The following is a 288,358-nucleotide window of genomic DNA, read 5'->3' as shown; positions in this document are numbered from 1 at the left end:
AAACTGAATATATTTTTTTCTGCATCTACCTCTGAAAAAATATTGGGCTTCTAGCTGTGTGTGGGACTTGTTGTATTAGTCCATCTATACTGACCTCCATCAGGTTGCAAACTGAATATATTTTTATCTGCATCTACCTCTGAAAAAATATTGGGCTTCTAGCTGTGTGTGGGTCTTGTTCTATTAATCCATCTATACAGACCTCCATCAGGTTGCAAAAAGAATATAATTTTTTTCTGCATCTAGCTCTGAAAAAATATTTGGCCTTCTAGCAGTGTGTGGGACTTGTTCTATTAGTCCACCTATACTGACCTCCATCAGGTTGCAAATTCAAAATAATTTTTTGTATGCATCTAGCTCTGAAAAAATATTTGGCCTTCTAGCAGTGTGTGGGACTTTCTCTGTTAGTCCATCTATACTGACCTCCATCAGGTTGCAAATTAAAAATAATTTTTATCTGCATCTACAGTACCTCTGAAAAAATATTTGGGCTTCTAGCTGTGTGTGGGACTTGTTGTATTAGTCCATCTATACTGACCTCCATCAGGTTGCAAACTGAATATATTTTTTTCTGCATCTACCTCTGAAAAAATATTGGGCTTCTAGCTGTGTGTGGGTCTTGTTCTATTAATCCATCTATACAGACCTCCATCAGGTTGCAAACTGAATATAATTTTTTTCTGCATCTACCTCTGAAAAAATATTGGGCTTCTAGCTGTGTGTGGGACTTGTTGTATTAGTCCATCTATACTGACCTCCATCAGGTTGCAAACTGAATATATTTTTTTCTGCATCTACCTCTGAAAAAATATTGGGCTTCTAGCTGTGTGTGGGACTTGTTCTATTAATCCATCTATACTGACCTCCATCAGGTTGCAAACTGAATATATTTTTTTCTGCATCTACCTCTGAAAAAATATTGGGCTTCTAGCTGTGTGTGGGACTTGTTGTATTAGTCCATCTATACTGACCTCCATCAGGTTGCAAACTGAATATATTTTTTTCTGCATCTACCTCTGAAAAAATATTGGGCTTCTAGCTGTGTGTGGGACTTGTTGTATTAGTCCATCTATACTGACCTCCATCAGGTTGCAAATTGAATATAATTTTTTTCTGCATCTAACCCAGCCAATAGTTTTGGCCTAATACCACAGTTTGGCCACTCAGCTCTGCTCGGTTACCATCCATTGTTTTTTTGTGCAAACAACTCCAGAGTTGTGAATTAGTTAACCACCAAAATGAGTGGAAAAAGGCCTGCTGCTGGTGGAAAGGGGAATAGGCGTGTTGGGAAGGGGAAAAAAGGTTGTGTCCGTGGGGTAGGTGTTAAAGCAACAGTAACATATGCAGAAGAAAGACCATCTTCCAGCCAAACCAAAATGTCTACTTCTTTTAGCGGACAATGTGATAAGATCCCTTTCTTACGGCCACGCCAATCGCTACAAATTCCAGATGAGGCACAAAAACAGCAGGTGCTTCAACGGATATCAAGTGCTCCTTTAAGTGGGCTCTCCTCCACATCAACTTCAACATCACAAATACTCCAGTCCTCAAAGGTGTCACCCAAATCGCACTTGCTTCCTCACAGCTCCCAAATCTCCAGCTGCCCGTCTGAGTATGAGGTAGAACAGATGGTTGAGTCTGCAGAGCTGTTTACTCATACTATAGCCTGGGAATCAGAGGTCGACTCCAGCGCTTCTGTGAATCCAGACGAGGAAATGATCTGCACTGATGCCCAGAATCTTTATGAGTCGGATCCAGGACCAGACGCAGAAGGTTCTGACCATAATGTAGACGCTCATTCCCAAACTGTAACTCCTGTTGGTGGAGACAATGAGGAAGACGATGATAAGACTCAAATACCTGATTGGAGCGACAACTTTAGTTTTTTGTCAGGGCAGGAACAGGTTGGCTCTGAGGACGACGGGTGTGATAACACACAGGGTGATGATGATGAGGTTGGAGATCCCACTTACTGTCAACCCACAGTCAGCCAAGAGATGAGGTCAGCAGAGGAGGTGGAGGAAGATGCTAGTGACGACGAGGTCAGGTTGCGCCTTCCTGGACAGAGACATAGTACTGGAAGCACGTCAACAACTGCATCCTCAAACACAACTCTGCCTCTCACCACAAGTCGTGGTGGCTCTTCAGGTCGCATGGGTGCTAAGCCTTGCATAGCCTGGGCATTTTTTCAGATCGATAAAGATGACCCAACTCGTGTTATCTGTAACATTTGTCAGCAAAAGCTAAGTAGAGGCCAAAAAATACATAATTTGAGTACTTCATGCATGAACCGGCACATGGACATGAAGCATAAGTTGCAGTGGGAAGCTCAGTGTGCTACAATGCGGCGTAGCCGGCCGGGCCAACCACCGTCTGCCATATCTTGTGCATCCGCGGCCTCTTCATCCTCTGTGACTGGGGGGACAGCAGTCACACCTGTTTTGGGGCGAAGACCTGCCACCTCTTTACCCGCAACAGCCAGCGTGATTGGCAGGTCATCATTTTCTTTGGAGGTGGTAACACCAGCTGGTGTTGAGCGCTGTCCGACATCGATAGCACCACCTTTGGATCAAGGCAACCTAACATGTCCGCCTGCATCTTCCTCACAGACCGGCAGTTTGCCGGGGACACCCTTATCAACCCCGTCTAAGCACAATAGCCAGCCCTCGGTCCCTCAGATGTGGACAAGTAAAAGACCATTTCCTCCTAGCCATGAGAAAGCTAAGAGGTTGAATTTCACCATCTGCAAGCTCTTGGCTACAGAAATGCTGCCTTTCCGCCTGGTGGACACAGAGGATTTTCGAGACCTTATGTCCGTCGCAGTGCCCCAGTACCAGATGCCCAGTCGGCACTACTTCTCAAAGAAAGGTGTGCCTGCGCTCCACCAGCATGTCGCACACAACATCACCGCTTCTTTGAGAAACTCTGTGTGTGACAGGGTGCATTTCACCACAGACACTTGGACGAGTAGGCATGGACAGGGGCGTTACATGTCGCTGACTGGGCACTGGGTAACTATGGTGACAGCAGGACAAGGGGCTGCTGTCCAAGTCTTGCCGTCCCCACGAGTTGTGCGTCAATCCTCTTTATGTCAAAGTTCCTCCACTGCTTCTGCCTCCTCAACCTCCTCTCGGTCTTCCACCTGCACCCAAAGCCTGTCTGGTCATGCCACAAGCTTTCTAACTGCGCAGAAGGGATCCTGCACACCTCCTTACTATGCTGGCAGTAGGGCTCAACGTCATCAGGCGGTTTTTACTTTGAAATGTCTGGGAAATGTGAGTCACACAGCTGAGGAGTTGTGGTCAGCTCTGGAGAACCAATTTCATGAATGGCTGTCTCCACTGGACCTGAAACCAGGGAAGGCCGTGTGCGACAATGCTGCAAACCTGGGTGCGGCCCTTCGCCGGGGCAATGTCACACACGTGCCTTGTATGGCTCACGTGTTGAACCTGGTTGTCCAGCAATTTTTAGCCCACTATCCCAGACTAGATGGCCTTCTACAGAGGGCACGGTCGCTGTGTGCTCACTTCCGCCGTTCGCATCCCGCAGCTCAGCGACTTACATCTCTACAGAAGTCGTTGGGCCTGCCACTTCACCGGTTAAAATGCGATGTGCCTACCCGGTGGAATTCAACTCTGCACATGTTGCAGCAACTGTGGCAGCACCGACAAGCCCTGGTGCAATACGTTCTGACGTATAGCCTGGGCCAACGAGATCCAGAGGTGGGGCAAATCACGCTGGAGGAGTGGTCTCAGATCAGGGACCTATGCACCCTTCTGCACAGTTTTGAAATGGCGACGAAGATGTTTAGTGCTGATGATGCCATTATCAGCATGACTATTCCGGTGATTTACATGCTGGAGCACATGTTAAACAGAATTCGGAGTCAGGTGGTGGCACAAGAGGAGGTGGAGGAAGTAGAGGAGGAGGAGTTGTATGCGGAAGGGCTAACATCTGCAAGGTCCAGACGGTCGGCAGCACCAAGGCGGCAGGCATGTGAGGGTGGGGGAGATGGTTTTACCAGGGCGCATGGTAGCAGCCAAACTAGTGAGGAAGGTGCAGGAGCCCAGGAAGAAGTGGAGGACGAACTGATGGAAGACTCATCAGATGAGGGAGACCTTGATCACATTTCTGTTGTGCGAGGTTGGGGGGAGAGGACAGAGGAAGGAAGCATGATTGTTACCTCGCCACCAACACAACAGGGACTTGGTGCTCCTGGATGCGCAACACATATGAGTGCCTTCTTGCTGCACTACCTGCAACATGACCCTCGAATTGTGAGAATTAGAAATAATCCTGACTACTGGGTTGCCACACTGTTAGATCCCCGGTACAAAAGTAAATTTGCAGAAATTATTCCTGCCATAGAAAGGGATGCACGCATGCAGGAGTATCAGCAGAGACTGTTGCAGAATCTTACATGTGCTTTTCCACAAAACACCAGTGGTGCACGTAGTGAATCTCACAGTTCCAACTTGCCAACTGTGGGACCGTCAAGTGTTCAGCACTCAAACCGTAACAGAACCACAGTATCTGCTGGTAACATCAATTTTGCGGAATCATTTCACCACTTTTTTAGCCCATCCTTTGCAAGGCCACAGGAGACAAGAAGTCTGACACATAGTCAACGCCTAGAGACGATGGTACAGGAGTATCTCCAAATAAACATTGAAGCCACGACTGTTTCACTGGACCCTTGCTCTTTTTGGGCTTCCAATCTGGATAAATGGCCGGAGCTAGCCACTTACGCCTTGGAGATCTTGTCATGCCCCGCAGCCAGCGTTCTGTCTGAACGTGTGTTCAGCGCTGCTGGTGGTGTGCTGACAGATAAGCGCACGCGGCTCTCCACTGATAATGTAGACAGACTCACGTTCATAAAGATGAACAAATCATGGATCCGAAACGACTTTTCTACCCCTGTGTCATCCTGGGGAGAGTAAAAGCTTGATGATTGGTTAAAATCACCCTACCAACCGTTTTAAGCTTTCAAATTACTAATCATGTTTATCTGTATCTTGACTGGAAAATAATTTGGGCTTTGTAGCAGTGTGCAGCACTGATCCTATTAGGCCATCTATAATAAGATCCACCAGATTTAAAATTAAAAATAAATTTTAGCTGCATCTAGCCCGGAAAATAATTTTGGGGCTCCGAGATGCGCAAGACACATAAGTGCCTTCTTGCTGCACTACCTGCAGCATGACCCTCATATTGTCAGAATTCGAAGTAATCATGACTACTGGGTTGCCACACTCTTAGATCCCCCAAACTTTTCGATCAACCTTTTCATTTTAATAAAGACCAAAAAAATGGTCATTTTTGAAATTATAAGCATTAGCAGGTTGTTAGAAACTGAAATCAAACAGTTTTCAACTCAAAACTTTATTCTAGGTGATGTTACATTTTCACATAGGACCCCTTGTTCGAAAGGAGCTTCTGAACTCTCTCGTCCATTGAATTTGTCAGGTTTTGGATGGTTTCTGCTTCAATTGTTTAGCATGAGGACAGAATACCCTCCCAGAGCTGTTGCTTAGATGTGAACTGCCTCCCGCCATCATAGACACTCCTTTTAATGATGCTCCAAAGGTTCTGAATGGGGTAGAGGTCAGGGGAGCATGGGGGTCACACCATAAGTTTGTCCCCTTTTATGCCCATATCAGCCAGAGATGCAGATGTTTTATGTGCAGCATGAGATGGTGCATTATCATGCAGAAAAATGATCTTGCTGTGAAATACACGGTTCTTCTTCTTGAACCATGGCAGGAAGTGCTGTTTGAGAAAATCCACATACATTATGGAGTTCATCTTTAGGGATCCTAAAGGGGCCGACAATCTCTCTCCCCATGATTCCAGCCCAAAACATTACTCCACCTCCTCCTTGTTGGCGCTGTAGCCGTGTTTGCGTGGCGTGTCCATCAACCAGCCATCCTCCACTCCACTCCATCCATCTGGACCATCGAGCGCTGCACGGCACTCATCCGTGAACAAAACAGTTTTGAAATCAGTCTTCATGAAATGTTTGGCCCACTGGAGCCGTTTCTGCTTGTGTGAAGTGGATAGAGGAGGTCGACAGGATGGCGTATGCACAGCTGCAAACCTCTGAAGGACCCTGCATCTTGTTGTTCGGGGGACGTTGGAGGCACAAGCAGCTTCAAAAACTTGTCTGCTGCTATGACAAGGCTTTTTTGCCGCTGCTCTTTCAACCTGACGTAATTGCCTGTAGGAAAGAGTCCTCAATTTGACCTTATCAGCACGCACACGTGTGTACTGTGAATCAGCTACATACTTCTTGATTGCCAAGACACTTCATCCTGATCATCGCACAATGTTGATTGTAGTCATGCCTTGACCTAAACACTCCACAATTTGTTGCTTCTCAGCAGCCGACACATCCTTTTTCTTTCCCATTTTGGCAGAAAATGTAGGCTGCTTAATAATGTGAGAGAGCCTTCTTAAGTAGTCTTGCCTTTCATTGGACACACCTGCCAAACTAATTAGCACAGGTGTCTGCAATTGCTTACAGTGATATAAAGAGCCCTGACACACATCACCATCAATGAGTTTAACTGACAAACAAACAAATTCTTCCCTTATCACTCCTAAACACTTTTTGCATAATAATTTGGAACGCAGTGTACATGTGCTTTTCCACAAAACACCAGTGGTTCACGTAGTGAATCTTACAGTTCTAACTTGCCAACCGTGGTCTGTATGGAATTGTTCAATAAAGGGCCCAAAATTAAGATAACATAGATGGGAGAGGTCTCTATGAATAGGAATTCCTAAGTATTTGATACCCTGTGAGGGCCAGGCAAAGGGAAAGTTGGACTGGATGGAATCCTATATGGATTTGGGGAGGGAGACATCGAGGGCCTCAGACTTCGCTGCATTGATTTTAAAATTTTACCATGTAACAAAGTGATCTATTTCAGCCATAACAGCAGGGATGGATATATGTGATTGAGTGATATATACTAGGACATCATCAGCAAATAGAGAGCACTTGTACTCGGTGCCTCCCACCTCAATCCACCTAATATTGGGGTTATGGCGAATTGATGAGAGCAGGTGCTCCGTCACTAGGATTTATAAGAGAGGGGACAGAGGACATCCCTGCCTTGTCCCATTGGTGATTGTGAAAGGTGATGAAAATGTTCTGACGCACCCCCTGGGCCTTGGGACACCCGGAGCCGGACCCTTTTTGGTGGATGCTGGTGGTTGTAGTCTTCGTGGCGGCGACCCGGTTCCATGGCTCAGGGCGGTCAAACCAGTGGCGGAACTATTTATGTGGTTTTGATGTTTAAATGTCCGACTACGCCACCCGTGGATTGCGGTCTGAGTGAACCGCCGCTACAAAGCAGACCGCTGAGGCTGGTGTTGTGGGTGCAGCAGAGCGTAGCATAACTCCCCACGGGAGGAGTATAGCCTCAGGGCAGTGTATGCGGAGGATGGGGGTGATGGTGCAGGGCAGCAGCAGTAACGACACGGAGTCAGTGATGCAGTTCCAGGGCCTTTACTCACAATTCTTATTATCCAGACCACGTCTGCAGGTAACGGCTGCCCACGTCGTACTGTGCTCACCAGGTGAGGGGCTCAGACAACTCCCAGATAACTTTGGAGCACTTCACAGGACCCCCTTTGTGTGTCCTTTGTCTGGCCTTTCTTACCAACACTTCTGTCCGGCTGCCTCGGGCCTCCTCTTGGTAAACTTGGCGCCAGTTTCCCTGACCCTATGTGGTGCCTTCCTAGCGGGTGTAGCGAGGGGCTGCGCCACATAAAATGTCAGAGCCTCCGGTTTCTAGCTGAGGGTCGTTTCCTGCCTCCACTAGTTCGGGGACCGGTCTCCCCCTTTGGCCTGACCCCTCCACGCAGGTGGATTCGGGCTTGCGGTGGCGACTCGCCCGTCCGCACCCCTGGGATCCCTTCATTCCTCGTTCCTGGAGCCTTCTCCGCTCCTCTTCCTTCCTTCTCTCTCTTCCAGGCCTGGGCCTCTGTTACTAGGCCCGCCTCCGGAGCAGAGCTCATGCAGAGCCCCTGCTCCCTGCCACTTCTGCTCAGACTTCTCTGCACTGAACTAAGATGGTGCCCACCTTTTATACTCCCTTCTCAATGCACCCAGGAACTGCTTCCTCCCTGCTCCTGCACTACAGGGTTCCCCTTCCTCAGTGTTCCCTCCCCCCACTCCAGCCAGGGACAGGGACTGTCGTGCCCATCTCAGGGGCATATTGGTCGCCCTGCCCCACGGCAATGTGGTGTAATGCATGCAGGTGTCAGGTCCTGATCCACACTCCATCCTTACCTGAGAGTGAGATATCACACCTCTGGGTGAGGTGCAATACGTCTGTAGCAACCGAGCCCTCAGGGTGCTACAGTTCCATTTATCTTCAGCCTAGGTGACGTATTGCGATACAGGGCCGTGATTTTGGCTATAAAAGGGTCCCCTAGACCCCTACCCCAAGCTTTTTAAGAGAATCATATATGGCGTGCCAGGAGACTCTATGGAATGCTTTCTCAGCATCCAACGAGAGTATCTAATTACAAATTTTTAACTGCATCTAGCCCAGGAAATACTTTGTGCCTAGTAGCAGTGTCTGCTAGTCAGCGGATTATCCCGGCTGTTAAGCAAGCTACACCACCTGTAGTTTAGACACTTAATTTTTTCAAAGGAAATGCTTCGGGACCATGGGATACTTAGTGAAGAGCATCAGGAGGCACCCCAAGGCATAGGGGCTGGGACTGGCAGTAGGATGCCTTGCGGTGGACAGCCGAGCTCGATCCTTATAAAAGCTTTTTAACTGCAGCAGCTTTAGTGGACGCTACTGGAGCTGGAATTACTGCGGCTGCTGGCATGAGACTTGCCCTCCAATAGATCCTTGTAAATGGATTTAAAGTGTATTCATTCAAATTAGAGAGACAATTTAAATTAAAAAGCTTAGAGCTGCCTCCACCACAGGGGGGCTCGCTCGACCCACCAGCGGACAGGCACCAGTATTGGGAGAGGGGGGCTGGCCGTCAGGGTTCACCGCGGCTCTGGCACAAACCCGGCGACACGGAGGTGGCACGGGCAGGAGCGGACTGGCCGTGTCAGCTTCTCACTTTTTGGATTTTAGAAGGGCATGACATGCCTATATCTGTGTCTCCCCCTCCTTTTACTCCTCCACCTCTTTTATTTTCGCATGACTATATGTACTTGTCACTTTTCCATGTGTTAGTTATGTCTTCTGAGCAGTTTGTCAGCTTTTGGACACCTTTGAAGGTGTTTTCTATGTGTTTCTATGTGTTTTTGTTTGCCTGCCATTGGTTTTAACGGTGTTCGAAGGTGTTCGACGAACAGTTCGACGAACAGTTCGGCGAACACACGGGTGTTCGACGAACCGAACCGAACTCGAACACTACGGGGGTGGCTCAACACTAGTGCTCACATCCCAACAACGTGCAGGATTTTTGGCATTTGCCACAGAACACCATGATTGGCAAAGTCGCCACTGGCGCCCTGTGCTCTTCACAGATGAAAGCAGGTTCACACTGAGCACATGTGACAGATGTGACAGAGTCTGTAGACGCCGTGGAGAGCGATCTGCTGCCTGCAACATCCTTCAGCATGACTGGTTTGGCAGTGGGTCAGTAATGGTGTGGGGTGGCATTTCTTTGGAGGGCCGCACAGCCCTCCATGTGTTCACCAGAGGTAGCCTGACTGCCATTAGGTACCAAGATGAGGTCCTCAGACCCCTTGTGAGACCATATGCTGGTGCGGTTAGCCCTGGTTTCCTCCTAATGGAGGACAATGCCAGACCTCTTGTGGCTGGAGTGTGTCAGCAGTTCCTGCAAGATGAAGGCATTGAAGCTATGGACTGGCCCCCCCCGTTCCCCAGACCTGATTCCAATTGAGCACATCTGGGACATCATGTCTCGCTCCATCCACCAACGTCACGTTGCACCACAGACTGTCCAGGAGTTGGTGGATGCTTTAGTCCAGGTCTGGGAGGAGATCCCACAGGAGACCATCCGCAACCTCATCAGGAGCATGCCCAGGCGTTGTAGGGAGGTCAAATAGGCACGTGGAGGCCACACACAATACTCTGCCTCATCAGGAGCATGCCCAGGCGTTGTAGAGAGGTCATACAGGCACGTGGAGGCCACACACAATACTGAGACTCATTCTGACTTGTTTTAAGGACATTACATTAAAGTTGGATCAGCCTGTAGTGTGTTTTTCCACTTTAATTTTGGGGGTGACTCCAAATCCAGGCCTCAATTGGTTAATAAATTTGATTTCCATTGATGATTTTTGTGTTATTTTGTTGTCAGCACATTCAACTTTGTACAGAACAAAGTATTCAATGAGAATATTTCATTCATTCAGATCTAGGATGTGTTATTTGAGTGTTCCCTTTATTTTTGAGCAGTGTATATATACTTCATGCACACTGCACACCTGTATACACTCTGTACATCTATGTACACTCCAGACACATATTCTTCCCGACCGCACATATATACACACTACACATCACTATACACATTGTATACCTGTATACACTCCAGTCACACATTTTGCACACAAACATACATATACATACTTCATACACACTGCACATCTGCATTTACTCCAGACACATATTTTGCCCAAACACACATATACACACACTGCACATCAGTATACACATTGTGTATCTGCATACACTCCAGTCACACATATATATGCACATTGCACACCTGTGTACATGTTACACATCTCCATATACTGTGTAGACATACACTGAACTTTCTTGCTGTGCACCCTCTCCCACGGCACTGATGGTAATCTTCATTTCACAGTTGAGCATCTCCCCTATCACTAATGGGAAGCACCCAATGGGTTTAGCAGGCACCTGTCACAAGGTACAGGCTATGACTTCCTTTGCTCTATAACCAATAAGTGCTCATCACACCATAAACATCAATGCTGCATTGTTATCCGCTCATTAGAGACTTTTTTAAAAAAGTTTTTCAAACTTTGCGCACCCCTATATTTAAGTTTGAATACCATCCTCCGTGGGGGCCTACCCCTTGTCCTGTCCTTTATAAACTCAACAGATAATAATGCTCAAAAGCTCCTGTACATATCTTATGTCATCTTGCTCTACTTATACAGAGTTCTTCCGGGGGTTGCAGCATCTCTCTGGCAGTTACATGTTCCTGCTCCCCTTATTCTTATACCTTGCGCATTGTCTTGTTTTCGGCACGCAATGCTTCACATTTATCTCACCATGATAAATTGATTACAACCTCTGTTTAAGCCTCATCATATATTTCTCTTTCATTCTTTGTCTCTCTTTTTCCTATAGCAAGGTTTATTCCAGAAATAATTTCATGAAGTTTGTGTTTAGTATTTTTTTTCTTATCTCATTAACACATGTAAGTACCGTTGGGCAGAGAAAGAAAATGCTCTGTCCTTTCTTTCATATGCGTTTGAAAGTAATAGTGGCAGGCTGTTGTGCTACTTTTGGGGAGCAAAATAATGGACACTATGATAGAGCCTGATGGACCTCATTGATATGCCAATGGGGTCCATTTAGTGCCATTTATGTTTCTCATGTGAGAGGTCCGGCTTTTTAACACTCCTATTTCATGAATTGATAGAACAGAAGACCAGAAATAAGAACGGAAATTAAACCAAGCCACAAAGCCATCATGGGTCTTCACAAGATCTTCTGACAACTTCTAGCCTTCTGTTGTCACCATTCGACATTCGGTATCTTGACTTCTGTTTAAATTACTAATTTTGATTTGTTTTATCTTTGGCTTCCTTATATGTGCCTTTGGTTTGATTTCCTTGCCAGACATCTTCTCCTTACAGTATTCAATCAAAAACTACCTTGATGGCCACAACTTGGGGATTCCTCTACGGAAGAATCCAAGCCACCAGGTAGGACATCAAGGATGAAAAACATCCTTAGCCAGTGACCAATTGTCACCTTGAACTGTAACTTTTCATTATTAGCATTCCAAAATAACTACTGTATTAAGGTTTCCATCGAGACTATGATTGACAAAAAATAATAGATAGAGCTTCATAAACTAAGTTGGGAAAGTTGCCCAAAAGGGAAAGCCCCAAGATGATTCATGAAGAAGTATGCTTCATAATAGTGCCCTCCGTAGATCAAAGCCTTCCATATCTAGAACCAATCTCTGCATATACCATATCCCCTGCCAATTTTTTCAAAAATTTGTTATTTTTTCTGCAAAAACTTCTAAATTATAGGAAATTATATACACACCAAATCTTCAGCTATTCCGTACGGTTGTGCTGTTCATGACTTTGGAGTAATGAAAGATTGGATAAAGCTTGATTAGATCCATGGTTATTTTTTTGAAAAATAAAAAGTTTCAAAATCTATTTCTCCTTCAGTTCAGTGTTTCAAAGCTGGAAGAAAAGTCACGATGAAGGAGAAAAAAGATAATACTTTTTTTTTTTTTTTGCAGAGTCAATTTCCTATAATAAAATAATTACTTGTGTGGGTAATGTATAATTTAGCAGAGAGAGTCTAATAACAAGGTGCCTATTGCCTTTCTAAGCTCGGGATACTGACATTATAGGCTAAGCCATTAATTATATATATGTAAACTGTCAGAATTGTCTAGATTCGTGAGTTGTCTGTATCCTTCCCCGGGAAGAAAGAGAGAAGAAGGTAATACGTTTTGTGCTGCGTTTTTCATCATCGAGATGTGGTTATAAGTCAGTTCTGTTACAGTTTCATTGAAAACTAATCTTCCTACCGCAAACAATTTTCTGACAGCTGGATGAGGACTCCGTTGCTTTCCCAATATGCCGAATAACTTTATTTGGAATTTTCTATCCAAAGCAATTTACCTACTCGGATAAGTAATTTTCTACTTAATCCAGTTTTTCTTTCCAAGAAATTACCTTGTCATCAATTCCAATGTCCCTGAAAGTCGACATTAAAATTTCAGGGCAAAGTAAGCTGAGAATTCTCGCCAATCTCGCATCTAGACGGAGAGTGTCTTCACTTTTTTTTTTTTATTCACTTATATTAAAAATTAAAATGCTGAAACTACTCCCAGGATGTTCTTAAATTGGATTTTGCTACTGCCAGATCAGCCTTTCCTGTTGGGCCTCGAAATTATAATGTGTGAATTTATGAGAGGAGATGAGAAATAAATGTTTCGTAACAGAATGGTCTTATAATCATCATTTGTAGGTATCATGTTTTAGACTTCGAATATAAGACTGGAAAATATGCAAATTTAATTTAATTTTTTTTTATTTTGGAAATATGAAAGGGATACTCCAGACTCCAAAGAGGTTTGTCTTTCACAGGTGGGTTTTGCATGGACTAAAAATAATAAAAATCTATAAATACTGACTTACCGATACCCCAAACTGCAACTTAGGTTTTACTTCCGGTCTCTTTTCTTCCTCTTCTGGCAAGGGCAGTGTAGGATTAGAAAATTATAATCAGAAGCCACTGCAGTAAAAAATTCACAACTGATTGGCTGCAGTGGTCATGCTCCAGCCCCACTGGAAGAGGAAGCAAGGAGAACAATAGAACCGGGGCAGGAGTATGGAGGAGTGATGGCAAAAAAGGGTCATGGCTAGAGATGAATGGATCCTTTGAAATTTCAATTTGCCAAATTTGCCAAGTTTTCACAAAAAAAATTAATTTTTCTGTGAAATATTTGGCAGCGAAAAATTTTGCCTGAATCTCAAAACTAGAAACCTTTTAATTGTTTGGAAAATACATGTTTAGAAGGGAATAGGAGAGAGTTATAGATAGAGGACCCTGCTGACCATAAGAACTTTCACTCTACACGAGAGAGGACCCGTCGACCTTAAGAGCTTACACTGTACAGGAGAGAAATGGAGAGATATACAGAAACCCACTGATTATAAGAGCTTACACTCTACAGGAGAAAGAGAGAGAACTCTGCTGAGCAAGAGAGCTTACACTCTACAGGGGAGAGAGGACCCTGCTGACCATAAGATCTTATGCTCTACAGGAAAGAGAGGACTCCACTGACCATAAGAGCTTACACTCTACAGGTAAGAGAGGACCCCACTGGCAATAAGAGCTTACACTCTACAGGAAAGAGAGGACCCCACTGGCCAAAAGAGCTTACACTCTACAGGAGAGAGATGACCCTGCTGACCATAAGAGCTTACACTCTACAGGAGAGAGAGGACCCTGCTGACCATAAGAGCTTACCCTCTACAGGAGATAGAGAAGACCCCGCTGATCATAAGAGCTTACACACTACAGGAGAGAAATGGAGAGATATACAGAAACCCACTGATTATAAGAGCTTACACTCTACAGGAGAAAGAGAGAGGACTCTGCTGACCAAGAGAGCTTACACTCTACAGGGGAGAGAGGACCCCACTGACCATACGATCTTATGCTCTACAGGAAAGAGAGGACTCCACTGACCATAAGAGCTTACACTCTAAAGGAGAGTGAGGACTCCACTGGCGATAAGAGCTTACACTCTATGGGAAAGAGAGGACCCCACTGGCCATAAGAGCTTACACTCTACAGGAGAGAGACGACCCTGCTGACCATAAGAGCTTACACTCTACAGGAGAGAGAGGACCATGCTGACCATAAGAGCTTACACTCTACAGGAGAGAGAGGACCCTGCTGACCATAATAGCTTACACTCTACAGAAGAGAGAGGACCCAGCTGACCATAAGAGCTTACACTCTACAGGAGAGAGACGACCCTGCTGACCATAAGAGCTTACACTCTACAGGAGAGAGACGACCTTGCTGACCATAAGAGCTTACACTCTACAGGAGAGAGAGGACCACTCTGACCATAAGAGCTTACACTCTACAGGAGAGAGATGACCCTGCTGACCATAAGAGCTTATGTTCTACAGGAAAGAGAGGACACAGCTGACCATAAGAACTTACACTCTACAGGAGAGAGACGACCCTGCTGACTATAAGAGCTTACACTCTACAGGAGAGAGAGGACCCCTCTGACCATAAGAGCTTACACTCTACAGGAGTGAGAGGACCCTGCTGACTATAAGAGCTTACACTCTACAGGAGAAAGAGGACCCTGCTGACCATAAGAGCTTACACTTTAAAGGATAGAGTCTTACCCAGTGACTCTGGAGATGGAAAATGACACTGTCATTTAAACTGTGCTCCACTGGCAACCGCTGATCTGAGATGTCCCAGGTACTGACCACCAATGTACAAGGGATGATAATCCACTAGATATCACAGCTGCAGAGCATTATGGGGATGCCTAAGATGCAAAGTAAAATTACATTAGCCTGTTCTCTGATGCTGCAGCCATTTGGGAAATGGTGAAGTCCATCACTTTTCCAAGCGCCAATCGAATCTCAAAATTCAAGTGAAATTGCAAATTTCAAGAAACTTGGCCCAAACTTGATCCTCCTGAATTAATCCTCTCTCTAGTCGCAAGAGAGTCCGATTTATGGACCTTTGACCACAAAGGAAGCTGAAAAATAGTAAAGTGATTACTTACATCCTTAATGAGTTTGGATCTATGCACACTGAAAAGCACCCAAGTGGGTTTTCATAACATCTGATCCTAAGTTCTCGTGATCTATTAACCAGGAATATATAGATTTCCTGATTTCTTCCAGCCAGTGGTTGTAGAAGAAGATCAACCTTGTAAAGTTCTCCTGATTCACTCAAAAATTGATGTTCACCTTCCTCTTTCTGTATGTAGTTAATTTTACTTTAACTTTCTGCTTCACTTGCTTTTGAAATTAATGGGATTTTCATTTCTGGAAAAATCCTCTTCCCCGGTCACAATTTGTTAAAAATCAAACAAAAAAATTATATCCTTTACTGACCCTCCCCCGGTCCAAAGATGTGTCTCCACCGCTGTTGGAATCCCGTCGACATTACGTCAACAGAACTGCAGCCAATCACTGCTCTCAGCAATTCTTCGTGGTTTGTGCCATCTACTCAGGCAGAGACTTTGAGCTTAGTGATTGTCAACCTGATGTCAACACTACAGAAAATAACAGATGACAGCGGGGGCAATGGTAGAGACTCAGCACTGGACCCAGAGAAGGCGAGAAAGACAATGAACCCGATTCATCAAAGCTTTTATACCAGAATTCTGGTGCATAAAGCTTTGAAAAGTCGCAACATTTTGTTATAACTCAAGGCTGTGCTAAAATTTAGCAACTTTTGGCATTTGCTGGCCAATTTTTATCCAGCTCCTTCAAAGTGGGCGGAGCTGGAGGCATGGTGGTGACTGCTGCTCGTCAAATTCATGTTGAGCGGTGACGTTCGCTACGACACAAATCTCATTCCAGCGTGGACTGGAGTAAGATTGTGGCAAGGCGCACAAGGAGGTGATTCATGAAGAGGCGTGGGACTCTTTATGAAGCAGAAGCCTCGCACTCCCAAAGCCTCATACCAAGCCCATCCCTACAAGACCAACGTGAAGATCACCGGTCTTGATGAATCAGGACCAGTTTGTTTAAAAAAAATTTAAAAAAACTGCAGCTGGGCTATTGGGTGTTTCCAAAACTGAACAACCCTTTTAATAATAAATAATTAGCTTAATTTCAAGGCAAACTACAGTACCTCTGCAGTGTATCCCGATGCATTTCTTTTACCATTTACTGTGACTTAATCTAGGGAAATTTAGATACAGCAGTATTAGAAAACATGCTCTGTATGGAAAATTAAATGCCAGTAGTTGCACTTTAGTCTCCATAGGCAAACGGCTTTCTCACCTGGATCTGTCTTTAGTTTTTGTACATCCAAAGGAGGTGTATGAGGTATAACCATGAATGCAATGCTTGATTTTTCCCATTCTTGAAATCAGTAGGGTTATAAGGCTATGTGCACACCAAAAAGGCACAGAAAAGTACCCTATAATCTACTATATAATTGTCTTATCCCGTCTGTCTGTCTGTCTGTCTGTTTGTCTGTCTATCTGTCTGTCTGTCTGTCTGTCTGTCTGTCCTGGAAATCCCGGGTCGCTGATTGGTCCGGCCACAGCCAATCAGCGATGCGGCATTTCTGAAAAACATGGCGGCCGTTAGCGGCTCATGTGCGGCACGGAGGTCAGCGGCGATGCAGCCGGGAGATGCAGCCGGCTACTCGCAGCATAAGTCCCCCGACCGCAGGCGCCGCTGACCTACATGCGGCTATCATCAGGAGATCAGCGGCTACGGCCGCTTATCTCCCAAGGACAAGTGTGATGCCCCTCCCCTCCTCTCCCCTCCTCTCCTCTCCTCTCCCCTCCCCTCTCCTCCCACCCCCACCCCCCGCTCGATCAGGACCCCGGCACCCGGCGTCATACTTACCCCTCCCCTCCTATCCTCTCCCCTCTCCTCCCGTCCCTCCCCCTGCTCGATCTGGACCCCGGCACCCAGCGTCATACTTACCCCTCCCCTCCCCTCCTCTCCCCTCCCCTCTCCTTTCCTCCCGTCCCTCTCCTCTCCTCCCGTCCCTCCACCCGCTCGATCAGGAGCCCGGCACCGGCATCATATTTACCCCTCCCCGTGCCTCCGCAGCAGCTCCTGTGTCTTCCACTGATGCTCTGTGACGTCTCAGGTCAGAGGGCGCGGTGACGTCTTTACACCGCGCTCTCTCATGACCGGTCACAGCGCACAGCGTCAACATGCCGACTACGCTGTAGTCCAGAGAAGCAGCTGAGAAGGGAGGTGAGTATTGGATTTTTTTTTTTTGTATGTGGCCATAGGGGACCTGCATGGGGCACTATGGGGGGATGGATATACAGGGGATATGACTTCCTGCTTGGGGCATTATATGGGGGGGAGAGGTGACATCCTACATGGGGCATTATATGGGGGGAGAGGTGACATCCTACATGGGGCATTATATGGGGGAGAGGTGACATCCTGCATGGGGCATTATATGGGGGGAGAGGTCACATCCTGCATGGGGCATTATATGGGGGAGAGGTGACATCCTGCATGGGACATTATATGGGGGGAGAGGTCACATCCTGCATGGGGCATTATATGGGGGGAGAGGTCACATCCTACATGGGGCATTATATGGGGGAGAGGTAACATCCTGCATGGGGCATTATATACGGGGGATGTGACTTCCTGCATGGGGTATTATATACGGGGGATGTGACTTCCTGCATGGGGCATTATATGCAGGAGATGTGACATCCTGCATGGGGTATTATATACGGGGGATGTGACTTCCTGCATGGGGCATTATAAAGGAGGGTCGGGAGATATATGCTAGAATACCCGATGCGTTAGAATCGGGCCACCATCTAGTAATAACATAATGCACAGCAATGTAAAAACGACTTGTTGTGCACATGTTCCTTTTATGTCACTTCTTTTAACTGCTTCAGAGTTCGGAAACCCTTAAGCAGTTAAAAGGAAACTATCACGTAAAAAAATGCTATTTACCTGCAGATAAGGGGTTAATCTGCAGGTTAATAGCATTCTGAATTTGCCCGTCAACTGCACAGAGAGCCCCACTGCCGGGAGGAAATTAACTTTATTCCTCTTGGCAGCCTTCGACTTTCAGTCATAGGGGTGGGCTTTCATGGCTCCAGTCATGGCTCAGTGCATGGTGAGCAGCGGTAGTATTCGAAACCCTGACACTGACTGACAGCTCGCTCAGCATTAAAGCCGGCTGTTAGTAAGTGGTGGGGCATGAAAATTACCGTTGCTAACTATGCATTGAGCAGTGACTGAAACTGCGGTGGCGCTACCCCTATGACTGAAATCCCTTGCCAGCCTTGAGGAATAAAGGTTATTTCCTCCTGGCAGTGGGGCGTTCAGTGTATCATTGATCTGCAGATTAACCCCATAGCTGCAAATTAATTGCATTTTTTTACATGACAGGTTGCCCATAAAAGAAGTGACAAGTTCATTCTTCAGGTGGCTTCTGCTCAGCAGCCACCCGCTCTCTATACTGCACAGTATAGAGTAAAAGATCCCAACGGCAGTGCAGACACAAGAACGAAGGTAAGAATGCCCTTGAAACCACTTCAGGAAAACAACTGCTTAAGTGCGGGGACTTTCCAGAAGCGGGTATGCCAGAGAAAACTCAGAGGCTGCACCAGAAAGGCACGGTGTGCACATAGGGTCCACTTCAAACTGGATCCGAACTGGTGTAAAAGCTTTGAAAAATTGCTAAATTATTGTTCAACTCCCTTGTTTGTGTTTTCGCGCTAGTTTGAATCAGCTTCACTAAAAAAGGAGGAACTGTGGAGGAGTGGAGGTGGGGTAGCATTTGTGTTGCGATGCATGGAGGTGCACACCACTCAGAAGAGGTGCCAAATTCATTAAGTGGCATGCACCTCTAGTCTTAATGAATTTGGCACCTTCTACTCTACCAACGTTGTCATACTCCATTCTTGTCGAATTGGCCCCATAGTCTAACAGTAAAAACCACCACTGATCTTAAAGGGGTTGTCCACTAGTTGTTTTTTTAAGAAATATTTTAGGTTATCCTGTTCTCGGAATAATTGCTGATGAAGGAAGATGGGAAAAGATTTGTCTATAATTTTCCTCCAATTTAAAAAAAGCAAAAAACATTTCACATAGAAAAGTTATTTTTCTTCTGGAGAAGGCTGATGGACAGGTCTAGTCGCATGCTGCTACGTCAGCCGTTTGTATGTTCTCCACTTGTTTGTGTGGGTTTCGTCTGCATTCTCCAATTTATTCCAACAATATAGATAATGATAGGAAAGATAGAAATATAAGCCCTAATGGGGGCATCGATGATGGTGTCTGTAAAGCGCTGTGGAATTAATGGCATTATGTAAGTAAAGAACAATAATAATTTGTGATAATAACATTTCTGATTGATGTGTTTATTATAAAATCCCTGTAGTTAATAAGCCTACGTGCATTACACATCTCAGATGATGGATGACTCATATTTACTGATAACAATGGAAGGGGTCATGAATGATGTCAGAGCATTATCCTATTACAAAAGATCTCAGCTTAATTTCTCATTCTTGATTCCCATATTACCACGTAACCCTTCATGTCTGCAGACATTTGTTCTCATTAGATTCAGAATCAGGATATCTCAGCAATCATAGGATTTAGTGTAGGGTGAAAAGACCACAGAAAAGAAAAATGGTCCAATTATTCTGCTCAGAGTTTGATCAGAGTTTGATCAGAGCTGCATCAGTTTTTCTCCACCTCCTCAATCCTATCAGTCTGTGATAATTGGTTTGCACTTTGACGCTATTCGAGTGCGGACCCATTTTTTCACAGACCCATAGACTTGCATTTCCGATATTGATCCGACATACCAATCGAAATCGGACATGTCTCCAATTTTTTCTTTGGACCAATTGGTCAAAAGAAAAAAATTGGACACATACAGCCCCATAGAATATCATAGGCTCAAGTGCTATCCGGTTGGTACTGATACGAGAAAATCGGTCGTGTGCACAAACCCTAATAGAAATATTTCTCTTGAATTGTTTGGCAGACTTCGGCACAATACTCTTTGTCATGGAAAAAAAATAGCTTGGCATTTGTTTTAACCCCATTTTTACTCTGCTGAGAAGTTGTTACGCCTTCCATTAATGAGTTTCACCTGTTTCCTCAGAAAACTCAGTTACTCTATATATTTTAGCTAGTCTCTATCTACAAGTAGGTCATGAATAAGAGTCTTTTGAGTCGAAACGCGTCGATTTGACTTATGTAATTTCCTACTGGAGTCAACATATGGTGGTGCTACTTGTCTTCTTGGATTTATATGCTTTATAAATTTGGATTAAATAAAGAATTTAATTTTATCCACGTTGGAGAATTCCTTTGCCTTCCTATACTCTTTGTCTTGTGATGGCAATTTCAACATTGGCCTTGCGCATGAGTCCTAATTATTCTAGATAACATGACTTGTTGCCATTCTACTTACATCATCAGTACAATAAGGCCCCCCCCCTCGATTCATCATTTGCATTTTTTTAGTCACTTTCATATTTTGTTTTCTCGTACTAGTTGCCACTTTTGGCGCCAAATTCGTCAAAACAATTCACGAGATTCATTAATTTGTCACAAAGTTAAAAATGGTCTTTTCTTTCTGCCTTGAACTCTTTTTGCAACTTTTTTGAGACCAAAAATTGCACAATTTGCAAAATGGTGGAAACATTTTACCAAAATAATGACGTACTCAAAAATACACAGGTGAGGAACTGGAAAGGAGTTGCGCCAAATTTTGTGATTTTCAAAAAAGTCACAATTGATAAATCAGGTAAAAAAATCTAAAATCATTAGGTTCTGCCCATGGAAGAAAAAGAAAAAATGCCTCAAAAGTTTACATACCCCGGCAGAATTTTTCCTTTCTTGACCTTGTTTCAGAGAATATGAATGATAACAAAAAATACTTTTTCTCCACTCAAGGTTATTGCTTCGGTGAAGCCATTTATTGTCAAACTGCTGTGTTTTCTCTTTTTAAATCTTAATGACAACCAAAAACATCCAAATGACCCTGATCAAAAGTTCACATACCCTGGTGATTTTGGTCTGATAACATGCCCAGATTTTGACACAAATGGGTTTGAATGGCTACTAAAGGTAACATCCTATTGAGGGTTTGGAAATACATGAAGACATATAATGATGCAATCTGAAATGTATTGCAACCTCTTTTAATCTAAGGTAACCACTGATATATGTAAAAATAATTTTCACCCTCATTGGTGACCATAGCCTTTTGGGGGGAAACTTTTTCAAAATGAACCATAATCCAAGCTTCTGGATGGCTACTTGTCGGAAAGCCAATCTCTTGATTACGCCAGTCAGGAAAGGCATATGAAGTAATAATGGAAATACACCATAGGCAACATCTGATTGTTGGAGTAGACTAGGACGTGAGGCAAAAATGGCCCCTGTAAAGTGTAGTTAGTGAAACATTGCATTTCAGGGCACACAGAGTTCATTCATTATGGTGGGACAAGAGATGGGTCAGAGTTTGCAAAAGACAATGAACAAGATAAAGAACACATGCTATGCTGGAAGCAAAAATGCAAACTACTGGAGAACACTTAGTAAATGTTTTTGTGCAGTCAGAAGATTTTCTGACGCAAGGATTGAAGGGGCGTATGAAAGTCTTTTCAACCCCTTCATGACAGGGCTATTTTCATTTTTTTTTTTTTTCTCCTCTTCTTTTAAGAGCCAAAACTTTTTTTAGTTTTCCATCCGCGTAGCCATATGAGGGCTTGTATTTTTTTTGTGGGACGAGTTGTACTTTTGAATGACACCATCCATTTTATCATGTGATGCATTGGAAAGCAGGAAAAAAATTACAGATGCATTGAAATTGCAAAAAAAAAATCTACAATTGTTTTTTTGGTTTTATATTTACCATGTTCACTATATGGTTAAACTGACCTGGCAATATGATTCTCCAGGTAAGTATGATTACACAGATACCAAACATATATACAGTGCCTACAAGTAGTATTCAACCCCCTGCAGATTTAGCTCGTTGACACATGCGGAATTAACTTGGCATTGTGACATTTGTACTGTAGATCAGCCTGGAAGTGGGAAATGCACTGCAGCAAATTATTATTATTTATTTATTTTTTTTTTTTAAAAACGTTAAAAGTTAATTCAGAGTGTCATTTATTATTCAACCCCTCAAACCACAAGAATTCTGTTAGGTCCCCCTAAAGTATTAAGAAGTTGTTCAGGCACCAAGAATAATGAGCTTCACATGTGTGGATTAAAGATCTCTTTTGCCAGCCTTTTCTGACTATTTAAGACCCTCCCCAAACTTGTGAACAGCACTCAGACATGGTCAACATGGGAAAGACAAAGGAGCATTCCAAGGCCATCAGAGACAAGATCGTGGAGGGTCACAAGGCTGGCAAGGGGTACAAAACCCTTTCCAAGGAGTTGGGCCTACCTGTCTCCACTGTTGGGAGCATCATCCGTAAGTGGAAGGCTTATGGAACTACTGTTAGCCTTCCACGGCCTGGACAGCCTTTGAAAGTGTCCTCCCGTGCCGAGGCCAAGCTTGTCCGAAGAGTCAAGGCTAACCCAAGGACAACAAGGAAGGAGCTCCGGGAAGATCTCATGGCAGTGGGGACATTGGTTTCAGTCAATACCATAAGTAACGTACTCCACCGCAATGGTCTCCGTTCCAGACGAGCCTGTATGGTACCTTTACTTTCAAAGCGTCATGTCAAGGCTCGTCTACAGTTTGCTCATGATCACTTGGAGGACTCTGAGACAGACTGGTTCAAGGTTCTATGGTCTGATGAGACCAAGATCGAGATCTTTGGTGCCAACCACACACGTGAGGTTTGGAGACTGGATGGCACTGCATACGACCCCAAGAATACCATCCCTACAGTCAAGCATGGTGGTGGCAGCATCATGCTGTGGGGCTGTTTCTCAGCCAAGGGGCCTGGCCATCTGGTCCGCATCCATGGGAAGATGTATAGCACGGCCTACCTGGAGATTTTGGCCAAGAACCTCCGCTCCTCCATCAAGGATCTTAAGATGGGTCGTAATTTCATCTTCCAACAAGACAACGACCCAAAGCACACAGCCAAGAAAACCAAGGCCTGGTTCAAGAGGGAAAAGGTCAAGGTGTTGGAGTGGCCTAGTCAGTCTCCTGACCTTAACCCAATTGAAAACTTGTGGAAGGAGCTCAAGAATAAAGTCCACATGAGACACCCAAAGAACCTAGATAACTTGGAGAAGATCTGCATGGAGGAGTGGGCCAAGATAACTCCACAGACCTGTGCCGGCCTGATCAGGTCTTATAAAAGACGATTATTAGCTGTAATTGCAAACAAGGGTTATTCCACAAAATATTAAACATAGGGGTTGTATAATAATTGACCCACACTTTTATGTTTAAAATTTAATAAAATTCAACTGAGCAACATAAATTTTTGGTTTGTAAGATTTATGCTTCTGTTCATAAAACCTACTCTCGTTTGCAGTTTGAAGGCTCTAACTTATTTGCATCTTATCAAACCAGCTAAATCTGCAGGGTGTTGAATACTACTTGTAGGCACTGTATATATATTTTTTTTATTCAAGTGGAGAAAAATAAATTTGTAAGTTTGTAAAGAAAACATTTTAGAGGAAAATTTTAGAGGCACATGATGACTGATTAATTCAGCCATCATCTGCCCGGACAAGGGCAGGGACCTGATGCATGACGTAAATGTATATTGCATGTTGTGAAGGGGATCCTTGGGATCCTTCTGTGATGCCCATGAGAGATGTCTTCCTAACAGGACACAATTGTCTTTAATAAACAATATATTTAGAAGAGGAATATTTCCGTGGACTCTGTATAAGGAGCTTTTGTAGTTTAGTATATACAGCTGGTTAGAAATTGATCACTTTCCTAGACAGAGCATTGCGCAATCGTCAGCTTTGCCAGAAGAGGATTCAGAGCCGCTCATCGTCAATCCCTTAATTAACTTTAATTAAGAATTTTGACTAATTCCAAGGTTTAATGCTCACGAACGACCAATCTTATCCCACATCCACTCTCTGTTAGCTTGTGATTTGTGAATCTTGTCAACTTGTCTGCCAACGCTTATGTTAACACCAGTCTCTCAGTCCCTTGCCTTAAATGAAAACATTGTTATCACAACAGACGGCGGTGGAGAAAACCGTTTCACAAGCTCGAAAAAGGAAAAGTTATTGAAGAAAATACATAGTGTACAGTTTTCCCAATTTAGTAAATATGGACATGAAAATTATCTTTGTGAATTGTCTTCTTTTCTAAAATGCCAACTTCGATGGCTTTGTATGAGCTGCCGCAGAAAAAAGATAATATTTTTACCATTCGGAGACCCAAAAAAATTTAAAATTTACTAACGTTCTGTAGCCACCATTGACTACCTCTTCTCATACTATCTATACCTATTTTGTTAGATTACATTTTCTGTTTAAATATTTTTGTAATCCAATTTTTGTGTGATATATGAGCATTAAATAGTCTAGGTTGGTGATGTGGAGTGAGAAAAATATAGGTATAAATTCAATTTATGGGATCAAATAACTAAAAATTGGCATGTGCATATGTATTCACCCCTTTTGCTATGAAGCCCATAAAAATTTCTGGTGCAAGCAATTACCTTCATAAGTCCCATGCTTAGTGACAGGACGTCCACCTGTGTGCAATCTAATGTCACATGTCTGTCAGTATATACACTTTACCTTTTCTGAAAGCTCACAGAGGATGTAACACCATTAAGCAAGAGGCACCACTAACCAAACACCATGAAAACCAAGGAGATCTCCAAACAACACCATGAAGACCAAGGAGATCTCCAAACAACACCATGAAGACCAAGGAGATTTCCAAACAAGTCAGGGACAAAGTTGTTGCGAAGTATAAGTCAGGGTTGGGTTATGAAAAAATATCCCAATCTCTGACGATCCCTCAGAATACCAACAAATCCATTATCATCAAATGGAAAGAACATGGTACCACAACAAACCTGCCAAGAGAGGGCGCTCACCAAAACTCTCAGCCGGAGCAAGGAGGGCATTAATTAGAGAGGCAGCACAGAGACCAAAAGTAACCCTGAAGGAGCTGCAGAGTTCACAAGCAAAGACTGGAATATCTGTCTATATGACCACAATAAGCCACACACTCAATAAAGGTGACCTTTATGGAAGAGTGGTCAGAAAATAACCTTTACTTACACACAAAAATTGTAAGGCTCATTTGGAGTTTGCCAAAATAAATGTGGGAGACTCCCCAAATGTATGGAGGAAGGTGCTGTAGTCAGATGAAACTGAACTTTTTCGCCTCCAGGGTAATCGCTATGTCTGGCACCAAATAAACACAGCTCATCACCCCAAGAACACCATCCTCACAGTTAAACATGGTGGTGGCAGCATCATGCTGTGGGGATGTTTTTCAGGAGCAGGGACAGGGAAAATGGTCCAAGTCAAGGGGAAGATGGATGGTGCCAAATACAGGGATATTCTTTAGCAAAACCTGTTTCAGTCTGTCAGTGGTTTGAGATTGGGACAAAGGTTCACCTTCCAACAAGACAACAACCCAAAGCATACTGATAAAGCAACACTCGAGTGGTTTAAGAGGAAATGTGTAAATGTTTTGGAGTAAGCTAGTCAAAGCCCAGACCTTAATCCAATTGATAATCTGTGGTCAGACTTGAAGATTGTTATTCACCAAAGGAAACCATCTAACTTGAAGGAGCTGGAGCAATTTTGCCTTGAGGAATGGGCAAAAATCCCAGTGACAAGATGTGGAAAGCTCATAGAGACTTATCCAAAGAGTCTTGCAGCTGTAATTGCTACAAAAGGAGACTTTAGAAAGTACTGACTTTAGGGGGTGAATAGTTTGGCACACTGAAGTTTTCAGTAATTTTGTCCTATTTGTTTGCTACTCAACAAAAAGAAAACCAAATGTTCACAGTTATAGGCATGTTCTTTACATGAACTGATGCAAACCCTCAAAAAAAGGTAGCAAAACATGAAAAATGAAAAAAGTGTTGAGGGTGGGGGTGTGCAAGCCACTCAATGTGAAATTTAGATAATACTGGTTCAAGCCAATCTTTTATACTGAAGCAGTACAACATATGATGCCTAGCCCTGTAAAAGAAAAGAAGGGTGGCATTACTCTGTTTCATTTCTTCTCACTTGTCTGACAAGACTGTGACACAACTAAACCCTGGGTAGGTTTACATAGTCAATAAGAAGGGGCATAGGGAGGAGCTGGGTCACTGCTAATTTACAGTATGTGTTTCAATAGTTCATATTTTAATATATGGGGATCCTGGAAACACCATTAAAGTGGGCTTCTGATGAAAATCCTCTTTTATTTTTTATAAAGTTATTCTTTACCAAGTTACGTTACGATAGGGAAACTCTTGTTCGAACAAATTCCAAGAGCTCCTGCTTATCCTCAGGATTGCTGGAGACAGTGAAAAACCATATTTGCCTATCACCATCACTCAGGCAAGGAATGGAGCAGTGGTGGACATGGTTTACCACCAATTCATTCAGACGGGGATCTGCAGAACACTATTCTCTAGATTGGTTGGGGCCCCAGTGGTGGGATCTCCAGTGCTCAGCAAATCAGTCTTGTTGATAGGTGTTAACTCCCAAACTTGGTCCAAACATTTCAAGTTGAAGATCCAGTCTCTCTATCCAACAGTGCTAGTGGCAATTTGCTAATTATCTATTCTGCCCTTTAAAGATGCATTAATATAATTGTTTAGGTTATTTCCACCTCTCCACAAAACACAAACTCTTTTCACTACATATTGCTCAATACAAAATGATATTTTTCTAATAGCCTTTCCTCTGACAAGTCTAATAAATATCACATGTGCACAAACGTGATAAAGTGAACATGAACAATATAATGGCTGCACCTCCAAGTTAATCATTTTAATTAAACGGAACATGTAATTAAAAAGAATTCACGTGGGACTGATTAAGTGAGCATCAGCGTGCAGGAACAATAAGTAGGAAATCAATGATTAGTATAACAATCTCCTCCGGGAATACAGCATGTAAGGGAAAGAGCAATACACGCCTTTCTCCTCTGCATCGGTGGTTTTGCACATTTAGGCTTTTTATGAATGTGTTGGTGACTTCTAGCTACAATTTACGATACAAAGCTAAAGCAGTCCTGATATTTAGGAGTCACAGCAGGTCCATTTTGGACCAATCTTTTTGTTAGGGCTCGTGCAGACAACCATAGTTTCGGTCCCAGTGCGATCCGTCAAAACATCGGATCAGACTGAGACCAATATTATTCAATGAGGCCATGTATATATCAGATTTTATCCTCATAAATAACAAAAAGATTGACTGTCACTTATACTTTCTAATTATCTAGAGCAGATATGCAATATTTAATACATTTCATGTTTGCATGCTAAAGCGCTAAACTGTGCAACTTTATGTTAGTTATGTACAGAGATGGCTACTCTTAGATTGCACCTGTACACACCAGTTTTCTGTTTGGAAGCGAGGGTCACTCTTTTGTTAATTATATATTGGCTCTAACTCCTGCTGTCACCAGGATTAATATATGCAGCTGGATTAGTCCTTAGAAGACTGTTAGTTCAAATGGATATATATATATATATATATATATATATATATATATATATATATATACAGTACAGACCAAAAGTTTGGACACACATTCTCATTTAAAGATTTTTCTGTATTTTCATGACTATGAAAATTGTACATTCACACTGAAGACATCAAAACTATAAATTAACACATGTGGAATTATATACTTAACAAAAAAGTGTGAAACAACTGAAAATATGTCTTATATTCTAGGTTCTTCAAAGTAGCCACCTTTTGCTTTGATGACTGCTTTGCACACTCTTGGCATTCTCTTGATGAGCTTCAAGAGGTAGTCACCGGAAATGGTCTTCCAACAATCTTGAAGGAGTTCCCAGAGATGCTTAGCACTTGTTGGCCCTTTTGCCTTCACTCTGCGGTCCAGCTCACCCCAAACCATCTCGATTGGGTTCAGGTCTGGTGACTGTGGAGGCCAGGTAATCTGGCGTAGCACCCCATCACTCTCCTTCTTGGTCAAATAGCCCTTACACAGCCTGGAGGTGTGTTTGGGGTCATTGTCCTGTTGAAAAATAAAAGATGGTCCAACTAGACGCAAACCGGATGGAATGGCATGCCGCTGCAAGATGCTGTGGTAGCCATGCTGGTTCAGTATGCCTTCAATTTTGAATAAATCCCCAACAGTGTCACCAGCAAAGCACCCCCACACAATCACACCTCCTCCTCCATGCTCCACGGTGGGAACCAGGCATGTAGAGTCCATCCGTTCACCTTTTCTGCGTCGCACAAAGACACGGTGCTTGGAAACAAAGATCTCAAATTTGGACTCATCAGACCAAAGCACAGATTTCCACTGGTCTAATGTCCATTCCTTGTGTTCTTTAGCCCAAACAAGTCTCTTCTGCTTGTTGCCTGTCCTTAGCAGTGATTTCCTAGCAGCTATTTTACCATGAAGGCCTGCTGCACAAAGTCTCCTCTTAACAGTTGTTGAAGAGATGTGTCTGCTGCTAGAACTCTGTGTAGCATTGACCTGGTCTCTAATCTGAGCTGCTGTTAACCTGCGATTTCTGAGGCTGATGACTCGGATAAACTTATCCTCAGAAGCAGAGGTGACTCTTGGTCTTCCTTTCCTTGGGCGGTCCTCATGTGAGCCAGTTTCTTTGTGTGCTTGATGGTTTTTGCAACTGCACTTGGGGACACTTTCTAAGTTTTCCCAATTTTTCGCACTGACTGACCTTCATTTCTTAAAGTAATGATGGCCACTCATTTTTCTTTACTTAGCTGCTTTTTTCTTGCCATAATACAAATTCTAACAGTCTATTCAGTAGGACTATCAGCTGTGTATCCACCAGACTTCTGCACAACACAACTGATGGTCCCAACCCCATTTATAAGGCAAGAAATCCCACTTATTAAACTGACAGGGCACACCTGTGAAGTGAAAACCATTTCCGGTGACTACCTCTTGAAGCTCATCAAGAGAATGCCAAGAGTGTGCAAAGCAGTCATCAGAGCAAAAGGTGGCTACTTTGAAGAACCTAGAATATAATACATATATTCAGCTGTTTCACACTTTTTTGTTAAGTATATAATTCCACATATGTTAATTCATAGTTTTGATGCCTTCAGTGTGAATGTACAATTTTCATAGTCATGAAAATACTGAAAAATCTTTAAATGAGAAGGTGTGCCCAAACTTTTGGTCCGTACTGTATATATATATATATATATATATATATATATATATATATATACACTGCTCAAAAAAATAAAGGGAACACTTAAACAACAGAACATAACTCCAAGTAAATCAAACTTCTGTGAAGTCAAACTGTCCACTTAGGAAGCAACACTGAATATTGCGTGATGATTTACCTTCTTTTAAGAGTTTGATAATCCTCTCCTTTGTTTCAATTGACATTTCTCCTGTTGGAGCCATGATTCATGTCAGTCCACTTGGTGCAACAGCTCTCCAAGGTGTGATCACTCCTTTTTGAGATGCAGACTAACGAGCAAATCTAATTTGATGCAGGTGTTAGTTTTGGAAATGAAAATTTACAGGGTGATTCCATAATTTTTTCCTCAGAATTGAGTGATTCCATAATTTTTTCCCTCTGCTTTGTCAGAAAAAAATTACCCTTACTGAGTACCACATTTTTAATCTTGATTTCTTTTAATGTTTCTTAAAGCCCTAAAGTTGCCATTTGAAATGACTTTAGTTTTGTGCCATGTCTTTGATCTGCTTTTTTTCAACAACATTAAACAACTGAATGAACATCCTCCGAGCCCGGTGATTCCATAATTTTTACCAGAGGGTGTATATATATATCTATATATATGTTGTGGAATAGCTATACTATGAACAAGCAAATCTCTCCCTAGCTCAGCAGCAGCTCTCCCTACTCTGCCTGATTCTGGAGTGACTATGACAAGTATGGCTGTGCGAGGTCTGATATAGACCTGATGACATTGTGCAACCAGCCAATCACTGTAAAGCCACAACCAACATGGCTACGGCATTACAGTGAGTGTCCGGCAATACCTGCATGTTCATTGGCGCTCTAAAGAGCCCCAAACATGAAGGGTGGGGATCCGAGCTCCCACCCAAACATCCAGGAAATAGTCGCCGAGGTTCTCGAACAGTGAAATGCTCGGATGAGTACAGAGCAGTAGCGAGCACACTCGCTCATCACTAATGAAGACATATAACGATGGAATCTGAAACATATTGCAACCTCTTTTAACCTAAGATAACCATTGACATATGTAAAAAACATTCCCCCCAGACGTCTCCAAAATATTGCAGAAAATTTGATCTGAGGCAACTTTTAAAGAATGTTTTTCTAAGAAATGTCGCAGCAATGCAGAGTCATAGAATCATAGAATGGTAGAGTTGGAAGGGACCTCCTGGGTCATCTGGTCCAACCCCCTGCTCAAAGCAGGATTCACTAGATCATCTCAGACAGATGTCTGTCCAGCCTCTGTTTGAAGACGTCCATTGAAGGGGAACTCACCACCTCTCGTGGCAGCCTGTTCCACTCATTAATCACCCTAACTGTCAAAAAGTTTTTTCTAATATCTAATCTGTGTCTCCTCCCATTTAGTTTCATCCCATTGCTTCTAGTCTTTCCTTGTGCAAATGAGAATAAAGATGATCCTTCTACAATGTGACAGCCCTTGACATATTTGTAGACAGCTATTAAGTCTCCTATCAGTCTTCTTTTTTGCAAGCTAAACATTCCCAAATCCTGCAACCGTTCCTCATAGGACATGGTTTGCAGACCAGTCACCATTCTGGTCGCTCTTCTCTGAACTTGCTCCAGTTTGTCGATGTCTTTTTTAAAATGTGGTGCCCAAAACTGTACACAGTATTCCAGATGAGGTCTGACCAAAGAGGAGTAAAGACCGATAATGACTTCACGTGATCTAGACTGTATGCTTCTGTTAATACATCCCAGAATTGTATTTGCCTTTTTTGCTGCTGCATCACACTGTTGACTCATGTTCAGTCTATGATCTATTAGTATACCTAAGTCTTTTTCACATGTACTGTTGCTTAGCTCTATTCCTCCCATTCTGTATATGCTTTTTTCATTTTTATTACCCAGATGTAGTACTTTGCATTTTTCCCTGTTAAAAACCATTCTGTTGGTTGCTGCCCACTGCTCCAGTTTATTTAGGTCTTTTTGAATCCTCTCTCTCTCTTCTCTAGTATTAGCTATCCCTCCTAGCTTTGTGTCATCAGCAAATTTAATCAGTTTACCCTCAATTCCTTCATCTAAATCATTGATAAAGATGTTGAACAATACAGGTCCCAGGACGGAGCCCTGTGGTACCCCACTTGAGACATTCATCCAGCTGGATGTGAAGCCATTTACAACCACCCTTTGAGTCCGATCACTAAGCCAGTTATGAATCCACCTAACAGTTGCCTGGTCCATTGCATACTTGGTCATTTTTTCAATAAGGATGATGTGAGATACTTTGTCAAATGCTTTGCTGAAGTCAAGATATACTATATCTACAGCATTTCCCTGATCCACCCAGTCAGTGATTCTGTCATAGAAGGAAATTAAGTTAGTCTGACATGACTTGTTAGTTACAAACCCATGCTGACTCTGGTTAATCACTTCATTCTTATCCATGTACTTACATACATGTTGTTTAATAATTTGTTCAAAGATCTTTCCTGGTATAGAAGTCAGACTCACCGGCCTATAGTTCCCTGGGTCCACCTTCTTCCCCTTTTTGAAGATAGGAACAACATTTGCTCTTCTCCAGTCTTCTGGGACTTCTCCTGTTCTCCAAGAATTTTCAAAGATTATGGAGAGTGGTTCTAAAATTTCTTCTACAATCTCCTTCAGTACTCTGGGGTGTAATTCATCTGGACCTGGAGACTTGAACTCATTTATGTTAGCTAAATATTCCCTCACAATCTTTCTGTTTACAGATAACTTGGATTCCTCTATTCCTTTAAAAGGACAGTGAAGATCAGTTGATGTTACATTTTCTTTCTGAGAGAAAACAGATGCAAAATAGGAATTAAAAAGTTCGGCCTTCTCAACATCCTCTCTTACCATTTCTCCATTTTCATCCTGTAAAAATCCTATAGCATCTTTGACTTTTCTTTTACTTTTGACATCCCCCCAAAATCCTTTTTTATTGCTTTTGACATCTCTTGCAACCCTTAATTCATTGTCAGCTTTAGCTAACCTGATACGTGCCCTACAGGATCTGCAGACTGCATTATAATCTTCTTTAGATATGCCTCCCTCTTTCCATTTAATAAACATTTCTTTCTTTCTTTTTAGCATGTGTTTAAGTTCTGTGTTCATCCATCCTGGTTTCCTTAAATGCTTCCCATTCTTCCTACTTTTCGGGATTGTTAACGATTGTGCTTTGAGAATCTCATTTTTAAAAATTTCCCATCCTTCCTGGACATTTTTGTCCTTAAGGACATCCAGCCATTGGATCCCTCCTATTCTCTTTCTGAGTCTCTTAAAATCTGCCTTTCTAAAATCTAACATACTCGGCTAAAATCATACTGTGTACCAATCTTGCTGACCCTGTAAAATTATCAAGATTAGTGTCTGATGCAATGGAAAGTTATAGAAAATGCAGAAAATGCTCCGGTATGCACTGAGTATCGCGGGTGCTCGAGTGACATGCTCGAGTCTCCGCCTCATATGCTTCTTGGCCAAAAAACCTTGCGGGGATTGCCTGCCATGCACGAGCGATCCCTGCATGTTTTTTTTTGGGGTGTCTTATAAACATGAAACATGCGGCCGGAGACTCGAGCATGTCACTCGAGCACCCGCGATACAAGGTTCATACCTGAGTACCCGATGCAAACTCAAGTAGCGAGCACTTGCGCTCAAGACTAATTACAACTAATTCAATATGATAACCTAATGTTATCAAACTCTGTGTTGTACATCTGGGTTCAAAACGTTTACTATACTCCTTGATAAAATCCTTGAGGGGTGTAGTTTCCAAAATGGGGTCACTTGTGGGGGGGTTTCCACTATTTAGGCACATCAGGGGCTCTCCAAATGCGACATGGCGTCCGCTCTCGATTCCAGCCAATGTTGCGTTCAAAAAGTCACACAGTGCTCCTTCACTTCTGAACTTTGCCGTGCGCCCAAACACTGTTTTTTCCCACATATGGTGTATTGGCTTACTCAGGAGAAATTGCACAAACGTTTTGGGGTCCATTTTCTCCTTTTACCCTTGTGAAAATAAAAAAATTGAGGCTAAAACATCATTTTTGTGGAAAAAGTTGGATTTTTATTTTATTTTCACGGCTCCATGTTATAAACTTCTGTAAAGCACTTGGCGGTTCAGAGTGCTCACCACACATCTTGAGAAGTTCCCTGAGGGGTTTAGTTTCCAAAATGGTGTCACTTGGGGGGGTTTCCACTGTTTAGGCACATCAGGGACACATCCGCTAATTATTCAAGCAAATTTTACATTCAAGAAGTCAAATGGTGCTCCTTCCCTTCTGAACCCTGCCGTGCGCCCAAACAGTGATTTTACCCCACATATGGGGTATCTGCGTGCTCAGTGAAAATTGCACAACAAATTTTGGGGTCCATTTTTTCCTGTTATCCCTGCGAAAATAAAAAAATTGGGTCTAAAGTAACATTTTTGTGAAAAAAGTTAAATGTTAATTTTTTTCTTCCACATTTCAAAAATTCCTGTGAAGCACCTGAAGGGTTAATAAAGTTCTTGAATGTGGTTTTGAGCACGTTGAGGGGTGCAGTTTTTAGAATTGTGTCACTTTTGGGTATTTTCTGTCATACAGACCCCTCAAAGTGACATCAAATGTGATGTGGTCCCTAAAAAATGGTTTTGTAAATTTTGTTGAAAAAAATGAGAAATCATTGGTCAACTTTTAACCCTTATAGCTCCCTAATAAAAAAAAAAATTGGTTCCAAAATAGTGCTGATGTAATGTAGACATGTGGGAAATGTTATTTATTAACTATTTTGTGTGATATATCTCTCTGATTTAACGGCATAAAAATTTAAATTTTGAAAATTGCAAAATTTTCAAAATTTTCTCCAAATTTCCATTTTTTTCACAAATAAACACAAGTGATATCGAAGAAAGTTTACCACAGTCATGAAGCACAATCTGTCACGAAAAAACATTCTCAGAATCAGGGGGATCCGTTGAAGCGTTCCAGAGTAATTACCTCATAAAGTGACAGTGGTCAGAATTGTAAGAAATTGGCCTAGTCATTAAAGTGTAAACCACCTTGGGTTGTAAAGGGGTTAAACATGTGGTTACATTGTTACCTACTTTACATAATGCACATGTACAGGTTTGTGAACTCATTGTTGCTTTCTAGGCTATGGAAAATTTGGGATGTATGTTGTAGGCTTCTTAGAAATGGAACATGTGAATAGAAATACGCAGATTAAATTACAGACACAAAGTATCATGGAGCTGCTTTAGAATGGATGTGCACTGCTTACTTGGCCCAGTAATGATTTTTAACGGTTGCCAATATTTTAAAGGGAATCTGTCAGCAGGTTTTTGCTACCTCACTTGAGAGCAGCCTGATGTAGGCAAAGAGAAGCTGAATACGATGGTGTATCACTTAGTTTTCTGGGTTCAGCTGTTCTGACACAATCATCGTTTTTAAATTTAGCATGAAGCAGAGCTGAGGAAGCTAACCCCGCCCCCACCAGACTCTGTCTATACATTGTCCAAAGACAATGAGGTTCCTATCACAGGAGGGGGCGTGTCGGATTAGTGTAGTTCAGAAATGATAATCTCCTGCTGCTAAAACAATCATTGCAAGTAAACAAAACCATGGATCTTGATAAGAGAAGCATCACTGAAATCTGTGTTTTAATACCTAGAGCATGCTGTCAACAGATAGCATAGCAAAAACCTGCTGACAGATTTCCTTTAACTACCTGGCATCATGTAATACTACTACATATCCACAATGGCATTTGAAGGGGAAATGATTGGTCTCATGACTTTTCCCGAACAAAATCAGTTGATTGATAGCATTTCAAGAAGACTGATATAGGTGATCATCAGTGTTTTATTTTATTCTTTAATTTAGAATGTGTTATTTTATTCTTTTGTTAAAGAGTAAGATAAATCACCAACCAGGTCTGGTCACAAAGAAATCTTGGGCTCTTTAATTCTCCAAGTCATAAAATTATAAGTATGTAGAGTAAAAGCAGAGGTAGGACGAGCTGTACTAATGCCCAAGGCAGCGAATTCTTAATGGCCCATACTTATGATTCCAACTAGAGCATGAATTTTTGAATGAATACGTACCCCCTCCCTCTTGATATGCTTCTCAGAGCAGCCCTGGCTGATCAACCTACTGTGTACCTTTGGTAGGGTCCATTGACTTCTGCGTTTCTGCTGCTTCCATGTTACACCTATTATGGGATTACAATTCTATAAAATTCCATCCCTAATGATGCCCTAAGCTGCCACGTAGGCCTCCAACCCATCATCCCATCTTTTGGTAAAGAGTATTGTTGAGCCACCCCCGTAGTGTTCGGGTTCGGTTCGGTTCGTCGAACACCGGGATGTTCGTGGAACTGTTCGTCGAACACCTTTGAACACTGTCGAACACCATTAAAACCAATGGCAAGCAAACAAAAACACATAGAAAACACCTTCAAAGGTGTCCAAAAGCTGACAAACTGCTCAGAAGACACTCACTTTAAAAAAGCCGGCCGGCAACTCAGCATCGGTACCCGACAATTTAGAACAGAAAGAATAGAGCATCACACATAGATTAGATAGATAGAAACATGTCAGTCACATATATAATAAGTACAGTGATAGTGTTGATTACTGTACTTGTCATTTAGTGTTAAAATAAAGAATTTATTAAAAAAAAAATTGGCATGGGGATCCCCGTAATTTTAGTCTCTAGCGGAGGTTAAGCAGACGGCTGGGGGAGATGTTTGAAGCCTGGGAAGGGGGTAATACCCACGGAGCTTCCCAGGCTACTAATATCAGCCCCCAGCTGAATACCTAGCCTTTACTAGCTATTAAAATGGGGGACCCAAAAAAAATATGACGTGGGGTCCCCCCTATTTTAATAGCTAGCAAAGGCTAGGCAGACAGCTGGGGGCTGATATTAATAGCCCAGGAAGGGTGCCATGAATATTGGCCCCCTCCCAGGCTAGAAACACCAGCCGTCAGCCGCCCCAAAATGGCTCATCCATAGTATGCGCCAATTTTGGCACTTAGCCTCGCTATTCCCACTGCCCTGTAGCGGTGGCAGTGGGGTAATAGGGTTGGGGTTGATGTCAGTTTATAATGCCAGCTGACATCAAGCCCAGGTTAGTAATGGAGAGGCGTCTATAAGACACTCCCATTACTAACCCCATAGTCAAAGTTAAAAAAACACAAACACCCAGAATAAACATAGTAACATAGTTTTTAAGGTTGAAGGAAGACTAAGTCCATCTAGTCCAACCCATAGCCTAACTTGTTGATCCAGAGGAAGGCCAAAAAAAACCATGTGGCAAACACTAAGCTCCACATTGGGGAAAAAAATTCCTTCCCGACTCCATACGACAATCAGACTAGTTCCCTGGATCAATGCCCTATCAAGGAATCTAGTATTTATAACCTGTAATATTATACTTTTCAAGAAAGGCATCCATGCCCTTCTTAAATTTTAACAGTGAATCACTCATTACAACATCATGCGGCAGAGAGTTCCATAGTCTCACTGCTCTTACAGTAAAGAATCCCCGTCTGTGATTATGTTTAAACCCTCTTTCCTCCAGACGTAGAAGATGCCCCCTTGTCCCAGTCTCAGGCCTCAGAGTAAAAAGATCAGTAGAAAGGTCTTTGTACTGTCCCCTCATATACTTGTACATAGTAATAAGATCACCGCTAAGCCTTCTTTTTTCCACAGCAAATAACCCCAAGTGTAATAACCTGTCTTGGTATTGCAGACCCCCCAGTCCTCTAATAACCTTGGTTGCTCTTCTCTGCACCCGCTCTAGTTTAGCTATGTCTTTCTTATACACCGGAGACCAGAACTGTACACAGTATTCTAAGTGTGGTCGCACTAATGACTTGTATAGAGGTAAAATTATGTTCTCCTCATGAGCATCTATGCCTCTTTTAATGCATCCCATTATTTTATTTTCCTTTTGCAGCAGCAGCCTGACACTTGCCACTAAACGTGAGCTTGTCATCCACCAATACACCCAGGTTTTTTTCAGTTCCAGTTTTGCCCATTGTTTTACAATTAAGCATATAATTATACATTTTATTTCCTCTGCCAAAGTGCATTACCTTACATTTATCCCCATTAAAGCTCATTTGCCATTTATCAGCCCAAGCTTCTAGTTTACATAGATCCTCCTTTAATATAAAATTGTCCTCCTCTGTATTGATTACCCTGCAGAGTTTAGTGTCATCTGCAAATATTGAAATATTACTCTGTATGCCCCCTACAAGGTCATTAATAAATATGTTAAAAAGAAGGGGGCCCAATACTGACCCCTGTGGTACCCCACTGTTAACTGAGACCCAGTCTGAGTGTTTTCCATTAATAACCACAATTTGTTTCCTATCACTGAGCCAATTCTTAACCCACATACATATATTTTCCCCTATCCCCATTTTTCTCATTTTATGTATCAACCTTTTGTGTGGAACCATATCAAAAGCTTTTGAAAAGTCCATATGCACAACATTCACTGCATTTCCTTGGTCCAGTACAGAACTTGCCTCCTCATAAAAACTGATCAGATCAGATAAAGTCCTTTAATTGAAATAAACACACAATTCTTTAATGTTCTAAATTATACCCTACCTACCGTCACGCCCATTGAAGCCAATGATCTCCTGCAATCAAAGTAAAATATTAAACCAACCTCATCCTTACCTTTCCATGGTTCCCAGGATGACTCCAGCTCTGCTACATTCACATGACAGGCTGGATCGCAGCAGAAAGCTGCCATCCAGCCTGCCATGCCACAGACATTGGACATGTCCAATGAACTCAGTTCACCTCATGCACGTCACTGACAGCGTGGGAAAATTCTCCTGCGCTTGCGGTGAGCGTGAGAGAATTCTCCTGTGCTCACGGCAAGCGCAGGAGAATTTTCCCACGCTGTCAGTGACGTGCATGAGGTGAGCTGAGTTAATTGGACATGAACTTGGCCCATCTGGATGCCGCCACAGCAAGACACTGAGGAGCGCAAGCATGCCTGTGCTTCTCAGTGTCTGCGGCATGGCAAGCTGGATGGCAGCTTTCTGCTGCGATCCAGCCTGTCATGTCAATGTAGCAGAGGTGAAGCTGTCCTGGGGACCATGGAAAGGTAAGAATGAGGTTGGTTCATTATTCTACTTTTATTGCAGAAGACATTGGCTTCAGCTGGAATGGGCGTGATGGTAAGTATGGTTTAATTTAGAGCATTAAAGAATTGTGTGCTTATTTCAATTAAAGGACTTTATTCTGGGTGTTGTGTTTTTTTTAAATACTTTACTAGAAATTCATGGTGGTCATGTCTAATATTGTACATGAACTAGGCTCATCTGGATGCCGTCACAGCGAGACAATGAGGAGCGCAAGCATGCCTGCGCTTCTCAGTGTCTGCAGCATGGCAAGCTGGATGGCAGCTTTCTGCTGTGATCCAGCCTGTCATGTGAATGTAGCAGAGCTGGATCCATCCTGGGAACCATGGAAAGGTAAGGATGAGGTTGGTTTATTATTTTACTTTGATTGCAGGAGATCGTTGGCTTCAGCTGGAATGGGCGTGATGGTAGGTATGGTTTAATTTAGAACATTAAAGAATTGTGTGTTTATTTCAATTATAGGACTTTATTCTTGGTGTTTGTGTTTTTTTAGCTTTGACTATGGGGTTAGTAATGGGGGTGTCTTATAGACACCTCTCCATTACTAACCTGGGCTTGATGTCAGCTGGCATTATAAACTGACATCAACCCCAACCCTATTACCCCACTGCCACCACTACAGGGCAGTGGGAAGAGCGAGGCTAAGTGCCAGAATTGGCGCATCCTATGGAAGCCGTGTAGTTTAAGAAGTATTGCTCGAGTTTTTATGTTGTAGAACACGAAAAAAACAAAGATGATAAAGAAATAAAAAGATGACAAATATTTTTGGTGTCTCTAAAATATAGCAAAAAAGTATTTTATGCCAATAGTGGAATTTCCTTGATAACAGCTCTCTCTGAGCGTAGTATGTAGTGTTGAGCCACCCCCGTAGTGTTCGAGTTCGGTTCGGTTCGTCGAACACCCGTATGTTCGCCGAACTATTCGTCGAACTGTTCGTCGCACACCTTCGAACACCGTTAAAACCAATGGCAGGCAAACAAAAACACATAGAAACGCATAGAAAACACATAGAAAACACTTCAAAGGTGTCCAAAAGCTGACAAACTGCTCAGGAGACACAACTAACACATGGAAAAGTGACAAGTACATATAGTCATGCGAAAAGAAAAGAGGTGGAGGAGTAAAAAGAGGGGGAGACACAGATATAGGCATGTCATGCCCTTCTAAAATCAAGAAAGGCTGGAGTAAAAATCTAAAATCAGCCTACCAACACCCAGACGTTGTGACTAGAGATGAGCGTTGTTCTACTCGAACTGTTCGCCAATCTCAAATTCGAGCTGTTTTGGGCGGTGTTCGAGCCGTTCGGCGAACACGAACAATTTGAGAAAAATTCGGCTGTTCGAGGTTATGTTCGATAACTGTTCGTGCACCAAAATCATAACTGGATTTTTTCTCAGTAATGATGAAAATTAATGTTAATATGCAGTTTGAGTGTACAGCGGGGTGGGGGGAGGGGCAGGGGATGGATCTCTGCAGGAACAATGAAGATCTCCATTTTTTTTTCTCTTTCCCGCATTTGCAGTGGGGAGGTGCAATCTGTCAGCCTATCAGCAGCGCACACACGGAGCGAAGTGCTTTTTTTCACACAAGCAAGGGCATGTGTCATTGGCAGTGTATGTCACATGTCCTTGCCCTATAAGACCAAGCCATTTTCCCCATCGCCACCATTTTCTCACTGCTGCAGCTGCGTGTTAGACGGCACCGCTGTTGCTGTGTGCGCTATACCTTGTTAATTTCAAGCCAATTTTCGCACAAATATACAGATAGCTTGGGAGTAGGGAATAGTTGTGATTGCAGTCCTTTTAAGGACTAGGTTACAGCATTTCCTACGACTTTTATCAGGGAGGTCTGTGCTCTTAAATAGATAGGTTGTGGGAGTAAAGACTAATTGTAATTGGAGTCCTTTTCAGGACTAGGTTACATCAGTTCCTATCAGTTTTTGCCAGGCAGGTCTGTGCCAGTGCTGTGCAAGTTTTTTTCACAGCATTTGGCTGAATCTAGCAAAGCTAATCCTTTTTGGCCTATTGCAGAGCGTGTTAGTCAGTGGAGTAGCCTATCTGTGTTGCAAGATATACCACCTGTGTATAGAATACCAATTTTTTTACTGCACCTAGTGAAGTAAAATCTTTTGGGCATAGCATCATTCTATTAGTCCATCTATACTGACCTCCATCAGTTTGCAAATTAAAACTAATTTTTATCTGCATCTACAGTACCTCTGAAAAAATATTTGGGCTTCTAGCTGTGTGTGGGACTTGTTGTATTAGTCCATCTATACTGACCTCCATCAGGTTGCAAACTGAATATATTTTTTTCCTGCATCTACCTCTGAAAAAATATTGGGCTTCTAGCTGTGTGTGGGTCTTGTTCTATTAATCCATCTATACTGACCTCCATCAGGTTGCAAACTGAATATAATTTTTTTCTGCATCTAGCTCTGAAAAAATATTTGGCCTTCTAGTAGTGTGTCGGACTTTCTCTATTAGTCCATCTATACTGACCTCCATCAGGTTGCAAACTGAATATAATTTTTTTCTGCATCTAGCTCTGAAAAAATATTTGGCCTTCTAGTAGTGTTTCGGACTTTCTCTATTAGTCCATCTATACTGACCTCCATCAGGTTGCAAATTAAAACTAATTTTTATCTGCATCTACAGTACCTCTGAAAAAATATTTGGGCTTCTAGCTGTGTGTGGGACTTGTTGTATTAGTCCATCTATACTGACCTCCATCAGGTTGCAAACTGAATATATTTTTTTCTGCATCTAGCTCTGAAAAAATATTTGGCCTTCTAGTAGTGTGTCGGACTTTCTCTATTAGTCCATCTATACTGACCTCCATCAGGTTGCAAACTGAATATAATTTTTTTCTGCATCTAGCTCTGAAAAAATATTTGGCCTTCTAGTAGTGTGTCGGACTTTCTCTATTAGTCCATCTATACTGACCTCCATCAGGTTGCAAATTAAAACTAATTTTTATCTGCATCTACAGTACCTCTGAAAAAATATTTGGGCTTCTAGCTGTGTGTGGGACTTGTTGTATTAGTCCATCTATACTGACCTCCATCAGGTTGCAAACTGAATATATTTTTTTCTGCATCTACCTCTGAAAAAATATTGGGCTTCTAGCTGTGTGTGGGACTTGTTGTATTAGTCCATCTATACTGACCTCCATCAGGTTGCAAACTGAATATATTTTTTTCTGCATCTACCTCTGAAAAAATATTGGGCTTCTAGCTGTGTGTGGGTCTTGTTCTATTAATCCATCTATACTGACCTCCATCAGGTTGCAAACTGAATATAATTTTTTTCTGCATCTAGCTCTGAAAAAATATTTGGCCTTCTAGTAGTGTGTCGGACTTTCTCTATTAGTCCATCTATACTGACCTCCATCAGGTTGCAAATTAAAACTAATTTTTATCTGCATCTACAGTACCTCTGAAAAAATATTTGGGCTTCTAGCTGTGTGTGGGACTTGTTGTATTAGTCCATCTATACTGACCTCCATCAGGTTGCAAACTGAATATATTTTTTTCTGCATCTACCTCTGAAAAAATATTGGGCTTCTAGCTGTGTGTGGGACTTGTTGTATTAGTCCATCTATACTGACCTCCATCAGGTTGCAAACTGAATATATTTTTTTCTGCATCTACCTCTGAAAAAATATTGGGCTTCTAGCTGTGTGTGGGTCTTGTTCTATTAATCCATCTATACTGACCTCCATCAGGTTGCAAACTGAATATAATTTTTTTCTGCATCTAGCTCTGAAAAAATATTTGGCCTTCTAGTAGTGTTTCGGACTTTCTCTATTAGTCCATCTATACTGACCTCCATCAGGTTGCAAATTAAAACTAATTTTTATCTGCATCTACAGTACCTCTGAAAAAATATTTGGGCTTCTAGCTGTGTGTGGGACTTGTTGTATTAGTCCATCTATACTGACCTCCATCAGGTTGCAAACTGAATATATTTTTTTCTGCATCTACCTCTGAAAAAATATTGGGCTTCTAGCTGTGTGTGGGTCTTGTTCTATTAATCCATCTATACTGACCTCCATCAGGTTGCAAACTGAATATAATTTTTTTCTGCATCTAGCTCTGAAAAAATATTTGGCCTTCTAGTAGTGTGTCGGACTTTCTCTATTAGTCCATCTATACTGACCTCCATCAGGTTGCAAACTGAATATAATTTTTTTCTGCATCTAGCTCTGAAAAAATATTTGGCCTTCTAGTAGTGTGTCGGACTTTCTCTATTAGTGCATCTATACTGACCTCCATCAGGTTGCAAATTAAAACTAATTTTTATCTGCATCTACAGTACCTCTGAAAAAATATTTGGGCTTCTAGCTGTGTGTGGGACTTGTTGTATTAGTCCATCTATACTGACCTCCATCAGGTTGCAAACTGAATATATTTTTTTCTGCATCTACCTCTGAAAAAATATTGGGCTTCTAGCTGTGTGTGGGACTTGTTGTATTAGTCCATCTATACTGACCTCCATCAGGTTGCAAACTGAATATATTTTTTTCTGCATCTACCGCTGAAAAAATATTGGGCTTCTAGCTGTGTGTGGGTCTTGTTCTATTAATCCATCTATACTGACCTCCATCAGGTTGCAAACTGAATATAATTTTTTTCTGCATTTAGCTCTGAAAAAATATTTGGCCTTCTAGTAGTGTGTCGGACTTTCTCTATTAGTCCATCTATACTGACCTCCATCAGGTTGCAAATTAAAACTAATTTTTATCTGCATCTACAGTACCTCTGAAAAAATATTTGGGCTTCTAGCTGTGTGTGGGACTTGTTGTATTAGTCCATCTATACTGACCTCCATCAGGTTGCAAACTGAATATATTTTTTTCTGCATCTACCTCTGAAAAAATATTGGGCTTCTAGCTGTGTGTGGGACTTGTTGTATTAGTCCATCTATACTGACCTCCATCAGGTTGCAAACTGAATATATTTTTTTCTGCATCTACCTCTGAAAAAATATTGGGCTTCTAGCTGTGTGTGGGTCTTGTTCTATTAATCCATCTATACTGACCTCCATCAGGTTGCAAACTGAATATAATTTTTTTCTGCATCTAGCTCTGAAAAAATATTTGGCCTTCTAGTAGTGTTTCGGACTTTCTCTATTAGTCCATCTATACTGACCTCCATCAGGTTGCAAATTAAAACTAATTTTTATCTGCATCTACAGTACCTCTGAAAAAATATTTGGGCTTCTAGCTGTGTGTGGGACTTGTTGTATTAGTCCATCTATACTGACCTCCATCAGGTTGCAAACTGAATATATTTTTTTCTGCATCTACCTCTGAAAAAATATTGGGCTTCTAGCTGTGTGTGGGACTTGTTGTATTAGTCCATCTATACTGACCTCCATCAGGTTGCAAACTGAATATATTTTTTTCTGCATCTACCTCTGAAAAAATATTGGGCTTCTAGCTGTGTGTGGGTCTTGTTCTATTAATCCATCTATACTGACCTCCATCAGGTTGCAAACTGAATATAAATTTTTCTGCATCTAGCTCTGAAAAAATATTTGGCCTTCTAGTAGTGTGTCGGACTTTCTCTATTAGTCCATCTATACTGACCTCCATCAGGTTGCAAACTGAATATAATTTTTTTCTGCATCTAGCTCTGAAAAAATATTTGGCCTTCTAGTAGTGTGTCGGACTTTCTCTATTAGTCCATCTATACTGACCTCCATCAGGTTGCAAATTAAAACTAATTTTTATCTGCATCTACAGTACCTCTGAAAAAATATTTGGGCTTCTAGCTGTGTGTGGGACTTGTTGTATTAGTCCATCTATACTGACCTCCATCAGGTTGCAAACTGAATATATTTTTTTCTGCATCTACCTCTGAAAAAATATTGGGCTTCTAGCTGTGTGTGGGACTTGTTGTATTAGTCCATCTATACTGACCTCCATCAGGTTGCAAACTGAATATATTTTTTTCTGCATCTACCTCTGAAAAAATATTGGGCTTCTAGCTGTGTGTGGGTCTTGTTCTATTAATCCATCTATACTGACCTCCATCAGGTTGCAAACTGAATATAATTTTTTTCTGCATCTAGCTCTGAAAAAATATTTGGCCTTCTAGTAGTGTGTCGGACTTTCTCTATTAGTCCATCTATACTGACCTCCATCAGGTTGCAAACTGAATATAATTTTTTTCTGCATCTAGCTCTGAAAAAATATTTGGCCTTCTAGTAGTGTGTCGGACTTTCTCTATTAGTCCATCTATACTGACCTCCATCAGGTTGCAAATTAAAACTAATTTTTATCTGCATCTACAGTACCTCTGAAAAAATATTTGGGCTTCTAGCTGTGTGTGGGACTTGTTGTATTAGTCCATCTATACTGACCTCCATCAGGTTGCAAACTGAATATATTTTTTTCTGCATCTACCTCTGAAAAAATATTGGGCTTCTAGCTGTGTGTGGGACTTGTTGTATTAGTCCATCTATACTGACCTCCATCAGGTTGCAAACTGAATATATTTTTTTCTGCATCTACCTCTGAAAAAATATTGGGCTTCTAGCTGTGTGTGGGTCTTGTTCTATTAATCCATCTATACTGACCTCCATCAGGTTGCAAACTGAATATAATTTTTTTCTGCATCTAGCTCTGAAAAAATATTTGGCCTTCTAGTAGTGTGTCGGACTTTCTCTATTAGTCCATCTATACTGACCTCCATCAGGTTGCAAATTAAAACTAATTTTTATCTGCATCTACAGTACCTCTGAAAAAATATTTGGGCTTCTAGCTGTGTGTGGGACTTGTTGTATTAGTCCATCTATACTGACCTCCATCAGGTTGCAAACTGAATATATTTTTTTCTGCATCTACCTCTGAAAAAATATTGGGCTTCTAGCTGTGTGTGGGACTTGTTGTATTAGTCCATCTATACTGACCTCCATCAGGTTGCAAACTGAATATATTTTTTTCTGCATCTACCTCTGAAAAAATATTGGGCTTCTAGCTGTGTGTGGGTCTTGTTCTATTAATCCATCTATACTGACCTCCATCAGGTTGCAAACTGAATATAATTTTTTTCTGCATCTAGCTCTGAAAAAATATTTGGCCTTCTAGTAGTGTTTCGGACTTTCTCTATTAGTCCATCTATACTGACCTCCATCAGGTTGCAAATTAAAACTAATTTTTATCTGCATCTACAGTACCTCTGAAAAAATATTTGGGCTTCTAGCTGTGTGTGGGACTTGTTGTATTAGTCCATCTATACTGACCTCCATCAGGTTGCAAACTGAATATATTTTTTTCTGCATCTACCTCTGAAAAAATATTGGGCTTCTAGCTGTGTGTGGGACTTGTTGTATTAGTCCATCTATACTGACCTCCATCAGGTTGCAAACTGAATATATTTTTTTCTGCATCTACCTCTGAAAAAATATTGGGCTTCTAGCTGTGTGTGGGTCTTGTTCTATTAATCCATCTATACTGACCTCCATCAGGTTGCAAACTGAATATAAATTTTTCTGCATCTAGCTCTGAAAAAATATTTGGCCTTCTAGTAGTGTGTCGGACTTTCTCTATTAGTCCATCTATACTGACCTCCATCAGGTTGCAAACTGAATATAATTTTTTTCTGCATGTAGCTCTGAAAAAATATTTGGCCTTCTAGTAGTGTGTCGGACTTTCTCTATTAGTCCATCTATACTGACCTCCATCAGGTTGCAAATTAAAACTAATTTTTATCTGCATCTACAGTACCTCTGAAAAAATATTTGGGCTTCTAGCTGTGTGTGGGACTTGTTGTATTAGTCCATCTATACTGACCTCCATCAGGTTGCAAACTGAATATATTTTTTTCTGCATCTACCTCTGAAAAAATATTGGGCTTCTAGCTGTGTGTGGGACTTGTTGTATTAGTCCATCTATACTGACCTCCATCAGGTTGCAAACTGAATATATTTTTTTCTGCATCTAGCTCTGAAAAAATATTGGGCTTCTAGCTGTGTGTGGGTCTTGTTCTATTAATCCATCTATACTGACCTCCATCAGGTTGCAAACTGAATATAATTTTTTTCTGCATCTAGCTCTGAAAAAATATTTGGCCTTCTAGTATTGTGTCGGACTTTCTCTATTAGTCCATCTATACTGACCTCCATCAGGTTGCAAATTAAAACTAATTTTTATCTGCATCTACAGTACCTCTGAAAAAATATTTGGGCTTCTAGCTGTGTGTGAGACTTGTTGTATTAGTCCATCTATACTGACCTCCATCAGGTTGCAAACTGAATATATTTTTTTCTGCATCTACCTCTGAAAAAATATTGGGCTTCTAGCTGTGTGTGGGACTTGTTGTATTAGTCCATCTATACTGACCTCCATCAGGTTGCAAACTGAATATATTTTTTTCTGCATCTACCTCTGAAAAAATATTGGGCTTCTAGCTGTGTGTGGGTCTTGTTCTATTAATCCATCTATACTGACCTCCATCAGGTTGCAAACTGAATATAATTTTTTTCTGCATCTAGCTCTGAAAAAATATTTGGCCTTCTAGTAGTGTTTCGGACTTTCTCTATTAGTCCATCTATACTGACCTCCATCAGGTTGCAAATTAAAACTAATTTTTATCTGCATCTACAGTACCTCTGAAAAAATATTTGGGCTTCTAGCTGTGTGTGGGACTTGTTGTATTAGTCCATCTATACTGACCTCCATCAGGTTGCAAACTGAATATATTTTTTTCTGCATCTACCTCTGAAAAAATATTGGGCTTCTAGCTGTGTGTGGGACTTGTTGTATTAGTCCATCTATACTGACCTCCATCAGGTTGCAAACTGAATATATTTTTTTCTGCATCTACCTCTGAAAAAATATTGGGCTTCTAGCTGTGTGTGGGTCTTGTTCTATTAATCCATCTATACTGACCTCCATCAGGTTGCAAACTGAATATAATTTTTTTCTGCATCTAGCTCTGAAAAAATATTTGGCCTTCTAGTAGTGTGTCGGACTTTCTCTATTAGTCCATCTATACTGACCTCCATCAGGTTGCAAACTGAATATAATTTTTTTCTGCATCTAGCTCTGAAAAAATATTTGGCCTTCTAGTAGTGTGTCGGACTTTCTCTATTAGTCCATCTATACTGACCTCCATCAGGTTGCAAATTAAAACTAATTTTTATCTGCATCTACAGTACCTCTGAAAAAATATTTGGGCTTCTAGCTGTGTGTGGGACTTGTTGTATTAGTCCATCTATACTGACCTCCATCAGGTTGCAAACTGAATATATTTTTTTCTGCATCTACCTCTGGAAAAATATTGGGCTTCTAGCTGTGTGTGGGACTTGTTGTATTAGTCCATCTATACTGACCTCCATCAGGTTGCAAACTGAATATATTTTTTTCTGCATCTACCTCTGAAAAAATATTGGGCTTCTAGCTGTGTGTGGGTCTTGTTCTATTAATCCATCTATACTGACCTCCATCAGGTTGCAAACTGAATATAATTTTTTTCTGCATCTAGCTCTGAAAAAATATTTGGCCTTCTAGTAGTGTGTCGGACTTTCTCTATTAGTCCATCTATACTGACCTCCATCTGGTTGCAAATTAAAACTAATTTTTATCTGCATCTACAGTACCTCTGAAAAAATATTTGGGCTTCTAGCTGTGTGTGGGACTTGTTGTATTAGTCCATCTATACTGACCTCCATCAGGATGCAAACTGAATATATTTTTTTCTGCATCTACCTCTGAAAAAATATTGGGCTTCTAGCTGTGTGTGGGACTTGTTGTATTAGTCCATCTATACTGACCTCCATCAGGTTGCAAACTGAATATATTTTTTTCTGCATCTACCTCTGAAAAAATATTGGGCTTCTAGCTGTGTGTGGGTCTTGTTCTATTAATCCATCTATACTGACCTCCATCAGGTTGCAAACTGAATATAATTTTTTTCTGCATCTAGCTCTGAAAAAATATTTGGCCTTCTAGTAGTGTTTCGGACTTTCTCTATTAGTCCATCTATACTGACCTCCATCAGGTTGCAAATTAAAACTAATTTTTATCTGCATCTACAGTACCTCTGAAAAAATATTTTGGGCTTCTAGCTGTGTGTGGGACTTGTTGTATTAGTCCATCTATACTGACCTCCATCAGGTTGCAAACTGAATATATTTTTTTCTGCATCTACCTCTGAAAAAATATTGGGCTTCTAGCTGTGTGTGGGTCTTGTTCTATTAATCCATCTATACTGACCTCCATCAGGTTGCAAACTGAATATAATTTTTTTCTGCATCTAGCTCTGAAAAAATATTTGGCCTTCTAGTAGTGTGTCGGACTTTCTCTATTAGTCCATCTATACTGACCTCCATCAGATTGCAAACTTAATATAATTTTTTTCTGCATCTATCTCTGAAAAAATATTTTGCCTTCTAGTAGTGTGTCGGACTTTCTCTATTAGTCCATCTATACTGACCTCCATCAGGTTGCAAATTAAAACTAATTTTTATCTGCATCTACAGTACCTCTGAAAAAATATTTGGGCTTCTAGCTGTGTGTGGGACTTGTTGTATTAGTCCATCTATACTGACCTCCATCAGGTTGCAAACTGAATATATTTTTTTCTGCATCTACCTCTGAAAAAATATTGGGCTTCTAGCTGTGTGTGGGACTTGTTGTATTAGTCCATCTATACTGACCTCCATCAGGTTGCAAACTGAATATATTTTTTTCTGCATCTAGCTCTGAAAAAATATTGGGCTTCTAGCTGTGTGTGGGTCTTGTTCTATTAATCCATCTATACTGACCTCCATCAGGTTGCAAACTGAATATAATTTTTTTCTGCATCTAGCTCTGAAAAAATATTTGGCCTTCTAGTAGTGTGTCGGACTTTCTCTATTAGTCCATCTATACTGACCTCCATCAGGTTGCAAACTGAATATATTTTTTTCTGCATCTACCTCTGAAAAAATATTTGGCCTTCTAGTAGTGTGTCGGACTTTCTCTATTAGTCCATCTATACTGACCTCCATCAGGTTGCAAATTAAAACTAATTTTTATCTGCATCTATAGTACCTCTGAAAAAATATTTGGGCTTCTAGCTGTGTGTGGGACTTGTTGTATTAGTCCATCTATACTGACCTCCATCAGGTTGCAAACTGAATATATTTTTTTCCTGCATCTACCTCTGAAAAAATATTGGGCTTCTAGCTGTGTGTGGGTCTTGTTCTATTAATCCATCTATACTGACCTCCATCAGGTTGCAAATTCAAAATAATTTTTTTCTGCATCTAACCCAGCCAATAGTTTTGGCCTAATACCACAGTTTGGCCACTCAGCTCTGCTCGGTTACCATCCATTGTTTTTTTGTGCAAACAACTCCAGAGTTGTGAATTAGTTAACCACCAAAATGAGTGGAAAAAGGCCTGCTGCTGGTGGAAAGGGGAATAGGCGTCTTGGGAAGGGGAAAAAAGGTTGTGTCCGTGGGGTAGGTGTTAAAGCAACAGTAACATCTGCAGAAGAAAGACCATCTTCCAACCAAACTAAAATGTCTACTTCTTTTAGCGGACAATGTGATAAGATCCCTTTCTTACGGCCACGCCAATCGCTACAAATTCCAGATGAGGCACAAAAACAGCAGGTGCTTCAACGGATATCAAGTGCTCCTTTAAGTGGGCTCTCCTCCACATCAACTTCAACATCACCAATACTCCAGTCCTCAAAGGTGTCACCCAAATCGCACTTGCTTCCTCACAGCTCCCAAATCTCCAGCTGCCCGTCTGAGCATGAGGTAGAACAGATGGTTGAGTCTGCAGAGCTGTTTACTCATACTATAGCCTGGGAATCAGAGGTCGACTCCAGCGCTTCTGTGAATCCAGACGAGGAAATGATCTGCACTGATGCCCAGAATCTTTATGAGTCGGATCCAGGACCAGACGCAGAAGGTTCTGACCATAATGTAGACCCTCATTCCCAAACTGTAACTCCTGTTGGTGGAGACAATGAGGAAGACAATGATAAGACTCAAATACCTGATTGGAGCGACAACTTTAGTTTTTTGTCAGGGCAGGAACAGGTTGGCTCTGAGGACGACGGGTGTGATAACGCACAGGGTGATGATGATGAGGTCGGAGATCCCACTTACTGTCAACCCACAGTCAGCCAAGAGATGAGGTCAGCAGAGGAGGTGGAGGAAGATGCTAGTGACGACGAGGTCAGGTTGCGCCTTCCTGGACAGAGACGTAGTACTGGAAGCACGTCAACAACTGCATCCTCAAACACAACTCTGCCTCTCACCACAAGTCGTGGTGGCTCTTCAGGTCGCATGGGTGCTAAGCCTTGCATAGCCTGGGCATTTTTTCAGATCGATAAAGATGACCCAACTCGTGTTAACTGTAACATTTGTCAGCAAAAGCTAAGTAGAGGCCAAAAAATACATAGTTTGAGTACTTCATGCATGAACCGGCACATGGACATGAAGCATAAGTTGCAGTGGGAAGCTCAGTGTGCTACAATGCGGCCTAGCCGGCCGGGCCAACCACCGTCTGCCATATCTTGTGCATCCGCGGCCTCTTCATCCTCTGTGACTGGGGGGACAGCAGTCACACCTGTTTTGGGGCGCAGACCTGCCACCTCTTTACCCGCAACAGCCAGCGTGATTGGCAGGTCATCATTTTCTTTGGAGGTGGTAACACCAGCTGGTGTTGAGCGCTGTCCGACATCGATAGCACCACCTTTGGATCAAGGCAACCTAACATGTCCGCCTGCATCTTCCTCACAGACCGGCAGTTTGCCGGGGACACCCTTATCAACCCCGTCTAAGCACAATAGCCAGCCCTCGGTCCCTCAGATGTGGACAAGTAAAAGAACATTTCCTCCTAGCCATGAGAAAGCTAAGAGGTTGAATTTCACCATCTGCAAGCTCTTGGCTACAGAAATGCTGCCTTTCCGCCTGGTGGACACAGAGGATTTTCGAGACCTTATGTCCGTCGCAGTGCCCCAGTACCAGATGCCCAGTCGGCACTACTTCTCAAAGAAAGGTGTGCCTGCGCTCCACCAGCATGTCGCACATAACATCACCGCTTCTTTGAGAAACTCTGTGTGTGACAGGGTGCATTTCACCACAGACACTTGGACGAGTAGGCATGGACAGGGGCGTTACATGTCGCTGACTGGGCACTGGGTAACTATGGTGACAGCAGGACAAGGGGCTGCTGTCCAAGTCTTGCCGTCCCGACGAGTTGTGCGTCAATCCTCTTTATGTCAAAGTTGCTCCACTGCTTCTGCCTCCTCAACCTCCTCTCGGTCTTCCACCTGCACCCAAAGCCTGTCTGGTCATGCCACAAGCTTTCTAACTGCGCAGAAGGGATCCTGCACACCTCCTTACTATGCTGGCAGTAGGGCTCAACGTCATCAGGCGGTTTTTACATTGAAATGTCTGGAAAATGTGAGTCACACAGCTGAGGAGTTGTGGTCAGCTCTGGAGAACCAATTTCATGAATGGTTGTCTCCACTGGACCTGAAACCAGGGAAGGCCGTGTGCGACAATGCTGCAAACCTGGGTGCGGCCCTTCGCCGGGGCAATGTCACACACGTGCCTTGTATGGCTCACATGTTGAACCTGGTTGTCCAGCAATTTTTAGCCCACTATCCCAGACTAGATGGCCTTCTGCAGAGGGCACGGTCGCTGTGTGCTCACTTCCGCCGTTCGCATCCCGCAGCTCAGCGACTTACATCTCTACAGAAGTCGTTGGGCCTGCCACTTCACCGGCAAAAATGCGATGTGCCTACCCGGTGGAATTCAACTCTGCACATGTTGCAGCGACTGTGGCAGCACCGACAAGCCCTGGTGCAATACGTTCTGACGTATAGCCTGGGCCAACGAGATTCAGAGGTGGGGCAAATCACGCTGGAGAAGTGGTCTCAGATCAGGGACCTATGCACCCTTCTGCACAGTTTTGAAATGGCGACGAAGATGTTTAGTGCTGACGATGCCATTATCAGCATGACTATTCCGGTGATTTACATGCTGGAGCACATGTTAAACAGAATTCGGAGTCAGGTGGTGGCACAAGAGGAGGTGGAGGAAGTAGAGGAGGAGGAGTTGTATGCGGAAGGGCTAACATCTGCAAGGTCCAGACGGTCGGCAGCACCAAGGCGGCAGGCATGTGAGGGTGGGGGAGATGGTTTTACCAGGGCGCATGGTAGCAGCCAAACTAGTGAGGAAGGTGCAGGAGCCCAGGAAGAAGTGGAGGACGAACTGATGGAAGACTCATCAGATGAGGGAGACCTTGATCACATTTCTGTTGTGCGAGGTTGGGGGGAGAGGACAGAGGAAGGAAGCATGATTGTTACCTCGCCACCAACACAACAGGGACTTGGTGCTCCTGGATGCGCAACACACATTAGTGCCTTCTTGCTGCACTACCTGCAACATGACCCTCGAATTGTGAGAATTAGAAATAATCCTGACTACTGGGTTGCCACACTGTTAGATCCCCAGTACAAAAGTAAATTTGCAGAAATTATTCCTGCCATAGAAAGGGATGCACGCATGCAGGAGTATCAGCAGAGAGTGTTGCAGAATCTTACATGTGCTTTTCCACAAAATACCAGTGGTGCACGTAGTGAATCTCACAGTTCCAACTTGCCAACCGTGGGACCGTCAAGTGTTCAGCACTCAAACCGTAACAGAACCACAGTATCTGCTGATAACATCAATTTTGCGGAATCATTTCACCACTTTTTTAGCCCATCCTTTGCAAGGCCACAGGAGACAAGAAGTCTGACACATAGTCAACGCCTAGAGACGATGGTACAGGAGTATCTCCAAGTAAACATTGAAGCCATGACTGTGTCACTGGACCCTTGCTCTTTTTGGGCTTCCAATCTGGATAAATGGCCGGAGCTAGCCACTTACGCCTTGGAGATCTTGTCATGCCCCGCAGCCAGCGTTCTGTCTGAACGTGTGTTCAGCGCTGCTGGTGGTGTGCTGACAGATAAGCGCACGCGGCTCTCCACTGATAATGTAGACAGACTCACGTTCATAAAGATGAACAAATCATGGATCCGAAACGACTTTTCTACCCCTGTGTCATCCTGGGGAGAGTAAAAGCTTGATGATTGGTTAAAATCACCCTACCAACCGTTTTAAGCTTTCAAATTACTAATCATGTTTATCTGTATCTTGACTGGAAAATAATTTGGGCTTTGTAGCAGTGTGCAGCACTGATCCTATTAGGCCATCTATACTAAAGCTTCACCAGATTTAAAATTAAAAATAATTTTTAGCTGCATCTAGCCCGGAAAATAATTTTGGGGCTCCGAGATGCGCAAGGCACATAAGTGCCTTCTTGCTGCACTACCTGCAGCATGACCCTCATATTGTCAGAATTCGAAGTAATCATGACTACTGGGTTGCCACACTCTTAGATCCCCCAAACTTTTCGATCAACCTTTTCATTTTAATAAAGACCAAAAAAATGGTCATTTTTGAAATTATAAGCATTAGCAGGTTGTTAGAAACTGAAATCAAACAGTTTTCAACTCAAAACTTTATTCTAGGTGATGTTACATTTTCACATAGGACCCCTTGTTCGAAAGGAGCTTCTGAACTCTCTCGTCCATTGAATTTGTCAGGTTTTGGATGGTTTCTGCTTCAATTGTTTTGCATGAGGACAGAATACCCTCCCAGAGCTGTTGCTTAGATGTGAACTGCCTCCCGCCATCATAGACACTCCTTTTAATGATGCTCCAAAGGTTCTGAATGGGGTAGAGGTCAGGGGAGCATGGGGGTCACACCATAAGTTTGTCCCCTTTTATGCCCATATCAGCCAGAGATGCAGATGTTTTATGTGCAGCATGAGATGGTGCATTATCATGCAGAAAAATGATCTTGCTGTGAAATACACGGTTCTTCTTCTTGAACCATGGCAGGAAGTGCTGTTTGAGAAAATCCACATACATTATGGAGTTCATCTTTAGCGCCTTCAGGGATCCTAAAGGGGCCGACAATCTCTCTCCCCATGATTCCAGCCCAAAACATTACTCCACCTCCTCCTTGTTGGCGCTGTAGCCGTGTTTGCGTGGGGTGTCCATCAACCAGCCATCCTCCACTACATCCATCTGGACCATCGAGCGCTGCACGGCACTCATCCGTGAACAAAACAGTTTTGAAATCAGTCTTCATGTAATGTTTGGCCCACTGGAGCCGTTTCTGCTTGTGTGAAGTGGATAGAGGAGGTCGACAGGATGGTGCATGCACAGCTGCAAACCTCTGAAGGACCCTGCATCTTGTTGTTCGGGGGACGTTGGAGGCACAAGCAGCTTCAAAAACTTGTCTGCTGCTATGACAAGGCTTTTTTGCCGCTGCTCTTTCAACCTGACGTAATTGCCTGTAGGAAAGAGTCCTCAATTTGCCCTTATCAGCACGCACACGTGTGTACTGTGAATCAGCTACATACTTCTTGATTGCCAAGACACCTTATCCTGATCATCGCACAATGTTGATTGTAGTCATGCCTTGACCTAAACACTCCACAATTTGTTGCTTCTCAGCAGCCGACACATCCTTTTTCTTTCCCATTTTGGCAGAAAATGTAGGCTGCTTAATAATGTGAGAGCGCCTTCTTAAGTAGTCTTGCCTTTCATTGGACACACCTGCCAAACTAATTAGCACAGGTGTCTGCAATTGCTTACAGTGATATAAAGAGCCCTGACACACATCACCATCAATGAGTTTAACTGACAAACAAACAAATTCTTCCCTTATCACTCCTAAACACTTTTTGCATAATAATTTGGAACGCAGTGTACATGTGCTTTTCCACAAAACACCAGTGGTTCACGTAGTGAATCTTACAGTTCTAACTTGCCAAGCGTGGTCTGTATGGAGTTGTTCAATAAAGGGCCCAAAATTAAGATAACATAGATGGGAGAGGTCTCTATGAATAGGAATTCCTAAGTATTTGATACCCTGTGAGGGCCAGGCAAAGGGAAAGTTGGACTGGATGGAATCCTATATGGATTTGGGGAGGGAGACATCGAGGGCCTCAGACTTCGCTGCATTGATTTTAAAATTTTACCATGTAACAAAGTGATCTATTTCAGCCATAACAGCATGGATGGATATATGTGATTGAGTGATATATACTAGGACATCATCAGCAAATAGAGAGCACTTGTACTCGGTGCCTCCCACTTCAATCCACCTAATATTGGGGTTATGGCGAATTGATGAGAGCAGGTGCTCCGTCACTAGGATGTATAAGAGAGGGGACAGAGGACATCACTGCCTTGTCCCATTGGTGATTGTGAAAGGTGATGAAAATGTTCTGACGCACCCCCTGGGCCTTGGGACACCCGGAGCTGGACCCTTTTTGGTGGATGCTGGTGGTTGTAGTCTTCGTGGCGGTGACCCGGTTCCGTGGCTCAGGGCGGTCAAACCAGTGGCGGAACTATTTATGTGGTTTTGATGTTTAAATGTCCGACAACGCCACCCGTGGATTGCGGTCAGAGTGAACCGCCGCTACAGGGCAGACCGCTGAGGCTGGTGCTGTGGGTGCAGCAGAGCGTAGCATAACTCCCCACGGGAGGAGTATAGCCTCAGGGCAGTGTATGCGGAGGATGGGGGTGATGGTGCAGGGCAACAGCAGTAACGACACGGAGTCAGTGATGCAGTTCAGGGCCTTTACTCACAGTTCTTATTATCCAGACCACGTCTGCAGGTAACGGCTGCCCACGTCGTACTGTGCTCACCAGGTGAGGGGCTCAGACAACTCCCAGATAACTTTGGAGCACTTCACAGGACCCCCTTTGTGTGTCCTTTGTCTGGCCTTTCTTACCAACACTTCTGTCCGGCTGCCTCGGGCCTCCTCTTGGTAAACTTGGCGCCAGTTTCCCTGACCCTATGTGGTGCCTTCCTAGCGGGTGTAACGAGGGGCTGCACCACATAAAATGTCAGAGCCTCCGGTTTCTAGCTGAGGGTCGTTTCCTGCCTCCACTAGTTCGGGGACCGGTCTCCCCCTTTGGCCTGACCCCTCCACGCAGGTGGATTCGGGCGTGCGGTGGCGACTCGCCCGTCCGCACCCCTGGGATCCCTCAATTCCTCGTTCCTGGAGCCTTCTCCGCTCCTCTTCCTTCCTTCTCCCTCTTCCAGGCCTGGGCCTCTGTTACTAGGCCCGGCTCCGGAGCAGAGCTCATGCAGAGCCCCTGCTCCCTGCCACTTCTGCTCAGACTTCTCTGCACTGAACTAAGATGGTGCCCACCTTTTATACTCCCTTCTCAATGCACCCAGGAACTGCTTCCTCCCTGCTCCTGCACTACAGGGTTCCCCTTCCTCAGTGTTCCCTCCCCCCACTCCAGCCAGGGACAGGGACTGTCGTGCCCATCTCAGGGGCATATTGGTCGCCCTGCCCCACGGCAATGTGGTGTAATGCATGCAGGTGTCGGGTCCTGATCCACACTCCATCCTTACCTGAGAGTGAGATATCACACCTCTGGGTGAGGTGCAATACGTCTGTAGCAACCGAGCCCTCAGGGTGCTACAGTTCCATTTATCTTCAGCCTAGGTGACGTATTGCGATACAGGGCCGTGATTTTGGCTATAAAAGGGTCCCGTAGACCCCTACCCCAAGCTTTTTAAGAGAATCATATATGGCGTGCCAGGAGACTCTATGGAATGCTTTCTCAGCATCCAACGAGAGTATCTAATTACAAATTTTTAACTGCATCTAGCCCAGGAAATACTTTGTGCCTAGTAGCAGTGTCTGCTAGTCAGCGGATTATCCCGGCTGTTAAGCAAGCTGCACCACCTGTAGTTTAGACACTTAATTTTTTCAAAGGAAATGCTTCGGGACCATGGGATACTTAGTGAAGAGCATCAGGAGGCACCCCAAGGCATAGGGGCTGGGACTGGCAGTAGGATGCCTTGCGGTGGACAGCCGAGCTCGATCCTTATAAAAGCTTTTTAACTGCAGCAGCTTTAGTGGACGCTACTGGAGCTGGAATTACCGCGGCTGCTGGCATGAGACTTGCCCTCCAATAGATCCTTGTAAATGGATTTAAAGTGTATTCATTCAAATTAGAGAGACAATTTAAATTAAAAAGCTTAGAGCTGCCTCCACCACAGGGGGGCTCGCTCGACCCACCAGCGGACAGGCACCAGTATTGGGAGAGGGGGGCTGGCCGTCAGGGTTCACCGCGGCTCTGGCACAAACCCGGCGACACGGAGGTGGCACGGGCAGGAGCGGACTGGCCGTGTCGGCTTCTCACTTTTTGGATTTTAGAAGGGCATGACATGCCTATATCTGTGTCTCCCCCTCCTTTTACTCCTCCACCTCTTTTATTTTCGCATGACTATATGTACTTGTCACTTTTCCATGTGTTAGTTATGTCTTCTGAGCAGTTTGTCAGCTTTTGGACACCTTTGAAGGTGTTTTCTATGTGTTTCTATGTGTTTTTGTTTGCCTGCCATTGGTTTTAACGGTGTTCGAAGGTGTTCGACGAACAGTTCGACGAACAGTTCGGCGAACACACGGGTGTTCGACGAACCGAACTGAACTCGAACACTACGGGGGTGGCTCAACACTAGTTGTGACAAGAAAATTAAAAAAATAAATATCTTTAGGTAGAATGGCGGTTCCATTCAGAACACTTTCCTTAAAAGACGTAGTGGTATCCCCGTTGTGAGTGGTGCCAAAAAGAGAACCCAATACATTCGGACTAATCCACCATTTGTCATATCCAAGAGGCAGGTCCGTAAACGACAACATCGACGCGGAACCAAGTACAGTAGTATATACTGTGCATCCTTTGACAAGGCAATCAGGCGGATCAAGAAGTTGGGAAGGGTCACCCTAATGGCCAAAACAGACATTGATGCGGCGCTCCGGTTACTTACTACCTGTGCCTTCGAATAGTGTCCACCTATTGGGCTGCTTCTGGGAAGGAGTATACTATATAGATCGCTGTTTGCCCATGGGGTGGTCCAGATCCTGCTCACTATTTGAGGCGTTTAGTTGCTTCCTCGAATGGGTTGTAATGGACGTTTCTAAGGGGGCACATATTATCCATTACCTCTACAACTTCTTATGCCTGGGCCCAAAAGATTCGCCACAGTGTGAATACACGCGGTAGTCCACCTGTGAGAAGGAGAGAGCTGGAGGGAGAGCAGACACCACAGAGCCGAGGGGTTAGATGGAGAACGGAAGAAGGAAAGAGGGCGAGGGAGGTAAGGGAGTACAGTGGAAGGCTGACCTGAGCTCCCCCACGTTCCTGCTGGGCGGGGAACAGCCCTGGGAAGAAATGCCACTTGCGCATCCCTTTGAGGTTACGGGCGCGAGCGGGCAGAGCGACTACGCTGGAGTGCGAAGCCGACACGGCCAGTCCGTTCCTGCCCGTGCGACCGGGTTAGTGCCAGAGCCGCGGTGAACCCTGACGGCCAGCTCCCCCTCTCCCAATACTGGTGCCTGTCCGCTGGTGGGTCGAGCCCCCCCGCGGTCGGGGGGGGTAACATCTGCAGAAGAAAGACCATCTTCCAGCCAAACTAAGATGTCTACTTATTTTCGTGGACAATATGATACGATCCCTTTCTTACGGACACGCCCATCGCTACAAATTCCAGATGAGGCACAAAAACAGCAGGTGCTTCAATGGATTTCAAGTGCTCCTTCAAGTGGGCTATCCTCCACCTCAACTTCAACATCACAAATACTCCAGTCCTCAGAGGTGTCACCCCAATCGCACTTGCTTCCTCACATCTCCCAAGTCTCCAGCTGCCCGTCTGAGTATGGGGTAACACAGATGGTAGAGTCTGCACAGCTGTTTACTCATACTATAGCCTGGGAAACGGAGGTCTGCTCCAGAGCTTCTGTTAATCCAGACGAGGAAATTATCTGCACTGATGCCCAGAATCGTTATGAGTCGGATCCAGGACCAGATGAACAAGTTTCTGAGCATAATGTAGACCCTCGTTCCCAAACTGTAACTCCTGTTGGTGGAGACAATGATGAAGACGATGATGAGACTCAAATACCTGATTGGAGCGACAACTTGACTTTTCGGTCATGGCAGGAAGAGGTTGGCTCTCAGGACAACGGGTGTGAGAACACACATGGTGATGATGACGAGGTTGGAGATCCCACTTACTGTCAACCCACAGTCAGCCAGTCGATGAGGTCAGCAGAGGAGATGGAGGAGTATGTGACTAGCCCAGGTGATGGGGATGACTCAGTACCCGGGCCTTTGCCTGGCCTTGTGGATGTCGCAGTGGTCGGCTCCCGGGCCCGTACACTGGGGTCACTCTTTAAAAAGTTGGATAATTGTTAATTTAATAAGAGTTTGTGATGCCACCTGTGGTATCTGGTGAGAAGCACCAGCGCTGCAGCAGTCCACTGAGGCCGGTGATAAGGCAGCTCAATGGTATAGCTCCCCACAGGTGGAGCTAGGCCTCAGAAAAGCGTATGCAGGGGGAATGCAGGACAGGCGAGACCCAGCTGGGTCAGAGCAAGAACGGGAACGGACACGGTAGTCACTTCAGTACCTTTTACTGCTGGAAATTCAGGCACATCCTGGAGCACTGTATGGTGAAGGGTGCATATCAGGATCCTCCCCAGTGAGCGGGTGTAGGGCCTCCTGTTTCTTGCCTCTGCGTAGTAAGTTTCTGACTTGCCTGGAGATAGGCTTAACTTTGTCTCTGTCCTGCGCTGGCTGACCTTGTGGTAGGGCCGCCTTGTCTTGGAGTTCACGCTCCCAGTATGCGGGGCCTAAGCGTCTCCTGGCTCTGTTACATATCAGCACCTTAGCGATCCTGGGACTTGAAGTTCTCCAGGGATTCCGGTTATGCCTTACTGGGTCATAGAGATCCCGGAAAGCTCGGATCTGGTGTCCGGTAAATGCTTCTGGGTGAGCTGGTTAAGCTCCTCTGCCCCCTATGTACTAACTCTCCACTCGCCTTCGGCCTACTCGGGCCCTCACTAGGCTATACACACTAACTGCAGCTTGCTGCGCTACACCGATCTTATGGCGCCGGCACACCTTAAGCTCTAATTGAGCTCCCTGAATCTAGCTAACAGGAGCCTCGTGCTCCACTGTTGAACTATTAACTGAGTTCTCTAGACTAGACTGAGCTCCACTGCAGACTGACTTCTCTTAGGCTTCTCTACTGCAGGAACTCTTCAGAGGAACTGAACTGCCTAGCTCCACCTTCCCTATTTTTATCCCTAACGGGCTTCCTCTGCTGGTCTGAGGTGGAAGGCAGAGATGTGTGAATGTTTATGGGGGCCTCTTGTGGAGGATTCCATCAATACACTCTTCTAGGATCTGTGACACCAAGCGCAGCAGGGCGTCACAGATGCTATTGAAGATGAGGTTAGGTTGCGCCTTCCTGGACAGAGACGGAGTACTGGAAGTACGTCAACAACTGCATCCTCAACCACAACTCTGCCTCTGACCACAAGTCGTAGTGGCTCTTCAGGTCGCATGGGCTCTAAGCCTTGCATAGCCTGGGCATTTTTTCAGATCGATAAGGATGACCCAACTCGTGTTATCTGTAATATTTGTCACCAAAAGCTAAGTAGAGAACAAAAAATCCATAGATTGAGTACTTCATGCATGAACCGGCACATCGATATGAAGCATAAGTTGCAGTGGGAAGCTCACTGTGCTACAATGCGGCCTAGCGGGCCGGACCAACCACCAACTGCCCCATCTTGTGCATCCGCGGCCTCTTTATCCTCTGTGACTGGGGGGACAGCAGTCACACATGTTTTTGGATGCAGACCTGCCACCTCTTTTCCCGTAACAGCCAGTGTGATTGGCAGGTCATCATTTCATTTGGAAGTGGAAACACCAGCTGGTGTTGAGCGCTCTCCGACATCGAGATCACCACCTTTGGATCAAGGCAACCTAACTTTTCCGCCTGCATCTTTTTCACAGACCGGCAAGTTTGCCGGGGACACCCTACTCAACCCCGTCTAAGCACAACAGCCAGCCCTCGGTCCCTCAGATGTGGACAAGTAAAAGACCATTTCCTCCTGGCCATGACAAAGCTAAGAGGTTGAATTTCACCATCTGCAAGCTGTTGGCTACAGAAATGCTGCCTTTCCGCGTGGTGGACACAGAGGATTTTCGAGACCTTATGTCCGTCGCAGTGCCCCAGTACCAGATGCCCAGTCGGCACTACTTCTCAAAGAAAGGTTTACCTGCGCTCCACCAGCATGTCGCACACAACATCACCGCTTCTTTGAGAAACTCTGTGTGTGACAGGGTGCATTTCACCACAGACACTTGGGCGAGTAGGCATGGACAGGGGCGTTACATGTCGCTGACTGGGCACTGGGTACCTATGGTGACAGCAGGACAAGGGGCTGCTGTCCAAGTCTTGCCGTCCCCACGAGTTGCACATCAGTCCTCTTTATCTCAAAGTTCCTCCACTGCTTCTGCCTCCTCAACCTCCTCTCGGTCCTCCACCTGCACCCAAAGCCTGTCTGGTAATTAGTGTTGAGCCACCCCCATAGTGTTCGAGTTCGGTTCAGTTCGTTGAACACCCTTGTGTTCGCTGAACTGTTCGTCGAACTGTTCGTCGAACACCTTCGAACACCGTTAAAACCAATGGCAGGCAAACAAAAACACATAGAAACACATAGAAAACACCTTCAAAGGTGTCCAAAAGCTGACAAACTTGCTGAGAAGACATAACTAACACAAGGAAAAGTGACAAGTACATATAGTCATGCGAAAAGAAAAGAGGTGGAGGAGTAAAAGGAGGGGGAGACACAGATATAGGCATTTCATGCCCTTCTAAAATCCAAAAAGTGAGAAGCCGAAACTGCCAGTCCGTTCCTGCCCGTGCCACCTCCGTGTCGCCGGGTTTGTGCCAGAGCCGCGGTGGACCCTGACGGCCAGCCTCCCTCTCCCAATACTGGTGCCTGTCCGCTGGTGGGTCGAGCGAGCCCCCTATGGTGGAGGCAGGTCTAAGTTTTTTAATTTAAATTGTCTCTCTAATTTGAATGAATACACTTTAAATCCTTTTACAAGGATCTATTGGAGGGCAAATCTCATGGGAGCAGCCGTGTAATTCCAGCTCCAGTAGCGTCCACTAAAGCTGCTGCAGTTAAAAAGCTTTTATAAGGATCGAGCTTGGCGGTCCACCTCAAGGCGTCCTACCGCCAGTCCCAGCCCCTATGCCTTGGGGTGCCTCCTGATGCTCTTCACTGAGTATCCCGGGGTCCCGAAGCATTTCCTTTGAAAAAATTAAGTGTCCAAACTACAGGTGGTGTAGCTTGCTTAACAGCGGGGATAACCCGCTGACTAGCAGACACTGCTACTAGGCACAAAGTATTTCCTGGGCTAGATGCAGTTAAAAATGTGTAATTAGATACTCTCGTTGGATGCTGAGAAAGCATTCCATAGAGTCTCCTGGCACGCCATATATTATTCTCTTAAAAAGCTTGGGATAGGGATCTAGGGGACCCTTTTATAGCCCAAATCACGGCCCTGTATTGCAATGCGTCACCTAGGCTGAAGATAAATGGAACTGTAGCACCCCGAGGGCTCGGTTGCTACAGAGGTATTGCACCTCACCCAGAGTTGTGATATCTCACTCTCAGGTAAGGATGGAGTGTGGATCAGGACCCCGACACCTGCATGCATTACACCACATTGCCGTGGGGCAGGGCGACCAATATGCCTCTGAGATGGGCACGACAGTCCCTGTCCCTGGCTGGAGTGGGGGGAGGGAACACTGAGGAAGGGGAACCCTGTAGTGCAGGAGCAGGGAGGAAGCAGTTACTGGGTGCATTGAGAAGGAAGTATAAAAGGTGGGCACCATCTTAGTTCAGTGCAGAGAAGTCTGAGCAGAAGTGACAGGGAGCAGGGGCTCTGCATGAGCTCTGCTCCGGAGGCGGGCCTAGTAACAGAGGCCCAGACCTGGAAGAGGGAGAAGGAAGGAAGAGGAGCGGAGAAGGCTCCAGGAACGAGGAACGAAGGGATCCCAGGGGTGCGGACGGGCAAGTCGCCACCTCACGCTCAAATCCACCTGCGTGGAGGGGTCAGGCCAAAGGGGGAGACCGTTCCCCGAAACTAGTGGAGGCGGGAAACGACCCTCAGCTAGAAACCGGAGGCTGTGACATTTTATGTGGCGCAGCCCCTTGCTACACCCGCTAGGAAGGCACCACATAGGGTCAGGGAAACTGGCGCCAAGTTTACCAAGAGGAGGCCCGAGGCAGCCGGACAGAAGCATTGGTAAGAAAGGCCAGACAAAGGACACACAAAGAGGGTCCTGTGAAGCGCTCCAAAGTTATCTGGGAGTTGCCTGAGCCCCTCACCTGGTAAGCACAGTATGACGTGGGCAGCCGTTACCTGCAGAAGTGGTCTGGATAATAAGAACTGTGAGTAAAGGCCATGGACTGCATCACTGACTCCGTGTCGTTACTGCTGCTGCCCTGCACCATCACCCCCATCCTCCGCATACACTGCCCTGAGGCTATACTCCTCCCGTGGGGAGTTATGCTACGCTCTGCTGCACCCACAACACCAGCCTCAGCGGTCTGCTCTGCAGCGGCGGTTCACTCTGACCGCAATCCACGGGTGGCATAGTCAGACATTTAAACATCAAAACCACATAAATAGTTCCGCCACTGGTTTGACCGCCCTGAGCCACGGAACCGGGACGCCGCCACGGAGACTACAACCACCAGCATCCACCAAAAAGGGTCCGGCTCCGGGTGTCCCAAGGCCCAGGGGGCGCGTCAGAACATTTTAATCAACTTTCATAATCACCAATGGGACAAGGCAGGGATGTCCTCTGTCCCCTCTCTTATACATCCTAGTGAAGGAGCACCTGCTCTCATCAATTCGCCATAACCCCAATATTAGGTGGATTGAAGTGGGAGGCACTGAGTACAAGTGCTCTCTATTTGCTGATGATGTCCTAGTATATATCACTCAATCACATATATCCATCCCTGCTGTTATGGCTGAAATAGATCACTTTGTTACATGGTCAAATTTTAAAATCAATGCAGCGAAGTCTGAGGCCCTCGATGTCTCCCTCCCAAAATCCATACAGGATTCCATCCAGTCCAACTTTCCCTTTGCCTGACCCTCACAGGGTATCAAATACTTAGGAATTCATAGAGACCTTTCCCGTCTATGTTATCTTAATTTTGGGCCCTTTATTGAACAACTCCATACAGACCTCTGTTGGCAAGTTAGAACTGTAAGATTCACTACGTGAACCACTGGTGTTTTGTGGAAAAGCACATGTACACTGTGTTCCAAATTATTATGCAAAAAGTGTTTAGGAGTGATAAGGGAAGAATTTGTTTGTTTGTCAGTTAAACTCATTGATGGTGATGTGTGGCAGGGCTCTTTATATCACTGTAAGCAATTGCAGACACCTGTGCTAATTAGTTTGGCAGGTGTGTCCAATGAAAGGCAAGACTACTTAAGAAGGCTGTCCCACATTATTAAGCAGCCTACATTTTCTGCCAAAATGGGAAAGAAAAAGGATGTGTCGGCTGCTGAGAAGCAACAAATTGTGGAGTGTTTAGGTCAAGGCATGACTACAATCAACATTGTGCGATGATCAGGATGAAGTGTCTTGGCAATCAAGAAGTATGTAGCTGATTCACAGTACACACGTGTGCATGCTGATAAGGGCAAATTGAGGACTCTTTCCTACAGGCAATTATGTCAGGTTAAAAGAGCAGCGGCAAAAAAGCCTTCTCATAGCAGCACACAAGTTTTTGAAGCTGCTGGTGCCTCCAACGTCCCCCGAACAACAAGATGCAGGGTCCTTCAGAGGTTTGCAGCTGTGTATACACCATCCTGTCGACCTCCTCTATCCACTTCACACAAGCAGAAACGGCTCCAGTGGGCCAAACATTTCATGAAGACTGATTTCAAAACTGTTTTGTTCACGGAAGAGTGCCGTGCAATGCTCGATGGTCCAGATGGATGGAGTGGAGGATGGCTGGTTGATGGACACTCCACGTAAACACAGCTACAGCGCCAACAAGGAGGAGGAGGAGTAATGTTTTGGGCTGGAATCATGGGGAGAGAGATTGTCGGCCCCTTTAGGATCCCTGAAGGGGTAAAAATGAACTCCATAATGTATGTGGAGTTTCTCAAACAGCACTTCCTGCCATGGTTCAAGAAGAAGAACCTTGTATTCCACAGCAAGATCATTTTTATGCATGATAATGCAACGTCTCATGCTGCACATAACACATCTGCATCTCTGGCTAATATGGGCATAAAAGAGGACAAACTTATTCTGTGACCCCCATGCTCCCCTGACCTCTACCCCATTCAGAACCTCTGGAGCATCATCAAAAGGAGTGTCTATGATGGCGGGAGGCAGTTCACATCTAAGCAACAGCTCTGGGAGGGTATTCTGTCCTCATGCAAAACAATTGAAGCAGAAACCATCCAAAACCTGACAAATTCAATGGACGATAGAGTTCAGAAGCTCCTTTCGAACAAGGGGTCCTATGTGCAAATGTAACATCACCTAGAATAAAGTTTTGAGTTGAAAACTGTTTGATTTCAGTTTCTAATAACCTGCTAATGCTTATAATTTCAAAAATGACCATTTTTTTCGTCTTTATTAAAATGAAAAGGTTGATCTAAGAGTGTGGGGGATCTAAGAGTGTGGCAACCCAGTAGTCAGGATTACTTCGAATTCTGACAATCTGAGGGTCATGTTGCAGGTAGTGCAGCAAGAAGGCACTTATGTGTCTTGCGCATCTTGGAGCCCCAAAATTATTTTCCGGGCTAGATGCAGCTAAAAATTATTAATAATTTTAAATCTGGTGGAGCTTAGTATAGATGGCCTAATAGAATCAGTACTTCACACTGCTACAAAGCCCAAATTATTTTCCAACCAAGATACAGATAAACATGATTAGTAATTTTAAATCTGGTGGAGCTTAGTATAGATGGCCTATTAGAATCAGTGCTGCACACTGCTACAAAGCCCAAATTATTTTCCAGCCAAGATACAGATAAACATGATTAGTAATTTGAAAGCTTAAAACGGTTGGAGAGGTGATTTTAACCAATCATCAAGCTTTTACTCTCCCCAGGATGACACAGGGGTAGAAAAGTCGTTTCGGATCCATGATTTGTTCATCTTTATGAACGTGAGTCTGTCTACATTATCAGTGGAGAGCCGCGTGCACTTATCTGTCAGCACACCACCAGCAGCGCTGAACACACGTTCAGACAGAACGCTGGCTGCGGGGCATGACAAGATCTCCAAGGCGTAAGTGGCTAGCTCCGGCCACTTATCCAGATTGGAAGCCCAAAAAGAGCAAGGGTCCAGTGACACAGTCATGGCTTCAATGTTTACTTGGAGATACTCCTGTACCATCGTCTCTAGGCATTGACTATGTGTCAGACTTCTTGTCTCCTGTGGCCTTGCAAAGGATGGGCTAAAAAAGTGGTGAAATGATTCCGCAAAACTGATGTTACCAGCAGATACTGTGTTTCTGTTACGGTTTGAGTGCTGAACACTCGACGGGCCCAAGGTTGGCAAGTTGGAACTGTGAGATTCACTACGTGCACCACAGGTGTTTTGTGGAAAAGCACATGTAAGATTCTGCAACAGTCTCTGCTGATACTCCTGCATGCGTGCATCCCTTTCTATGGCAGGAATAATTTCGGCAAATTTACTTTTGTACCAGGGATCTAACAGTGTGGCAACCCAGTAGTCAGGATTATTTCTAATTCTCACAATTCGAGGGTCATGTTGCAGGTAGTGCAGCAAGAAGGCACTCATGTGTCTTGCGCATCCAGGAGCACCAAGTCCCTGCTGTGTTGGTGGCGAGGTAACAATCATGCTTCCTTCCTCTGTCCTCTCCCTCCAACCTCGCACAACAGAAATGTGATCAAGGTCTCCCTCATCTGATGAGTCTTCCATCAGTTCGTCCTCCACTTCTTCCTGGGCTCCTGCACCTTCCTCACTAGTTTGGCTGCTACCAAGCGCCCTGGTAAAACCATCTCCCCCACCCTCACATGCCTGCCGCCTTGGTGCTGCCGAACGTCTGGACCTTGCAGATGTTAGCCCTTCCGCATACAACTCCTCCTCCTCTACTGCCTCCACCTCCTCTTGTGCCACCACCTGACTCCGAATTCTGTTTAACATGTGCTCCAGCATGTAAATCACCGGAATAGTCATGCTGATAATGGCATCGTCAGCACTAAACATCTTTGTCGCCATTTCAAAACTGTGCAGAAGGGTGCATAGGTCCCTGATCTGAGACCACTCCTCCAGCGTAATTTGACGCACCTCTGGATCTCGTTGGCCCAGGCTATACGTCAGAACGTATTGCACCAGGGCTTGTCGGTGCTGCCACAGTCGCTGCAACATGTGCAGAGTTGAATTCCACCGGGTAGGCACATCGCATTTTAGCCGGTGAAGTGGCAGGCCCAACGACTTCTGTAGAGATGTTATGCGCGGAGCTGCGGGATGCGAACGGCGGAAGTGAGCACACAGCGACCGTGCCCTCTGCAGAAGGCCATCTAGTCTGGGATAGTGGGCTAAAAATTGCTGGACAACCAGGTTCAACACGTGAGCCATACAAGGCACGTGTGTGACATTGCCCCGGCGAAGGGCCGCACCCAGGTTTGCAGCATTGTCGCACACGGCCTTCCTGGTTTCAGGTCCAGTGGAGACAACCATTCATGAAATTGGTTCTCCAGAGCTGACCACAACTCCTCAGCTGTGTGACTCACATTTCCCAGACATTTCAAAGTAAAAACCGCCTGATGACGTTGAGCCCTACTGCCAGCATAGTAAGGAGTTGTGCAGGATCCCTTCTGCGCAGTTAGCAAGCTTGTGGCATGACCAGACAGGCTTTGGGTGCAGGTGGAGGACCGAGAGGGGGTTGAGGAGGCAGAAGCAGTGGAGGAACTTTGAGATAAAGAGGATTGACTCACAACTCGTGGGGACGGCAAGACTTGGACAGCAGCCCCTTGTCCTGCTGTCACCATAGTTACGCAGTGCCCAGTCAGCGACATGTAACGCCCCTGTCCATGCCTACTCGTCCAAGTGTCTGTGGTGAAATGCACCCTGTCACACACAGAGTTTCTCAAAGAAGCAGTGATGTTGTGTGCGACATGCAGGTGGAGCGCAGGCACACCTTTCTTTGAGAAGTAGTGCCGACTGGGCATCTGGTACTGGGGTACTGCGACGGACATAAGGTCTCGAAAATCCTCTGTGTCCACCAGGCGGAAAGGCAGCATTTCTGCAGCCAAGAGCTTGCAGGTGGTGAAATTCAACCAAGTAGATTTTTCATGGCTAGGAGGAAATGGTCTTTTACTTGTCCACATCTGAGGGACCGAGGGCTGGCTATTGTGCTTAGACGGGGTTGATAAGGGTGTCCCCGGTAAACTGCCGGTCTGTGAGGAAGATGCAGGCGGACATGTTAGGTTGCCTTGATCCAAAGGTGGTGCTATCGATGTCGGACAGCGCTCAACACCAGCTGGTGTTACCACCTCCAAAGAAAATGATGACCTGCCAATCACGCTGGCTGTTGCGGGTAAAGAGGTGGCAGGTCTGCGTCCCAAAACAGGTGTGACTGCTGTCCCCCCAGTCACAGAGGATGAAGAGGCCGCGGATGCACAAGATATGGCAGACGGTGGTTGGTCCGGCCGGCTAGGTCGCATTGTAGCACAGTGAGCTTCCCACTGCAACTTATGCTTCATGTCCATGTGCCGGTTCATGCATGAAGTACTCAAACTATGTATTTTTTGGCCTCTACTCAGCTTTTGCTGACAAATGTTACAGATAACACGAGTTGGGTCATCTTTATCGATCTGAAAAAATGCCCAGGCTACGCAAGGCTTAGCACCCATGAGACCTGAAGAGCCACCACGACTTGTGGTGAGAGGCAGAGTTGTGTTTGAGGATTCAGTTGTTGACGTGCTTCCAGTACTACGTCTCTGTCCAGGAAGGCGCAACCTGACCTCGTCGTCACTAGCATTCTCCTCCACCTCCTCTGCTGACCTCATTTCTTGGCTGACTGTGGGTTTACAGTAAGTGGGATCTCCAACCTCATCATCATCACCCTGTGCGTTATCACACCCGTCGTCCTCAGAGCCAACCTGTTCCTGCCCTGACAAAAAACTAAAGTTGTCGCTCCAATTATGTATTTGAGTCTAATCATCGTCTTCCTCATTGTCTACACCAACATGAGTTACAGTTTGGGAATGAGGGTCTATATTATGGTCAGAACCTTCAGCGTCTGGTCCTGGATCCGACTCATAAAGATTCTGGGCATCAGTGCAGACCATTTCCTCGTCTGGATTCACAGAAGCGCTGGAGCCGACCTCTGATTCCCAGGCTATAGTATGAGTAAACAGCTCTGCAGACTCAACCATCTGTTCTACCTCATACTCAGACGGGCAGCTGGAGATTTGGGAGCTGTGAGGAAGCAAGTGCGATTGGGGTGACACCTTTGAGGACTGGAGTATTTGTGATGTTGAAGTTGGTTGTGGAGAAGAGCCCACTTAAAGGAGCACTTGATATCCGTTGAAGCACCTGCTGTTTTTGTGCCTCATCTGGAATTTGTAGTGATTGGCGTGGCCGTAAGAAAGGGATCTTATCACATTGTCCGCTAAAATAAGTAGACATTTTAGTTTGGCTGGAAGATGCTCTTTCTTCTGCAGATGTTACTGTTGCTTTAAAACCTACCCCACGGACACAACCTTTTTTCCCCTTCCCAACACGCCTATTCCTCTTTCCACCAGCAGCAGGCCTTTTTCCACTCATTTTGGTGGTTAACTAATTCACAACTCTGGAGTTGTTTGCACAAAAAAACAATGGATGGGAACCGAGCAGAGCTGGGTGGCCAAACTGTGGTATTAGGCCAAAACTATTGGCTGGGTTAGATGCAGAAAAAAATTATATTCAATTTGCAACCTGATGGAGGTCAGTATAGATGGACTAATAGACCAAGTCCCACACACTGCTAGAAGCCCAAATATTTTTTCAGAGGTAGATGCAGAAAAAAATTATATTCAATTTGCAACCTGATGGAGGTCAGTATAGATGGACTAATAGAACAAGTCCCACACACTGCTAGAAGCCCAAATATTTTTTCAGAGCTAGATGCAGAAAAAAAATATTTTTAATTTGCAACCTGATGGAGGTCAGTATAGATGGTCTAATAGACCAAGTCCCACACACTGCTAGAAGCCCAAATATTTTTTCAGAGCTAGATGCAGAAAAAAATTATATTCAATTTGCAACCTGATGGAGGTCAGTATAGATGGACTAATAGACCAAGTCCCACACACTGCTAGAAGCCCAAATATTTTTTCAGAGCTAGCTGAAGAAAAAAATTATTTTTAATTTGCAACCTGATGGAGGTCAGTACAGATGGACTAATAGACCAAGTCCCACACACTGCTAGAAGCCCAAATATTTTTTCAGAGCTATATGCAGAAAAAAATTATATTCAATTTGCAACCTGATGGAGGTCAGTATAGATGGACTAGTAGACCAAGTCCCACACACTGCTAGAAGCCCAAATATTTTTTCAGAGCTAGATGCAGAAAAAAAATATTTTTAATTTGGAACCTGATGGAGGTCAGTATAGATGGACTAATAGACCAAGTCCCACACACTGCTAGAAGCCCAAATATTTTTTCAGAGCTAGATGCAGAAAAAAATTATATTCAATTTGCAACCTGATGGAGGTCAGTATAGATGGACTAATAGACCAAGTCCCACACACTGCTAGAAGCCCAAATATTTTTTCAGAGCTAGCTGAAGAAAAAAATTATTTTTAATTTGCAACCTGATGGAGGTCAGTACAGATGGACTAATAGACCAAGTCCCACACACTGCTAGAAGCCCAAATATTTTTTCAGAGCTAGATGCAGAAAAAAATTATATTCAATTTGCAACCTGATGGAGGTCAGTATAGATGGACTAATAGACCAAGTCCCACACACTGCTAGAAGCCCAAATATCTTTTCAGGGCTAGATGCAGAAAAAAATTATATTCAATTTGCAACCTGATGGAGGTCAGTATAAATGGACTAATAGACCAAGTCCCACACACTGCTAGAAGCCCAAATATTTTTTCAGAGCTAGATGCAGAAAAAATTATTTTAAATTTGCAACCTGATGGAGGTCAGTATAGATGGACTAATAGACCAAGTCCCACACACTGCTAAAAGCCCAAATATTTTTTCAGAGCTAGATGCAGAAAAAAATTATATTCAATTTGCAACCTGATGGAGGTCAGTATAGATGGACTAATAGACCAAGTCCCACACACTGCTAGAAGCCCAAATATTTTTTCAGAGCTAGATGCAGAAAAAAATTATATTCAATTTGCAACCTGATGGAGGTCAGTATAGATGGACTAATAGACCAAGTCCCACACACTGCTAGAAGCCCAAATATCTTTTCAGGGCTAGATGCAGAAAAAAATTATATTGAATTTGCAACCTGATGGAGGTCAGTATAAATGGACTAATAGACCAAGTCCCACACACTGCTAGAAGCCCAAATATTTTTTCAGAGCTAGATGCAGAAAAAATTATTTTTAATTTGCAACCTGATGGAGGTCAGTATAGATGGACTAATAGACCAAGTCCCACACACTGCTAAAAGCCCAAATATTTTTTCAGAGCTAGATGCAGAAAAAAATTATATTCAATTTGCAACCTGATGGAGGTCAGTATAGATGGACTAATAGAAAAAGTCCCACACACTGCTAGAAGCCCAAATATTTTTTCAGAGCTAGATGCAGAAAAAAATTATATTGAATTTGCAACCTGATGGAGGTCAGTATAGATGGACTAATAGACCAAGTCCCACACACTGCTAGAAGGCCAAATATTTTTTCAGAGCTATATGCAGATAAAAATTATTTTTAATTTACAACCTGATGGAGGTCAGTATAGATGGACTAATAGACCAAGTCCCACACACTGCTAGAAGCCCAAATATTTTTTCAGAACTAGATGCAGAAAAAAATTATTTTTAATTTGCAACCTGATGGAGGTCAGTATAGATGGTCTAATAGACCAAATCCCACACACTGCTAGAAGCCCAAATATTTTTTCAGAGCTAGATGCAGAAAAAAATTATATTCAATTTGCAACCTTATGTAGGTCAGTATAGATGTACTAATAGAATGATGCTATGCCCAAAAGATTTTACTTCACTAGGTGCAGTAAAAAAATTGGTATTCTATACACAGGTGGTGTAGCTTGCAACACAGATAGACTACTCCACTGACTAACACACTCTGCAATAAGCCAAAAAGGATTAGCTTTGCTAGATTTAGCCAAATGCTGTGAAAAAAACTTGCACAGCACTGGCACAGACCTGCCTGGCAAAAACTGATAGGAACTGATGTAACTTAGTCCTGAAAAGGACTGCAATTACAATTAGTCTTTACTCCCAACCTATCTATTTAAGAGCACAGACCTGCCTGATAAAAGTCGTAGGAAATGCTGTAACCTAGTCCTTAAAAGGACTGCAATCACAAATCTTCCCTATTCTGCCTTCTGCAGAGGGCACGGTCGCTGTGTGCTCACTTCCGCCGTTCGCATCCCGCAGCTCAACGACTTACATCTCTACAGAAGTCGTTGGGCCTGCCAGTTCACCGGCTGAAATGCGATGTGCCGACACGGTGGAATTCAACTCTGCTCATGTTGCAGCGACTGTGGCAGCACCAACAAGCCCTGGTGCAATACGTTCTGACGTATAGCCTGGGCCAACGAGATCCAGAGGTGGGGCAAATCACGCTGCAGGAGTGGTCTCAGATCAGGGACCTATGAAGTTGACTCGCCCCTTGGGCCGTGGGTTACCTGGAGCCGGGCCGGTAGATGCTGGGGGTTGTAGTCACTGTGGCGGTGACCCGGTCCGTGACCCAGGGCGGTCAATCCCAGGGTAATTTGTATATATGGGTTTTATAATGTCCGACTACGCCACCTGTGGAATGCGGCCAAAGGGGCCGCCGCTGCGGAACAGTCCTCTGAAGCTGGTAGTTTTGCAGCAATGGTATTATTACTCCCCACAGGAAGAGAGTAGCTTCAAGGCAGTGTGGGTGGATGATGGTGGTTGTAGTGCAGGGAGTCAGTAATGAACACAGAGTTCGTGTGATGCAGTCCCAAGATCTTTACTCACAGTTGTTGCAGTCCAGATAACAGGCACCAGAGCAATCTCCCCCGTCGTGCTGTGCGTACTCAGTGAGGGGCTCAGTCCACCCCCAGATAGCTCCGGTGTACTTAGCAGGACCCCCTTCTGTGTGTCCTTTCTCTGGCCTTCTCCCTGCACCTCACACCCAGTGACACTTCTATCCGGTATCCCCAGGCCTTGGTGGGCGACGTGTGTTCCGTCCCCTGGGTCCTAAGTGGCTACCTTCTTAGTGAGACTGGTGTGGACTTTGACCTGCAGTACATGAAATGCTGCAGCCTCCGGTTTCTAGTTGAGACTTGCTGTATGTATTGGATGCAGGTGTTAGGGTCCCGAGCCATACTCCTTTCTTACCTGAGGGTGAGATACCACACCTCTGGGTGAGATGCAGTACCTCTGTGGCGACTGAACCCTCAGGGGCGCCACACACACTTCTGCACAGTTTTGAAATGGCGAAGAAGATGTTTAGTGCTGACGATGCCATTATCAGCATGACTATTCTGGTGATTTACATGCTGGAGCACACGTTAAACAGAATTCAGAGTCAGGTGGTGGGACAAGAGGAGGTGGAGGAAGTAGAGGAGGAGTCGTATGCAGAAGGGAAAACATCTCCAAGGTCCAGACGGTCGGCAGCACTGAGGCGGCAGGCATGGGAGGGTGGGGGAGAGGGATTAACCAGGGCGCATGGTAGCAGCCAAACTGTTGAGGAAGGTGCAGGAGCCGAGGAAGAAGTGGAGGACAAACTGGCGATGGGCATGTAAGACTCATCAGATGAGGGAGACATTGATCTCATTTCTGTTGTGTGAGGTTGGGGGAAGAGGGCAGAGGAAGGAAGCATGATTCTTACCTTGCTACCAACACAACAAGGACTTGGTCCTCCTGGATGCGCAACACACATGAGTGCCTTCTTGCTGCACTGCCTCCAACATGACCCTTGGATTGTCAGAATTCGAAGTAATCCCCACTACTGGGTTGCCACACTCTTAGATCCCCGGTACAAAAGTAAATTTGCCGAAATAATTCCTGCCATAGAAAGGGATTCACGCATGCAGGAGTATCAGCAGAGGCTGCTGCAGAATCTTACATGTGCTTTTCCACAAAACACCTGTGGTGCACGTAGTGAATCTCACAGTTCTAACTTGCAAACCGTGGGACTGTCGAGTCTTCATCACTCAAACCGTAAAAGTAACACAGTATCTGCTGGTAACAGCAATTTTGTGGAATCGTTTCACCACTTTTTTAGACTATCCTTTGCAAGGCCACAGGAGACAAGAAGTCTGACACATAGTCAACGCCTAGAGAGGATGGTACAGGAGTATCTCCAAGTGAACATCAAAGCCATGACTGTGTCACTGGACCCTTGCTCATTTTGGGATTCCAATCTGGAAAAATGTCCGGAGCTCGCCACTCACGCCTTGGAGATCTTGTCATGCCTTGCAGCCAGCGTTCTCTCTGAATGTGTGTTCAGCGCTGCTGGTGGTGTGCTGACAGATAAGCGCACGCGGCTGTCCACTGAGAATGTAGACAGACTCACGTTCATAAAGATGAACAAATCATGGATCCGCAAGGACTTTTCTACCCCTGTGTCATCCTGGGGAGACTAAAAGCTTGAGGATTTGGTAAAATCACCTCACCAACCGTTTTAAGCAACTCTGGGGCAATTGATGCCACTTAAGTGGTGTCTGTGCCACAATTTTTGGAAAAAATGGAAACTCTTTTTGGAGTCCCCTTGCTGTGTTTTACATGACGTTGGCATCGTCAATTCCAGGTGGGTTGGGTGGCTTCCCCCCTTTTAACTGTAAGAAACTACATACATTATGGCTTGGGGTAACACAGATGGTTGAGTCTGAAGAGCTGTTTACTAGTGTTGAGCCACCCCCGTAGTGTTCGAGTTCGGTTCGTCGAACACAGATATAGGCATGTCATGCCCTTCTAAAATCCAAAAAGTGAGAAGCCGACACGGCCAGTCCGCTCCTGCCCGTGCCACCTCCGTGTCGCCGGGCTTGTGCCAGAGCCGCGGTGAACCCTGACGGCCAGCCCCCCTCTCCCAATACTGGTGCCTGTCCGCTGGTGGGTCGAGCGAGCCCCCCTGTGGTGGAGGCAGCTCTAAGCTTTTTAATTTAAATTGTCTCTCTAATTTGAATGAATACACTTTAAATCCATTTACAAGGATCTATTGGAGGGCAAGTCTCATGCCAGCAGCCGCGGTAATTCCAGCTCCAGTAGCGTCCACTAAAGCTGCTGCAGTTAAAAAGCTTTTATAAGGATCGAGCTCGGCTGTCCACCGCAAGGCATCCTACTGCCAGTCCCAGCACCTATGCCTTGGGGTGCCTCCTGATGCTCTTCACTAAGTATCCCATGGTCCCGAAGCATTTCCTTTGAAAAAATTAAGTGTCTAAACTACAGGTGGTGCAGCTTGCTTAACAGCCGGGATAATCCGCTCACTAGCAGACACTGCTACTAGGCACAAAGTATTTCCTGGGCTAGATGCAGTTAAAAATTTGTAATTAGATACTCTCGTTGGATGCTGAGAAAGCATTCCATAGAGTCTCCTGGCACGCCATATATGATTCTCTTAAAAAGCTTGGGGTAGGGGTCTAGGGGACCCTTTTATAGCCAAAATCACGGCCCTGTATCGCAATACGTCACCTAGGCTGAAGATAAATGGAACTGTAGCACCCTGAGGGCTCGGTTGCTACAGACGTATTGCACCTCACCCAGAGGTGTGATATCTCACTCTCAGGTAAGGATGGAGTGTGGATCAGGACCCGACACCTGCATGCATTACACCACATTGCCGTGGGGCAGGGCGACCAATATGCCCCTGAGATGGGCACGACAGTCCCTGTCCCTGGCTGGAGTGGGGGGAGGGAACACTGAGGAAGGGGAACCCTGTAGTGCAGGAGCAGGGAGGAAGCAGTTCCTGGGTGCATTGAGAAGGGAGTATAAAAGGTGGGCACCATCTTAGTTCAGTGCAGAGAAGTCTGAGCAGAAGTGGCAGGGAGCAGGGGCTCTGCATGAGCTCTGCTCCGGAGGCGGGCCTAGTAACAGAGGCCCAGGCCTGGAAGAGGGAGAAGGAAGGAAGAGGAGTGGAGAAGGCTCCAGGAACGAGGAATGAAGGGATCCCAGGGGTGCGGACGGGCGAGTCGCCACCGCACGCCCGAATCCACCTGCGTGGAGGGGTCAGGCCAAAGGGGGAGACCGGTCCCCGAACTAGTGGAGGCAGGAAACGACCCTCAGCTAGAAACCGGAGGCTCTGACATTTTATGTGGTGCAGCCCCTCGCTACACCCGCTAGGACGGCACCACATAGGGTCAGGGAAACTGGCGCCAAGTTTACCAAGAGGAGGCCCGAGGCAGCCGGACAGAAGTGTTGGTAAGAAAGGCCAGACAAAGGACACACAAAGGGGGTCCTGTGAAGTGCTCCAAAGTTATCTGGGAGTTGTCTGAGCCCCTCACCTGGTGAGCACAGTACGACGTGGGCAGCCGTTACCTGCAGACGTGGTCTGGATAATAAGAACTGTGAGTAAAGGCCCTGAACTGCATCACTGACTCCGTGTCGTTACTGCTGCTGCCCTGCACCATCACCCCCATCCTCCGCATACACTGCCCTGAGGCTATACTCCTCCCGTGGGGAGTTATGCTACGCTCTGCTGCACCCACAACACCAGCCTCAGTGGTCTGCCCTGTAGCGGCGGTTCACTCTGACCGAAATCCACGGGTGGCGTAGTCGGACATTTAAACATGAAAACCACATAAATAGTTCCGCCACTGGTTTGACCGCCCTGAGCCACGGAACCGGGTCGCCGCCACGAAGACTACAACCACCAGCATCCACCAAAAAGGGTCCGGCTCCGGGTGTCCCAAGGCCCAGGGGGTGCGTCAGAACATTTTCATCACCTTTCACAATCACCAATGGGACAACGCAGTGATGTCCTCTGTCCCCTCTCTTATACATCTTAGTGACGGAGCACCTGCTCTCATCAATTCGCCATAACCCCAATATTAGGTGGATTGAGGTGGGAGGCACCGAGTACAAGTGCTCTCTATTTGCTGATGATGTCCTAGTATATATCACTCAATCACATATATCCATCCATGCTGTTATGGCTGAAATAGATCACTTTGTTACATGGTAAAATTTTAAAATCAATGCAGCGAAGTCTGAGGCCCTCGATGTCTCCCTCCCCAAATCCATATAGGATTCCATCCAGTCCAACTTTCCCTTTGCCTGGCCCTCACAGGGTATCAAATACTTAGGAATTCCTATTCATAGAGACCTCTCCCATCTATGTTATCTTAATTTTGGGCCCTTTATTGAACAACTCCATACAGACCACGGTTGGCAAGTTAGAACTGTAAGATTCACTACGTGAACCACTGGTGTTTTGTGGAAAAGCACATGTACACTGCGTTCCAAATTATTATACAAAAAGTGTTTTGGAGTGATAAGGGAAGAATTTGTTTGTTTGTCAGTTAAACTCATTGATGGTGATGTGTGTCAGGGCTCTTTATATCACTGTAAGCAATTGCAGACACCTGTGCTAATTAGTTTGGCAGGTGTGTCCAATGAAAGGCAAGACTACTTAAGAAGGCTCTCTCACATTATTAAGCAGCCTACATTTTCTGCCAAAATGGGAAAGAAAAAGGATGTGTCGGCTGCTGAGAAGCAACAAATTGTGGAGTGTTTAGGTCAAGGCATGACTACAATCAACATTGTGCGATGATCAGGATGAAGTGTCTTGGCAATCAAGAAGTATGTAGCTGATTCACAGTACACACGTGTGCGTGCTGATAAGGGCAAATTGAGGACTCTTTCCTACAGGCAATTACGTCAGGTTGAAAGAGCAGCGGCAAAAAAGCCTTGTCATAGCAGCAGACAAGTTTTTGAAGCTGCTTGTGCCTCCAACGTCCCCCGAACAACAAGATGCAGGGTCCTTCAGAGGTTTGCAGCTGTGCATGCGCCATCCTGTCGACCTCCTCTATCCACTTCACACAAGCAGAAACGGCTCCAGTGGGCCAAACATTACATGAAGACTGATTTCAAAACTGTTTTGTTCACGGATGAGTGCCGTGCAGCGCTCGATGGTCCAGATGGATGGAGTGGAGGATGGCTGGTTGATGGACACCCCACGCAAGCACGGCTACAGCGCCAACAAGGAGGAGGTGGAGTAATGTTTTGGGCTGGAATCATGGGGAGAGAGATTGTCGGCCCCTTTAGGATCCCTGAAGGCGCTAAAGATGAACTCCATAATGTATGTGGATTTTCTCAAACAGCACTTCCTGCCATGGTTCAAGAAGAAGAACCGTGTATTTCACAGCAAGATCATTTTTCTGCATGATAATGCACCATCTCATGCTGCACATAAAACATCTGCATCTCTGGCTGATATGGGCATAAAAGGGGACAAACTTATGGTGTGACCCCCATGCTCCCCTGACCACTACCCCATTCAGAACCTTTGGAGCATCATTAAAAGGAGTGTCTATGATGGCGGGAGGCAGTTCACATCTAAGCAACAGCTCTGGGAGGGTATTCTGTCCTCATGCAAAACAATTGAAGCAGAAACCATCCAAAACCTGACAAATTCAATGGACGAGAGAGTTCAGAAGCTCCTTTCGAACAAGGGGTCCTATGTGAAAATGTAACATCACCTAGAATAAAGTTTTGAGTTGAAAACTGTTTGATTTCAGTTTCTAACAACCTGCTAATGCTTATAATTTCAAAAATGACCATTTTTTTGGTCTTTATTAAAATGAAAAGGTTGATCGAAAAGTTTGGGGGATCTAAGAGTGTGGCAACCCAGTAGTCATGATTACTTCGAATTCTGACAATATGAGGGTCATGCTGCTGGTAGTGCAGCAAGAAGGCACTTATGTGCCTTGCGCATCTCGGAGCCCCAAAATTATTTTCCGGGCTAGATGCAGCTAAAAATTATTTTTAATTTTAAATCTGGTGAAGCTTTAGTATAGATGGCCTAATAGGATCAGTGCTGCACACTGCTACAAAGCCCAAATTATTTTCCAGTCAAGATACAGATAAACATGATTAGTAATTTGAAAGCTTAAAATGGTTGGTAGGGTGATTTTAACCAATCATCAAGCTTTTACTCTCCCCAGGATGACACAGGGGTAGAAAAGTCGTTTCGGATCCATGATTTGTTCATCTTTATGAACGTGAGTCTGTCTACATTATCAGTGGAGAGCCGCGTGCGCTTATCTGTCAGCACACCACCAGCAGCGCTGAACACACGTTCAGACAGAACGCTGGCTGCGGGGCATGACAAGATCTCCAAGGCGTAAGTGGCTAGCTCCGGCCATTTATCCAGATTGGAAGCCCAAAAAGAGCAAGGGTCCAGTGACACAGTCGTGGCTTCAATGTTTACTTGGAGATACTCCTGTACCATCGTCTCTAGGCGTTGACTATGTGTCAGACTTCTTGTCTCCTGTGGCCTTGCAAAGGATGGGCTAAAAAAGTGGTGAAATGATTCCGCAAAATTGATGTTACCAGCAGATACTGTGGTTCTGTTACGGTTTGAGTGCTGAACACTTGACGGTCCCACGGTTGGCAAGTTGGAACTATGAGATACACTACGTGCACCACTGGTATTTTGTGGAAAAGCACATGTAAGATTCTGCAACAGTCTCTGCTGATACTCCTGCATGCGTGCATCCCTTTCTATGGCAGGAATAATTTCGGCAAATTTACTTTTGTACCGGGGATCTAACAGTGTGGCAACCCAGTAGTCAGGATTATTTCTAATTCTCACAATTCGAGGGTCATGTTGCAGGTAGTGCAGCAAGAAGGCACTCATGTGTGTTGCGCATCCAGGAGCACCAAGTCCCTGTTGTGTTGGTGGCGAGGTAACAATCATGCTTCCTTCCTCTGTCCTCTCCCCCCAACCTCGCACAACAGAAATGTGATCAAGGTCTCCCTCATCTGATGAGTCTTCCATCAGTTCGTCCTCCACTTCTTCCTGGGCTCCTGCACCTTCCTCACTAGTTTGGCTGCTACCATGCGCCCTGGTAAAACCATCTCCCCCACCCTCACATGCCTGCCGCCTTGGTGCTGCCGACCGTCTGGACCTTGCAGATGTTAGCCCTTCCGCATACAACTCCTCCTCCTCTACTTCCTCCACCTCCTCTTGTGCCACCAGCTGACTCCGAATTCTGTTTAACATGTGCTCCAGCATATAAATCACCGGAATAGTCGTGCTGATAATGGCATCGTCAGCACTAAACATCTTCGTCGCCATTTCAAAACTGTGCAGAAGGGTGCATAGGTCCCTGATCTGAGACCACTCCTCCAGCGTGATTTGCCCCACCTCTGAATCTCGTTGGCCCAGGCTATACGTCAGAACGTATTGCACCAGGGCTTGTCGGTGCTGCCACAGTCGCTGCAACATGTGCAGAGTTGAATTCCACCGGGTAGGCACATCGCATTTTTGCCGGTGAAGTGGCAGGCCCAACGACTTCTGTAGAGATGTAAGTCGCTGAGCTGCGGGATGCGAACGGCGGAAGTGAGCACACAGCGACTGTGCCCTCTGCAGAAGGCCATCTAGTCTGGGATAGTGGGCTAAAAATTGCTGGACAACCAGGTTTAACACGTGAGCCATACAAGGCACGTGTGTGACATTGCCCCGGCGAAGGTCCGCACCCAGGTTTGCAGCATTGTCGCACACGGCCTTCCCTGGTTTCAGGTCCAGTGGAGGCAACCATTCATGAAATTGGTTCTCCAGAGCTGACCACAACTCCTCAGCTGTGTGACTCACATTTCCCAGACATTTCAATGTAAAAACCGCCTGATGACGTTGAGCCCTACTTCCAGCATAGTAAGGAGGTGTGCAGGATCCCTTCTGCGCAGTTAGAAAGCTTGTGGCATGACCAGACAGGCTTTGGGTGCAGGTGGAAGACCGAGAGGAGGTTGAGGAGGCAGAAGCAGTGGAGGAACTTTGAGATAAAGAGGATTGACGCACAACTCGTGGGGACGGCAAGACTTGGACAGCAGCCCCTTGTCCTGCTGTCACCATAGTTACCCAGTGCCCAGTCAGCGACATGTAACGCCCCTGTCCATGCCTACTCGTCCAAGTGTCTGTGGTGAAATGCACCCTGTCACACACAGAGTTTCTCAAAGAAGCGGTGATGTTGTGTGCGACATGCTGGTGGAGCGCAGGCACACCTTTCTTTGAGAAGTAGTGCCGACTGGGCATCTGGTACTGGGGCACTGCGACGGACATAAGGTCTCGAAAATCCTCTGTGTCCACCAGGCGGAAAGGCAGCATTTCTGTAGCCAAGAGCTTGCAGATGGTGAAATTCAACCTCTTAGCTTTCTCATGGCTAGGAGGAAATGGTCTTTTACTTGTCCACATCTGAGGGACCGAGGGCTGGCTATTGTGCTTAGACGGGGTTGATAAGGGTGTCCCCGGCAAACTGCTGGTCTGTGAGGAAGATGCAGGCGGACATGTTAGGTTGCCTTGATCCAAAGGTGGTGCTATCGATGTCGGACAGCGCTCAACACCAGCTGGTGTTACCACCTCCAAAGAAAATGATGACCTGCCAATCACGCTGGCTGTTGCGGGTAAAGAGGTGGCAGGTCTGTGCCCCAAAACAGGTGTGACTGCTGTCCCCCCAGTCACAGAGGATGAAGAGGCCGCGGATGCACAAGATATGGCAGACGGTGACTGGCCCGGCCGGCTAGGCCGCATTGTAGCACACTGAGCTGCCCACTGCAACTTATGCTTCATGTCCATGTGCCGGTTCATGCATGAAGTACTCAAACTATGTATTTTTTGGCCTCTACTTAGCTTTTGCTGACAAATGTTACAGATAACACGAGTTGGGTCATCTTTATCGATCTGAAAAAATGCCCAGGCTATGCAAGGCTTAGCACCCATGCGACCTGAAGAGCCACCACGACTTGTGGTGAGAGGCAGAGTTGTGTTTGAGGATGCAGTTGTTGACGTGCTTCCAGTACTACGTCTCTGTCCAGGAAGGCGCAACCTGACCTCGTCGTCACTAGCATCTTCCTCCACCTCCTCTGCTGACCTCATCTCTTGGCTGACTGTGGGTTGACAGTAAGTGGGATCTCCGACCTCATCATCATCAACCTGTGCGTTATCACACCCGTCGTCCTCAGAGCCAACCTGTTCCTGCCCTGACAAAAAACTAAAGTTGTCGCTCCAATCAGGTATTTGAGTCTTATCATCGTCTTCCTCATTGTCTCCACCAACAGGAGTTACAGTTTGGGAATGAGGGTCTACATTATGGTCACAACCTTCTGCGTCTGGTCCTGGATCCGACTCATAAAGATTCTGGGCATCAGTGCAGATCATTTCCTCGTCTGGATTCACAGAAGCGCTGGAGTCGACCTCTGATTCCCAGGCTATAGTATGAGTAAACAGCTCTGCAGACTCAACCATCTGTTCTACCTTATACTCAGACGGGCAGCTGGAGATTTGGGAGCTGTGAGGAAGCAAGTGCGATTTGGGTGACACCTTTGAGGACTGGAGTATTTGTGATGTTGAAGTTGATGTGGAGGAGAGCCCACTTAAAGGAGCACTTGATATCCGTTGAAGCACCTGCTGTTTTTGTGCCTCATCTGGAATTTGTAGCGATTGGCGTGGCCGTAAGAAAGGGATCTTATCACATTGTCCGCTAAAAGAAGTAGACATTTTAGTTTGGCTGGAAGATGGTCATTCTTCTGCAGATGTTACTGTTGCTTTAACACCTACCCCACGGACACAACCTTTTTTCCCCTTCCCAACACGCCTATTCCCCTTTCCACCAGCAGCAGGCCTTTTTCCACTCATTTTGGTGGTTAACTAATTCACAACTCTGGAGTTGTTTGCACAAAAAAACAATGGATGGTAACCGAGCAGAGCTGAGTGGCCAAACTGTGATATTAGGCCAAAACTATTGGCTGGGTTAGATGCAGAAAAAAATTATTTTGAATTTGCAACCTGATGGAGGTCAGTATAGATGGACTAATACAAATAGTCCCACACACAGCTAGAAGCCCAAATATTTTTTCAGAGGTACTGTAGATGCAGATAAAAATTAGTTTTAATTTGCAACCTGATGGAGGTCAGTATAGATGGACTAATAGAGAAAGTCCGACACACTACTAGAAGGCCAAATATTTTTTCAGAGGTAGATGCAGAAAAAAATATATTCAGTTTGCAACCTGATGGAGGTCAGTATAGATGGACTAATACAAATAGTCCCACACACAGCTAGAAGCCCAAATATTTTTTCAGAGGTACTGTAGATGCAGATAAAAATTATTTTTAATTTGCAACCTGATGGAGGTCAGTATAGATGGACTAATAGACCAAGTCCCACACACCGCTAGAAGCCCAACTATTTTTTCAGAGCTAGATGCAGAAAAAAATTATATTCAATTTGCAACCTGCTGGAGGTCAGTATAGAAGGACTAATAGAACAAGTCCCACACACTGCTAGAAGCCCAAATATTTTTTCAGAGCTAAATGAAGAAAAAAATTATTTTTAATTTGCAACCTGATGGAGGTCAGTATAGATGGACTAATAGACCAAGTCCCACACACTGCTAGAAGCCCAAATATTTTTTCAGAGCTAGATGCAGAAAAAAATTATTTTTAATTTGCAACCTGATGGAGGTCAGTATAGATGGACTAATAGACCAAGTCCCACACACCGCTAGAAGCCCAAATATTTTTTCAGAGCTAGATGCAGAAAAAAATTATTTTTAGTTTGCAACCTGATGGAGGTCAGTATAGATGGACTAATAGACCAAGTCCCACACACCGCTAGAAGCCCAAATATTTTTTCAGAGCTAGATGCAGAAAAAAATTATTTTTAATTTGCAACCTGATGGAGGTCAGTATAGATAGACTAATAGACCAAGTCCCACACACCGCTAGAAGCCCAAATATTTTTTCAGAGCTAGATGCAGAAAAAAATTATTTTTAATTTGCAACCTGATGGAGGTCAGTATAGATGGACTAATAGACCAAGTCCCACACACTGCTAGAAGCCCAAATATTTTTTCAGAGCTAGATGCAGAAAAAAAATATTTTTAATTTGCAACCTGATGGAGGTCAGTATAGATGGACTAATAGACCAAGTCCCACACACCGCTAGAAGCCCAACTATTTTTTCAGAGCTAGATGCAGAAAAAAATTATATTCAATTTGCAACCTGCTGGAGGTCAGTATAGAAGGACTAATAGAACAAGTCCCACACACTGCTAGAAGCCCAAATATTTTTTCAGAGCTAAATGAAGAAAAAAATTATTTTTAATTTGCAACCTGATGGAGGTCAGTATAGATGGACTAATAGACCAAGTCCCACACACTGCTAGAAGCCCAAATATTTTTTCAGAGCTAGATGCAGAAAAAAATTATTTTTAATTTGCAACCTGATGGAGGTCAGTATAGATGGACTAATAGACCAAGTCCCACACACTGCTAGAAGCCCAAATATTTTTTCAGAGCTAGATGCAGAAAAAAATTATTTTTAATTTGCAACCTGATGGAGGTCAGTATAGATGGACTAATAGACCAAGTCCCACACACTGCTAGAAGCCCAAATATTTTTTCAGAGCTAGATGCAGAAAAAAATTATTTTTAATTTGCAACCTGATGGAGGTCAGTATAGATGGACTAATAGACCAAGTCCCACACACCGCTAGAAGCCCAACTATTTTTTCAGAGCTAGATGCAGAAAAAAATTATATTCAATTTGCAACCTGCTGGAGGTCAGTATAGAAGGACTAATAGACCAAGTCCCACACACTGCTAGAAGCCCAAATATTTTTTCAGAGCTAAATGAAGAAAAAAATTATTTTTAATTTGCAACCTGATGGAGGTCAGTATAGATGGACTAATAGACCAAGTCCCACACACTGCTAGAAGCCCAAATATTTTTTCAGAGCTAGATGCAGAAAAAAATTATTTTTAATTTGCAACCTGATGGAGGTCAGTATAGATGGACTAATAGACCAAGTCCCACACACTGCTAGAAGCCCAAATATTTTTTCACAGCTAGATGCAGAAAAAAATTATTTTTAATTTGCAACCTGATGGAGGTCAGTATAGATGGACTAATAGACCAAGTCCCACACACTGCTAGAAGCCCAAATATTTTTTCAGAGCTAGATGCAGAAAAAAATTATTTTTAATTTGCAACCTGATGGAGGTCAGTATAGATGGACTAATAGACCAAGTCCCACACACCGCTAGAAGCCCAACTATTTTTTCAGAGCTAGATGCAGAAAAAAATTATATTCAATTTGCAACCTGCTGGATGTCAGTATAGATGGACTAATAGACCAAGTCCCACACACTGCTAGAAGCCCAAATATTTTTTCAGAGCTAGATGCAGAAAAAAATTATATTCAGTTTGCAACCTGATGGAGGTCAGTATAGATGGACTAATAGAATGATGCTATGCCCAAAAGATTTTACTTCACTAGGTGCAGTAAAAAAATTGGTATTCTATACACAGGTGTTATATCTTGCAACACAGATAGGCTACTCCACTGACTAACACACTCTGCAATAGGCCAAAAAGGATTAGCTTTGCTAGATTCAGCCAAATGCTGTGAAAAAAACTTGCACAGCACTGGCACAGACCTTTCTGGCAAAAACTGATAGGAACTCATGAAACTTAGTCCTGAAAAGGACTCCAATTACAATTAGTCTTTACTCCCACAACCTATCTATTTAAGAGCACAGACCTCCCTGATAAAAGTCGTAGGAAATGCTGTAACCTAGTCCTTAAAAGGACTGCAATCACAACTATTCCCTACTCCCAAGCTATCTGTATATTTGTGCGAAAATTGGCTTGAAATTAACAAGGTATAGCGCACACAGCAACAGCGGTGCCGTCTAACACGCAGCTGCAGCAGTGAGAAAATGGTGGCGACGGGGAAAATGGCTGGGTCTTATAGGGCAAGGACATGTGACATACACTGCCAATGACACATGCCCTTGCTTGTGTGAAAAAAAGCACTTCGCTCCGTGTGTGCGCTGCTGATAGGCTGACAGATTGCACCTCCCCACTGCAAATGCGGGAAAGAGAAAAAAAAATGGAGATCTTCATTGTTCCTGCAGAGATCCATCCCCTGCCCCTCCCCCCACCCCGCTGTACACTCAAACTGCGTATTAACATTAATTTTCATCATTACTGAGAAAAAATCCAGTTATGATTTTGGTGCATGAACAGTTATCGAACATAACCTCGAACAGCCGAATTTTTCTCAAATTGTTCGTGTTCGCCGAACGGCTCGAACACCGCCCAAAACAGCTCAAATTTGAGATTGGCGAACAGTTCGAGTAGAACAACGCTCATCTCTACTGTTTACTCAAAGGTCTGCTCCAAAGCTTCAGTGTCTGCTAGTCAGCGTAGAATTTTTAACTGCATCTAGCCTAGGCAATACTTTGGGCGTAGTAGCCCAGCTGCGAAGCAAGCTGCACCGCCTGTGTATCTGATAAGAATTTTTAAATGCATCTAGCCTAGGCAGATTGTGGGGACCCCCAACCAAACCCAGACGCTCAGCCCCCCTACCGCCCCCCTTTCCTTGACAATACAATAATGTAACTCTTACAACTGGATGGGTGAGGATCGGTCACAGCTTTATTAACTCTTTATACTCATTCCATTAGAAAGGCATTTTATTTCTAAAATAATTCAGCTTGTTGCAGCATGCCCTCCGTCTCCACACCGGCAAGTTGGCCAACAATTGTAACTCTCCAACATGCCCTTTCTATTTCCAGGCCAAGGAGGATCCTGCTTACTCGTATGCAGGACTCTGACCCCCATACATCACTCTTAAAGCTTCTTACACTCCGTCCTGGAATCCTAACAGGAATATGTCCAGTCCAATATCCATTAAGTGAACACCATTGGGCCGTATGAGGCCTGCTTTATCTCCTTCCAGTTGTCGGTGTCGTATCACTACACAGCCTCTGTCTCTTCTAAATTTTGCCATCCAAATATTTATTACCCGCCTTGTCCGTTCGATGGCCGTGATGTCTCGCGCTCCTTGCCATACCGCTATCGGCACAATCTCTGACCATACTATACTTAGTTTTGTGAAAAATTCTCTGAAGCGCTCAGTGTCTAGTTTCATTATCGACATTAGTTATGCACTCTTGTGATGACCGAGGTTGTTTCCCCCGGCCTGTATAACTAAGATGACCGGACCTCTTGCCTCTCTCCCTACCTTGATTACCTCCATTAGTACCTGTGGCCATAGCAGGCCTCTAATACCTCTCCAGTTGAAATATGTTATGAAACTCTAATTTCCTCCCACCTGGGCAGACTTTCGCCCTTTTTGCTGCCCAATATATATACGAGTGGCCTATCACCCACACTGTTGGCTTAGCGTCACCTGTAAAAGAAACAAACCACGTTAGGATAACAAGTCCGGTCTTATGTATCTCGCCAAACACGTGGATCGCCATCTCCCTATCCTCTGAACTTCCGTTTCTGACAGTCCTGCTCTTGCTGCTTCAGTGGCCGCGCCTATGCGGAATGTGTCCCGTAATCTTTGGGGTGGTTCCCTGCCGATGTTATGCATTTATTAAATATAGCTTGGAACTGGTATCTTGATAATGGCATTCCATCAATGTGTGATAGGAAGAAATTACTTTGTGATCTGATGGTTATATATGTTTTTACTGTTGTTACCCAACTCAGTGTACCGTTTGTGGGTTGTAGAAGTACCCAAGTGCCCCTGCCCGCTGGAACAGTTTTCGACTGGCGTATGCGTAGACGTATTGCATTATTGGCTATGACTACGTCCTGGTGTAATTACCCTCCACTGGTGGTAATTTTGGATTGAGGGACTAATTCGCTTATGTATAGCGCCTCGAAGAAGGCAATTTCAAATGCAGTAGACAGTAGTGTTGCTTCAAATTGTGAGTGTCATGTTAATGATGTTAGGGATATGATGTGAGAAATCAGTTTTAGTGACACAGGACGGGCCGTCTACACTCCTGACTTGGCTGACCCCTTTTCCACCCTTTTATGGATTGTCTGATGATGAATCTCTTTGTCACACCTCCCCAATTCAGTAGTTGGAAGTGAGATGCTACTCCGGTCAGACACCGCTATGCTGACACCCCTGATATGCCCCTCATCATTAGCTGGTGGAGAAGTTCTATGGTGACTTGTAATCTGGCTTGTTCACATTGGTCAACCCGTCTGCCTGCTACTAGTCATGTCCACTCTTCCCATGCCTTACCGTATGCTTGCCACGTTGATCGGGCAACTGACGCTCTGATTAATGGCATCAACTATTCTCCACTAGATCCCATAGGGAGGCTGGGCAACTGTTGCCCAATGGGTGGGCGTTGGGGAGGAGCTCTGTGAAAATCTGCCAATTGAATTATGATAAAGCGTTAGCAGCAGCTTTAGACCCCTCAGCATCGGGGCTAGCGCGGACCCATACATTGTGTTTTAGGCACTGGAATGCTAGCCGGCATAGTAGGCCTAGCACTGGGAGAGACGATGATGCCATCTTATTAATGCAGTACGATAGGCTGGTGTTTTTTGTTATGAAGCGTATATTTTTGTTAGCCAGGCGCGCGCCCCATATTTCTATTGCTACCACTATTGGGAAGAAAAATTATTTTCCGGGCTAGATGCAGCTAAAATTATTATTCATTTCAAAGCTGGTGGAGCTTGGTATAGATGGCCTAATACAATGAGTACCACACACTGCTACAAGCCCAAATATTTTTTTCAGAGCTAGATGCAGATAAAAATTATTTTGAATTTGCAACCTGGTGGAGGTTAGTATAGATGGACTAATAGAATGATGCTATGCCCAAAAGATTTTACTTCACTAGGTGCAGTAAAAAAAAAATTGTATTCTATACACAGGTGGTGTAGCTTGCAACACAGATAGGCTACTCCACTGACTAACACACTCTGCAAGAGGCCAAAAAGGATTTGCTTAGCTAGATTTAGCCAAATGCTGTGAAAAAAACTTGCACAGCACTGGCACAGACCTGCCTGGCAAAAAGTGATAGGAACTGATGTAGCCTAGCCCTCAAAAGGACTGCAATCACAACTATTCCCTACTCCCAAGCCATCTGTAGATTTGTGCGAAAATTGTCTTGAAATTAACACTCAAAGTATAGCACACACAGCAACAGCGGTGCCTTCTAACACGCAGCTGCAGCAGTGAGAAAATGGTGGCTATGGGGAAAATGGCTGGGTCTTACAGGGCAAGGACATGTGACTTACACTGCCAATGACACATGCCCTTGCTTGTGTGAAAAAAAGCAGTTCGCTCAGTGTGTGCGCTGCTGATAGGCTGACAGATTGCACCTCCCCACTGTAAATGCGGGAAAGAGAAAAAAAAATGGAGATCTTCATTATTTATGCAGAGTTCCATCCCCTGCCCCTCCCCCCGCCCCGCTGTACACTCAAACTGCGTATTAACATTAATTTTCTGCATTACTGAGAAAAAATCCAGTTATGATTTTGGTGCACGAACAGTTATCGAACATAACCTCGAACAGCCGGATTTTTTTCAAATCGTTCGGGTTCGTCAAACGGCTCCAACACCGCCCAAAACAGCTCGAATTTGAGATTGGCGAACAGTTCGAGTCGAACACCGCTCATCTCTAGTAGTATGATTAAAAATATTAAAGCCAAAGATAGGGAATTTTCTCACCTGATGAAGTTGGTATATAAGGACACAACTCAAAGAACCGCATAAGCCAGATCCAGTATGTGCAGCCAACCTGGTGTGACGTTGGAAAAATCCTTCAATGGAGTTACAGAATTGCGTAGTTAGGGTGTAATTACCAGGTGGATGGTGCTCCCATGGTAGTGAATGTAATGAATAAAAATGGTACCAAAAATAAATAAAACATTAAAAATACCAAACAACGCATTTTGGCTGCATCCAGTCTTCCTCAGGTGTCTGAGATACCTGAGGAAGGCTGGATACAGCCGAAACGCGTTGTATATATTTTTTTTAAGTTATTTATTTAATTTTATTTATTTTTGGCCCAATTTCTATTTGTTATGTTCACTACCATGGGTGCGCCTTCCACTTGGTAGTTACACCCTAGAAAAGTATTTTAACCTGCAAACCTATTTTTGATATGTGCCGATTGCATGGCTATGATTTTACAAAAGTATTCTAAACCAGCATCTACAGTATATGTGACATACAAACTACCTCAGTATGATAGTAATGTAAGAAATGGATAGATGTTCTCCATGTAGTAGGATACATATTCGACATCGGACAATGCCTGGATGTGTAAATGTATAATATATAGAAATTGACCAAGACACAAAAATTTTGTTTCCAAATGGAAACATACAGAATAAAAGGAGTTTATTGGTTTTTAGAACACAAACCGCTTGTAGACGTTTATCATTGATAATTTAATGTACTGAAAATCTTTTCTACAGGAAAGAAAAATATTAATAGATAATAATGATGCATCGTTCCCAAGCAATGTCGTCTTTGTAGGCACATTGGTGAATACTGAGTAGTTCTGCAGCCATCTGAGCATTATGTAGAATGAGAAGACCTGAAAGATAAAACACGAGAGTAAAATATTAGGATAAAAGACAACAGAACAAAGAATTAAAAATGACTACAATTAAGGTTCATACAAATAGATGAAAAGTATTTCAGTAAAGCCTCTCCATAGACCACCACTTTAAGATGACCACCTCCAGGACAAATTTTCAGTTCCACCGTATATTACGAATGCAGACATCCTCTTTGAGAAATCCACACCCCCAAAAAAACAGTTTTCGGTGCAATTTTGGATGGTCGCCTCATATAGCTAGTATTGTGTATTCCAGTTTTTTTTCCCATGCAGATCAAAATCAAAGCAGACATCATCTTGTTAAAAGGGTCCCGATGATAAAATAATCAGAGAATCCCTTGCTCTAATCAGTTGTGATCTCTGGGAGGAACCTGACATCAGTCGTTCAATTCCCCTACAGTGCCCCCTCAGGTGAAAGGATGCATCGCACTTTATTTTTTTAATTAATGAGCTCTCTGTGTAATACACTAAGTCCTCCTGAGAGTTTGATAAGCTAAAGAATGAGAGTCACTATTTTCCCAGAAACAAAGCACTACTTCTATGGAACTTAACCATGGATTGTTCATCTTTAGGGTTGTCCATCAATGTTTCATTGGTGTAGAATTGACTTTCCAGACCCCCTCGAGCTGTTTGGTTGAATGGGATAGAGCAGCAATATCAGACAAAGACACCCATATGACTGACGAAAGGGAAACTAAGACCCTCTTGTTGGGCTTGAGTTCAGCCCCCCACCAAATCAAATACTTGTGGCCAAACTTGGACATAGGCTAACAAGGTGGTTTAAGCTGTGGAAACACAAACTTTAAAACTATTGGCTATAGAAGTAATAGGAGTCAAGAACCAACACACTGATTTTAAAGGGGTTGTCCGCTACTTTTACATTGATGCCCTATCCTATGTATAGGGCATCAATATATGATCGGCCGGGGTCCCACACGTGGCACCCCCTCCGATCAGCTGTTATCTGTGCCGGCGGCGGGCTGGAAGTGCTCACCTGCGGGGCTCCGCCGTCAGGTGGTAGTGGCCGCCGCGGTGTACTGCACATCCGCCTCATATTCAATTGAATAGGAGGCGGATGTGCAGTACACCGCGGTGGCCACTACAACTTGAAGGCGGAGCCCCGCAGGTGAGCACTTCTGGCCGACGGCCACCGCCACCGATAACGGCTGATTGGAGGGGGTGCCTATCCTATGGATAGGGCATCAATGTAAAAGTAGTGGACAACTTATTTAATCTTCCAGGAACTTCTCAACAATGGACCTTAGAGATGATTGAACTGATTGAATGTGAATTGCATTTGCTAAGAATTTTAGAAAATTTGCAAAATCCAGCAAATTGACAATTTGCCATTTGAGTTCTGCAAATCGTGAAAAAAAGTGCCAACAGACATTTTACAAAAATCAGACCATTGCATCAGCCAGAGAAGGCTCACATGACTTTAGGCATAAACACATAAGCTTCTCCATAATGCCTTGCAGTTATCACATCACATGGCTCAGCCAATCAGGATGAATTATTAGCATGAGTATAAAAGCAGAGGCAGGGAATGCAGCATCCATTTTGTCACGAATCTTGGATAGTGAGAGGATGTTGCTGCTCACAGATCAGCCATAAAGATAGGGAGACAATGCTCCAACACTGAATAAACACTACAGATAGTGTGTGACAGTATAGCAGAATAAACAGGTACCGACCATTCACCCATACATGTTGAGGTCACTTTGACATTACTAAGGCAGTGCTTGTGTTAAAAAGCTTGAAAGGGGTTGGATACAGTCCGCAGAGGCATTGAAGTTTTGCATACGTTTTCAGGGCAATTGGAAGCTTTGCAGTGCTTGTGATTCACAGCCAATCAATTTGCAGAAAATCGAAGATTCTTTTAAGAGTCAGTTAAGCTATCAAATTTGAAAATTAAAGAATTAACTTATCTCCTGGAACTATGTGACAAAAGCGTGACCACAGCATCGCGAGTTTTATAGCCTATTTCAGTCATCCTATTGAAGATCACTAGAGTCCACCTCTCCAAATGTTTGGATTCCAACAGAGAAAATCGAAATAGATTAGGTTATCCTACCAACAACATTTACCACCTCTCTCTATTCGCAAGAATGAATGTTTTGTGTCCCCGATATGAATGGAGCAGCGGTCATGCAGGCACCCTATTGCTCCATTCACACAAGTCCAGGACTGATCAAACTTACCAAACTTTACTAAGCTAAGATACAGAACTAAAGTTAAAAATAAATATAAACATGTATAGCATTTAACATTACTGTGTGCAACCTTTAAAAAAAAATAAAAAATCCTAAGAAATAATCAGTTCTTGTATCCTATTGATTTCATGGCATCATAACTGATAGGACAATGCTAAATTTGTCTTGAGTTCCAATCCGCTAGAATTTAATTGACCTTTTCTCTAATGATGTCAACTAATGACCCTGCCAAAAGGTTTGGCCCCAGCGACTTTATAATCACAGCATTTTTTCACCTGGTAAAGACTAAAAGTAAAACAAAAAATGGGATTCTGCAAATGAGAATGGTATGAACGGATTCTCTAACACTGCCCTAAAAACTGCACAATGCCCTAACAAACCAAGAGTGTTACGAAGTTTGTCATCACTTGGAGATCGTATGACATGAATGTGTGTCAGCTACTCTGGCGGACAAGCACTAAATGCCACCAGCACTGGTACTCCTATTAAAAATGATTATTTTTTTTGGGGGGGTGGGGGGTGGGAAGTGATATGGCAGTGGATAAAATATGTTTGTAACCAATTTAGAAACTTAGAGCAAAGAGCAACTTCTATCTGAAGGACAGAACGACAACATATGTGCCAGTTCATAGAATCTCTCATTGCTAGAGATGATTGCATTGGACAATATTTGAGTTTGGCAACTCATCCAAATTTAAAATGGAAATCTGATTGTCATTGATGTTATTTGGTGCAAAATTAGTTTTCGTATTTGGCTCTGCTGTCTCTTCTGAGATCCCAGATCATAATAGTTGTTGAATGTTCAAAAAAAAAATAAATATATGAGATATTATATATATATATATATTTGGCTGTCCCGCCACTCACTCTGTCTACCGTCCAGTTGTCCATGCCTCGTCTTTTAGCCTTCCTTCATCATGTATATCCTTTATGGCTTGCTGGACTCCATGGCTCCCAGTGCCCACCAAGCCTGTGACATCACTGCATGCAGTACAGCCATGGCACATACCATGACATCACAATTTGGCGATCTACGTCACTGAGACTTATTCAGTGCTTTTAGGAGCGCACTTCGTGATGTCATGGAGAGTAGTGACAGTGCACATGGACATCAGGAGGATTCTTGGGCAATGGGAGCAATGGAACAAAGTCAAGCAGGCCAAAGTGGATTCGCCTAAGGATCAAAGCAGTAGAAAACCTGGCAGAAGACCGGATGGCAGACTACAGAACAGGTGAGCTGTGAGGTGAGGATTTTTTTTTTTACGTTTTTGACAGACCTCTACTGTTCAGTAACTGCCGAAATCAAGCATAGAAAATTGCAAAAAATCCATATTCTGGAGGCTAATTTTTCCGTAGAATTCATTTCCACTCAAATACATTTTCTCATCACTACTCATTACTCATATAGTGATAATATCCCATCTCCGGCCAGTCCTCATTTAAAAAGCCAACTGTGTCCATGAGTCACCCAGAAAAAATTGTGACTGTCCTACTGAAAAGCAAAACCATTTGCTATTCCTGTATGGTGCTCCTTATTACCAACCAACCATGCTGATTATTTTTTATTAATATAACACAAAATATCCAATTTCTACTTGGAAGCTATTATTAATCTGCTGTTAACAAATCTTAATTTTTATTATAATCTTTTATTTAGTAGTTTGAGTGCATAATGGTATCTGGCTGTGAGATTGATTTGCTCATTAATATTTTATTACCCCCTGTAATCTTTCTCATTATCACATGAATAGTCAAATAGTCATATAATCAAAAAATGGCTACCAATAATCAAGAAAAGATTACATATATAGTACAGACCAAAAGTTTGGACACACCTTCTCATTTAAAGATTCTTCTGTATTTTCATGACTATGAAAATTGTACATTCACACCGAAGGCATCAAATCTATGAATTAACACATGTGGAATTATATACTTAACAAAAAAGTGTGAAACAACTGTAAATATGTCTTATATTCTAGGTTCTTCAAAGAAGCCACCTTTTGCTTTGATGACTGTTTTGCACACTCTTGGCATTCTCTTGATGAGCTTCAAGAGGTAGTCACCGGAAATGGTTTTTCACTTCACAGGTGTGCCCTGTCAGGTTTAATAAGTGGGATTTCTTGCCTTATAAATGGGGTTGGGATCATCAGTTGTGTTGTGCAGAAGTCTGGTGGATACACAGCTGATAGTCCTACTGAATAGACTGTTAGAATTTGTATTATGGCAAGAAAAAAACAGCAAAGTAAAGAAAAACGAGTGGCCATCATTACTTTAAGAAATGAAGGTCAGTCAGTCCGAAAAATTGGGAAAACTTTGAAAGTGTCCCCAAGTGCAGTTGCAAATACCATCAAGCGCTACAAAGAAACAGGCTCACATGAGGACCGTCCCAGAAAAGGAAGACCAAGAGTCACCTCTGCTTCTGAGGATAAGTTTATCTGAGTCACCAGCCTCAGAAATCGCAGGTTAACAGCAGCTCAGATTAGAGACCAGGTCAATGCCACACAGAGTTCTAGCAGCAGACACATCTCTTCAACAAATGTTAAGAGGAGACTTTGTGCAGCAGGCCTTCATGGTAAAATAGCTGCTAGGAAACCAATGCTAAGGACAGGCAACAAGCAGAAGAGACTTGTTTGGGCTAAAGAACACAATGACTGGACATTAGACCAGTGGAAATCTGTGCTTTGGTCTGATGAGTCCAAATATGAGATCTTTCGTTCCAATCACCGTGTCTTTGTGCGACGCAGATAATGTGAACGGATGGACTCTACATGCCTGGTTCCCACCATGAAGCATGCAGGAGGAGGCATGATGGTGTGGGGGTGCTTTGCTGGTGACACTGTTGGGGATTTATTCAAAATTGAAGGCATACTGAACCAGCATGGCTACCACAGCATCTTGCAGCGGCATGCTATTCCATCCGGTTTGTGTTTAGTTGTACCATCATTTATTTTTCAACAGGACAATGACCAAAAACACACCTCCAGGCTGTGTAAGGGCTAATTGACCAAGAGGGAGAGTCATGGGGTGCTGCGCCAGATGACCTGGCCTCCACAGTCACCAGACCTGAACCCAATCGAGATGGTTTGGGGTGAGCTGGACCGCAGAGTGAATCAAAAGGGCCAACAAGTGCTAAGCATCTCTGGAAACTCCTTCAAGATTGTTGGAAGACAATTTCCAGTGACTACCTCTTGAAGCTCATCAAGAGAATGCCAAGAGTGTGCAAAGCAGTCATCAAAGCAAAAGTTGGCTACTTTGAAGAACCTAGAATATAAGGCACATTTTCAGTTGTTTCACACTTTTTTGTTAAGTATATAATTCCACATGTGTTAATTCATAGTTTTGATGCCTTCAGTGTGAATGTACAATTTTCATAGTCATGAAAATACAGAAAAATCTTTAAATGAGAAGGTGTGTCCAAACTTTTGGTCTGTACTGTATGTTAATTAGCTTAAAAGGTGTATTCTCAAGTTATTGCTTTAGTTAGGCAGCAAGAAAATTAGCAAGTTTGCATTTGACTTGCTTTTTCGATCAGCTTTTATTCTCCTGCAATTAGAGCTTTTATCTTATATAGTGTACAGCTTGTTTCAAAGAAATTCGTCGAACAGAGTCTGGTATAGTGTGCACATTCAGAGAAGAGTTAACTCCTAATATACCAGCCAACTCACTCCATCCCATTGAGTTCTAAGCGGCAGTTTCTCACCTCCCTTTCCTTAATTATTGAAAAATAAGTATGTTTGCAAAAATGTATTATTTTAAGTTTAGAATACTCTGAGTAATCAATGTGATCTTGGAAATATCCCTTTTACAAGCAAAAAACTAAATAGACATTAAGTCCATTATTACTCTCACTAAATATTATTATTGGACATTTCTGACAGATTGCTTTATTGTGTTTACCCAATGTCCATACCCCGGATGGTTTACATTTACACTTGCAAAATTGATTGCAAACGTGATTTTTCTTAACCATTGTGTGTCTTCTAGGTCAGCTCTGATTGGCAGGAGACAAGTGTTGTCATCAGGATTACGACTCCTACAAGGCATCTTGTCACTTCAACAAATGAAATCTCAAGACAGCCAGTGATTTATTGTCCCACATTTGGAAAGTGACTTTTACACTGACCATTTAGATTTAAATTAAACCTTCTACTCCTCACTAGAGATGAGCAAATATTTGAAAATTCTAAATTTTCCAGCTCCGCTTACATTTTTTTAAAAAATTTGATTTGCAACACATCTAAAGTACTGGAAAGCCTCTAATTTCCCTGGATAGACGTGTATAATTCTATGAGGTCTCCTAGGACTTCATCCAACAGGTTAAAACTCTTTAATATAAACACAGCCTTAATTATAATGCCAAAGAAAAATCAGCATATATGGGTATGAGTACATGTATGGTAACGAACAACCTGTTCCTTGCAGACTAATTAACTTCTTTGCTGTGCTTACACACACACACTTTACAATTTGAGTGTTTCATGGCTTTTTCACCCTCTCTCTATGGCTCCGCTCTGAGCTGTGATAGAGGAATCTTTATCTAGATTCCTCACAAAACTGCTGCTGTATTCCCTGTTTCTGCTTTTATACAGTCTGATAATTCCTCCTGACTGTTTATGCCATGTCATGTAATGTGACAGCTATAATGCTAAATGAGATTATATATATGAGATTATATGAATCTTCTTTGGCTGGTGCAAATGTTCTCTTAAATAACACTAATAGTCAATCTCCGGGCAAACCAATTTGCACAAGGTTGCTTCCTCTGAACTCCTCAAAAATGGCTGCCATTGCGCGCATGCACAATGCGATTCTTCATTGCATCACTCCATCCAGTCATCTATTAGGAGACGCGCACATGTTTATGATGTCACCGGGCCTTTTTGCCCAACATGCGTGCACCACTGTGATGACAGTGGCCTGTAACAACTCTGCAACGGAAGCAGCAACGCTAATGCGCCACCACTGATTTGGCACTTATTGACATTACACATATACTATATATCAGACAGGATACAACCAGCTGACACCTCCCCTTGAGAAAGCTGTATGTGCAACGCGCGTCGGGGCAGTGTTGACAGGGCCCCACAAAGTCTCTCCTCTTCCCATTATGGGTAAGCATGGCAAATCTGCACATTAACTATTTGCCTCTTTGCCTATGGCCTTTGGGACATCCACTACATATGGTGACCGGTTAGACAGGCTCAGTGTATACCACATACTGTTTGATTTTCTGGTATTGACTTAACAAAACACTTTGTCTGCAATTCCTCCTTATCCATGACATACTGATATATTGTTTATCACTTTTAATGCATTTTTTCAAATAAATATTCTATTTTTACTCCATTGGTGGTTTATGGTTACTCCAATTCTTCCCTGTTTAACAATGTTTGTTGAAACCACCAAACAATTCACTAACATAAATTACGAATGTCATGAAAGCCAAGACTGAATCTTCACGGAATGGTTCTCAAGACAATATGCGGTAATATTGTCTGCGTTTGGAGAATACCTTTATAGCAGAATTTATAGGATCCAGATTAATATTTTTTTAAATAACTGAATTGGATCTATTTAGTGTCATGACTTTGTAATAAACTGTGAAGAATAGAACAGAAAAATACAAATTTAACAATACCTATGAAAAAACTGATCTCAATTCATTAAGACTGGCATTTCACATGCTGAAATAAGATGCCTGATTCATGCGTCTTCACCATAAATATGTTACTGCAGCCAGTGGCTGGCGTACATTTCTGGGATAATTTCACTTTATTTTGTTGGAGCTGGTCGGGATTGGCACAAAAATGTCAAAAGTTTAAAAAATTTTGTGGAACTAAGTTTTCAGCCTAGCGAAAACAACTTGATGAATCAGGGTCATTGACATAGTATGTACAAGGGAAGGAAGTATTAACGTGTTATTCCCATCTGACACATTATTGACCAATTCACGGGATATGCTATAAAATATCTGACAGATGTTGGTCTGACCACTGGAATCTATCTTGAGATTGTATTAATGTTCTGAAAAAATTCTCAAATGACAGAGGGCTGCGCATGCACGGACACCACTCCATTCCCGATAGAGCTTGGCAGGGTTCTGTTATCAAGACAGGTTTAGGTGCTATTGGTGGGACTTATACATCATATATGTATTATACATTTATGGCACATCCAGGGGATGGGTTAAATCCCTTTACGTTTGTAAGACTGTGGTTAAGATCATTTTGTTTGGGATGGAGAAATCATCTAATAAAAAAATAAAAGATAATACTTAGAAGTCAGTTACTAGTGTTGAAGTTGGAAACCTTAAATTCTAATGTAAACTTTCACAAAACTTTTCATATGGTAGATATCTAAAGATTTTTTTTAAGCTTGAGAAAGGCCAAATATGGCCAAAACATTGCCTTGCCTTCTCTCCGCACTATTGTGATTTTTTTAATGTTTGTAATAAAGATATTTAAGAATTAATCGCTGGTGCCTCGGACTTCTCTGGACTTCTACTGTCTTTTGGACCTGGGGGGTGGCCCCACCAAGGAAGCACAAATTTATCAATGGTGCATGGGAACAATATACTGGACCGAGTAAGGTTTTTTCGTATAGTAGCGTAAGAAATTTTGATCTGTGTAGGACTAAGTACAGACATCCACATCAGTAGCTAAAAAAAAAATGCAGAAGAACTCCACTAACAAGTGCTTTCCAAGACTAAAGCTAGATTAACCCTCCGTCACATACAATAGGCCTGACAGGCACATCTCTTTTACTTTCATTTCTCTTTCCTCACTAGATTGTGAGGAAATCCCCTCCCTCCAGGTAGTCTCCTGTCTCTAGCAGCTCTGTGAAACCTCATACCACAGTTGGATTGCAGAGCTTCAGGAGGACAGATATAACTGCGCTAATCTCTCCGGCTCATTGTATGTGAACACGTCACACTCAATAAGGTTGGTATTTTATGTTTTTATTCATCACAATTGTTTATTTAGCTTGTTTTATGAATGTATAGCACAAAGTGTGAGGATATTTCATAGAAATAAGGCAGATTAAAAAAGAAAGTGTGCTGCTCTGGCATATACAGTAGTTCCCTAACACATTCCTTCTCTTGCTTCAGATTATCTGCTGAAATGGAGAGGAAAATGTACAATATATCAAAAAACCTTGATGTTGAGGAAGTAACAAACATGCTGTTAGATGATGCAGACCCCACACTGAATGAGGATTTAGGAGAGGAAAGTGAGATTGATTCTGTTATGTTCTGCTACCAGAGCTAAGGAAAGAGAGGAGATCTGACCCTACGATAGAACTCAGCTGAATCCCTACGATGTAACAGGGAACCTGATCCTGCGATCAGACCTGCTAAAGTCCTAAGCTAGTCTGTACGGAGACCTATAGATGTGGGGAAGGAATCCCTACAAGTACTAAGGACTGGGAGGAAAATGGGACACCTCCTAACAGAAATAGTAGCAGACAGACGAACAAACAAAATATATAGAACATAGAGGTCCGTAGACCAAGCAAACTAACAGAGTTAGATACAGAGCACAGGCTAGCTAGAAAGTAGTTATACAATGAAGTCCAGCAAAGCCAGAAGGGCGGAGCAGGATTAAATAGGCCAACAAGGTCATGTGACCAGCAAAGGAAAAAACCTAAGAGCAAGGTTCTAACAGATTCTCATGATAAGGTGGAAGTATGTGAAGTGGATTCTGAAACAGAGCAAGATGGTGACAGTGATGAGGATGAAGATGTAGAATCTTATTATATGGGAAAAGATAAAAAAAAACAATGGAACAAGAAGCCACTCCAGAAAAAACGTAGGGAACCTCAAAACATTATTACTCACCTTCCTGCAGTTATAGGAACTGCAAGTAATGCAAAAACTGCAGTTGAATGCTGGAATAGTTTATTCACAGATGACATTCTGGACTCTATTGTCACATATACCAACCAATATATAGACATTATAAAGGACAAGTTCATCTGCAACAGAACCATCAAGGCCACAGATGAAATAGAACTGCGTGCTTTTTTTTGGATTATTATACCTTGCAGGAGCTTATAGGGCAAATAGACAAAGTTTGGAGGAACTTTGGAGTAAAGATGGGGATGGAGTTGAAAAATTTGGCCTTGTTATGTCCATAAACAGATTCAAGCTTCTAATTCGTTGCCTTCGGTTTGACGACAGAACTACCCGAACCGAACGTAAAACACATGACCGACTTGCTCCAATTCGTGATATATTCCAAAAATTTGTTGAAAACTGTAAAAAAAGCTATTGCCCTGGGGAGAATCTCACTATTGACGAAATGCTCCCTGGTTTTCGTGGTAAATGTGCCTTTCGTCAATATATTCCATCAAAGCCTAACAAATATGGAATAAAAATGTATGCCCTTGTTGATGCCAGTAAGACCTACTCTTACAACCTGGAAGTTTATGCAGGAAAACAACCAGAAGGTCCTTACTGTGTCAGAAATAAACCCAGTGATGTTGTAAAAAGACTGGCTGAGCCCTTATTTGGATCGGGTCGCAATATAACAGCTGACAATTGGTTTTCAAATTGTGATCTGATTGATTATCTGAAAATGCAGAAGCTTTCATATGTCGGAACTGTAAGAAAAAATAAAAAAGAATTGCCTACACAGTTTGTAAGTGTGAAAGGGAGACAACAGTACAGCAGTATGTTTGCATTCCATAATGGAAAGGTTTTGGTTTCCTATGTACCACAAGCAAAAAAAAATTGTACTTCTTCTATCAACACTTCATGATGATGATGCCATCGATCCTGGGACTGAGGCACAAAAAAAAACGGAGATAATTACATTTTATAATGCAACCAAAGGGGGTGTTGATACAGCTGATCAGATGTGCTCAACTTTCAAAGTCAGCAGAAACACCAAATGCTGGCCAATGGTCATATTTTTTGCTATGTTGAATTTGGGTGGTATAAATTCACAAGTCATTTACCTTGAAAACAAGCTTGAACCACTCCGTAGACGATTCTATCTGAAAAAATTGGCCCATGAACTAGTGCTTGGAGAGCTACGCAGGAGAAGTATGAAAACAATCGGTATCCCCTCTCGCCTTCAAGTTCAGCTCAAAAGATTCGGCCCAGAAGATGATAGTGAAAATTCACCACCTGCACCACCTCCCAAAAGAAGGAGATGCACCACCTGCACCATGGAAAGCGGAATCAGAAGGCTTTCTAATTATGAATGTCACAAATGTCATAATGCAATCTGCCTGACACATGCAAAAATGATGTGTAATTCTTGCTCTTTGCTCTGCAAGTGTAATTTTTCTGGGGAAACTTCAGGATCTAATTCTGATTGAATATGTGTTTAATAGTACTTAAGGTACCTTTAAATTAAGTTTGTTTCCATAAATTTTCTTTGTAGAGTTTTTTGACAGAGTCGAACTGGGGACTATTTGGCGGGAGTTTTGAAATGTTTGTATTTCAGAGTTATTAGTTTTATGTTAAGTAAATGGTTTTTTTTTGCACCTGATTATGTGTAGTCTCTTTTATTACATCCATATGAAGGTCACTGATCACTTTTAGAGCACTGAAATTGCAAACATTAGATATTATAGGTATTTTTCTAGCCTGCGCCTGACAGTCACATTGTATGCGAACTCGTTAGAACCGCTATTGTATGTGACGGAGGGTTAAAAGACTTTCTACCAAGGTCATCTTCAATCACATAGTGAAAGAACCTTCAACTGAGTGATTCAGTATTTTCATTTTAGAGATTGAGGAGGAAGTCACAGCAGTGTGATCAAACCTTCTGCTATACCACTATGACTGATCATTTACCCTTTAGGCTCACTAGGAATGAAGTTCACCATGAAGATGATGTCTGATCAAGATCTCTGGAGATGGACTTGAGAACCAAAATTGTTGAACAATATCAACAATCTGCAGATAACAAGTCCTCAGACAGTTCTCTTCTCTTTCGGTTCTCCATGCTTAGTGCAACACACAGACACACAATGCAAAGATTGAGTCAACTCTTCCCCTTTTTATCTGGTTTCATGTGCGACTTTCATGTTGCCCACACATGTTACTTGCCACAGGTGAGTTTGAACAAGCATCACATGCTTGAAACAAACTTGTTTGCCCACAATTTCGGAAAGGTGCCAACAATTCTGTCCGGACCATTTATGTCTGAAATTATGGTGTTGTTCCAGTACACACAAAGGAAATAAACATGTCTATAACAAAATATGTATAATTGCAAAAATTTTCTGGGAGAAATGCTTCATTTTCTGGAACAATTCCAAAGGTGCCAACACTTTCGGCCATGACTGTATATTGAACCCTTTCTTAGTTTTCCAAGCAACAGAATTTTAGGTTTCTTTTTTGAGGTTTTAATTGCAGGAATTAAGGCGTTAAATGGTCAGATAATGAAAAGGATCGCCATTAACAATCTGCAGGATCCTTCACCGACACATCAGCACTTCATTCCCATACTGTGCGGTTTAGACGGAGTACAACTCATCTGCAGCCTTGTCCATATCTAACGAGGTGGGTTTATTCTTCTACTGAATGCGGCATTGTGCAGAGCTCTACGGAGACATGTAACAGTCTTATTATGTTGTCTGACTCATACATCAGTGAATTCTAAAACTCGATAATAAAAAGTATTTCTAAATACTTCATCATAAAAGACGGAACAGACAAGTTTTTATTGTTTTTCTTTTTTTTACTTAACACATTGTGGCACAAAATATATGTCTTTCTATGGTACTCTATATAAATTCACTGCATAATCAGTACTATGACAAATAAGAAAAAGTTGCAAACTAATTCAGGGCTTCTTTTTACTTTAGAACTGAACACAAGTTACTTGCACACAAATCTATTACAAATCTTAATGCACAGATCCCCATGGACACACACTATCCCTCTGTATTATTCCATTACTGTGCATACTGGCCAACGTCTCTCCACTAAAAAGACCCCACAGTTCTGCATTGTGTAGCTATATACTGCTCCTGTGCCTTATTATGCATCTGTATGGCACTATACTCAATACTAGAAGCATTGCCACAAAAGTAGTTCCTATAGTATAAAAAAAAATCTGTGCGACTTGCACACTTTTCCACATTTGGGTAGAATTTTAATTTTAATTTTTTTTTTTTTATACTTAAATGTGTATATTTGGGTCTAAAATACACTGCTCAAAAAAATAAAGGGAACACTTAAACAACAGAATATAACTCCAAGTAAATCAAACTTCTGTGAAATCAAACTGTCCACTTAGGAAGCAACACTGATTGACAATCAATTTCACATGCTGTTGTGCAAATGGAGTAGACAACAGATGGAAATTATTGGCAATTATCAAGACACCCTCAATAAAAGGAGTGGTTCTGCAGGTGGGAACCACAGACCACATCTCAGTACCAATGCTTTCTGGCTGATGTTTTGGTCACTTTTGAATGTTGGTTGTGCTTTCACACTCGTGGTAGCATAAAACAGACTCTACAACCCACAGAAGTTGCTTAAGTAGTGCAGCTCATCCTGGATGGCACATCAATGCGAGCTGTGGCAAGAAGGTTAGCTGTGTGTCAGCGTAGTGCCCAGAGGCTGAAGGCGCTACCAGGAGACATGCCAGTACACCAGGAGACGTGGAGGGGGCCGTAGGAGGGCAACTACCCAGCTGCAGTACCACTACCTCCACCTTTGTGCAAGGAGGAACAGGAGGAGCACTGCCAGAGCCCTGCAAAATGACCTCCAGCAGGCCACAAATGTGCATGTGTCTGCACAAACGGTTAGATGAGGGCCCGACATCCACAGGTGGGGGTTGTGCTCACAGCCCAACACCGTGCAGAATGCTTGGCATTTGCCATAGAACACCAGGATTGGAAAAGTTGCCACTGGCGCCCTGTGCTCTTCACAGATGAAAGCAGGTTCACACTGAGCACATGTGACAGACGTGACAGAGTCTGGAGATGCTGCGGAGAGTGATCTGCTGCCTGCAACATCCTTCAGCATGACCGGTTTGGCAGTGGGTCAGTAATGGTGTGGGGTGGCATTTCTTTGGAGGGCCCACAGTCCTCCATGTGCTCGCCAGAGGTAGCCTGACTGCCATTAGGTACTGAGATGAGATCCTCAGACCCCTTGTGAGACCATATGCTGGTGCGGTTGGCCCTGGGTTGCTCCTAATGCAGGACAATGCCAGACCTCATGTGGCTGGAGTGTGTCAGCAGTTCCTGCAAGATGAAGGCATTGAAGCTATGGACTGGCCACCCATTCCCCAGACCTGAATCCGATTGAGCACATCTGGGAAATCATGTCTCGCTCCATCCACCAACATCACGTTGCACAACAGACTGTCCAGGAGTTGGCGGATGCTTTAGTCCAGGTCTGGGAGGAGATCCCACAGGAGACAATCCGCACCCTCATCAGGAGCATGCCCAGACGTTGTAGGGAGGTTATACAGGCACGTGGAGGCCACACACAATACGGAGACTCATTTTGTCTTGTTTTAAGGACATTACATCAAAGTTGGATCAGCCTGTAATGTGTTTTTCCACTTTAATTTTGGGGGTGACTCCAACTCCAGGCCTCCATTGGTTAATAAATTTGATTTTCATTGATGATTTTTGTGTGATTGTGTTGTCAGCACATTCAACTTTGTACAGAACAAAGTATTCAATGAGAATATTTCATTCATTCAGATCTAGGATGTGTTATTTGAGTGTTCCCTTTATTTTTTTGAGCAGAGTATTTTTTTTTCAATTGATTTTCATTAAAAATCTATTGTTTGAGGTTTTACACTCTTTCTCTGCACTATCAACTTTGATGTGATCTGCGGTCACAAATCAACTGAGTGAAGGTGACAAAAAGTTATAGGCTGTCAGAACAAGCTCACTGATAGATTCTTAGTTAATTTATTCTGCAGCCAGCAATAGACAGTGCAATACAGAGGCTGCAGTTGGCAAACAGTGTAACATTTTTACTTAAACTCAATTGCAAAAATTTTCAGCCCAAATTACATACATTTAAGTAAAAAAACAAACCTCTTAATGGGGAATCTGTCAGCAGGTTTTTGTCACCTCATCTGAGAGCGGCATGATGTAGGGGCAGAAACCCAGATTCTGGTGATTGATCACTTACTGGTTCTCTTGGTGCAATCTTGATAAAATCACTGCTGCAAATCTAGCTGTGCTCTGAATGCTGAGCTCTTTATAACCCCGCCCACACCCCTGATTGGCAGATTTCTGTGTATACTGTTTATTGGGCAGAGAGCAACCAATCAGTGAAAGGGGTGTGGTTACATAGAGCAGGAGAACTATATGGCAGGAGACACCTAGTCCTGTAGTGATAATTTGCTGCTGATAAAGCACTGATTTTAATGAAACAACAACACGCAATCCAGTAAGTGACACATCCCTGGAATCAGGCTCTCAGACCTAACATCATGCTGGTCTCAGATTACATAGAATAAACCTGCTGACACCTTCCCTGTAAAATAGGTCATCAACATCAGATTGGTGGAGGTCTGAAAGTTGGATAGGTCATCAATATCCAAGTTCTATAAAACCCCTTTAAGGCAAAAGACTTCAATTCTACGCTGTACAGACCAGTAGTGTGTCCATAAACTGGTACAAAAGACTAAGACAATGCCACACCTCATTGGCCAAGAATAAAAATATTCAAGTGTTCGAATGGCGTTTAGCAAAGTCAATCTGGATTCTGTGCCAAAATTCTTCAAGAATAGTTTATATACAAAAATATTTTACTCTTATGCATGAATGAAAGAAATTCTATGAAAATCAAGATATTTGCCAAATAAAGGCAACATGAATAAGGGGGCAAAGACCTTATCATAACAAAAAAAACAACTGGCCAGCACATCCAAAGTAGTGTGTGCAGAAGGGCTTTGGAGTCTGAGTCGTGGAGTCGGAGCCCATTTTGGTGGAGTCGAAGTCAGTATAAAATGGACCTACTGAGAAAATATATAATAAATTGGGTACAATAGTTCAAATCACTTTGTGGGGAATACTTTTTCATAAGAATTTGGGAAAGTTATGAAATGTCCTATAAATGTCTGTCCTATTCCTGATCTAAGGGTCTAGACTTTTATCTGAGATGAATCTGGGCTACAGTAAATTTATCACTTAAACATGAGCCATGTATGAGCGAGTCGGAGTCGTGGAGTCGGAGTCATGGAAATTGAAGAGTCGGAAGTTGGCTTAACGACTCCACAGCCCAGGTGTGAGGTGTCAGCAAAGACAATAATTCTAAGAGAAAATATAGCTGCACTCTGAAAAGCTAAGAATAATAAATTTAGAAAATTGGAACCGCATAACTGCCATAGAAAATAGGTAAACGCTACTCTATGTACATATGGAATATTGGAAAAATGGAACTGCAATATTGCTATATAAAATTACAGTAAAAAGAAAGTACTTTGCTGGTTCCTTCCTGCCCCATAAATTGTAGGATTTTCAGTCCAGGAGAGGTGTCTTACCAGCATAGGGACCCAACAATGAGGTACGCCTTGATTATGGCTGTAGGGCTCACATATATTGACCAATTTATGCGCCAAGTAACTTTTACTGTAATTTTTCTATAGCAATATTGCAGTTCTATTTTTCCAATATTCCATATGTATATAATGTAGCGTTTCCCTATTTTCTATGGCAGCAATGCCATTTCAATTTTCTAAATTTATCATCCTTAGCATTTCAGAGTGCAGCTATATTTTCTTTTAAAGACTTTTTCATAGTTCTGTATTCACTTTTTCCATCAAGAAATGCATTTGTAAATCCCATGAAAACACGACTACTTAGTAAACCATTTTAATTACCGAACAAATAACTGCAATCAAAAAGGTAGAAAGGGCGATAAAGTTGAAAGGCCTTGGATCCGCGCAGGTAATTTACTCGGCATTCTGATAATGTATGCACACATTCAATGGAACTCCGTGAAAACATATGACATAAGGTTACTTTCATGATACATCAAAAGCAAGCGAGAACCTAACTCCTCCAAAGCAAGACGCGTCTTCATGAGGTCTCATTAAACCACATCATAACCTGCAAGATTAAATAAAGCCGGTAAAAAAATATATACATGTATATATTAGGAAGTGACATTAGAACGTTCCCCGTCAGATTTTTTCCTGGTTAAACTTTTAAATTATTTTATAAAAATACATCACAGACGGAGCCGGTGGAAAAGTTGACTTTCCTGTCCTGTTATATAAAAATACGAATAATTTTACATATATTATACAAGGACAAAGTTAGATATTTTAAAAGAAGTCTCAAAATATAAAACCAATAGTCGTTTTTTAGGAAAATCTATTATATTGGCTGGGTCTGATTTTTAGTACCTCCCCCGCTTAAAATCTGAGCGGGACACATCCTTTTCATCATTTACCAGGCACAGCACCATACTTTTAGTAGTGGCTATGATTGGTACTACAACTAATTAGTTCCTGGTAAATGGGATGGGGCTGTAAGACTACACACAGTCGCTACTTTAAGGGTTTTATCAGCACAGAATGACTTCTCAAGCCAAGCACAGGCGCTCAGTGCACCATGGCGTGGCAAACTATTTAAATACACCTTACCCCTGCTTGCTTTTGCTTTTCATCTATTTCCACCCTTCTCCGCCAGAACCAATCAAAGATGATAAGGGTAGAGACCAAGGGAAAACAAGTAGGTGGAAAGGCGTTTCATTGATTGGCCCCATCATGATGCACCGAGCGCCTGTACTTGGCTTGAACAGTCATTCTGTGATGGAAAAGCCCCTTAAAAAAAAACTTTTTTTTAGTCTACAGATTTTGTATAATTAATATTCAAATGTGGAAGTAAAAATATCAAAAATCCGCAAAATTATTATTTTTTTTTTAAGGTCCTGGGGATTTTATACATTTTTTATCTCTGAATTACTTGACAAATGTTTAATAACCTGGTATCATTTGACATCCCTTTTTTTGTCCTTTACATCATTTTTTCATTTCCTAGCATGTCTCTTCAAGTTCTTTTATCAGGAATTACAATTCTAGAATTCTAAATGTTTCCTAATCAAAATGCATGCAGATGCCCATGAGTGACAGGAGACATAAATCTTTACAAGTTCTTCCCTATGATGGACATAAATTTTCCATTAAATTGGTATTTTAGTGAAAAACATTTCCATACAATCTCACATCGATGCTTGCCATGTTTTAGAGATAAGTGAATTGATTCCTAGAAAGACCTGGCCGCTGAACCAGGGTTCATCTCTGGCCAATGGACAGGAGCCCTGAGAATCACCTTCTACATGCTGACATCAACAGCTCCTCTATCGATTAGCCAGCCTGGAAGGACATCATTGCAGCGTGACACAAACATGATCTCACGTCAGGAGGCTGGCTATTAGAAATAGATGTCAGCAGGTGAGAGGTGGGTCTCAGGACTCTGGTCAAGCAGTCATTGACTGCTGACCTGGCGGCTGGACCAGGGTCCTGCAAATTTATTTGCTCATCTCTATTTACTTATCCCACCGTTGAGATACCCTAATTCTGAAAATTTGACCCCATGTCCATACAAGGGATTGTAAAAATCTTCATACCCGGCTGCAGTTTATTACATAAAAACAAAATACTTTGTTCACCATCATCAGGTCCAGCGCTGAATCTCTGCCATTGCTCCTGGTGTCTGGTATTGGTTGAGGTGCTGATGTCACTTCAACAGTGTGGCAACCAAACACTGAGCTCAGCGGTTCTTCGGGGGCATATCATCTACATGGGTAGGGCTGCTGAGCTCATTGATAGGCTGCGATAATGTCGACATGACGTCATCACCATAGCCAGTACCAGACACAGGGAGCAGTGCCAGCAACTCAGCGCTGAGCCCAGGGATGATGAGGAAACAAATTCGTTATTTTAGGGAAAAACATTCTTAAGAGGGGACAACCCTTTTCCCATTTAAGAGTTCCTTATTCGCCTTCTACATTACACTTTATATGAGTTATGGAAAATAGTTATGAAGTTTTTATCAGACCCATGAGACAGAACTGTATAGTCTTCTATACCATCACACACCCTTTTTCCTACCAAACACTGATGCATGAGTAGACAAGGCGGTCCTAACTTCTTATGAGGTTTAGAGCAACTCTATTCTCCTAATGGGTAGAAGTCACAAAAATATCCTCTTGCCCCAGACATTTATGGGATCCTATAGAATTGAGGAGTTTGGTTAGGATACTCCTTTAAAAGTTATGATTTAAATGTGAATTTCACACCATAAGTCTTTACATAGCTAGATGTCAATTACATCTAAAAAACAGTAAAGTAGAAGACTCGGAGCTTTCTTATTTGCCTTGGTATCATGATTAGATATTTATGATTTCCCACAGTCCTGAAAGTAAATCCTAATAAAAGGACTTTTGGCTTTGAACTTAGAAAGGTCTACGTAAGTAGTGAGCTGGAGCTTTTACTGGATGACGCCAAGAACTTTGCTATTAATACTGCTGCCTTAATGGAAAAATGTGACAGAAATGTCATTGGCATAATACAAAATAATGCTGAAGCCAGACGGCCTCATGGGAAATTGAGATCTATTCTAAAAACTGAATTTATAAAAACAGCCTTCCCTCTTATAAGCCATGTATGCTTCAAATGGAATTTTAATCTGCAAGATACAGGTGCATTTCACAAAAATAGAATATCAAAGAGTTAATTTATTTCAGTTCTTCAATACAAAAAGTGAAACTCATTATATAGAGTCATTACAGAGGGATCTATTTCAAGTGTTTATTTCTGTTAATGTTGATGACTATGGCTTACAGCCAATGAAAACACAAAAGTCAGTATCTCGGTAAATGAGAATAATTAACAAAAAACAACTGCAAAGGCTTCCTAAGCTTCTAAAAAGGTCACGGGGAAGACTGCTGACTTGACAGATGTCCAGAAGGCAGTCATTGACACACTCCACAAGATCCCAGAGTCTGGAGGAAGAGTGGAGAGGCCACAATCCAAGCTGCTTGAGATCTAGTGTGAAGTTTCCACAATCAGTGATGGTTTGGGGGCCATGTCATCTGCTGGTGTAGGTCCACTGTGTTTTATCAAGACCAAAGTCAGCGCAGGACATTTTAGAGCACTTCATGCTTCCCTCTGGTGACTAGCTTTTTGGAGATGGAAATGTCATTCTCCAGCAGGACTTGGCCCCTGTCCACACTGCCAAAAGTACCAATACCTGGTTTACAAACAACAGTATCACTGTGCTTGATTGGCAGCAAACTCGCCTGACCTTAACCCCATAGAGAATCTATTATAGAGAATCTATGGGGTATTGTCAAGAGGAAGATGAGAGACACCAGACCCAACAATGCAGATGAGCTGAAGGCTGCTATCAAAGCCACCTGGGCTTCCATAACACCTCAGCAGTGCCACAGGCTGATCACCTCCATGCCACATTGCCGCATTGATGCAGTAATTGATGCAGAAGGAGCCACGACCAAGTATTGAGGGCATTTACTGATCATACATTTCAGTAGGAAAACATTTCGGATTTTAAAAACATTTTTCAAGCTGTTGTTATAAAGTATTCTAATTTACTGAGATAATGACTTTTGAGTTTTCATTGGCTGTAAGCCATAATCATCAACATTAACAGAAATAAACACTTGAAATAGATCCCTCTGTTTGTAATGACTATATATAATATATGAGCTTCACTTCTTGTATTGAAGAACTGAAATAAATTTAACTTTTTGATATTATTCTAATTTTGTGAGAAGCACCTGTATGCACAAACCACACATTTATTCACAGCATTTTGCATTATTCAAAATCGGTTGAAGGGATATATATACGTAGATATGCACTATATTACCTAATAAAGGCATTAGCACAACAGTGCCATGTTCGCAGAGACTTACAAAAGCACCTAGATTACAGATGGCTCCACACTACAGAGTCAGTCAGAAGAGATGATCTAAGACATACTTATAGGGAAATTAGATTGTGGGCCCAGTGAGGACAGTAATGTGTAATATCTGTAAAGCGCTGCGAAATATGATCGCGCTAAATAAGTGAATATTTTAATAAATAAGACCAACAACGGCAAGATCACATTTTATCTTTGCACGCCTAATCATACACAAAGACTTCAGGAAGAACATGCTTAGGGCATAAATATTTTTTTCAGTCATAGTGTAAGAAGACATGTTGACCAAGGAAATATTGATCAAAAGCATGGTGTTGGAGATGCTTAGGTTTGGGGCTGCTTTGTTATATGAAGGTCTAAGCAGTTAACCATTATAGAATTCAGCATGAATTCTTCATTTCAGCTATACGAGAGACCTTGCAAAATCACAATAACTCTAGACATACCAAGAAATCCATCAAGGAATGGCTGAAAAAAAGATAATATTGGATGACTCATGTATGGCCAAGTCAAAGCTAGGATCTAAGTTCCATCCAGACGCTGTTGGGGGATGTGTGATGGTCTGTGCAAGTAGGAAATCCTTTTATCTTCTCACAGCTAAAATAGTTATCCATGGATGAGTAACAAAGGGTCAGGCAATCTCAGAGACCGGTAGAAAGCTAAGAAATGTATCTAGGAAAGGAGAGGATTCCAGGTACTAGATTCATAGACGTAAATAGCATTTCTGCACTTGCAAAAAAATAGCTTCGGAAGAATTGATTGTGTTTTGTTCAGTTCTATCACATTCTTTCATTTACTGTTGAGGTCAAAAATAATTGTCTATGGGGAATATGTTTACTTTTTCACGCGACTAATTTACTGAGAGTTTAATTATTTACTCTTTTATGTACTTTGATAACCCAAAGAAAACCTCAACCTAAGAAAGTTGCAGTGGGAGGGCTACCAAGAAAACTCTAAAGAGTGATGATATACTCAGATTGTTGTCATATCACAGTTACAAAAACCCCCATACTATATCACTTATTTGTGCAGCTTGTCAAACATTTTCTTTAATGGTTTGCCAAAAACATGAATGATAAAATTAGATTTTCTAGGAAGGCATTTGACCATCAAATACGCAAAGTAGCTCATACAAAGCCAATCCAGAGACCCCACCTATAGGCAGCTCTGATTTTGGGGTTTTGCCGAGTTGGATTTCTTTTTTCAGAGCCAGCGTTTTCCCTGATCATGGTCTAAGGATAATTATTCAGCTAACTGATACCCTACTCTGCACTCATAAGGGGTAAAAACCTTGGGACAATGCTGTCTATTCACTGAGGATAGTTGTACAATATGGTACATATACTTAGAGAGTGCTGTCAAATATATACCTATTAAAATATTACTTTATTGAAAACTTATTAAAACTACAATTCATGATACATACACAAGAGTCCACAAAACAAAAATATATAAAAATACCAAAAGGGGCTACCATAGATGGTCACAGTGCATATCTAGCTAATGGGCGTATTTTTATTGAGTAGCTATAGTTCAGGAAAGGTGAGAATCTAAACAAGATGGATTTTACAAAAGAGGTTGGGTAGCTATATGTATCAGAATGCCCTATTTTATCCTTATTCCTATTAGCCCTACCTTGCAATGGAGGTTGGCACCCGATAAGCACAAGTGTTGCACCCACTCTCCATCGGCTGGCACTAATATGCCCTAGTGCACCCTTTAAAGTCTTGGAATACCATGCTCGTTACACAACATCACAATATTCAACAATACACTCATTGATGACACAATAGTCACTTGGCTCAACAAAGCATGAAATAGAGAAACAATTGGACTTATTGAACACCAGTATATTCAATTCATCAATACATTAACCACAGTATATTCCACTTGACACGTTTCCCCTTAAAGGTTCTTCAGGAGCACATACTCAAACAAGCTGTCTACAGTTGAGTCTCTGGCTTGTTCTGTAGGAGCTACTTTGCATAATTTTTCTCCCATGAAACACTGCCTTGAAAATAAATCTCCATGCAGAGTTGGATCTCATCAATGAGAACCACCTGACCATAAAATAAAAACATGTATTGAAAAATATATGGCAAAAAGATAAAGTCCATTGAAGTCTTGCAGAATAGGGTAAAAGAAAAGAGAAAAACTTGCTGCAGTCTGCAAGAGAAATGCAAATCAGGAAACATAAGGCCAAAGCGTATAACCATAAATGACGTCCTGGAGTGATCAAGTTAAAGTCCAGATGTTAACCCGAATGAAAAATTAAGGTGAAAGTTGTTCATTTATGATCATTCATGAACTTCATAAGTCTAGAACAGACCAATGCAACATCCAAATATGCAAAGTTTACTTATAACTAGTATTGATGAGCGCAAGTGCTCGTTACTAGAGTTTGCCTAGGGTGCTTGGGTATGCACCGAGTATCGAGGGTGCTCGAGTGACATGTTCAAGTCCCCACGGCCACATGTTTTGTAGCTTTTAGACAGCCACAACAAATGCAGGTATTGCCCGTGTTGGTCAGGCAATCCAGCATGTATTGTGGCTATCTAACAGCCGCAAAAGATGGGGCCGCGGGGAATCAAAAGCGTCACTTGAGCACCCGCAATACTCAAGTAATGAGCACTTGCATTCATCACTAATAACTAGCTGTTGACTAGCAATAGGATCATTTTCTACACAGTAAAGAAATTCCATTAGTAAAAGCATCAAAACCTCATCTAATGTTGTGACTTGTTGTAGGAGTGAACTGGAAAAATAATGAATGGTATAAAACTTATACCAAGAATTCCTTTGCAATCTATGCAGTGTTCCAGCTTTCTGGGGAGCAGTTGCCAAGCCTTGTAAAAGACGACTGAATAAGAAAAACACTTTATTGCTGGGAGCTTTTTTAGTTCGTGTGGGAACAAAAGAGGTCTTACATTCATGTCATGCTTTATTAAATTAGTGCAACCAAAGTAAAGAGTAAGTTGGGTTTAGAAAACATGGGCTACACTATTGTGCAACTGTATCATACCGAGTTCTCGTGAGCAACACAGAGGAAAGAGGACCACTGTTAGCAGAAGAAATAGGATCACCCTCCATCTATATACAGCCATCATAATCTTTTTAGTTGTTGTGCACACAGGACATATCACTAATTAAAATCTAAATGGTTATTTTTTTAATCATCCCATTTAAAATTTAACCTTATGACAAATAATTGCTCATTAAAGCAACCCAAGCATGATTCTGGAGGATCTGCAGCATTCATTATGAAGCGTCCACTATTGTGTCAGAACTTTACCCATCAGAGGATCCTCGGGTACTTTGGTAGGCCACTTAAACCCTTATACTAAAGAATATTTGGACATTCTCATAGTCTGTTCAGAGGTCTCATAAAATAGATGTCTCCAATCAAACCACAATGGATCGGTGTCATCTCCTCCACATTATACAGCATCCAGTGGAATAATTCTTCAGCGCTACTTACATGGATGGGTCAGACCCAAGGATTTGCCCCTTTCGGCTTTTTCAAGACCAACTTGTTCTTGATAATGCCAGATGGGCTAAATCCTCGTTTGGTCAAGATGGAAGGTTTAGATTCTGGAGAACCCCCCCTGGAAATTAAGTGAGCTCTACTCGAATGTGTCATTCACTAAATGAACCAAATGTTTGAATGACAAATTGGGATACATTTTTACAGTTTAAAAACGTGGTTCTGTGTGGAAGATTTTAAAGCAGTCAGTGACGCATAAGGCTGGCAATGATGGGCACTGTGGGCAATAGTAGCGGGTATCACGCCTCATTCCTCTCTTAGTACATACACGACATCTTTTCTGGGGGTTCCTTCTTGTTTCCTTTGCTGGAATAAGTGCAATAAAATGTCGCTCAGTGAGTCTTTTCACATCCTCAGATTCTAATGGATGAGCGGGGCTAACACTTTGAAAGACAAGATTTTCAATTACCTTTTCTTGATAATCAAGAAAAGGATCTCAATTTCCTGCTTTTTTGTACAACACAAAAGAATTGTATGTGGCCACCTGAAACAAATAAATAACCAACTTTTTATACCAGGTATAGGACTTTCTTGATACCTGGTATGGCTGTAGAACCTTGTCTGCAAGGTCCACACCCCCGATGTGCTTGTTGTAGTCAATGACTGACACAGGTTTTTGCTTCGGAGTGGTGGATCCTAGTTCTACAATGGCCCTTGTGGCATCTGTGTGGATCGAGCTGAGGACAAAAATATCCCTCTTATCCCTATATTTCAGGGCAAGCAGCTCTCCGTTGCTCACAGCCCCTGACTGCCCCTTTTGGAACTTTTGGTTGACCAATGGCTGTGGAAACCCCTGACTGTTTTTACGAATGGTCCCACAAGCCCCGATGTTGTGTTCAACCAGACTTTTAAATAGGGGTATGCTGGTGTAATTATTGTCCACTTATAGATTGTAGCCTTTTTGAAAAAATGGACTTATCAGCTCCCAAACAATTTTTCCAGATGTCCCCAGATAAGTAGGGCATCCTGGTGGGTTTAGTTGGCTATCTTTCCCCTCGTATATGCGAAAAGCGGATGTGTATCCGGTTGAACTTTCGCACATTTTATAGATCTTTATTCCAAACCTTGCCCTTTTAGATGGGATAAATTGCTTGAGATGCAGTCTTCCTTTGAATTTTACAAGGGACTCATCTATAGAAATATTTTGTGTTGGGGCGTAGAGCCTTAAGAATTTTTCTGACAAATTTTCAATGATGGGTCTAATTTTATATAACCTGTCATGTTCTGGGGCATTTCTGGGCAGGCATTGACTATTGTCGTTAAAATGCCAAAACCGCATGAGCATTTCATAACGGGTCCTAGGCAGAACGACTGAAAACATAGGGGTGGCTTGAACAGGGTGGTTGGACCAGTAGGATCGAATGCTCTGTTTTTTAACAAGCCCCATGGCAAATGTAAGTCCTAAAATTTTTTTTATTTCCGGGACATTAGTTGGTGTCCATAAATTTGCCCTAGCATAGTAAGATCGGGGATTCTGGCTTATGAATTGGGATGCATATAAATTTGTTTGCACGACAATATTCTCTAGCAAGCTGTCTGTAAAAAACAAACTAAAAAAATGAATTGGTCCAAAATCTTCCACCTCCACATTTATACCAGGAATGGCGTTGAAATCAGGGCTGAATGGAGCAGCCGAATCCGAAGCCTCCCATATGGGAAATGCTAGATCATGTGGCAAAACCCCTTGTACACTGGCGTGCGCCAATTCACTAGTAGCAGGGACAGCGCTTGTACTGGGCAGTGTTCCCTGATTTGGAGACGTTTCTCCACTAGCGCTATTTGCCCCTATTGCTGTACTGGTCCTTGGGCATGAGGATGGACCAGAATCACTGCTCTCAGTGTCACCGCTACTAAAGCCCTCAAAATCCATATCTCCATCTGAGATTGCACTGTCATCAGTGTCAGAAAATAGCAGGGCATACACCTCCTCTGCGGTATAAGTCTGACGGGCCATTTTATTTTTATATTTTTTGACTGGACTGAACGGACGGGACCGGACTGGACTGACCTGACTGACTGACTGACTGACCTGACAGGACTGACTGACTGACTGGACTGACTGACTGACTGACTGACTGGACTGACCTGACAGGACTGACTGGACTGACTGATCTGACAGGACTGACTGATCTGACAGGACTGACTGATCAGACTAACCCTAACGCTTACTTTATTTTTTATTTTTTATTTTTCACTTTCACAGTGGCAAGGCTGACAGCTCTTGTCACACTGTTTCTCCTCTGCACTCTCACTGAGATCGGAGGAGAAACAGTGTATTCAGCCAGATCGCCCGGTAAAGTTTGTTGCTAAAACAAACTTCCCTGGTGATCACTGATTGGCTGGTGTGACGCTGACATCATCGAGACCTGAGCCAATCAGGTCTCGATGATGTCAGAGGTCACAGCACCGGGATCCCCGCCGCTGCTGAGGTATGTGGGCGGTCCCGATCACCGACCACCGGCTGTCACTATCTTTTAAATGCCGCGATCGCTATGGATCGCGGCATCTAGAAGATAGGAACAGGTTAACATCATGGGGACCTGATCCAATCAGGTCCCCATGATGCCACATGTCAGAGCTATCGCTCTGAACCGGTACCGCAGAGCTAGCAGGACCACCCACCGTTTTTAAACGTCGGCGCTGCACAGAGCCCAGCAAGCGCCGACGTTTATGTACAGTGGGCGGTCGGGAACCGGTTAAAGTACAATTTTATCTATGCGAGTACAATGCACTGGACCTAATAAAATCAATCCCTACTGTTTTTACTAAGGTTGAATGTCTTTTATAGCACTGGATGACTATTACTCCAAATGTTTTGTATTGTGGAGGAGTGGACACCGATATGTGGTGGTTTAAATGGTGACGTGTATCTTATGAGACCTCTGAACAGATTATAAAAACATCTCACTCAAGTCATGAGTGGATATTGAATCTACCTTACATTTTGAGCGGTCCAACATTATATGTATTCTGACTTTTGAGGACATTCAAGGCTTTACTACTCGTTGTTGTGTATCTTCTCCATAAAAGACCATTCTTAAGGAGTCCAAATTTTGCATTGTTTAGTATATTGAATTGTTTAATATCTGTGCACTTTGAATTTTTGTGTTCATGTTGATGCAAACCCTATCACTATTTGGCTATGCCCCAATGATTCCCTAATGAAGATTTGATTAATAGCTTGACATTTTCTTCTGAATGTTCTCAGTAGGGTTGAACACATTTTTGAAAATTGACTTCATGAGAGTTTTCCAATATGTAATTGTATTTCTCATAAGACAAGAGATTCCTTAATACTTTTACATACTGATATCTTACAGACTTAAAGGATTCATCCAAACCACAAGTAGCATGAATGAGAACCTGGCTGCTGCATTCCAGAGAAAATATAGTTTCAATTTCCTAGCACCGCTCAAGGGGACTGACAGGTCTCTCCCTTGCGTGTACGTTAAGAGAGACCTGTCCATCTACTAAAGCAGTTTGGAGTCAGGGCCAGACTAGTCTCATCTATCCCTGTAGTCCCTGGATGAATCTTCTAAATATATTTTTTCTGAAACACTCCAGCATTTCAATTGTGCTGCCAGGCTGTGCCTACCCATGAGGTTCCCCTTAACTGTCTTATATGAGAAAATATGTCTTTGCAATAGGACATTTGGCCTTTGGCATAGGACATTTTTGCATAATCATTTTGATTTTGATTTCAGACCATTATTTACCATCATATTGTTCTCACATGAAAAACATTTTAACCAAAGGAAGCAGTAAAAAGATCATTTTGACTGAGAAATGAATTTTTCAAAAATTGCCTTAAAAAATTAACAAAAAGTGATCATCAATTTTATAAGAAACTCACCTAAAATTCAAAAGGCCCATTATTTTCAGTCCTGTTCTTCTATATTTTACCTGCTTCCTGGGAAAAAAATAAATGTATTAAAATGTAATAAAAAAAAAAAAAAAAAAGAAAAGCATTTTTAAGAAACATTTTCAGCAAAATTACAGAAAATGGAATTAGTAAATTTAGAAGCTAACTTTAACTCTGTTGATAACTAAAGTTTATGGACAAAATAAATTTTCAAACAGCTAGTTATGAAATTTTACAGAGGGTTTTAAAGGAGAACACTGAAGCTTATTTTTTTTAATGTAATTAGGTAAGTAAAAAAAAAAATTAAAAAAGTTTAAAATGGTCATTTAGGGGGGGTCTTAAAATCACAAAAATGAAACTTTCTAGTTTGTAGTGCACCTGCTTTTTATTTTTTAGATTAAAAGAGAAATTAATGAATATTAAAATCTTATTTGATTTATTTACCTTTGCAAATGAAGATCGTTTTAAGGGTTACACATCCTCTGCCACGGATGAAAGCGACCTCAATTAGTCATGTCAGAAAGTCTTTAAAAGCTTTGTGCTAATTGCTCCCATCACGGTACGAAGTTCTCATTATGGAATCAAAATTCTTATAAATTCCAAAGTTGCACTAGTGAAAAAATGCTCAACAAAATGAAAAACTTACATTTTTTAATCAGAAAACTCAAAATCTAATTTAAAACCATTTTATAAACATTATTTGGTTTGCATTGTTTTAAATATGGTTCTTAAGCAGATCAATACCATTTATACAGCCTTTAAAGCTAAAGCGATGAAGTGAATGTATGTTTTAAATTTTAGACCAAATTTTTTTTAAAGACAAGTTAGAAATATCAGCCTTAAAGAATATTCCCTGTTTACCACTATTTATTTTTTTTTTTGTTTTACAAAATAGCGCAGAAAATTACCTTTTCACACACACGGTTTTTTATTTTCTTTCAAAAGTTTATTAGTATTAAGCAACAGTAAAACTTTGCTCAACACTACAGTACATTTCAAGACTCGTTACAAAAAGATACCACATTATTTCCATTTGTGATTTTTTTTTTTTTCCTTTTCATTTATGCAGATTTACAAGAGAAAAAAAAAAAAGTAGCAAATATTTAAAATAAAGCTGATAGAACTTAAGTTTGTCAAAACCCTTTAAAATAAAAAGGTTACGGTTATGTTAACGAATGGATTAACATGTTTAAGTCGATCTAACTGGTTTAAACACTAGTTAAAAGTTAAATTCATCCCTTTTGACCACCTAATTTTCAAATACAGGCTACTGTATATAACAAGGTTGGTTTACAATTGGTTGGTTCATTTGGTCTTTCAATGGTTAATAAACCAAAAAAATGTGAAGAAAAAAAAGAAACGATTTAGTTTCAGTCCATCCATTCATTCACGTTTAGAACGGTTTTAATAAAAAGATAATGAGCGCTCATAGAAAAAAATTACTTTGAACAGTAAACAGGGCTGGAGAAGAGGGCATAATTCAAGTCAGACTGTACAATCAGTATCTTGCATATGGTTGATCTCTGTAGACTCCTTTTGTGGCTCTTGAGGAAACAGACTTGTGTCTGGAATTTGCCCAATCATCTTGTCCTAGGAAAATTAATTCAATAAATTATTGCTGATTTTTTTTTTTCTGTTTGGTAGAAATTGTAATGACTTTCGCATTTTTCAATTTTTTCACTTTTTTTTTAAAAGTATATGAGAGAGAGAGAGAGAGAGAGAAAGAAAGAGAAAGAAGGAGAGAGATAATGTTAACTGTATATTTCTCTACATGGTATAAAAATCAAATAAGCCCCTTTTGCTAAGAACAGTACCTGGAACCTCTAGGGTTAATATTGTCATGCTTTATATAGTTTATGCAGTTAATTAGTTTATTATTTGATTAATTAGATGTATTTATCAACATGCCAGCCATTTAAAGTATCACTGACCATGTCATATATTACCAATGATTAAGAATGGTCTTGTGAAAAATTTGGTGTTAAAGAAATTCTGTCACCAGGTTTTTGCTACCTCATCTAAGAGCAGCATAATGTAGGAAAAGAGACCCTGATTCCAATGATGTATCAATTAGTTTACTGTGTGCCACAGTTTGGACACAGTTTTTAGATGTAGCAAGTAGCAGAGCTCAGAAAGCTAACTCCACCCACACCAGGCTTTCTATGTAGAATCATAGAATGTTAAAGTTGGAGGGGACCTCCAGGGTCCTCGTGTCCAACCCCCTGCTCAATGCAGGATTCACTAAACCATCTAAGGCAGATGTCTGTCCAGCCTCTGCTTGAAGACTTCCATTGAAGGAGAACTCACCACTAGTGTTGAGCGAATTTGTTCGGCATTTCACGAACACGAATTTAAAATGCTGAACAAATTCGCTCAACACTACTTACCACCTCTCGTAGCCGCCTGTCCACTCATTGATGACTCTCACTGTCAAAGTTTTTTCTAATATCTAATGTGTATCTTCTCCCTTTCAGTTTCATTCAATTGCTCAGAATGTACATTGAGTATAGACAGTGAGCTGCTTATCAGAGGAGGGAGCATGGTCAGACCAGAGATCATGTGATCATCAGTCCAGGCAGCAATAATCTCCTGCTGATAAAACATCTATTGTATTAAAACAACAGCACATGGCCTAATAACTGACATCCCTGAAACCTGTGTCTCAGCTCCTACCTCGTACTGTCCTCAGATTATAGCAAAAAACTGCTGACAGATTCTTTTTAGGCTATGTGCCCACGATGCAGAAATGCTCAGGATTTTTTCCTGAGCGTTTCTGCATCTCCCTGGCAGAAAAAAAACGCATGTGGATTGTACATGCGGATTGTACATGCGTTTTCCTGCCAGGGACAAGCGGATGTGAAGCGTTCTTCACTCGCATTTCCGCATGCGGGTTGACAAGCGCTTTCCAAGTGATTTTAGCATCACTAGGAAAGTGCTTGTCAACTTGGTCACACTATATAAATCCATGCAAACGGCATGGATTTATATACTGTGACCCGAGGGAATGTAAAAAAAATAAAATAAATATATACTTACCCTCCAATGGCCCGCGCTGTCTTCATTTCCTCTGTCCCGGCTGCCGGCAGCGGTAGAGTGAAGGACCTGCCGACGTAAGCGTCGCGTGACCCGTCAAATGACTCTGACGTCAGCGCAGGTCCTTCATTCCATTGCGAACTGCTGCCAAGCAAGGAGGAGCGCACCGCGGGCCGCCAGAAGGTAAGTATATATTTATTTTTTATTTTATTCTTTTTTTTTACAGTTTTCAATGGTACCCGGGTCCGGAGGAGAGTCTCCTCTTCTCTAGACCCGGGTACCATCCGCACATTGGAACGCATGGAATGTGCATCTACTTATACAGTGATGTGTAATCCATGCGGTCTAATGCAAGTCAATGGCGGCGAAAACACAGCACTTCCGCAAAATAATTGGTAGTGCTGCGTTTTTTTCTGCAATGATAATCCGCAGCGGAAATTTCCGCAGCATGAGCACAGCACATGCGGATTATCATTGGGGAACATGGCAGGCCTTCTACCATGCGTTTAAGCGTTTCTGCAGTGTTTTTGTCGCTGCGGAAACGCTTAAAAAACGCATCGTGGGCACACAGATTTAAGACACTGATGTCAGCAATATCAGATTCTTCTGTTTGAAGAAAGAAAGGTTCAATCTCCAGAGGAGTCATGGATTCTCTACCATAAGAACTTTTAATCTGTGGAATAGTCTACTTCAAGAACTCATCACTGCGGGAACCCTTTATTGTTTTACAAAAGGTGTAGATGTTTTTGTCATCAGTATCAGATTGATAGAAGTCCAGCACCTCAACCAATCAGCTGTATTTAGCTGCAAAGGTGGCTGTATGTAATCAGTAGACAGAGCTGAAATGAGTAATGCCAATTCCTAGGTATGCAGCTCAGCTCCTAATGAAGTGAACTATGGAGAATCACTTATGGAGGATCTTAGTTATGAGGAAAGAGTAAAAGAATTAATTTAGTGTCGAGAAGAGATGTCTAAGGGGGGACATGATTATATTGTACAAGTACGTGAAAGACTCATACAAAAAAGCTATTTCACACAAAAAAAGACTAGAGGAACTCCCTCTGTTTGGATCAAGAAAGGTTCAATCCCCAGAGGAGTCAAGGATTCTTTACCATGAGAACTATTAATCTGTGGAGTACTCTACTCCAAGAACTGGTCTCAGCAGGAACCCCGTTATGATTTCATAATAGACGTAGGTTTTTTTTAAGAAAATTATGTTCATTAATAATAAATAATTATGTTGATGTGTAAAGTTCTTTTTCTGGATGTTTGGTCCAGTGGATCAACAATTAGGATCAGGAGGGAAGGATTATTTTGCTGTTTTAGCTCCATTCACTGATTGTATCTAATGACCAACAAAGCCGAAAATAAGCCAATCGATGTTAGTATCAGACCCCCACTGATCAGATATTCATTCCTGAGGATAGGTTCAATATTTTAAGCCTGTAAAACCCTTTAACATTTAATCATTATTTAATTATATTTTGCAGTAATGACATAGAAAACAGTCTAAATAACCAATAATGTTACTTTAACTTTGTAAAAGTTACGTAAATTTAAAAAAAAATGTTTTTTTTTCTTATAATTTGTTTGACAATATAATATTCAAATATAAAGCAATTTTTACTCAAACCAATCTGTTTTTCTACTCTTTGTTAGATCTGTTCATGGATTAGTGCAATGATTCAGATTACTATATTTAGATAATGTATCTGGACCCAAAGCAGTGATATGCTTCCTTACTCACTACACCCTCCCATGGTATTTCCAAGGGAAAATTGGTTTTAAAAATCAATATAAAAACATAATTTAAAAAAAAAAAGTGTATTTTGCCCTTTCTATACTTTGCCGCCTCTGCTTTGGTGGTTTAAAATAACAAAATATTGTACTTAGTTTCCAACACTATATTATATAAGTATTCTCCAGTAAATATATTTGAATATAGACCAACAGTATATAATAAAATATAAATACAAAACTGTTGCATAAATCAATCTTTGATTAAAAAAATAATCTGGACAAACTGCAAATAAGGCACTTCTGCAGAAGAAAATAGTCTTAGATTTATAGAAAGACTAAGAAATCCTATTGGTTTTCCTAAAATGATAGGAAAACTTTAAAGATATTGAAGTTAGAAAAAATAAGCAATAATAGTCTCTTTCCAGTAGAAGGAACACTGTCTCTCAAGCATAAATGCAAACACTTTGCATGGAAATGTAAAATGGAAATTTGAATGAAGAACTAATTCCAGAGTGGTTTCAAGGGTAGGTCCAAAATGTCCCACGATTTGAGATATCAATGTTAACTGGTGTTTCTCAAACCCCATCTAGGTGTTTCATAGGTTGGACGAGGAGAGGACATATCATTGATGCAACCTGTGTGACCACACAGGGGCACAAGATGCAAGGGGGCCCATTTCCACCTTCAAAGCAGGGGCATCATGAGGAGCTATTGGGCTGCAAAGAGTCCATATGTTCTTGCACAAGGGACCTTATCCATCAGTGGGTTAGAGACTAGTGTTGAGCGAATTTGTTCGGCATTTCAAATTCGGGATCGTGTTGGGGCTTGTTCGCACCATAACAACTGCGCGATAGTGTGGCAAATCAGGGATGTTCATGGGCGGAGCGGATTCTTTTGGCGCAAACAAGCCAGAACCCCGAATACGAACCCGAACAAAATCTCTCAACACTATTCGGGACACAAGGTAGGTAACTATTGGTCACACTAGAGAAACCGTTTGCACACTTTTCCCAGGAAGCACAGTTCTACAAAAAAAAGGATGTTTATTTAAAGCATAGCCTATCCAGTTTTTTTACCCCTTAAAACAAACAGAAAACTCCAATATGTGTAGAAATGCATGGGTAATAAATCACTCGCATACAAAAGGTCAATATTTTCAGTGTAACTGATTAACAAAGGGAAACAATGAAGAGTTTCTCACTGCGCTACCTTCTTTCTTCTACCTGCCCTCTCTATCCACATTGGGTTTATCATGGGTGTAGGAAACAGTTTTTTACCCATGTATTAAGAGTTAAGTTTTATTATTTTCAACCAGGCTTTTAGAGTTTATTTTGGGACGACAATCAGAAAAAAAATACTTTAGTCTAGATTGAGAATCAATGTTCAACTAAAAAGGTCAAAATAGTAGCAATATTCAAAAATGTAGAACTGTGGCATGGCACATTGATAAAGTCATTATGGCTACATGAGCCACTTATGTGTATTTTGTAATTAATATGGCTTCTGTACTTAAGAGTCGTGTGGGTGGTCCATATGTAGGACCTCCCACTGGACTCCTAAGCATATACTTACATTAATGAATTACAAATTATATTGAATCTTTTCCCTACAAAACTATATATCAAACTGCTCAGCTGCTCCAGATCTATAACATATTTCCGGCAGTATTGATCATCTACTCACCATATGAGTCATAGGAGTCTTCTCCGAGCCCGTGTCCATAATCATAGTAATCCCCCGTGCTAAAAGAAAACAGAAAACAATGAAGCAATCCATAGAGATCATCGGGGAATAGGCAATTTTCATAAAGTTCTTTTTGTTGATGCGTAAATAGTAATTTCGTATGTAATCCAGGTAATGAATAAAATTCAAAGACCGCACCAAAACTGTTGACAGTATATTTTATTGCAAGAATCCTTGCTGAAACTATGCACAGAGTTTGGTCGATGTGGCACACTACCGGTGCCTACCGGCATGTATGCGGTACGGTTTATGTCCAATCTGGACAATACTATTTAACTTGATGTGAGGAACTAACCAACTGATCTGATAGAAATCTTAATTTGTCTGTCAATCCACATGGTCATTGCGTGTACACAGCATAAGACAACTCCATTACCGGGATAGAAAGGTTTTAATTTACCAAGATTAAAAGATGAAAACGAGAATTGGTTTTATCCTAATACATTATCTACGTAAGTAAACAGTCACATCAGATCAGTCTTGTGGACATTGATCTGGTCCAATCGGTCAGTAATCTGTGTGTAAACCCAGCTTATTTTGTAATGCTATAGATAAAATAGTTTACAAAAAGAAAATCCAAAGTTTTCTAGAATTCAGTCAACAGGTACTCTTTAAATGGAATTTGTCAGCAGGATTTCACACCCCAAACTATTTATATGTTCATATAGCTTTTTCACAGTAAAGTCCAGCAATACCTCTACATGACCAATCCATTTCTCAATTATGGAAAAATCAACGTTTTAATTTATATGCAAATGAGGCTGATGAACTATTTGAAGATCCGAAGCTTCTGTAACTCTGGCTCTATTAACAACCTAGAACTTCTTCCTCCTGACAGACAGATGGCTCTTTTGCCTGAAGCTACACAGTATAAAGGCTGCGAGTCAAGCAGGATGAGGCAGAGCTGGACGAGGAACAGAGCTGGAGTGACAGAGGCTTCAGATGGACCATAGCTCTTCAACCTCATTTGCATATCAATTCAAATGCTCATTTCTCAGTAATGGAGGAACAGACTGGCCATGTAAAGATATTGCTGGATTTGTCTTTTGAAAGAGCTAGATGTGCATATAAATAGTTTAGGGTAGTAAAATCCTGCTACAGATTCGCTTTAAGGCTTATTTCCCCTCTTTATTTACTAGAGGTCCATTATTCATTCAGAAATAGCTTTACAACTATGTTTTATTTTTAGTCTCATCATTAAGATGCTGCTGCACTGAGAACACCTGGACTGAAGAGCCTGAATATTGTGTCCTCTTCCACTCCTTGCCAACAACCATTGACACCAATACTCTGCCATATTGTTTTCGAACAATACTGTTCCTCTGAAGTCCGGAGCCATATACATTAGCCAATAGTAAAGGGGATTGGTCTAACCAGCTCTAGGCTCTCTCTAAGCGCAGCACTTTAGGATAAGAGGCCCTTGGCTATATGAGCAGCCAACGTAGTGAATAGATCAAACCATCACTTAGTTTGAAAAAAAAATGTCAACCGAGTATCAAAAGTCAATGTGGTTAATACGGTGAGCATTTCAGAAGTTTGGCTTTTTTTAAACATTTCCCTTTTTTTTTATTTATTTTTTTTTAACACAGCCTTGTAGTATAACCTACATCCTTATAACAGGACTCTCGCCTTGACATGTTAACTCGATAGCATCTGTCAGGTCTGAGAATGGGCAATTAGAAGTGCCGCTGTAGCCATTTTACTGCTATTAAGCAGATGGAAATGCTAAATCCAAATGATGTAGTGCAGATCTCTAGTGGGTTTCATATTTGTATAGCTATTTTTCAAACCATCCAATATAAATCTTCGGGAAAACATAAAATAAAAAGTAGACAAACACTTCTGTTCTGCTACAGAGGTCCATACGGCTTACATAAATGGGAAGTAAATCAATCAGAAATGGCCGTACGGCAGGCTTTACTGAGTGATGAAGAATATATACGACATCGGATATAATGTTGAAACATGTTAAACAAACCCTGTTATCTAGAGTTTGACAGATTTAAAGCCTTGCTACAAGATTACATTACAATAAGGATTTTGTATGCCGGATTTAGACCCACAAGCATTTAAATGGGTTGTCCAATTTAGAATACCAATTTTATTTGGTGATTTCTAAGTTAATAGAGAAGAGTCTTCTGTTTCAGATTCTCAATTCATAACCAAAGTGAAGAAAGGTTAAAAAAAAAGAAGGATTGGAGGACCTATTCAGACGCATTTCCCTTTTCATGATGCTGTAGGATAATTAAACTATTAATTATCAGGTTTCCTCCAAAGATTACAACTGATTGCTGGAGGCCCAACAGAGATCTACTCCGTGATTGGCTTTTTAGGATGAAACTTCTACTCATTGTGATTTCCCCAAAAAGAGAACTCCTATAATGTAAAGGGTTCTTACAAATCACTATCCATGGGTTATATTTTGCATTTATGGAGCCATTACAACATATATTTGTAACTGAGCTACAGGCTCTGAGGGTTCACACTCCGTTACAGGCAGGCAGTATAATGTATATCCTGACAATGGCCAATTTCAGGAACTTAAGCAAAACAGTAGCCCATAAAAAAAAGAGGTCTTCAGTAGCTAGAGTAAATTAGGGTCTGGTATGGGGTTTGTGGTCAAAATCCTGACCTTGTTCTACTTTTGCTGCCTATCCTTACACTTTATCTTAGTGTCATTATAAGTAACCGGCCCTTGAATTGAGTCATCTGATTAAGCATCTTGATACCCGTTAATCACCTTCAGCTGTTACTATCACAGTATACCTTGTGACTGTGACCTGGGGATTCTGTGCAGTGAGGATCAGATCTAATAAGGGCCTCTCCAGGCATGGGACAAATGTCTGCAGTCACTCTGACTCTGACTGCAGAACTGTAATAGCTTATGGTATGCACACTGTCACGATTGCCCGGTATATGCAATTTGCATACTTGTGGACACTTGCCAGTTAGACGTATTAGGCTTCTCTCAACAGAAGTAAATTGACAAATGAGCCAGATGAGTTTAAGTAGAACACACATTTGCACCGAAAACACAGAGGAATCGTAATAGTGTGCGCAATGCACGGCGTCACAATTTGGCAGTCTACAGTCACATAAAGGGTGCAGCTCTGGAGTTTAATACAGGATGTAACTCAGGATCAGTACAGGATAAGTAATGTATGCACATAGCGACAGCACCAGCAGAATAGTGAGTGCAGCTCTGGAGTATAATACAGAATGTAACTCAGGATCAGTACAGGATCAGTAATGTAATGTATGTACATAGTGACTGCACCAGCAGAATAGTGAGTGCAGCTCTGGAGTATAATACATAATGTAACTTTGGTTCAGTTAACAAAATTAGTAAATTTATAAAATTAACTTCTATATTGATCAAATTGTAACAAATAATTCCTTTGGATAAAGTGTGGCACCCTAATGCCAAGCATCTAGAGTAAGAACTGCTTAAATAAAGATAATGTGTAATGTAATGTAATGAAACCCAATTAAAGATCTATGCTTAGCCCCAATTCCATACATTTAAGTAAGAAACAAATTAGTCTCGAAAGATGGACAACCGCTTTAAGAGTAATCCATTTTTTGCAGGCAACAGTAGAAGGAACAACTTTCTTTAGTACAAGTGATTGAAATGAAAACCCAAGATACAAAAGGTACAACAAACCTCTAATGTCTCAAAACTATTCATAAAAAAGTTTACACATTTTTGTTATGGGGTCTAAACCCCTATAGAACCAGTGCAAAACACCATTACTGTAAAAACAAAAAAATCACCAACCAGATATTACTGAAAGATCCAAAATATTTTTTTTGAGTAAATATAAGGCTAAGGACTTGCACTCCAAAACATAACAAATAAAATAACTAAAGTAAATCTGACACACACATGAAATACACCATTGTTGCTTTACATTCAAAAATATCTTCAAAAATCACAAAAAGTTGAAATTTCAATGAATTGCCCTGTAGATAAACCACAGTCTGGCCATACAATGTAGTAGATTAATTCTATATTTATACCCTGGAGGTTTATACCCTAGGCATCTTACACTTCCTTAGGCACAGCTTTGATAGACCTTGTATACACAATGAAATAAGTATTAAACGCGTCACCAATTTTCCAAGTAAACATATTTCTAAAGGTGCTACTGGCATGAAATTCTCACCAGATGTTGTAACAACCCATCCAATCCACACAGGCAAAGTAATCATCCATAGATATCCATAAATTAAGTTATGTGTATGGTGTAGACTGACAAATACTGTACATTTCCTACCCTTCTATTTGAGGTTTACTGTTCCTTTATTTGTTGATTTTTATCTAATCAAAAACAAGCCAATTTTAAGGAAGAAAAAAAAAAAGCGCTAACAGTGAGAATCTGTTTCCTAACTCTCGACAGTTTTTTATTCAAAGGAATGCCATAGTTCAATAGCTAAGAAATGTCCCAGGAGCACCAGAGCTATAAGGGAAAGTGCTCGGAAAGCAGGTTGGAATATGTTCTCATTATGATAATGAACGTCAATGCTCGCAAAGAAACAGTTATTGAAAACAAATACCTCCATAACCCAAAACCGCACACTCATCAGAAAACACTAGAACAGCGTGTCCGCAGCTCGACTTACCTCTGTACTTGTGAGTTATAGTTGTTGTCGTAAGAATCATAGCTTTGCTCATCGTATGCTGTTCCATAGCCATCATCGTAATCCTAGAATTCAAAAAATATACACTGCTCAAAAAAATAAAGGAAACACTTAAACAACAGAATATAACTCCAAGTAAATCAAACTTCTGTGAAATCAAACTGTCCACTTAGGAAGCAACACTGATTGACAATCAATGTCACATGCTGTTGTGCAAATGGAATAGACAAGAGATGGAAATTATTGGCAATTATCAAGACCCCCTCAATGAAGGAGTGGTTCTGCAGGTGGGGACCACAGACCACATCTCAGTACCAATGCTTTCTGGCTGATGTTTTGGTCACTTTTGAACGTTGGTTGTGCTTTCACACTTGTGGTAGCATGAGACGGACTCTACAACCCACAGAAGTTGCTCAGGTAGTGCAGCTCATCCTGGATGGCACATTAATGTGAAATGGCAAGAAGGTTTGCTGAGTCTGTCAGCGTAGTGTCCAGTGGCTGAAGGCGCTTCCAAGAGACAGGCTAGTACACCAGGAGACGTGGAAGAGGTCGTAAGAGGGCAACAACCGAGCAGAAAGACTGCTACCTCCGCCTTTGTGCAAGGAGGAACAGGAGGAGCACTGCCAGAGCCCTGCAAAATGACCTCCAGCAGGCCACAAATGTGCATGTGTATGCATAAACGATTAGAAACCGACTCCATGAGGGTGGTATGAGGGCCCGACGTCCACAGATGGGGGTTGTGCTCACAGCCCAACACTGTGCAGGATGCTTGGCATTTGCCACAAAACACCAGGATTGGCAAAGTTGCCACAGGCACCCTGTGCTCTTCACAGATGAAAGCAGGTTCACACTGAGCACATGTGACAGACGTGACAGAGTCTGGAGACGCTGTGGAGAGCGATCTGTTGCCTGCAACATCCTTCAGCATGACCTGTTTGGCAGTGGGTCAGTAATGGTGTGGGGTGGCATTTCTTCGGAGTGCAGCACAGCCCTCCATGTGCTCGCCATAGGTAGCCAGACTGCTAATAGCTACTGAGATGAGATCCTCAGACCCCCTGTGAGACCATATGCTGGTGCGGTTGGCCCTGGGTTCCTCCTAATGCAGGACAATGCCAGACCTCATGTGGCTGGAGTGTGTCAGCAGTTCCTGCAAGATGATGGCATTGAAGCTATGGACTGGCCCACCCGTTCCCCAGACCTGAATCCGATTGAGCACATCTGGGACATCATATCTCTCTCCATCCACCAATGTCACATTGCACCACAGACTGTCCAGGAGTTGGTGGATGCTTTAGTCCAGGTCTGGAATGAGATCCCACAGGAGACCATCCGCAACCTCATCAGGAGCATGCCCAGGCGTTGTAGGGAGGTCATACAGGCACGTGGAGGCCACACACAATACTCAGCCTCATCAGGAGCATGCCCAGGCGTTGTAGGGAGGTCATACAGGCACGTGGAGGCCACACACAATACTCAGCCTCATCAGGAGCATGCCCAGGCATTGTAGGGAGGTCATACAGGCACGTGGAGGCCACACACAATACGGAGCCTCATTTTTACTTTTTTTAAGAACATTACATCAAAGTTGGATCAGCCTGCAGTGTGTTTTTAACACTTTAATTTTGGGGGTGACTCCAAATCCAGGCCACTATTGGTTAATAAATTTGATTTCCATTGATGATTTTTGTGTGATTTTGCTGTCAGCACATTCAACTTTGTACAGAACAAAGTATTCAATGAGAATATTTCATTCATTCAGATCTAGGATGGGTTATTTGAGTGTTCCCTTTATTTGTGTATATATTTATAGAATGTCATGAAATTAGAGACTTCTAAACTTTGCAGAACATTTTGGTCCCAAGTAACATTTATAATATTTGTGCCTTTTTCCCCCCTTTTGAGACACCGTAGCCCATATTCGGCTGCTACCTCTTAACACCCTAAATCTACGCCCCAGCACGAAATGTACTGACTGACATCAATGGCTTCCATTGCTTCACTTCAGAGCCAAACTTAAACAAAAACTGTGTGTAACAAAGGAGTCTCTCATTTCGCTCATTCTCCATTCTACTCCCTGTAGACCTCAAGTTTCTTGTTTATTACAGTGAACTTCTTAGTAATACCGCTCCTGGCGGAACTCAAAAAAGGAATACAAAAAAAAATTTAAAAAAAACACAGCGTGGGAGAGACAGACTTACTAATAGAAAGCTGAAGAATTAGCAAGTTAGCAAAAGTTCTGGTGCAGAAGAGCAGAGATTGTGTTGCTATCATCTTTTATATACTTTGTGTATATTGTAGATTGTGAACTGCTTATTGCTAATTTTCATAAAAGGGTTTCAAAGGAATTAAAAAGGAAAATATATAAAGGAGTCAATTTTTTTTTTTTTTTTTTTTTAAATGTTGCCACTGCTTGGTTCACTTGCATGATGGTCTGCCATGTGAGCAAATTGCTAATATTGTCACATCTTCACAAAGACAAGTGATTGAGCAGTCCACTCATTTGTTAAAGAATTAATTGATGCAATAGGGGGCCCAAACAGTAAAGGGTTTAGGGTAAAGTATATTAATGGGCTTTCCTACTTTTAGCAAAGTTTACCCCGAATGCTTGCATTTCTCCAACCAGTGGGCGCAACTACGCTCCATACACTTGTATGGAGCAGAGTCCGCGCCCAGTCTAGTGACACGGCCGGCTAGAGGGCATGGTCAAATAGAGGGCATGGCCACTGGCTGGGGTTAACTATAACTCATACCCTCCGTTAGGTCTGAAACTGACAAATTCCCACAGCACACAGTGCATGCGCTGGGGGATTCATAAGTCTGCAGTCACACAGAGTTTTGACCGCACAACCCCTTTAAATTTTTATTTTTTCTCTGCATGGATTTTGCTTTGGAAAGTTCTCAAAGTAATACAACAAAAGCAAACTGGGCGAGCTTTTACTATATCTCATCTACTGTACATATCTACATACTGCAAGAATCTCACTTTTAATCAACCAGAACATTTGGAAGGTGCTAATTTACAAAGAAGGAACTCATATCTTCCAAGAACTGAATCAAAGGCTTCACATTTAGCCAATTAGAGTTCTCGGGACATCTCTCGTATTACCTAACAATTCCAAATCAGGAGGTCTACAGATATACACATATTTCAAGCCTTGGTAATGGGTTGATCATTGACTTACAAGATAGCCATCTACAGGTGGCACGAGTGTTAGATATGCATTGGTCGAATTGGCTTCAAATTTTTTATGGCTCCGGTGTTTAATTGGTGGAAGCTGGAATAAAGTAATTTTGTTGCAATCACTAATTGTGCCGAATGAATCCAGACCATTTGCATTCTCTTTAGAGAAGAGTTGACCATTCGAGTAGTGTCTCGGTCAAACCTATTGACTTTGAATGAAGTGCCACCATTATGATTGACTCAGTGAGGAAGAACTGAGGTGTCTCGGGATTGGTGGGGTTTTTACCTGTGAGATTCCCATCTATCACACTTTTATTACTCATCCTATGGACATTTTCTAAATGATTTTACTGTGAAAAACCCCATTCATGTCATAATGGGAATGCTGTGACCAGCTCCAGGAGGGGGTCTCCATCATAGCTACTAGACTAAATAGGTTACTGGAGCTGAAGTGAAGGCTGTATTTGCCCTATTTTAGTGCACAGGCGAGCCCTTCCTTACCAGCTGAGCGGCACAAGATAACCAGCTTAAAATAAAAACAGTATTTTGTACTTCCAATATTAATTAGCATATGGAGGCCGAAATAGACATTTGTCTGTACAAATCTGTCTACCCTTACCTTTTCTCGAATTTTCTAAAAGCAAATTTGTCAACACAAAATGCTCAGTGCACCCCTGGTGTAGCCGAGAAGTTCAGGCAGCTTGTTTTGCATCTATCTAAACCCTCTCTTGCTTAATTGACAGTTCTGGCATTTCAATAATCAAAGAAGAGTGAATAAGATATTCCAAAACTGGTGGAAAAAGTTAACTGAACTGTTGCCACACCAAGTTTTTTTGCTTGTTTTACTTTTTCTACAGTTAGTTTTTTTACGGTTGTCAGCATGCATATTTCATATTTAATGTCTGATGCCATATTTCGCAATAAAGTTTTGATTTTTATTTCAACCTTTTAAAGGAAAATCGTGGAGAAAGTTTGCAAAATTGCAATTATTCTAAATATTTATCAAATGGTATGTAGATTGAATGAAGTATCTGAAATCGCAAACACAAGTGAAAGCTCCACTCATAAGACAGGAAAACAAGCTTGTAAGCTGCATCTATTATAGTCTGTAACCAGTAGTATCGATATCCCTCGGCATGCCTAATAAGAAGTTACGCTAACAGTGAGTCTGCTGCCGAGGTCCCTTATGGTGAGGAAAGTAAAGGCTATTTTAGATCCATGGAAAAAAGTAAACAGGCTAAACATATCCATACCTCAGCATAACATACAGACTCTGAGAAATGGATAGGTATATTTCTAAAGTGTTAACCCCAAGCTAACATTTTTTTGTATTTAATTATGCCACTATTCTTATATTTTGGTATCGGGGTGATAAAAAGCCCCCAAAATACCAAGACTTGTTTTTCTATTCTTGCATCCCTCTAGAAGGAGTCTGCAAATGCAATCTGAGTTTTAGTCAAGCGGAGATCTCCATCTGTGGACAATATGTTTTGGTCTTTTGGGCCTCATTAGCACACAGCAGGGATATGGTTTCGCTGTTTGAGGCTTCTGCAGTTACTCAAGTCATGTTCTTAGACTCTCCGGAATTAGGCATTGATTGACAGGTAAGCCTTGTAAATGGCACTTTAGAGGCAGCTTTTTCCACTTTAGAGGAGGCCCATTTGCATTTTTTCCCAGTGAACATTTCCTGAAGTCTCCATAACTTAGCATTTGTTAGCATTCGGGATCAGATTCAGAAAGGGAGATACTATATGTAGTCAGTTTAGGCTTGAAGATATGACTTGAGGATATTTTGGAAGAACTTTTGCTTGACTAATCGTACCCTTTATATAGTGCAGAAAACATTTACCGGTATGATGGCAGCTACAGCGCATTGATTAGTAGGACTTTATTCCTCAACATGGAGTATTAGAAATGCTACATTTAGTGTAATACTCACATATTCACCGTAAGTGTCCTGTGCTGGTGGCGGTGGTCGATACCCCGCTGGATGGGGTATTCCCCTTGCTCTTGAGGCGAGAAGTCCTCTAGCTCTTGTGGATGGTACTCTTGCTGGGGTTACGCCTCTAGGCGCTGGAGCTCCTCTTGGTACCCCTGCTGTCGGTGGTGGTACTCCTCCACGACCCCTGTAACAATAGGAGTGGTACGTTTATAGGCCCTCGATACATATGCAGAAGTAAAGATTAGGGAGGCAACCACAGCATCTACATCGAGTGATAAACCAGTCATTTTACGTTGGTCAGTATTTATATACAGGACAAGAAAAAGCAAACTGGACCCTTGCCGATGGTGGAAAAAAAGCCAAACTACAGCTCTGACTAATGCTTTGTGACTGAATGGTATTCACAATATTAAAATGTATGTTTAACTCAAAGGGAATATCTAATAATTAACTATTTTTATTACTAAACAAAGGAATGAATAAAAGCAATCAGAAGATCTTGCAAAACAATCCTGGAGAGAACACATGGGTTTATATCCTGCAGATCCTTTCCATTTTCAGCTACTGACTGGCTGAGTTGGAGGAGCTTAGTCAAGGGGTTTAAGGGGCAGGACTTAATCTTTTTTTCATACTGCAAACAGAAAGAGGGGGGAGGCTCCTGCTGCAGGCAAATGTCTTAAAGTCACACCTAGGACAGTGAGAAAGACCTGGCTAAACTAATAAGGCAAAGATTTATTTACTTGTTTCCCACAATTAATTGTATCAGTTAGGAAAAATGAAACCAAAGGAAAGGCAGACATTGAGGAATAAATTGTCCATATTTTTGAAGCAGTTTGTTTTTAATATTCCTTTAACATATTGCAGTTATCTATTTTGCATTTTTTATTATAGTGCACATCTCCATTTTCCTTCTTATTGATAAATGATCAAGTTCTAGCTACTTCCAACTACCACTAAGGGGAGCTTCAGAGCTTATTGTATACTATGCTATTAAAAGGGGTTAAATAGGAAACCAGGGAAGTCCAGCTGAGCAATTCTTCTAAAATCAATTTCTTTATTAGGTCATGAAAAAAATCTTTTAAAAACAACCTTAGGAGGACATCAGCAAACGCGTTTCGAACTATGAGTTCTTAATCATTGCATACTCGAACAACCCCTTCTGAAGCCCTGTGTTTCCCCCTTGTAAAATAATAGCACTTATACTCACCTATGATGACAGCACCGTTCCAGCGGTGTTGGTACTGGCTCTTCCAGGGATTGCGTGACATTATTATGTGACGCAATCCCGTGGCCAATCAGCGCTGGCTTAATTCTCCTCGCCTACAAATATAATTGATATCTGGAGGAAGTGAGAAACCAGCCACATCTCCCACTCTCACCAAAGGTCTAGATTTGTCTTAAGGCTGTGAGCGTGAAGCAATAAGTGATTGGCTGTTGGGACAGCGTGACATTAAGTCAGTCGAGCTCCGGGAGAGCCAGTGCCGACACTGATGGAATGGAGCCAGCACCGGATGTAATTATAAGTGTTATTTTACTGGAGAGAAGCATAAGGATTGAGAAGAGGTTGTCCGAGTAATGAACAACCCCTTTAAAGTCAATTCATTAATTACAGCATGCGGAAAACTCCTCAGCTTCCTCCTTTTAAGATTATACAGTAAATATAGGGTTTGTAGATTACATTCTCAGGCCACGGCCCCACTATCAGGATTTGGTCAGTATTTCTTCAAGGAGTTTGTTCCTCACCTGGTTTTGGTTCCATCAGAGAAAAGATAATAGAAACAAGTGCACCAATTCTGCATTTATCAACTACTCCTGGTTTTGGCTCCTACTCCTGAGAAAAAATACTGACCGAATACTGACCAAATACTGATAGTGGGGCTGTGGCCTAACCATCACTATTGTAGTGAGCAAATACAGAAATTTCTCATGAGGTAAATTCAATACATTATCATAACATGTGTGACAGCCAACAGTGTTCTATACAAGGGGAGGTATGTGTCACTCCAGCTGCTAGCCTGTGTGAACTGAAACCTACAAACTTTCTACCAGCATGTTATATGCTGGGGGTTAACTCACTTAAAGGGTTTGCTTTTTGTGAATGGCAAAGAGGGTGGGAAGCCATTCATACTACCTCCCCTCAGGGTGTGGCTGAGCAAATTTAAATGCTCAGTCACCTTTTTTTTTCTGGTGTTGAGTTTGGAGAGGCAAAGTCTCCAGAGTGGAAAGCCATATGTCAGGAAGGAGCTGAAGGCTGGGCTACAAACTGTGTGGGAGAAGCCTACATCCCTATGGACTGTGCTATCATTTATTTTGTTGGAGCTGCAGGGCTTTATACCACACAATAAAGCCTGCAGAGAAAACCCGGTTTCTGAGTCTACTTCCGAAAGCGACCGAGTAAGTTGTCCTACCACACGTCAGCCAAAATCTCAACAGGTTGCAATTCACATAACCAATGGTTGACACATAACTATCTTCTGACAGATTATAACATCATGCTTTTTTTTGTTTGACTGGTCATCTAGGGATATGTTAAGGCAAAATAAAAGGATAAAAAAATCCTTCTATGTCATCAATACGCTACAGCTAAGTGCCTGAAAAAACCTGTCAGTGCTTATTATTTCCATAGACAAATTCTTACCTAGACAGTGCTGTGACCGGTGTTCCCCGGGCACGGACTGACGGCTTGCTGCGGACTACTGGGACTTCGTCATTTTCAGAGCCACCATTTAAGTAGGTAAGTTCTTGCAGCTGTGCTTGTCTGATTTCATCATTGTAATCCTATGCATGCAAGAGTAAAAACAAAACAGCATTAAGAAATGGAAACGCTTTTCCCCCCTGTTTTGTACAACTGAACATTTATAAATGTCAACATGAGACTTGAACTCGACATTTCAATTTCACTTGCTAACATTGTATTTGGATGAAACTTCCATTTCTTATAGTTTATTCTAACATTACTTAAGAAACAAGCTTCATGCATTACGCAGGTTGTGTTCTCCTCGGACTCCCAGGCATAAATCAATAAAACATGCTCTAAATATTCAATGTAACATCTACGGTCAAAGTAGACGAGACCAAAAACCCAATGGACGAGCACTTGGGTTTTTTCAACTAAGGTTACTATTTTCGCTTAATTTATGTATTACTTTAATATTGACAGTTTAGATGGGTCACAGAGTGCAAATTAATTATTTATTTAACACAATGTTTAAAAATATCAGTATATGTATATAAAATTGATATACATACGTACACACACGTACACACAGACACACACACACACAGTGGCATTTAAAAGTTTTGACACCCCTGGTCAAAATTACTGTTATTGTGAACAGTTAAGCAAGCTAAAGATGAAATGATCTCTAAAAGGCCTAAAGTTAAAGATGACACATTTCCTTTGTATTTTAGGTAAAAATATACCGTATTTTTCGCTTTATACGACACTTTTTCTCCCAGATTTGGGGGGAAAACAGGGGTGTGTCCTAGAAAGCGAAATCTACTTACCGGCTTAATTGGAGCGGGTCCCGGACATGCAGATAGGGTGCCGAATATGCTGCGGGGTCAGGACCCCCGGACCTTCCATACTGTCCTATGTGATGGACCACAGGAAAATGATCTCGTTTCCCGAGATCTAAATCTGAGCATGAGCCGCCGGAGGCCATTTTCCCGGAGTCCATCACATAGGACAGTACGGAAGGTCTGGGGCTCCGGCTGCCACAAGATGCCGGCGGAGCCCCTGAACCACCGAATACCTCCAGTGCAGAACTTGGGAGACCGCATGGGGCCTGCAGCCGCCTCTGAACACTCCGTCCTGACCCTGCAGCATGTCCGGCACCCCGCAGCATCTCCGGCCTCAGCCAGCTGGCAACCCTGGGACCCAGCTCTACCAACGCCACCCCTCATGTAAGCTGATAATATGCACTGGTTTATTAAAAAAAAAATTTTTTCCTATCTTCATCCCCAAAATTTGGGGTGTGTCTTATAATCCGCAAAATATGGTATATGTATTTATTTTATGATCTTCTACATTTTAAAAATAACACAAAGGAAAATGGGCCAATGCAGAAGTTTTGGCACCCTGCATGGTTAGTACCTAGAGGTTGCCTATTGTAGATTTTGATGTGTGTTTAGGATCATTATTAGTGTTGAGCGAGCATGCTCGACACTGCTCGGTACTCGTCCGAGCATCTCACTACTCGGGATGTTCGGCGAGCACCGAGCATTTCCGGGAGGGAGCTCGGGTCTCCAACCTGCATGTTTGGCACTCTTTACAGAGCCAATGAACATGCAGGGATTGCCAGACAGTCACTGTAATGCTACAGACATGTTGTTTGTGGGCATTACAGTGATTGGCTGGCCGCACAGCGTCACCTCGAGTATTTAAAACCGGGCGCCGCCATCTTGGACACAGTCGCTCCGGATCAGACAGTGTAGGAAGAGTGCTGCTGAGTTAGGGAGAGATATATAGTGCGAAATAGGTAGTGTAGGGTCTCTAAAGCCTGCCAAATCAAACAAACAGTCCGTCTCAAGACTAATATCCATCCCAGATATCAGGCAGGCAGGCTGTATAGGAGACACAGTGGTTATACCAGCAAACGCTGCATTACATTCCTGTGTGCTCCTGTTGGTCAAATTGCTAGACTCATTCCCCGGTCTCAGGGGCCAGGAAAAGTCCATTTTTATTTTATCTAAATCCTGTATTTATTTTTTTTCCTCAGACTGTACAAATACGCGTCTTATTAACCTTTTGGCATTTTTTCCCCCCAAAAAAAACAGTAATAGTGTCTCCTTGACTGTTCAGACACCAATATATCTGTTTAAAAGAGTCTGGTGTAGGCCAGATAACTAGAACTGTGGTTTTGCAGTTCCACGGTTCTAATCTCCTTTTTATTACCCTTTTTCCATTGATAGTGCGAGTGTAAGCCATTTTACTTCATTTACAATGGGCAAGGCGCGTGGCAAGGGATGTGGAACTGGACGTTCTGGTGATGGTGCGTGTAGACGACGGGGCCGTGGCCAAGGTGAAAATGTGCCACAACCAACAGCCACATCTTCTCGCTCCCACTTCTAGACCGAATTACTAGGGAAGCACACAACACCAATATTGCGAACTGATCAGTGTGAACAGGTTATTAATTGGATAGCAGATAATACTTCCAGTTACCTGGGAACCACCACCTCCGGTCTGTCTTCCACACGGTCAAGTTTTAGTAGCCGTGAGTCTCGACCGCATACTCCTCCTCACCCTGATGCTCCTTCCTCCCACCATGCCGAGTGTCGTCAGACAGCAACTGATCCCACACTTGGACACTCTGAAGAGCTGTTCACTGGTCCATTTCTATATTTGTGCCCCTCGCCTGCTCCGCTTAAAGTGGTGGAAGAGGAGATCCCATGTAGCGATGCCCAAATATTTGAACAGCCAGGGCCAGAGGAAGTCGACACTGGCAATTTGTCACAAGAGGTGGACGATGACGAGACAATTGCCACGAAGTGAGCAGGAGGATCGTTGTGCACAAGTGAAAGAGGAGTGTCACGCTCGCGCCCGGACTGACTGCCGTGAGCGTGATTAGTGATCCCACTGTACCATGAACCAAGGAGTGCCTGGAGGGGCGTATCTAAGTATCAACCCGATCCGACAAGGTCGCACGACGGCTTAGTCGACTCCGTGGACCAAGGAAGAACCGAGCAGAGGGACCAGGTGCGACTCCAGGTCAGACCCCGGTCACAGATGTTGACCCACACTGGGGAACGCAGGAACAGGCAGGTTAGACTGGAATACAGGCAGGTGGATATTGGCAAGTACGGCTGGTATGCAGACAAGTGGGCACTGGCAAGCACGGCTGGTATGCGGACAGGTGGGCACTGGCAAGCACGGCTGGTATGCGGACAGGTGGGCACTGGCAAGCACGGCTGGTATGCGGACAGGTGGGCACTGGCAAGCACGGCTGGTATGCAGACAGGTGGGCACTGGCAAGCATGGCTGGTATGCGGACAGGTGGGCACTGGCAAGCACGGCTGGAGGGCAGACAGGGAGGTACTAGCAGGTTGTAGCGCAGGCTGGATAGGGTACAGTACAGACTGGGAGACAGGTACAGAGCTGCAGATGCAGTAGACAAGCAGAGTAAAGTGAAACCACCGGAGCGGAGGACAAGGCAGAGCAGAGAGGAACTGCTGGTGCGGTGAGCAAGCAGAGCGGAGCGAAAACCGCAGGTGCGGTGGACAAGGCAGAGCAGAGCGGAACCGCCGGAGCGGTGGACAAGGCAGAGCAGAGCGGAACCGCCGGAGCGGTGGACAAGGCAGAGCATAGCGGAACCGCCGGAGCGGTGGACAAGGCAGAGCAGAGAGAAACCGCCGGAGCGGTGGGCATGACAGAGCAGAGAGAAACCGCAGGTGTGGTGGGCATGACAGAGCAGAGAGAAACCGCAGGTGCGGTGGACAAGGCAGAGCAGAGCGGAACCGCCGGAGCGGTGGGTAAGTCAGAGCAGAGAGAAACCGCCGGAGCGGTGGGCAAGACAGAGCGGAGTGAAACCGCAGGTGCAGTGGACAAGGCAGAGCAGAACAGGGCTGAAGGTGCAGGCAGAGAGGACAGGGCTCAGTTCACATGGAACAGACTGGAAAATGCAGCAAGATGGCTAGAACACAGGAGATGGATACAGAGGAAGGGAAAAGGGACAAGCAGAACCAGATACACACAAGGTACTTACTATGAAGTAGCGAGTGGACACAAAACTCACAAACAGAAGTACATAGACAACAAGTTGGAGTTAGGTGCAGGTTCAGATACTGCAGGAAAAGGGAAAGTACAGACAAAGGAAAAAACAGGTAACAGGCTAGGATAAAGTTCGGAAAGGAACTGCTACTGCAATGAGATATAAGAACGAGCCTGGGTATACAGCCCCCAGAGTGGTGGAAACAGACAAGAAGCAGAGCTGGACCTGGCAACTTCAGAGTCAAGGAGCACACTGAATGTTAGTGTTGCTCAGGCACCTCTTATTGGGTGGAGGGGTTTTAAATATCCAGTGACTCACAGCAATAGGCTGAAGACGCATTAGGGGTGCACCCACAGCAGCTATAAGAATCAGGAAGTAACTGGGCCGCCGTCCTAAGCAGTCAGTCGAGAGACATGCACACAGCATGAACTGGAGCAAGATTTGCAGGCTAGACTGAAAAATAAGAATGCGGTCTTGCATAGTGGGAGGTGGTGCACTATGCAAGCATGCCGCCAGGGATGTTACAATGAGGAGGTGGTGGATGATCTAGTAACTGACCCAACGTGGCAGGAGGACACGCAGAGCGAGGCCAGCAGCACACAGGGGGAGGGAGGCAGAGTACCCCAACAGGCAGGAAGAAGCAGTCTGGTGGCCGCACACAGAAGGCAGGCAACAGTTCCACGTAACACCAACACGAGGGACGTCACCAGTACAACCGGTAGGTCTTCCAGAGTCTGGAATTTTTTAAAAATCTCTGCTGATAACCCCAAAAAGGCCATTTGTACCACCTGCCATGCTAGCATCAGCAGGGGTGACAAAGCTACCAGCCTGACCACCACTAGCATGATCAAGCACATGTCAACAAAGCACCCGACTTTGTTGGGCGAACCACAGGGTCCACGACCAGTGTCAGCGGGTGTCACCACTGCTTCTTCCGCTGTTGTGCGTGTAATAGAACCCCCTGTTGTGCGTGCAAGGCAATCGCCTGTCCATACTGCATGCAAAGATGCCTCCTCCTCTCAGTCTTCACTTGTTATGGCAGTTTCTCAAGAAACAGCATCAACGTCCACGTCCAACCGCAGCGTTCAATTGTCCATATCCCAGACATTTGAATGAAAGCGGAAATTCGCAGCCAATGCCCCACAGGCCACAGTCCTAAATTCGCACATTTCACGACTGCTTGCGTTGGAAATGCTGCCTTTTAGGCTGGTGGAGATGGAATCCTTCCGCAACCTTATGGCGGTGGCCGTCCCTCGGTACTCGGTCCCCAGCCGACACTATTTTGCCCGGTGTGCCATCCCCGCACTACACAAGCACGTGTCCCAAAACCTCTGCCGTGCCCTCAACAACGCAGTTACTGGGAGAGTCCACCTGACAACAGACACGTGGACAAGTGCTTGTGGCCAGGGACGGTACATCTCCCTGATGGCACACTGGGTAAACATAGAGGAAGCCGGGACCCAGTCGGACCTTGGGACGGAACACATCCTCCCCACACCAAGGATTGCGGGCCCTATGCCAGTCAGAGTTGCCCCCACAGTGTACAGCTGCTGCGCATCATCCTCCTCCTCCTCATATTCAGCCTCTATCTCAGATATCACCACATCAGTTACAAGCTGGAAGCACTGCAGTACTGCCTCAGCCAAGCGGCAACAGGCTGTGCTGAAACTCATAAGCTTAGGTGAGAAACCTCACACTGCTTGTGAGTTGTGGACAGCTGTGAAAGAGCAGGCAGATCTGTGGCTGAGACCGCTGAACCTACATTCAGGCATGGTAGTGTGTGACAATGGCCGTAACCTGGTGGCGGCTCTGAGGCGAGGCGAGATCACACGTACCATGCCTGGCTCATGTGCTTAATCTAGTGGTCCACGGTTTCTTAAATCGTACCCCAAGTAGCCAGATCTGCTCGTCAAAGTACGCCGCCTGTCAGTTCATTTTCGGAAGTCGGCTACAGCTTCCGATGCCCTTGCTGTGTTGCAGCAACATTTGCAGCTTCCAGCACACCGACTGGTGTGTGATGTCCCCACATGTTGGAACTCTACCCTCCACATGTTGCAAAGCATTTGTGAGCAGAAGAGATCAGTTGTGGAGTACCAGCTGCAACAAGGCCATCGATATTCAGGTCAGACTCCACACATAAGACCTCAGGAGTGGACCTGGATATCTGACCTATGTACTATCTTGACAAAACTTTGAGGAGTCCACCAAGATGGTGAGTGGCGATGATGCCATCATTAGTGTCAGCATTCCACTTGTCTGTCTTTTGCAAAGCTCTCTGCAGAGGAGGAGGCATTGCAGCCAGAGTATGAGGAGATGGATCAAGAAGCCGTAATGGGCGATTACACACAGCCCAGCCTCATCTCATCCCAACGTGCATTGGGGGACAATGAGGGAGAAGAGGAGGAGGAGGAGGAGGAGGAGGAGCTGGTATCATGCGCTGTAGACGGTAGTACCTCTACAACTGTCATACAGTCAGTACAGCGTGGGAGGCCCGAGGACAGGGGGAGGAGGATGAAGAGGAATAGGAAGAAGAGGAAGAGAGCATAGTCAGTCGTCATCTTGGTGAGGACATGGAAGTCTTGCCCGTTACCAGTCTGGCACGCATGGCTAACTATGTTACGCTGCCTGAACAGTGACCCTCGCGTTGTCAAAATGTTGGGTGACAGTCATTACTGGTTGGTGACACTTTTAGTCCCCCGCTACAAGGAGAACTTTCACTCTCTTATTCCTGAGGTGGAGAGGTCTACAAAAATGGGGCAGTACCAGAAGGCCCTTGCTGCAGAACTCTTAAAAAAGTTCCCATCTGAACACACTAGCGGCAGAGGTCACAGTTCGTTGACCAACCAAGGCGTACAGATGAGAGACGCAACTCCAATCCAGCAGAGGCAGGGGAACACTGTCAACGTTCTGGGACAGTTTTCTGAGACCCGCCCAGCTTACAGGCCCTGAGGCAAGGGGTACTCTCACAAGGAGTGGAAAGTTTCAAAAGATGGTGAGGGAGTACCTTTCCGACAGTAACAGCGTCCTCCGTGATTCCTCTGTGCCTTTTAATTATTGGGTATCCAAGCTGGACACTTGGAATGAACTCGCTCTGTACGCCTTGGAGGTCCTGGCCTGCCCTGTCGCTATCGTGTTATCAGAGCATGTTTTTAGTGCCACTGGGGGAATTATAACTGATAAGCGCACTCGCCTGTTAACTGACAATGCTGACAAGCTGACCCTTATCAAAATGAACAAGGGCTGGATTGGGCAGACTTCTCATCACCACCAAATGACAGCAGAGTTATTTCGGGAGGTGTATTCCCATGCACCGCTTCACACCCACATATGGGTATACGCTTCCTCATTTCGACTGTTTTTTTGCTCTTCTCCTTATCCTCAGCCTCCACCACCACTATACCACCAGGGTGACCGTGGTCTGTGTTGCCAGCATTGCAAGTTCCTCCGTCCTAATTTTTGGCAGCTTTTGCTTGGAATGGATAGGCAAAGACTATGGGAGACCCACTCCCCAATAATGGGAATAATGTTTTTAATATGCTGTACTGCATGGCTCTTGTAAGGGGCATTAAAATAATCTTAAGCTACTGCAACCTCCACCACTTTTCCAAGGGGCATTAAAACAGTCTTGTTAAAGCTACTGCGACCTCCACGTCTCTTCCAAGTGGCATTAAAAACGTCTTGTTAAACCACTCTGAACTCCACAGCTCTTCCAAGGGGCATTGAAATGTTGGTTTTAATTAACTCTAACCTCCACGACTCTTCAAACGGGCATTGCATTTCCTCCTAATTTTAGCCAGCTTTTGCTTTTCAATGCGTAGGTGAACACTAAGGGAGACCCACTCCCCAATAATGGGTGGAAGGTTTTTAGTATGCTGTAATCCACGTCTGTTTCAAGGGGCATTGCAGTTCCTCAATTTTTGGAAAGCCTTCCATTCACTGCTTAGGCCATCAGTGCACAGGAGACCCAGTTGCTATAAATGGAAAAAATGGTTTAGTTAATGCCCTCTGACCTCCATGTCACTTCCAAGGGGCATTGGAGTGCCTCAACATTTTTGGTAGGCATTGCACTAAATGTATGCCCTCTAACTGTGTAGCCGAACAGCTCCTTTTAGTACAGAAACATATCCTACAAGACATGTGTGGTTGACTGGCCTGATATTGATGTGAATGGTCCCTGTTCCTCCTGCTCTTCCTCCTTTGCCACCACCTCATCCATCATTTATCACCTGAAGCTTTGTTTTAACGGGAGTCATAGAACTGGGATAGTAGCAGGAAAACATCCAGCAATCCTCAGAGGAGGTAGGATATGCGCCAAAATGCTGACCCACTTAGGCCTAGCCACTAATACATACATGCGCTTGCATTCCAAGAAAACAAAGCAGATGCTAACTTCGATCATCTTCATCATGTTCCTCACCTTGGCACTCTCAACTCCCCTGATGGAGAAGCCAGGTCCAATGCTGCCCTAAAGCAGGCAAGGCTAAGAAAAGTGTGGGGGAAGTTCCCAGGAGAAATAGGGGTGACTGGGGACTGAGTATGGACACCCGACCACCCCCTGGCAGCTGGGGACCGAGCATGGACACACGGCCGCCGGGCGGCTGGGGACTGAGTATGGATACCAGGCCGCCGATGCAGCCATGACATGGTGGCCAGCATCTGCTTCCACATGCCTAAAAGGCCCAATTTCAAATGCAAGCAAGCTAGCAGTATGGTATTGCAGCCTGGGGGTGGGTGGGTGGCAGGCTGCATACTTGCGCTTGCATCGCAAGGAATGGGGGAGGTACAATTGAACACTGCCCTGGGACAAGGACTTGCACGGGGATAGTTGCAAGTCTGCATCTTCTGATGCGGAAAGGATCACTTCTGATGGGCACACTTTTAGGCAGTGACCTGGGTGTCAGGTGCTTCCAGGGGTCTTCCCCATGCTGTTCCCATGTCTTTTCAGCACTGTATGCATGTGTCACACAGCACATGGCCAGATAAGGTTGTAAAATGTTAAAATGACATTTCCCGGTGAATGCATTAGTCACGGTTGAAAGCAATACAAAAGTGCAAAAACGCATAAAAAAATGCTACTTGTGAACATAGCCCAAGGTGTGGAGGAGTATTTTTGTTTCTGGTTATTTATTTTACCTTATACACAAGTCTTTACCCTGGAAAGGTTCCTTAACATATAGGAAAACAGTTTGTTTCGTTTTTGAACGTTTTATTGTGAGCCCGTAAAAGTGGTTTAATACCTCTGACCACGTTGTTGACAGCAGTGACCTGGGGGTCAGAAATGCTTCCTGGGGCGATCTCCATGCTTTCCCCATGTTATTTGAGCACTGTCACTATCGTTTTGGGCACTTTTTAGGCCTTCTACAGACTGCCGGGGGTGCCGCTGCAAAAATGCTCGGGTCTCCCATAGACTAACATTGGGCTCATTGCTTGGGTCGAGCACCCATGTATCACGGTGAGCTCGGCCCGAGCTTCGAGCACCCTAGCATTTTAGTGCTCGCTCAACACTAATCATTATCCATTTGTAGAAGCCAAATGTTATGTTTGCATTAAGAACTTGTTGAAGTGTCATTGAATCCATTCTTCCCTCTACCTGTGAAATGTTCCCCCATGCCATTGGCTGCAACACAACCTCAAAGCACGATTGATCCACCCCCCATGCTTAATGGTTGGCGAGATGTTGCTTTCCTGAAATTCTGTGTCCTTTTTTCTCCACACATACCTTTTATCATTGTGGCCAAAGAGTTCTATTTTAACTATTTTAACCACATTAGTCCACTTGACTTGCTTCCAAAATGCATCAGGCTTGTTTAGAGGTTCCTTTTGCATACTTCTGATGCGGAATTTAATGAGAATGCAGGAGAGGTTTTCTTCTGATGACTTCCATGAAGCCCAGATTTGTGCAGGTGTCTCTGAAGTTAGACAATGTATCACAACTCCAGTGTGCTAAATCTTTCTGAAGGTCTTTTGCAGTCAAGCAGGGGTTCTGATTTGCCTCTCTAGCAATCCTATGAGCAGCTCTCACTGAAATTTTGCTTGGTCTTCCAGACCTCATCTTGACCTCCACTGTTCATGGTAACTGCCATTTCTTAATTACATTGCGAACTTAGGAAAGGGCAACTTGAAAACACTGCCATCTTATAGCCTTCTCCTACTTTTTGGACTGCTACCATTTTCTTTTCAGAGTGCTAGGCAGCTGCATAGAAGAACCCATGGCTGCTGTTTCTTACCACAAGGTTAGAGGATGCTGGGTTATTATAAAGATGGGAAATTTGCATCACCAGGCCTTTCCTAATTATGATAGTGAACAAGTCATAACCCTAACAGCCAAATTCAGGTCTGATACCTTGGTCAAAGTTATCTGAGCACACAAATCCCCAACTTTTGCATCGGCCCATTTTTTATTTTGTAATTTTTAAAATGTAAAAGATGAAAAAAAAATGTATATTGTGAAGATCTGAGGCTCTGGGTTTTAAGTAATCACCTAGGCAGGTTAACAATGCAACTGTATTTTATTAATCACATCCATGGTAATACAGCAATTCCAGGTAAATGGCCAAAATACAGTTCTCAGTCCTCAAGTTCCCAACCTGGGATCAGTAGTTCCACTGACTTTGTATCAGGCCATACTAACTGTCTCCCAACTTTTGGTTGGCCCACAGATTTTGTATTTCCAGCCAGTATAATGAGTAGCCACAGTCCCCGATCCTCCAGACGACAGATAAAATGATGGAAGCACAGGTATCCAGTAGTAACCGTCCTTTAAGAAAGTTTAAATCCAAATGACATATCCATAACTGTAGCACGTTTATCCAGCTTAGTCGGTGACTGATCTCCAACACTCCATAAGCCATCCATCCATTGACTCCACGTCCACAGCCATAGATCCTCTCACTTTTTCAGCACAGACACTAGTGTAAGAGGTCTCACCTTTATGAGAACGAAACTTTGTATCATCCAGTTTCCTCAAAGCATATTCCATGTCGCCCTTATGAATAAATCCCACAATCCCCATTCCATCCTGGTGTACATCAGTATAAAAGACATCTCCAGCTTCTCTTATGATCTTTCAGATACTGCCAACTTCCCATTGGGGGAAGCCCTGAGATGAGGACTCTATTTAGTTTGCTGGATCAGGGGTCTGTCCCTTCCATGGGATCCTCCATATCCTCCACCTAATCCCCGATTTGTCCTGGGAAAGTCCACACGTAACTTAAGAATCAACTTTGTATCCAAACTACTAACACTGAACTACAAAGCCGTCCATAACCTCTTTCCTCTGTACATCTCTGAACTAATCTCCCGATAAATCCCCTAACGTAATCTTTGGTCCTCCCAAGACCTCCTTCTCTCCTCCATACTTATTCGTTCCTCACCCAATTGCCTCCAAGATTTCTCCTGAATATTACCCCATCCTATGGAATTCTGTGCCTCAACAATGTCCGATTATCTGCCACATCGGGATCTTTCAGACAGAACCTGAAAACTCCTCTCTTCAAACAAGCTTACAGCCTTCCATGACATTGCTTGCTGCCACCTCAACACCGGAGCTGCTGCAACCCCCCCCCCAACCTACTGTCTCCTTCCCCGTTCCTGTAGAATGTAAGCCTGCAAGGGCAGGGTCCTCTTCCCTCTGTACTAGTCTATCATTGTTAGTTTGTTTACTGTAAGATCTGCATTTGGTATGTAACCCCCTTATGTACAGCACCATGGAATCAATGTCGCTATATGAATAAATAATAAGATCCATTGTGTCCAACCCCAGAGTGCTGACCCCCATCTAGGTGGATGGTCACTTGGCGGCCAGGTAAATAGTGTTCTGGGGGGAAAATAGTTGGGCTGACCAGTGTGATGGTAGAACCAGTGTCCCGAAGTCCCTGGGCCTCCTCACTGATGGCATTCACCCCCCCAGGTCACATTCCTTCATGGTAGCAGTCATTGCATTTTGTGCATTATTCACAAACGGTGGGAGGGGGGGGTAGTCTGCAGATAGCTCCACTTCCTCTCGACTGAAAGAGTGGGAACCGGTCCATGGCTTTGGGTTACGACATTTGCCCAGTGGCACACCAATCCTGCACCTAGGTTGTGATAAGGGCTAGACTGTTCCCGGCGTTCCCTGGCAAAATGTCCCATGAGTCCACAGTTATAGCAGTTTAGCCCTCCTTGCCCCAACACGGGCCGTACTTGGGGGCTTGGGAAACCTCCCCCTCTTTGTGAAGTCCGAAATACCTGCAGTTCCTCCTATGGCCAGTCTATGGGTCACACTGTCCTCCCTGTAAGCTCCTGTTCCCGACTCGCTGGGGCCGTACTTCCACATAGCCCTCAGTCCATATATCCACAGAGTAAATGCTGCATGTAGTGTGTTGGCGAAGTCCCGATGCGTGTGCGCAGCGGGCTTGTCAGTCTCTCGAAACTCCCTCTGGTAGGTTTAAAGTGTGACTGCATACCTCTCTAGTAATGCGCTGGGACCATTCTAGTAACATCTCTGATCCCCAGAAGAAAAAACTTATTGAAAGCTTCTCTTGCTTTTCCGGTCAAGCCAACGCTCAAAAATCTGGACCAGTAACTGACCGACACCTCATGCAACAGGCAGAGGACTCTCAAATAACTGGAGATGTTCATCAATATCTGAGGTGTCCTCATTGAACTGTGGTATATCCTGGTACCTTAAAGATGTGAGCCCCTCTCTCCTGTTATCGACTGTCCTCTGATGGGGCAGGTCAGGGTACTGCTACATGCACACCCAGATATTTGTTTAATACTTCCGCCTGCTCTATTTTCGTGGCCCGCTCTCCTAGCACGTCTAGCATCCTCCTCAACACAGTCAGTCGATCCTCCATCATGTGGATGACAGCTCTGGGCTCTTGTCCCTCATTCACTTCTGCACTAACCTCCTCATGTGGTTGTTCACAGTCCCAGTTGTGTTGCATTAGGGTTGCCCGATTGTCCTTCGGCAACCACTGTAGTTCTCTCTCAGAGCAAAGGGCTCTCAGCTCCTTCTTGAGCCTCTTGTAGGTGGATTGTAGAAGCAAAAGTACATGTGAAAAAGACTTAGGTATACTAATAGATCATAGACTGAACATGAGTCAACAGTGTGATGCAGCAGCAAAAAAGGCAAATACAATTCTGGGATGTATTAACAGAAGGATAAAGTCCAGATCACGTGAAGTCATTATCGCACTTTACTCCTCTTTGGTCAGACTTCATCTGGAATACTGTGTTCAGTTTTGGGCACCACATTTTAAAAAATACATTGACAAACTGGAGCAAGTTCAGAGAAGAATGACCAGAATGTTGACCGGTCTGCAAACCTAGTCCTATGAGGAGCAGTTACAGGATTTGGGAATGTTTAGCTTGCAAAAAAGAAGACTGAGAGGAGACTTAATAGCTGTCTACAAATATCTCAAGGGATGTCACATTGTAGAAGGATCATCTTTATTCTCATTTGCACATGGAAAGACTAGAAGCAATGGGATGAAACTGAATGGGAGGAGACAGATTAGATATTAGAAAAAACTTTTTGACAGGGTGATCAATGAGTGGAACAGGCTGCCACGAGAGGTGGTGAGTTCCCCTTCAATGGACGTCTTCAAACAGAGGCTGGACAGACATCTGTCTGAGATGATTTAGTGAATCCTGCTTTGAGCAGAGGGTTGGACCAGATGACCCAGGAGGTCCCTTCCAACTCTACCATTCTATGATTCTATGATTTTGCCATCTCTATTGCCAAGTCACCTCAGAAACTTTCCTTGGTATGCTGTCCAGAGATAGGTGATCCTACTGTTGCCACCACTTGTGAAGATCTGAGGTTCTGGGTTGTAAGTAATCACCTAGGCAGGTTAACGATAAAATATTGTTGCATTAATCACATCCATGGTAATGCAGCAATTCCAAGTAACTGGCCAAAACACAGTTCTCAGTCCTCAAGTTCCCAACCTGGGATCAGTAGTTCTACTGACTTTATATCAGGCCATACTCACTGTCTAGTAGACAAAGTGTTTGTTTTTTTTCCTTCAACTCGCTCATGTTGCTGGCGCCATATTGCTTCAGGCAAAATTTTCCTCCAGCAAAATGTCACCCACGCATGCGTAGTAGCATCTCTCGGCAACCGAGAGATGCTACTGCGCATGCACGGGCGGCGGGGCCATTTTGGTGCATGTATATTTCATCTGTGGCACACAAATTACACAGGCAGTATTTAAAATAGTAGACAGGTCACTGAAAGCACAGTGACCAGTCAGAAGGCAGAATGAATACTTATGAATATATAAGCAGAGAACAAGTTAAAGCTCCTCCCAAAGGCCACCCCAAAGCACGAGCATCTCATGTCAGAAATGAAAATAAAGTTTATAAAAGAACCATTAGACGGATTTCATCAACAAAGGTATTATTTTACTCAGTGTAATGGTGCCCACCTGACAGTGTATGTGGTTTAGAAAGCACAATCCTGCTGACAAGTGCACTTTAAATGACTAAAGATTTTTCCTACATTTTAAACTGGAGCTGGATCAATTTTTTCTTTTGTGCATACTCAGGTTCCCAACATTTGGTTGGCCCACAGATTTAGTATCTCCAGCCAGTATAGTCTGTAGCCACAGTTCACGATCCTCCAGACAGATAAAACGATGAAAGCACAGGTATCTAGTAGCAACCGTCCTTTAAGAAAGTTTACATCCAAATGACATATCCATCACTGTAGCATATTTATCCAGCTTAGTCGATAACTGATCTCCAACACTCCATAAGCCATCCATCCATCAGCTCCATGTCCACAGCCATAGATCCTCTCTCTCCAGTGTTCTTCCACCAACTCCTCACTAAACATGTGTCCTTTTCCTTTCCTGGGCTCCCTCAAAGGTCAGAAGTGAGGGATTAAGCATTTACTTTTAGCTGAAACAACGAAGAATATTCCAGGAGCCTTCACCTGAGACTGCAGGTAAGGCCCCCTGTGGTGACAGCTCCCTGTGTCTACAATCACTCACACAATGGGCTTACTCACTGTTTGAACAATGGTTAGAGGCTCCTGAGATACTGATGAAATTAATGGAATGCTGGACACTTTAAAAGTAAAATTAGTGTACATAAACTAACGAGTAAGCAGAACATTAACAAAACACAGCCAGCAAATCTCTAACAAAACACAATACTAATATTGATGAAAATGGGTGCTCCGTGCTTTATTATTTATTTTTTTGCCTAAAATACAAAGGAAATGTGTCATCTATAACTTTAGGCCTTTTAGAGATCATTTTACCTTCAAATTGCTTAACTGTTCAAAATAACAGTAATTTGGACAAGGGGTGGCTAAACTTTTACATGCCACTGTATATATGTATATTTTTTTCTGTGCAAAGCTCCTATGCAGACTTATGTAAACTAACCCTGTGCAGTCTGATCCATGTGTTGTCTTCTGCTAAGGGTACGTGCACACGTTCAGTATTTCTTGGAGAAAAATCAGCAGCAAATACTGTAGTGTTGGCAGGAGAAACACTGCTTAAAATACGCACATTTTGGCCACGATTTGACATGCAGTTTTAATGCATTTTTTAGATTTTTCTTCCAATTCATTTGAATGGGTAAAAAAATGCTGAAAGTATTGACGTACTGCAGATTTGAAGCAGTTTCAGGAAAAAAATAAGCAACATGTACATGAGATTTTAGAGATTTCACTTTTGCTGGTGCAGCAAGACGCTGCAAAAAAAAAAAAAAAACAAGGGAAAGACGCTGCATAAACGTAATGGGTCAACATATCCTAACAGAGATCACATTTAAAGAACAGTTTACAAAATTTTTGATGTAAACTGTAGAAAAAAAAAAAACACAAGTTTTTTGTCTACAAGGAAACAATTTTTGCATTTAACAAAAACAAACTATAGGCGTACATTTTATTGTCAGTTTGTGAGAGAAGTAGACACAATGGTGTCTACCTAATATTATTCATTTATTTTGCCTACTTAAATCTTCTTAAGCACCAAAATATTCTGTAGTGGTATACAGACGTTTTCATCAATGGCCCTATTGGGGCTTACAAACTAATGTCTATGGAGTGAGGGAGGAAACCCACACAAACATTCGAAGAACATACAAAATCCTAGAAGATTATATCGCAAGGGGTTATCTCCTACTCTATACTCCTATCAGAGCATAATGAAATGATGAAGGGTTGTTTGCTTATCAAGACTTCCCTTTGTGAGCCAGAATGGTGTGCTGAATGCAATGTTTAATATTTATTATTATTTAGAAGGCCTTTGGCCCCATCTCGAGCCGTGGCGACTTGATGAACGATTTGTAGGAAAATTGGTCTTGTGCAAACCTAGATAGGTCCACCAGGGTCTTCTCTCCTGTTATTTTGATCGTATCATGCCATCGGATTGCTGTTCTTCCTCTTCACCTTGCTCCTTCTATTCTCCCAACCATTATGGTCTTCTCCAGTGATTGCTGTTTGTATGATCTTTCTCTTTGTATCTTTTCTCCATGTTTATTTGACGGACATATAGGACTCCGAATAGTTTAATGAGGACTTGACTTCTACTCTCAGATCCCTACTCATCAAGTCATCATAAGTCTTGATGAGGTGTGCACTGAAGTAGGATGCACCAAATTCACTAAGAGACGTCCATATTTTAATGAATTTGGCACGTATGTGAGCTGCTTGTTGTTCATTGCAAGAAATGTACTCCAGATGGAGACTGAAGTAAAATTTGGTCATAATTTACGCCACTTATTTGGTGTAAATTATGGTAAATTCTTTGGTCACCACTTGCCATGCCCCCCATTTTCTCAAAGTCAAAAAGAATGTTAGGAGAGGTTCAAGGGGTTCACTGGGTGAGGCGGATCCTCTAAGCCCAAGGTCCAGGTGGGCACATGGGCCACGGGTGTTGATGCAGGTTGGTGAGGAGAGAAACTGAAAACCGTTGACAGGTGGAATGCTGGAAACTGCAGGCAGGCAGAGGACATAAGGAAACTGCAGGAAAGGAGAGGATGTCAGGAAGCTACAGGCAAGCAGGTGGAGTCCAGGAAGAGGACAAGAAACTGCAGGCAGGTAGCATATAACACTCTGGAGTAATGGCAAATTTAGCAATCAGGGAAGCAGCACACAGCCAGGAAGTTGTCCTGTTAATTGCAGGCGGATGCAGAAAAGAGGTCCAGGAGACCGGGGGACAGGTAGCCGATAGAACTTTGAAATCACTAAAAGCCGCAGAAAAGTAGGAAGAAGCACTAGAAGCTTCTGGTCTACAGGAGACATCCTGTAGCCCCCAGCAATATTGCTGTGCACACACAAACTGAAAGTCAGTCTCAGATTCAATACCAAGGCCTAGGTGTGTGTGTTTTAGAAACCTTTAAATAGACCCTGGCAGTTCGTCACATGGGAACACGCCAAGCCACCTGGAGCATAAGAAAGTTCAATCGACCCAGGCAGACGGAGCAGAGCCCAGACCATGGACAGGTGTGTAACAATAAAAGGCAAAAAGTAATGTTTGGCAATAAGAAAAGAACAAAAGACGTAGTTACTTACCGGTAACGGGATTTCTCAGAGCCCATGACGGCACCACGGAGAGGAGAGGGGATCCGCCCTTCAAGGACAGGAAACCTACAGATAAAAAGGGCGGTACCTCTCTCCCGCATCAGTTGTTTACAGAGCATGAGAGGACCACCAGGTTAGTAACACAAAATTTTACAATTTAAGACCTCGCTAGACACACCACGTGGCTACAATAATTAAATAAGCGTGCGCACCCACACGTGAACGGAGGGAATGTACGGGTGCCGTCATGGGCTCTGAGAAATCCTGTTACCGGTAAGTAACTAAGTCTTTCTCCTTCCCCCATGACGGCACCACGGAGAGAATTGCAGAGAAGTGACTCATTAGGGGGGGGGGACCACAGCTTCCAGAACCCTTCTCCCGAAAGTAAGGTCTGAAGAAGAGGTTAAGTCTAGCCGGTAGTGATTAAAGAAGGTAGAGGGGGGAAGACCAGGTTGCCGCTCTACATATCTGCTCTATCGTAGCATCGGCCTTCTCCGCCCAGGAGGCTGCCACCGCTCTTGTTGAGTGGGCCTTCAGTTTCTCTGGGGCAGCTTCTCCACGTGAGGAGTAAGATAATGTGATGGCCTCCCTTATCCATCTGGCCAGCGTGCCCTTAGAAGCTTTCTTCCCCTTACTAGGACCCTGAAAGCAGACAAAGAACTATCCTGCCTACACTCTTGTATTGCCTCTAGATACTGGATTAGGCACCTTCTGACGTCTAGTGTATGCAGGACCCTCTCTTTCGTGTTCCTAGGGTTAGGGCAGAAAGAAGGGAGGGTGATTTCCTGGGACCTGTGAAATATTGACGCCACTTTTGGTAGATAGGCAGGGTCAGCTTTCAGAATAACCCTATCCTCCAAGATTTGTGTGAAGGGGGGGGCCTGCCGATAGAGCCTGAATATCACTAACCCTACGTGCGGATGTGAGAGCTACCAAGAGTGCTGTTTTTAGAGACAGTTTTTAGGGATGCTTCTGACAGGGGTTCAAAAGGTGCCTCAGTTAGGGCTGAAAGGACCAAGTTAAAATCCCAGGGTGTAGTATTTCGGGATGGGATAGGGCGGGATCTAGCTGATGCCTTAATAAATCTAGATACCCATCTATCCCTGGCTAGGTCAAAATTATAGAGTGCTCCCAGGGCCGCAACTTGAACTTTTAAAGGTACTTGTGGCCAGGCCCTGCTCCAAACCCCTCTGTAAAAATTCCAGGATAGCTGTCAACGGAACCTCCCCACCCAACCTGGAACCGGAGACTGACCGGAATTTCTTCCAGGTTTTCCCGTATAGTTTGGTGGTGACTGGTTTTCTTCTTTGAAGTAGTGTGGTGATCAAATTTGGGGAGAAACCTTTGTCCTTCAGAAGAGCCCTCTCAAATTCCAGGCTGTCAAGTGTAAGCTTGACACATGAGGATGGACGACCGGACCCTGAGAAAGAAGGTCCGGGAGAACCCATGGATCGGAGATTGACAACCTCCTTATTTTTTCCCTACGGGAGACAAAAGAGAGAGCAAGGGCCCCTAGTTACAAAGTGGACTTTCATGAAGTTCACTTACCAGACGGAAGAGCAGGTACCGGTTCAGGAGGTGGAGCCATCTTTGTAGCCGGAGTCCTCCTGGAAGATGCCGAAGTGGAGTCCTTGCTGCGCTGCGACGATCTGCCAGAGCGCCTGATTCCAATCCAGTCCTGGCCTCGCGGTCCCTTTTTCCGTTGGGTTGGCGGTGGTGGTGGCGACTGAGGATGTAGCTGCTGCTCCTCAGGTAGGTCCTGGTCACTCATTGCTACAGTATATACATTTTTTTTTTTCCACAGCATGCCAGAGCCCAGAAAAGCAAATACTGGCATTCTCAGCTGTGTTTTAAGGCACTGGGAGTCCCTCCCATAGTGCCTGTAGTGATCTGGCCCGCCCCCCATTCCCCCCCTGCACCCATGGGGGGACGCCCGCACCTGCACAGACTGGTTAACCAGTCATGTTTTGTGGCGCCGCGCCATCCGGGGGCGCCCGCGCATGCGCGGTGAACCCGGAAGCTTAAATACATGCTGTCGGGCCGCGCGTGTTCACACCTCCGCAACCAGGGGGGTCTAGCACAATCCTGCGCTCCACTTCGTCTATACCCTCCTCCGCACACACTAAAGGCCCACTGACCTCATCGGTGGCGCTTCAGGACACCGCACCAGCCGAGGCAGGAGGACCCCCGCTGCCTGGATCGGACTGGCTGGGCCTGGCATCCCACAACTTCCATCTTCTGGCACCCCGCAGGTATGCCTCCTCCGGACTGTAGGGTCCCATCAAGGACAGGAAACCAACTGATGCGGGAGAGAGGTACCGCCCTTTTTATCTGTAGGTTTCCTGTCCTTGAAGGGCGGATCCCCTCTCTCTGTGGTGCCGTCATGGGGGAAGGAGAAAGGCATTTGTTTCATGGTGGTTGCTTTGCCTTCTTCCAGACAAACATTGGACGGACAAATGACTTTTCAACCTTACACGTTTTCCTACTGAACTTATGAACTACTGAAAGTGCAGCAGCCTTAAGAAGGGATGAAGAAGGGCGTGTCTCAGACCTCTTCTGTCTCCCTATAGGCATTGTAGCTACTCTGTAGTCACAGATCACAGCTCTGCTCTAATAGAGTAGAGCTAAAACCACAACCAAACTGGACAATAAAGAAAATAAGTAGCCAATGATCATTCCCTGTAGGTTTTGGTTTACATATAATATTCGATCTCCTCACATTTCAGTCACTTTAAACTACTGTCAAGACAGATACATTTTGATATGTCTTCATACAGAATAGATTTCATTACAGAACAAACCACCCTGTCAAAAATAAAGCGTCAGCACAATTCTACTACTCAGACCACTGGTTCTGTCAAGATGAAATGAAGTCTGTTAGAAAACTTCTTAGCTTTTGGAGCTTGTCAAACAGTCTATTTGGATTTGCTTGACCTCACTTGGCCATTAGATTGAAAGCCTTCTTCAACCCCCAAGCACAGAGCCGGCGTATAATACAACGGTCGCTAAAATCTTATTGAGTAAATGGCAACGTAGATTTCACTTTTAAAAGCTTTTCTTTAAATGCCAATCAGAAGCCAATCTTTAGAGAAGTGATCACAGCAGGGGTCTCCTCGTGATCCACCTGGGGAGGAACCAGTATATCGCTCTACAGTGCCAAACGAGCAAGAGCTTTTATCAAAAGGTCTTAGAAGAAATAGTATGTAAATTCCATAGATGCAAATTCTAATATGCTACATTACGTGTATTAATTCTACTCAAAGACCCACTACATGAACCAGTAATAAGTAGTTCGAGACTGGAAAAGAAATACTCATGTAGAACAGCACACTATAGAGGCTCATTACCAAGTCAACGAGTTTAAAAATATGGAGATTTTATACATTTTATTAATGGAAATCTCTTATCTGATTCTTACGGTTCGAACCACTGGTAGCACGACTCAGGGTTATTACAGCCAGGCAGCTGCGGCATTTCAGAGAAAACATACTTTGAGAAGCCGGTTGGGGACTACGGCATTGGACTTCTTCTCGCCTCACTCCCTATGACTGGCAGGTCTCTGTGTGTACGCTGGGAGAGAACTCTGTCAAAAAGATTGGGGTTTGGAGAAGCTACCAGGGACTGGCCTAGGACTAGTCAGCAAAGACATATTGTCCCTGGACGGCTTCTTTACGTATGTTTACTCTGAACATTGGCGTTTCAAAATAAATCAAGCTGTGGGTTCTCCACGTTCCAATTGGTCCAAAAGAGAAGTTTCTCTCTATGTACACACATAGGGAAAGACCTGCCAGTCTACGGGAATGAGGCAGGAAGAAGACACCAAGGACCAGCCAAGGGCTAGTCATCAAAGACGCATAGTCCCTAAACGGCTTCTCGAAGTATGTTTTCTCTATAGCACCATAAGTGTTTCCAGCAGAATGAATCGGATGACAGCTTATCTTTAAATAACAGTTTCGGTCTTGTATCCGGACCTTCATCAGGAGCAGGCAGAATGCATAAGATAAACTGTATAGGAATCTGTACAGCGCCGTGGACGGTGACATCTGTCGGCACCTGTGGGGCGTTTCATCAATTTGAATGCAGAGTTTTCTTCTACATACGATTATTATTTTCTGGTTATCATTTAAAGGAACCTCTCATAGAAACAAATAAACCAAAAAAACTTGTAACCATCATGAAGCTGGCAATATTACCTACAAAGTCATTTTAAGTTGGTAGGAAAATCTAAAGTCTATGAGGGCAACGTAATAACCTTGCGACCTCTGTTATAAGGTTGGACAGAAGCTCCGGATCAGGGTGGATTTCAATATGCCCAATTCTTTAGTTTCCAGGGGCAGAAGAAGGTTGTCTGGAGGGGACAATGGTATTCACCTTTTCACATAGACACAAGTATGCTCCAGTGGTTTTTTCTATTGTACATGTTTTTGGATCAATCGCTTTTGACCAGGTTTTAAATACAGGCTGTCAGGGCATATACATTTCTATCAAGCAAATGAAAAAACAGTTTCAAGAAAAATAAATTCCTGTAGAAAAGCTTTCTACTTAAATGCTATGAACACTTGCACCAACTTTTTTTTCCATTGTACACTTGTTTCCTAAATTTCAGCACACTGCAATAAGAAGACAGAAGAAGGAACAAGGCGAAGAGGAAGACCAGCAACCTCATGGCTTGATGCAATCAAGATAATGGCGACGAAGACCCTGGTGGACTTATCTAGCCTTGCACGAGATCAAGCTGAAGGCCATTGATAATAATTTAATAGCTTAATTTTGAAAGTTCTTTGCTTAGTTAGCTGATCTAGAAAATCTAACTCGTCGGTCAGAGCTATGCTTCTTGTGAGGCTAGAGATGAGTGGGTTAAAATCTGCACTGCCATTAGTTCAGAGATGAGCAGGAGATGGGAATGGTAGGAATACGGTTTATTTGACAACACGTTTCGAAGTGACACTTCTTCATCAGGACAAACCTTAATGGTCATCTATGTTCCTGGCTCAGACAGCTCTCTATGCTGTCTGAGCTTTGAGGTTTTTTTTTTTTACACAGATCAATGTGAAGAATGGGTAAAATATCCACAGAGGGGGGCAGAGGAAACAGACTGTAGTGAAGGACTCATACAGATATCAGTACAAATCGGTCTGAGCACAGACCGCATTGCATGGACTGGCCGTGGCGCTCCTGACCAGAGCATGAGAGCTTCATGTATTTCTAGGAGGCCGTCACGCTTGGGTCAGGAGAGCCACGGCCAGTCCATGCATTGCGATCCGATCTTGGACGTCTGAATGAGCTCTATGAAGGAAAATGCATAAATAAGAAATCACTCCAGGAATGAAGCTGTACAACAACAACCTGGACACAGTGAATTCAAATACAACATGTATTACTGAGAGGGACATGTTCAGATGACATATTTCTGAAACTAGGAGGAGGTTGCAAACTGCCAATCATTTGGCTAGAAACAGATGAAGGAGTGGAAATTGCAGCCTTAATTATTTTTTTTTATTCTTAATTTTTTTTCTACCTAGAAAGATATCCACTAACATGAAAAAAAACATTTTTTGCATGTTAAAAAATGTCCATATTCTTTATGATCCCCAGTAGTCCTTCCCATAACAATGTCTCTTTAAATAGCAACAAGAACATGAAACTGGTTTAAAATTAAAGATGTCTACCTCTGGGGGCAATTTTTTTTTACCTAAATGCATGTATTTGAGGCTGAAAATCATTTTTGGAATTTGGTTTTATTAAAAAGTTGGCATAGGCTCTTTGTTTACCTGCACATTCAACTTTGATGCGCCCTGTGGTCATAAAAAGGCTAAGAGAAGCTCAGAAAAGACAAAATTAAAGCAAAAACCTCCCATTGGACCATCAGAAGGAGCTTGCTGACACATTCTCAGTTAACTCATTATGCAGTCAGCAATAGCAACACCAAAGCTATAGAATGCATCTGGTGCAAAAGTTTAATGAAACCCAAGTGCAAAAATACATACATTTTTGTAAGAAAAAAAAAAAAAAGTCGCCAAAGGTGGACAAAGCCTTTAACTCTATAGAGTTCAAATCTTTGTGTGGACATTCAAGTAGTACAAAACACAACACAAAAACATTCCAAAAGCAAGGCAAATGTAATGATTTATATGAAACTTACAGGAATAAGAAACTTCTTGATTTCATCCAAGGCGTGTCCCATTCTGGCATAAGCTTCTGCCGGAGGAGCGAAAACCTCGATAAGAACATGGAGGTCATCATTAAGATGGAAGTATTTTGCCTCTCCACTTTTTCTTAGCTCTTCTTCCTGAAGTTTAAGAGATGTGAGTTTATAAGATGGGCTCATACTAGAGTTGAATTTAGGTTTTCCTTCATCTTATCAATAGATTCAGCTCGCCATTATTTACCTTTACCTAAATATTCTATGCCCGTGATGTGATCGCGGGTCGCTGATGGGTTGTCAGCTGATGATCCCTGAGCCAGTCATTATGGAGCTCCCTCGAAACCCTTTCTGTGGCCGGGCTTTGAAGGACACCGTGATTTTTGCTATGTAGAGTGATGCTGTGTCATCGCTGTATATAGCACAAGTGATCACCAGATGATCGCATCTTCAAGTCCCCTATGGGGACTAACAATAACAGTGAAAAGTACAAATATTTTTAGAAAAAAAACCTAAAAAGTTTCAGATCACCCTCCTTTTTCCCCATTGAAAACAATATATATATATATATATATATATATATATATATATATATATTAAAAAAGAAAAAAAAAAACAACCTGTTATATCGCCGAGTTCAGAAAGGTCCGATCTATTGAAATGTAAAAACAATTGACTCGATCAGTAAACATAAAAAATTCAAGAACTCCAAAATTAAGTTTTTTGGCTGCCTCAATTCCACAAAAAAGGCTGTAAGAAGCGATCAAAAAGTCACATTTATCCCAAAATGGTATTAATAAAATAGTCTCGCAAAAAAAAAAGCCATCACACAACTCAATAAGCTGAAAAATAAAAACGTTCCAAGTCTCGGAAAATGGCGACACAGCCCAAACCCATGGCAAACTTCTGATTTTACCACTAAAATATAAAAACTAGGTATCGCCGCAATCATATTGATGAGAATCATATTGCGAGGTCATTGGTACTACAAAATATACACCGTAAAAACAATTCCCAAAAAACTATTTCAGATTTGCGGGTTTTTTTGTTTTTTTACAATTTCACCGCACTTGGAATTTTTTTCCCCCTATTTTTCAGTACACTGTGCTAAAATGAATGGTGTAATTCAAAAGTAGAACTAGTGCTGCAAAAAATAAGTCTTCATGGGGAAGGAAAAATAAAGAGAGTTATGGCTCTGGGAAGAAGGGGAGGAAAAAAACGGAAACCCAAAAACGGAAAATAGCCCCGTCGTTAAGGGGTTAACATTTGGGTTTTAACCATGAAATTCTTTAATAAAGAATTCTTTAAAAGTCTTTAACCATTAAATTTTGCTAACCCCCCCACCCCCCACAAATTCACAATACATATTTTTGGGAATCTTCCTGGCATTACCTTTGCTTTATCCCTCATGGATCCTTTCCCTAGTATGGACATTTTGGTTAGCGTGTCTTCCTGTAATCTTTTCAAGGAATTGCCTCGCGGTCCCAGAAGTTTTCCAACAAAGTTAAACTGTTAAAAAGGAAAAGTGAAAGAAAAAATTATTGTATTTGTAACATTTTTTTTGCTGTATAAGTCCTGGAAGAAGAACTAAGAAACAGAAAAAAGTGGAGAAAAAAAATTTAATTCTAAAACTTCTAAAATTTATGGTATCACTGTATGAGAATGGCAATTTCATTGATTTGCATTTAGTTTCAAAGGAAAAACTATTTTTTTTTTTGGAAAATGTAGTGAGGTCTATCACAGGAACATGTCAGAAATGCATTCTAGGGACATTGATAGGATGTGACATGAGACTTACCTTCGGGAACTGTTTGATAGGGATAAGGACTTTCTGTGCAAGCTTCATGTTCTTATTGATAACTACATCAATATATTGGTCTTCAGTGCTGTCCATGTTCTCCTCCCCCTTCTGAATCTTTTCAATTTCTGTAAAAAAGGGAAAAAAATATTTCAGTTTTAATAAAGTTTTAGCATTAGGATATATATTTTAGACACGGTAATCCATAATATTTATGAAAAACACAAAGTGTTAAATTTTTCGTTACTAATGTTTGGAGCTTTTTTCATGACAATGGTGCTGCGAACTCCATTTTTTACCACATGGACAACATGAGCTCACTGACTGTAGATGTGACATAACTACATACATACAGTCTGCGTGGCTGTGTCCAGTGATTGACATTCACATGGCCATATTCAATGTTTTCTTGCACCACCAGGTGAACAAGATGACATGGGGCAGGATTTAGTTTTGAAAAGGACCTGACACTTGCTAAAAATTGAATCAAATTCGTTGTAAAAAAAAATCCCTGATCTGATTCTGCCGCTCTTTTCCTTTTTGTGCTGCGTCGCTCCATTGCAAAGATATTCACATTTGTTTCTTCGGGAGCGCATTATGTGAAATGTCAGCTTTGCAGTTCTTCAGAGTCTTCTCTGGGGGCGTATGCTTTTATCCCCCTCCCTCCAAGATGCTGCCAATCACAGCTTAGCAGCTGATCTAGCAGTCTGAAAGCTGCTGATCTGTGATTGGCAGAATCTGGGAGGGAGGGGTGAAAACTCTCCCCCCAGAGAAGACTCTGAAGAAGTTGGTCTTCAAAGTAGAGATTTCACATAGTGAGCGCCAGAAAAACAAATGTGAATATCTCTGCAAGAGAGTGACGAAACGTAAAATGGAAAAAAAAATAGCAGGATCAGGGGAACTCAGTGATTTTTTACCAGGTATCTAAAAATCAATATTTTTGAGCTAGTCTCTCTTTAATAGACCCTAATAATTTTTTGGTTTTACTCTAGTCCCCTGTGAAATAAAAGTTCTGGGGCATGCAGTGAACCACCATTTGTATACATACTGCATAGAATGTGAATGATAAGTGCGTGTGTGTCATGTCAGCACATCATAATATCATTGGCACATGTTTGATCTCTGAGATTACGCTACTGATTAGGTGATATTGGGCCGTATAGAGACACCTTGTTAAATATAGTAACAAGCAGTTCTGAATATACAGTATTCACTCATTTCCAGAAAGACTAACAGAGGAGCAGCACAAGCGCCATCAACATTTGCTCCAAACCTGCTATATTATGGGGAATAAAATAAGGTCCTAAAACAGGTGAAAAGTCAAGGGAGCTGATAAAAGACGCAAATAAAGAACCAGCCTAAAACACTAAACTTCCCCCACAGAGTGGGACAAAAAAAAAACGAGGCCAGCACATATTAAACAGACTTAAAAAAAAGGTACAAAAAGGTACAAACACAAAGGAGAAACACACAAAACTAGACAAAAAACAGATGCAAAGGCAAGGATGAATAGAGAGCTACACGTTTTTTCCAGGGCTGTCCAAAACTTTGTCTCATCTCAAGTCACAAGGAAGCTTCTCAATCTGTTCGAGGTGAATTGAATTTGCCTAAAATTTTACCAAAACAATATGGATTCTCCTTGTTCCGCTCCCTTTGGCCTCTTTCCTTCCGCACCTCACACAACATCCTCTTTGTGCAACTTCACTCTGCATCAGGGGCTTCCGGAGCCCAAGAGGCTTTTGACAACATGATGAATGAGTCATCAGGTAATATTCGTTGTGACATCACAGTTCGGCCAATCAACGGAGGCCCCAACACAGATTAAAGATGCACAAAGAGGAAGTTACACTAGGTGGAGGAGAAGGAAGGAAGAGGTCAAGGGGAACTGCGGAGGAAAAGACCTGCCCACAGGCCTGCCCCTGTCTGTCTCTATGATGAGGAACATACTTGTGCTTCGGGGCGGCCTGTGGATCTTGCTGATCTGGCCTAGAGCACCAAGGAAAGACCCTGTCTAGTCCAGTCCCGGAGCATGGGCAACACTTATCACACAAGAACCACAGAGATGGATTTCTTCATTTCAGGTATCATATTAATCAGTGTAGCAGCCCCAACATGACACTGCCTGTAGCTTACTTAGCAAAATTCTGCTGACAGGTTCACTTTAAGTGTGAGGAACATGCAAAAGATTAAGAAACCAGCAAGGGGGCAAACACTCACACCACTGTATGTGTCGCGATCCAAGTATGGACATGATCTTGTGGTCGGTGGTCTGAACAAGGATCATTAAACCAAAGAATTAAAAATCCCTCAGTTTTTGATGAGAGAAGACTTTTATTAACAAATAAATTGCAAAGTTGATTGTTCTTACAAACACTTGGCCACGTTAACCATTTGTGATTCTGATGCTAGGACTGTTTAGATAGCCATAATAAAAAAAAAACGTGTCTAACTGTGGATAAAGCCATCTGTGTGCACGTCCCGATTTCAGAAGGGTGCTGGAGCTGTCTATTGCACGCACTATTCTGGTCCATAAAATGGACCAGAATACTGCTTGTTGAGATTTTTTCCATGCAGACCATCGGTTTGGGTGGATTGGAAAATCAGCCATTTGCACCGGCTATAAGAGGGCCATGCTCTCTACATGTGTGGCCTATGGCAGACATGAACCAATTATACACTTGTCTGAACAAGACTTTGCGCATTAAAGCTTTATTTTTGTTATTTGTGAATAGTTTATGATCAGTATTTGTATATGTATACAGTAAAATATATATTGCAGAAGTTTTCTTTTCTTATATATAGACCTGGATTTGACCTTGGTTATCAATAATGTAAATAATAGTGTTCCCTCTACACTTCCGCTTGTCCAAATTGCATTAAAATCTAGAGTAAAATCAACGAGAATCGTTGCTGCTGTATTTGCTACATTAGCATCTGAATTATTTATCTTTTCTGCAGCCCTACATAGAAGAAAAAAATACCAACAATTTAGGAACTGGAAGGCATTAAATCAACAAATCTGCGGAGAACAAAAACTGCAAACTGACAAACCCTGTAGAAGCCTCCTAGTCCAGCTCATTATCTCATTTACTTAATGACACTTCGTCAGGCTTCAACATTCTCTTGCACACAAACTTGTTAATTAACTCCTCACTTAAAGTGAAAATTTTCACCCACCACGACTTCATCAAAATTATAATTAAAATACACTGTTATTATGCCATAGTGGGGACTCTCAATCCAAGATCTCCTCTAAGATCTCCTCTGGCTGATGCGACTCGTACAAATCCAACTTGGTTGGCCCATCATTTGATCAGCCAGCTTTCAATGCCACATTTGCGCAGACATTTCCCACAATGCCTGTCCACTATTTCAACTTTCTCTGCTAGATTTGTAAAACTTAACATGGCTAAAACTGAATTCATCATCTTTCTCCCCAACTCACTCAACTCCTCCATCTGACCTATCCATCAATGCCAATGGCTGCCCACTCTCTCCAGTCCCACCAGCTCTCTGCCTCGGGGTAATCCTGGACTCCAATCTTTCCTTCAAACCACATAGCTAAGCCCGTTCCACTTCCTGCTAATTCCAACTCAAAAATATCTCCCAGATCCGTACATTCCTCAACCATGAATCTGGAAAAACACTAGTGTACGCCTTCATCTCCCACCTCAACTATTGCAACCTCCTACTCTGTGGCCTCCCTTCTAACACTCTCGCACCCCTCCAATCTATCCTAAACTATGCTGCGCAACTAATTCACCTAATCCCCGCTATTCCCCGGCCTCTCCCCTCTGTCCATCCCTTCACTGGCTCCCCATTGCACACAGTCTCCAGTTCAAAACCCTAACTTGGGAATACAAAGCCATACAAAATCTGTCTCCTCCATACATCTGTGATCTAGTCTCCCGATACTTACCTACATGCATCCTCTGATCCTCACAAGATCTCCTCCTCCCACAATTGCATACAAGATTTATCCTGTGCATCCCCCCTACTCTGGAAGTCTCTACCCAAACATATCAGATTCTCCCCTACCATGGAAACCTTCAAAAAGGAACCTGAAGACCCACCTCTTCCGACAAGCCTACAACCTGCAGTAACCCTCGCTCCATCATACCGCTGCAAAACCAGCTCTACCCTCACCTACTGTATCCTCACCCATCCCTTGTAGATTGAGGGTCCTCTCTCCTCCAGTACCAGTCGCTAAGTTGTTTTGTTCAAAGTTATTGTAACTGTTTGTGCTATGTATACCCCCCTTTTCACATGTAAAGCGCCAAGGAATAAATGGCGTTATAATAATAATAAATAATAATAATAATAATAATAACAACAACAACAAGCCACTGCATAAGAAATTAATGATCAAATGAATCTAGGGTCCCACAGCAAAATTTGAAATTGGGAGGAAAAGAGAAGCACTCATGGCTATCATTATCATTACTCCATTTCATGTTTTTTCCCTCTTTTTTTTACGATTTGCTTTTTCTTGCCTCTCCTCAATCCTAAGGCTCCATAAACCACCATGTTGGACAATCTCAGCCACAATGCCAGTTTCCAAGGCTGGTGTCAGTGACTTGTGATCTACCAACTAGCAGAGGTTATATTTCATTGGCATCAATGACAAGAAAAACTGGTGGGGTGCAAGGGCCACCGGGGCTTAGGTTGGTCATGACAATCTGGATAAATGTGTTTGTTACTTGTCAACATGAGGTTCGCATGAACATGGAACAGGGCTGGATTATAGAGAGCAAAAGGGGCATAGGGAATGAGTACCCCATTACCTAGGTACCCAGACACTGAAGGCAGACATGTTGGCGAAGCTTCAAACAAAGCGAATGGCAGTGCAGTCATTATCTAGTATCCAGGGCAATGATCATCAGCTAACAAATACCTCTAACTCCACTTATCTCCAGGAGATCAAAGAATGAAATATGTTCAAATACACCATGTCTGGTACTTGTTCCTCCACCGTCAGACATCATGGCTGCCCATGAACACAAATCCAGCCAACACTGGTGGGATCGGCAACAAGCTATCTAAAGTGTCAATGTAACCTCATTATATACCATTTTACTAAATATTTTGCTCTGTGGTCTCCACCATTTTGATTATGTAGGTGATTCGCTGGGACCCCGTATGCCCACCCCATGTGCCCACCGCCATGCCCATGTTTGATGAGTTATAGGAACACTGCTATTTCAGCGGAAGAGGCCTATGTGACAGCAGTGGCCCTAGAGGCCTCTTCCGGGACACAGAGCGGAGACCAACCGATGTTGGTAATGAGGGGCCATAGTGTCCACTGAGACCCCCATATCCTGCAGAACGCCACCATGAGGATGACGTCAGATGAATGCCCTCCGGACCCTCCTGGTGCTGGTCTTGGCCTCCTCAGTAAGGGCGGTCTGGCCGAATGATCCTGTGGAGCAGGGCCGTGACTGGAACCCCTGGCTCGAGGCCTCCATGCATTCCCTATTCCCGGACATTAAAGAGACAGTGGCTCCAATGAGCAGAATCCCAGACCAATTATTGAGGTTGAGAAGGAGACACTCGCATCATGGCTACACTGGGTGGGTGACACAATGGAGGGGCTTCCTTTGGACAGTGATAAATGGGTGTATGATATTTTTGTCACCACCTTCTTGCTGGCTCCTAACGGCTCATTCATCCCACAAACTTCCGATGTCTTCTCCATCGAAGTTCTCCCTGAGGACCATAGTGAGCCGCCTTCTATACGAATGGCTGGATCTGAATCCAATGATGTTTCTCCCTTCTTCTGTGGCACCGATGTGCCTGTCACCATCCTCACCATCATCCTAGATGCTGATTTGACTAAAATGAGCCCGAGAGTGGAGCTGCTGAGGAGCATGAGGGACTTCTCAGAAGAAGAGTTACATCACATGAAGTTGGTCCCTGTGGTCAATATCAGACTCTTTGATATGTCAGCATTTCCAGGCCTGGACATAAAGGTGAAGAAAGTGGTAGAGAATGGGGCACTACTGTCCTCAAAGGTTGGGTGCTCCATGGATCAGAACAGTGTGCCAAACATCTCTGTTGAGGTCCCAGCAAAGGAAGGTGCAATGTCTGCCCGCCTGGGCTACCTCATTATGGGGTGGCATATTACTGACCACAAGCCTCACATGCCTAAAAGACTTCAAAGAAAGATGTACACTACGCCAACCCCTGTGACGCTAGTTGGTCCTTCCACCACAGCTGCCCACGAGCCACCAGTAAAGATTGTCCCAACCTCAACATCACCAGCTATAGCCAGGCCGATGGATACAACTGTCCCTTCGGTCTGTGAGCCCATCCCTCTTCCTAATAAGCTGACCATAACTATCAGAACTAGGGGAACAGATCATGCACACCCCAACTCTTAATGTCATCCATCCTACAAGGGTGGAAGCTACCAGCATGGTTCCTGGCCATGTCACTCCAACACTGACCAGGCCTTCATATATAGAGCCCACGGCGACTAACATCACTGTCTGCAAGTACAAAGTCTGAAGTCCACCCTGAAACCTGCAACGACTGCCAGTACAGATTCATCCACGAAATCAACCAGAAAACCGACCCGAAGAACTAAACCTCCAAAAATGAGACCGCCAGATACCAAAACTCCACCTACCAAGATAGACAACTACTCCCAGCCGCACGTAAAGCTCTAACTGCAGTGTCCCCCACACATATAACACTGAACCTGAGCTCAAGAACCACGTGGATAAAGTCATGGCCTGGGTGGGGACTTTGAAGTTAAAATTAGAGATGAGCGTTGTTCTACTCGAACTGTTCGCCAATCTCAAATTCGAGCTGTTTTGTGCGGTGTTCGAGCCGTTCGGCGAACACGAACGATTTGAGAAAAATTCGGCTGTTCGAGGTTATGTTCGATAACTGTTCGTGCACCAAAATCATAACTGGATTTTTTCTCAGTAATGATGAAAATTAATATTAATACGCAGTTTGAGTGTACAGCGGGGTGGGGGGAGGGGCAGGGGATGGATCTCTGCAGGAATAATGAAGATCTCCATTTTTTTTTCTCTTTCCCGCATTTACAGTGGGGAGGTGCAATCTGTCAGCATATCAGCAGCGCACACACGGAGCGAAGTGCTTTTTTTCACACAAGCAAGGGCATGTGTCATTGGCAGTGTATGTCACATGTCCTTGCCCTATAAGACCAAGCCATTTTCCCCGTCGCCACCATTTTCTCACTGCTGCAGTTGCGTGTTAGACGGCACCGCTGTTGCTGTGTGCGCTATACCTTGTTAATTTCAAGCCAATTTTTGCACAAATCTACAGATAGCTTGGGAGTAGGGAATAGTTGTGATTGCAGTCCTTTTAAGGACTAGGTTACAGCATTTCCTACGACTTTTATCAGCCAGGTCTGTGCTCTTAAATAGATAGGTTGTGGGAGTAAAGACTAATTGTAATTGGAGTCCTTTTCAGGACTAGGTTACATCAGTTCCTATCAGTTTTTGCCAGGCAGGTCTGTGCCAGTGCTGTGCAAGTTTTTTTCACAGCATTTGGCTGAATCTAGCAAAGCTAATCCTTTTTGGCCTATTGCAGAGTGTGTTAGTCAGTGGAGTAGCCCATCTGTGTTGCAAGATATACCACCTGTGTATAGATTACCAATTTTTTTACTGCACCTAGTGAAGTAAAATCTTTTGGGCATAGCATCATTCTATTAGTCCATCTATACTGACCTACATCAGGTTGCAAACTGAATATATTTTTTTCTGCATCTACCTCTGAAAAAATATTGGGCTTGTAGCTGTGTGTGGGACTTGTTCTATTAATCCATCTATACTGACCTCCATCAGGTTGCAAACTGAATATAATTTTTTTCTGCATCTAGCTCTGAAAAAATATTGGGCTTCTAGCTGTGTGTGGGACTTGTTGTATTAGTCCATCTATACTGACCTCCATCAGGTTGCAAACTGAATATATTTTTTTCTGCATCTACCTCTGAAAAAATATTGGGCTTCTAGCTGTGTGTGGGACTTGTTCTATTAATCCATATATACAGACCTCCATCAGGTTGCAAACTGAATATAATTTTTTTCTGCATCTAGCTCTGAAAAAATATTTGGGCTTCTAGCTGTGTGTGGGACTTGGTCTATTAGTCCATCTATACTGACCTCCATCAGGTTGCAAATTAAAAATAATTTTTAACTGCATCTACCTCTGAAAAAATATTTGGGCTTCTAGCTGTGTGTGGGACTTGTTCTATTAGTCCATCTATACTGACCTCCATCACGCTGCAAATTCAAAATAATTTTTTGCCTGCATCTAGCTCTGAAAAAATATTTGGCCTTCTAGCAGTGTGTAGGACTTGTTGTATTAGTCCATCTATACTGACCTCCATCAGGTTGCAAACTGAATATATTTTTTTCTGCATCTACCTCTGAAAAAATATTTGGGCTTCTAGCTGTGTGTGGGACTTGTTCTATTACTCCATCTATACTGACCTCCATCAGGTTGCAAATTGAATATAATTTTTTTCTGCATCTAGCTCTGAAAAAATATTTGGCCTTCTAGAAGTGAGTGGGACTTTCTCTATTAGTCCATCTATACTGACCTCCATCAGGTTGCAAACCGAATATAATTTTTTTCTGCATCTAGCTCTGAAAAAATATTTGGCCTTCTAGCAGTGTGTGGGACTTGTTCTATTAGTCCACCTATACTGACCTCCATCAGGTTGCAAATTCAAAATAATTTTTTGTCTGCATCTAGCTCTGAAAAAATATTTGGCCTTCTAGCAGTGAGTGGGACTTGTTCTATTAGTCCATCTATACTGACCTCCATCAGGTTGCAAATTGAATATAATTTTTTTCTGCATCTAACCCAGCCAATAGTTTTGGCCTAATACCACAGTTTGGCCACTCAGCTCTGCTCGGTTCCCATCCATTGTTTTTTTGTGCAAACAACTCCAGAGTTGTGAATTAGTTAACCACCAAAATGAGTGGTAAAAGGCCTGCTGCTGGTGGAAAGGGGAATAGGCGTGTTGGGAAGGGGAAAAAAGGTTGTGTCCGTGGGGTAGGTGTTAAAGCAACAGTAACATCTGCAGAAGAAAGACCATCTTCCAGTCAAACTAAAATGTCTACTTCTTTTAGCGGACAATGTGATAAGATCCCTTTCTTACGGCCACGCCAATCGCTAAAAATTCCAGATGAGGCACAAAGACAGCAGGTGCTTCAACGGATATCAAGTGCTCCTTTAAGTGGGCTCTCCTCCACATCAACTTCAACATCACAAATACTCCAGTCCTCAAAGGTGTCACCCCAATCGCACTTGCTTCCTCACAGCTCCCAAATCTCCAGCTGCCCGTCTGAGTATGAGGTAGAACAGATGGTTGAGTCTGCAGAGCTGTTTTCTCATACTATAGCCTGGGAATCAGAGGTCGACTCCAGCGCTTCTGTGAATCCAGACGAGGAAATGATCTGCACTGATGCCCAGAATCTTTAGGAGTCGGATCCAGGACCAGACGCAGAAGGTTCTGACCATAATGTAGACCCTCATTCCCAAACTGTAACTCCTGTTGGTGAAGACAATGAGGAAGACGATGATGAGACTCAAATACATGATTGGAGCGACAACTTTAGTTTTTTGTCAGGGCAGGAACAGGTTGGCTCTGAGGACGACGGGTGTGATAACGCACAGGGTGATGATGATAAGGTTGGAGATCCCACTTACTGTCAACCCACAGTCAGCCAAGAAATGAGGTCAGCAGAGGAGGTGGAGGAAGATGCTAGTGACGACGAGGTCAGGTTGCGCCTTCCTGGACAGAGACGTAGTACTGGAAGCACGTCAACAACTGCATCCTCAAACACAACTCTGCCTCTCACCACAAGTCGTGGTGGCTCTTCAGGTCGCATGGGTGCTAAGCCTTGCATAGCCTGGGCATTTTTTCAGATCGATAAAGATGACCCAACTCGTGTTATCTGTAACATTTGTCAGCAAAAGCTAAGTAGAGGCCAAAAAATACATAGTTTGAGTACTTCATGCATGAACCGGCACATGGACATGAAGCATAAGTTGCAGTGGGAAGCTCAGGGTGCTACAATGCGGCCTAGCCGGCCGGGCCAACCACCGTCTGCCATATCTTGTGCATCCGCGGCCTCTTCATTCTCTGTGACTGGGGGGACAGTAGTCACACCTGTTTTGGGGCGCAGACCTGCCACCTCTTTACCCGCAACAGCCAGCGTGATTGGCAGGTCATCATTTTCTTTGGAGGTGGTAACACCAGCTGGTGTTGAGCGCTGTCCGACATCGATAGCACCACCTTTGGATCAAGGCAACCTAACATGTCCGCCTGCATCTTCCTCACAGACCGGCAGTTTGCCGGGGACACCCTTATCAACCCCGTCTAAGCACAATAGCCAGCCCTCGGTCCCTCAGATGTGGACAAGTAAAAGAACATTTCCTCCTAGCCATGACAAAGCTAAGAGGTTGAATTTCACCATCTGCAAGCTCTTGGCTACAGAAATGCTGCCTTTCCGCCTGGTGGACACAGAGGATTTTCGAGACCTTATGTCCGTCGCAGTGCCCCAGTACCAGATGCCCAGTCGGCACTACTTCTCAAAGAAAGGTGTGCCTGCGCTCCACCAGCATGTCGCACACAACATCACCGCTTCTTTGAGAAATTCTGTGTGTGACAGGGTGAATTTCACCACAGACACTTGGACGAGTAGGCATGGACAGGGGCGTTACATGTCGCTGACTGGGCACTGGGTAACTACGGTGACAGCAGGACAAGGGGCTGCTGTCCAAGTCTTGCCGTCCCCACGAGTTGTGCGTCAATCCTCTTTATGTCAAAGTTCCTCCACTGCTTCTGCCTCCTCAACCTCCTCTCGGTCTTCCACCTGCACCCAAAGCCTGTCTGGTCATGCCACAAGATTTCTAACTGTGCAGAAGGGATCCTGCACACCTCCTTAATATGCTGGCAGTAGGGCTCAACGTCATCAGGCGGTTTTTACTTTGAAATGTCTGGGAAATGTGAGTCACACAGCTGAGGAGTTGTGGTCAGCTCTGGAGAACCAATTTCATGAATGGTTGTCTCCACTGGACCTGAAACCAGGGAAGGCCGTGTGCGACAATGCTGCAAACCTGGGTGCGGCCCTTCGCCGGGGCAATGTCACACGTGCCTTGTATGGCTCACGTGTTGAACCTGGTTGTCCAGCAATTTTTAGCCCACTATCCCAGACTAGATGGCCTTCTGCAGAGGGCACGGTCGCTGTGTGCTCACTTCCGCCGTTCGCATCCCGCAGCTCAGCGACTTACATCTCTACAGAAGTCGTTGGGCCTGCCACTTCACCGGCTAAAATGCGATGTGCCTAACCGGTGGAATTCAACTCTGCACATGTTGCAGCGACTGTGGCAGCACCGACAAGCCCTGGTGCTATACGTTCTGACGTATAGCCTGGGCCAACGAGATCCAGAGGTGTGGCAAATCACGCTGGAGGAGTGGTCTCAGATCAGGGACCTATGCACCCTTCTGCACAGTTTTGAAATGGCGATGAAGATGTTTAGTGCTGACGATGCCATTATCAGCATGACTATTCCGGTGAATTACATGCTGGAGCACATGTTAAACAGAATTCGGAGTCAGGTGGTGGCACAAGAGGAGGTGGAGGAAGTAGAGGAGGAGGAGTTGTATGCGGAAGTGCTAACATCTGCAAGGTCCAGACGGTCGGCAGCACCAAGGCGGCAGGCATGTGAGGGTGGGGGAGATGGTTTTACCAGGGCGCATGGTAGCAGCCAAACTAGTGAGGAAGGTGCAGGAGCCCAGGAAGAGGTGGAGGACGAACTGATGGAAGACTCATCAAATGAGGGAGACCTTGATCACATTTCTGTTGTGCGAGGTTGGGGGGAGAGGACAGAGGAAGGAAGCATGATTGTTACCTCGCCACCAACACAACAGGGACTTGGTGCTCCTGGATGCGCAACACACATGAGTGCCTACTTGCTGCACTACCTGCAACATGACCCTCGAATTTTGAGAATTAGAAATAATCCTGACTACTGGGTTGCCACACTGTTAGATCCCCGGTACAAAAGTAAATTTGCAGAAATTATTCCTGCCATAGAAAGGGATGCACGCATGCAGGAGTATCAGCAGAGACTGTTGCAGAATCTTACATGTGCTTTTCCACAAAACACCAGTGGTGCACGTAGTGAATCTCACAGTTCCAACTTGCCAACCGTGGGACCGTCAAGTGTTCAGCACTCAAACCATAACAGAACCACAGTATCTGCTGGTAACATAAATTTTGCGCAATCATTTCACCACTTTTTTAGCCCATCCTTTGCAAGGCCACAGGAGACAAGAAGTCTGACACATAGTCAACGCCTAGAGACGATGGTACAGGAGTATCTCCAAGTAAACATTGAAGCCATGACTGTGTCACTGGACCCTAGCTCTTTTTGGGCTTCCAATCTGGATAAATGGCCGGAGCTAGCCACTTACGCCTTGGAGATCTTGTCATGCCCCGCAGCCAGCGTTCTGTCTGAACGTGTGTTCAGCGCTGCTGGTGGTGTGCTGACAGATAAGCGCACGCGGCTCTCCACTGATAATGTAGACAGACTCACGTTCATAAAGATGAACAAATCATGGATCCGAAACGACTTTTCTACCCCTGTGTCATCCTGGGGAGAGTAAAAGATGGATGATTGGTTAAAATCACTCTACCAACTGTTTTAAGCTTTCAAATTACTAATCATGTTTATCTGTATCTTGGCTGGAAAATAATTTGGGCTTTGTAGCAGTGTGCAGCACTGATTCTATTAGGCCATCTATAATAAGCTCCACCAGATTTAAAATTACTAATCATGTTTATCTGTATCTTGGTTGGAAAATAATTTGGGCTTTGTAGCAGTGTGCAGCACCGATCCTATTAGGCCATCTATACTAAGCTCCACCAGATTTAAAATTAATAATAATGTTTAGCTGCATCTAGCCCGGAAAATAATTTTGGGGCTCCGAGATGCGCAAGACACATAAGTGCCTTCTTGCTGCACTACCTGCAACATGACCCTCATATTGTCAGAATTCGAAGTAATCATGACTACTGGGTTGCCACACTCTTAGATCCCCCAAACTTTTCGATCAACCTTTTCATTTTAATAAAGACCAAAAAAATGGTCATTTTTGAAATTATAAGCATTAGCAGGTTATTAGAAACTGAAATCAAACAGTTTTCAACTCAAAACTTTATTCTAGGTGATGTTACATTTTCACATAGGACCCCTTGTTCGAAATTAGCTTCTGAACTCTCGTCCATTGAATTTGTCAGGTTTTGGATGGTTTCTGCTTCAATTGTTTTGCATGAGGACAGAATACCCTCCCAGAGCTGTTGCTTAGATGTGAACTGCCTCCCGCCATCATAGACACTCCTTTTGATGATGCTCCAGAGGTTCTGAATGGAGTAGAGGTCAGGGGAGCATGGGGGTCACACCATAAGTTTGTCCCCTTTTATGCCCATATCAGCCAGAGATGCAGATGTTTTATGTGCAGCATGAGATGGTGCATTATCATGCAAAAAAATGATCTTGCTGTGAAATACACGGTTCTTCTTCTTGAACCATGGCAGGAAGTGGTGTTTGAGAAAATCCACATACATTATGGAGTTCATCTTTAGCGCCTTCAAGGATCCTAAAGGGGCCGACAATCTCTCTCCCCATGATTCCAGCCCAAAACATTACTCCACCTCCTCCTTGTTGGCGCTGTAGCCGTGTTTGCGTGGGGTGTCCATCAACCAGCCATCCTCCACTCCATCCATCTGGACCATCGAGCGCTGCACGGCACTCATCCGTGAACAAAACAGTTTTGAAATCAGTCTTCATGTAATGTTTGGCCCACTGGAGCCGTTTCTGCTTGTGTGAAGTGGATAGAGGAGGTCGACAGGATGGCATATGCACAGCTGCAAACCTCTGAAGGACCCTGCATCTTGTTGTTCGGGGGACGTTGGAGGCACCAGCAGCTTCAAAAACTTGTCTGCTGCTATGACAAGGCTTTTTTGCCGCTGCTCTTTTAACCTGACGTAATTGCCTGTAGGAAAGAGTCCTCAATTTGCCCTTATCAGCACGCACACGTGTGTACTGTGAATCAGCTACATACTTCTTGATTGCCAAGACACTTCATCCTGATCATCGCACAATGTTGATTGTAGTCATGCCTTGACCTAAACACTCCACAATTTGTTGCTTCTCAGCAGCCGACACATCCTTTTTCTTTCCCATTTTGGCAGAAAATGTAGGCTGCTTAATAATGTGAGACAGCCTTCTTAAGTAGTCTTGCCTTTCATTGGACACACCTGCCAAACTAATTAGCACAGGTGTGTGCAATTGCTTACAGTGATATAAAGAGCCCTGACACACATCACCATCAATGAGTTTAACTGACAAACAAACAAATTCTTCCCTTATCACTCCTAAACACTTTTTGCATAATAATTTGGAACACAGTGTACATGTGCTTTTCCACAAAACACCAGTGGTTCACGTAGTGAATCTTACAGTTCTAACTTGCCAATCGTGGTCTGTATGGAGTTGTTCAATAAAGGGCCCAAAATTAAGATAACATAGATGGGAGAGGTCTCTATGAATAGGAATTCCTAAGTATTTGATACCCTGTGAGGGCCAGGCAAAGGGAAAGTTGGACTGGATGGAATCCTATATGGATTTGGGGAGGGAGACATCGAGGGCCTCAGACTTCGCTGCATTGATTTTAAAATTTGACCATGTAACAAAGTGATCTATTTCAGCCATAACAGCATGGATGGATATATGTGATTTGTAACGGGTCTGGGAGGCGGAACCTCTGAGCTACTATACAAGGGGGCAGCCCTTGTAAGGGAGCGGGTGGCAGTCTCTGGATGAACGGACAGGGAGATACGGCAAGTGATCAGGGCAGTCTCTGGGTAAAGGGTAGGTACGACCTGTGATGGCAGAGCCTCCGGGTAGGCTAGCAGGCAGATGGTAGATGTGTGCTCCCAGGTGAGCAAGCGAGAGTCTCTGGAATAACAGGTGGTCACGGCACGTGACGGCGGAACCTCCGGGCTGGCAAGCAGGCAGGTAACGGAGAAGCGCTCCCAGGTGAGCGGGCAAGAGTCTCTGAAGTAGCTGATGGTCACAGCACGTGACAGCGGAGCCTCCGGGCTGGCAAGCAGGCAGGTAACGGAGAAGCGCTCCCAGGTGAGCGGGCAAGCTGGTCCATAGACAGACTGACCGGAGTTGTAAGGCAGACCGTCGGACCTCAGGAAAGTAGGCAGGTAGCTGATGTGCGCTCCCAGGTGAGCGGGCAGGCTGGTCCTTTAGACAGACTGACAGGAGTAGTAAGGCAGACCGTCGGACCTCAGACTGGCAGACAGGTAACAAGTATTCAGGCAGGAATCAGGCAGGTAACTGGCAGGATACTGGCAGGTAACTGACAGGAAACTGGCAACGGGACCTGAGGGCTGAAGCACAGGTGAGACACAGGTGCAAACAACATTGCTCGGGCACCTCCATTTTGGAGGAGGTGCCTTATATATGATGAAGTCCTCCGGCCATTGGCCGGGGACTCCTTAGGACGGCGCGCGCGGCCCCTTTAAGAGGAGGGGAGCGCGCGCGCGCGCGCCCTAAGCACGGGGGCCGAGAAGGGGCGCGCGCTGAGAGCAGAGCGGGAGGAGGACGCCGGGAAGGAGCGCGCGCTGACAGCAGAGCGGGGAGAGGACGCCGGGCACGGAGCAGAGCGGTGAGGTGAGCAGCGTCCCTGCCTAGCAGAGGGCAGGGACGCCAGCGCTACAGTACCCCCCCCTTTAGGCCCCCCCTTTTTTAGGCCAGACAGAAATTTAGCTAGGATGAGAGGGGCATGGATGTTCTCCCGGGGCTCCCACGTTCTCTCCTCAGGACCAAACCCCTTCCAATCTACCAGAAAAAAGGTCTTTCCTCTTACCCTTTTGGTGGCAAGAATGTTCTCTACCTCAAACTCGTCCACAGCAGAAACCGGAGCAGGAGGCGTACCTGTAGACTTGGAAAAAGAGTTAAGTACCACAGGTTTGAGGAGAGATACATGGAAGGAGTTAGGGATCCGTAAGTTGGCCGGGAGTTTCAATTTATAGGCCACCGGGTTGATCTGACTGATGACCTCCAGTGGGCCGATGAACCGAGGCCCTAACTTATAGGAAGGGATCTTGAGCCGGACATATTTGGACGAGAGCCAGACTTTATCCCCAGGACGGAATTGAGGAGGGTCCAGACGTTTTTTGTCAGCGTGTCTTTTCATACGCTCGGAAGACAGAAGGAGTGCGGATCGGGTACTCTCCCAAATGGAGGAAAATTTGCTAACGAGAGATTCCGCAGCCGGGTTGTCCACCGAGGTGGAGACAGGAAAAGGAATCCGAGGATGCTGACCAAAGACTACAAAAAACGGGGATTTGGAGGAGGATTCGCTCTCGTGATTATTGTAAGAGAACTCGGCCCATGGTAGGAGATCCACACAGTCAGAATGGTGGGCATTAACGAAGTGCCGGAGGTAACTGGTCAGGTTCTGATTGATCCGCTCCACTTGACCATTGGACTGTGGGTGGTAAGCGGAAGAGAAGTCCAGGGAGACGTCTAGTAGTTTACAAGTGGCTCTCCAGAAGCGTGAGGTGAACTGTACCCCACGATCCGACACGATGTGGAGGGGCAGGCCATGAAAACGGAAGATGTGACGAATAAAGTCTCTAGCTAGCTCGGGTGCAGACGGGAGGCCTGGCAGGGGAACGAAATGAGCCATCTTGGAGAAGCGGTCAGCGACCACCCAAATGACCGTATAACCGGCAGAGAGTGGGAGGTCGGTTATGAAGTCCATTGCAATATGCTGCCAGGGGGCAGCAGGTACTGGGAGCGGAAGGAGGCGACCGGCTGGCAGATGTCTCGGAACCTTGTTGCGGGCGCAGGACACACAGGCAGAAACAAAGTCTATTACATCCTTGTGCAGGGTAGGCCACCAGTAGTGCCGGGAAATAAGCTGGAGGGTCTTCTTCTGACCAGCGTGGCCAGCCAGTTTGGACGAGTGACCCCAGTGAAGGATCTTCTCCCGATCAGGTACTGATACGAACGTCTTTCCGGGAGGAAGACGATTTAGACTCACGGGAGCCACCTGCATTACTCTGGCGGGATCGATGATGTGTTTCGGATCTTCCTCGAGATCAGATACCAGAAAGGATCGAGACAAGGCGTCCGCCTTGACGTTTTTGTCAGCCGGGCGAAAATGAAGGACAAAATCAAAACGAGCAAAAAACAAGGACCACCGGGCTTGGCGCGGGTTAAGTCTCTGGGCATGCTGGAGATAAGCCAAGTTCTTGTGGTCAGTGTAAATTATTACCGGGTGAAGAGCCCCCTCAAGCAGGTAACGCCACTCCTCCAATGCCAGTTTGATGGCCAATAACTCTCGATCTCCTATGGAATAATTGCGCTCTGAGGAGGAGAAGAGTTTAGAGAAGAAGCCGCAAGTTACCATCCTCCCGGAAGAAGATTTTTGAGTAAGTACCGCTCCAGCTCCAGAGGAGGAGGCGTCCACTTCCAGGAAGAACTGCTTGTTGCCGTCCGGGCGATGCAGCACCGGGGCGGAAGAGAAGGCCTGTTTTAAGGAAAGAAAGGCTTCTTCTGCTTCGGGCGGCCACTCTTTGGGATTAGTACCCTTACGGGTGAGCGCGGAAATTGGGGCAGTCCGGGAAGAGAAGTGTGGTATGAAGAGGCGGTAGTAGTTGGCGAAGCCCAGGAACCGCTGAATGGCCTTCAGCCCCTCCGGTCGAGGCCATTTCTCGATGGCAGACAGTTTCTCTGGATCCATTCGTAGGCCGGTCTGAGAAATAATGTAGCCCAAAAACGGAAGCGAGGTCTGCTCAAAGAGGCACTTCTCGTATTTAGCGAAGAGGTGATTCTGCCTGAGCCTGAGCAGGACCTGACGAACGTCCCTCCGGTGAGTCTGGAGATCCGGAGAGAAGACCAAGATGTCGTCCAGGTACACCACTATGCAGGAGTAGAGAAGGTCCCGGAAGATGTCATTGACCAACTCTTGAAAAACGGCAGGAGCGTTACAGAGACCAAAGGGCATTACCAGGTATTCATAGTGGCCGTCCCGGGTGTTGAATGCAGTCTTCCATTCATCCCCTTGACGGATACGAACCAGGTTGTACGCCCCACGGAGGTCTAGTTTGGTGAAGATTCTAGCCCCCCTCAGACGATCAAATAATTCTGGAATGAGCGGAAGGGGGTACTTATTCTTCACCGTGATCTGGTTTAGGCCTCTATAGTCTATACAGGGACGGAGAGAGCCGTCCTTCTTTTTAACGAAAAAGAAGCCTGCTCCCGCCGGGGAGGTAGATTTCCGGATGAATCCCCTGGCCAGATTCTCCTCAATATATTCGGACATCGACCGGGTCTCAGCAGCGGATAAAGGATAAATACGCCCACGGGGAGGAGTAGTACCGGGTAACAGGTCGATGGGACAGTCGTATGGTCTATGAGGGGGTAATGTCTCTGCCTCCTTTTTATTAAAGACATCAGCATAAGACCAATAAGGAATTGGAAGTCCAGGTAGATTAGCTGGGGTAGGAGAGGGACGGACGGGATGGACGGGAACCAGGCAGGTCTTATGACAGTCTTGTCCCCAGCGAAGGACTTCTCCGGTTTGCCAGTCAAGCACGGGTGCATGTCTCTGGAGCCAAGGCAGACCTAGCAAGAGGGCGTGAGAGAGTCCAGGCAGAACATGAAAGGAGATACTCTCAGAATGCAGCATTCCCACCTGCAGAGTAATGGATTCGGTGATGAGTTGGATGGGGCGTGGTAAGAGCCCCCCATCCACGGCAGCCACAGACAAGGGTACAGCCAGAGGTTTGGTGGGGATGCGGTATTTCTCTACCAGGGACTGTGAAATAAGATTCCCGGCTGCTCCAGAGTCCAGTTGGGCTAGTTCGAAATAACGGTTCTCCCCGTAGACGATTGAAACTGACAACAGCAGGGATGGAGAGGATTTATTCTTGTCTAGGTGGACCTCTCTGAGCGAACCTAGACACAGGCGTTTCCCGACCTTTCCGGGCAGGCACGGATCTGGTGCTCCTTACTGCCACAGTAGAAGCAGGTCCCCTCGGCACGGCGTAAGTCCTGACGGGTCTTGACCATCTTGGTCTGGTCGACCTGCATAGGCTCAGGAGGGTGTACCTGGTTAGAGACATAAGGAGTGACGGGTTTCTGAAAAGAAGGAGCTAGACGTGGTAACCTCCTCTCACGGGTGACCTCTCTGGCACGCTCCTGGAACCGTAGGTCAATCCGGGTGGCAAGAGTTATTAAGTCATCGAGAGTGGTAGGAGTGTCCCGACCGGCAAGTTCATCTTTAATACGGCCGGACAGACCCTCCCAGAAGACGGAAACCAGAGCGTCGTTATCCCAGGTCAGCTCCGAGGCAAGGGTACGGAACCGTATGGCATATTGGCCCACGGTGAGACTCCCCTGACGGAGGCGTAGCAACGATGATGCAGATGAGGTCTTCCGTCCGGGTTCGTCGAAGACTTTCCGGAAAGCCGTGAGAAAAGCAGGCAAGTTGGACACCAGGGGGTCTCCTCTCTCCCATAGAGGATTTAGCCAGGCCAGGGCCTCCCTGGTGAGATGGGACATGATGAAGGCAATTTTGGCCCGGTCGGAGTTAAACTGGTAGGACAAAAGTTCAAAATGCAGGGTGCACTGATTTAAGAAGCCCCGAGCCTGGACGGAGTCGCCTCCGAAGCGAGGAGGTGCAGAAAGCCGGGGTCCGGGGTAGGATACCATAGTATTAGTGGGCAGCGGAGCTGCCGGATTGCAAGATATGGCACTGGCGGAGGTTGTTGGTGGATCAGACAGAGTGTTCAGGCGAGTATTAACATTCCGCAGGTGACCCAGGATGGCCTCCTGTTGGGACCTCTGACGGGACAGTTCAAGACAGAGGTCCGAGAGCGAGGGAGCTTGGGTGCCACCGGGTTCCATGGCCCGAGCAATCTGTAACGGGTCTGGGAGGCGGAACCTCTGAGCTACTATACAAGGGGGCAGCCCTTGTAAGGGAGCGGGTGGCAGTCTCTGGATGAACGGACAGGGAGATACGGCAAGTGATCAGGGCAGTCTCTGGGTAAAGGGTAGGTACGACCTGTGATGGCAGAGCCTCCGGGTAGGCTAGCAGGCAGATGGTAGATGTGTGCTCCCAGGTGAGCAAGCGAGAGTCTCTGGAATAACAGGTGGTCACGGCACGTGACGGCGGAACCTCCGGGCTGGCAAGCAGGCAGGTAACGGAGAAGCGCTCCCAGGTGAGCGGGCAAGAGTCTCTGAAGTAGCTGATGGTCACAGCACGTGACAGCGGAGCCTCCGGGCTGGCAAGCAGGCAGGTAACGGAGAAGCGCTCCCAGGTGAGCGGGCAAGCTGGTCCATAGACAGACTGACCGGAGTTGTAAGGCAGACCGTCGGACCTCAGGAAAGTAGGCAGGTAGCTGATGTGTGCTCCCAGGTGAGCGGGCAGGCTGGTCCTTTAGACAGACTGACAGGAGTAGTAAGGCAGACCGTCGGACCTCAGACTGGCAGACAGGTAACAAGTATTCAGGCAGGAATCAGGCAGGTAACTGGCAGGAAACTGGCAGGTAACTGACAGGAAACTGGCAACGGGACCTGAGGGCTGAAGCACAGGTGAGACACAGGTGCAAACAACATTGCTCGGGCACCTCCATTTTGGAGGAGGTGCCTTATATATGATGAAGTCCTCCGGCCATTGGCCGGGGACTCCTTAGGACGGCGCGCGCGGCCCCTTTAAGAGGAGGGGAGCGCGCGCGCCCTAAGCACAGGGGCCGAGAAGGGGCGCGCGCTGAGAGCAGAGCGGGAGGAGGACGCCGGGAAGGAGCGCGCGCTGACAGCAGAGCGGGGAGAGGACGCCGGGCACGGAGCAGAGCGGTGAGGTGAGCAGCGTCCCTGCCTAGCAGAGGGCAGGGACGCCAGCGCTACATGATTGAGTGATATATACTAGGACATCATCAGCAAATAGAGAGCACTTGTACTCGGTGCCTCCCACCTCAATCCACCTAATATTGGGGTTATGGCGAATTGATGAGAGCAGGTGCTCCGTCACTAGGATGTATAAGAGAGGGGACAGAGAACATCCCTGCCTTGTCCCATTGGTGATTGTGAAAGGTGATGAAAATGTTCTGACGCGCCCCCTGGGCCTTGGGACACCCGGAGCCGGACCCTTTTTGGTGGATGCTGGTGGTTGTAGTCTCCGTGGCGGCGACCCGGTTCCGTGGCTCAGGGCGGTCAAACCAGTGGCGGAACTATTTATGTGGTTTTGATGTTTAAATGTCCGACTACGCCACCCGTGGATTGCGGTCAGAGTGAACCGCCGCTCCAGGGCAGACCGCTGAGGCTGGTGTTGTGGGTGCAGCAGAGCGTAGCATAACTCCCCATGGGAGGAGTATAGCCTCAGGGCAGTGAATGCGGAGGATGGGGGTGATGGTGCAGGGCAGCAGCAGTAACGACACGGAGTCAGTGATGCAGTCCAGGGCCTTTACTCACAGTTCTTATTATCCAGACCACGTCTGCAGGTAACGGCTGCCCACGTCGTACTGTGCTCAACAGGTGAGGGGCTCAGACAACTATAGATAACTTTGGAGCGCTTCACAGAACCCCCTTTGTGTGTCCTTTGTCTGGCCTTTCTTACCAACCCTTCTGTCCGGCTGCCTCGGGCCTCCTCTTGGTAAACTTGGCGCCAGTTTCCCTGACCCTGTGTGGTGCCTTCCTAGCGGGTGTAGCGAGGGGCTGCGCCACATAAAATGTCACAGCCTCCTGTTTCTAGCTGAGGGTCGTTTCCTGCCTCCACTAGTTTCGGGGACCGGTCTCCCCCTTTGGCCTGACTCCTCCACGCAGGTGGATTCGGGCGTGCGTTGGCGACTCGCCCGTCCGCACCCCTGGGATCCCTTCGTTCCTCGTTCCTGGAGCCTTCTCCGCTCCTCTTCCTTCCTTCTCCCTCTTCCAGGCCTGGGCCTCTGTTACTAGGCCCGCCTCCGGAGCAGAGCTCATGCAGAGCCCCTGCTCCCTGCCACTTCTGCTCAGACTTCTCTGCACTGAACTAAGATGGTGCCCACCTTTTATACTCCCTTCTCAATGCACCCAGGAACTGCTTCCTCCCTGCTCCTGCATTACAGGGTTCCCCTTCCTCAGTGTTCCCTCCCCCCACTCCAGCCAGGGACAGGGACTGTCGTGCCCATCTCAGGGGCATATTGGTCGCCCTGCCCCACGGCAATGTGGTGTAATGCATGCAGGTGTCGGGTCCTGATCCACACTCCATCCTTACCTGAGAGTGAGATATCACACCTCTGGGTGAGGTGCAATACCTCTGTAGCAACCGAGCCCTCAGGGTAATACAGTTCCATTTATCTTCAGCCTAGGTGACGTATTGCGATACAGGGCCGTGATTTTGGCTATAAAAGGGTCCCCTAGACCCCTACCCCAAGCTTTTTAAGAGAATCATATATGGCGTGCCAGGAGACTCTATGGAATGCTTTCTCAGCATCCAACGAGAGTATCTAATTAAAATTTTTAACTGCATCTAGCCCAGGAAATACTTTGTGCCTAGTAGCAGTGTCTGCTAGTCAGCGGATTATCCCGGCTGATAAGCAAGCTACACCACCTGTAGTTTGGACACTTCATTTTTTCAAAGGAAATGCTTCGGGACCACGGGATACTCAGTGAAGAGCATCAGGAGGCACCCCAAGGCATAGGGGCTGGGACTGGCAGTAGGATGCCTTGCGGTGGACAGCCGAGCTCGATCCTTATAAAAGCTTTTTAACTGCAGCAGCTTTAGTGGACGCTACTGGAGCTGGAATTACGCGGCTGCTGGCATGAGACTTGCCCTCCAATAGATCCTTGTAAATGGATTTAAAGTGTATTCATTCAAATTAGAGAGACAATTTAAATTAAAAAGCTTACAGCTGCCTCCACCACAGGGGGGCTCGCTCGACCCACCAGCGGACAGGCACCAGTATTGGGAGAGGGGGGCTGGCCGTCAGGGTTCACCGCGGCTCTGGCACAAACCCGGCGACACGGAGGTGGCATGGGCAGGAGCGGACTGAACGTGTCGGCTTCTCACTTTTTGGATTTTAGAAGGGCATGACATGCCTATATCTGTGTCTCCCCCTCCTTTTACTCCTCCACCTCTTTTCTTTTCGCATGACTATATGTACTTGTCACTTTTCCATGTGTTAGTTGTGTCTTCTGAGCAGTTTGTCAGCTTTTGGACACCTTTGAAGGTGTTTTCTATGTGTTTCTATGTGTTTTTGTTTGCCTGCCATTGGTTTTAACGGTGTTCGAAGGTGTTCGACGAACAGTTCGACGAACAGTTCGGCGAACAGTTCGGCGAACACACGGGTGTTCGACGAACCGAACCAAACTCGAACACTACGGGGGTGGCTCAACACTAGTTAAAATCCCCCGGACACTTTCTACGACAATGAGGATGGCACCACAAACAATCTGAGACTTAGGCTATGTGCCCACGATGCAGAAATGCTCCGGATTTTTTCCTGAGCGTTTCTGCATCTCCCTGGCAGAAAAACCACATGCGGATTGTACATGCGGATTGTACATGCGGATTGTACATGCGGATTGTACATGCAATTTTCCTGCCAGGGACAAGCAGATGTGAAGCGTTCTTCACATGCATTTCTGCATGCGGGTAATCAAGCGCTTTCCAAGCAATTTTAGCATCACTTGGAAAGTGCTTGACAACTTGGTCACACTATATAAATCCATGCAAACGGCATGGATTTATATAATGTGACCGAAAGAATGGTAAAAAATAAAAAATAAATATTTTCTTACCTTCTGATGGCCCCCGAAGTCTTTGTTCAATGCCTCTCGGATTGCCGGCAGCTTGCTGTACACTGAAAGGACCTGCCGAATTCAGCGGTAGCGTGGCCCGTCACATGACTAAATGACGTCATGGCAGGTCCTTGAGTCTACCGCGATCTGCCAGCAAGCCAAAACAAGGACACTGGGGGCCATCAGAAGGCAAGTATATTGTTTATTTTTTATTTTTTTATTTTTATTTTTTTTACAGGTTCTATGGTACCTGGGTCCGGAGGAGAGAGTCTCCTCTTCTCCAAACCCGGGTACCATCCGCACATTGAAATGCATGTAATCCGCATGTACAGATCCAGTGATGTGGATTACATGAGTTCCAATGCAAGTCAATGTCGGCAAAAATGCAGCGCTTTTGCAAAATTGGTAGAGCTACGTTTTTTTCCACATTGATAATCTGCAGCGGAAATTTCCGCAGCATGTGCACAGCACATGTGGATTATCATTGGGGAACATGGCAAACCTTCTACCAAGCGTTTTTTTAAGCGTGTCTGCAGTGGAATTGCCGCTGTGAAAGCAATTAAAAAGCGCATCGTGGGCACACAGCCTTACACTGGAGCCCAGGAAAAGTGCCAGCCCTCTCGACAAGACGTGGGTCACCCTCAACAGCACCAGCCAAGTCATGTACGGCATGCCCAATCACCGACACGTGGGCGATCACGAGTACTACTTGAAAGCCACGGACGGGGTAGGCCTCAGGCTGTGTGCCCACGATGCATTTTTGGTGCGTATTTGCAGCACGTAAACGGTCCAGAAACGCCTTGCATACCTTATCCCACGACTTCCTATGACATTCTGCAAGTTCTGTGCACATGGTCAGGATTTTTTCTGCGCTGATTTTACTCTCAGAAAAAATACAGACATGACCAATTCTTGTGCGTTTCTGCATTCGTATTTGCCTATACAATGCATTGGAAAAACGCATGGCAAATATGCATGCAAAAACACATCAAAAAACGCATGTAAAAACTACATGTGTTTTTCTGCCAAGGAGATGCAGAAATGCTCAGGAAAATTTCTGCTTCATTTCTGCATCGTGGGCACTTAGCCTCACTGCCGTAGATGCCCTCAACATCCAAGTATGGAACTTTTTCCTCAAGGAGCCATCACCCGTTAAATTTACGGCTTGGTTCCAGGGCGACCATGAATCCGCCCTCAATGACGTTGTGAGAGCAGGATTTATACTTTATCTATCCTCACTCCATTTTGATTTTTGTATGTGCAACTCATAGCTTTCTGAAATGGAGTTTGAGCTAGCATGTGCATTTTGTCCATGTACTTTGCTCTCAGAAAAGCCTGTGATCAGATACGGTTTTAGGAATGTCATTGCTTAAAGAGATAAGGAAAAAAGGAAACTAGAAGGTAGAGATTCCTAAAATCCAAAATATGAGTGCAGACAGAATTAGATTCAGCCAATGAGATTTATGTATGCTAATGCCAGCACATATATGGAGATAAGATGAGCCAATCACATTGCTACAATGTCCAAGAAATGAGAGAGAGAGAGAGACAGAGAAACAGAGTGAGACAGAGAGAAACAGAGAGAGAGAGAGAGAAACAGAGAGAGAGAGAGAGAAACAGAGAGAAAGAGACAGAGAGATGTGACACCCCAGGGGTCTGGTTGCCACAGTAATAGAGATATTACGTCTGAGAGCAGGTGGGAGGTCTCCTGGTCAGGAATCCTATGCATGCCACACCTCCTGCCCAGTCCTGGGAGGGGAAGGACTTCCCCTATATAAAACTGGGGCTGAGGCAGGGTTAGAGAGAAAGAGTTGAGAAGAGGAGAAGCAGCTATAGGAAAGAGAGATCAGGAGCTCTGGGGAAGTCGTGCTAAAAGGAATCAGGGGCTGGCAGCTGTAGAGCTCGCCCTGATTGAAGAGTTACCACCGGACCCGGAGTCCGAGGCTGTGGGGACTAATCCTTACCCAGCAGCAGAAACCGACCGGCAGGGGATTTCAGGTCCTCTGGCCAAGAAACCCGAAGGCACGGTCACACGCGTGGGACCAGCACCGCCGTCGTGGAGCGGAAGCCACTAGAAGGCCCCGAGTCACGGCCATACGGGTGAGCACCACACGGTACACTCAGGGACGTGGGCTACTTTTACCCGCCTCTAGCAAGGTAGCCAGAAGAGTACAATTAGTTGGGGAGGCCTACAACTCCGCCTGGCCAGGGGAAATCCCATCTGCTCAAAGACTGACCAGGCCCCGATCGCTAGCCAGTACTCCGGGAGGGTCTATCTTTATCACCAGTAAAGACCCTGAACTACACCGCATCGTCTCTGAGTGATTCCTGCTACCCCCATCATCCACGTCGGCTGCCCTGAGGCCATACCCCTCCCGTTGGGGGTTATACCATCTACGCTGCACCATCGTACCACCGGCCTCAGCGGTCTGCCCTGCAGCGGCAGCTCCATAGCTGCATTCAACGGGTGGCGTAGTCGTCCAACATCTACTGCTAATACTCAGCCACACAGTTTGACTCCCTGGGCACGGACCGGGTCACCGCCACGAGACTACTACCCTCAACAGGCCCGGCTCCGGGTAGTCCCCGCGTGCGCAACGCGACACCAAGTAGGCCCAGGGGCGCGACAGAGAGACAGAGAGACAGAGAGACAGAGAGAGAAACAGAGAGAGAGAGAGAAACAGAGAGAGAGAGAGAAACAGAGAGAGAGAGACAGAGAAACAGAGAGAGAGAGACAGAGAAACAGAGAAACAGAGAGAGAGACAGAGAGACAGAGAGAAACAGAGAAACAGAGAGAGAGAGACAGAGAAAGAGAGAGACAGAGAAACAGAGAGAGAGAGAGACAGAGAGAGAGAGAGACAGAGAGAAACAGAGAGAGACAGAGAGAAACAGAGAGAGAGAGACAGAGAAACAGAGAGAGAGAGACAGAGAAACAGAGAGAGAGAGACAGAGAAACAGAGAGAGAGAGACAGAGAAACAGAGAGAGAGAGAGACAGAGAGACAGAGGGAAACAGAGAAACAGAGAGAGAGAGAGACAGAGAAACAGAGAGAGACAGAGGAACAGAGAGAGAGACAGAGGAACAGAGAGAGAGAGAGAGACAGAGAAACAGAGAGAGACAGAGAAACAGAGAGAGACAGAGAAACAGAGAGAGACAGAGAAACAGAGAGAGAGAGAAACAGAGAGAGAGAGAGAGAGAGAGAGAAACAGATAGATAGAGAGAGAGAGAGAGAGATAGAGAGAGATAGAGAGAGAGACTCTATCTCTCTCTATCGTAGCACAGTGGCGCAGTGGTTAGCGCTGCACTTGCAGCGCTGGGGTCCTGGGTTCAAATCCCACCAAGGACAACATCTGCAAGGAGTCTGTATGTTCTCCCCGTGTTTGCGTGGGTTTCCTCCGGGTTCTCAGGTTTCCTTCCACACTAGAAAGACATTAATAGGGAATGTAGATTGTGAGCCCTGATGGGGACATTGCTCTTAATGTCTGTAAAGCATTGTGGAATTAATGGTGCTATATAAGTGAATAAAATTAAAAGTTATGATCCTTGTATTAAAGCAATTTCCTGTGATCACGTTTCCCTTTTTCATCATCTAATAGGGTGTAAGGATGACAAACTCTGCACGTCCGCTCCGTACCGAGGTTCATTTACATTCTCCAAACAATGCGAGAGCGGGATTTGTTTCCATTGATTAACTGAGAAGTTACATTACTGAATCCGATGGAGCAGAACAGGAGACATGCTGAGATTTAACCCAAAGCCTTAACATCCAGGATTGTATAGATTTCTTCTCGTCTCGCGTTTCAGGAGCCCATTTTTCAGTCTCTCTTTAGTAGATTAGGTAAATGTAGCTAAGTTGAGTTTGTCAGTCCAGTAAAACTGGATTGGCTATTTGACAGAGCTTGAGGTAAAATTAGACGTGGGCTTTAGCATGGTATAATGGACCTCTTATTAGATTTTGGGCCTTAAAGGCAATGATTTTTCTTGAAAAGTGGACAAGCCTGTTCTAAAAATAAAAAAATAAATTACACTCATCTTCCAATACCCAGCCGTTCCTCTAGTAGTCAGGTCCCCCACCCGTCACCTGGCTTCCTGTACTGGTGGGGGACCAACATGTAACTGCTGCAGTTCCAAAGTGTTTCTGCAGAGGCAAGTGATTGGCTGTAGCAGTCACATGTCCGTATGACCAAGGCTGAATGTACAGAGATTGGAAATGAACCATGATAAGAAAAGGAGTTTGCTTCATTTTTTATTTATAAAATCAGGCCACATTAAGGTTTTGTGCACGTAATGTCTTTCAGGCGGATTCCACCTGAAAACCCCCTAAAATGGCAGCAGGGATGCCAGCGGATCCTCTTTAGGAAAAAGCTGCCAGCATTTTCCTGGAGCAGCTTTGTGAGCAAAAACTATGGCGCCATCTAAAAAATGTTCTGCTTGCAAAAGAGAAGACTGAGAGGAGACTTAATAGCTGTCTACAAATATTTCAAGGGAAACGTCGAGAAGCAATGGGATGGGATGAAACTGAAAGAGAAGATACAGATTAGATATTTGAAGAATACTTTTTGATGGTGAGGGTGATCAATGAGCGTAACAGGCGGCCACGAGAGGTGGCGAGTTCCCCTTCAATGGACGTCTTCAAACATAGGCTGGACAGACATCTGTCTGAGATTTAGTGAATCCTGCTTTGAGCAGGGGGTTGGACCAGATGACCCAGGAGGTCCCCTCCAACTCTGCCATTCTATGTGCACTCAGCCAGTCAGTTTCCTATCCAAATACTTAGCAAAAAGACTAAGACATCTTCGGGGGTTTAAGTCACTTGTTTTTTGACTTGTGGTATTTGCTAACGTTTATTGTGCCAAATTCATCAAAATATTGCAACGCCATTCCTGAATTTGGTTCAAAGCAAAATAAAAAACAAAACAAAAAGGGTGTCTTTTCGGTCATTAACTATTTGAGACTTTTTAAACAAGTTGCTTCTTTTTCAAATTTTTGTTAAAAAAATGAAACTTTTGGAGAACAAGCATAAATTATGTCAGGGGGAACTGGAGTAGAGTTGGACCAAATTTTGCAAATATTTAAAAATTTAACAATTGATGAATCAGAAAAAAAAACATCTGGACTCCGCCCACAAAAAAAAAAAAAAACAGGCAAGTAGATATAAAATACATTTCAGAAAGGTACAAATAGTATAATAAATTGGGTGCAAACAAAAAAGCCAAAAAACTAGACAAAAAAACAGGTCCAAAGGCGATAATGTATCGAGGACTCAGTGTGCATTTAGCCTTCTTTGGGCAATGTGTTGACTGGAGGAGTTTTTCGTTTCCTAAAATTGTTTTGAAGAGTTCTTCTAGCTTTTAAGGACTGTGTGCATGGCAACTTTTAGACACCAGCGCAGTTGATGCGTTTCCAGGCAAAGCTGCTTTGGAAAAATGCCGGCGGCCTTGCCGTTGTTTTCGGCAGTCTTTTCCTTTATACTGTTAAGTATAGAGAGCAGACAGTTTTAGAGTGGAGGCTGCTCGAGGAATGAGCATGTGACTTCCGTTAACCACTTTAGGGTTTCCCAACCCTGAAGAGGTTAAAAGATGCGACATAAGACGCCGTGCGCGCCCCCTTTGACGACGCCGTGCGCGCCCCCTTTGACGACGCCGTGCGCGCCCCCTTTGACTGGACAGTGCATGGTTTGGAACATTTTCAATTAGGAGCTACTTCAAATAGTGACAAGCATTCCCTTTTCTCGCACCCGGCGTGGTGTTCAGTTGACCCATATAGGATTAAACTTTTTTTTTTGCGCACCCATAGACTTGAATAGGAAAGTCATCTGAATTTGTTCATGTAAAAATACCAGTCACACACAGCTTGTGTACTCAACCATACTAACCAGTCAAGTGCTATCCGTCCTTTAGTCTATGGGGCTGTGCAAGTCAGATTTTTTTTGCTAGGATGAAGTGGTCTGAGGAAAAACAAAAAATCACAGCATGCACGATTTGTCTCTGGTATTCGGATCACAATTGGACTTTCAAGTCTGTGGGTCCATGAAAAACCATCGGTCCACACTCTGATAACACCCAAGTGCTGTCCGACTGTCACGGACTGGCTGAATGGAAAAGTGGAGAAACTTTTTCTCCACCTCCGAGAACATCGGATCACACTCTGATCAAAGTCAGATCAGAGTGTGATTGGCATAATTGGGCCAATTTTCTCGGGAGAGAAAATCTGTGGTGTGACCCTAACCTAAGGACTTGGTCCTTCAGACAATCGTAATATATGGATGTGTGCTGTCCAAGAAAAAACAAAATCTGACAACACACTGACCAAAAAAATTCAATAGGGCTGCTCAGATGACAATTTTTTTTTTACATAGACTGAATATCCGAGTGAAAAAAAATTGCAGCACACACTATTCTCTCTTGAGTGAAACTCGCCCATTTAAAAAAAAAAAAAAAAAATCAAGTGTCATTTGAGTTTGGTCCAAGCGTCATCTTATTCAAATCAGTCCATGAAAATTGGCCGCTCTCGGATGGCATCCGAGTGTCATCCGATTTTTTTTACGGACCCATAGACTTTCATTGCAGATTTGGATCCAACACCCAGATCACAATTCAACATGTCTCCGTGATTTTGCACAGACCACTCGATCTGAGGAAAAGAACAGACATGTGAACAACTTCAGACTATCATAGGTTTAAGTGTCATCCATGAAAAACACGGATAGCATGCGTACGAGAAAAACTGATGTCGTAATGAGGATTAAAACACATGATAAAAATTAATGCTACTAGGACGACACCCGAGAAAAAAATAAAAATAAATCAGTCCGTTTCTGTCTATCAAGTGAATGTGTGAATAAAGCCTATTTAAGTCCACACGGTTTGGAACAGATTCAATTTCTCCATAACATGCAAAATGGACAATCTTGCAGCAAAAATTTGTGGAATTGAAATAAATCTATCATTAAAAAGAATCTGCAACAATGCATTTCACTAAGGATTGTGATATCTCCATTGTGACGTAATGGGAAATCTGTGATAATTTTGCTATCGAACAAGAAATTAACACACAGCAAAGGGCGAAACCCACAACACAAGTCGATATCTGCATGTAGAATTCCAATAGTGTGTGAAGATTACTCAAACCCCAATGTATCCCGCTGCGGATTTCACCTGCGCAGATCTGCACAGAAAATCTGCAGCATTTCCGTATCCAATGTATTTACGATTGAAATACAGGGCGAGATATAACTGAATGGAACTGGAAAAAAAAAAAATCACAGACTGGCCAAGAGATGAGGACGACAAGTACGTGAAAATAATTGTAAATAAGCAAATAGAAAAATAGAAACTTTATCACGCACTGACACAAGGACATGAAAAATAGAGCTGCGAGCAGGAGCGGTGACATGAGTTTCAAACAAAATTGCCAAAAACATAAATAAATCGCAATACAGAGCTCAATTCTGGAGAAAAATGATGACACAGGTCCCAAGGCAATCGCAAGCCAATTCATCTCTGTTACAAATGGTGACTCTTTAGGCGGAAATCCGTGAAACCTTTAAAAAGGGCCAAGATTACAAACCGCCAGTGCATCCTAAAAGGAATCTATCATCGGAGAATGACCGATGGGTTGCATCAAGTTATTTTAAGCATAGATTTTAACATTTTTTTTTTTTTTGCCGACACGTAACTTTTCAGCTTGTTCTGTGCACTGGGGGCAGAGGTAACAAACATTTTAATATTATAGGTGGGTGGGATTATGGGTGAAGATGGGTACTGTTTGTGGTCACTTGGAAGCTTTAATAGGGCTTCCATGGACTGGTTTAGCTTTAGCCAGTCTACCAGATCCCAGGAGCCCTCTCTGGTATTCACCCTTTAACTCCTGTACAGAAATCTGGACTTACAAAGACTCCCGGGTTGAGGCCACAAAGCAAGATGCTGGCCGGTGGAGCAAGCTAAAGGGTGATCGCACAAGGACGGTACCAAGAAGTCAAAGTCTGAAGCAGAATCTTTAGGCAGGAGAATAGAAAGGAAATGGGCCGAGGTTGGAACAAGGTAAGAACAGGCAAAACAGGAGCAAACATACAGCAGATAACCAGAGTAGTATTCCCTATAACTGGCAACGGAAACTGACTCACTAACTAGCCAGGAATTAACCTCCAAGCTTCCAGGCTGAGCAGAACCAAAAGCCAAAGGAATAAAACCAGGCTCCTGTTTTGTTGCCCTGCGTCACCTGCCAATGCGAAAGGCACAGGCATGGTTGTCACAGATTACACCTTTATTATAGAGCTTGAAGCTGATAACTATCTACCATGGATAGGACACAGCCCATCTCCACCTCGCTCTCCCCGCACAGTGACTTCTGCACACAGGTAGTGTATGACCACTGTACTCTCCCAAAGAAGTCAATAGATATCTTCCCGGCTCAGTCTTCGTGGCCAGGAGGCCGATTTTTACAGCTTGTGGCTAAATGACTACGTGCACATATCAACTTTACAGTCAGAGTAAAATAAGATTACAAAATGAGGTCCATCAAATATTTAGTACTTAAAGGGAATTTACCACTAGGTTTTTGCCACCCAATCTGAAATACGCATAATGGAAGGATCGAGACCCTAATTCCAGCGATGCACCCTTACTTGGCTGCTCGCTGTAGTTTTGATGAAATCACTGTTTTATCAGAAGGAGATTATAACTAGAGGTCCAGTAAACCTGCTGCCACATTCATAAGCCCGTCTTGAACACTGATTGGCAGTGTAGATTGAAAGCTGCCAATGACAGGTGTGGGAGGGGTTATACAGAGCTCAGCATTCAGAGAACTGCAGAGAAAACTGATTTTATGAAAACTGCAGCAAACAGCCCAGTAAGTGATACAAAGTATGAGTTCTAGACAAATCTAATTGGTATCAAATTTTGCAAAAAAATAAATTTATGTTTTTTTGGGCCAATTTAGCAAAATGACTGCCATCTGGCTAAATTATAGAGAATTGGGAAGGGGTTAAAAAAATGTACATTCACCTGGCACTAACCTGTCTTGCTGTCCATCCCCTGGTCTGGAGTGGTCTTTAATCGGATGCCATGTCTTCTTCCGACTCCTGGCGTCTTCAGTATTGATTAGGCCGGGAATTATGCAACATCGTGACAACACAGGGACTAATCAACACCAAAGATGCCAGGAGTCGGAGGGAGAGCACCGAACAGAAGGAAAAACCGCACAAGACCAGAGCGATGTTACGTAACTGGACAAGTGATGGTCAATTGAGTAATTTTTTTTTTTATTTGTTATACCTATGTTTCGTTACGCTCTTGGGTCTGGGTAGTTGTTGAAGCGTAATATATAGAATCATAGAATCATAGAATCATAGAATGGTAGAGTTGGAAGGGACCTCCTGGGTCATCTGGTCCAACCCCCTGCTCAAAGCAGGATTCACTAAATCATCTCAGACAGATGTCTGTCCAGCCTCTGTTTGAAGACGTCCATTGAAGGGGAACTCACCACCTCTCGTGGCAGCCTGTTCCACTCATTGATCACCCTAACTGTCAAAAAGTTTTTTCTAATATCTAATCTGTCTCCTCCCATTCAGTTTCATCCCATTGCTTCTAGTCTTTCCATGTGCAAATGAGAATAAAGATGATCCTTCTACAATGTGACAGCCCTTGACATATTTGTAGACAGCTATTAAGTCTCCTCTCAGTCTTCTTTTTTGCAAGCTAAACATTCCCAAATCCTGCAACCGTTCCTCATAGGACATGGTTTGCAGACCAGTCACCATTCTGGTCGCTCTTCTCTGAACTTGCTCCAGTTTGTCTATGTCTTTTTTAAAATGTGGTGCCCAAAACTGTACACAGTATTCCAGATGAGGTCTGACCAAAGAGGAGTAAAGACCGATAATGACTTCACGTGATCTAGACTGTATGCTTCTGTTAATATATATATTCTATAATAAAAATTTGGTTTGAATTTGTGTCCTAATTCGAGCGAATCTGCCAAATTTAAATTTGCTTAAGCTTAATTACAACCTTATGAAGAGATGGTACCGTACTTGGATATGCCATCATTTTATGATAGGTGGTCATCTGATCTCCCAAACCTCCACCGATCCACAGAATGAAGGGGCCATAGCGCTGACACCAAGCTGCATCCCATCCACGGCACTACATGCTTCATTCATTCTCAGAATCAGTAATGGTCCTACAGGTAGGACATCCACAAATCAAAAAGTGTTATGCCACCACTTTAAGATGGAAATAACCTCCTCAGCTGGAGTCAAATTATCGTGCATTATTTATTTTCGGCTGTAGACGCCTAGTTGAGGCGGGCAGCAAGATATAGGCGACTACGTCTTGTGGCCCGCTTTCAGTTGGCGTAAGGCCGAAAATTATGCACGAAAGAGCACATAGATTCCATCCGGATCATTATAGTCAACCGATGCATACACCCAAATCCAATTTTTCCGGGGGTCAGACATAAACCCTGACAGTCACTGAACGTAGTGGCAAAAGCTATTGGTTAAACCATTGAGGGACCCTTTCTATTGAAAAAGACAGAACTACATCCTCGGTTAAACTGGAGTTCCCCATTTTATCCAAGCCCCCTGTACACTTTACAAGTCACGCATATTGTATTACACCACACTATAATTACTTTTTTGATCAAATGACCCTCAGATCTTTAAAAACAGATTTGGAAGGTTGCGAGGGTAGCAGGATTTGTGCCGTGTAATCCACAGATTACGTTCTATCCCAATAGGTTGGTTTAGTAGACAGGAGGCTTTACTATAAGTAAAATGTATGATTAAGGTTAAGATTAAAACCTTAAAATACAGATGTTCCATTTGCAAAAAAAACACATTCACATTAATCTGTGATAGGGTATTACCGTCGTCAATCCTCCGTACCTTTGCAGATGTTCCATGGTGTATTAAAACCCAAGAATAAAGTGAAATTGAATTTGTGCCACGATAGAAAACATGGTTGGACTATGCGGAAGAGATCAAGGGAATTAGAAGCATATATTAATGTACAGTGGATGTACAGTAGTTTTACGGAACATAGCTGCAATGGGATTGTAATCCAGATTAAACAATTTAGTCTTAGTGATAAAACTCGCTGTCATGGCTAGATAAAGGACGATGTAATGCCATGTATCCCTTTTTATATTTGCGTAAGCCTCTTGCAACCAAGTATTTCATTACAAAAATATTCAGCAGTGAACAGGGTAATCATAGACCATCATGGAGAAGGGAGATGGGGAAAACCGAAGCAGAAAATGATCATGTTGTATCAGAAAAGAGGAAAGGAGCCCACCTGGTTTCAAGAAACACCACCTCTATTGACCATGGGTAGTTGGAGGTCAAGAAAAGTAGTGTGGGCTTTAAAACCAGTCAGATCATGTGGACAAGAATGACAGTGTTTCTAGAAAAAAGTACTTTTGTCATATAGAAGACCATTTTTACACATATTACAACTAGAGAAAATCAATACTTCAAGAGATCTGCAATATTCCAGGAAGAATACTTAACAAAGAAAAGGCTTCAAATGATATATCAAAAAGGACAACATATGTTTTTTGGATACTGTCTACTTGGCTCAATACATCCCTAGATGTGTGTGATACTTTTGTGATACCCTGTTCGGAAATGGTTTATGCTATATGTGACCATTGAGTGGTTGTGATGTAGAGTACAGCCTGTGAAGGCTACAAAGTTGGAGTCCAATGTCATGGATCTGGAGGTCCTCTTGCCTTTTCTCCTGTACAAAAGCATTTCTGACCACCTAAAGAGCAGGGAATTGACACAGCTCCATTGAAGTGACCGGGACAGTCAGTGATCAAGAAAATTATGGCAGAGATTTAGTACCTAGCTTGCATTATGACTCTTTCATTCTAAGGAGTACAGGGACCCGACAATCTCGCCACCATTATCAAGAATAGATCTATAATGGCCATATATGAGAGATGAGCGAAATGATTTGCAGGACCCTGGTCCAGCGGCCAATTCAGTATTTCATGGCCAATGTACAGGAGACCTAGGAACTGCCTTCAACTTCCCGTCATGCCCAGCTCCTCTCTTGATTAGCTGGCCTAACATGACATCATCAGGTGGTATGACAAACTGGCCAGCTAATCAAGAGAGGAGCAGGGCAAGTCACAAGATAGGAGGCAATTCGTCAGGTTCCAGTCCAGTTGCAATGGAATACTGACATGGTCGCTGGACAAGGGTCCTACAGTTGTTTCCACTCATCTTCCATATATAGTGGGGGAAATAAGTATTTGATCCCTTGCTGTTTTTGTAAGTTTGCCCACTGACAAAGACATGAACAGTCTATAGTTTTAAGGGTAGGTTAATTTTAAAATTGAGATATAGAATATCCCAAAAAAAAAAACAAGAAAATCACATTGTATAAATTAGATAAATTTGCATTTTGCAGTGAGAAATAAGTATTTGATTCCTCTGGCAAACACTTAATACTTGGTGGCAAAACCCTTGTTGGCAAGCACAGCAGCACACGTATTTTGTAGTTGATGAGGAGGGTTGCGCACATATCAGGAGGAATTTTGGTCCACTCCTCTTTGCAGATCATCTCTAAATTATTCAGATTTTGAGGCTGTCGCTTGGTAACTCGGAGCTTCAACTCCCTCCATAAGTTTTCTATCGGATTAAGGTCTAGAGACTGGCTAGGCCACTCCATGACCTTAATGTGCTTCTTTTTGAGACACTCCTTTGTTGCCTTGGCTGCATGTTTTTGGTCATGGTCTTGCTGGAAGACCCAGCCACGACTCATCTTCAATGCTCTTACTGAGGGAAGAAGGCTGGTTGCTAGCCAAAATGTTGCGATACATGACGCCATCCATCTTCCCTTCAGATGGTGCAGTCATGTCTTCTTTGCAGAAAAGCACCCCCAAAGTATAAATGTTTCCCCCACCATGCTTCACAGTTGGGACAATAGTGTTGTACTCATCCTTCTTCCAAATGCCAAAGAGCTCAATTTTTGTCTCATCTGACCACAGCACCTTCTCCCAATAACTCACAGAATCATCCAGGTGTTCATTGGCAAACTTCAGACGGGCCTGCACATGTGCCTTCTTGAGCAGGGGGACCTTGCGGGCACTGAAGTATTTTAAACCTTTAAGGTGTAATGTGTTACCAATGGTTTTCTTGGTGACAGTGGTCCCAGCTGCCCTGAGATCATTAACAAGTTCCACCCATCCCCCCCAGAACTCATAATGGTTTGTAGGGGGATCAAATACTTATTTCTCACTGCAAAATGCAAATACATTATCTAATTTATATAATGTGATTTTCTTGATTTTTTGGGGGATATTCCATATCTCACATTAAAATTTACCTACCCTTAAAATTAGACTGTTCAAGGCTTTGTCAGTGGGCAAACTTACAAAAACAGCAAGGGATCAAATAATTATTTCCCCCACTGTACCACTACTGTGTAAAAATAATCCTACCTTAGAAAAAAATTATTGGAAAAAGAGCATCAAATACAACAAGGGTGGCCAAACTCCAAACCACAGACAGCCAACATTTGAATAGATAAATTGGAAATAAAAAAATAAACTGGAAAAGTAAGTGAAACACACTATAGACAAATCCAACCAAAGCATCTGGTAAAAAAGCCTTCAGTGAAATGAAGCAATCACTTCAATATGACCGGCAAGTGCAAGACGGAATCTCAGGTCCATTTCATAGGCTATGAAAAGACATGCTCAGGGTGTTTCCTCCACCTTTACGCTACCAGTGGTTATAACCCGGGGATTATTTAAGGAGGGTTAATGTCACTGCTCATACTAAATTCCAGGTTATATATTACTCTTCTGTAGAGAAAGGTGGGTGGGGAATCTTTATTACAGGGGTTGTCCAGTGCCACTCACTTCCACTTGGTGGTGAGTCTTTCTCCATATGCTCATCAAGAGGCGCATGCAATTAGAAGGTATCATGAACGTGTCTTATTCCAATAATCAGGACATGTGCACAATGTCAAATGCGTAGGACAACTCCTTTAAAAAGTTACTTCCAAGGATCAAAGGTAAAAATCAGATACTAAAAGAAAATAATTCTTCTGTTCAGGCATTTTTTCATTTATCAAAGCACTTGTACCTAGTAAACTTGGCGCGACTCAATCTGCAGGGCCAGGTTCAGCAACCACATTATCATTCCTTGATTCTGATAGGAGCCCTAAGAACCTCCTCTTTTAATTAGCCATTCTTGAAAGTGCATTAGGCTGCAATGATAACTTTGTACCAAGACGGCTAATCAAGGTGCCAGGGGGTAAGATGTGGTTTGCAAGACTTCCGTCCAATGACCACAGATTATTGACCTGGCCGCTGGACTGGGTCCTGCAAATTGAGCGAATTATTTTTGGAACCTATGATGAAACCAATAAAAATCAAGAATACCATGACAATGGTGGTCATGTCTTTATTTTATCTGTCTGCAGAGCCCACCGTGACTGTAGATGATATATCGATCACTTCACATCAATGGCATCCCGTTTCCAGAGAACATGAAGATGTCTCTCCAACACTCAATGCCAGAGACTAATTTTCCCTTTTATGACTAACTTGCCTTTGTAGAAGCAGGTGTATTGATCGGAAGGTTTATTTTAATGCATGAACTTTACATTTCATTAATCTGTCCTATAAACTTTGTCATACAAGGTCCTCACAATGAGAAAACATTCTTTATGGGACATTTTAGCTCACTGTCAGCATGGTTTAAATTCAGAAGTATCGATTAATACTAGTCAGTCTCTTGTTATAGCTCTAAACTTAATTAAACCATCAAAACCATTTGAAGAAAAGACCATTTAACAAATTTTGTATGTAAATGTAGAAACAAAAAACAAACAAAAAAAAAACCATTCTACAAACACTAACTAATCTCATGACTAATCTCTCATTGGCAAAGAAGACCATAAAATCTACACATATTTCAAGTCTACACTATTACTAGATATTTGGCACCCTACGATATCAATCAGTATGATTCAGAAGATATAAGTTAAAAAAATTGAGCAATATTGCCCAGAAACCCATCATAGTATCCTCAAAAACACAAGAAAAACAGCCTCCATATTGTGTGTTTATGACATACAGTAGGAAATACAATTAGCAGGATTCATGCTACAGTTACATTGACCTACAAGGTGGTCTAGCTGGAGGGAAGTTGTGGGCTAAGATTGCTTTTCTCCATCTCTTAAAAATATTCCATGGCCTCAGGCTACGGTAGACAAAGTATCACTGGTTGCAATGTGCATCGAAGAGACAATTGTTAAAAATTTTAGCCTTTTTCTCCATTGGTTCTAAAAGGTTCAAATTGGAAATAGTATAATCCACTATACATACATTAGTTTACACATTCTGTACATCTACAGTCATCTTCTGAAGCCTTGGTACACTTGCCTCTATTCCAAACAGATGTGTCCATTAGTGTTGATAGAGCACTAAAATGCTCGGGTGCTCGAAGCTCGGGCCGAGCACATCACGATACTCGGGTGCTCGACCCGAGCAACGAGCCCAAAGTAAGTCAATGGGAAACTCAAGCATTTTTCTGGCCGTCCCCCCCCCCCTCCCGGCGGTCTGCAGGTGGTCAAAAATTGCCCAAATCGATGGGATCAGTGCTCAATGAAACATGTCAGGCAGGCAGAATATATAGGCAGACAGGCAGGCAGGGTATATAGGAGGGTGCATGAAAAACATAGCAGGGCACTCGAAACACACTAGTGCCCTCCGATATTCGTGCACCTGTCTCTTTAAAAAAGCCGGCCGGCAGTTCATCAGCGGCATACATCGGTACCCGACAATTTAGAACAGAAAGAATAGAGCATCACACAGATTAGATAGATAGAAACAAGTCAGTCACGTATATAATGAGTACAGTGACAGTGTTGGTTACTTTACTTGTCATTTAGTGTTAAAATAAAGGAATTATTTTAAAAAAAAATTGGCGTGGGGTCCCCCGTAATTCTAGTCTCTAGCAGAGGTTAAGCAGACGGCAGGGGCAAATGTTTGAAGCCTGGGAAGGGGGTAATACCCATGCAGCTTCCCAGGCTAATATCAGCCCCCAAGCTGAATACCTAGCCTTTACTGGCTATTAAAATGGGGGACCTAAAAAAGAAAAAAAAGACATGGGTCCTCCCTATTTTAATAGCTAGCAAAGGCTAGGCAGACAGCTGGGGGCTGATAACATCCCAGGAAAGGTGCCATGAATATTGGCCCCCCCTCCCAGGCTAGAAACATCAGCCCTCAGCCACCCCAGAAATGGCGCATCCATAGGATGTGCCAATTCTGCCACTTAGCCTCGCTCTTCCCACTACACTGTAGCGGTGGCAGTGGGGTAATAGGGCTGGGGTTGATGTCAGCTTATAATGTCAGCTGACATCAAGGCCAGGTTAGTAATGGGGAGGCGTCTATAAGACGCCCCCATTACTAACCCCATAGTGAAAGTGAAAAAAAAAAACACCAACACCCAGAGTAAAGTCCTTTAATTGAAATAAACACAATACTTTAATATTCTAAATTAAACTCTACTTACCATATCACCCATTCCAGCTGAATCCCATGTCTCCTGCAATAAAAGTAAAATAACCAACCTCATCCTCACCTTTCCATGGTTCCCACGACGTCTCCAGCTCTGCTACATCGAGATGGCAGGCTGGATCGTAGCAGAAAGCTGCCATCCAGCTTGACATGCCGCAGAGACACAGAAGCGCAAGGCTGCGCAGTGTCTCGCTGTGACCGGCATCCAGATGAACTTGGCTCACCTCATTCATGTCACTGACCGCATGAGAGAATTTTCCTGCTCACGCAGTGCTGGCAAATGATGTCACAGCATGCACAGGAGAATTCTCCCACGCTGTCAGTGACGTGCATGAGGCGAGCCGAGTTAATCTGGATGCTGTCACAGCCAGACACTGAGGAGCGCAAGCATGCCTGCGCTTCTCAGTCTCTGCAGCATGGCAAGCTGGATGGCAGCTTTCCGCTACGATCCAGCCTGCCATCTTAATGGAGCAGAGCTGGACCCGTTGTGGGAACAATGGAAAGGCAAGAATGAGGTTGGTTAATTATTTTATTTTTATTGCAGGAGACATTGGCTTCAGCTGGATTGGGCGTGACGGTAAGTAGAGTTTAATTTAGAATATTAAAGTATTGTGTTTATTTCAATTAAAGGACTTTACTCTGGGTGTTGGTGTTTTTTTTTTTCACTTTCACTATGGGGTTAGTAATGGGGGTGTCTTATAGATGCCTCCCCATTACTAACCTGGGCTTGAAGTCAGCTGGCATTATAAGCTGACATCAACCCCAGCCCTATTACCCCACTGCCACCACTACAGGGCAGTGGGAAGAGCGAGGCCAAGTGCCAGAATTGGCACATCCTATGGATGCACCATTTCTGGGGTGGCTGAGGGCTGGTGTTTCTAGCCTGGGAGGGGGCCAATATTCATGGCACCCTTCCTGGGCTATTAATATCAGCCCCCAGCTGTCTGCCTAGCCTTTGCTAGCTATTAAAATAGGAGGACCCCATGTCATTTTTTCTGGGTCCCCCATTTTAATAGCTAGTAAAGGCTAGGTATTCAGCTGGGGACTGATATTAGTAGCCTGGGAAGCTCTGTGGGTATTACCCCCTTCCCAGGCTTCAAACATCTGCCCCAGCCGTCTGCTTAACCTCCGCTAGAGACTAGAATTACGGGGAACCCCACACCAATTTTTTTTTAATAAATCTTTTATTTTAACACTAAATGACAAGTACAGTAACCAACACTGTCACTGTACTTCTTATATATGTGACTGACATGTTTTTATCTAATCTATGTGTGATGCTCTATTCTTTCTGTTCTAAATTGTCGGGTACCGGTGTTATAACTGTATGCGGCTGCTGAATTGCTGGCTTTTCATGTTTCACTGAGCACTGTTCCCATCGATTTGGGCAATCACTGTAATGCCACAACCAACATGGCTGTGGCATTACAATGAGTGGCAGGCAATCCCTACATGTCAATTGGCGCTCTAAATAGCGCCAAACATGCAGGGAGGGGACCCGAGCTCCCGCCCGAGCATCGCGCAAGTACTCGGCGAGCTCCGAGCCTCTTGAGTACTGAGATGCTCGGGCGAGTACAGAGCAGTGGCGAGCATGCTCACTCATCACTAGTGTCCATCCTTACTGTCCATTCTACTTTCCTCCAATAAAATGCCATACATTCTCATGGCATACTAGATAAACCCTCATAGTGCAACTCTCCTCATAACTACTGAGTAGCTACGTATAGACAAAGTGGGCACGGAAAGTATTCAGACTCCTTTAAAGGTTTCACTCTGTTTCATTGCAGCCATTTGGTAAATTCAAAAAAGTTCACTTTCTCATTAAAGTACACTCTGCACCCCATCTTGACTGAAAAAAACAAAAACAAATGTAGAAATGTTTGATAATTAAAAAAGAAAATCTGAAATATCACATGGTCATAAGTATTCAGACCCTTTGCTCAGACTCTCATTTAAGTCACATGCTGTCCATTTCCTTGTGATCCTCCTTGATATGGTTCTACTCCTTCATTGGAGTTCAGCTGTGTTTAATTAAACTGATAGGACTTGATTTGGAAATGGATTAATGGATTAATACAGCTTTTGAATCATGGCCTCTACATGGCACTTCGCTGTTCAATATTTTTTGCAATTTTCCTAACTAACAAGCATTGCCCAAAATGGGTGGCATAGAAAGTCTACATGGTGGGAGATTAAATGACACTAGAGAGTGAAAGGAATTAACTGATTGATGAATATTACTGATATCTGCCCTGTCATGATGGCTACCACACCTTACTTGAGTTTTGCCGTAGAAATTGAGTGGAAACTCCTCAAAATCTAAACTTCTCAAAAACTTTAGCTCAGATTTTATTCCAAAAAATCAAAAAAGTGAAAAGACTTTGTGTGAACAAACCCACTTTGCCCTAAACTCAAAACCATTCAAAATCATATCACCAATCCTTTTCACAAATTTAAATTGTAGGAATTGGAGATCAGCCCAGGATGTTTGGAGTTAATTCTCAGCCATTACATGGTATATCATGTCAAACTTAAGCAGGAGGTGTGAAGAACACAGTTGAGCGAACCATTCAAGGTTCAGTTGGGTTCTGATTGGCGAACTTACCAATGTTGACAGAACAGTTTGAACATTAATGAATCCCATTGAATTGAATGTGAGGTAAAACTAAATGCATAGACACATTCAGAGGGGCCCAAAAGCTGCCAAAACAGCTAAAATTAAAGGCAAACCTAACGAAAAGTGGCATCAATTGAACCAGAGTACAAACAGTATAATTGCACAGCATGGATGCATGGGACAGGGCTTGGACCAGCATTTCTAGCTTAAACATTGATCAGTAACAGGTGGATGAGTGACAGGTGTAGGCCTGGTGCTCTGAGAGCCCTGCCAAATTCAGGCAACACACCGGGTTTCCAAACATTTCCCAATATTAGGGGCAGTAACCAGGAAAAGTGGCATCAATTGACCCACAGTATATATATTTTACTAGCTATTGAATGCGTTCTACGCCCGGGTGGCGAGCATTTTTATTGGTATATGGTCTCCCATGCTGCTGTGTGCTGCCCCCACCCCAGTCCTGGGATGCATGGTCCCCCTCACCCACCCCAATCCTGGGATGCATGGTCCCCCTCACCCACCCCAATCCTGGGATGCATGGTCCCCCTCACCCACCCCAATCCTGGTATGTGTGGCCCCCTCATCCCTTTCACGCTGAACACACATACAAAAAAATAAACACTTATACTCACCTTTCTTCCCTGTGCTTCAGCGCTGTGTCCTATTCTGCCGTAGGCCGGGGGAGGAGTGCGACGCCAGAATATGCGCGTGCCCATACCGCGCTGTCCGGTGGCATTTTGCTGAAGCCACACTGCAAAACAGTCTTCAGTAAAATGGCGCATGCTAATGCGCCGATTCCGACGCTTCACTCCTCCCCCGGCCTCCGGACCAAACAGAGGCGCTGCGGCAACACTCCTCCCGGTCAGGTAAGTATGCAAGTATGGCGCCGGAGATTGCGGTATGCGTCCTGTGTCTACGCATACCGCGATCTCCAGCGCCATACACTCCTCTTACCTGTAACTGCTCCATGCGCTCTTCGGTCTGGAGCCAGACAGTGCAGATGTGTCGCACTTGCGCAGTCTATAAAGGCTGCAGACAGAGGGACGCTTGTAGTGTTGTATTATAGATAATGGCAGAGCAGCAGTCAGGCATGGGCCATGCATGAGACCGGGTTAGGGCCAGTATTTACAGCTTTGAGTTCAAGTTCAATTTAAGAGGCGGGTGAGGGAACAATGTAGACCTGATGTGCTGGGAGCCCCGATACCTCATGCAACAGCTCAAACTTCTTTTCTGGTCAGCCACATTCAGGTGGCACAAATAGCTTCATAGACTACTATTGCTAGAAAAATTTAAGGATAGTAACACAGGTAGTTGACTAAAAGTAAGTGCAGGCCTGCAAGTCTGGCACCCCTTCTGCTACAGGCAACACATGGAGACCCAAGTTGGAGCCCAAACACTTCCAAAAGTTAGGGGCAGAAACCATTAAAGTCGCATCAATTTCCCCAGAGTTCAAATAGTATAATGGGTCTCTGACACCCCTTCCACTACAGGCAACCCACGAGATGGAGATGCAACCAGGAGTCTCCACATTTAAAAAAATTGTTAGTAACATCAGCAGCAGCAATAGCAGGCACAGAAGCCATGACAAATGTGTCACAGAATGCAATAACGCAAGATCAATGCAGCACACTAAAAACTATACCATCGCCTAGTCTGCAAATAGGGTGCAAAGGTCATTGGAGATCCATGACTTGTTCATCTTGATGAAAGTTAGGCGGTCTATACCTTCAGGGGACAGCTGGATGCGCTTATTCGTCAGGACACTACCAGCAGCAGCGCTAAAGACAAGTTCAGAGAGAACGCTGGCTGCCGGGCATGACAAAACCTCCAATGCGTGTGTGCCTCACTGCTGTCTTGGGGAAAACCACTCTTAAGGTTGTCTAAAAGGATGTTTTGATACTCCAGCATGCGCGCGTTCCTTTCCAGGGTGGCATCTGGCAAAATTTACTTTTGTACCGTGGATCTAACAGAGTGGCAACCCAATAGTCAGCACTATTTCTAATCCTAACAATATGAGCATCATGTTGCATATGAGTGCCTTCTTGCTGCACTCATGTGTCGGGCGCTTTCATGAGGGCCAAGCCCATGGTGTGTTAGCAGCAGGGTAACATTAAGCTTGCTTCCTCTGTCCCCTCCAGCCAACCATGGACACAAGAGGGGATCATCATACTTTTCATCTCCTGACTGTTGTGCACCCAACACCTCTACCTTCTCGTCCTCCTCCATGTGTTACTCGGCTCCTGCATCTTCACTAACAGTTTGTCTTGTACCAGGAGCCCCCCTCGATCGCTGTAATCCAACCACCCATGGCACCCACCTGTGTGACGACAGTCCGGAACTTAGAGATCTTGTTATCCCTTACGCACCTTCCTCTGCTTCCTCCTCTTCCTCTGGGACCACCACCTCCTCCTGCAGGCTATTCAAAGTCTGCGCCAGTATGTAGAAGACCAAAATAGTGATGATGGCATAGTCAGCGCTAACCATCTTAGTAGCCATTTCAAAACTGTGCAGAAGGGAGCAGAGGTCCTTAATCTGTGCCCACTCCGTAAATTCAATATGCCCCACGTCCATACTGCATTGGCCCAGGCTATATGACATGACATACTGAATCAGGGCTTGTCGCTGCTGACACAGTTACTGCAACATGTGCAGAGTGGAATTCCATTGTGTCGGCACATCGCATATCAACCGGTTAACTGGCATGGATAAAGACCTCTGTATCGATGCAAGTCGATGACCTGAGTGGTGCAAATGACAGAAGTGAGCACACAGCTTCCGTGATTTCTGCAGCAACACATTCAGGCCAGGATAGTGGCAGAGAAATTGCTGTACCACCAGGTTGAGAATGTGAGTCATGCAATGCAAGTGTGTGAGATTGCCCCGGCATAGGGCCACCACCAGGTTATCGCACACAGCCTTCCCTGGCTCCAGGTTCAGTGGATAGCAATTTCTCAAACTGCCTGGATAGCTGTCCACAACTCTTGAGCTGTGAGGCCCTAGAGGAGGTGAAGGAAGCAGAAGAAGTAGAGGAAGTGTTAGAGAGATTTGTCCCACAAGCCTTGGAGATTCCAAGACTTGTGGAGCAGTCCCTTCTCTGCCTGCCCCCAACAGCCACCAAAGTCACCGAGTGCCCAGTCAGTGAGATGTAACGCCCCGGTCCATGCTTGCTCGTACAGGTGTCAGTGGTGAAAAGAAACCTGGCAGACAGATTTTTTTTTCAAGGAACGGGTAATGTCTGCGACATGCTGGTGTAGCACAGGCACAGCTTTCTTGCAGAAGTAATTGTGACTGGGCAACTGGTACTGGGAGACTGCAACAGCCATCAGCTTTCAGAAACAATCTGTATCCACCAGTCGGAAAGGCAGCATTTCTGTGGCCAACAGATTGGAGGTGAAGTTCAAGCTCTTAGTTTTGGCATGTGTAGGAGGAAACAATCTTTTACGTGACCACAACTGCAAGACCAAGGCATGGCTGCTGTGCTGACAGAGGGTGGAGTAGGGTAAAAATGACAAACTGCTGGACTGTGAGTAAGGTGCAGGCAGAGATGTTATGGTGGATTGAGAAAGATGTGGTGTACTCAGTGTCTGAATTGGTCAAAAACAGCAGTCATGTCCACTTCCGTAACAGCTGACGGGTTCTCAATGACCCAGACTGTAGTGGGTAAACAAGTGGAGGTTCTGCGGCCAGAGACCTGTGTGACAACATTTGTGACACTGATGGAGCAGGAAGAAGCAGCAGATGCGGTTGATGGGCCCCAACAACCACTGGCTGCCCTGCTAGTCTGCATTTCAGATGAGATTGCATGTTGATCACACATGTGCCGGATTCATGCATGTAGTAGTCAAATTATTGGAATTTTTGCCTCTGCTGAGTTTTTTTGGCAGACAATGCGAGTTGGATCATTCATTGTGGTCTCAAAAGAGGTACAGGCTAAGTTGTGGCTGAAGATGCAGTGCTTGTCGTGGTTGCATCAGTGTGTGCAGAAACCCACAATGTAACCTCCTAGTCATCCTCATCCTTCTCTACTTCCTCTGCTGAGCTACTGAGCTGCATGCCTTTAGGTTCACACCAAGTGGGATCTACATCCTCATAGTCCCCCTCTGTTCTCCCACTCCTCGCCCTGAAAGTCACCCTCCTCCTCTTCCTGGCCTGACAGCACAGTACATTGTGGGAGCACCTCAGGATTCAGGATTCAGAGTCTCATCAGGACCAGCTTTAAACCCAGGAGTTAACGTCTGGGGAGGAGGGTCTGGATTCTGCTTGGACCCTACTTCATCCGGCCCTGGATCCAACTGAGAAAAGTTTGGGCATCGGTGCAGATGCTTTCCTCCTCTTGAGTCTGTGAATCGTTGGAGCAGACCTGACACCCATGGAAATTAGTGTGTGAACAGCTCGGCAGACTCGCCCAACTGTGGTTCCCCACAGTTAGTTGGGCGGTTGGAGAGTTGTGACATGGGGGGGAAACAAGGGTAATTGATGTGCCACCTTTGAGGACTGTACTATGATGTTAAGGTGGAGGAATAGGAGAAGCCACTTGATGCAGTGCTTGCCGTCCACTGGAGCAAATGATCTTTCTTGCCCTCATCTACAAGGCGTACTGCTGTGCGGCTGCCAAATAAAGGGAGTGGAGTAGCCCATCCAGTAACAGAAGTTGTCTGGTCTTTGGATAGTACGAGCCAATGTTTGTTCAGTAGACTTTTCAGTAACATTACCATCTACCCCACATACACCAAGCCTATTCCCCCCTTCTACCATGACTTCGCTTTTACCACTCATGTTGGATGTACCCTTCCCCTCTTTTAACCAGCTGTTTCACAACCCTAGGCCCAGACCTGACATCCAAGTCAAAGCCTCAGGGGATACGCATTGTGACGTCACGATGTGCGCTGATAGGAGGTCTACAAAGGAGCTGAAAATCCCAGAGCAGAGTGAAGCAGGCTAAAGTGTATGCAGGTGATGGTGGAAGTCAAAAAGAAGAGGCACGGAGGACCGAACTGCGAGATTCGGTGCCGCAGAAACGAGTGGCGAGGCGAGTATGAATTGATTTTTAAACCTTTTGCCATTCCTGTATGGTTCATTAAAATAATCACCAACTGGATGCCATGTCGCTGCATACTCCTGAAAAGTATTACAAATAATTCAGATTTTGGAGAATTCAAATTTTAATAAAATTCAAGACAAATTAATCTCTACTTGAATAAACTTGCTCATGTCTAAGGATGAAGGACACATCTAAAGTTACAACAAGCAAAACCACCTTCACCTAACAAACTCTCGATAATTAATGATTGAAAAATGAGAACACCAATAATACTTTTTGGACAGATCAGCCTGAGGGTTTAAGCTACATTTCTTCCTTAATTGCAGAACCTATTAGGTGTAAAGCAAAAAGCCCAGACATTGCATGCAATTACCAAGCTCCAGAGAGCCACCAATTACAATCCTGCCTGGATTTGAATTAAAAAATAGTCTATGTGATTAGGTGAAGTAATGATCCAAAAGAGATTAGTTCTGTTCAGATTGTACTCATTAAAAAGAAAAAAAATCTAATTGTGAAGTCTCGTTTTCAATCTTAACTCTTTAAAGGTGGCGAACACCTGATAGGACCAAGAACTCTTTAAACTTTGAAATGTTGCTCATTAAATATAAAATGTTCTATGATAAGAATTAATTATTGAGGCCGAGATCAAAGCAAAGTATGATTATCAAGCCAGTGTTCTTCATGGGTGAAGACAGACTAATTATGAAACCATCACAGATCTTCATTTTATTCATCAATTAGGAGCTTTTTGTCCAACTTTCGAAGGAACCAGAATAATGTGGAAAAAGCAAAATAAAACTGAATGGACTATTGAAGTTCTTGAGCCACAATGAGGCTTACACTGTGCAATCTGGAGGAATCCTTTCAATTTTATAGGACGAGTCAATCCTTCTCTAGGGTCCTCATCGGTTTTCTACTTGTTATGTAGACCTTACGATAAATGCCTACAGGGATGCCTTCACACATAAAAGTTAAGGGCATTTATTCTATTTCCTTTAAATCTGTAATACTTTCAGGAACTTTGGTTCAACAAGACATTATCGTTCAGGTAAAAAAGGAAGTTGACTTATCTAACAAATCAATACTATCTGTTTTCTGAGATGGGTCTAGAATTGGTAAAATGTACAAGTCTAACAAGTTTTTACAGTTGCTTGGCAGGGCAAATTATGTGTAAAAAGTACAGGAGACATGTCCAACAAGTCAATACTATCAGTTTCTTGAGACACATGTTTGATCTAGTAAACATGTACAATTCAATGCTAATAGCTCCTTGGGACACAGAAATCTGGAAAGAGAAGAGTGGACGGAACAATAGATTCTTTAGGACACAAAATTAGTCCTGTAGCAAGCCATTTCTATGGGTCCTTAGGACCAGAGATGGATCTAGTAAGGACAGTGGAAATGTTTAACAGGGTTCCTCAGGACACATGTTGGGTCTTGTAAAGCATCAATATACAAATTAAGTGGGTACCACCAAAATTCTAAACAAAATTGAGTACAAAACATCAGTTACTTACAATATAGTCCAAAAACCAACAGGGGACAATGGATAACAAAGACATTGCAGGCTACACAAAGTACAGGAACAGATATGCATTACAAAACCAAGGATAAAGAAAACAGAGCAGGAACACATGAAACTTTAAAAATAATGTGCTGACAAAATCCATGGGAAGCTATATATTTAATGATAACAGCAGGGTACTATCTGAACATAGTGGGATTATGACTAGAGATGAGCGGTGTTCGACTAGAACTGTTCGCCAATCTCAAATTCGAGCTGTTTTGGGCGGTGTTCGAGTTGTTCGACGAACCCGAATGATTTGCAAAAAATTCGGCTGTTCGAGGTTATGTTCGATAACTGTTCGTGCACCAAAAGCGTGTCCTGCATGTCTGGTGCTATTTAGAGCACCAATCATGCAGGGATTGTCTGCCACTCACTGTAATGCCACAGCCATGGTGGTTGTGGCATTACAGTGATTGCCCAAATCGATGGGAACAGTGCCAACAGTGAAACATGAAAAGCCGGCAATTCAGCAGCGGCATACACCGGTACCCGACAATTTAGAACCGAAAGAATAGAGCTTCACACATAGATTAGATAGATAGAAACATGTCAGCCACATATATACAAAGTACAGTGAAAGTGCTGCTTACTGTACTTGCCATTTAGCGTAAAGGATTTATCAAAAAAAATAATAGTGTTTTCATGCACCGTCTCTTTAAAAAAGCCGGCCGGCAATTCAGCAGCGGTACCCGACAACTTAGAATAGAAGGAATAGAGAATCACACATAGATTAGATAGATAGAAACATGTCAGTCACATATATATGAAGTACAGTGATAGTGTTGGTTACTGTACTTGTCATTTAGTATTAAAATAAAGGATTTATTATTAAAAAAAATTGGCGTGGGGTTCCCCTTAATTTTTGTCTCTAGCGGAGGTTAAGCAGACAGCTGGGGCAGATGTTTGAAGCCTGGGAAGGGGGTAATACCCACAGAGCTTCCCAGGCTACTAATATGAGCCCCCAGCTGAATACATAGCCTTTACTAGCTATTAAAATGGGGGACCCCCCCCAAAAAATGACGTGGGGTTCCCCCTAATTTAATAGCTAGCAAAGGCTAGGCAGACAGCTGGGGGCTGATATTAATAGCCCAGGAAGGGAGCCATGAATATTGGCCCCCTCCCAGGCTAGAAACACCAGCCGTCAGCCGCCCCAGAAATGGCGCATTCATAGGATGCGCCAATTCTGGCACTTAGCCTCGCTCTTCCCACTGCCCTGTAGCGGTGGCAGTGGGGTAATAGGGCTGGGGTTGATGTCAGCTTATAATGCCAGCTGACATCAAGCCCAGGCTAGTAATGGAGAGGCGTCTATAAGACACCCCCATTACTAACCCCATAGTCAAAGTTAAAAAAAACACAAACACCCAGAATAAAGTCCTTTAATTGAAATAAAGACACAATTCTTTATTGTTCTAAATTAAACCATACTTACCGTCACACCCATTCCAGCTGAAGCCAACGATCTCCTGTAATAAAAATAAAATAAAGCAACCTCATCCTTACCTTTCCATGGTTCCCACGACAGCTTCAGCTCTGCTACATCGAGATGACAGGCTGGACCGCAGCAGAACGCCGCCATCCAGCCTGTCATCCCGCAGACACTGAGAAGAGCAGGCTTGCTTGCGCTCCACATTGTCTCTCTGACGGCATAAAGATGAGCCGAGGTCATGTCCAATGAACTCGGCTCACCTCATGCACGTCACTTACAGCGTGGGAGAATTCTCACGCTGAAGCGCTGAGTGCAGGAGAATTTTCCCACGCTGTCAGTGAGGTGCATGAGGTGAGCTGAGTTCATTGGACATGAGCTCACCTCATGCACGTCACTGACAGCGTGGGAGAATTCTCCTGCACTCAGCACTTCAGCGTGAGAATTTTCCCACGCTGTCAGTGACGTGCATGAGGTGAGCAGAGTTCATTGGACATGACCTCGGCTCATCTGGATGCCGTCACAGCGAGACACTGAGGAGCGCAAGCATGCCTGCTCTTCTCAGTGTCTGCGGCATGACAGGCTGGATGGCAGCGTTCTGCTGCGGTCCAGCCTGTCATCTCGATGTAGCAGAGCTGAAGCTGTCGTGGGAACCATGGAAAGGTAAGGATGAGGTTGGTTTATTATTTTTCTTTTATTGCAGGAGATCATTGGCTTCAGCTGGAACGGGCGTGATGGTAAGTATAGTTTAATTTAGAACAATAAAGAATTGTGTGTTTATTTCAATTAAAGGACTTTATTCTGGGTGTTGTGTTTTTTTTAAATACTTTACTAGAAATTCATGGCGGTCATGTCTAATACTGGCGTGACCCCATGAATTTTGGGCTTGGGGCCAGCTGATAATACCAAGCTGGCCCTAACCCCTTTATTACCCAGTGAGCCACCGCACCAGGGCCCTGGATGAGTTGGGTACAGCGCCAGAAGATGGCGCTTCTATGAACGCGCCATTTTCCGGGGTGGCTGCGGACTGCAATTTGCAGCGTGGGGGGCCCAGAAAGCTTGGGCCTCCCTGCGCTGCAGATTCCAGCCCCCAGCTGCCTAGTTGTACCTGGCTGGACACAAAAATAGGGTGAAGCCCCACGTATTTTTTTTTTAATTATTTCATGAAATTCATGAAATAATTAAAAAAAAATTGACGTGGGGCTTCGCACTATATTTGTGTCCAGTCAGGTGCAGCAGGCAGGAACGGGCTGCCCCCAACCACCAGCTGCCTATTTGTACCTGGCCGGACACAACAATATAGGGAAGCCCTTTTTTTCTTAATTATTTCATGAAATAATTTAAAGAAAATTGACGTGGGGCTTCGCCCTGTTTTTGTGTCCAGCCAGGTACAACTAGGCAGCTGGGGGCTGGAATCCGCAGAGCATGGAGGCCCAAGCTTTCTGGGCCACCCCCGCTGCAAATTGCAGTCCGCAGCCACCCCGGAAAATGGCGCGTTCATAGAAGCGCCATCTTCTGGCGCTGTACCCAACTCATCCAGGGCCCTGATGCGGTGGCTCACTGGGTAATAAAGGGGTTAGGGCCAGCTTGGCATTATCAGCTGGCCCTAAGCCCAAAATTCATGGGGTCACGCCAATATTAGACATGACCACCATGAATTTCTAGTAAAGTATTTAAAAAAAACACAACACCCAGAAAAAAGTCCTTTAATTGAAATAAACACACAATTCTTTATTGTTCTAAATTAAACCATACTTACCGTCACGCCCATTCCAGCTGAAGCCAACGATCTCCTGAAATAAAAGAAAAATAATAAAGCAACATCATCCTTACCTTTCCATGGTTCCCATGACAGCTTCAGCTCTGCTACATCGAGATGACAGGCTGGACCGCAGCAGAATGCTGCCATCCAGCCTGTCATCCCGCAGACACTGAGAAGCGCAGGCTTGCTTGCGCTCCACAGTGTCTCTCTGTGAGGGAATCCAGATGAGCCGAGTTAATGTCCAATGAACTCGGCTCACCTCATGCACGTCACTGACAGCGTGGGAAAATTCTCCTGCACTCAGCGCTTCAGCGTGGGAGAATTCTCACACTGAAGCGCTGAGTGCAGGAGAATTCTCCCACACTGTCAGTGACGTGCAGGAGGTGAGCTGAATTCATTGGACATGAGCTCACCTTATGCACGTCACTGACAGCGTGGGAGAATTCTCCTGCACTCAGCGCTTCAGCGTGAGAATTTTCCCACGCTGTCAGTGACGTGCATGAGGTGCGCCGAGTTCATTGGACATGAACTCGTCTCATCTTTATGCCGTCACAGCCAGACACTGCAGAGCGCAAGCATGCCTGCGCTTCTCAGTGTCTGCGGGATGACAGGCTGGATGGCAGCGTTCTGCTGCGGTCCAGCCTGTCATCTCGATGTAGCAGAGCTGAAGCTGTCGTGGGAACCATGGAAAGGTAAGGATGATGTTGCTTTATTATTTTTCTTTTATTGCAGGAGATCGTTGGCTTCAGCTGGAATGGGCGTGATGGTAAGTATTGTTTAATTTAGAACAATAAAGGATTGTGTCTTTATTTCAATTAAAGGACTTTATTCTGGGTGTTTGTGGGTTTTTTTTAACTTTGACTATGGGGTTAGTAATGGGGGTGTCTTATAGACGCCTCTCCATTACTAACCTGGGCTTGATGTCAGCTGGCATTATAAGCTGACATCAACCCCAACCCTATTACCCCCTGCCACCGCACCAGGGCAGTGTGGAAGAGCGAGGCTAAGTGCCAGAATTGGCGCATCCTATGAATGCGCCATTTCTGGGGCGGCTGACGGCTGGTGTTTCTAGCCTGGGAGGGGGCCAATATTCATGGGTCCCTTCCTGGGCTATTAATATCAGCCCCCAGCTGTCTGCCTAGCCTTTGCTAGCTATTAAATTAGGGGGGACCCCACGTCATTTTTTGGGGGGGGTCCCCCATTTTAATAGCTAGTAAAGCCTATGTATTCAGCTGGGGGCTCATATTAGTAGCCTCGGAAGCTCCGTGGGTATTACCCCCTTCCCAGGCTTCAAACATCTGCCCCAGCTGTCTGCTTAACCTCCGCTAGAAACTAAAATTAAGGGGAACCCCACGCCAATTTTTTTTAATAATAAATCCTTTATTTTAATACTAAATGACAAGTACAGTAACCAACACTATCACTGTACTTCATATATATGTGACTGACATGTTTCTATCTATCTAATCTATGTGTGATGCTCTATTCTGTCTGTTATAAATTGTCGGGTACAGATGCTGAATTGCCGGCCGGCTTTTTTAAAGAGACGGTGCATGAAAACACTATTATTTTTTTTAATAAATCCTTTACACTAAATGACAAGTACAGTAAGCAACATTGTCACTGTACTTCATATATATGTGACTGACATGTTTCTATCTATCTAATCTATGTGTGAAGCTCTATTCTGTCTGTTACAAATTGTCGGGTACAGATGCTGAATTGCCGGCCGGCTTTTTTAAAGAGACAGTGCATGAAAACACTATTATATTTTTTAATAAATCCTTTACACTAAATGACAAGTACAGTAAGCAACATTGTCACTGTACTTCATATATATGTGACTGACATGTTTCTATCTATCTAATCTATGTGTGAAGCTCTATTCTGTCTGTTACAAATTGTCGGGTACAGATGCTGAATTGCCGGCCGGCTTTTTTAAAGAGACAGTGCATGAAAACACTATTATATTTTTTAATAAATCCTTTACACTAAATGACAAGTACAGTAAGCAACACTGTCACTGTACTTCATATATATGTGACTGACATGTTTCTATCTATCTAATCTATGTGTGAGGCTCTATTCCTTCTTGTCTAAATTGTCGGGTACCGGTGTATGCCGCTGCTGAATTGCCGGCCGGCTTTTTTAAAGAAAGCGTCTCCTGAGCAGTTTGTCAGCTTTTGGACACCTTTGAAGGTGTTTTCTATGTGTTTCTATGTGTTTCTGTTTGCCTGCCATTGGTTTTAACGGTGTTCGACGGTGTTCTAAGGTGTTCGACGAACAGTTCGACGAACAGTTCGACGAACAGTTCCTCGAACATCCCGGTGTTCGACGAACCGAACTGAACCCGAACACTACGGGGGTGGCTCAACACTAATTATGACGCACTATGAACCATTGATCTATTTTTTAGGCCCCCATACACATTAGACGTATGTTGGCCAATCCCAACAATATCAACAGGTTCGGCTGACAGTCTAATGTGTATATGTGTAAGGGGATCCCCCTGACTCTCCTCCTACAGATGTTGTGGGAGATAAGGATCTGGCTAAACCAATTTCAGACTGCCAATTGTTTCGTTCTCTAAGAGAAGCTGCCACCTGAGATGTCTGTCTCTAATACATAAAACACAGGAGTGTTCGATATAAATAGCACTCTTAAGCCCGCATCTCACATAGCGAGATCGCTAGCGAGATCGCTGCGGAGTCACGGTTTTAGTGACGCAACAGCGAGCTCACCAGCGATGTCGCTATGTGAGACACTTTGCAGCGATCAGGCCCCTGCTGTGAGGTCGCTGATCACTGCAGAATGTCCTGGACCTTTTTTTTGGTCGTTGCCCTCCCGCTGGTCAGCACACATCACTGTGTGACCAGCGGGAGCAGCGATCAGGCTGGTAACCATGATAAACATCGGATTACTAGGGGCACATGCGCACCTAATAACCCGCTGTTTATCATGGTTATGAGCCTGCTAAAGTGAGCGGTAACCTCCCGCTCAGCGTAGCAGAGTGGTAACCATTATAAACAGCGGGTTACTTGGTGCGCATGTGCCCCTAGTAACCTAATGTTTACCATGGTTACCAGCCTGCTCCTGCTTCAGCAGGCTGGTAACCAGGAGCAGGACATCGTGGAAAGATTCTTTCCACGATGTCGCTGCTCCCCTGATCATTGGTGAGCCTGCCTGTTTGACAGCTCACCAGTAGAGATGAGCCTTGTTCTACTCGAACTGTTCGCCAATCTCAAATTCGAGCTGTTTTGGGCGGTGTTCGAGCCGTTCGGCGAACACGAACGATTTGAGAAAAATTCGGCTGTCCGAGGTTATGTTCGATAACTGTTCGTGCACCAAAATCATAACTGGATTTTTTCTCAGTAATGATGAAAATTAATGTTAATATGCAGTTTGAGTGTACAGCGGGGTGGGGGGAGGGGCAGGGGATGGATCTCTGCAGGAATAATGAAGATCTCCATTTTTTTTTCTCTTTCCCGCATTTACAGTGGGGAGGTGCAATCTGTCAGCCTATCAGCAGCGCACACACGGAGCGAAGTGCTTTTTTCACACAAGCAAGGGCATGTGTCATTGGCAGTGTATGTCACATGTCCTTGCCCTATAAGACCAAGCCATTTTCCCCGTCGCCACCATTTTCTCACTGCTGCAGCTGCGTGTTAGACGGCACCGCTGTTGCTGTGTGCGCTATACCTTGTTAATTTCAAGCCAATTTTCGCACAAATCTACAGATAGCTTGGGAGTAGGGAATAGTTGTGATTGCAGTCCTTTTAAGGACTAGGTTACAGCATTTCCTACGACTTTTATCAGGGAGGTCTGTGCTCTTAAATAGATAGGTTGTGGGAGTAAAGACTAATTGTAATTGCAGTCCTTTTCAGGACTAGGTTACATCAGTTCCTATCAGTTTTTGCCAGGCAGGTCTGTGCAAGTTTTTTTCACAGCATTTGGCTGAATCTAGCAAAGCTTATCCTTTTTGGCCTATTGCAGAGTGTGTTAGTCAGTGGAGTAGCCTATCTGTGTTGCAAGATATACCACCTGTGTATAGAATACCAATTTTTTTACTGCACCTAGTGAAGTAAAATCTTTTGGGCATAGCATCATTCTATTAGTCCATCTATACTGACCTCCATCAGGTTGCAAACTGAATATAATTTTTTGTCTGCATCTACCTCTGAAAAAATATTTGGGCTTCTAGCTGTGTGTGGGACTTGTTCTATTAGTCCATCTATACTGACCTCCATCAGGTTGCAAACTGAAAATAATTTTTTGTCTGCATCTAGCTCTGAAAAAATATTTGGCCTTCTAGCAGTGTGTGGGACTTTCTCTATTAGTCCTTCTATACTGACCTCCATCAGGTTGCAAACTGAATATATTTTTTTTCTGCATCTACCTCTGAAAAAATATTGGGCTTCTAGCTGTGTGTGGGACTTGTTCTATTAATCCATCTATACAGACCTCCATCAGGTTGCAAACTGAATATAATTTTTTTCTGCATCTACCTCTGAAAAAATATTTGGGCTTCTAGCTGTGTGTGGGACTTTCTCTATTAGTCCATCTATACTGACCTCCATCAGGTTGCAAACTGAATATATTTTTTTTCTGCATCTACCTCTGAAAAAATATTTGGGCTTCTAGCTGTGTTTGGGACTTGTTCTATTAGTCCATCTATACTGACCTCCATCAGGTTGCAAATTGAATATAATTTTTTTCTGCATCTAACCCAGCCAATAGTTTTGGCCTAATACCACAGTTTGGCCACTCAGCTCTGCTAGGTTCCCATCCATTGTTTTTTTGTGCAAACAACTCCAGAGTTGTGAATTAGTTAACCACCAAAATGAGTGGAAAAAGGCCTGCTGCTGGTGGAAAGGGGAATAGGCGTGTTGGGAAGGGGAAAAAAGGTTGTGTCCGTGGGGTAGGTGTTAAAGCAACAGTAACATCTGCAGAAGAAAGACCATCTTCCAGCCAAACTAAAATGTCTACTTCTTTTAGCGGACAATGTGATAAGATCCCTTTCTTACGGCCACGCCAATCGCTACAAATTCCAGATGAGGCACAAAAACAGCAGGTGCTTCAACGGATATCAAGTGCTCCTTTAAGTGGGCTCTCCTCCACATCAACTTCAACATCACAAATACTCCAGTCCTCAAAGGTGTCACCCCAATCGCACTTGCTTCCTCACAGCTCCCAAATCTCCAGCTGCCCGTCTGAGTATGAGGTAGAACAGATGGTTGAGTCTGCAGAGCTGTTTACTCATACTATAGCCTGGGAATCAGAGGTCGACTCCAGCGCTTCTGTGAATCCAGACGAGGAAATGATCTGCACTGATGCCCAGAATCTTTATGAATCGGATCCAGGACCAGACGCAGAAGGTTCTGACCATAATGTAGACCCTCATTCCAAAACTGTAACTCCTGTTGGTGGAGACAATGAGGAAGACGATGCTGAGACTCAAATACCTGATTGGAGCGACAACTTTAGTTTTTTGTCAGGGCAGGAACAGGTTGGCTCTGAGGACGACGGGTGTGATAACGCACAGGGTGATGATGATAAGGTTGGAGATCCCACTTACTGTCAACCCACAGTCAGCCAAGAGATGAGGTCAGCAGAGGAGGTGAAGGAAGATGCTAGTGACGACGAGGTCAGGTTGCGCCTTCCTGGACAGAGACGTAGTACTGGAAGCACGTCAACAACTGCATCCTCAAACACAACTCTGCCTCTCACCACAAGTCGTGGTGGCTCTTCAGGTCGCATGGGTGCTAAGCCTTGCATAGCCTGGGCATTTTTTCAGATCGATAAAGATGACCCAACTCGTGTTATCTGCAACATTTGTCAGCAAAAGCTAAGTAGAGGCCAAAAAATACATAGTTTGAGTACTTCATGCATGAACCGGCACATGGACATGAAGCACAAGTTTCAGTGGGAAGGTCAGTGTGCTACAATGCGGCCTAGCAGGCCGGGCCAACCACCGTCTGCCATATCTTGTGCATCCGCGGCCTCTTCATCCTCTGTGACTGGGGGGACAGCAGTCACCTGTTTTGGGGCGCAGACCTGCCACCTCTTTACCCGCAACAGCCAGCGTGATTGGCAGGTCATCATTTTCTTTGGAGGTGGTAACACCAGCTGGTGTTGAGCGCTGTCCGACATCGATAGCACCACCTTTGGATCAAGGCAACCTAACATGTCCGCCTGCATCTTCCTCACAGACCGGCAGTTTGCCGGGGACACCCTTATCAACCCCGTCTAAGCACAATAGCCAGCCCTCGGTCCCTCAGATGTGGACAAGTAAAAGACCATTTCCTCCTAGCCATGACAAAGCTAAGAGGTTGAATTTCACCATCTGCAAGCTCTTGGCTACAGAAATGCTGCCTTTCCGCCTGGTGGACACAGAGGATTTTCAAGACCTTATGTCCGTCGCAGTGCCCCAGTACCAGATGCCCAGTCGGCACTACTTCTCAAAGAAAGGTGTGCCTGCGCTCCACCAGCATGTCGCACACAACATCACCGCTTCTTTGAGAAATTCTGTGTGTGACAGGGTGCATTTCACCACAGACACTTGGACGAGTAGGCATGGACAGGGGCGTTACATGTCGCTGACTGGGCACTGGGTAACTATGGTGACAGCAGGACAAGGGGCTGCTGTCCAAGTCTTGCCTTCCCCACGAGTTGTGCGTCAATCCTCTTTATGTCAAAGTTCCTCCACTGCTTCTGCCTCCTCAACCTCCTCTCGGTCTTCTACCTGCACCCAAAGCCTGTCTGGTCATGCCACAAGCTTTCTAACTGCGCAGAAGGGATCCTGCACACCTCCTTACTATGCTGGCAGTAGGGCTCAACGTCATCAGGCGGTATTTACTTTGAAATGTCTGGGAAATGTGAGTCACACAGCTGAGGAGTTGTGGTCAGCTCTGGAGAACCAATTTCATGAATGGTTGTCTCCACTGGACCTGAAACCAGGGAAGGCCGTGTGTGACAATGCTGCAAACCTGGGTGCGGCCCTTCGCCGGGGCAATGTCACACACGTGCCTTGTATGGCTCACGTGTTGAACCTGGTTGTCCAGCAATTATTAGCCCACTATCCCAGACTAGATGGCCTTCTGCAGAGGGCACGGTCGCTGTGTGCTCACTTCCGCCGTTCGCATCCCGCAGCTCAGCGACTTACATCTCTACAGAAGTCGGTGGGCCTGCCACTTCACCGGCTAAAATGCGATGTGCCTACCCGGTGGAATTCAACTCTGCACATGTTGCAGCGACTGTGGCAGCACCGACAAGCCCTGGTGCAATACGTTCTGACGTATAGACTGGGCCAACGAGATCCGGAGGTGGGGCAAATAACGCTGGAGGAGTGGTCTCAGATCAGGGACCTATGCACCCTTCTGCACAGTTTTGAAATGGCGACGAAGATGTTTAGTGCTGACGATGCCATTATCAGCATGACTATTCCGGTGATTTACATGCTGGAGCACATGTTAAACAGAATTCGGAGTCAGGTGGTGGCACAAGAGGAGGTGGAGGAAGTAGAGGAGGAGGAGTTGTATGCGGAAGGGCTAACATCTGCAAGGTCCAGACGGTCGGCAGCACCAAGGCGGCAGGCATGTGAGGGTGGGGGAGATGGTTTTACCAGGGCGCATGGTAGCAGCCAAACTAGTGAGGAAGGTGCAGGAGCCCAGGAAGAAGTGGAGGACGAACTGATGGAAGACTCATCAGATGAGGGAGACCTTGATCACATTTCTGTTGTGCGAGGTTGGGGGGAGAGGACAGAGGAAGGAAGCATGATTGTTACCTCGCCACCAACACAACAGGGACTTGGTGCTCCTGGATGCGCAACACACATGAGTGCCTTCTTGCTGCACTACCTGCAACATGACCCTCGAATTGTGAGAATTAGAAATAATCCTGACTACTGGGTTGCCACACTGTTAGATCCCCGGTACAAAAGTAAATTTGCAGAAATTATTCCTGCCATAGAAAGGGATGCACGCATGCAGGAGTATCAGCAGAGACTGTTGCAGAATCTTACATGTGCTTTTCCACAAAATACCAGTGGTGCACGTAGTGAATCTCACAGTTCCAACTTGCCAACCGTGGGACCGTCAAGTGTTCAGCACTCAAACCGTAACAGAACCACAGTATCTGCTGGTAACATCAATTTTGCGGAATCATTTCACCACTTTTTTAGCCCATCCTTTGCAAGGCCACAGGAGACAAGAAGTCTGACACATAGTCAACGCCTAGAGACGATGGTACAGGAGTATCTCCAAGTAAACATTGAAGCCATGACTGTCACTGGACCCTTGCTCTTTTTGGGCTTCCAATCTGGATAAATGGCTGGAGCTAGCCACTTACGTTCTGTCTGAACGCGTGTTCAGCGCTGCTGGTGGTGTGCTGACAGATAAGCGCACGCGGCTCTCCACTGATAATGTAGACAGACTCACGTTCATAAATATGAACAAATCATGGATCCGAAACGACTTTTCTACCCCTGTGTCATCCTGGGGAGAGTAAAAGCTTGATGATTGGTTAAAATCACCCTACCAACTGTTTTAAGCTTTCAAATTACTAATCATGTTTATCTGTATCTTGGCTGGAAAATAATTTGGGCTTTGTGGCAGTGTGCAGCACTGATCCTATTAGCACATCTATACTAAGCTCCACCAGATTTAAAATTAATAATAATTTTTAGCTGCATCTAGCCCGGAAAATAATTTTGGGGCTCCGAGATGCGCAAGACACATAAGTGCCTTCTTGCTGCACTACCTGCAACATGACCCTCATATTGTCATTATTCGAAGTAATCATGACAACTGGGTTGCCACACTCTTATATCCCCCAAACTTTTCGATCAACCTTTTCATTTTAATAAAGACCAAAAAATGGTCATTTTTGAAATTATAAGCATTAGCAGGTTATTAGAAACTGAAATCAAACAGTTTTCAACACAAAACTTTATTCTAGGTGATGTTACATTTTCACATAGGACCCCTTGTTCGAAAGGAGCTTCTGAACTCTCTTGTCCATTGAATTTGTCAGGTTTTGGATGGTTTCTGCTTCAATTGTTTTGCATGAGGACAGAATACCCTCCCAGAGCTGTTGCTTAGATGTGAACTGCCTCCCGCCATCATAGACACTCCTTTTGATGATACTCCAGAGGTTCTGAATGGGGTAGAGGTCAGGGGAGCATGGGGGTCACACCTTAAGTTTGTCCCCTTTTATGCCCATATCAGCCAGAGATGCAGATGTTTTATGTGCAGCATGAGATGGTGCATTATCATGCAAAAAAATGATCTTGCTGTGAAATACATGGTTCTTCTTCTTGAACCATGGCAGGAAGTGGTGTTTGAGAAAATCCACATACATTATGGAGTTCATCTTTAGCGCCTTCAGGGATCCTAAAGGGGCCGACAATCTCTCTCCCAATGATTCCAGCCCAAAACATTACTCCACCTCCTCCTTGTTGGCGCTGTAGCCGTGTTTGCGTGGGGTGTCCATCAACCAGCCATCCTCCACTCCATCCATCTGGACCATCGAGCGCTGCATGGCACTCATCCGTGAACAAAACAGTTTTGAAATCAGTCTTCATGTAATGTTTGGCCCACTGGAGCCGTTTCTGCTTGTGTGAAGTGGATAGAGGAGGTCGACAGGATGGCATATGCACAGCTGCAAACCTCTGAAGGACCCTGCATCTTGTTGTTCGGGGGACGTTGGAGGCACCAGCAGCTTCAAAAACTTGTCTGCTGCTATGACAAGGCTTTTTTGCCGCTGCTCTTTTAACCTGACGTAATTGCCTGTAGGAAAGAGTCCTCAATTTGCCCTTATCAGCACGCACACGTGTGTACTGTGAATCAGCTACATACTTCTTGATTGCCAAGACACTTCATCCTGATCATCGCACAATGTTGATTGTAGTCATGCCTTGACCTAAACACTCCACAATTTGTTGCTTCTCAGCAGCCGACACATCCTTTTTCTTTCCCATTTTGGCAGAAAATGTAGGCTGCTTAATAATGTGAGAGAGCCTTCTTAAGTAGTCTTGCCTTTCATTGGACACACCTGCCAAACTAATTAGCACAGGTGTCTGCAATTGCTTACAGTGATATAAAGAGCCCTGACACACATCACCATCAATGAGTTTAACTGACAAACAAACAAATTCTTCCCTTATCACTCCTAAACACTTTTTGCATAATAATTTGGAACACAGTATACATGTGCTTTTCCACAAAACACCAGTGGTTCACGTAGTGAATCTTACAGTTCTAACTTGCCAACCGTGGTCTGTATGGAGTTGTTCAATAAAGGGCCCAAAATTAAGATAACATAGATGGGAGAGGTCTCTATGAATAGGAATTCCTAAGTATTTGATACCCTGTGAGGGCCAGGCAAAGGGAAAGTTGGACTGGATGGAATCCTATATGGATTTGGGGAGGGAGACATCGAGGGCCTCAGACTTCGCTGCATTGATTTTAAAATTTGACCATGTAACAAAGTGATCTATTTCAGCCATAACAGCATGGATGGATATATGTGATTGAGTGATATATACTAGGACATCATCAGCAAATAGAGAGCACTTGTACTCGGTGCCTCCCACCTCAATCCACCTAATATTGGGGTTATGGCGAATTGATGAGAGCAGGTGCTCCGTCACTAGGATGTATAAGAGAGGGGACAGAGGACATCCCTGCCTTGTCCCATTGGTGATTGTGAAAGGTAATGAAAATGTTCTGATGCACCCCCTGGGCCTTGGGACACCCGGAGCCGGACCCTTTTTGGTGGATGCTGGTGGTTGTAGTCTTCGGGGCGGCGACCCGGTTCCGTGGCTCAGGGTGGTCAAACCAGTGGCGGAACTATTTATGTGGTTTTGATGTTTAAATGTCCGACTACGCCACCCGTGGATTGCGGTCAGAGTGAACCGCCGCTGCAGGGCAGACCGCTGAGGCTGGTGTTGTGGGTGCAGCAGAGCGTAGTATAACTCCCCACGGGAGGAGTATAGCCTCAGGGCAGTGTATGCGGAGGATGGGGTTGATGGTGCAGGGCAGCAGCAGTAACGACACGGAGTCATTGATGCAGTCCAGGGCCTTTACTCACAGTTCTTATTATCCAGACCACGTCTGCAGGTAACGGCTGCCCACGTCGTTCTGTGCTCACCAGGTGAGGGGCTCAGACAACTCCCAGATAACTTTGGAGCGCTTCACAGGACCCCCTTTGTGTGTCCTTTGTCTGGCCTTTCTTACCAACCCTTCTGTCCGGCTGCCTCGGGCCTCCTCTTGGTAAACTTGGCGCCAGTTTCCCTGACCCTATGTGCTGCCCTCCTAGCGGGTGTAGCGAGGGGCTGCGCCACATAAAATGTCACAGCCTCCGGTTTCTAGCTGAGGGTCGTTTCCTGCCTCCACTAGTTTCGGGGACCGGTCTCCCCCTTTGGCCTGACCCCTCCATGCAGGTGGATTCGGGCGTGCGGTGGCGACTCGCCCGTCCGCACCCCTGGGATCCCTTCGTTCCTGGAGCCTTCTCCGCTCCTCTTCCTTCTCCCTCTTCCAGGCCTGGGCCTCTGTTACTAGGCCCGCCTCCGGAGCAGAGCTCATGCAGAGCCCCTGCTCCCTGCCACTTCTGCTCAGACTTCTCTGCACTGAACTAAGATGGTGCCCACCTTTTATACTCCCTTCTCAATGCACCCAGGAACTGCTTCCTCCCTGCTCCTGCACTACAGGGTTCCCCTTCCTCAGTGTTCCCTCCCCCCACTCCAGCCAGGGACAGGGACTATCGTGCCCATCTCAGGGGCATATTGGTCACCCTGCCCCATGGCAATGTGGTGTAATGCATGCAGGTGTCGGGTCCTGATCCACACTCCATCCTTACCTGAGAGTGAGATATCACACCTCTGGGTGAGGTGCAATACCTCTGTAGCAACCGAGCCCTCAGGGTGCTACAGTTCCATTTATCTTCAGCCTAGGTGACGTATTGCGATACAGGGCCGTGATTTTGGCTATAAAAGGGTCCCCTAGACCCCTACCCCAAGCTTTTTAAGAGAATCATATATGGCGTGCCAGGAGACTCTATGGAATGCTTTCTCAGCATCCAACGAGAGTATCTAATTACAAATTTTTAACTGCATCTAGCCCAGGAAATACTTTGTGCCTAGTAGCGGTGTCTGCTAGTCAGCGGATTATCCCGGCTGTTAAGCAAGCTACACCACCTGTAGTTTGGACACTTCATTTTTTCAAAGGAAATGCTTCGGGACCACGGGATACTCAGTGAAGAGCATCAGGAGGCACCCCAAGGCATAGGGGCTGGGACTGGCAGTAGGATGCCTTGCGGTGGACAGCCGAGCTCGATCCTTATAAAAGCTTTTTAACTGCAGCAGCTTTAGTGGACGCTACTGGAGCTGGAATTACTTGGCTGCTGGCATGAGACTTGCCCTCCAATAGATCCTTGTAAATGGATTTAAAGTGTATTCATTCAAATTAGAGAGACAATTTAAATTAAAAAGCTTAGAGCTGCCTCCACCACAGGGGGGCTCACTCGACCCACCAGCGGACAGGCACCAGTATTGGGAGAGGGGGGCTGGCTGTCAGGGTTCACCGCGGCTCTGGCACAAACCCGGCGACACGGAGGTGGCACGGGCAGGAGCGGACTGAACGTGTCGGCTTCTCACTTTTTGGATTTTAGAAGGGCATGACATGCCTATATCTGTGTCTCCCCCTCCTTTTACTCCTCCACCTCTTTTCTTTTCTCATGACTATATGTACTTGTCACTTTTCCATGTGTTAGTTGTGTCTTCTGAGCAGTTTGTCAGCTTTTGGACACCTTTGAAGGTGTTTTCTATGTGTTTCTATATGTTTTTGTTTGCCTGCCATTGGTTTTAACGGTGTTCGAAGGTGTTCAACGAACAGTTCGACGAACACACGGGTATTCGACGAACCGAACCGAACTCGAACACTACGGGAGTGGCTCAACACTACTCACCAGCGACCACATAGTGACGCAGCAACGATCCCTGACAGGTCGTATCGTTGTCGGGATCGCTGCAGCGTCACTAAGTGTGACGGGGCCTCTACGTATGGCAGGGTCAGATAAGATAGTTGTGGGCAGCACAGATCACTGAACATTTGGCCAGCAGCTATCTAACAAGTATGGGGGCTTTAAATTAGGCATTTTAACCAGTGATGTGGTCATACTCTCTTTACTTAAATCATCGCTTTGATCCTGCATTTTTAAACTCTATATACAGTACAGACCAAAAGTTTGGACAAACCTTCTCATTTAAAGATTTTTCTGTATTTTCATGACTATGAAAATTGTACATTCACACTGAAGGCATCAAAACTATGAATTAACACATGTGGAATTATATACTTAACAAAAAAGTGTGAAACAACTGAAAATATGTCTTATATTCTAGGTTCTTCAAAGTAGCCACCTTTTGCTTTGATGACTGCTTTGCACACTCTTGGCATTCTCTTGATGAGCTTCAAGAGGTAGTCACCGGAAATGGTCTTCAACAATCTTGAAGGAGTTCCCAGAGATGCTTAGCACTTGTTGGCCTTTTTGCCTTCACTCTGTGGTCCAGCTCACCCCAAACCATCTCGATTGGAATCAGGTCTGGTGACCGTGGAGGCCAGGTCATCTGGCGTAGCACCCCATCACTCTGCTTCTTGGTCAAATAGCCCTTACACAGCCTGGAGGTGTGTTTGGGGTCATTGTCCTGTTGAAAAATAAATGATGGTCCAGCTAAACGCAAGCCGGATGGAATAGCATGCCGCTGCAAGAGGCCATGCTGGTTCAGTATGCCTTTAATTTTGAATAAATCCCGAACAGTGTCACCAGCAAAGCACCCCCACACCATCACACCTCCTCCTCCATGCTTCACGGTGGGAACCAGGCATGTAAAGTCCATCCAATCACCTTTTCTGCATCGCACAAAGACACGGTTATTGGAACCAAAGATCTCAAATTTGGACTTATCAGACCAAAGCACAGATTTCCACTGGTCTAATGTCCATTCCTTGTGTTCTTTAGCCCAAATAAGTCTCTTCTGCTTGTTGCCTGTCCTTAGCAGTGGTTTCCCAGCAGCTATTTTATCATGAAGGCCTGCTGCACAAAGTCTCCTCTTAACAGTTGTTGATGAGATGTGTCTGCTGCTAGAACTCTGTGTGGAATTGACCTGGTCTCTAATCTGAGCTGCTGTGAACCTGCGATTTCTGAGGCTGGTGACTCAGATAAACTTATCCTCAGAAGCAGAGGTGACTCTTGGTCTTCCTTTCCTGGGGCGGTCCTCATGTGAGCCAGTTTCTTTGTAGCGCTTGATGGTTTTTGCAACTGCACTTGGGGACACTTTCAAAGTTTGCCCAATTTTTCGCACTGGCTGACCTTCATTTCTTAAAGTAATGATGGCCACTCGTTTTTCTTTACTTAGAATTTGCATTATGGCAAGAAAAAAGCAGCTAACAGTCTATTCAGTAGGACTATCAGCTGTGTATCCACCAGACTTCTGCACAACACAACTGATGGTCCCAACCCCATTTATAAGGAAAGAAATCCCACTTATTAAACCTGACAGGGCACACCTGTGAAGTGAAAACCATTTCCGGTGACTACCTCTTGAAGCTCAACAAGAGAATGCCAAGAGTGTGCAAAGCAGTCCCCAAACCAAAATGTGGCTACTTTGAAGAACCTAGAGTATAAGACATATTTTCAGTTTCACACTTTTTTGTTAAGTATATAATTCCACATGTGTTAATTCATAGTTTTGATGCCTTCAGTGTGAATGTACAATTTTCATAGTCATGAAAATACAGAAAAATCTTTAAATGAGAAGGTGTGTCCAAACTTTTGGTCTGTACTGTAGTTCTTGTACCTCTGTGTCTACTGTGGATGTAATATTATTCATGTTACATACAAGTATGATATCCGATAACCTAAGTGATAACATGTGCTAATAAAAGCAGAAATCTGGCTTGGTACATCACACAAGACTGTGCTGTATTGAGTTCCTCAAGATCTAAAAATATGTTTTAATATTTAGCGTTCATAAGGCATAAAGGAGAAATATATATTGTAATATTTATTTAAATTCATTCTCCTTTATGCCTTATGAACGCCAAATATTAAAACATATTTTTAGATCTTGAGGAACACAATACAGCACAGTCTTGTGTGGTGTACTAAGCAAGATTTCTGCTTTTATTAGCACATGTAGGCACTTAAGTAGTGTCACAGACAAAGAAAAGTTCCTTCCGAAATATGTAGCCAGTAGGAACTTTAGGGACTGAGTAAACAAATAAAAAGGGTAAAAGTTCCCCATCCAGCAGTGTTACTTGATCACCATGACAAAAGGAGTTACAAGACAAGATGAAAAATACAGACAAGATGAAGTCTGTTCTCTCACAAAATGTATAATTGCATATGCACACAAAATCACTGAAAAATTGCCTAACAGAAAAAAAAAAAAAAAGAGACCCAAGGTCACTGCCCAAGGTACGGCAAACAAGACCACCAAAAACAGTCTACTAAATGACTATTGTCTAATGACAAGTTCTTGATACATAAAACAAGACTTCAAAAACCAAAACTAACTATATATATAGTAAACTGTTTGGGGATGTCTTGTTTGCCGTACCATCGGCAGAAACCTTGGGTTTCTTGTTTTGTCATTAGGCAATACCCATTGTTGCCCAGTTTTTTCCCCCAAGTTTTGCAATAAAGCATATCTTTTCTAATCTTTTGTTGTATGACCTACAATGTGTTTATCATTAATTTTCTCTTGTAAAGAGTCTTTTAGTGGACATGTAATAACTAAGTAATTACTATGGGTTCCCTGGGACACCAGGTAGGTTTAGTAAAGAGTCCAGTAGAGATGTGTAAGAAAACGTAACAATCGATTCCTTGAAGCACATAATGGTTTGGGAAGATGAACAGTGGATGTGTCTAAAGAATAATTACTATGTGTTTCTTGGGACACATGATAAACCTGATAAGGAAAATGGTCATGACTAACTAGACAACTCTATTGGGTCTTCAAGAACACATAATGGGTAAGAAAGAAACTGGAAAGCCATAAGTCACAAATATGTTGATCATAGTTAAAACTTTTCGTGAGAAACCAAAATGTAAACATGCATCGCCTACGGAAATTCTACAAGATACCTTAAGACAAACAGTATAAAAGTTTCAAACAAGAAGTTAAAGAATATACAGTATCATTCCGAATGTAACACATTTCAGAAGGAAGCGACATCTTGCCACCAAGTGTTGTGAATCTGACGGTCCTTGCATACAATAAGAAGGTGTTAATAACGTGTGCTGTATGTTAGCGGGTCACCTGTGATGGAATCCAGCAGTGTTAGTATCATTTTCGCTGCATGCTTGATTAAAGGAGGCTGCTGGGTCTCAGAAGTATCTTGAGCTCTGTCAAGTGTGCCTGATTTGAGACCTTCCTCGGGATGCGAGTCAGTCTTGCTTGGAGGAACAGGAGCATATGAAGGTTTCAGTTGATCTGTGACATAATAAAGGCCACGTTTCAGTAAGTCACACAATGTCACCTTTCAACAGGCCTCAATTTCCAGTCCTGTCTGGATTGAACGTTAAAATGAAGACAAAATTCCTTTTAATGCATCACGTAAAGATTTCCCGTGACATATCATAGTGTCACGGAGGACACAAATCTTTATATATTTTATTATTCACAGAATGCTTTTTTTATTCTTTATAGCTGAATATTATTTTCATCTTTCTTTCTAAGCTAGATAGGTTTCCTTTTTTTTTTTTTTTTAACAAATATATATTTTCAATTTATTTTTATTTATTTTTTTACAGCTAGAACATTTTTTTTCTATTGACCCAAAATAAAAATTAAAAAAAAGTCTAGTTTAGGTGAATAAAAGAAAAAAAAAACATTTCATCTTTAAAGGGGTTGTCCACTACTAGGACAACCCCTTGTTATGTCAATTGAGCACTGCAGCCAATCAGTTATTTTGACTGCTTTAATTTAAAGTAAGTTTTTACCAGATTTTTGCTGCCCATCTGAGAGCGGCAGATACCCCGATTCCAGAGATTCATCACTTCCTGGGCTACTTGATGCAGTTTTTATAAAATCACTATTTTCTCTGCTGCAAATCTGGCAGTTCTCAGAAGGCTGAGCTGTGCATAACCCCGCCCACAACACTGATTGGCAGATTTGTGTGAACGCTGTACATAGGCAGAAAGTTGCCAATGAGTGGTGGGGGCGGAGTTATACAGAGGTCATGAATACGGGGGACTACATGGCAGAAGGTTTACTAGTCCTCTAGTAATAATCTCCTGCTGATAAAACTGATTTTATAAAAAAAATGCAACAACAAAACAGAAAGTAACACATTACTGAAATCAAAGTCTCTGCCCCTACATTATGCGGCTCTCAGGTTAGGTGGCAAAAATCTGGCAACAGATTCTCTTTAATATTGATAAACATCTGCCGATCAGAGACCACTGATTGGCTGCAGCGCTCAAGTGACATAATGTCACACAAGTGCTGGGAGATCCGGAACCAACATCGACAAAGGCATTTTCTGTGGTAAATGAGTAAAATACTTTATTTTAAATACGGGGATTTGGGCATTTAAGAAAAGGTTATTCCAAGTAGTAAATAGTCTTTTTAAAGCTAAAATTTTTTTTTTTTTTACTATTTATGAAAGATAAATAAATAGTAAAAAGACATAATTAAGAAAATCCCAACCCCCCCCAAAAAAAAAAAAAAAAAAATCACATTTTAGTTTTGAATACAGACGTTTTTCTTTTTTTGTTCCTTTTGCATTTAAGGCTTATACATTTCATTTACAGCTAGAAAATATTTCATTTTATTTACTGTCTAGATTTATTTTCTAACGTTTTAGCTACAGCTAGACATCCTCCCGTTTTTTGAAATTTTTCCTTCTATTTAGACACTTTTTTAGAAAAAAAATATAAGAAAAATAATAAAACCTTAAAGGGATAAAAGGGAATACAAATTATAATGCATTATTCTATAAATCTCACCGGGTTTGTCTATAAATTATTGAATTATTGCTTCTCTCATGTAATACAGTATTCCCTACATATAGATCCCACAACACTATCCTTTGGAGTAATTTAGCTTGTCAGGTTTCACACACACATGGAATACATAAAATATATACTGTAAGATACACAAATGCATTCACTCCTACACAGCTAAAGATTTGCAACCGAAGTAACGGAAATTATTGTGTTACAAGATCTTAAAGGTGTGAAAAGAAATCTGCAAAATGAAAGATTATATTAGATGCATTTATTGGTTAAAGACCAATGGATTTAAGTCTAGGGGTCATCCCATTTGGTCCATGGAATATGCCATAAATGTATAATAGACTGGGGTACAAATGGAGCTTTTTACATTTCGCTGTCAGTGGAATAGTAGACTCTCGCCATTCATTTGTATGAAGATTTTGAAAAATTGTGTTGCAATTTTTAGAACTCCCATGCAAGTAAATAGAGGGAGCCTCGAATTTGTGCCAACCTTTCCATTCCCAGACTGCACACATTACATGAAGCGGTTGTCCACTACTTTAGAATTGATGGCCTATCCTCAGGATAGGTCATCAATGTCTGATCAGTAGGGGTCGACACCCTGATCCCCCGCCAATCAGCTGCTGTTGGTGTTGGCGGACGCCGGCCGGAAGTGCTCACTTGCGGAACTGGCCATCTTCTGACAGTGGCCAAGTCTGGGTACTGCACATCCACCTCCTATTCAATAGGAGGTGTATATGTAGTACCCTGAAGTGGCCACTATCAGAAGATGGCCAGCTCCACAAGTGAGCACTTCCGGCCGGCGTCCGCCAACACAGACAGCAGCTGATCGGTGGTGGGAGCAGGGTGTCGATCCTGACCGATCAGACATTGATGACCTATCCTAAGGATAGATCAATACTAAAGTAGTGGACAATCTCTTTAAGGACCATTGTGTGCAGTCTGGGAAAGGAAAGGTTGGCACAAATTCAAGGCTCCCTCTATTTACTTGCATGGGAGTTCCAAAAATTGCAACACAACTTTTCAAAACCATCAACTGCTTTAATGTCAATTACATTTTTGGCATTCGCTGGGGACAAATTTGACAAAACTTTTTGATTAAAGCCAAAATATATTATTTCACATTCAATTTTTTAATCTTAACTTCTTTAAAAGAAAAAAAAAGAAAAAAAAAAACCCTAAGCGCATTCCTCTCCAACCATATCTCCTCTCTAATCACAGACTTCCTCCAGATAGAGGACTACAGTACCACATGTTCAGTCTGATACACATTTTTACAGCTCCTATTAGAGTCAAGATTTTGTCTGCAAAAAACATAAACATCTAGAATTTAATTCTATGACTGTATAAAAGAAATCAAAAAGTATTTCTATACCAAAAATACATTATCAGAATGCCAAAATATGGTAAAACTACTATGAAATATCGCAAAATATTGAGTAGCTCAATAGCTGAATATATACGGTAACTGTCGTGATTAGGTTAGGCTGATTTTACACGATTTGGCAAGGGAAAAGTAATTAATCTAATATTTGCACAGTTATTACTATAAAACCTAAGATAGAAACAAAGATGAACATATATCCTGCTATAAGTAATAAGCAGTAGCGCATATGAATAACATAGCGTAAAAGCCATCCCACCATAACAAGGTGCACCCAGTCGGGACAATCGCATCCTGACTTGGTTCACCTTGGCACTGGTGGGATGGCTTTAATGATTTTTTTTATCAAAATTAGTACCCTATGTTATGCACATTTATATTGCAGGGTATATGTTCATTTTGTTTCTATCCTAGGTTCTGTCTGTTCAATGGCCACAGTGTGGTCATGTTCCTATACGTTGCATGTATACCAACTTATACTCCAGTTCATTTCTTTTGGTTTTGCTATAGTTTTTGCTATGGTAGCTGTGAAGACCCGGGGTCTTCCGTGGGTGTAACACTACTCAGACAACACAGAGTGAGGGTAAAACAGCGTGGCAATCGCTTTATGGTTCAATAAAGTGGACAATAAACACATAGAACAGTCCCAGCAAATACCCAAGATGGGACAACATTACACAGTCTCACCCTTCCTTCTCTGTTCACCTGAGATAAAACAGCTGCGACTTTGGCGACTTCCAGGGCAGACTTTCTGTTAGAACTCTCCTGTTAGTTTTTCTATCTTGTGTTTTGCAGTCACGTGACCATCTGCCTATATATTCCAGCTCCGCCCTTCTGGCTTTGCTGGACTTCAGTGTTTGACTGTCTTGCTAGCCTGGTGCCTATCTCTGTCAGTTCGCTTGGTCCTCTGGGACCTCTAGTACTTTTTGTCAGTTTGTCTTTTGTGTTCTGCATCAACTTCTGTTTAGGAGGTGTCCCTATTTTGTCCCAGTCCTTAGTACTTTTAGGGACCCCTCCCTTAATTCTATAAGTCTTCGTTCAGACTAGCCGAGGACGAAGGTGGGTCTGTTCACTAGGAACAGGTAGCCCGCTACATTGTAGGGATTCAGCTTAGTCTTACTGTAGGGACAGCTTTCCCCCATCTTTCCTTAGTTCTTGTTGCAGATCATAACACTTTCTCAACCAGTAGCCCTCCTCTTTGGCATGCCCCCACAGAGAGGAGGTAGCGGCAAGCTTAGAAAGCTAGCAGTCCATGGAGGTACAAGGCCAGGAGACCCAAGGGTCCAACCCTGGCCTCTCCAAGAGTTTCCATGGGGCCAGATGACCAGCGGGTCCCTCCTAGCAACCCCAAAACATATCCATGGGGCCAGGTGATTTCTTTATCCTCACCTGGACTCCCCAAAATGTATCCATGTCTCTGATGGTTAAATGGAGCAGATCCAAATCTTTCCAGTCAGGGCTGTGTACCCTTAGACTAGAATCATGCAGAATACAAATCTGTCTCTTTGGATGCCATGTAATCCATCTACTTTCCTGAAGGATGTCTCATACTCCTTTTAAGGTCTATCTGATGTTCCTTGATTCTCTGTCCCAAGTCTCATTCTGTCTCCAGCATTACAGACATCCCTGTTTATATTTACATCTGTGTGAGGTCATCAGACACAGGTTTGAGATAATCTATTTACATAGTTGGTATCACAGGGGCTCTTGTAAATACACATCATTGTTTCAGAGTCAAAGAGCAGATAACATTCAGGGTTATACAAATAGTCTGTTAATCAACTAAAGAAGAACACAGATTAAAGAGTCAACATAAAAATAAAGGTATGCTGCTCTAGCCATCAGAAAGTGTGTCTGGCATAATTAAGACTTCTCTGTATCGTCACAGTCGCATTTTTAGGTAATAAATTATCAGGCAGAATGTGTCCAGGCCGTCCAGTAGTGCAGTGCACTCGGTAATAACTGAGTGTCCGCATGGCCTTGCATATTCTGCTGTTATAACTTGTGCTCTGCCATTAGAGATGAGCGACGAACAATTAGAATTTAATTGTACTCGAATATAATTGGTTTGTTTATTACAAAAAGCTGCATTCGCCAAAATGCAAATTTTTTTGTAATTTGCTTTTGTGCAGATTCAGCAAAATGGTGGCCGGCTTGCTTAATCGTAAAGGCCATCGGAAGACCCTCTGCTCCTCACAGTCACCCATCCGATCCTCATCGCATCTTCTTATCAACTCCAAGAGAGCTGAACCCCTGCTCCTCTTTACATTAAGAAAACCTTCCGGCTCCGATGAGGTCCGAGATGATTCCGCACATCGGTCTTGTAATGTTGCAATCTTACATGTGCAGAAACGGAATTAATATGTGACAAGGATCGGACATGTGAAGGTGAGGAGCAGAGGAGCTAGAGAAGTGAGCGGTTAGGTGAGTATAAAGTATTTTTTTACTTCATTTTTTAAATCTTAAATTGTAATATAGTTTGGAGTCTGGAGGAGACCCCAGACCATAACAAGTGGCATTAAATGGACAGAGATTAACTGCTCTACAAATTGAATTTCTTGGGAAAATCTGTCAGGAGTATTCCAATTTTTCCTGATCTGCTCATCCCTATCCACCAAATAATTCTCCCAGCTCCTCAATGCAGTGGGCGCAAGATTGCTGACTGCCCTGTAAGGCAGCATGCACGTCACCGGCATAGTTTGATGCTCCTCCTGAGCCTTTTCGAAAGTCTTACATCTGCATCAGAATTTCTTCAGCAGTTCACTCAACCAATAATTTAGAACCAGTTAGAGATGAGTGAATCAACCCGAGGCCAAAATTTAGGAAGTTTGTGGAACCCAGAAAATTTGAATAATTTGCCATTTGTTTTCCGTGAATTGTCAATGAAATGCGCGCTGCCATTTTACATAAAGCATAAGATTGCATCAGCTAGAGAAAGCTCAAGCATGGGTTTTCACATAATGTTGTGCAGTTGTCATATCACTTGGTACAACACAACCAATCAGGAGGGGCTATCACAGCCTGTATAAAAGCAGAGGCAGGAAATGCAGCAGATATCTTAGGGTGAACTGGAATAGTGGCAAGATGTCACAGCTCCTGTTTAGCAATAGAGAGCCATAAAATACTGAATGTGTCACTGTGTGACAGCACAGAATGCTGTCACAGAATGCAGAATGCTGTCACTGACAGCACAGCACTGAAGAACGCTTACCATTTATTTATGTGTTGAGGTCACTTTGACATTGCAAATGTTGTGTTTGCATTAAAAAGCTTGTAAAGAGTTCAATAGAGTCCTCAGAGACCTCAGAGTGCTACACACATCTTTTCCAGGCAATTAAAAGCTTTGCAGTACTTGTGATTTACTGCGGACCAAAATTTGGGAGAAAAAAAAAAATGCTGTTAAGCCGATGAATTTGGATTTCAAAAGATTCATGTCTAGAACTAACTATTCTGTATCTGAAAAACCATATATTCATAAGGTACATTGTGAAAGGCCACTCTTAACCAAAGTAAGGTCTCAAAAATTGGAAAAGTGGAAATTTGTGCCACTCCATAGAACTAATGAATATGCTACCACGAAAAACAGGAGTTTTTGGCAAGGATTTATAGAAAAATATTTTATTAAACACTTAGGACACAATACATACAACAAGGAACAACCCGGCATCAAAAATTGGGCTGCATATATAAATACATTAAGATTGGTAATTATGAAGAGTGAAAATCACAATGGAGAAAGGTGCCACAGTACTTATTCCCAAGTGGGATAGTTGTCTAAGTGCTGCCTGTGACAGTAAAAATCCATAAATACATTCAATCTTTGTACAGAGTAATATAATAGTCGCATCAGCACATTAACCCCTAGAAACTTTAATTAGGTCATGGTATTGCACTCTTACCCATTGCTAAGATAGCAGCCCAACAGAAAAAATCCCCAACGCGTGTTTCGCGTAGTGTATTAAACAGCTTCCTCGGGGGGAATGCAAAAAAGGACCTTCAATGCAAGTTTAAGTGTGTTCAGGACCTGCGGTCACATGGTCGCGATGGACCAATCACATCATCATCCCATCGCGACCATGTGACCACCGGTCCTGAACACACTTAAACTTGCATGGAATGCAAAAGTTTTGCACAACTTTCAGCTCCCCAGATATGTTCCACAAAAATTATTTGGTTACGACTTATTATAGGAGTCATCATAGAGCATCCACAACAAGATAGCAGCCCAATAAAAGAATGGATTAAGAATAAGATGGTCAACATTTATTGAATCCAGTTGTACCCCAATAGCCTACAGCTGACGAAGACTCGCCTCTTAAAACTCTTAAAGGGGTTGTCCATTACTAGGACAACCCGTTCTTGAACTAAATGTTTGGCCCCCATTAAAATAAGAAATAATTCACTTCTAATACTTCCAGCGGTGTCAACGCTCATGGTCACGGGGCTGTGATTTGGTGGAATGGCACAGGGTGCCTGGCGCCCAACCAGAGCCGACATCACTATCCCCACCTTCGGACAAATCGAACATGAAGAGGAAGTCTGGGCTGCAGCTGATCTCAGACTTCCTCTTAATGTTCAATTCGACAGGAGGCGGGGACAGAGGCGCCAGCGCTGATTGGGTCATTCTACTGCATCACAGTCCCGTCCCGGTACTGCGAGAGCTGGAAGGTGCTGGCACAATAGGAGAGTATAGATTTTTTTATTTTATTGCGGCCAAACATTTAGTTCAAGAAGGGGTTGTTCTAGTAGTGGACAATCCCTTTAAAGATACCACAAAGATAAAGAGATAACTAAAAAAAAGCAAGGAAAATACATTCTCTTGGCTTTTAATCAGTATAGTTAAAAAATGGTAATCAAGGTCACATTCATTTATTATAAAGAACATCTTGTCCAATATTAAAGGCCATCTGATTGTGTCAGTCCAGATCAAAATTACAAAATATCTGTGCAGAATAGTGATGAGAGAATAGTTTTAATGCAAATTGAATTAAGAATTTTAGAAAATTCACTCGACCAGGAAAAATAATCAATTAGATTTTTGAAAATTTCCAAAACAACGCTTGCCATCATTTTGCATAAACCAGAAGATTGTATCAGCCAGAGAAGGCTGACATAACTTCAGGCATGGCTGTGAGGGATTTCCCATAATGCCTTGCAGCTATGATATAGCACAGCTAATCAAGAGGAACTATCAGCCTGTATAAAAGCAGAGGCAGGAAAGACAGCAACCATTACATTGTGAATCTGGATAGTGAGAGGATGTCACGGCTCCCAACTTGGCAATAAAGATGGTGAGAAAAAGTCAAATCACTGAAAAAAACATTACAGATAGTGTGTGACAGCACGGCAGTGACAAAGGGCTCCCATCTATTTACCCATATTTATATTTTAGTCACTTTGACATTACTGAGGCTGTGTTTGCATTAAAGAGACTTAAAGAGATTCAATACAGTCGTAGGAGACCCCAGAGAGGACAGTACACTCCTGACAGACTGGGCCAGTGGCATGGTTGTCCTAAAGGTACAAAATGCACTTTCCGCTGCTGCAAACAGGGTCAGCACAGAGGAACTGAAATGTGTCAAACCCAATGAATGGCCAGATTCAGAGCAGCACTTACACTATCTATGGGAACAGCATGTAAGTTCTGTTATCCTTGCCTAGGAGACCGGACACTACTGATAGACTGCAGCAGTAGTCGTAACCTAGGGAACAATTAACAATAAAATTTGAAATTGTTCCATTCTTTTTACAAGCACTTTTACCACTTATTTCAGGCTTCTTTTCAGAATAAGCTGTCGTGTGTGCATTACGAATAGGCACTTCCTGGCCATTATATGAATTGTTTTCTGCATTTTCCACTCTGCAGGCTCTTTTTTTTCTAATTTTCAGTTGTCTCAGAGCTAGTGGGTGTGTGTGTGTGGGGGGGGGGGTAGAGAAGATAATGCCATGATGTCTCCCATACACAGTACACAAAGATATGAGGAATTTCTGCTCTTCTGTCTCTAAGTAGTTCATGTCCAGAAGCAGAATGGAGGTCATAATACACCAGCACTGAGCAGTGTAGCTGTGAATACAGCTCTGCGTCTGTTGTCTGCTCCTCTGCACATAGCTAGCTGTAATGTGATCACTCAGGAAGCTAGAAGTCTGTCTGGTCGGTCTGATTTTAGCTGTTTTTTTTTTTAGAGTGGATGATGAGTCCAGGAATATATTATAAAGTTTCTAATTTTTTTTTCCAATTTATTTTTTTATGCAAAGATTTATGTAAAGTGACCAATTAAGGTAAGCCAATAATATAGATCATAAAACCCACAGTCATGAAAACAAAAATCTGTCTTGTACGAAATAAGATGGAGAGGAGGGGGATGCAGCTGCAGTTTCTCAACTTAATTCTGTGAACCAGCACTAAGTTATTTCAAGAGGAGACAGACTCAGACGTCATACTATCGCTAAGGCCCCCATCATACGTCCATGTCTCTTGTACGTGTGGCATCCATTTTATTCACGGATCCCACATGTACCCATTATAACCTATGGGGCTGCTCACATGTGTTTTTACCGGCAGCACGAATGACAGTGGCCAATAAAAGTCTATGTAAAACATGTTTAACATTGCAAAGTATACTTCCTGTAGGTGGCACTAGAGTTCTAGTTCTATTCCTCTCTGAAGAGACAATATGCATATTTCCCAGAGGAGCATTGCGGCTTTAAAAGTCTCCTCACTGACATGCTTAACATGTCGCTCTTCGCAAGGAGAAATGCTACCCCTTCGATACCGATGTGACGCCTCTCATCCAGCCAAACCAGGTCTCACACTTTGCACTGACGAGTACCCTGAAACACAGTGTCTGCAAATTAAGTTTCTGGCTTATATCCCAAGTCATGTGACAAGGCTCGTTAAAGGATCACTATTGACTTTTAGTATTGCTACTTCCTGTAGGTGGCGCTAGAGTTCTAGTCCACTTCCTCTCTGAAGAGACAATTTGCAAGAAAAGCTTTGTAATTTCTTTTTTTTATCCATAGTGGAAAAACACTAATGACACACTGATCCAAAATACTGAAGACACTGGTACTGTTTTTTCACCGATAACAGTTTTATACAGACATATGAAGGGGGCCTAAGACATCACAATTCGGGATGAGAGGATTCATGAAAGTTCGGGTTCTGGTACCCGAACTTTAGTCCAAAGTTCGATTCAGGTACTAAAACTCTAGCCAACCTTGAACTAGAACCCAAACACCATTGAAAACAATGGAGATCTGAACTCTGGATCTGGAAGAAAGTGCTCTCTCGCTCTCATTTTCCCCCCAGAAGTCTGAACATGGCATAGGACTTCCGGGAGACGTCAGTGTTCAGCGTTTAGCACCAGACACTAACTGTCTGGTACGAACCCCAAACTTTTAAGCGCTGGTTCGCTCATCTCTAATCACAATCACTGATTAAGTATGGTGGAAGAAAATGTGCAGGAGCAGAAATCAGAGGAGGAAAGGGAAAAAAGTAACCAGTGGCAGCAGTCGATTTCTAGCCCATTGCATCCATTTCTCTAGCATAAGTTACCGCTTAAAATCCAATCACAATGGACTCCTGAGACATCGCAAGATTACATCAGTGAGGTCTTTGATCCCAAACGACTACAGACATCCAGAATGAAAGGACTCTCCACTGCGAACAAACTTTTTCAACACCGTGTACAGGTTTCCATTACTGGAAACTTGATACATTTTATACAAAAAAAAACAAAAACAGCAATCAAGATTTAGAATATCAGAATTACATTGGAAAAAGTTTCTAAACTGTATAAAAGTGGGGTGTTCTAAAGTCCCTTCATCTGTGATGATGGCCCAATCTTCCCCAATGTCATCTTGCCATCAAATCTCTCACAGAGTATAATATTTCAGTTTTCTTTTCCCTTTAAAGCTATTATCCAGGATTTAAAAAAATGCCTTCCCCCCCCCCCCAAAGATTGCGCCACTTCTGAATGTTGGTCATATCTGGTATTGCAGTGCAGTCCCATTAAGATATTGTAGTGAAGTAGAAAAATTCCAGGAAAAACTACATCGGAAAAAGTTTCTAAACTGTACCAAAGGGGATATAAATTCTGGATATCCTTCATCTGTGATGATGGCGAAGTGTTCACCAATGTCATCTTACCACCAAATATCTGAGTATAATATTTCATTATTATAGGTCTTATCTAGGATTTAAAAAAAAACAAAAAAAAAACCTCTTCTTCCCCAAAGATAGCGCCACTTCTGACCATTGGTCATATCTGGTATTGCAGTGCAGTCCCATTAAATTATTGTATTGTAGTGAAGTAGAGAATAGAAGAATAATTTCATCATGAAGGTACTGAGTGTTCTTACAGATCATTTCATTCTAATAAGTCAAATCAAATTAGCTAAAATCTGCAAATTGTAGAAATTACTTTTGTCGTTAATTATCTCCATTACTATAGAAGGTTGCTCACAAATCAAATAGTAAAATTTGAAGTATAAAGAAAAAGAAAACGAGGAGAAACATTTATAAATATCTGATGGCAGATTTTTCTTCTCCGAGAAGCATTTGGTGATGTAACATGTCTTGTGCGAAGATAGGAAACACAATGTCGCCCATGAGCCATAATAAAATTGATGAATTTCCTGAAATACGTGGAGATTATATTGCTTCCCTTTGGGAAACAAAGTGTCAAGTCACCACGTGACCGCTGCAATTTATCCAACAATGTCAGAACTCTTGACATTGTCAAGCAAAGTCATATACAGAATAGTGACCAAATGTAATATATCCACGGTAGATCTGATTCAGACAGATTATATCAAATCTAGACGATATAGGAGTCTAATTGCTGCTACACTCAAATAATATCACAATACTGAAGAGTAGCAAAAAAAACACATTGGCTACATACCTCCGGATTCGCAGGGGGTGGGACGAAATAAAATAGTCCCCTTTTTTGCATATTTACACATTAAATAAAGCCTTATTTTATAGTAGAGTCATCCACTACAGTATCATTTGTCTTTGAATACACTGTGGAAAATAAAGTCATAAGAAATGTTTGATATATAGAAAATAAACTAAAAATATCAATTTGTAATTTCTTCTGATCTAGTTCTCCCTGAACCTTCAAATGATACAGCCAAGTTCTCATGACTTCTATATTCCATATTATCATGTGAAAAATTTCCTTGATTTCATCCAAAAAAAAAGACAATTTTTCATCTGTATTGGTTGGTTTTTACAGCTGTACGACATCTATTTTTTACATGAACAATTTAATAAATGATAAAAGGAGAAATACAGTCCCCAAGGTTCATAGTTGTAATGGATTTGTGGAAAATGCATGACAAACGGATGATAACCGACTTGTCATCTGTTTTTTTGCCCAACTCCTCGTTTATAATAGGCGAGTTTGATCCGCAAAACAGGTACGTCCCCTGATGAAGCAGTTTTATAGCGGCGATACGCGTGGGGTTTACCTCCACTGACATTTCCTTGACATACCTCTGCTTTTGGATTCCATATTATGGACCTGATTTGATTTCTATAATAGGGTGCATTTGTTTGTTACCCATAGGCACTATTTATACACCTCAATTCATAATAGTATGGCACCTAGAACTATCTGCTTATATAATTACATATCATTTTGTCTATTAGGGTAAATGAGCATGAAAAAAAATAGAAAAACCTATCACATGACATACACCTCATGCTTGCACATCTTTGATGAATTTGGAAACATTTATTTTCAAACTATTGTGGAGCAAAGAGCCACTGGCTCCCTGCCCCACAGTCAGTCTACAGCCGCGAGTCAGAGGCTTAAAACTTGGTGAGGGACAGACGATATTTGCTTCAAAATGTGAGGCTGTGGAAAAGCTGTGTCTCATGTCATACACCATGGAAAGCCTGAGCACTGCAACAAGAATCAAAAGAAGTTATTAGTGATGATCGAGCATGCTTGTTGATTGAGATTTGGGCGAGTACCTATTATCTTCAGCGTGCTCGGGGGTTAAGTTTTCGATGCTCCGTGAACATGATTTGCGACTGACAGCTTTAATACATGTGAGGAATGCCTATTTTTACAGCATTCCTCACATGTATTAAAGCTGTCAAACAGTTGCAAATCATGTTCACGGAGCGTTAAAAATGTAATCCCCGAGCACGCTGAAGATAATAGGTGCTCGCAAGAGCATGCCCATAAATCTCGAGCAACAAGCATGCGCGATCACCACTAGTAGTTATACTACATCAGCAAGGTGTCTCCCTGGCAAAGATTCCAAAGCAGACCGGGCTTTCCAGATGTGCTGTTCAAGATCTTTTGAAAAACCATCAAGATATGAGCAATGGTGAGGTTGGCCACGAAAACTTGGTGCAGCAGATGACTTACAGTTCATGTTACTTTCCATCAAATTCAGAAGATGTCCAGCAGTGCCATCAGCTCAGAAATGACAGGAACCAGCTACATCCATCTACTGTTCCAAGAAATAATCCCCCAAATTTTTTTTTAGCCCAAAAATTTCAAGAACACTTCCATATAAAGCATTATAAACGACTTGGAAGATTAGCGCCAGTATAATAAAACATGGAGTTTTTATTGACACATTTAAAATACAACATAAAATACATAAAAAGCGGGAAGGAAACTAGAACCAAAAAGAACTACACAAGCCATTTATATCATGATATATCCACCATATAGAGCAAGTGCTCAAATCACAAAATTCACTGAACCATAATTATTTTGAATATATTGAATTATAAGAATTGAGAAATGTATCAAAATCAAATCAGAGTGTCATTAGCTATAGTGCAAATCAGCTACCATTTAAATAAAGCACAAATTAATTGTGCAAAGAAAATAAGCACCACCTTGAGGCCACAAATACTGCAAGTGCAGAAAAAAAATCACATAAAATGCATGTGGGCAACTATGCAAACAAGTTACAATTAATAGTGCAAGTAATGCAAGCATCTTCTCAAGGCCACAGATATTGCAAGTGTAAAATATACTTCATACACAGTGCATATGAACCAGTGTGCAAATAAGCTGCCATATAATCATTATATGACCTGGCTGATGAAAAGTTTCGCAGCTTGCTTCTTAGGGGAATGAGTATATGACCCAGGTCATATAATGATTATTATTAATGATTAACTTTATTATTCTCTCCACCATTTTCTGATCAGTTATTGTTGTTTACCTTATTCTATGGCCCTATGGAGGTGCTAGCATTTTGTGATTTCATTGATTGCACTACATACAGTATATGGCAGCTTATTTGCACACTGGTGCACATGCACTGTGTATGAAGTATATTTTGCACTTGCAATATCTGTGGCCTTGAGAAGGTGCTTGCATTACTTGCACTATCAACTGTAGCTTGTTTGCATAGTTGCTCATATGCATTTTGTGTGATTTTTTTACTTCTTTAGAAGCTCCTTAAGGGGTGCACGTGTGCTGGGTTGTGCACGCGTCTTCTTGTGCAAAGTGGCTTCGGAGATAAGTGGCAGTTATTTCAGAGGCAGTTAGTCAGGGCAGGAGTCAGGTAACCAACACTTTGACCACTTACTCTCTATTAACTATGTTTCTGTTAACTCTCACTTTTCCTCTATAGTCCTCCACTTTCTAGTAACCCCTCAAATCCCTACACCTAGTAAGAAACTCTTCATCTCTCCCTCCATCCTCCCCATTCATCTCACTTTCTCCTCTGAATTATTCCTCAACATTCAATCCTGGATCTCCAAACACAGACAGCCACCTCATGCTCTCTTGCTCCCACCTGCTAACACTTTCTCTGCTCCTCCTCACTCACTGCTGGACATACCTCTCCAAATCCTGATCCTCCTCGCCATATCCCCACAGTTACTTCTACCTCCTATCCACGACCTTCCACATACTGTCACAACCCTTCTAACCTCATACCCATCCAACTAATCCCCACTTCCTGAGTTGCACTAACAGGAGCTCTAAGGAACGCTCGCTCCTTCTGCAACAAACATTCCTACATCCACAACCTTTTCATTACTAAAACTTTCCTTCCTCGCATCACCGAAACCTGGTTCACCCCCTCTGACACAGCCTCCCCAGCTGCACTTTCATATGGCGGATTCCACCTTTCCAACACCCCCCGCCCCAACGGCAAACAAGGCAGAGGTGCAGGTTTTCTCCTGTCAGATACCTGTGCTTTCACCCAAATATCACTGCCACCCTTCGTTACACTCCCCTCTTTTGAGGTGCACTGTGTGCGCGCGCATCTATTCCCCCTCTGACCTCCAACTGGCCATCATTTACCAACCCCCAGGGCTAGCCACCACTTTTAGACCACTTCACCACCTGGCTGCTTCACTTCCTTTCCGCTGACATCCCCATTATCATAATGGGCGACTTCAACATCTCCATTGACACTTCCCACTCGTCTGTCTAAGTTTCTATCCCTCACTTCCTCCTTCGGCCTTGCTCAATGGTCTTCTGCAGCTACTCACAAAGATGGCCACACACTGGACCTCATCTTCACCCGCCTCTGTTCCCTATCTAACCTCTCTAACACACCTCTCCCTCTCTCAGACCATAGCCTCCTCACATTCTCTACCCTCTCCTCTCCAGGGGCACAATCCCCACTCAACAAACTTACACACGCTTGCAGAAACCTCAAACACCTTGACCTACACTCACTCTCTGAATCCCTACGCCCTCTTACAGACAAATTCCTTATACAATGCAGATGTTGCTGCCGCTTCATATAACACCACAATAGCTGCAGCTCTCAACTCGATCGCCCCTCTCACACATACCAAATCAACAGGCAACCCTGGCACACCAAACTTACTAAAGAACTGCGACGGGCCTCCATCGAGCACTTCATCGCATTCAAACAATCCCTCACTATTTTCAAGTCCGCACTCACTACAGCAAAACAAACCTACTTGTCATCTCTCATATCCTCCCTGTCTCACAAACCTAAACAGCTATTTAACACCTTCAATTCTCTCCTTCATCCTCCCAGCACCTCCTCCCTCTTCTCTCATCCAAAGACTTTGCCTCATTCTTCAAGCAGAAGATTGACACCAGACAAAGCTTTTGCCTAAAGTCCGCACAACCCTTCCTCATATCTACTCAACCTTCCTCCTCCAAACCCCACTTTTCCACCATTACAGAAGGTCAAGTCTCCTCTTTACTCTCCAAATCACACCTCACCACCTGTGAACTTGACCCAATTCCATCCCACCTCATCCCTAACCTTACCACAGTCTTCATCCCAACCCTAACCCACCTCTTCAACCTGTCACTAACAACCGGTGTGTTCCCCTCATGTTTCAAACATGCCGCAATCACACCCATCCTGAAAAAGCCCTCCCTTGACCCATCCTCTCTGACTAGCTACCGCCCCATATCACTTCTCCCCTTTGCCTCAAAACTACTAGAACAACATGTCCACCTTGAACTGTCCTCCCACCTTGAACTGTCCTCCCACCTTGAACTGTCCTCCCACCTTGAACTGTCCTCCCACATCTCCTCCTGTTCTCTCTTCGACTGCCTACAATCTGGCTTCCGACCGCATCAGTCGACTGAAACTGCCCTGACCAAAGTCACCAACGACCTACTAACCGCCAAATCCAAGCGACACTACTCTATCCTCCTCCTTCTGGACCTGTCATCTGCCTTCCACACAGTGGACCATTCCCTCTTACTACAGATTCTCTCATCTCTAGGCATCATGGACTTGGCCCTATCTTGGATCTCTTCATACTTAACAGACAGGACATTCAGCGTCTCCCACTCACGCACAACCTCCTCATCTCGCCCCCTATCTGTCGGTGTCCCCCAAGGTTCAGTTCTAGGACCTCTGCTCTTCTCCATCTACACCTTCGGCCTGGGACAGCTCATAGAGTCTCACCTCTATGCTGATGACACACAGATCGACCTCTCTGGACCCAATATCTCCTTCCTACTAACCAAAATCCCACAATGTCTGTCCGCCATCTCATCCTTCGCTGCCAGATTTCTAAAACTCAACATGGATAAAACAGTTCATCTTTCCACCATCTCATTCATATCCCCCATCTGACCTATCTATCAATGCCAATGGCTGTTCACTCTCCCCAGTTCCACAAGCTCTGACTTTGGGTAACCCTGGTCTCTGATCTCTCCTTCAAACCACATATCCAAGACCCTTTCCACTTCCTGCCAACTCCAACTCAAAAATATCTCCCGGATCCATGCATTCCTCAGCAAAGACTCTGCAAAAACACTAGTGCATGCCCTCATCATCTTCTGCCTTGACTACTGCAACCTCCTGCTCTGTGGCCTCCCTTCCAACACTCTTGCACCCCTCCAATCTAGCTTAAACTCTGCTGCTCGACTAATCCACCTGTCCCCCCGCTATTCCCCGGCCTCTCCCCTCTGTCAATCCCTTGACTGGCTCCCCATTGCCGAGAGACTCTAGTTCAAAACCCTAACCATGGCATACAAAGCCATCTACAACCTGTCTCCCCCATATATCTGTGACCTAGTCTCCAGTACTTACCTGCACGCAACCTCCGATCCTCACAAGATCTCCTTCCCTACTCCCCTCTTATCTCCTCTTCCCACAATCGCATACAAGATTTCTCCCACGCATCCCCCCTACGCTGGAACTCTCTACCCTAACACATCAGACTCTCGCCTACCGTGGAAACCTTCAAAAGGAACCTGAAGACCTACCTCTTCCGACAAGCCTACAACTTGCAATAACCACTGCTCCACCACATTACTGCATGACCTCCTCTACCCCCACCTACTGTATCCTCACCCATCCCTTGTAGACTGAGCCCTCATGGGCAGGGTCCTCGCTCCTCCTGTACCAGTCGCTGACTCATTTTTTTAAGATTATGTAAATGTTTTTGCTATGTATATCCCTATCACATGTAAAGTGCCATGGAATAAATGGCGCTAAAATAAATAATTTTTTCTGCACTTGCAGTATTTTTGGCCTCAAGGTGGTGCTTATTTTCTTTGCACTATTAATTTGCCCTTTATTTAAATGGTAGCTGATTTGCACTATAGCTAATGGCACTTAATGTGATTTGATTTTGATACATTTCTCAATTCTTGTAATTCAATATATTTAATCAACATAATTATAGTTTGTGATTTTTGTGATTCTGAGCACTTGCTCTATATGGTGGATATATCATGATATAAATGGCTTGTGTAGTTCTTTTCGGTTCTAGTTTCCTTCCCAATTTTTATGTATTTTATGTTGTATTTTAAATGCGTCAATAAAAACTCCATGTTTTATTATACTGGCGCTAATCTTCCAAGTCATTTATAATGCTTTATATGGAAGTGCTCTTGAAATTTTTGGGATAAAAAAAAAATTTTGGGGATTATTTTCTTGGAACAGTAGATGGATTTAGCTGGTTCCTGCCAGTTCTGAGCTGATGGCACTGCTGGACATCTTCTGAATTTGATGGAAAGTAGCATGAACTGTAAGTTGCACCAAGTTTTCGTGGCCAACCTCACCATTGCTCATATCTTGATATGGCGCTAATCTTCCAAGTGGTTTATAGTTTTATACTGTTCCAAGAAGTCTGGCCAGTAGTGGTCTTCGTGGAAGAATTGAGGCAAAAAAATCCAAACAAGTTGCTAGACTACGCATGAAAATATAAGAGCTGGGGTGCATAAAAATGGCAGCAGGTGCTCTGGATGGATGAGTCAAAATGTGAAATATTTGGCTCTAAAAGAAGACAGATTGTTCACTAAAGGGTTGGAGAGCAGCACAATAATTAGGGGCTGCAGGAACAGTGAAGCAAGATGGAGGCTCCTGCAAGTTTAGGGCTGCATTTCAGCAAAATGGAGTTGGGGATTTGGTCTGGATTATTGGTGGCTTTTTCATCTTTGTTTTCCTGCACGTTGATGGCTGCACAATGAATTAACTAAGAATCTGTCAGTGAGCTCATTCTGACAGGCAGTTTGTAAATTATTTTTTATCAGTCTTTTTTTCTGAACTTCTCTTAGCTGATTAATGACCACATCAAAGTTCATCACAAAGTAGGCTCATGTTGGAGTTCAGTATAGTTCATAGGCCTGGCTAAAAAATGGCATTGGTCATGAGACTCCTTTAGGTTATGTACAGATGAGTCCTTTCATACTCTTCCTCTTATCTCAAAATATGCAGAGAGGATTGGAGCAAAATGGCCAATTATGAAAACAATATAAATAAGACAAACAAAAAGGATTTCATCATACTCTGTTGAGAGTTGCTTATGCTGTCAGTTGAGTGTTTCATTAACACATTACAATGGGTTGTTAAATTTGAATTTTGAGAAATTTAATTTCTTAAAACAGGAATCAGAAAAGCATGGAAGTGATTTGAGCAGAGCTGCATTACCAGGCACAACCATTTGGTCAAGGGTGGTGCCACTTCTGCAAAAAAAAACCTATATATTTTTCTAACTCTGAACAACTACTTTAATAAGATTCATGGAAAGACAAGAGTGGAAACATCTGAAATCCCCTGGGAATCAATTAGCATTTACAAGACATATGCCCGGGGCCAATACACAGAATACACCCATTAGTAGAATAAGAGAAAACATTACATCAATCACATTAGTCTCAGGGTCACGTTACCACCACCAGGGATACTCTGTCTAGTAGAACATGTCATTAATAGGGTAGAATGAATCTTTCTCAATTCAAATTTGCCAAAAAAATTTGATTTACAGCAAATACTCCAATTGCCCTAAAAAGATGTGTGTAACACTCTGAGGTCTCCTAGGACTGCATCTGACTTATTTTAAGCTCTTTAAAACAGTCTTAGAAATGTCAAAGTGACCTCAACATATATGTATGGTTACCTATCTTCACTGCTGTGCTGTTACTATATGTAATGTTTATTCAGTGTTTTGTTTTTATCTCCATATTTTTATGGCTGATCTGTGAGCTGTGCTGTCTTCTCACTATCCAGATTCACCATGAAATGGCTGCTGCATTCCCTGCCTCAGCTTTTATACAGGCTATGATAATTCCTCTGATTGGTTGCGCTAGAGTATATGTTGTGATAGCTACAAGGCATTATGGAGAAGCCCAAGGACATATGATATTTCTCTGGCTGATGTAATATTCTGCAATGTGTATAATGGCAGCCATTTTGGTAGATCAGCACACGCTGAAATTGCTAATTTTTAAAATTTGCCAATATCCAAAAAGACTCTACAGGAATTAAATTTGATCACCTCCAGTCATTGGTCATAATCACCTTATTTTACCTCTAGCAGAGAGATCATGTGCTGGGACACATGACACCTTTATACCTATAAATGGCACCATGTTTAGTCCTGTTGAGTTAGGTCAAGCAGGAAGCAGTGATGGACCATCCTTATCTTCCACAAATTTTGGGAACGACTCCAATTCATTATCACAACAAAATCCTTCACAGGCTGAAATTGACATCACAACCACTGGAAAAATATGACAAACATCTCTAGACAGAGTATCATGAAAAAAAACTTTACAGTCGGTCACGTTGATCTCCTCATCTCATATCGAGCCAAGTGGAAAAGAAATCAAGGAGTCATCTCTACTAAAGACGGGTGAATATGCCAAAACTTGATTTATTCTCTCAAATTCGGCGGCTTAACTTGGCTCAAATCAAATTAATTCTTTGTATATCGGTTGAGACCCAATTGGCATTAAAAAAAACCCCACACAAATATTTTGCCTTGTGGTCTCCCAACTTCAGAGCAAAATAAACTATACAGTTTGGAAGGGATGTAAAAAGATATAAAAAATTACTCCTTTGTACACCCATGTGTCCCCACCACCGCAGATCCCCACCAGTCCTTTGCTGGTTGCCCATCACCTCCATTCGAGATTCTCCTCTTTATTCTTTGCCAATGCTGGCTAGAACTCAACATTTGTTCTGACAGCATGACGTCAGATTGTGCGTCGCCCCACCTGGTCACATTGGGTGACACATGTCATGATGACAGAACCTGCACCGGCAAAGAGGAGATCAGCAGAAGATCGGTGCCGGAATGAAGGACTAAAAGGCCAATGGAGGGCTGGTGGGGATCTTCGGTGGCAAAGACAGATGGGTGGATGAGGAGAGTATGATTTATTAATTGCATCTCAACACATTCTCTGCCCATATGAATCCAGCAAAATGGCAGCTAGCTCGTTATCATTTTCTGGATTTGCTTGAATCGAATTTCCCAAAAATTCATTGGAGTAACGAATTTTGGAAAATTCGAAAGGAATTAGATTGGTAATATGAATCAATTCTAAGCCATTCAATTGTGTAGGAAATGGTACAAAATACTATGCAAATTCATGAAGGAGACTAATTAAAAGCCCCAACAAGAAATATGGAGTAAGCTTCATTATGCCGGATCCCATTTGGTTACGGATACGGGTGATAACAGGTTGGGTGTGTTTTAGAGGTTACGTTACTTCTACAGGACTACAAACATAATGCAGGTGATGACGTCATCTACGTCTTCATTCCACCTTCAATTATTAAATTCCTCAGCAAAAAAAAAAAAATCTTGAACATCTTGTTAGTCCAATATTTTTAGACTCCCAGTGACATTCACTTTATGTAAAGTGTTCTCGCTTCCTGCCAAGCCAATTATATAGGAATGATTGCAATGTCAGATCTCTTGAACACAAGAAGAAGCTTTTGACTTTTCTAGTGGTTCTTCCTTTCTCGCGCACACCGCTGTGCATGGCAATAGCATAAAAAAAAAAAACATACTGTACAAATCTACAATAGTCGAGCGGAGCACATTTGGAAACTTAACATTAAGCACCTAATGGAGCCTGAAGATCAGTACATGTACAGGACGGAGAGGGAAGAGGAACCTTGTGTACTGAAAAAAAGTCAACTTTGGATTACTAATTGTTCCCAATTATCACATGAAACACTTGATGCGACATTAAAATCAATTAAGGAAGGAGAAGATGAGTGGACAAGAGTGTCTCCTGGCCCAAGAAATGGCTGGATACATAGATACATGAAATTTCTGTGCCAATTTATTATATATGAATTTATTAAGCTAGCATTAAATTCAATGGGAGCCATATGACTCTGCATGTGAGCCCTAATAGGATGCCAGGGTTGCCAACTTATCTTTTAGTATTTTTTGGACAGCTTCCAAAGCAAAAAAAAAAAATCAGACATTTAACCTTTTTTATGGGATACATTAGATGATCATAAAAAATCATTAAATGGGTGGACCAGCACCTAAAATGTATTTTCTAAATATCTACCCTTACGCTCTAAACACTTGTAATTTGCTTGATTAGACAATACCCTATGCATTTCTCTATCTAGCTAATACTTCAATGTATTTTTTTACGGTCCCTCCTGTGAAGTTTCGTTTGAGAAAAGTCTCAAATGAGATGTCACAGGAGGCTGGAGCTGCACTCACTACCTGCAATGTCCATTGCCCCTCCTGAAACACGACATCCCCAAAGGGTGGCGCTGCAGATACTCACTAGTTTCTTGCATTGCCTCCTCCTCTAAAGATGTGCTAGATCCTAGGTGTTGAAAACTGTAGGAGCGGAGAGTGCAGCGCCAGCACTGCTTCTATATCTGCCACCATAGCTTCTAACTGTGAAAGAAAACGAGGGCAGAGATAGAAGCAGTGAGTGACAGCAGCACCACCACACAGCTTCTATCTCTGCCCACTGTTGATGACTCATTTGAAGGTGATGCTAGAAACAATGAGTGACACTAGCACCACCCCCTGTTGATGATTTATTTGAAGGCAATGCTTAAAGCTGTGGGGTGGCACTGATGTCACTCACTGCTCTGTCCCCTCACAATGTCTTTCACAGAAACTAAGATGGCAGCAAGAGATAGCAGCAGAGTGCCAGTACTGCACTCACAGCTCCCACAGCATTCATCTGCCAGGATCCAGAATAGCTTCAGAAAGTGGCGATAAAAGAAACTAGTGAGTAACCACAGCACTGCTACTTGGTGACACCATGATCCAGGAGAGGTGATGGATGCTGCAGGGAAATGAGTGCAGCCCCAGCTTCCTGTGACATCACATTTGAGACTCCTCTCAAATGAAATGTCACAGGAAGGGAAGTCAAATAAAAAAAAAAACATTTAGGGATTAGCTAAATAGGGAGAAGTGTAGGGTGTTGGTAATAAAGCAAATTACAAAAGTGGCTAGGGTGCAAGGATAAATATTTATAAAATACATTTTAGGTGCCAGACCACCCCTTCAACCATATAAGTGGTATATGTCTATAGACCATGAAGCTCATATGAAAACATCAGCTTCATTCATTGTAAATTGTAAAAGGCGTGAAAAACAAAGTCATAAAAATCTGTAATCAGCTTAAACAAAAAAATGCATCAAATTATTATTTTTTTAATGACAAGGGGGAAAAACTGGCACATTTTTGCAGACTGTCAAGGTATTTCTGGACAGTTAGAAACTCTGTAGGACTCTGGGCACGTACGCGAGACAAGTCAGCTTAATCCAAAATAGTCCTAAAAAATGCAAATTAAAAATTAAAGTTCAGAATCAGAATGGAACGTGATAAAACGTTAGAACCTAATGGTAACATTTTCTGGTTATAAGAGCTAACAATGGTGTTACAGTATGTGAATGACACACATTACAAGGTTAACTAGCTGTTAATGTTTTAGTCTTTAAAACCTCTTTACTAAAAAAACAGCCCTGAATGAAGGTATGGCCTCAACCCAATGAAGCGGTTGTGGAGTTGCGCAACATCCCATTCATTGCTTACAGGGGGCACAGTGAGTCCTTAGCATACATGGCTGTGCTTGGTAATAGCAGCATAGTCTCATTCACTGACGTTAGTCACCCAAAATTAAAACATTGCTGGTTTATCTGAAGATCAGGCTGTTTTTAAGGAGAGCTTGTCACCAGGTTAAAATTGACAAGTTATTGCTTTTATTTTATTCCCACTGTCCCCCTTAGTATTCTGTTTTTTTCCTTCAAAAATCCAACATATGGTTCCAGAGATATGGTCTTGCTGAAAGGAGGCGTGGTACATGGGATCCTTGGGGGCGTGCTACACTGGATCCTCAGGGGCGTGCCTTTAGATTGTTTTGCTTAATTAGATTGTGAGCCACACCCTCTTTGTCAAGTACCATAAAAAATGGCACGAAAGAAAAAGACCCTATAGCTCTGGAACCGCATGAGCGATTAATGGAGAAAAAAAACTCAATAAAACATGAACAAAGGCTGACCTGGTGAAAAGTCCTTTTTAAGTCCCGAAAACATTCTTTAAGGAGATGTATATAGTATTTGCTAGTTTGGAGGTCTACCGGTCACTCCTGTAGAACTTCCCATTAGCCTTACACGTGGTCATTGCGCAGTATATATTACTCCAGGTCCAGCGTTGAGTGGGTGAAACATGAACCCATGTGGCTCATATACTAAATGCATTATTTTGGTTACATTTCAACATGGCAGATACTACACATCCACCTGTATCTGAAGTCCGGGAGAAGCTGGTAATTCATTGCAAATTGTTAGAACTATTCTGTAAAATTGAAGTGGCCTACAAAAAACACAACAGTTCTTAATCTTGCAATTCCGGACACTACAAAGACAAGAGTTGTGCTGTTTCATAAAAAAAAGCAAAAGAGCCTATTTTAATCAGTGGTTAGGGTTTTATCTGGTATCTGGTTGACTATTCAAACAAAGCAAAGGCAAATGGTGGACTCATGGTGTGGCCGAGCAGCTCAGGGCACTTTTTCACCCATTTGTTTTTGCTCTCCCACCTCCTTATTCCTTGATTGATAGTACAGGCTTTGTAGCAATCAGAGAAGAGTCAACAATAGATTAAAGGAGTTAGAATTATATGTACAATTAAGTGGGAAGGTGCAGGTGGAGTAAACTCCTCGGCCACACCAAGGGTGCACTGAGCGCCTGTGTTGGGTTTGACCAGTCATTTGGTGCCGAGTCCAAATAAAGGATAACTGGAGCGTTGTTGACCGCTTTGTCTCCTGATGGGATTTTGTAGCTGACAGCGGTGGACACAGCTGGGAGAAAGGGTTGGTCATATCTCTGATGAGATAGCCAAAACAGAGCAACAGGTCGAATACTTGATTGTCGCTCCATTCTTTCTCTATGAGGCTTTCGGAAAAAGAAGAGCACCGCGCTCGACAGCCATAGAGAATGAATGGAGGGGCGATCGGGCATGTATACTGAGGCTCCATTCAAAAGTGCCCAGTTCTTCTGATCGGTGTAGGTTTCATCAGTCGGACCACCCCCAATCAACCGGTTATCACTTTTACTTAGATGATAACTTAGTTTTCACAAGATAAATTTGGGGCCTGCCTTGCAGGGGTTATTATATCTTTTAAAAGGTTTTCATTTCCCTTGGAAGTTTTAAGAGGATGGGTCATAGTTAGAAAAAAAAGGTGTAAAATGTGGCAAATTTGTTAAAATTGTGCAACTTTTTTTGATGAAGAAGAATCTCAACCATTAGGTCCCATAATGAAGTATATAGAGTACAATGTCTAGTGAGTAATACCAGATATAGTAAGATAATGATCCTGAATCCAGGAAGCAATTGTGCGTAGCAAAATAACCCTTTAAGGCTACGGCTCAATGGTGACTTATCAATGCAAATTGGCCACAACTTTTTTTTCCTCTGCTCTCCTCACCTCGCTGAACTCTGTTGTGCTCCACGTCAGGCTTTGCAGGTGGCCGGCGTGATCCCATGTGATCATCTACTTGGGGCTATATAAGGCTCACCAAGGCAGGCACCTGTGTTTTGGTATTAAAACTTTTAGTCTAACTGAGTCCTGCCTACAGCACCCAGTACCACTGCTGTCTGCGGCCTCCAGTACCTCTGCTGTCTGCTTCCCAGTCTCCTGCCTTCCTGCGGCCTCCAGTGCCTCTGCTATCGGCTTTCCAGTTTCCTGGGGCTTCCATTACCTCTGCTACCGACTTCCCTGTCTGCTTGCGGCCTCTAGTACCTCCGCTACCTGCTTCCTAGTCTGCCTGCGGCCAGCAGTACCTCTGCTATTTGATTCCTGGTCTCCAGTCTGCCTGCAGCCTCCAGGATCTCTATTATCTGCTTCCCAGTCACCTATCTGCTTGCAGACTCCAGTACTTCTGCTATCTGCTCCCCCCCTCCCCTCGTCTCCTGCCTGTAGCCGCTAGTACCTCTGCTACCTGCTTCCCAGTCTCCTGCCTGCGGCGTCCCGGATCTCTACCATCTGCTTCCTGGTCTCCTGCCTGCGGCCTCCAGTACTGCTGCTGCCAGCTTCCCAGTCTCCTGTCTGCCTGCGGCCTCCAGTGCTTCTACTACCTATTTTTTGCATACCTTTCCTGCCTGCTGCACCGATGCTTGTGGCCCATGTGCCCACTCAGACCTTGGGCTTGGAGAATCCACCCCACCAGCTGAGCCAAAACAAAAACAGGCTGCAATTATAATGCCAACCACTAGGTGTCAACAACTAGACACCTATAACAAACATCTTCTGACAGTATCGCGTTCATTATTTTTTTCATTCTCAAAGTTGGTCATCTTGCCCCACACACCTTGGGATATATCAAACAAAGAAAACAATTGAAGGACACATCTATACAGTGGTGACGTGTGGGAGACCCCAGGGGCAAATTTCGGGCACCAAAAGAGTCTATGGGGGCACAACATTTTTGCAACTTTCCATACTTCTTGCACCGCCCCCACTGTCATACTGTCTTCTTAGAATGTCTGCCTGGGACTGCTTATGCACAGCGCAACAGGAAAGATAAGTTGGTAATCGGTTGCTGCGCTCTGCATAGGCAGAGACAGAAATGACAAAACTCAGTATCACAAAGTGAGTTTTGTCAACCCGATTGCAGCCTATGCAGAGCGCAACAGCCAATGACAAACTCACCTCTACTGCTGCGCTCTGAAAAAGATAACAGAAGATGAACAGCTAATGAATGAAGACTTAAATCATGTCCATGGCACGGTATTCATTAAGAGACGCTTTTACTTTACACTTTCTGAACCAAACTAGGGTTAGGGATAGGGTAGTAAAATTGTAAAGTAGTGGTGTGAACAGTTCACGGGTTGGGGGGGGGGACAATATACTTGCCTTGCCCCTGGCGCTGTTAACCCATGCTATGCCACTGCATCTGTGCATGTCTTTAAAAAATGGGGTGACACATGTAGTGGAAAACAGTGGAAGGTTTAAGAACAATGTGAACAGAGGCAAAGAGTTTTTTCTGAAAATGTAGACAGCCATTCATTGAACTGCTTCACTCAATATCAGTCCGAAGTAAGGCTCAAGTAAAAAGCCAAACAACAAACTCAACTTTGTAGTCACAGAATTGCCACATCTGTAATAAAAGGAACTGTACAGCTCTGCTGCAGTCTTCTTACTAGTATCTACAGCAGATCTGACAAAGGAGTCTAAACTAGGACTCGTTCTCTTAGTGACAAATAATATTTAAAAATGAATTAAATCATTTCAAAGACACGCAGATTTAATCATAAAGGCTCAGATCCTATTCACTTTGAAAGGAGCCGAGCTGCAGTACCTAAGAATGGCCACTACACAGTGAATGGCACTGTGCTATGTGACTCCGTTCACATCATTCTGCAGCTGAGAAAAAAATGCTGATTTTGATGACTTGTCCAAACGATGGCGCATCAATATCGTAAGCTTGAAAAAAAAAGTCAGTGCTCACCTTTGATTTTATTTTATTAATAGGTTATAAATTCCATGTTGTTTAATTTCTTAATATATTTTAATGCAGTAGGAGCTTCATTTCTTTTACGCTGTTCCAAATTCACTGCACAGAATTCATGACGTTGCTTAAGGACATAAAAAGTATTTGGGATTTTTTTTGCAAATGAACTCACTGATCTACTTTATTTATGAAATCTGCACTCACGTCCCGCACCATTCTCCTTATTGGATCTGATACGGATAGGAAGCTTCCTCTCTGTCTCTGCATCAGCAACCACTGAGAAGTTTTCAGTAATGAACTGAGTCAGACAGCACCTTTATCGTCATAGGCCAACACAGACTGAGAAGGGAGCTCCCAGACTATGTTGAAATGAAGCTATTGTGACCTCGAGAGGGACAGGTACAGGTACTGAAACTGGGTCACCAGTGATCATTTTACAGTTAGTAGGTTCAATTAATTTCTACCTACGAAAGATCAAAATAACTTTCTGTTCAAAGAAATCCACTTTAAATGCCAATATTCTGCCTACCTGAATCAACCACTAGGGGGAGCTTTGTAGCTCTCAACATACTGTTTATAATCTCAATAATAAAGTATGCAATCAGCTCTCAGGCTCCCTCTAGTGGAGATAACAGACAGAAATTTATCATTTAACTATCGTTTTGCAGGGGGATTTCGAAAAACAGAAAAACAATTTTTTTTTTTACTATTTAAAGGAACTTGTCAGTTTTAAACCTTATAACTCTCACCTTTTAAAACATGTAAAAGGGGTTTCTACAACCCCTTTATGACCTCATAGGTGAACTACATACTTCCAAAAACATATTTTATTCAAGTCTTACGCTGCATGCACATTGCGGTCCATTGGATGGCGCCAACCTGCACTCAGCAGCTCCTCAAACCCGTCAAGCACAGCCTCTTCTGTCTTGATGGAAGTGGATGATGTTTCCTACATAACCCACACAATGCTCAAAGTCTCACGCATGTGCAGCTGAATCAGAGACCTGCGCAGGCATGCATCGCTTTGCCCTTGGACATGCTTGGTGCACCATGGTGTGGCCAAATATTTAAGTGCACCCTCACTCCTGCTTTTTTTTTTTTTCTCAACTATATCCGTCCTATGGATTTATGAAGCCAGAACTGTCAATCAAGAAGGGGGAACAAGTACGTGGGAAGGTTTGGCCACGCTATGATGCACCAAGTGCCTGTTCTTGGTCTGAACAGTCATCCTGTGCCGACAGACTCCCTTTACATTTCAATTTTAATGCAAGATAAAAGTATCTAAAAAAAACCTGCAAAATCCCATCTTTAGCCAGATATTGATGATACAATAAAAGGAAGATAATAGATATATCCTGTACCTGGGATTTCAATGCCAACATTCTGCTGATTTCTGTGGAGTGAGCAACGCTTGGAAAACCCTCCGATACAGTAGATCTTATATTGATACAATACAAAAAAAAAATGTATATTTTTAACTCTTTAAAGAAGGCTTTTATTGTGGAAAAATACACTTTTGATATAGAAGGGCAGCATGGTGACATAGTGACCAGTGTTGTGGCTTTGCAGCGTTGGGGTCCTGGGTTCAAATCTCATCCTGTACATGTGCGCAGAGTTTATATGTGCTCTCTATATTTTGGGAGGGTTTCTTCCCAAATTCAAAGACATACAGATAGGGAATTTAGATTTTGAGCCACAATGGGGACGGTGTCTATAAAGCGCCGTGGAACATGTTGGCGTCATATAAGCAACCATAACTCAAATAAAAAGGATCCTAAAAATTTAAGCTTTTCATATGTTGCTCCGCTAATATAATATTTGTCAGTCAGCCATCATTTTAATGTATAAGGGAACCCGATGGCAAGTGTTAGCGCCACCACAGGTGTAACGAAGAATTGCACAGTTCACACTAAAGTCAGAGAGCTTCCAATGAAATGCAGTCCGATAGGAAGAGACAGATAATTAAACGTTCAAACATCTGTCTACTGTCCGTACTTTTTCTCGGACAGCAGACGGGCACATACGAGTTTCACTAATCCATACACATCAGTTTTAAAAAAAAATGATCAATGAGACTCAGGGTGCGTCCTATTCCCCAGCAATTTTGGAGGATCAGATTGGGACATTAAAGTCCACGCAGATCCATATAAAAAAAAGAACGAAACTCAGGCAGATTTTGCGTTTCAGAGTTCCCACGTTTCATCTCTTTTTCACTGATCCATTGTTAAAGAATCAATGGATAAATAAAAGATTGCAGGCAAAACAGAAGAGAAAAACAAACAAACAGATGTAACACTGATGAAAAACAGATGCCAGAGATGAAAGCGGTCTGTTTCTCACGGATGTGAAACGTGACACGGATTTGTGAATCAAGGCTAAATTTTGGCAATGAACACCAATGTAGATTCTATTGCATCAAAAATATAAAAGGTTTGTAAATGTAGCAGAACCGAGGTCCTCATCCTATCCAGGTAAACTTACTGATGATTGAAGAGGAGAAACAGTTAAGTGGTAGATTCAGCTCTGCTACATCAGTGATATACAGTAGTTTAAGGTGTAAAGAAATGAACATAAATCTATAAAAAAAAATATAAGACGCAACGTTAAATCCTTCGGAAATCCGGATTATGCAAAAAAAGCAACAACATTGAGAAGAGTGTCCGAACCATTTGGCAGCACTGAAGTAACACTCAGGGTTAGTGTGTGATGCTTAATAGCAGCCTACAGCAGGTTTTATCTGTATACACGTCAGATCTCGGGGGAGCGAAGGCTTTGGCCGTGCAGGAGGGTGGAGAAGGAGGACTGTGGGGGGAGTGGTGGGAGAAGGTTCATGGCGACTTGTTTATATGAAGGAAAGCCTGTTATAATGAATATCTGAGGATGGCAGCAAATCTGCAGCACAGAAGCCTGGAAGGGAATGTTTCCTTTTGCAGTATATATTATATTATAATTAACATTTATGGGCTTCGGCAGTTTTCTAACATAAACGGTGCGGTATGTTTGTATTCTGGAACTATTAAGATACATAGAGATGTAGCAAAGGTTATCATGACTCACAAGGAATCATCTTGATAACTTGTCACAAAAGGTTCTTATTTAAAAGGATGAAAACAAGTTAACATGGCACAAGCCACTGACCGATGTCGAGTTGCACTTTTTTATGCCATGATTTCCCAGCGCTGTCCCATCTGACACAAGGGAACCTTTGCCAGATCTGTATGTCTTCATACGAGTTATACACACGGAAACCGTAAAAGACTAGATATGAGGTTCCTTTGAATTAGAAGCCACTTAATTTAACCCTTCATGGCTTTTTTTGTTGACCAAGTCCATGCATTGAGCCTCTGCAATCGTGATCTATTCTAAATATCAGATGAATGGGGTTTCCGCCTTTTGGGACTCCCTTCATCTATTAGTATGGGAGTTCTGCCAGTTTTAGGTGAAAGTTACACCACTTATTACAGTCTTTACCGGATTCCCCTCACTTGATTGTGTTGCAATACCAAAAATTCTCAAATTCCTTTGCAATTATCGATTACAGTAGACTTTGTCCACACTTCTGGGGTTTTTACTAATTAGTCAAATTAACATACCCCAAAATCCGAATCCTGAAAAACAAGGTTTCTATAGATGATTCCACATACTGTAGTTTCATTCTGTAACCCAAATATGCTAATTTAGCCATTTTCTTAATTCCCAAAGTCCTCTATATGCGTCCACTACTCCATATTCCTGGATGTCGTTGGCCACCTTGGCTAGCAGTATGGGCATCAGAACACCTGTTTACCATTTAGGCGGGTGACTTTCAGAATTGCTTGGCATATCATATGGAAAACCACTTTAAGTATTGCTAAACAGACTTTCCTAATGCACAAATGTCTTTTCCTTATTATGAGTTGTGGAGGACGGGAAGATCGGGTGCTTTGGTTTTATATCAGAAAGCTGCAAATACCCTCCCCGATTCCCTGTGCAGGGGGGGAGAGAGAGACTGAATTATGCAACAAATTCCAATTTAGCCTTTCCAACTTGTGATAAACTGGTCTTGATGAGAATGTCAGGGGAGACACAAGGCAGACAGAAGGAAGGAAAATACAACATGGCACATTTGGAAGCCTGAACCAAGCATCTCGTATAGGGATTGTGACTTGCCAAGAACGCAACACAAAATACAGCAGAGGAAACAATATATGGAGAGAGATGCTTTCGACTGGCAAGAGGCGGTTGATTTGCATAGTTAAAATCCCTCCATCTGTGATACTGTAAAGCATTTACAAATAGCGGGAATGCCACATTCAGAAGTAATGGCACCCCATAAAACAAGCTGGAAGGGTAGAGAATAGTAAAATAGTGAAAGGCAACATGCTGCTGGGCAGATAATGGGACACTGTTGGTAGGAAGTCAAGACAGACAACATCCAAAGTGAAGATGTAGCAGAGTTGATTTTATCATCATCTAACTCATTGGGAAAGTTAATAATGAAATATTTACAACACAGTCCTATAAAAAAAAGGATGTGTGGTGGAATCACTATATACAGTTCTATAGGGGAATGAGGTTTTAAATGGGGCATGTGCCAACAGTGCCTGGAAAGGCGGGCGGTGAGGGTCTATCCATTCACTTTGTATTGACCTAGGTATTTATATAAAGAACTAAAAACAGATAGAAATCTGAACCTTTGTCCCATATAAAAAAAAAATGTAAAAAAAGTCTAGTGACACTATGAAGCTGTATCAAGTGGCAAACTCAGCTCTGCTACATCTAAAACAATATCTCAAGAACTAGGCATTACCAATTTTTTTTTTCCCTAGAAAACCAGCTCCTCTATGTAGTGCTAAAGATGCAAATAATCCACAAGACAGATTTATAAACCAACTTCCAAGAAAATATTAAGCCATGACAGTGACAGGTGAAGATACAGGAGATGTCCAGCTTCTGACTGGTCACCAACATCCAGTTCAGATCAGATGTCACATTATAGATCGAGAAGATACAATGTATGCTGGCAACATAGAGCTGATGAAGGTGATATATGCATAGAACGATACACATGTATCAAAGCATCTGAATCCATCAATGTTAATATATGCATGCTACATTTGTAACTAGCACCTATCAATAAAACAGGCCTAAATACTCATTATGAAATTAAGGTAAATGGATGTAGCAGAGCTGACTTTGATAATTCTGCATGACATACTTTGTCATCATGTAACGTTACTGTGGAAAACTGCCTAAATAGAACCGATGACATGACAAATTCAGCTCTGCTGCATCAGTGTAAATAAAAAGATGCACAAAAGATGCTCTCCAGTCCATACACCCACACACTACAATCCACCCACAAGAAATACTGATATTTCACAATTAAAAAATAAACAGCTAGCAAGAGGTTATAATAACAGGAGTAAAAGAAAGACTCCATGACTGGTGAGCACTATAATGGGAAGATACAGAGATCCCTGCATAGGGAACATAAGGGAGATTCATGATAAATTAACCACCTCTGCCACAGAGTGGAGACTAATGAGACTTAACTGCAGCCTGATCTCACTTTTCCAGAACACCCAGGGAATATGACAGCGCCAACTTACAAGAAATTCCTATTAACTGCATCTAGGAGAGAGGAAGAAAATCTTCCACCAGTAATGAGAAATTAAATATTCCCCATCTAACAGGAGTACGTGCTAAAAAAAAAAAAAAGGCTTGAAAGGATCAATTACAACCATCTACAGTACTACTGCTACCAGCAGCAGATCTCCATGATGTAATACTCATCCTATGACAGAGGTAGGGGGAAAGAATAAGGAAGGGTCACGTGGGCTCCTTCATTAACAACAACGTTCTATTTGAAAAATGCAACGTTCTATTTACCAAACATTTATTGTTCTCTTGTTACATCAGGTTCTAATAACCCTGGGAACAGTATTGACTCCAACAGGAGCAGAACAATGGGGAGGGGGGCTCTGAAACTATAACTTGCATTGATCACAATTGATTGGAAAGTAATTGCATTTCTCCATGCTATGAAACCACATAAACGATCTTATAAAAGGGTAAGGAATACCCGTAGGGGGTCTCTACAGATACAACCCCTCTCCTCTCCCTCCCTGACATACAAGCAATGGAGGCAAAGTTACACACAGAACAGGACAAAGTGTAAGGAAGACACAGACAGCGGTATCTGCCCAAATCCCAGGGGGTCCACAAGACCTCTCATGCCAGTAAGGGGCATTACCTGCTGAAAGCCTTAATCTTTCAGCGGATCCTGCAACCTAATCTTTGCTGTTAGGAACCCACCTGACATTGAGCTGCCCAGTGATACCATGCATTAGCCTTCATTTACTGCACCAGCATGATGCCACCTGCCCCCCTCTATCAGCCTGCAGCTCGTCCTTATGCCATGCATAAAAAGGGTGGTCTCCTCACCTTCAGTCACCATCCTCAGTGCATGAGTAAAGGAAGGGTCCAAGGCGTCCTTTTCAGCCAAGAGTTGGGGCAAATACTTCTCCATTCCAGTAAAGCAGAGGCGTCAAGAACAGTCCGAGAGCAAAGAGCTGTAGCAAAATGTGCACGAATACAACTACTTCTACTACTACACCCAACAGGGACAGTCATAAAGCGGCGAGAAGCAGAGGAAACACTGACAGCGACAATCCACAACCTCCAGCGTCTCCTCCGGACTGAGCACGGCGGCGGCTGCTGCGCTCTATAAACACTGCTGCATCCGTCCGGGCTCCTCCTCCAGGCTGAGCAACTGATCCCTCCGCCATCAGCAAGCCTGGATCCTTCCGCCGATTACTGTCTCTGGTGCTGATAACTGAACGCTCTCCCCGGTGTTGATCCGCATGTTCTCTGCAGCCACTGTCCCTGGTGCTGATCCACATGTTCTAAGAAGCCGCTGTCCCTGGTGCTGATCCACATGTTCTAAGCAGCCGCTGTCCCTGGTGCTGATCCGCATGTTCTAAGCAGCCGCTGTCCCTGGTGCTGATCCGCATGTTCTATGCAGCCGCTGTCCCTGGTGCTGATCCGCATGTTCTAAGCAGTCGCTGTCCCTGGTGCTGATCCGCATGTTCTAAGCAGCCGCTGTCCCTGGTGCTGATCCGCATGTTCTATGCAGCCGCTGTCTCTGGTGCTGATCCGCATGTTCTATGCAGCCGCTGTCCCTGGTGCTAATCCGCATGTTCTAAGCAGCCGCTGTCCCTGGTGCTGATCCGCATGTTCTAAGCAGCCGCTGTCCCTGGTGCTGATCCGCATGTTCTATGTAGCCGCTGTCTCTGGTGCTGATCCGCATGTTCTATGCAGCCGCTGTCCCTGGTGCTAATCCGCATGTTCTAAGCAGCCGCTGTCCCTGGTGCTGATCCGCATGTTCTAAGCAGCCGCTGTCCCTGGTGCTGATCCGCATGTTCTATGTAGCCGCTGTCTCTGGTGCTGATCCGCATGTTCTATGCAGCCGCTGTCCCTGGTGCTAATCCGCATGTTCTAAGCAGCCGCTGTCCCTGGTGCTGATCCGCATGTTCTATGCAGCCGCTGTCCCTGGTGCTGATCCGCATGATCTCTGCAGCCGCAGTCCCTGATGCTGATCCGCATGTTCTATGCAGACGCTGTCCCTGGTGCTAATCCGCACATTCTGTGCAGCCGCTGTCCCTGGTGCTGATCCGCATGTTCTCTGCAGCCGCTGTCCCTGGTGCTGATCCGCATGTTCTCTGCAGCCGCTGTCCCTGGTGCTGATCCGCATGTTCTATGCAGACGCTGTCCCTGGTGCTGATCCGCATGTTCTATGTAGCCGCTGTCCCTGGTGCTGATCCGCATGTTCTATGCAGCCACTGTCCCAGGTGCTGATCCGCATGTTCTATGCACCCGCTGTCCCTGGTGCTGATCCACATGTTCTGTGCAGCCGCTGTTCTTGGTGCTGATACGCATGTTATCTGCAGCTGCTGTCCCTGGTGCCGATCCGCGCATTCTGTGTAGCCTCTGTCCCTGTTGCTGATCCGCATGTTCTCTGCAGCCACTATCCCTGGTGCTTATCTGCATGTTCTTTGCAGCCGCTGTCCCTGGTACTGATCCGCATGTTCTATGCAGCCGCTGTCCCTGGTGCTGTTCCGCATGTTCTATGCAGCCGCTGTCCCTGGTGCTGTTCCGCATGTGCTATGCAGCCTCTGTTCCTGGTGCTGATCCGCATGGTCTATGCAGCCGCTGTCCCTGGTGCTGATCCGCATGTTCTAGGCAGCCGCTGTTCCTGGTGCTGATCCGCATGTACTCTGCAGCTGCTGTCCCTGGTGCTGATCCGCGCATTCTGTGTAGCCTCTGTCCCTGTTGCTGATCCGCATGTTCTAAGCAGCCATTGTTCCTGGTGCTGATCCGCATGGTCTATGCAGCCGCTGTCCCTGGTGCTGATCCGCATGTTCTATGCAGCCGCTGTCCCTGTTGCTGATCCGCATGTTCTCTGCAGCCGCTATCCCCGGTGCTGATCCGCATGTTCTAAGCAGCCGCTGTCCCTGGTGCTGATCCGCATATTCTAAGGAGCCGCTGTCCCTGGTGCTGATCCGCATGTTCTAAACAGCCGCTGTCCCTGGTGCTGATCCGCATGTCCTAAGCAGCCGCTGTCCCTGGTGCTGATCCGCATATTCTAAGCAGCCGCTGTCCCTGGTGCTGATCCGCATGTTCTTTGCAGCCGCTGTCCCTGATGCTGATCCGCATGTTCTATGCAGACGCTGTCCCTGGTGCTGATCCGCATGTTCTATGTAGCCGCTGTCCCTGGTGCTGATCCGCATGTTCTATGCAGCCACTGTCCCAGGTGCTGATCCGCATATTCTATGCACCCGCTGTTCCTGGTGCTGATCTGCATGGTCTATGTAGCCGCTGTCCCTGGTGCTGAGCCACATGTTCTTTTCAGCCGCTGTTCTTGGTGCTGATACGCATGTTATCTGCAGCTGCTGTCCCTGGTGCTGATCCGCGCATTCTGTGTAGCCTCTGTTCCTGTTGCTGATCCGCATGTTCTCTGCAGCCACTGTCCCTGGTGCTTATCCGCATGTTCTATGAAGCCGCTGTCCCTGGTGCTGATCCACATGTTCTATGCAGCCGCTGTCCCTGGTGCTGTTCCGCATGTGCTATGCAGCCGCTGTTCCTGGTGCTGATCCGCATGGTCTATGCAGCCGCTGTCCCTGGTGCTGATCCGCATGTTCTATGCAGCCACTGTTCCTGGTGCTGATCCGCATGTACTCTGCAGCTGCTGTCCCTGGTGCTGATCCATGCATTCTGTGTAGCCTCTGTCCCTGTTGCTGATCCGCATTTTCTAAGCAGCCACTGTTCCTGGTGCTGATCCGCATGGTCTATGCAGCCGCTGTCCCTGGACCTGATCGGCATGTTCTATGTAGCCGCTGTCCCTGGTGCTGATCCGCATGTTCTCTGCAGCCGCTGTCCCCGATGCTGATCCGCATGTTCAATGCAGCCGCTGTCCCTGGTGCTGATCCGCATGTTCTCTGCAGCCGCTGTCCCTGGTGCTGATCCGCATGTTCTAAGCAGCCGCTGTCCCTGGTGCTGATCCGCATGTTCTAAGCAGCCGTTGTCCCTGGTGCTGATCCGCATGTTCTAAGCAGAAGCTGTCCCTGGTGCTGATCCGCATATTCTAAGCAGCCGCTGTCCCTGGTGCTGATCCGCATGTTCTAAGCAGCCGCTGTCCCTGGTGCTGATCCTCATATTCTAAGTAGCCGCTGTCCCTGGTGCTGATCCGCATGTGCTATGCAGCCGCTGTCCCTGGTGCTAATCCGCATGTGCAAAGCAGCCGCTGTCCCTGGTGCTGATCCGCATGTTCTTTGCAGTCGCTGTCCCTGGTGCTAATCCGCATGTTCTAAGCAGCCGCTGTCCCTGGTGCTGATACGCATGTTCTATGCAGCCGCTGTCCCTGGTGCTGATCCGCATGTTCTATGCAGCCGCTGTCCCTATTGCTGATCCGCATGTTCTATACAGCCGCTGTCCCTGGTGCTGATCCGCATGTTCTATGCAGCCGCTGTCCCTGGTGCTGATCCGCATGTTCTATGCAGCCGCTGTCCCTGGTGCTGATCCGCATGTTCTAAGCAGCCGCTGTCCCTGGTGCTGATCCGCGCATTCTGTGCAGCCGCTGTCCCTGATGCTGATCCGCATGTTCTCTGCATCTACTGTCCCTGGTGCTGATCCGCATGTTCTATGCTGCCGCTGTCCCTGGTGCTGATCCGCATGTTCTATGCAGCCGCTGTCCCTGGTGCTGATCCGCATGTTCTAAGCAGCCGCTGTCCCTGGTGCTGATCCGCACGTTCTATGCAGCCTCTGTCCCTGGTGCTGATCCGCATGTTCTAAGTAGTCGCTGTCCCTTGTGCTGATCCGCATGTTCTATGCAGCCGCTGTCCCTGGTGCTGATCCCCATGTTCTATGCAGTTGCTGTCCCTGGTGCTGATCCGCATGTTCTCTGCAGCTGCTGTCCCTGGTGCTGATCCGCATGTGCAAAGCAGCCGCTGTCCCTGGTGCTGATCCGCATGTTCTCTGCAGCCGCTGTCCCTGGTGCTGATCCGCATGTTCTAAGGAGCCGCTGTCCCTGGTGCTGATCCGCATGTTCTAAACAGCCGCTGTCCCTGGTGCTGATCCGCATGTTCTAAGCAGCCGCTGTCCCTGGTGCTGATCCGCATATTCTAAGCAGGCGCTGTCCCTGGTGCGGATCCGCATGTTCTCTGCAGCCGCTGTACCTGATGCTGATCCGCATGTTCTATGCAGACGCTGTCCCTGGTGCTGATCCGCATGTTCTATGTAGCCGCTGTCCCTGGTGCTGATCCGCATGTTCTATGCAGCCACTGTCCCAGGTGCTGATCCGCATATTATATGCACCCGCTGTTCCTGGTGCTGATCTGGATGGTCTATGCAGCCGCTTTCCCTGGTGCTGATCCACATGTTCTTTGCAGCCGCTGTTCTTGGTGCTGATACGCATGTTATTTGCAGCTGCTGTCCCTGGTGCTGATCCGCGCATTCTGTGTAGCCTCTGTCCCTGTTGCTAATCCGCATGTTCTCTGCAGCCACTGTCCCTGGTGCTTATCCGCATGTTCTATGAAGCCGCTGTCCCTGGTGCTGATCCACATGTTCTATGCAACCGCTGTCCCTGGTGCTGTTCCGCATGTGCTATGCAGCCGCTGTTCCTGGTGCTGATCCGCATGGTCTATGCAGCCGCTGTCCCTGGTGCTGATCCGCATGTTCTATGCAGCCACTGTTCCTGGTGCTGATCCGCATGTACTCTGCAGCTGCTGTCCCTGGTGCTGATCCACGCATTCTGTGTAGCCTTTGTCCCTGTTGCTGATCCGCATGTTCTAAGCAGCCACTGTTCCTGGTGCTGATCCGCATGTTCTAAACAGCCGCTGTCCCTGGTGCTGATCCGCATGTTCTAAGCAGCCGCTGTCCCTGGTGCTGATCCGCATATTCTAAGCAGGCGCTGTCCCTGGTGCGGATCCGCATGTTCTCTGCAGCCGCTGTCCCTGATGCTGATCCGCATGTTCTATGCAGACGCTGTCCCTGGTGCTGATCCGCATGTTCTATGTAGCCGCAGTCCCTGGTGCTGATCCGCATGTTCTATGCAGCCACTGTCCCAGGTGCTGATCCGCATATTCTATGCACCCGCTGTTCCTGGTGCTGATCTGCATGGTCTATGCAGCCGCTGTCCCTGGTGCTGATCCACATGTTCTTTGCAGCCGCTGTTCTTGGTGCTGATACGCATGTTATCTGCAGCTGCTGTGCCTGGTGCTGATCCGCGCATTCTGTGTAGCCTCTGTCCCTGTTGCTAATCCGCATGTTCTCTGCAGCCACTGTCCCTGGTGCTTATCCGCATGTTCTATGAAGCCGCTGTCCCTGGTGCTGATCCACATGTTCTATGCAACCGCTGTCCCTGGTGCTGTTCCGCATGTGCTATGCAGCCGCTGTTCCTGGTGCTGATGCGCATGGTCTATGCAGCCGCTGTCCCTGGTGCTGATCCGCATGTTCTATGCAGCCACTGTTCCTGGTGCTGATCCGCATGTACTCTGCAGCTGCTGTCCCTGGTGCTGATCCGCGCATTCTGTGTAGCCTCTGTCCCTGTTGCTGATCCGCATGTTCTAAGCAGCCACTGTTCCTGGTGCTGATCCGCATGGTCTATGCAGCCGCTGTCCCTGGTGCTGATCGGCATGTTCTATGTAGCCGCTGTCCCTGGTGCTGATCCGCATGTTCTCTGCAGCCGCTGTCCCCGGTGCTAATCCGCATGTTCTATGCAGCCGCTGTCCCTGTTGCTGATCCGCATGTTCTCTGCAGCCGCTGTCCCTGGTGCTGATCCGCATGTTCTAAGCAGCCGCTGTCCCTGGTGCTGATCCGCATGTTCTAAGCAGCCGCTGTCCCTGGTGCTGATCCACATGTTCTAAGCAGCTGCTGTCCCTGGTGCTGATCCGCATATTCTAAGCAGCCGCTGTCCCTGGTGCTGATCTGCATGTTCTCTGCAGCCGCTGTCCCTGGTGCTGATCCGCATGTTCTCTGCAGCCGCTGTCCCTGGTGCTGATCCGCATGTTCTCTGCAACCACAGTCCCTGGTGCTGATCCGCATGTTCTATGCAGCCGCTGTCCCTGGTGCTGATCTGCATGTTCTATGCAGTTGCTGTCCCTGGTGCTGATCCGCATGTGCTATGCAGCCGCTGTCCCTGGTGCTAATCCGCATGTGCAAAGCAGCCGCTGTCCCTGGTGCTGATCCGCATATTCTTTGCAGTCGCTGTCCCTGGTGCTAATCCGCATGTTCTAAGCAGCCGCTGTCCCTGGTGCTGATACGCATGTTCTATGCAGCCGCTGTCCCTGGTGCTGTTCCGCATGTTCTATGCAGCCGCTGTCCCTATTGCTGATCCGCATGTTCTATGCAGCCGCTGTCCCTGGTGCTGATCCGCATGTTCTATGCAGCCGCTGTCCCTGGTGCTGATCCGCATGTTCTAAGCAGCCGCTGTCCCTGGTGCTGATCCGCGCATTCTGTGCAGCCGCTGTCCCTGATGCTGATCCGCATGTTCTCTGCAGCCGCTGTCCCTGGTGCTGATCCGCATGTTCTATGCAGCCGCTGTCCCTGGTGCTGATCCGCATGTTCTATGCAGCCGCTGTCCCTGGTGCTGATCCGCATGTTCTAAGCAGCCGCTGTCCCTGCTGCTGATCCGCGCATTCTGTGCAGCTGCTGTCCCCGGTGCTAATCCGCATGTTCTCTGCAGCCGCTGTCCCTGGTGCTGATCCGCATGTTCTCTACAGCCGCTGTCCCTGGTGCTGATCCGCATGTTCTATGCGGACGCTGTCCCTGGTGCTGATCCGCATGTCCTATGTAGCCGCTGTCCCTGGTGCTGATCCGCATGTTCTATGCAGCCGCTGTCCCAGGTGCTGATCCGCATGTTCTATGCACCCACTGTTCCTGGTGCTGATCTGCATGGTCTATGCAGCCGCTGTCCCTGGTGCTGATCCACATGTTCTATGCAGCCGTTGTTCTTGGTGCTGATCCGCATGTTAGCTGCAGCTGCTGTCCCTGTTGCTGATCTGCGCATTCTGTTTAGCCTCTGTCCCTGTTGCTGATCCGCATGTTCTCTGCAGCCACTGTCCCTGGTGCTGATCCGCATGTTCTATGCAGCCGCTGTCCCTGGTGCTGATCCTCATGTGCTATGCAGCCGCTGTTCCTGGTGCTGATCCGCATAGACTATGCAGCCGCTGTCCCTGGTGCTGATCCGCATGTTCTATGCAGCCGCTGTTCCTGGTGCTGATTCGCATGTATTCTGCAGCTGCTGTTCCTGGTGCTGATCCGCGCATTCTGTGTAGCCTCTGTCTCTGTTGCTGATCCACATGTTCTAAGCAGCCACTGTTCCTGGTGCTGATCCGCATGGTCTATGCAGCCGCTGTCCCTGGTGCTGATCCGCATGTTCTATGCAGCCGCTGTCCCTGTTGCTGATCCGCATGTTCTATGCAGCCGCTGTTCCTGGTGCTGATCCGCATGTTCTCTGCAGCTGCTGTCCGTGGTGCTGATCAGCGCATTCTATGCTGCCGCTGTTCCTGGTGCTGATCAGCGCATTCTATGCAGCCGCTGTTCCTGTTGCTGATCCGCATGTTCTATGCAGCCGCTGACCCTATTGCTGATCCGCATGTTCTATGCAGCCGCTGTTCCTGGTGCTCATCTACATGTTCTATGCAGCCGCTGTCCCTGGTGCTGATCCACAAATTCTATGCAGCCTCTCTCCCTGGTGCTGATCCGCATATTCTATGCAGCCGCAATCCCTCGTGCTGATTTGCATGTTCTATGCAGCCACTGTTCCTGTTGCTGATCTGCATGTTCTATGCGGCTGCTGTCGCTGGTGCTGATGCGCATATTCTATGCAGCTGTGTCCCTGGTGCTCATCCGCATGTTCATTTCAGCCATTGTTCCTGGTGCTGATCCGCATGTTCTTTTCAGCCATTGTCCCTGGTGCTGATCCGCTCTTTCTATGCAGCCACTGTTACTGGTGCTGAACCACATGTTCTAAGCAGCCGCAGTCCCTGGTGCTCACCCGCTTGTTGTATACAGCCACTGTCTCTGGTGCTGATCCACTTGTTCTCTGCAGCCGTAGTCCCTATTGCTGATCCGCTTGTTCTCTGTAGCTGCTATCCCTGCTGCTGATCCGCATGATCTATGCAGCCCAGTCCCTGTTGCTGACCTGCATGTTCTATGCAGCCGCTGTCCCTGGTGCTGATCCGCATGTTCTATGCAGCCGCTGTCTCTGGTGCTGATCCGCATGTTCTATGCAGCCACTGTTCCTGTTGCTGATCTGCATGTTCTATGCGGCCGCTGTCACTGGTGCTGATGCGCATTTTCTATGCAGCCGCTGTCCCTGGTGCTGATCCACACGTTCTATGCAGCCGCTGTTCCTGGTGCTGATCCACATGTTCTATGCAGCTACTGTCCCTGGTGCTGATCCGCATGTTCATTTCAGCCATTGTTCCTGGTGCTGATCCGCATGTTCTTTTCAGCCATTGTCCCTGGTGCTGATCCGCTCATTCTATGCTGCCACTGTTACTGGTGCTGAACCACATGTTCTAAGCAGCCGCAGTCCCTGGTGCTGACCCGCATGTAGTATACAGCCGCTGTCTCTGGTGCTGATCCGCTTGTTCTCTGCAGCCGTAGTACCTATTGCTGATCCGCTTGTTCTCTGTAGCAGCTATCCCTGGTGCTGATCCGCATGATCTATGCAGCCCAGTCCCTGTTGCTGACCTGCATGTTCTATGCAGCCACTGTCCCTGGTGCTGATCCGCATGTTCTATGCAGCCGCTGTCTCTGGTGCTGATCCGCATGTTCTATGCAGCCACTGTTCCTGTTGCTGATCTGCATGTTCTATGCGGCCGCTGTCGCTGATGGTGATGCGCATATTCTATGCAGCCGCTGTCCCTGGTTCTGATCCGCACATTCTATGCAGCCGCTGTTCCTGGTGCTGATCCACATGTTCTATGCAGCCACTGTCCCTGGTGCTGATCCGCATGTTCATTTCAGCCATTGTTCCTGGTGCTGATCCGCATGTTCTTTTCAGCCATTGTCCCTGGTGCTGATCCGCTCATTCTATGCAGCCACTGTTACTGGTGCTGAACCACATGTTCTAACCAGCCGCAGTCCCTGGTGCTGACCCGCATGTAGTATACAGCCGCTGTCTCTGGTGCTGATCCGCTTGTTCTCTGTAGCCGTAGTCCCTATTGCTGATCCACTTGTTCTCTGTAGCTGCTATCCCTGGTGCTGATCCGCATGATCTATGCAGCCCAGTCCCTGTTGCTGACCTGCATGTTCCATGCAGCCGCTGTCCCTGGTGCTGATCCGCATGTTCTATGCAGCCGCTGTCTCTGGTGCTGATCCGAATGTTCTATGCAGCCGCTGTCTCTGGTGCTGATCCGCTTTTTCTCTGCAGCTTCAGTCCCTATTGCTGATCCGCTTGTTCTCTGCAGCCGCTGTCCCTGGTTCTGACCCACGTGTTCTATGCAGACGCTGTTCCTGGTGCTGATCCGCATGTTTTATGCAGACGCTGTTCTTGGTGCTGATCCGCATGTTCTATGCAGCCGCTATCCCTGGTGCTGATCCGCAAGTTCTGCTCTTCTTCATGTCACCAATTTGTCATACCCTCCCTCTCTGTAGATATGGTCAGATTCACAACACCAGATTAATAAGAAATAAAATGCAGCACACTCACGTCAACGCATACTTTTATTTTGTTCCTACTCTGAACATCGATGACATTTTCTATAATGTTACTCTTTTGTGAATGGAGATCTAGGACTCCTCTCTCCAAGTCATTCTCCCTTCTATCCCTCCATCAGCACACCCTTATAACTTTTTTTTTTTTTTAAAGAAAATTCAGATTTTTTTGGTAGTTTTCTCAAGTCGCCACCACAGAGATTAATTCAAAGACAATGGAAAATGTATGGGAAGGAGTTATACTCCTATCATACTGGATCAAAAAGGAGCATCAAACTGCAGTAACTGCTTTGTTAAATCTTTCTTTTATCTCGTTATTTTGCAGAAAAGAATTAAGGGCATTTTTTGAGGCTGTTTATTCTAATTATGGCCTTCTTTTCATGTCTTTTCCCACACACTTCACTATAGGTAAAAAAAAAAAAAGTGTATTAAAAAGAAAGCTTTTTACAATACACATCCAATTAATTGGATTTTTTTTACAAGTCAAACTTTTTCAATTTGTAAAAAAAATAAATGCCTTCTGAAAGGTTTTATTTTTTAATGCTTTTTATTTATTTTATTTCACATTTAAATTTTTTTTTTACTGTATAAAAACCTACACGTAAAATGCGTGAAAAAAAAAAAAACACACCGAAAGCATGCTGCATTTGGGAAAGTCAATATCGTAGCTCCTATTTGACCTGCAGTTTTATTCAGAATTCTGACTTAAAAGAGTTTGAAATGTTGCAATTTTTTTTTCTAGTCAAGTTGCTGTGCAAAAATATTGCAACTTTGAGAGTTTTTACACCAGTTCTAACTATTAGGAGGCACATGGCCATTATAAATCTCTTTCATTTTTTGACTGTGCGTGCAAATATTTTTTTGTAGATTTGCATTATAACTTATGCCAATTACTGGTTCTAATTGTAGTAAATCTGTAGGAAAACTGCAAATCTTGCACCTTAACCTAGACAACTTTTTCCATCTACACTGCTGACCCTCTGGTCCTGACCCTTTGGTTGCTGTCCAATGTGCTGAACCTTGTGCCACTTCCTATAGCGCTGAACCTCTGGTGACTTTCCACAGTGATGAAACTGATAGTGTAATATGAGGGTCAACAAACAGCTGTTGTACCACTTCAACACCAAGCTATTATGATAGTGTATCAGCTCTCTCGGGAAACTAAAAACTGCCACTGACAGTGCTGGTTCCTGTACAGACTAGAGATCCTGACCCTGCAGTCTCTACAGTCCCCACAGTTCTTTCTGAAGAACCGGATGGCAGAGCAGAGTGCAAATTACCTACAGAAAGAAAAGTGTGCTGAAATAGAAAGAGATCCCAGATTGATTAAAACAATCCACGAAATGCAAAATAAAGGATTAAGTACTTACTGTTAGAGAATGTGCTGCCTACTTTCTAAAAAGAAACAGAAGATAGGTGCAGGGTAAAAAACATAAACAGCAGAGAGATAAACCCTAGCTGGTCTTTCACTGACTGGCTTAAACTACAGTATTATGGCTGGACATCCAAATGAGACTATCACCATCGGGAAATACCAGCAGGGGAAAAGTATATTAAGCTGCACCCAAAAAATGAAAGGGCAGACAAACGAGTAAATGAAAACACCTGTTATCCTTTTTTCAGTCTTTTTAGGGTAACAGAAACTAAACACCGGGAGAAAAGGTATATCTTCTGTGGCTCGACGGACAGAGAAGCCGCCACAAGACGCATGACACCAGTATTCCCCGACAGTCAGTGGAGTTCTAGTTTCACAACAGCTGGAGTTCCACAAGTTTCTGACTAATAATTAGTTATTTTTAGACCTGTTAATAAGTCTAGGACTGTATTTTTTTTTTTTGCATGGGAATCTTCCATGTGGATTCGTATGCTATAACCACTCTCTTGGAATATGATAGAATTAGAAGTTCAGAATTCTTTCGCGGATATGATTGCTAGCCTCGGGGAACACTGTGGGGTGCATAGAAGGAAGCTATCCGTGTCCCCTATCAGTGGTAATTGGACTTGGCTTGAAACATCTGCCTTGCATTGAGTTGGCGCATCGCTAATATATGTGACGTTTTCCTGCGGTGTTTCCATCCCTATTATGTTACATACAACTATAGTAGGGGATGTTGTATGGCAAAACGTGTGTATAGTTTCTCCACTTCACACTGTGATCCAACACTAGTGACTTACTATTGACATAAAACAATAATCTGCTCCAGCAGCATGTTCCCTCTATCTCTAATCTTCTGTGCCTGAAGATTATGTAACCCCTGCTCCCATCAATTTATCATAATATGCCACCACGCCACATGTCTCCAGATCTCACCTCTGCCGTCACACATTACAGCAAAGTGCGTTCCCCTCTGTCCCTTCATTTTCCTTCTGAATTGCAGACCCATGACATACTGCACTTATATAAATTCTCCCTCCAAGCCGGGGAGTGTTGGATTAAGAGTTAACAACTAGCACAAAGCGACTGCATCCCTCACTACACTGATCACTTTGCTTTTAGTTCCCTTCATTCTGGAATACAATGTTGCACGCAGTTGTGAACATAAATTGTCAGATCATAGGTGACCACGGAGTTTGCACTAACCATAACTGATTAGCAGGTCTCGTGAGCATTCTCATTTTCACCATTCCAGTCCTATGAAAAGATCTCTTGTTTTCATTACAGGAGTCCAGTGTTGCACCTTCTATATAATTGGTAGCCGGTGGGGTGATAAAAGGAGAGAATGAGAGAAAAAGAGAGAGAGCGAGGAGGAAAGATGAAAGAGAGAGAGGGAGAGAAAGGGAGAAAGAGAGGGCAGGATAACGAGGGTGACCAATAGAGAAAGAGAGAAGGAGGTAAGGTGAGAGGTAGAAAGAGAGAGAAGGATAGAGGGAAAAGAGAGGGAGAGAGAGAAAGAAAGCAAGAAACAGAGAGGGGAGGATAGCGAAAAGAGAGGAAGAGAGTAATATAAGGAGAGAGGTAGAAAGAGAGTGGGTAAGATAACGAGAGAGACCTAGAGAAAAAAAGAAAGAGAGAGAGAATGAGGTAAGGAGAGTGAGAGAGAAAAGGAGAAAGAGAAAGAAGGATAGAGAGAGGAAAAAAGAGGGAGAAAGAAAGAAAGAAAAGAGGAGAAAGAGAGAAAGAAGGAAAGAAAGAGAAAGAAAGAAAGAAAGAAAGAAAGAAAGAAAGAAAGAAAGAAAGAGAAATGACTTTAGAGAGGGAAAAAGATAGGGAGATATCGAGAGAGGAAGAAAGATAGAAAGGAGGATAGTGAGTCAGAGAAAGAGGAAGAGAGAGAAAGAGGAGAATAGCAAGAGAGAGAGTGAGAAAGCGAGAGAGGAGAAAAAGAGAGTAAAATATGATAAGAGAGAGAGAAAGAAAGAGAGGCAGAGAAAGGCAAAGGGAGAAAAAGGAAGAGAGAGGGGGGTAGAGTGAGATAGAGAGACAAAGAAAGAGCGAGATGGAGACAGACAAAGAGTGAGAGAGAGGTAGGAAAAGGTAGATAGGGTTGGAGTGAGAGAGAAGGAGAGAGAGAAGGAGACAGAGCAGAGGTGAGAGAAAGTCAGGGGAGAGGGTTGGGTCAAGAGAGGGAGATGGAGAGAGAAAGAGAGGTGGAGAAAGAGAAGTGTAGAGAAAGAGAAGGACAGTGATACAGAGTTAGGGAGAGAGGTAGGGAAAGAGGAAAAGAGGGGTAGAGAGAGAAAAAGAGACAGAGTGGAAGGGAAAGAGCGCATAAAAGAGGGAGCAAGATCGAGTAAAAGAGAATTGTCGGAACAAATCTGGGTCAGCATCACCAAAGAAAATCCTATTATTGACCGGGGGAGGGCAGCGTTTTGATTGATGATTGACCCCACACCTGCTCTCTGATTGCTCTTTTGATTCACTCGTTTGACTTGGCAATCAGCAGGAACATCCCAAAAAATACATCAGTGGTCCTTGCTGGGCAGCAGACATGCTCTGTATTTGCAAAAACCAAGTATTCTGGGAAATGATTTTTTTAAAAAATTTGAGGAGAATTTAATTCCACTCAGATTAATTCGCTGATCTCCACCTGCCGGTATTTCCAGAGGAAGGACTGCTTGTCAACGCCGAGCCCATCACCGATGTGGTGATGAATCTGGTAGCGCTAAGTATTGCATCAGAATACTTGGTATTAAGGCAGAGTTTGTCGTTTTGTGGCTGATAGAGAAGTCTGTAAGTGGTAAGAGAAACACTGCTTACATTTTGGGGTCATTTCTCACTCAGTGTTGAGTATGGAAGTGTGGCGCCCCTGAGGGTTCTGTCACCACAGAGTTATTGCATCTCATCAAGAGATGTGGTACCTCACTCTCAGGTAAGGAAGGAGTATGGCTCAGGACCCTAACACTACATCCACTACACCACATTTCCGGGGGACAGGGCGAGATTGCTCCTACGGGAGAGCACAGTCCCTGATCCCTGGCTGGAGTGGGGAGGAACCACTTAGAGAGGGGGAACCAGGTAGTGGATGGGGTGGAGGACGTAGATCCTGGGAGCACTGGAGTAGGAGGTATAAAATCAAGGAACCATCTTGGTTCAAGGAGAGAGTGGTGGAGTTCAGTCTGAGGAGAAGTGACAGGGAGCAGAGGCTCTGCATGAGCTCTGCTCCACAGGCGGGCCTAGTCAGGAGGCCTGAGCCTGGAAGGAGAAGAGAGGACAGGGAGCAGGAAGGCTCCAGAAACCGAAGGGACCCTAGGGGTACGTGCCGTGCAGCAAGCCACCCGCACGCCCGCCGCTACTAGGAGGTAGGGGGATCAGGCCAGAAAACGGGAACCGGTCCCTCAACTAGCACAGAGCTACAAGGCCCAACTAGGAAACTGGAGGCTGCAGCATTTCAAGTACTGCAGGCCACAAGTCCACACCAGTACACTAAGAAGGTAGCCGCATAGGACCCAGGGGACGGAACACACGTCGCCCGCCAAGGCCCGAGGATACCGGATAGAAGTGCTACTGGGTGTGAGGTGCAGGGAGCAGGCCAGAGAGAGGACACACAGAAGGGGGTCCTGTAATATGCTCCGGAGTTACCTGAGGGTCGGCTGAACCTCTCACTGCGTGAACACAGGACGCCGTGGGCCTTGCACTGGTGCCTGTAACTGGAACTGCTTTGACCGTGAGTAAAGGATCTGAGACTGCACTATCTGACTCCGTGTCATTACTGACTACCAGCACCATAACCACCATCATCCATACACGCTGCCCTGAAGTTCCACTCTTCGTGCGGGGAGTTACATCACCTTGCTGCGCATACCACCAGCTTCAGCGGACTGCACCGCAGCGGCGGTTCCCAATAACCGCATTCCACAGGTGGCGTAGTCGGATTATATATAACAGAGACACCCATAGACTACCCTGGTTTGACCGCCCTGGGTCACGGACCGGGTCGCCGCCACAGTGACTACAACCCCCAGCATCTACAAGGCCCGGCTCCGGGTACCCCCACGGCCCAGGGGGCGTGTCAGTAGCACCAGTCCAGAGGTCCTAGAAGGACAGTATCAAGATAAATGGTGATTTGGATCCACAATACCCTAAGTCTGGAGGAGCTGTTCTTCTGCAGCACAGACCGGTGGTGCTGGTGCAGCAGGGCTGACAAGTCGATGCAACAACAAGTTGACTAGTGTGACGTCACTGCTGAGATTGCTGCTAGTTAAGCTGCATGGTCCCTAAAGTCACCGTATTCCTTATTTACAGCAACTTTGACTAAGACCTGTACTCCTGTTGCACATAGATAGTGGTATAGTGGTCATAAGGAATCATAAAGGTTCGTGCTGCTGAAGTGATTGTTGTAACCACTCTGGATGGTATTTTGTAAAGGCCAGGCTATGGCAGGACGTTGTCTTTTTGAGTATTGTAGATAGTTAGGTGGTGGTCCTGGATCCACAGGATCGCCTGATCAGCGCCAATACACCAGGCAACCATGCACATTAAATCTGTGATAACGTTGTACCACTCTTCATCCGGTGGGTTGCAGGTAGTGTTAGGCTTGCAGGGATGCACAGGATATCAGTGTCGCAGTGTCATTAACATCTCTGCATCGCACCGCCTGTGCTGAGTCTCTGGGAGAAGGAGAAGACCAGGTGAGTTTTTTGGTTTTGGGGGCAGTTTTACTTTCTTGCCTACACGCAGTGGGCACTATTACTATCTAGGAGCAATGTTAATGCATGAAGTCCACAAAGGGGGCATTATTACTTTACAAGGAGCTCAAAAGTAGGAGACCTGTAATAAGAGGAGACATGTTACTGTTTTGGGGCACTAAGAAGATCACTATTGATGGAGAAATGAGGCAGCAAAAATTTACTTTTACTATGTTGAAACCAGATACTGTCTGGAGTACTTTTTGGGACCATTCCTGGCAGAGGTAGCAACAGACACAGAATTGGGGGATGAGAGGTAGCAGAATAGAGAGTTTTCATAGGTTGAGTATAGATGGGGACGTGTGAGAAGTTAGATATGTCTATAATGCAAACTCTGCAGACAAGACGTGGTTGGAAGAAGTCATCATGGTGGTCTGGGTGTTAGGCTCACCTAGTGAGGTGGATTCATGAAGCTCCAGGTCATGGTGGACACAAGGATGCAGGGGGCTTTGGTGCAGATGACTGGAGAGCAAATGGAGGAGCAATGACTTGGACATTCTGGACTCATAGGACCAGAAGGGCAGATGAAGAGGAAAATGGAAAGTCCGGTGCAGCACACAGAAGAAGACAGAGGATGAATGCATAATATGAACAAAGTCCAATAACAGCCCGTTAGTTTACTGCAAGGTGGCAAGCAGAAGGTTAATCAGCAGAACTGAGGGTATGCAGGAATAGCGCAAGTTGACTGCACAGTGTGAACGGTTGGTGGAGCTCTCCAAACAAACTTGACCCTAGAGTCTCAATACGAAGACACAGCTGTGTCTCTAGCTAGGTCTTAGGAAGGCTAAGGAGATGATGTCACAGAGGCACGCCAGGCAATGTGCAAATCCCAACATGGAGCCATACAAAGAGTGGCAGCCATAGGGAAAGGAGCTGAACCTGGCCTATTCGGGAAAGGTGCGTAACACTGGGCTAGATGGAAAAGATGGAAAAATCAACTCCAGTCAAGAAGAAAGTCATTTGTATACTGCGAATTCTCCAGAAGAGCTGGGGTTTGGAGTCGTCATCATGGTTGTCTGGGATGGATGGAAAAGACGTAAAAAGGGGGTGATTCCTGTCACTTCTGAGTGGCTATAAATATCGGTACTGTAATCCCTCATGTGGCCCGCAGAACTGTATCTACATCGACATGGCAGTAATATTGGTCTTGGTGATTTTTATTCAGCAGCAATGTCACCTGGTAATGTCCCCACAGACCAGAAATAACTTGGTCACACGTCCATGGTAATAAACCTGCTTTTCATGGGTTGGAATCGGCGTGAATAAACCTTGTGTGCAGAAACCCTCAGAGCAAAAAATTTTTGCCCTTGTACCAGATGTCGCTTAAGTTTTCATGGTGTCAGATCCACGTGAGCTTGGCTTAATTCATACCTGTAATTTGTGGCGCGTCGTTGGCATATGCGCTGGAATATCTGCCGATCTATACACCAACAATCCTAAAGATTATAAAGGGGGTGTCCAGTATTTAAAAAAAATGGCTGCTTTTTGGTGACACAGCACCACCCCTGACCTTGGGTTGTTTGTAGTATTGCAACTCAGCTCCATTCACTTCAAAGGGATTTCAATGTAAGACAAATCCCATAGTCAGGGGGTAGCACTGATTCTGAAAGAAATCAGGCATGTTTTTCATGGATTAAAGGGGTATTCACATTCCAGCCTTTCACATACAGCAGACATAATGGACTACGGAATCGGCTGAGCAATAATATTTCTATAACTCCCATAGAAATATAAGAAAAAAAAAATTCAAAAACTGCGCCAACACTGCCCATAGGTCAAGTGTGGTATTACAGCATAGCTCCACTGAATAAGGCTGGGGTACAAGAAAGTCACAAAAAGCCAGAACCCATAGATTTTTTTGTAACCTGACTTTTGGGGTACCCTAAAGCCCACAATGAACATAGTAAAGCCTAGGAATATTGGCTATAATGGCAGGGATGTATTTATGTTTCCTGAGTGCTAAGTGAGGTCAATAAGCAACTTTACCTTTTGCACAGTGAACTGAATCTTTGCTCTTTTTATAATAAAAACTTGTGGCTCTACTGTAAAGTGACATGATAATATCATGATATTCAGCATTAAAGGACTTCATGTTTCGCCATGCAATGCTCCTTCAGGTGCTGTAAGAATGAAGATATTCTCCCCTAGATGCAGTGTTAGGGTAAGTGCACATGCAGTCTTTCTGCTGAGTTTTTGGAGAAAAAATGAGCAGAAACTCTCCAAGGCTGTGTGCATATGAAGTATTTTTTCCGATAGTTTGCACCTGGAAAAAGTGGTGCAAAAGTGTCCCATAACATAAACATAATGCACAGTACTGTCAAAGCGACATTGCTGTGCACATGTTTTGTCTTATGATAGCTGTTTTAACTGCTTCATGGGTCAGAAATCCTGATGTTGTTAAAAATAATTACAAGTTCATTCTTCTACTTCTTCTAGAAAGCCGTCTATTCTCGAAAACTTCAAAGTATAGAGTAAAAGATGCCGCCACAAGAACGATGACAGAACCTCTGGTGAAGCTGCTTCAGAAAAACGACTGCTGGTGTTTGCTGAAAGTGCCTTCGCCTGGGAAGACTTGGCAGGTGCTCCCACGTCTGTAAGTCACCATGTGCCTAAATCTTCCTCAAAAAACTCCAAACTCCTCAAAAACTTGGAGTATCTGCTACAAAATCTCAGCAAAACGTGTGCACATTCCCTTATTCCCCCAAATCCCCACCTGTATGCTTAATTATCATTTTCCCCCCTCCCCTACATGTTACAGGGCCCTGTGACCTGCACTGTGCTCCCTGACTTCCCGGGCATGCGCAAAGCGCCGCTCACATAGAGCTCACATGGAGCGAGCTTTGCTTCATCCCGGTCCCGTCTACCTGTGCACTGCGCTGCAGGTTCCTATTGTGCAGGCGCTGGTAAGTGACAGTGACCCCTCAGCGCCTGCACAATAGGAACCTGCAGCGCAGTGCACAGGTAGATGGGATCGGGATGAAGCAAAGCTCGCTCCATGTGAGCGGTACTTTGCGCATGCCCGGGAAGTCAGGGAGCACAGTGCAGGTCACAGAGCCCTGTAATGTGTAGGGGAGGGGGGGGGGGATGATAATTAAGCATATAGACGGGGATTTAGGGGAATAATAAGCACATAGGCGGGGATTGCTTGGCATCCCCTGGACGCCAAGCCTGTACAAAATAGAATTGATTAAAGCGCTTTTCTCTGCAATCAAACCTCTACTATGGGCCATACAGGTAAGTATAGATTTACTTTTCTATACCCTGTATGGCCACAGTAGAGGTCTGATAGCTCCCAGGGGGGTGACAGATTCCCTTTATGGGAGTCTGTCAGCAGGATTTTGGGGAGATAAGGGAACCTGTCAGCAGGATCAGTGTTTTATCAGCAGGAGATTATCACAACAGGACTAGGTGTCTCATGCCTCCTGGTCCAACCACGCCCCCATCACTGATTGGCTGCTTTCTGCCTATGCACTATTGATACAGAAAACAGCCAATGAATGGTGTGGGCGTGGTCATACACAGAAAGCTGATAATCAGGGGTATGGGCGGGGTTATACAGGGCTCAGCATTCTGAGCTCTGCTAGATCTATATCACGACTGCAGCACCCAGTAAACTAAGTGATACATCGTTGGAATCAGGGTCTCTGCCCCTACATTATGCTGCTCTCAGATTACATAGCAGAAACCTGCTGACAGATTCCTATTTATTTGGGACTGTCCATACAAGACAAAAGGACAGCTTGAAATTATAGTTCTGGACCGACGTACAGTAGAAATGAAGTATCTAGGAGGGTAATGGGGAACTGCATCCTGACAATTAGTGATGAAAGCAAACATCAGAAGAATATGGTGCGATGTTTTATAGAGGGCTTAATGAGAGGAGCTGAATCAGCTTAGCATCAATTAGCCAAAGGGTTTTGGTAAGAGCAGAGCTTATCCTGACAAACAAGACTCAGATACAATTTAACAGAATGTATGAAGTGTTGTGGCTTAGAGGGAAAGCCGCAGCCCTGGAGCCGAGAGGTGCTAATAGCAGCTTATAAAATGTATAATCACTGACGAGTCCATTACAATAAAACCATCTTAAAGGGAAGCACACCTCGAAATAATTGAAAAAAATTAAAACATGTCTAAGATATTTTATCCTAACACAATGGTGGGAATTTACAAAACATAACACATTATCAGAAAGTGTCTGGAAAAACTCGAAAAGCTGTACAATTTTGCCTATAGGCGTCAAGGAAATATATATGTTTTAGTATAGATTTTCTTTACTTCTGTTTTTAGGAGTTCACCTTTATTGATAGAATTTTTCCATCAGTCATCATCTATGCGGGTAAACGAAACCATTGATTAAATGTTTTGAGAGTAAAAGCCGCAACATTAAGGCCTTGTTCATACATGACACCTTCAGATGCAGCAGAATCGGCGCGTTACTTGGAGATTCGTTACAGAGTTGGAGCAGATTTCACCTTTTTCAGTTGCAAAGGGTGAAAGCTGCGCTGATTCCTGCACAAAGGATTGATACGCTGGGGATTAAAAGGTCAACAAACAATTTCTGCACAGATTCCGCAACAAAAGGAACCACAGTACGTACGTAGGAGAGGGCAAGGTAAAAC

General features: G+C 44.0%; 1 protein-coding gene and 1 pseudogene across 2 annotated transcripts; one reads left to right on the top strand and one right to left on the bottom strand.

The window, feature by feature from the left end:
• Positions 1-91,441: 91,441 nt before the first annotated feature.
• KHDRBS3 (KH RNA binding domain containing, signal transduction associated 3) lies at positions 91,442-268,137 on the bottom strand. Of its 2 annotated transcripts, XM_073676802.1 has the most exons (12): positions 267,837-268,137; positions 233,660-233,833; positions 164,544-164,671; positions 164,138-164,254; positions 162,746-162,892; positions 139,007-139,146; positions 136,366-136,552; positions 131,228-131,310; positions 126,545-126,603; positions 121,532-121,678; positions 120,080-120,136; positions 91,442-91,560 (listed from the first exon to the last, which is right to left on the bottom strand). In XM_073676802.1, the coding sequence occupies exons 1-10, from the start codon at positions 267,919-267,921 to the stop codon at positions 121,587-121,589; spliced, it is 1,212 nt and encodes a 403-aa protein (XP_073532903.1). In that variant the 5' UTR covers positions 267,922-268,137; the 3' UTR covers positions 91,442-91,560; positions 120,080-120,136; positions 121,532-121,586. The 2 variants fall into 2 exon arrangements, with proteins under 2 accessions (XP_073532903.1, XP_073532904.1); XM_073676803.1 differs by lacking the exon at positions 233,660-233,833 and having other exon boundaries at positions 91,447-91,560; positions 267,837-268,135.
• Positions 169,893-196,041, top strand: LOC141264129 (dystroglycan 1 pseudogene; annotated as a pseudogene).
• Positions 268,138-288,358: the final 20,221 nt, after the last annotated feature.

Source organism: Phyllobates terribilis, unplaced genomic scaffold (assembly GCF_046119375.1).
Source record: "Phyllobates terribilis strain yellow unplaced genomic scaffold, ASM4611937v1 Scaffold_4__5_contigs__length_816908805, whole genome shotgun sequence".
NCBI lineage: Eukaryota > Metazoa > Chordata > Amphibia > Anura > Dendrobatidae > Phyllobates > Phyllobates terribilis.
Note: the sequence above shows the minus strand (reverse complement) of the source record. Positions and strands in the feature narration are given on the sequence as shown.

Excerpts from the sequence above, each read along its gene's own strand:
- KHDRBS3 (XM_073676802.1), bottom strand. The coding sequence starts at position 267,921 with ATGGAGAAGTATTTGCCCCAACTCTTGGCTGAAAAGGACGCCTTGGAC. Across the intron at positions 162,893-164,137 it reads CCATGAGGGATAAAGCAAAG|GAAGAAGAGCTAAGAAAAAG; the intron begins GTAATGCCAGGA and ends CTTAAACTTCAG. Across the intron at positions 131,311-136,365 it reads AGGACACTTACGGTGAATAT|GATTACGATGATGGCTATGG; the intron begins GTGAGTATTACA and ends TTTGAATTCTAG.